The 287,365-nt window shown below is 45.8% G+C and overlaps 5 protein-coding genes, 3 long non-coding RNA genes, 2 other non-coding genes and 1 pseudogene across 28 annotated transcripts; 6 read left to right on the plus strand and 5 right to left on the minus strand.

Moving 5' to 3' along the window:
* The first annotated feature begins 7,365 nt into the window (after window positions 1–7,365).
* On the plus strand, window positions 7,366–36,608 carry Wipi1 (WD repeat domain, phosphoinositide interacting 1). Its single transcript, XM_046422666.2, has 13 exons — window positions 7,366–7,543; window positions 12,001–12,083; window positions 13,466–13,635; window positions 17,971–18,067; window positions 24,802–24,899; window positions 25,595–25,687; window positions 26,396–26,466; window positions 27,085–27,192; window positions 30,974–31,138; window positions 31,824–31,931; window positions 32,586–32,704; window positions 33,157–33,257; window positions 36,076–36,608. Exons 1-13 carry the CDS (start codon window positions 7,464–7,466, stop codon window positions 36,121–36,123), a joined length of 1,341 nt encoding a protein of 446 aa, XP_046278622.1. The 5' UTR covers window positions 7,366–7,463; the 3' UTR covers window positions 36,124–36,608.
* Arsg (arylsulfatase G) lies at window positions 36,528–153,871 on the minus strand. 9 transcript variants are annotated; one of them, XM_046422658.2, is made up of 12 exons: window positions 153,571–153,861; window positions 112,089–112,839; window positions 87,430–87,617; window positions 84,376–84,423; window positions 82,133–82,244; window positions 79,492–79,629; window positions 73,436–73,632; window positions 72,411–72,491; window positions 62,892–63,000; window positions 57,389–57,509; window positions 52,787–52,877; window positions 36,528–37,717 (listed from the first exon to the last, which is right to left on the minus strand). In XM_046422658.2, the coding sequence occupies exons 2-12, from the start codon at window positions 112,304–112,306 to the stop codon at window positions 37,443–37,445; spliced, it is 1,578 nt and encodes a 525-aa protein (XP_046278614.1). In that variant the 5' UTR covers window positions 112,307–112,839; window positions 153,571–153,861; the 3' UTR covers window positions 36,528–37,442. The 9 variants fall into 9 exon arrangements, with proteins under 9 accessions (XP_046278614.1, XP_046278612.1, XP_046278613.1 ...); XM_046422656.2 differs by having other exon boundaries at window positions 153,442–153,861; XM_046422657.1 differs by lacking the exon at window positions 153,571–153,861 and adding an exon at window positions 125,593–125,662.
* Trnaa-ggc (transfer RNA alanine (anticodon GGC)) lies at window positions 36,916–36,987 on the plus strand. The gene has a single exon. It is a non-coding gene; the product is annotated as a tRNA-Ala (tRNA).
* Window positions 42,104–42,170, minus strand: LOC124078057 (small nucleolar RNA U3; annotated as a pseudogene).
* Window positions 125,923–146,652, plus strand: Slc16a6 (solute carrier family 16 member 6). Its single transcript, XM_046422665.2, has 6 exons — window positions 125,923–126,077; window positions 133,797–134,035; window positions 136,824–136,967; window positions 138,031–138,159; window positions 142,993–143,808; window positions 144,483–146,652. Exons 2-6 carry the CDS (start codon window positions 133,804–133,806, stop codon window positions 144,731–144,733), a joined length of 1,572 nt encoding a protein of 523 aa, XP_046278621.1. The 5' UTR covers window positions 125,923–126,077; window positions 133,797–133,803; the 3' UTR covers window positions 144,734–146,652.
* Window positions 147,125–147,197, plus strand: Trnav-cac (transfer RNA valine (anticodon CAC)). The gene has a single exon. It is a non-coding gene; the product is annotated as a tRNA-Val (tRNA).
* Window positions 153,872–156,350: 2,479 nt separating the features above from the next.
* On the minus strand, window positions 156,351–165,770 carry Amz2 (archaelysin family metallopeptidase 2). Of its 10 annotated transcripts, XM_046422667.1 has the most exons (9): window positions 164,515–164,563; window positions 163,957–164,043; window positions 163,567–163,654; window positions 162,753–163,034; window positions 162,198–162,371; window positions 161,991–162,119; window positions 159,451–159,614; window positions 157,632–157,808; window positions 156,351–156,551 (listed from the first exon to the last, which is right to left on the minus strand). In XM_046422667.1, exons 3-9 carry the CDS (start codon window positions 163,583–163,585, stop codon window positions 156,402–156,404), a joined length of 1,095 nt encoding a protein of 364 aa, XP_046278623.1. In that variant the 5' UTR covers window positions 163,586–163,654; window positions 163,957–164,043; window positions 164,515–164,563; the 3' UTR covers window positions 156,351–156,401. The 10 variants fall into 10 exon arrangements, with proteins under 10 accessions (XP_046278623.1, XP_058428171.1, XP_058428170.1 ...); XM_058572188.1 differs by lacking the exons at window positions 163,567–163,654; window positions 164,515–164,563 and adding an exon at window positions 165,742–165,770 and having other exon boundaries at window positions 163,961–164,043; XM_058572187.1 differs by lacking the exon at window positions 163,567–163,654 and having other exon boundaries at window positions 163,961–164,043; window positions 164,515–164,590.
* A 25,931-nt stretch (window positions 165,771–191,701) lies between these two features.
* On the minus strand, window positions 191,702–236,200 carry Gna13 (G protein subunit alpha 13). The gene is made up of 4 exons (XM_046422655.2): window positions 235,770–236,200; window positions 233,269–233,495; window positions 201,084–201,134; window positions 191,702–195,929 (listed from the first exon to the last, which is right to left on the minus strand). Exons 1-4 carry the CDS (start codon window positions 236,050–236,052, stop codon window positions 195,357–195,359), a joined length of 1,134 nt encoding a protein of 377 aa, XP_046278611.1. The 5' UTR covers window positions 236,053–236,200; the 3' UTR covers window positions 191,702–195,356.
* A 146-nt stretch (window positions 236,201–236,346) lies between these two features.
* On the plus strand, window positions 236,347–245,103 carry LOC131423327 (uncharacterized). Its single transcript, XR_009224727.1, has 2 exons — window positions 236,347–237,547; window positions 241,434–245,103. It is a non-coding gene; the product is annotated as an uncharacterized LOC131423327 (long non-coding RNA).
* An 11,639-nt stretch (window positions 245,104–256,742) lies between these two features.
* LOC124078046 (uncharacterized) lies at window positions 256,743–265,652 on the minus strand. The gene is made up of 4 exons (XR_009224728.1): window positions 265,405–265,652; window positions 260,708–260,785; window positions 258,637–258,687; window positions 256,743–257,060 (listed from the first exon to the last, which is right to left on the minus strand). It is a non-coding gene; the product is annotated as an uncharacterized LOC124078046 (long non-coding RNA).
* Window positions 265,653–265,847: 195 nt separating this feature from the next.
* Window positions 265,848–274,981, plus strand: LOC124078051 (uncharacterized). Of its 2 annotated transcripts, XR_009224729.1 has the most exons (5): window positions 265,848–266,934; window positions 269,570–269,646; window positions 272,882–272,991; window positions 273,448–273,556; window positions 273,887–274,981. It is a non-coding gene; the product is annotated as an uncharacterized LOC124078051 (long non-coding RNA). The 2 variants fall into 2 exon arrangements; XR_006846800.2 differs by having other exon boundaries at window positions 273,448–274,981.
* Window positions 274,982–287,365: the final 12,384 nt, after the last annotated feature.

A 287,365-nucleotide genomic window follows, 5' to 3' on the forward strand; every position in this document is an offset into this window, starting at 1 on the left:
CTCCTTCTGTTCATTTTCAGCACAGCTGTTTGGGGATTCTGTTAAAATAAAAACACTCAGGGGTTCTTACTCCCCCAACCCCCCACAGTTGCCTCCCTGAGCTCTTTCCCTCTCATTTTACCCCCTTTCTTTCTACTCCAGCCCTTAGCCTCTTTGTGGTCCCCCAGGCACTTGGATTCCTTTGGCCCCAGATGCTTTTCTCCACATGACTTCATAACCCGATTCCTTCCCATTGTTCAAAGAGAACCTTCCAGAAAGGCCTCCCCACTCCCTTCCACCCCTTCCCATCCCTCCCCATCACCTCTTTTACTGCTTTACTTTTTTGTCTAATCACCATCTAAGATATTCTGTGTTTTATTTTCCTTGCTTGTGGTCTCGCTGCCCATGCAGGCAGGAATTTGTATTTCTTGTGTCTAGCAGTGTGTCATTAGAACCTGAAATCCTGGCTGGCACATAATGGGCACTTGATACGGCAAACCACTTCCAAAATTCTACAGAGAAAATGATGAGGGAAGTCTCTAAAATTTTCCACTTATGGACAGAAAAGAGGTTTCAGAAGGACAGAAGGGAGCCTCTGGGTCTGTTCTTGCAGGGTTTTAGGATGTTACCCAAGTCTTGCCACTCAAGCTGGTCTCCAAGGTCTGCCCCAGCAGCCCAGAACTGCTGAATTCTGCCCGTCACTAGATGGCGCTGTTCACCAAGAATCTCAGGAGTCCTCCCATCCAGGTCCCTCCACCCCAAAACCATTGAAATCATCTTCAAGGAGTGAAGAATCCGGAGGAATCCTTGTCCCTCCCTACACCATCTCAAGACTAAAAGTGTTACAGGGCTGGAGGATTCTGTGAAACTGACACAGCACGGAGGCCCCCTTCACTCCAATTCCTGCAATCAAGCCAGAAAGATTTCAGACATGTGGCTCAGAGTAAGAGGCATGAGTTCATTGAAAGGGGAAAGGGGAACACTCTCAAGAGAAGGAGTGGATCCTCTCAGGGAGCAGAAAGATGGCGTGCCCCACCTGCCCTCCAGTTTTATTAGGGGTCCCAGAGAAGTTTCCAGAGTGTCCCACTCAGGTCCACTTCTTTTATTTTTTCTTTTTTAAAAAATTATTATTATTATTATTTGTTGAAAACATCAGGTCCACTTCTTGACTTTTGATTGACAGAGGAAGACATCAAACTTTCAAGTCCCCACTGTACATGACAACCCTAGGTACTTTGGCTCATGCTGACGGGTTCTAATTGGAACCTGTTGTCATAGCTTTTATAATCAGGGAGTTATCCTTATCTCCCTGAGTGCTGGGATTGGGTCTACAAAGGGTCATGAAAGTCTCCCCATTCAGGGCAATTCAGTGTTCTTCTTACCAGCATTTCAGGCCTGCATTTGCCAAGGAATGTAACATACACTGTTGACTTAAGCCAGCTGGGAATGCAGGTATGTTGCTTTTTATAAGAGGAAGCATGTGGAGGTCAGCACAGTGGGCCCAGTTCATAGAATTGTTCTCTGTTCCTACTGCTGAGGTCTGTCTGTTCCCTACCAAGGGGAGGCCTAGGGTTTCTTCAGCACCACTTACCAGCTAACCCAGGCCCACCTGGGAGCACAGGGTAACTCTTTATTTGAAAGCCAAGGATGTTTTTAAGTATTCCTAGTAGTGCACTTGGCAAATCTAAGCAGAGCTTCTTTGGTCTCCTTTTAAAAGCTGCAGCTCTCCCCATCCCACTTCTTAGATTTGGCCTGTGGCCCTCTTGGCAGAATCCTGCCTTTCTCTACTCCGTGCCTCTCTGTCCCTATATAGAATGTAGCACAGGTTAAGACACAAATTATATTTCTAGCTTTGAGCCACTGCAGTGTGAGCAGTGACATGGAACGGTAACTTGGGCACCTAGAGGAAGGAACTGAGCACAAACTGCATCTCCATCACTAATCTCCAGAGCCCTTGGCAACTCCCCAACATGCCTCGACCCTATGCCGCTGCTTGATGGGGATTTAAAATTCCTGGACCAGACAGATGTCTGAGCATTAGATGAAAAAAAAAAAAAAAGTCAAAGGCTTCAAACCAAGTTTTCTATGTAGCACTGTCTATCATTTCCTGGGATCACCTAGAATTATATTCTTGAACTTAAGTCACGGCCAATGGTTGAAGACTTCTCTGTATTCTTACCTGGTTTTGAGATGTCCCAGGGAAAAAATAGTCCATAACTGAGCCTCTCCGCCTTGTCCTGAACACGTGGAAAGCTATTGTTTTCATGAACGAGCATCAGCTGGTGTGGAAGTATTTGTTGAGAATCTGTGAGTTCCCTTGGTGTTTTGGAAGAGACTCATGAAGCCAAGATAAGACAAAGGAAAAGAGAGAATAAAGACACAAGTTCCCTTTTTTGGTGAAATATCATTTTTTTCTAACTCCTGCAATGAAGTGAAGGAATGTTAGGATGGTGGTTGTTTGGGGCTTTCTTCTATTTCATTTTCAATCAATAAATCCAGAAGGAATGGTTCCATTTGGGGGAGGGGAGAGCCCACCACAGGGACTGCAGGCTCAGGCAGACTGTGCCTATGATCAGGAACAAAATGAAAAAGCCCAATGGTGCCTCTTGCTCAGCCAGACCTCTGCTCAGGGGACCTCCCTGTTTGCCCACCAGGTTGAATCATCTCCTTTCCCAGAAATCACCCTGCAACCCCACCTCCCCCCACCCTGTAATCCTCAGTCTGATTCCTCGAGCTTTCTTCACACTGTGACCCATCTCCCTCCGCCTCCCCTGGCCCTTCCCAGTTCCCCCTTCTCCAGGGCTCCCCCAGGCTCCTCCAGGCTGGTCCACGGTTTTCCAACTTTTTCAGGTCACATTCTGAGTGTCAAGATGTCGCAGAAAAGAAAAAGAAAATTATTCCCTGTGACTTGATTTCATAAAAATAGAATGGATTTTATAAAAAGAAGAGGACAGGAGTGGCCTTTGTTCACCTAGTAGTTACTCTAATTATAGATGGTTGGGTGTCCCGGGCAACCATATTGGGTGACGGGAGGGTTGCGTCAGACAGGATGTCTCATTTCCAGCTTCCCTGGTCAATGCCCTGTGCGTGCTCTCATCAGCATTTTAAAATTACAACCTGATTGTTACCCAAATGGGAAGTCTTTCCATTAGCCGAGTTGCAGCCTGCAATTTTATATTACCAAAGAGATGTAATTCCCAGGGCCTGGCTTTATTCACCCAGATTTCAGTGACTTTCTATCTCCCTGGAAGTAATGGCCATTTTCTTTTTCACCGAAATGACAGACATTAAGGTGTTTCAACTGGAAGAAGAAAAAATGGATTTTTCTTTTCCAATATCCTTTTTTTTTTTTTTTTTTTTTTTTTGAGAGGGGGTGGTTGTGAGGATTGAACCTAGGAGCGCCTTACAACTAAGCCACATCCCCAGCCCATTTTATTTTTAATTTTGAGACAGGATCTCACTAAGTTGTTTATATCCTCATTAGGTTGCTGAGGCTGGCCTCAAACTTGCCATCCTCTTGCCTCAGCCTCTCAGGTCACTGAGAAACAGCCACGTATCACCATGTCTGGCTTCCAATAGCCTTAGCTATTGTTATTTTGCAGTGAAATTGCTGTCTTAAGCATGAAGATGTCATAAGCCCAACACTCAGATTAGGAGTGTCCTCTCCCATAGAGCCTAGAACTAGAACTAAGAGAAAAGCCTGACAATGAATTCAGCACCTCTGAATTTATTTATTACCTTTTCCTTGGCTTTTTATACAAACAGACTTCTTGGATTATTTTATTTTTTTTAAGATACAGCTCTTTGAACTGGCAGCTCTAACACAGGTGACTGACTGACTGTCCACAAGCCACACCCAGCCAGCTGACATATTTAGTTTGGCCCACATGGTGTTTTTGGAAAGTAGGAATTAGTCGTCAACATTTTAAAGACTTACATAAAAATATATGTTTATATAAAATGCACAGATTTCTATAAATAAAGGTTTATATTAAAATACAGACTCATATGTTATCTTAGGAAAAATAAAACCAGCCAGGGCAGCCCTGAGGCGTTATTTCTAAGGGTGGTGGACGTGGAACATTCACCCAACAGGCAACACACAAGGAGGGCTTATTCACAGGAAGGGCGGGACTGGGAAGGTGACCAGTTTTCTCCCATGCCTGTATTTCTAGGCCTGAACCTTAACTCCAGTGAAAATTCAGTTTTGTTGCTACTGTATACCACGGTGAACCTAAACACATCTTCCTTAAAAAAAAAAAAAAAAAACTGCCCAAAGATCTGGGTTTCTAAAATCAGCACAATAGGCTTCTTTCCCAACCATGAAATCAGTTTGAATTCTTCTCTTTTGTTCCCTGCTATTCATCTTCCCCATCAGCCACCATGTCCTGCTGTCTATTCCTTCAAAACCCCACTAAGAGGGGACAGTGACGCACACCTGTAAAACCAGCAAATTGGGAGGCTGAGGCAGGGGGTTTGCAAGTTTGAGGCCAGCCTGGGCAACTCAGCAAAACCCTATCTCAAGATAAAAAATAAAAAGTGTTGGGGGCATAGCTGAGTAATAGAGCACTTGCTATAGTATGCTGGAGGCCCTGGGTTTAATCTCCAGGACCATTAAAAGAAAAAACCTACGTAAAAAGGTAACCACCAGCCACAAAAGCACTTAAAATGTAGCTAGCATAAACTGAGCTATGCTATAAGTGAAAAATACATACTAGATTTTTAAACACTAGTTCTAAAAAAAAAGGAAAAGAAAAATCTAACTCTTTAATAATTTTATGTTGATTGCTTATTGAAATAGAGGTAGGAAAGAATAGGGGGAAGAGACAAAAAGAAAGAGAAAAGGAAGAAGAGACTATACCTTTAACCAGAAAGCTGCTAAAGTTGCTCCTCTTTCCTAGAAACTTTTTTTTAGTACTTTCCTAGAAACCTATGATATACGGTACTCTCCCAACATGATCAACTGACCAGCAAATGGAGAAGACATCAACTTAAGCACCCTGGGAACCAACAGACCACCATAAACCATCCTGCGATCAGGCTGATATCACCCCCACATACCTTGCCATGCCCACTCCTCACCCAGTTTCCTTTAGAAGAACAACCTAAGAACCTCGAAAGCATCTCACAGTCTCAAGAGGTCCCTCATTGTCCCTTGAACTGTGTATTTCTTGATTTCCTAGATAAACCATGTGCCTCAATATCTGATGCAGGCTAAAATTCTTCTCCGTCACACACAGAGGACCCTGTCAAGGACCCTGTCATCCTGAGTTGAGATTCCTGTCTCCAAGACTTCCTCAGACCCTCTCTGGTGACAAAATGACATTTTCATCATATTGGGCTAAAAAAAAATGTAGTATTGAATTGATTTGTCCACTTATTTTTTACCATTTTAAATGTATCTTCAAGAAAATGTAAAATTACTTATGGAGCCCAGATGTGCGGCCTATATTGTCTTTCCGTTGGACAGCATTGCCTCAAAACATCTCTTAAAATTTTCTGAACCTTCTGGCCTCACTATCATCACATTAGCCTCTCAAGTACTTTCATTCCCAGAGTGTTGCATCAGTCCTCTAAAAACTCCTAGGCATTCTTCCCCTTCTAATCTGTTCTGCACACCCTGGCGATCTCTATCTTCCTAAGACACCACTTTTATCATGAAGCACTTCTGCTCAAAAACTAACAGAAGCTTTCGTCTCTGCCCCCATAAATTCCAAACTCTTAATAACAAGCTGATTATAGCTTCCCTTTTAAAACCTTATGTACTTTATGTAATTCTCCCAACAACCTAGCACCTAGCATGCCAGACTCAGTTTTCTAAATAGAACAGAAAGGACTGCAGTATTTGGCTGAGCTGGGAGAAGGGCATAGAAGCACCTTTGATCTTAAAAACTACAAAGATCCAAACAGCAGTTCTTTTCACTTACAATGTTCTATATAATACTTCACAACTGGAAAAGGAGCAATCACATCTGTGCATCTTCAGAGAACATTGTTGTTTGTTTTTTAAACATATTTTTAGTTGTAGATGGACAGAATACCTTTATTTTGTTTATTTATTTTTATGTGGTGCTGAGGATTGAACCCAGTGCCTCACACACCCAAGGCAAACGCTCTACCACTGAGCCACAACCTTAGCCCCAAGAGAACTTTGTTTTTACATATCAATTGAGAAAAGAAACGATTACATTTGCATCTCAGAAAACTCAAACCAGAAATCTAACCAGAAACACTTATGTGATATAGTGCTCTTTGCTCATCCATTCTAAGAATATATATAATTTTGTCATAATTTGGGTAAATCTGAACTACACCAATCTAAAACTTTGCGATTTAACAATAATTAGAATCATTCCATCTTAAAATTCGAAGACATGAATTAAAAATTGGCCACTAATTATAAATCCAAGGCTGGCAGAACTTCCAATTCGCAAAATGTTTTAAGAGTAATTCCATACAGGTGCAACACACATTTAGCCTGGGGGAGAAAAATCCTTTGTCAGAATTCATCTCGAATTACAAGAGTTTCTAATTGTGCTACCTCTTGGAGACTTTATCCCTTTCCCAAACTACTCCATCTTAGGATACTTTCATTTTTGCAGCTACAAATCAGCTCTTGTTAGCAAAGTCATTTGGCGCACAGATCTTGAAAGAAAACTACACATTCTATCATCTATTGTCACTTTAGATGAATTGTTTTGCCACTCAGGGCTTCAATAGCTTCTTCTATAAATTGGGTACAATTATACTTTTTACACAGGGTTCCATAAGAACTCAACAAGATAACATACATAGTTAACGCAGTGCCTGGCATTAGTAAGATTTCTCAACTGCCCAATAGATAATTTCCTATCTGCCTAGCCTAGCAGTTCTGTTCGGGGAACTTTTCTCAAAGCAGTGTAAGGACTCTGCAAAAGGGTGGGGCTTTGGCGTCTAACCCTATCTACTAAATTCCGTGAGTTTAATAGGCAAAGGGTTACACATGACCGGGGCTTGGGTGGGGTGGGAAGCAGCGCGTCCGCCTGTCTCCTCGCGGCTCTCTGACGCAGACGCCAGACCGCAGCCAGCAGGTCCAGCCACAGCTGCGCTAGTTCTTGGCTCCTCGCTCTCGACTGGGTGGCTCTGGCAATGAAAACACTACCACGTGGCCTGCTGCCTCGGCTTCACGCACATTCGACCAATGGAGAGCCCAGTCGCCGATCCGGGGGCGGGTCTTTAGAAGAACGGTTCCGCCCACAGTCGCCACGGATTGGTCAAGGGGGCGGAGCTCGCCCGCCGCGGCCTGGGCTCATGGCCAATGGTGGCTGACGGAAGAGCCCCGCCCAGTCAGCTGCTCGGTTCCGCCAGACCAGTGGGCGGGGCGACTCGAGGGCGGGGCTGTGGGTGGGCGTGACCATCGCCCCGGCCCCCGGGAGCCGCCGCGGGCGGGCTGCTGAGGTGGCTGTCGCCGGCTCCGAGCTACGGCTTCCCGGGTCGAGCCCCCGATGGAGGCCGAGGCCATGGACGTGCCCCCAGGCGGGGTCGAGGCGGCGCTCAGCTGCTTCTCTTTCAACCAAGACTGCACGTAAGCTGCGGCGCCAGCCCCTGCCGGGGAAGTGGGAAACTGAACGCAGCGAGCGACCTAAGGGTGGTGTCCAGAACGCGACCGGTGGCGAGAGAGGCGCGGGCTTGCCAGCCAGAGGGCCTCGGCAGGACAGCCAGCTGTGGCATCGCAGGGGTCGGGGTCCTGTTGGCCTACTCCCTCGGTGGGGCTTGATCCACTGCGACACCCCCGCCTGCCGAGAGGCTGGACAGGATGAAGGGAGGAAGTGAGCAAAGGGAGTGGAGCTGAGGAGGCCTCGGAATATGGGGGGTGAGGAGGACAGGGCGGTGGGAAAGCTAGTGACCTAAGTGTGGGGTTCTGAGAAGGAGGGGCAGTATCCAAAACAAAGGAGATGGAAGTAGAGGGGAAAGTCGCAAGTTAACCCGAAACGATGTAGTTAGGGCCCAGGAAGATGGGGTACAGGAAAAACTTTCCCATTTGTCCTTGAGCATCTCAACGTGGCATCTGGGCAGGGCCTCGTACTAAGAGGCAGCCTATCCCTGCGGCCAGGCCAGCCCCAGAGCGGAGCATCTTTCCTGGCCACTTTAGATGTAAGAAACCTTTTCATTTCTCTGATTGTTTTCCCATTGCCCAGCCAGCCACGCCAGGGGCCCTTTCCTGGGCCCTGACTGCTTTCTCTCCCGGAAGCTGGAGCTCCAGCCTGTTGCTTTGGAGTAGATTTTTAATGTTTCACTTTGGTGTTCACTTTTGGACTTTGGTCACAGAACTGGGGATTACTGAACTGCGCTTCAGGCATATGCAGGGTTGTCTTAGAAGCAAAGGCCTGTTTCTTTCCTTCTTTTCCCGGCAGCAGTCCTGGGGACCATATGGAATAATCTCTTTGGAATGTGCACCCAGAGCATCAGGCAGATCAGGCAGGGATGGCCACTTCCCTGTTTCCCACTTCCTGCTGTACCAGTTTCTGTTGTGTTCCTTGTCTGGAGTCAGGGGACTAGCTGAGCTATGCTAATATTGAACATTCAGTGGTGTAATTAAGGCCATCGAGTACCATAAGCAGCCCTGGTTGCCTTTCCCTTTGTGTTTGTTTAAAAATACCCTGTACTGAACAATATGCCTTTGTTTGAAAAAAAAACTGTATGTGTAATCAAGTAGCTTGACAGCTTGATTAGATGAATGGCTTTCAAGCTTTTTTTTTTTTGACCACAACCCACAATAAAAATCACATATTAGAACATCTCCCAATACCCATATAGTAAAATATTTGCAAATATTATGTGCAATACCCTCTGGTATTTTTCATGTCTTTTTTTTTTAAGCTGCTTGCAATCTACTGAACTGTTTTTAAGATCTGCACATGGGTTGAAACCCACATGATAGAACAGATAAAATTCTTAAGTTTTGTAAGAAATATTTTGCAAGAGAGTGTGTCTGTTGAAATGCCTGGGTGATGTTTTTCTTCTCAATTAAACACAGGTTAAGGAAAGCAGTTAGTTTACTTCTAAGTAGTAAATATTCCAAATTCTGCATTGTGATATTATTAGATTTGAAAAAATATATACAGTTATTTGCTGAAGTTATTAAATAATTCTAGAGTCAGTTCCAGCTTTCTATAGCAATTGGATCTGAATGTTATTTTCAAAACTGTAGGGTGCTTTGAAAATTAACTTCCTTAGTTCCTACTGTCATTCGTCTTTTCTTGGATGAAGACTCTGCTGGGCATCTCTGTCTCACCTATAAATAAAAGTCCTTGTCACACAGTCAATTTGAGCCATGGAAGGTATGACATTGGATTTTAAAATAAGTCAAGCCCCTTACTGAATGTATTCAGAGATGTCAATGTGTCTTTTTCTATAAATATAGGCTGAGTTTGGAGTCCAGTATGTCTAGAAAAGCTGGGTACAGAGAACCAATCCTTACCAGTGTCCTATGTTCCAACTTTGTGCTTGGCACTATGTTATATACCTCGGATATATTTTTAAATTTGATTAGTGATATGTATTTGCCCCAAACTCCATTCCTTTGAACAGTGATTAGAATTTTGTTTCTCTGTTCAACTTGGTGCTTAGTGAAAATATTTTGAATTACTATATATGAAAGTCATTGTCATTTACATTAATTCAGAAGTTGTCAAATATCAATTTTTCAATATTGGGGAAAAAAGAATTTTGTTTCTATTAGAAGGTCTTATGGATAAATAAGGTCTAAGTCTGAATTTCTTGATTCCGAGTCTCAGTAGACATTAAAACATAATAGTGATCACTCTGACATTTTCTTATGTATAAAATTATTCTGAGCCAGACACAGTATTACATGCTTGTAGTCCCAGCCACTCCAGAGACTGAAGTGAGAGGATCATTAGAGCTGACAAGTTTGAGACCAGCACGGGCAATATGGCAAGACCTTGTCTCAAAAACCAAAACAAACCAAAATTCTTCAGTTCCAGGATCAGGGCTTACATTTTGAAAATTACTTTAAAAGTCACTAAATCTTGGGCTGGGGGGTAAAGCTTAGTTGGTAGAATGCTTGCCTTGCATGCATAAGGCTCTGGATTCAATCCCCAGCACCACCAATAAATAAATAAATAAATAAATAGATAAATCTTTTAATTAATTTAATTAATTATTATTTTATAAGACTCTAGTTACAGTATTTTATTTTTCTTTACAATCTTTACAAACCTTAGCTTGCAACTAAATGTGTCTATATGTAGGTGCAAAAACTTAAGTGAAGAGAATTTAGTAATCTTTAGAGAATATATTTTCAAGTTCTAAGATATTCTTCACTTGCTTGCTTTTTTTGGTACTGGAGATAGAATCCAGGCACACTTTAGCCCTGAGCTCCATCTCCCCCTTTTAAATTTTTTATTTTGAGACAGGGTATCCCTAAGTTGCAGAAACTGGCTTCAAACTTTCGATCCTTCTACCTGCAGCCTTCTGAGCACTGGAACTACAGGGGAGTGTCACTGCACCTGGCTCCTCACTTTTTTACAGTTCTGTTTGTCTGCGGTTCTGGACACCAGTCTCCACTTCTAACTGTACTACTGCTGTCATGCAAATATTTAGATACCATTTTAGCTACTCAACAGGTCGGTGATGGGGAGGGCTACAGGAAAGAACCAGCTACCTTGTTGATCAAAAGTTGACTGTAATCACCTGTCCTTGTGTCTCAGGAAAGAGCTAATGTTTGGATAGGGGGAAAAAAATTCCAGGGAAAAATCATGTGACCTCTTTTTTAAGATGGTGAAACCAGAGCCTTGGCACCCAGGCTTGTACGTGTCTTATTTTAATGTTTGTGTCCCTGGGAAGGACGAAAATCACCGTTGCATATATTTGTTTGAAAATGAAGGAGTTGGACTAAACTATTTTAAGGTCCATTTCAATTCTGACATCCCACCTTCTGAGGGCGGAAGTGTCCAGGGTCAGGCTGCTTATTCTGAGTTTGTTCTGTGCAAGTGTCTGGTCATCTATGCAATGCTGAGAGCACAGAGGGATAGGGCTGGGTGGGGATTCCCAGGAGCTGGACAAAGTTAACCTGTTTTGCTCTTGTCATGAGAACAAGAAAATCTGAAATCACACCTTGCTTTCATCCACCAGTTGAAAAGTAGAAAATTAAGAAAACTAGATTTTTCTTTCTTTTCTTTTTTTTAAGCCCACATTGAACTAGATAGGTATTTAGTTTTTATTTTATTTGTTAGTTATAATAATAGCTTTATAGTGCATAGCACAAAGGAGAGTTCTCAACCCTGGCTGCACATGAGTACTTGAACTTAAAAAAATAAAATTCAGTTAAGCTCCCCAATTGAGTTTATAAGTTTATAAAGTACTTTATATACTTTATCAGGGATATTTTCTTGGCAACTGATAAAAGGAGGCATCTATACAATTTTACCTACCAATGATCTACTCTACTAGGCACATATGTTTCTTTTTAAAATGCAAAAACAAAAATGTCATTAAAAAATAATGTACCTCTTGGTAAAGTGTGTCTCAAACAACAAGAAGACCCCTTAAATGTGTTGCAAGGGGAGCTATTATGAATAGTCTTAAACATTCCATCTCTCCTGTACCTGCCCAGCTGGGCAAATGTCATCTCTGGTAAGTTCCATACTTCGATGACAAAGCCCAGGCAGTTTCTATCCTCTACACCATTTATATATATTATACATACACATATATATCATATATAATATATATACACATATAGATGCAGAATCTAGTGATATATACACACACATACACATACACACACACACACACACACACATATGGCTTTTGATCTTTTTTTCATTTTACTGTACCTGACTGCCTGCCACAGTGTGTTTTGCCATTTAGAAAGTTACAGAGGATCTGAGCCCCTGAAGATGGATGTTTACCTGCATCTTCTGAGCCTAGGGAGAAAGGGGTATCTATTTTTCAGATGGATCTGTGGTTGGAATACAGTATCTGTTGTAATTCCCACGCTGTCATTATCTTCCCCAGATCCCTAGCAATTGGAACCAAAGCTGGCTACAAGCTGTTTTCTTTGAGTTCTGTGGAGCAACTGGACCAAGTCCATGGAAGCAGTAAGTGTGTGTGAGAGAGCGGTGGTGGGAGGGGAAGAGAGAGAATGATCTCAGGGACACCAAATCCTCTCTCTAGACTTTAATCTTCAGCCTTCTGATTTTCACTCCTTTAATCATCAAACTTAAGGAGTCAGTATTTTGCAGGCCTGCATCCACTTGCTTAAAAAAAAAAAAAAAAAAAAAAGCCCGAGGAAGCTCTTATTAAAATTTGGCACTAGCTTAAGTAACATTTGCTTTCTTGATTAAGAGATCCTTCATTTGAAATCAAATTGCTGACACTTTTCCATATACTTGTATGCACAGTCATCCATTTTTTTAATTGTCAAACCAAAAGGTCACTTGTGACTTCTTTCCTGACATTTTATTGGCACTGCAGAATGTTGATCCCATTCAATCAGGGTGGAATTTCATTTGCTTCAATAAAACAACGCTCTCCTATTTATATGGCCCATATTAGATGCTGAATTATTTCTAGTGAATATTAAAAATAATGCAGCTTATTGATATGACTCTCTGGTCTTCTCTGGGTAATTCTGAATACCATCATGATAGTGAAGAATACACAGCCTTTCAGTTTCCTGGGAAAAAAATGATTTAGTAAATGATATTTTGAGTTCCTAATTTATTTCTAAGAAGTTATTTTTAACAAACCATTTTTGTGAATATTTCGCTCTGTATGCACCTCATATTGTTCCCTATGGGACTTGCCCAAGCGCAAGCAAGGCACACATGTGACCAGGTGGTCTCAGAAAGACACCGACACCTTACCTGTAGGTGCTCAGAAGGCTTACTGACCTACCTTACTCTTGAGAACAGTAGTACTTTCCTGATCATAATACTCATTTCCAGGTGTTTTTCAATAGGCTAGGGATTCTAGAGAGGGAGGGACAGCACAGCACAATGGGGAGAGGGTACAGAATTAACTGTGTTACTGTCCCAGCTCCCAAGAGTGGTATCCTCTAGCAGGACAAGAAGAACTCTGAATATAGGGACTTCCAGGTAATCACTCCTTCAAAACCTTCACAGGGCAAGGATAGATTGAGATTGTCCCAACCTCCCAAATGTACTTTATGGAGCAAACAGTGGAGCCCTTGGGCCTGGAGAGGTGATACCACTGTGTACACCACACCTGAAGTAGCTCTGGAGATCCTGAGTTTGTGACCCAGTCACTAGTGTCTTCTTTGCTGTAGATATTTAAGGAAAGGACTAGAAGCGCTGCCTTGGGACATGGTTAAAACTCCCTTGGGGGAGGTGGGTCACTGTAAGTATGTGCTGACCGAGGGCACCCAGTCAGCAAGACCTCGAGCCCATTAGTGACCCTGCATACACTGTGCCCAGGGTAGCGAGCCATCCTGAGGCCTTGCCACTGCTTTCCCTCCCAGATGAAATCCCTGACGTGTACATTGTGGAGCGCCTCTTCTCCAGCAGCCTGGTGGTGGTGGTCAGTCACACGAAACCCCGGCAGATGAATGTGTATCACTTCAAGAAGGGCACAGAGATCTGTAATTACAGCTACTCCAGCAACATCTTGTCCATAAAACTGAACCGGCAGGTAAGGAGGCCATAAATTCCTCAGGCTTTTGAGGCTTCTGCTCACTGGAGCCAAAGAAATGTTGAACATCTTCAAAGAGGACTGTCTTTGAAACACACACCACTAAAGAGGGTTTTAACACGCAGCCTGGTGTCATAGTGGGAAGCGTGAAGAGTGCCTACTCCATGTGCTGGTTTTAGTGATGCGTCTTCCCTCGTCTTTACTGGATCCTGTTCTCCCTCAGCCAGTGTTGGCCACTGGCTGGCTAGGTGCACCTTCCCCTGGGTGCAGGCTGGACACCAGTAAGGATGGGTCAGAACTCTGGCTCGGGTCTGTCTAATGAGCAGCCACAGGGACACCTTAAGCCAGAGGAATGACTCTTCTGATCTTGGCCCTAGATAGTGGCATTCATTGCAGATGGTAGCCAAGCCTCTGAAGACGAGATGTCTGTGTGAAGCATGGTCCTCCTGGGTTAGCGCTGCAGCCAGGCAATGTGATCCCCCTCCTTGGCCACCTGCATGGGCTTTCCTGGTGGGCCAGTTTTGTTCCCATTTTCCCTTCTCCAACTGACCCTTAAAGATATTTTCTTTTAGTGTTTTCTTTGTTGAAGGTCGGACTATTCTTATCTCAAATATGTACTATATCCCCTTTAAAATATCAATTCTTGTTAATTGGGATATTAATAAATTTTCCTTGGAATTACTGACTTTATATCCTATGAGGGGCCCATGGTATTTTAATTCACTGCTGAAAGACTTGGAAGAAAAGGGTTCCTAAGTATCTGTTTCCTGAATGACTATTAAATAAATAAATAAAGAGACCCTTTGTGTAAGTTTTCAGAGCTATGTGTTCAATGAAGTACCCAGGAAAAGGGAGATGGCGGCATTCATTGAGGACAATGTTTTTTCATTCTTTGCATCTAAACTATTAAGTGCTGATTAATTTTTTTTTTAACAATGAGACAAATGAGGTGCTTTCCTGAGTTTCTGAGAAGGAAGAGATTGTGGCTTTGAGTCAACCAGCTATTGTGACTGATTATCTTTCCACTGAAGTCCATAGGAAGCAGGGTGGTAAAGATGGCCTGAGAAATGGAAGATGTGGGCTTTTCAGGGAAGAGTAGCAGATGTGAAGAAGAAAAGAAGTGCAGGCCTCAACAAGGGAGGGAAAGGAAATTTGCAAGTTTTCTACTTGAAGGCTTTGAAGCAGAATTCTTGGCTCCAGTGCTTTCTCTTAGATCTGTTAGTAGCATGTTAAGTTTTATTGCAAATTTTTTACTTTTGCACAGAGTAGTGGCCAGTATTTAAAAGTAGTGGCTTTTTCTTTTTTCTTTTTTTGCACCTAACTATCTTTTTGAGACTGCTTAGTCAAATGTTCTATAAAGATCGGAACCTTCAAATAGTATGTCTTGTATTTACTTGTATGATTTCTCTCTTCCTCCCTGGTATTTTCATTAGCAAACGGGACAAGGAAGGATTGTTCAAGTGTCTGTCAACCTTTAGGCACCAGCCTCTGCTCAGTAAAGTACTTGTCAACTTCAGGCTCTTATCCCCCATCATCTGGGGAACAGGAAAGCGCCCAGCACGAGGCTCAAGGACAGCCAGACCTACCGGTCATCCTTCCTTGAGCATTTCTTCTAAGGAAATTAGCTGAAGCAGATCTGGAAAGTGTTTAAGGTTTGCATTTCTTAAAACGTCCAGGTTTGGAACTTAACTTTGGCTTGGGCAGTTCAGGGCTGCAGCCTCTTCTTGCCAGGTTGGGCGGGGTGGGGGGGGGGGACCTGCAGAGATACCACCCAAGCGAAATGAAAAGGGGGAAGTTGGTGTGTCTGTCCTGCAGTAGTCAGCCCACTCCGGCATCTTCAGGCACACAGTCCTACAACACCAGGGGAAATTACAGATGTGCATAGGAGTTATAAGGAAATAAAATCCCCATTTTCCTCTAAATATAAAGAAAGAAAAAAATACTTAGGAATTGTGTTTCATTTTTAGTTGGTATTATTTCCCCTTGTATTTAACTGGAAAATGTATTTACAGAATAAAGACAATAAACAAGATATATTTAGAAACACAAACTTTTACAATTCCTTGACCATCTGCTCCCTGCTATTCAACTACAGATTGATCAGACCGAAGCCTTTGAGGCTAAGTCTCTGGTGCTCAAAGGTAAATTCTGTAAACTTTTCTTAATTTATAAAAAGGAGTTCTTTTTGATGTGGTGGTGCACACCTGTAATCCCAGTCACTCAGGAGGCCGAGACAGGAGGATCAAGAGTTCAAAGCAGCCTCAACAAAAGTGAGACCCTAAGCAACTCTGTGAGACCCTGTCTCTAAATAAAATATAAAATAGGGCTGGGGGTGTGGCTCAGTGGTCAAGTGCCCAAGTTGAATCCCTGATAACAAAATAAATAAATAAATAGGAGTGATTATATATAAAATGTAAAAAAGTAGATGGAAGTTAGAGTAATGGGCCGAGCTGAAACAAGGCCCTGGTTCTGCTGAGACTGGCTGAGTTCTGGTTGAGATGGTTAAGAATACAGTTACCAGGCTGGGTTCAACCTCAGTTGCTCTCGCGCAGCTAAGTGCCTCCTCCTCCCGCGCTTCTGTCTGCTTCTCTCCCTTTTTATTCTTGTCTGCAGCCAGCGTGGGGGTGACCTGAAATTCAGCTGAGTGGGACACAGAGCAGATGGTGCTGTTGGAGCTCGTGGGAGGGGCTGCCAGCAGGGTGCTGTTGGGCCCTGCTGTCCTGGGGACCCCTGCGGGGCTAGGCGGAGCTGGAGGAAGACAGTAGGAACCTCAGGACCTAAACAGCCATAGAGTAATATCAGGCACTCCAGGGCCTAGGCTGGTGACCGGCAAAGACATTGGGTAAATCAGAGACTAAATATTCACGGAGAAATACTAATATTTGTCATCAGTGTTGAGACCCTGTTAAAGGTATTTTTACCTCTCAGCACTCAGTCTGAGGTCTTAATTAAAATAGAAAAAATGTTTGAACTTTATTTTTCTGCCTGGTTAAAGTCAACAGTCTCCATTTTTCTGAGCTGTGAAGAGGCTTCCTGGGAGGAGAGCCTGCCACATTTCTGCAGTATTTTTAGGTAACTGATGTTCTTGGAATCAAAGGAACTGGCTGAGAACAGTGGTTCTCAAAACTGGCTGAGCCTCATAATCACCTGGGGTACTCCTTTAGAGATGCCCCAAACTGGAACCTCCAGGGGAGAGTCCAGGGCTCGCTCCTTGAGGGATTCTGGTCCTCAACCAAGCCTGAGAAGCTCCAGCCTGGGGAGCCAAGTCAGGCCTGTGTGGGGCAGAGGCAGCTGCTCCGATCAGGGAAGCTGCCTTCTCTGCACCCCCTCCCCAGCCCCAACACCTGCACCTGCACCCGCACCCAGATCACATCACATTCCCCAAAGCAGAGCACCACGGTTGGGAAGAGATGCTGAACCTGACCAGCTAGCATCTGAAGAGGAAAGGAATGGAGAGTGCCTGAGGGTGGGGCTGAGCCCAGGGGAGCCCTGGGTTTGGGGCTCAGGAGGGGCCCTCAAGGTGAGGGCCTAGGGATTCATCAGTTCCCTTTACCAGGGCTCAGGGAATGGCCCAGAGGTGGTTCAAGAGGAGAGTTTAAGTGGAAAGGAGGCAGAGCTGGTAATTAGAGGTCGAGCATCCCTTATCCAAAATGCTTGGGACCAGAAGTGTTTCAGAGTTATTCAGATTTTGAAATATGGGCATAGGCTTTGCTGGTTGTTCATCCCTAATCTGAAAATCCAAAATCTAAAATGCCCCTAAATCTGAAAGTCTCTAGCACTAGAGGTCAAACTTTACTGGCACATTCAAATTTTTTGCATTCGGGATATTCCACATGAATTTGCAGAGGGGTGAGATTTTGGCTATACAGAAAGCGCAAAGAAATCCTCTTTTGTGTAAGAGGGAGAACTTTGTTACCATTATTGAAAGTCATCCTGTCAAGTGGGGACAAGAATGGAGGCGGTTACCCAAAATTGTCTTAAGTGAAAAAAGGATTTTACTCAAGTGTACAGATATCCCCGTTCTAAAGGGAAATACCAAAGGATGGAAGGAGAAAACCCAGTTTCTAAATAAAATTTCTTAGGATCTTATAGTTTAAGTTTCTGTTCCAATGGATAATGGTGTGTGTGTGTGTGTGTGTGTGCGCGCACGCGCATGTGCATGTGCATGTGCATGTAAATACATAAACATAATCTTCAAAAGGCATCATCAAAATTCTTTCTCCTTTACGCATAGACTCAAGTTAGGACTCATAAGGAGGAGAAGCATTTGATGTGGATTTGGGGGCCTTTTACAAGGAACTGGTGTGGGAGATTGATGGGTCTGTGTGATTACAGAGGCTGCTGGTGTGCCTGGAGGAGTCCATTTATATACACAACATTAAAGATATGAAGCTGTTGAAGACCCTCCTGGATATTCCTGCAAACCCAACAGGTGAGATCTAACCGTGGGACCAAAGCCCCCAGCTCATGGGCAATCTTCTTTCCTAAGCTGTGTTTTCTACCTAGACTGAAAACCTGAACACCACGTAGACTTCCTAAGTCTTAGTGGTGTTTACCTTGAAGTTTCATCTTAATGGCTGCAGATTCAAATTGCGTGAGGCTGTGCGTCCTGCAAGAGGAGTGTGGGGCCTATCACTGCAGCCCAAAGGAAGCACCTTTCATCTGGGACCTGTGTTAGCAAATGGGCCGAGGCATGTAAGGTAACACGTAGGAGATTTCGCGTGCCTGATGTTCAAAGGTGTTTACCCCCACTGTTTGCGTTCATTCATTACAGAGTAGGTGTAATAATTAGAGGCAGGTTTTGACTTGGTGTGTGTGTGTGTGACTAGGAGAAAGACAATCTGGAGAGAATGTGTTTTAGTACATTACAAAGAACTCTCTGACTTGGGTGATAATGCTAGGATTTCGGATTTAACTAAATTCTCAGGATTTAACACTGTTTAATACATTTCTGGTATTTAAGACTGGGAATAATTAGGATTTGTTAGATTGAAAGAGCAGATGATAATATTTATAAATCTGTCGAGCTAGAAGTGAACAGAAAAAAAAAATCCTTTTTGGGGGTGGTGAATCACCACCTGAGGGCAATCTATGTATCTTAGGACTCAGGTTAATACTTATACATTGTATTCCAACTTAGTACCATTAAGTGACTGCTTCCCTTTACTGTGTCTTCCTAATTCTTTGACATTCGACCCATTTCAAGATCCACGTGGCTCCATGACCTGGACTTTAAGAGCCTTGGTTTCCTTCTCTGTAAGATAGGATGATAAGAGCCATCCACAGCATCATCAGAGCCTTTTAAATGGGGCAGTGATTGCTGAAGTGACCAGCGCAGCCTCTGTACAGTGAATATTTACAGTACTTCCTTTCTTCCTCTTCATGTCAGTTATGTCTGGCCCTTTGCTGTGGACCTCAGGACTTTGCAGGGGGTGAGGGGGTGCTCAGGCCTCACACAGGCTAAGCATGTGCTTTACCACTGAGCAGCACCCCCCACGCCCTTCATTACACTGAGGCTGTTTTAAAGTTCTATGAGATAATGACTTTGAAACAAAGTTCGCAAAAGGGAAGGAGAGGTTGTGATGGTTTCTGTTTTAAGAATGAAGGGCTGAAACATCTGGAAAAGTGGTTTTTTGCAGATGTTCTGCAGCATAGGTACCAACAGGTGCAGATATGGCAGCCGTCCACTGGGAACCCAAAACCTAGCTGGCACTAGTTCCCCGAGAGGCTATCCCAGGCCAGTGCGAGCGGGGCCCTCGTGGCCTTTGGTGTTTAACTGTAGGGTGTGACAGCAGATGGGACGATGTGTCCTACCTGTGGCATGAGAGGCTCGCCTGTCCAAGCCAAGCTCCCAGGGGTGGCCTGAGCTGGGCCCTGATGGGTGTGCTCTCGGTGTCCTTGATGAGCGGTAGGTTGGGCGCAGTTAATCCACTTCCTGCCTCACACCTGTCCCACACTTGGCCATTCAGGCCAGAAGCAGGGCTCCTTCAGCACAGAGGCAAGTCCCCCAGCCCCCGCAAAAAGGGAAGTTCTTCCCCATTTGGTCTTATTTTTAATCAAATGTACAGCATGTGTCACTTAACGCTGGGGATGTGTTCTGAGGAAATGTGCCACTAGGTGAGTCCCGTGTTGTGTGGGCACCCCAGCATGTACTTGCATAAGCCTGTGTAGTGCAGCCCATGACACATGGGCGTGTGCTGCACCCCGTCATTTAGGGGGCCATCATGGATGGAAAAGTCCTTACACGGTGCACAACTGTACTTGTTTATCCTAAGCTCAGAAAACTGGTTGATTGCCTTACATTTTGTGGTGAGGCAAAACAGGGAGAAAATAAGGATTATAAGCGTGGGGTTATTTCTGTTTCTCGTTAGAGAGAAATTGCTTATAAAAGGAATAATTTTTACCTTCGGGAAAATTAGAAGTGATGGGAAGCATTTTCTTGATTTTGGATAAACATTATAAAAGGATCCAGGCACAGAGCAAGCATTTCCTCCAGAAAGACCAGGCTCAGGTTGACCGAAATGGGATCTTTTATTCCTCTGATGTTCTCTGGAGTGATGGCCCAAGACCCTTTTCCAATCCCAAATTTGTAATTATCACCTTGGCTCCAACTAAGCTCCCTTCCTACTTCAGTAAAATGAGATGATCATTTTTTAGCCCACAGAGTGACATGGGGAAGATTAACTGAGGTCATATGTGACAGAGCCAAGGCAAGTGGCATGTCCACGTGACTGGTCATCTAGGCTCCCTCACTGTCACCCCTCGTCCCATAGAACAGCCCCCATGAAGGCCAAAGCTTCAGTGACATGACCAGTTCCTCGCTTGGGAACCTTCAGAGGTCTCCAAGCCATCAAAGCCATGAGTCTAAAATCCTCAGAGTCCCCTTTGTGTTCTCATTCTCCAGTTTATTTTCTGAACAAGAATATGAGATGGAAAGTCAGGCTCTGGATTTATAAATCCTTACTGAGTACAGAAGGAGAACAGAATCACTTGTGTAATTAGCTTTAGCACACAAATTCTGAATGTATGAAAAAAATTTTTCATCTAGTGAACTACAGCTAAGCTAGACCTAGAGTTCCCCTGTTGCTTCATGCTTGGTATCTGGCAAGCCTGTAAATTTCCTTCCTTCTGTCTGTGTTTGTGTCATGTCCATTCCTGTTGTGTCAAAGATTGCAGGCTGTTTCCTCTAAAGAGTTTGTCCAGACAGGGCTCAGAGTTAATTTCCTGCTAGCACAGCAGTCCATACCCTAAGCAGTCAGGGGTGGAAATCTCCATGAAAATCCTGCCAGCTGTAGAACTCGGGATGGGGAAGTCACACACCTGACCACCTTTCCCAGAACGTCAAAGGGAGCCTTCGCTATCACACAGCAATGTGATCATAGATCAGAGTTGTGGTCGATTCCCTAGCAAGTCCACTTTCTGCAAATGGTAACACAGTAGTTTAAAGAGCTCTGTTTTGAGTAGCATAGAATGTATGCGGTGCACAGATTTCTCTCCTTTCTATTTTTGGAAACTGGAAAGCATTTGTGTGCGTGGGTGCCCGTGTGGTGCCAGGGATTCAACCCAGGGTCTCATGCATGCTAAGCACGCACTGTACCACTGAGCTACATCCCCAGCCCTGAAAAGCATCTTCTGAGGCATTAATCAACTCAGAGGGAACTGCATTTTATAAATCGGTTCCCTCTGAGTTGCCGAAGTTCGACATGTAATACCCTAAATACCAGGGTGAGAATAAGTGAGGATCACAGGGTTCTTTCTGATTCTAGTCTGTGATGTCATTGATTCTGGAATTGATAGCAGGCCCTTCTTTTCCAGCTGTGGAAGAATTACAGCCAAACAATTTCAGTGAAATTACAGCTGACAATGATTTACAAAAAATATGTGTCAAGTCTAAAGCAAGTCAAAAGCCACAGCAAAACCTCATTCACACATAGAAAAACAACGAGAAGAAAATGTGTTCCGATGCTGAGAGGAGCAAAAAGCCTGAGTTTAGAATAATGGATGATTGTTTTTTTCCTCTCCATACTTTCTGGGCATTACAAATTTGCTGCACCATCACTATTATGTTATAAAATAATATTGAAGAAATAGCCCACTTTCTTTCTAAAAAAGGCTTTGTTGACACTGTGACAAAAACGGAAGACTGAAGCATGGTAATAGCTGGGCCTGAAGCAGGTTTGCCTGCGTGCCTTGGGTGCTTCTCAAGATAGAAAAGGCATCTGGGTAGCTGATTGGATTTTTTGAAACTTGGATCACAGGAAATGGAGCTCATGTTAAGCATTTCTGGGGACCCTCATTAAGCCCGCAAGGCCCTGTGTGCAGGATCCTTCTAATTTCAAATAGGTTGGCAGAGATGCAAGCCCAGAGGCTCAGCTGTCAAGCAGGTGGTACATGTCAGAATGTACCTTCCCTAGCTGTTATCCTTTGTCCCTTTCTTGTCAGGTACTAACAAGAAAGGGACAAAGGATGTCCCTCATCTAGCTTCACCTCATTCTACACTTGTTCATCTCATTCTGCAGAAAGTTCCAAGTCACCTAAAAATGCTTAAGCTTTTCTTCCGTTCCGGGATATTTATATCTTAACCTAAAATTCTGAAGGACAGCCGGAAGTGTTTGTCCAGTGCTTCTGTTTAAAGACCTCCTGGCTCTCACTGCATCAAGGATGTGCTCCATATTTTCAGAGGCGGGGCAAGTAAATAAAGGAAGGCTTGGCAACTTGGAACGTTAAGGCGGGAAAGACCTCCGTCGCTGGAGCCCCCTCATGTCAGATAGGAAACAGAGCCGAGAGGCCCACAAATGCCTCACCAGAGTCATACCTGGCAGAAAGTTGTCAGGCCTGTCTCTGCTGGATCAGTATTTTGAGAATGGTGCCTTTTTTTAAATAACAAGAACAAAACCTGGGCTGGGGGCGCAGCTCAATGGTAGCGCACTTGCCTATCATGTGCAAAGTCTGGGTTCCATCTCCAGTACTGGGGATAACCAAAAAAGGTTAAAAAAATAACTATCAATATATAATCACATGCTATAGAATCTGTCCATTTAAAGTGCACAATGTAATAACTTTTAGCCTTTTCATAGAATTATGTAACTACTATCACAATTAATTTTAGAACATTTTTGTTACTCCCCAAAAGAAAACCTGTCCCTCTTAGCTATCAGCCTACATTCCCCCAACCGTAGGCAACCCCAGTTTAGTTTCTGTCGCTATAGATTTACGTGTCCTAGACATTTCATGACTGCAGGGTCATACAGTATATGGTCTTTTGTGAATCGCTTCTATCTCTTTAACATAATGTTTCCTCTTGGAGATATATATATATATATATATATATATATATATATATATAATTTCCTGGTCACAGGATAATCCCATGCTCAACTTCTGAGGAACTCCTAGGCCTTCCAAAGCACTGCCCCTGTTACATTTCCACCGGCAGTGTACAAGCTTGCAATCTTGCCATCTCCTTGCCAGCATTTATTACCTGTCTCTTTTATTCCAGCCATCCTGGTGGACGGCAAGTGGTAGTAGCTCACTGCAATTTTAACACTGTTTTGTTTTTTTTTTTTCCCAAACATGTGCCCAGAAGCCCTGTTATTATTCACTGCATTTGCGAGATCTTAACTCTTGAGTGTGGTGCTCAGTCCTTCCACGGTTGCCACATTCTATCTCAGCCTCTCTTCTGTTGCTCCTCCCTGGCCCTGTGAGAGAGGGAGGGAGGATGGTGCTGATCCCATAGGGCCAGGTTCCCTTCCACCTGCCCAGCTGTCCTTGAAATCACACTGAATTGCAATGAACTCAGAAGGGGAGGGGAGTTGGGGTTCCCAGAGCAAAACTGGAAAGGTGTGAGTGACCGCCTGCCTCTAAGACCAGGGCCAGGAGTGACCTTGTACAGACAAGGGGGTGGAAACAGTGCCAAACACAGTTAGGGTGCCAGGGCCCCGCCACTTTCCGCCTGCAGTTCTGGGTGGCGAGTGATAACACCACAGCCCTGGCTGCATATCCAGCAAAGCCGGAACAGGACACATGACCTCGACTCCAATTCTTAATGTGTGTGTGTGTTTGTTTTTCTCTGCTCTCCTCTCCTGACAGATTAGGTAAGGAGTTTCCCAGCCTGATCTAAAATTTTTCTTAAAATTTTATAAGAAGACCACTTAACATACTAACTTGTCAGCTCTCTGGTCTTTTAAAATTCATATAAAAAAGATGTCTCCCCTGCGTAACCTAATGATGTTCCTATTCTAGTGATGCTTTGATTCTATGGAATTCCTTGAATTCACTGTTACCATGTACACCTCTGTTAATTAAAATTATTTTTGTGATGGGGGTGGAGATGTAGCTCAGTGGTAGAGCATTTTCCTAGCCTGAGAGAGGCCTTGGGTTTAATTGATCCCCAGAATCAAACAATAAGTAAATAAATAAATGCTGTAAAAAGTCTTTATTTAAATGCTCTTGGGACTCACACAACCCTTGAATCCTCTTGTAAATAAAAATGAATTATGTAGTTTCAAAGTTTGATTGGCTGTTGACACTTCTAGAAGATTGCCAGCGCATCCTAAATCCTGAATGTCCTCTGTTTTTAGTTGTTTCCAAGATAAGGCACTATCTTTACACAGACCCAAAGCTCCAATAACTGCCACCCTGCAGGTGCCAGGTCCCTTATCAAGGAGGGACACTCAACTCAGAAACAAACAATTTCTACATAGGCCCTTTGCCTCTCCTGTCCTCAAACTTGAAATTACTGGCCCATTGTATTTAATCTCTTGCCGAGAAGCTAACACATGCTGACCTTTCGTAATAGAAACTTCTATTTCAGTCATGACTAAATTCTCATGTAACCCCAGAGGGGAATGGAATTGGTAGAGAAGTCGATGATTTTTCAGAGCCCTGAGGTAAGAAAATGTGAAGGAGAGCATTTTTAATATTCCGCATTCTGATTGCTTAGCCAGGGAGAGAACATGGCCAGCATTAAATTACGAGCTCTTCCTCTGTGAATTCTTTCTTGGAATCCTGTGATAAGAATAATCAAGGGAAAGTCAATGTCTGCACGCCACCCCTCCCTCACCAGAAGGTGGCGCTCTAGTTGTGCCATTTTCAGGGGCCCTTTTCAAGCACACCATGTTCTCCCCTGGGACACTGGCTCCTTATCTCCCGTTTGTTCTTTGCCAGGTCTGTGTGCCCTCTCTATCAACCATTCCAATTCTTACCTGGCCTATCCTGGAAGCCTGACGACAGGCGAGATTGTGCTTTATGATGGAAACTCCCTGGTAAGTTGACAGTGGTCCCTAAGCGCCCTCCCACCTGCTTGTCTGTGTGATGAATGGAATGTGATAAGGAGCCCCTCAAGGTGGAAGATAAGGAGTGTGGAGGTGGAAGCAATGCTGAGGGTGTTTTCTGGTCACAGCAGCTGGGTGCGGGGAGAAGGTGATGATATTTGCCCTGGGCCTTGCCGCCAGACAGCATCACCGGGAGGCAGAACATGCTGGGCCAGGGCAGAACATCTGCAGTAGAATGGAATCACTTGGCAGATGGTGGCTGATTGTCTGATTGGATGGGTCACACTGCACGGAGTCACCAAGCTGTGGCCTGAGACGGAGTGCAGCTGGTCCACATTTCCTGCCATCTGGTCTCTGAGGCTTCAGAGAGCAGGGCAGCTTTGCTGTAGGAAGTCCCCTGAAGAGGCGTGTGCTGGAGAGCCCATGACAGCACCACAGCACCAGGCACAACTGTGACCCACCTTCCAAGGGCAGGAGAAGGGATAGAAATGGAGTAGCTTTGAAATCAGATCTCCATACACTAACAAAAGGATGTGCAGCTCATATGCAAAAACTTTGGGGGAAAGAAGGGAGACAGAGGAAGCCCAGCAAGAGAAGGAGAAGGAAGAAAAGAGGAAGGAGAGGGAGATGGAATCCATCTTCCTTCCTCCCCAGCACCGATAGGCGTTTCCCCTTTTCACCAACAGAAAACCGTCTGTACCATCGCTGCCCATGAAGGGACGCTGGCCGCCATCACCTTCAACTCCTCAGGCTCCAAACTAGCAAGCGCATCTGAGAAAGTGAGTATACACCAGCATCTCCTGCCGTCAGGGAGTCCCCTGGATGGCTCCTGAGATGCCCAGAGATCTGATGCAACAAGGCTGGTGACATGAGGCCAGCTGGTCTCGGGCCTGCTCAGAATTTGTTTCCAAGTGAGGATTTCTAGTCCCTGCATGTTGTGGTCTATTAATGCATTTGTTAACTCAGTCAAGCAAAGGCCCACATTATATAAGGTACAAGACACTTGGCACAAAGTCTTGGGGCCTTATTGAGAAATGTGTATGCATGTCATCCATAGATACAGGTGGATGCTACATTTCATAAATGCAGTATAAATAAAAGCTCTGCTATTTAGCTGGAGACACTGATCTCTTCTGACTGGAATGATCAGGGGAGGTGGTCCAGTTGAATTTCACGTGCCATGAAAAGCCTGTGTATTTTGATAAGCAGAGGCAGGACATTCTAGGATGCCAGGGTAGTTTGGGAAACACACATACAGAGCCATAGGCTGGGGCGGGGAAGGAAAGGGAAACCGAGAATATTTAAAACATGTTCCAAAAATTGCTTGTTTGGCACATGCACAAATTTAAACTCTTCTATGCGCAACACTTTGTGCTTCCTTCTCAGAGACAAATGTTCAAAACCAATAAAAGAAATTCCTCTCTAAAGGGACATCTCTGTGTGAAGCCATGGGCAATCGGGACACGTCCACCTGCTTTCTTTTCCAGGGCACAGTCATCCGGGTGTTCTCTGTACCTGACGGGCAAAAGCTCTACGAGTTTCGGAGAGGGATGAAAAGGTGTGTGTTCAGTGTCAAACCATTTGAAAGTCCCCACAGAAGTCCTGCAGTGGCTGGTGGCAGCTGTCTAGGGAAAGGCCAGAGATGGCCGTGCGGCCTCCTCCCCCCTAGAGGAGGTATTGCTGTCCTTTCTCAGGTAATTAACTCCAGGGCTCCAGCTGAGGCTTAGTAAAACCAAGAGCAGAGGAGCTGTTTGAACTTGAGAGTTCAGCCCTATGACCCCTTTCCTGCTGGGTAGTCAGCCAGGAGAAAGAGAGCCAGGGTGTCACAATCCAAAAATAAGTCCCCATGCCCTTCATGGAGATAAGGGGTAATGTAAAGTGTGACTGCTGTCTGGTTTGCAGCTGGATGGGTGACAGAGCAGCAGGGGGGCTTGCAAGATGCCAGGAAGGTGTGAGCCTGCCCCTGGCTGGCTGGGAGGAAGGGCCACACCTCGGTGCTTCACGCCTAAGCCTGTGATCCTTTGCTGCTTTCTACATATGAACAGCACCGCAGTGAAGGAGGTAGAACACCCAGCTCTTCGGTGTGATACATTCACTTTTCTCATAGGGCTGATCTTGGAACTACAAGGTGACAGCCCACGTTTTTCTGGCTCACTGACTGTGTTGCTGTTCCTAGGTATGTGACAATCAGCTCCCTAGTTTTCAGCATGGACTCGCAGTTCCTGTGCGCCTCCAGCAACACTGAAACCGTGCATATCTTCAAGCTGGAGCACCTCGCCACCAGGCAAGTGCGGCACCCAACGCAGAGCACTCACCAGACAAAAGGAGGCAGGCCCTGCTTACTCTCAGCATGGGAGATTTTTCCTGAGAGCTATCAACTCGGCTTTGTCTTCCCCAAAGTGGAAAAGTATATGTTAACAAAATTTTTGTGGCATCATGCACGAAAGCTCAAAGTCTGGGGCCAAGATGCTGAGACCAAACCCCAGCTCAGCCCCATAGGAGCTGTGATATCCTGGGAAGGTCATTTAGTCTTTCTGTGTTTCAGTTTCCTCATTCGCAGAACAAATGTAATGATAGTACACACATCTTGCAAGGAGCATGGCCTGAGTGTGTGGTTATAAAGCATTTAGCGTAGCCCGGTGCCTGGCAGATAGTAAGCACCAATAATTGTTAACCAGGGGCACTATGAATATAACAACATCTATTATCTATTGCCACCACGTGAGTGCTTGGTAAACATTTCCAGTGTCCCCGAGTGACAGGAGTGGAGGGAGGGTTGGCCATAAAGTCTCTGTCACAGTGTAGCCAGTGGTGTATGTATTAGTTTCCTACTGCTGCTATAACAAATCAGCCCAATGTAATGGCTTCAAACAGCACACATTTGTTATCTCACAGTTCTGGAGATCAGAATCCCAGAATGGCATGGCTGGATTCTCTGCTCAGGGTTTCTCAAGGGCAAAATGGAGCTGTCCTAATGCCAGCTGTGTCCTCATCAGGAGCTTCGAGGCTTCTTCTGAGCTCATTCCTGTCACTAGCAAGAATGCTGGTGCTTGAGGGGGTGGCAGTGGGGTCTCCGCTTCCTTGCTGCCTGTCAGCAGGGAACTGCTCTCATCTCCAAGAGGCCACCTGCTCCTTATGTAGCCTTCAAACTAGCAACAACATGTCAGTTCCTTGTCATACCTGTGACTTGTCCCACTTGCCCTCTGCCTTCCTTTTCTGCCACCAGTCAGAAAAAGTGCTCGGCTTTTAAGGGAACACACATGTGACTAGAGCAAGCCCAGCTGAGCAGTCACCTGGGCCACATAACAGAGCACAGCTTGGACCTTATCTCATCCCCATCACAGGCTCCAGGGACCAGGGCGTGGAGCCTTGGGGCCCTTCCTAGGAATTCTGCCTGCCAGGGTGTGTGGGTGTTTATTTAAGCTGTTGAGCACCTGCTGGGTGTGCGACCCTGTTCACTTCAGGAGCCCCCTGCGCTGGGATGAGGTGGAGGATTCCCCTCTCTCAGGCACCGACCACGCGGTGTCACCTGGCGCTGTCCTCCCTGCCCCGTGTGCTCCAGACCCGGATTCTGGCAGCACAGCACATGGCTCATGCCTTTCCTCAGGCTCAGGCACCTCATGTGCTTGACACCTCTTTTTGGTGTCACTTGAGGGAACTGAAACGGGGAGTGTTAGTGATTTTTTTGCTCAGTTACACTCTGAGAGCGGGTGGCAGGGTCATCCGTGGAGAGCAGCTCACACGGCCCCCCACCCTCCTCTCTCAGCCCACAGTGTTTGTAGAAGGCAGCAGATAGGAGGAGTCAACTGAGCTTTTCAGAGTCCTGCTTACAGCCAGCCTGTCTCGAGGTCCAGATCCACAGCAGCACTTACTGCCCTTCACACCCCCGGCTTCTGCGGAGCCCAGAGTGGCCAGTGAGCATCCGAGTGTAGACTCTGGGTGGGATTCACAGCTGTGCCAAGAGGAGCTTCTCTTCCGTGGTTGGAAGCACTCATCTAATTGGATAGAACGTCCACCAGAGAAAGACCTTCTCTACCTCGTCAGACGAGGTGGTGCCCCCCACCTTCATGCATGTGTTGGTGTGCCATGAGTGAGGCCATGCCTGGCCTCTGTCCCTCACCCCAACACTCCATGCCTGGGCACCAGCAGCCACGTTGCTGTGGTTTCCCATCTAGATTCTGCCTCTCCTCCGGGGAGAACGGTGCTCGTGAAGCCTCTTCCCTGGTCACCTCACCCCGCACCCGTGCTGGGGACACTGGGGCTGCCCACTCCCATCCTCCCCAGAGCCCTCTACCCGTCCCTCTGGGGACGTATCCAAAGCTTGGTTTGCCCTAGATTTCTTACTCTGCACACTCTCCCCAGAGGCTGTATCTGCTTTCTAGACTTTTCTGTACTTTCCAGACAACTTTTGGACCTTAGCCCTGGTCTCTCCTGGAGCTTCTGCTTCTCACCATTGTAGTCAGCTGGGCCCTGGAGGTCCCCAAGTGACCAAGTGCTCCCACGTGCTGCTCCAGCCCTGTCTCCTGGGCCTGTGGCTGGTGCTTAGGACAGGAAACTCACTGCCCTCTCCCAGCTCTCCCACTTCTGTCGGTGACCACAGGTGACCAGGGCAGAACCTTCCAGCCCTTCTGGATGCTCCCGCAGCCTGTCCATGAAGTGTTGTGTGTCCTCTATGACATGCCTCTTTAGTCCTGCCTCACTGGCTCCTGCCCCTCCTTGCCCATGTCTTTGATTTTGTTGACCTTCTCTCTGGTCTTGTTCTTTCTGGTCACTTTTGACCCGTCCATCCCATATCTTCCTGCTGGATTAATTTCTGAAAATGTCACTCCTCCTCAGAAACCTTCTCTCCTTACATTCTGAAGCTCCCAGCTCCTTTCCTGCCCACAGAGCCTGGCCACCACCACCCCAGAACCTCTCAAAGCCCTTGAGCCATCTCATAACTGCACTTGTCGCATGCCAAGCTGTACGTGGCTCCCGTAGTCCTCCCAGCAAGCCGACCAGGAGGGGCTCTGAAACACGGAACAGGGGCTCAAGAGCCTCGTCCACCTCTGCTCCTCTGTGACCCAGGAGGAGCTCCTGCCTGGACCATTGACGTGGCCCCACACAATTGCCTGTGTGGCTTTCTCTCTCCGCCCCTGTGCTGCGTCCCTGCTGTGCACACAGGGTCTGGTTGTTACTCCTCCTCGGACGTCCCAACTGGAACTCGGGGCTCCGGGGCCATGAGTACAGGGTGTCTAGAGGGTCACTTTCAGTTGAGAACATCAAGGCCCAGACAGGTTCGTCCAAAGGCCACCTAGCCAGTTAGTAACCTGAGAAACAAGCCCACTGCAGGCCTTCTGGGCTGCAGTGTCCATGTCCCACCAGGATCTGCTCCCACAGATGAGGGGGTCCCAGCAAGAGCTCCTGGGAGTGCATGCGGTAGCCCTGGTCCTTGATTTGCCACCCACTGTGAGGAACACAGTGATGGAGGTGTCTCTCACCAATGGAGCAGTTACCCCTTTGTCTGGTAGAGGCATTAGGATGAAGTTCGGAGGCCAGAGGGGACCTACCAGGTTCCTATGAATTTTCTCGGCATTAAGAATGCTGGGTACCAGGTGGCCAGGGCCATACCCAGACGCTGCCCAAAGCTTCTCACCCGGAAGCTCTCTTCCCACTCAGTCTGGCTCGGGCGGTTTCACGCTGAGCTCTGTGTGTTCTTCCCTGGGCCCTGCACAGGCCCCAGCTCATTTCTCAGGGCCCACATATCGATTCCATCTCATTCTCTCCCCTTGCCCTCTTTTGGAAATCTAGGAATCAGACTGATCATCTGATACACTCTTTTAATGTAAGCAAGCAGTAGCACTGGGAACCTCTTAACAGCTTTACAGTGGCTCTTCTGAAGGACAAACAGGTCCCTGATGCTGTTCTGTAATTGCCAGAATAATGTGTCTTGTGGGCAGAACACTGTGCTAAGGGACAGCTCCTGCCCGCTGCGGTAAGGGCAGCTAAGAACATGGGCATGCTGATGGCTGGACGGAGCCAGCACCTGCCGCCCCGTCCTACCCTTGCCTCTAATTGTTCCCCAGTCGCCCAGAAGAACCTTCCACCTGGAGTGGCTACATGGGAAAGATGTTCATGGCTGCTACCAACTACCTCCCCGCCCAGGTGTCGGACATGATGAATCAGGACAGGGCTTTTGCCACCGGACGCTTGAACTTCTCGGGGCAGAGGAATATCTGCACCCTCTCCACGTATGTACCGTGCACCCGCCCTACACAGACACATCTGTATCCATGTACTCGCCCAGTGCTCACAACCCCCAAAGGTGGCAGGAAAGAAGGGAAAAGTGACCCAAAAGAAGGGCGAGTGGACCCAAGCCGCTGCTCTTCCTCTCTGGATTTAATATGGATTCTCAGAGGCCAGCCGGAAGCTGGGTATAATGACACTGTCTTGAAAACCATCTCTATTTTTGTGCAATTAGGTAAAAAGCCTCAAGTCCCACTGTCTAGATTCCAACCCCTAGGGGCTGACAGGCATCTTATTTAAGAAGTTTAGGGGAGTTGATTAAAGAAATGGCACATTTTTTAAATATCATGAACCTAACCACCTAAGAAGGTGAGCGGACAGTACACTTCCCCCTTTCTGTCACTGTCAAGGGCTGAGGTGCATGTGAGCGAGGGATGTAGCTTTCCACAGGATAATAGCGCCAACACGCCTCATTTTGCCTCATCCACACAATTATGTTCAAAGACCAGAAATCATCCTGCCAGTGGGCAATGAGCAGAAGGCCAAGGAATGGCCCGAGCCTGGACCTGGACCAGCAGGGCCGAGGATTGTTGGTGGCAGGAGAAGAGCATTGACGCTAGTCGTCCAGGGAGGCTGACTGTTACCCACCCTGTTCCTGCTCTCAGAGTGTATGTATCACTTGGCTCTTAGGATCCAGAAACTGCCAAGGCTGCTAGTCGCCTCCTCCAGTGGGCACCTTTACATCTACAACCTGGACCCGCAGGATGGAGGAGAGTGTGTCCTAATCAAGACCCACAGGTAAAGACTGCAGCTTTCAGACGGTGTCCCCGAGCTGCTGCAGGAGAGCCGTCACTTCACTGGGAACAGTGACCAGCTTCAGTGCCCCTGCTTTCCTTCCCGGCTCACCAGCAGTTTCAGGGGAACCCCGGGCAGGCACCTGCTCTGGGTCAAGCTCTCTGTCAGGTGTCTTCTGCATGCTGTCCCCCCTGGACAGTGCCGGGATGGACGACACTCCAACTAGAAGGTCTCCCTGCTTGGCTCAGCCCCACTGGGCATTCGGAAATGTCACATCCCTGAATTGAAAAGTCCTCTGAACTTCTGTGACAAGTGCAAGCTGGCCTCGTCTTGCTGTAGACAAGACACCTTGAGCTGCCACCATACCTTCCCCTCTGCCCCATCTATGTTAGCTCGTCTCGGTGTCCCTGCCTGAGGGTGCCAGGAAGGACAGAGGGCCAATCTTTGCTTATTAAATATAAGGGAAGGGGGTCCCTTTGAACATAACTGACCCCTGGCACTTTCAGGCCCCTTGAGTTCACACGGACCCAGCAGCGTCCCGGCGGCTCTGTAATTCACACCCAGTAGCCAGGCGCAGGCCTCTGCTCTTCCTTTGGAGGTGTCCTAGATATGTGGTGATTTCTTTTATCCCCCCTCCCCATTCATTGCTGCAAGTAGCTTGCTCGGCTCCGGATCCACAGAAGAGAACAAAGAAAACGACCTCAGACCTTCCTTACCTCAGACGTACGCAGCGACTGTAGCCAGGCCCAGCTCATCTTCCACCTCCACTGTGCCAGGTGAGTGGATGTGGGGCCCACCGGGAGGGTCACCAATGGGGACACCTTCTCCTCTCAGCCCTCTGGGGGTGGAGCGCTGTCCCTGAGTTGCGTGGTTGCGTGGTCCCTGGCAGGTGCGGCCTGTAACAGCCTTCACCCTGGGTCTCCGGCCTTCACAGGCTTCCCACGGGGCTCATTTTCTTAACAAGCAGCATTAACCCTTTGTGTCCTGGAGAACTCCAGAGATGCAGAGTTTCAGGCATTGGAGGTGGACGGGTAGGTGAGAGCCGCCCGCCTCTCAGAGGCTCAGAGACTAACCGTGGGGACTGACATCCATCTTGAGACATCCCTGCCATCGGAGGCAAAGACACCTCCCGGGTTTCTTGGTGGTCCTTTCCCCTGAGGTCCTGCCCCGGGTCATGCGGTAAGAACTGACCCTGTAGCTTGTTCCCTTTCTCACTCTTGGCTTCCAGGATATTCTGAGGACGGCGGGGCGCTCCGTGGAGAGGTCATTCCGGAACATGAGTTTGCCACGGGACCAGTGTGTCTTGATGATGAGCGTGAATTTCCCCCTGTGAGCACTAGGAACCCTTGAAAGAGCCGCTCTGTCTGTGCCAGAAGGAAGCTCTGTCTCTGAGAGGAGGCAGAGTCCCTTTCCTTGCTTTCCAGTCCCTAACAACTAATCCTCTCTAAAACCTGAGGGCCGCAGAATGTCACTGTGTGTGCCTCGCAGACCCCGCAGACCAGCGGTTAGGTGTCATGCTCAACCTGACAGCGTTAGAATAACCAAGTACTAACCCAGGGTGTTGGGTGCTCACTACCTTCAGAGGCCTCCGCCCCTTTCCTCTGCTTCTGTACGCTGACGTCACAGCTCACAAGGTAGGAACCTCTGTCTGTGGGAGACTCTCCTCTCCCTAGGCTGCCAGGGAGGCTTCTGCAGACCCTGCCTTTCTGCAGCTGGAGGTAGTGAGTTAACAGGGCCGGGCTATGTTTGGGACTCGGAGCTGGCCACAGGGAGCTGAGCTGAAGCTGGGGTGTGGGAGCTCACCTGAGCACCCTGCAGGGCTTCCCAGCACCTTGCTCCAGCTGTTCTGCCAGCGAGGCCCCCGGTGCTGGCTGAGCACGGGGCTTGGTTTCTTCCAACATCTGGGTCTGGAGAAAAGAGTCTCTCCCCTGGGGGGGAAGAGGGGTTCCCAGGGCCTCCTTGGCTGCTGCTGCTTCAACCTTCTGTTTGGAGCAACACAGACCCTTCTCATAAGCTTCTGTTAGAAAACCTCCAAGAGAGTCCCACCCGAAATCCTTTCAGACGGCAGCAGTGTTGGGCCAACTTGGAACCAGAGAGGATGCGAGGAGTGGCCATGTGGGCTGTGAGCAGCGCCCATGGGCCTGGGTAGGGAGTGCCCTGTCCTGATCATGGTTTTGTGTCAGTTGAGATCCATTTGTTAAAGACTGACATGCAGGTCTGGCTTCTTTCTCCCCAAGATCCATGGGACAACTTAGTAAGCCTATTTGGCCAAAAAGAGACAGCTCATATGGGTCACTTGTGCACAACTGGGGGACATTTGTGACTTCCCACATTGGCTCTGTGAATTGCAGTTTGCAATTTACATTTCTGGCTTTTAATAGGCAGGTTGCCAAATATGTTGCCAGCCAGCCATATTTATGTTTTAGTGGCGGACAGGAGTGTGCTTAAAAATCCTAATTATAAATTTTGAAAACATCTGTTGGCTTCCTGCCTAAGAGTTGCTTCCTGAGCCCGTTGTTTTGCCTTTGAGTTCTCATGACGCCAACCAGCTCTAAAGGGAGCTTCTCTGTCTCAGGAATTGGTGGTTATTTATCTGAAGTTGTGCCTTCTGGGAACCAGAGCACTCCAGGTTAGATGCAGTGGGGACAAATGTGACCACCCTACTCCATCAACGTTTAGAGCATCCAAACACTCACTGGGTTCCATTTCAGTAATTTTGGTAAAAATCTGTGAGTACTAGATTACTAATTAGATTCTTAATTGTAATCAGAGCCAACCTTGCAGTCTCTTATGTTAAGAGAATTAGGGTAATTAGGCTATTGGCAATTATGAGATAGTCTGTTACTACAGAAAACCTGTGTGAAATAACAGGCACCCTGTGTGCATTTGTTTGGGGTTAAATATATATATATATATGAATCAGAGATGCTTACTTTAAAAACTGGTACTCAAACTTATCACCAGCCCGTTCACTTATATGCTGCCAGGAAGCTAGGAACGAGCTCATTGTCCTGCCACCTTCTTAAGAACCAAGTGAGTGACAGTTGGCTTAAACTGCATCAAGAATCTTTAATACAAGACAGATGCTTCCTGCCTGTGAGACTGCTGGTCACTGAGTCAGGTCCCAGGGAATATTGGGCAGCCCTGCGTGCAGGCCAGGCATGAGACACTGTGGTGGCCACCAGAGCTCAGCTTGCCCCTGAGGCTGCAGGTAGATGGTAAGGGGGCTCAGTGCTCCCTCTGAGGCATGGGATCAGCAGCTGGCAGGCTTCTCTGGCGGCAGGAGGACCAGGGGCAACCACTCCTGGCAGCTGCTCGACATGGCACACCTCAGGTATGCCCACGGGGGCAGCAATGTCCAACTAGAGATTCTAGAAACCACCCCTTCTCTGCCTTAATCCTTGACAGGCCTGTGGCAAATAGCTGTCTCTTTACTCATATTCCTAATAGCTTCTGGGACCCCAAAAGGGTCCTGGAGTCTCGGGTTGGTGAAAACCACGTCTGAAATCTTTCAGAGAGGATCCCAGGCTTGCCTGGGGAGTCTGCCTCAGGACTCCCTGGGCCTCAGCCTTAAGAACATGGGTTGTCACTAGTGATCTTTGCAAAATATACTGACGTGGCCCTACATATCGTCAGTCTTCTCCTTGGGGTTTACTTTGCTCTGAGAACAGTGGAAGAAAAGTAAGTGGATCATTTCTGGCAGCTTAGGGAGAGGCTGTCTTCGGGAGGGTGAGCAACCTCTGTTTCAGTAACAGGCCAATGTTCAATTCTGTGCATTTTGGGAGACAGTCTTAACCCTGTGAGCAAGAGTAAGTAAGGCAATTGGGACCGAGGGTGTCTACTGACTTCTATAATGAGTTAGCAGGCTGTGTTTACAAGATGAGCCTTTTGTTAAAGTACACACATGCACGTGCGCACACATTTTATACATAGGTAGCATTTCAGAATCTGTGCCATCCTCGCCTGCACCTACATAAGACGTGGTGTCCAAGTGAGAGTCAAATTGTGGTTCAGGTGGAAAAGCTCCTCAGTGCCCAGCCTCCCCTGCCAGCCCCCATGGCACAGCCTGCCATGCGGGTGACACAGCCTGCCTGCCCACCAGCCTTTTCCTGGGAAGAGTAAGGCCGTTCTGTTTTCATTTTGGTAGATAATCTTGTGCCGTGGAAGTCAGAAGGGCAAAACGAAGCAGTCATGACGAGTTGTGCACCTCAGAAATCAGGACACCCCCTGTCAGGTGGTTTTGGAGAGAACAAGGAAGGTGGAAGAATGGAGTGCGATTGTGTGAGCAGAAAGGGGACAGTCCTGGGTGCTGCACTGCCTAAGCCACAGGACGCGGCTAACGCCTCACCATGCCCCTTGGCTCTGGCTGCCTGTGGGCATGGGGGACACTGTATCCATACCACGCTGTTTAAAATACCTTCAAACCACAGTGTAAATGTTAGCTAACCATATTGGTATATAACCGGAATTTTATATGAAAAAGGGCATCCTTTTTAAATGTATGCTGTGTAAAAAAATGTATGTATAGGAAAATCTCTTTGAATTGTATTTCTTGTATATTACATCCATGTAGAGAGAAACTATTTTAGCCAGGCAAAGTATTTTTGCAGTGATTGGAATAAATCATTTATTACCTTCAAGTCCCATTTAGGACACTAATAATAAAATCATGGCAATGCATTTTTTAGTTTTCTTAAACTTTATTTCTTGGGAGCTTCAGGGTTCAGGAAGAAGTCTTGACACTACACTCACTTGACCTTTAAAAGGGGGGAAGGAGGAAGGGGTCACGGGCTTAGCCCTGGACTCTCGTGCTCCGAGACCTGGAAAGGGACCTGACTTCATCTGGTCCAGCTCCCTCGCTGCTCCCGGCATCCCCTGGGAGCCTGCCAGAAGTGTGAGTGCTCAGGCGCCTCCACACCTTCGGAGCCAGAGTCTGCATTTTTACAGGATCCCAGGTGATTTGTATGCCTATTACAGATGGAAGAGCTGGGGTGTAGCTCAGTGGTAGAGCACTTGCCCGGCATGCATGAGGCCCTGGGTTCAATCCCCAGCAACATAAAAGAAAAATAAAGATGGGGATGGTCTGCACATACTGGTTGGTACCAGTCTATGCTAATGTGAAGAGGAAACTAAAACACACCAGGTATCTGCTCTGTGTCAGGTGACACACGATGCATTTTCATAAACTGCTTTACTTAACCTTTGAAATCACCTTGCAAGTGAGGTTAACTGCCCAAGGTCAAATCCTGGGGCTGGAACCTGTGCGTGACTCTGAAGCCGGTGAGCGTTCCATTGCACTACACTCACCACCCCAGACCCAGCTCCGCTCAGGGGCATCCCTCAGGACAGCATGGAAAAGGGACAGTATGCAAAGAGGAGTTGCCAAGTGGTGGCCCCCAGACAAAATTCCAAGACTTGTTTTCATAGCCTAGGTTGGTAAAGAGGGTAAATCAAGTTTGAAAGCGAACCTGCCCGTCTGATTTCCAGCCATCCCTCAGTGGAAAAACTGGCCGGTTACGTGGTTTGGCAGCGGCAGGCGATTTGGTAGGGATTACAACAGGGAATTACTGAAGGATCCTGTGTGTAATCGGCTCTGGAGATGTTGTCATTGGCAATGTCTTGAAGGACGTCTGCGAGAACCTTCCTGACCTTGGGCAGCACGGCCTGGTACTCAGCACCCGCTCTCTGTAGAGGCTCCCCTTCTGCAGCGTCTTCTTGGAGATCGAAAATAAGAGGAGGATCTTGCTGCTGCTCAGGCCCAATGCTTCCGTCACAAGCTCTGGCTCCACCTAGGAAAGGATGACCACATGCACCTCATCAGACTCAACCTTGGCTCTGTGCTGTCAAGAGGAGACCTGGGATTGATTACAAATGAAACATACCAGCACTTGACACCCAGATGACTGTTCTCCCTATCAGAGAAACTGCCACGAGAATCTCTTCCCCCTTCCAGTGACGATCCTGTCATTTACAATGATCTGGAACATCTCCTCGGAGCCAGGAGAACAGTCCTTCAAACATCTTTCATCTCTGCCCTTTCAGGGCAAATCGAGTTCTTTGAAAACTGATTTCTTGAATACCAACTGGTGAATTAGATGGAAGGGAAGATGAGTAAATTCGCTTTGGGTTGAAGATGAAATTCTTACATGGATTAGAATCTGGGGCTGCTAACTCAGTCCCAAAAGAGGGATGATAAGAATGTTAGGAGGGACAGCCACATCCTCGGCTCTTAATGATTCTGATGATGTCCCTCCCCTCTATCTCTGTAAAAGGGAGGTAAGGTATCTGGCAGAAATAAACATAATTGAATAAATAAAGGTAAGTAGGAGAGAAGTTCAAAAATATAGTCTGGTAGAGCGTGGTGGCACACACCTATAAACCCTGCAGCTCAGGAGGCTGAGGCTGGAGGTTCGCAAGTGCAGAGCCAGCCTCAGCAACTCAGCCAGGCCCCTAAGCAACTTAGCAAGACCCTGTCTCAAAATTAAATAAATAAATTAATTAATTAATTAAAAGGGCTGGGGATGTGGATCAGTGGTAAAAATGCTCCTGGGTTAAATCTCCGGTACCACCCTACCCCCCAATATATATACATAAGTATATATATATAAGTATATATATGTGTGTGTATGTATATATATATATATATATATATATATATATATATATATATATATATACTTATACACACACACACACACACACACATATATATAAATAAATATCTGCCTCTGAGCATCTTAGTGCCCAAACATTATCAGTCTTTGGAAATTAAAGTTTCCCAAAGAAATCATTAATTTCTTAGGAAAAGCTGAGCTTTTTCTGGCCTTTGGATCTGAGAAATCTTCTAGTGGCTCCTCCTCTAGGGGACCCTGCACCACAGACTGCCTATTCACTTTTTTTTTTTTTTTTTTTTTTTGGGTACTGAGAATTGAACCCAGAGGTGCTTAACCATTGAGCCACATCCCCGGCCCTTTTCATATTTTATTTAGAGGCAGGGCCTTGCTAACTTGCTGAGGCTGGCTTTGAACTCGCAATCCTCCTGCCTCAGCATCCTGAGCCTCTGAGATTACAGGCATGTGCCCTGCACCCAGCTGCCCAATTACATTCTTAACAAAAAATATAACTGTGTGATTAGGATGGTCCTTCTGTGGCTTGTGGCCTGGAGACTAGAACATGATGCTCAAGGGCAATTCAGCAGAAGTAAATCTAAAGGGGCAAGGCCGTGCTACCTGAGGATACAGTTTTCTGATCTAATCAGACCAGAAATAAAATTTGAAATATTGAGAAGAATCAGTAGAGTGCATAGCCTTGGGGTGGCCCTCCATGAGTGGTTTCCCTCCTGCCATCAAGATACAGGCTGTTATAGAGAGCAGGGGTTACCAGGCCTGCCATAGTTTGAAGCATCGACTGTATTCTTCATTACCAGTAAGGGGCACATGGAGTGACATGAGCTTTGACAATCAAGCAAAAGTTGGGATTGCCTTCTCTTGTAAAAATCAAATAATTCCATTTGAGGAAATAATAGTCTTTCTAGAACCACCTTCTTCTAGATAACAATAGTAAATTCTAGGCAATATACTAAAAAGAAAAATTATAAAGACGATAGAAAATAACCACGACAGGCAGAAACTGGAAGAGATCCAACCCTTGAAAGAAGGAAGCCACGCTGGTTTGGATCTGTTTCAGATTTTTCCTGGGGACACTTCCTAGTCTGTAGCCTGAAGCTGGTAGCAACAGAGACCAAAGCTGGGGCCTGTCTGGCTTGAGGTGTCAGAATTAGGACCACCACAGAAGACGGATATTGGTGGTGGGGGAATCCTGGGGAGGAGCAGCCACAGAAGAGAAGCTTCCAAATCTAATATAAACTCCTTCGAATCCCTGGCTGACCCCTGACCTACACAGGCCCAGGACAGAGATTCCAGCAACAGCCAGGAGACCAAAATAGCTCAGGAGGCGCTCCGCTGCCACCTGCTACGGGGGAGACGGGCTGTAAAACAGGGTTCCGTTAACTTAGAGCAGCCTGAGGAACAGCTCCTGAGTCCCACCAAAGTCCCAAGCAGTTGAGGCTAGGAGTAGAGGTGACACCCTAAGACCAGCCTCCGCAGCTCAAGAGAACCTACTGGTTGGCCACCGGTGAGAACAAAGAACACTCAAGACAGAAAGCAGAATGTCCACAGTCCACCGTCACAGCATCCAGTTGATAATTTTTAAAAACTGCTACCTAGAGCACCACCGCTTCCACTCTGGCACATAAGCAATTTGGAAACCACCGCTCTCATCCTAACAAGTAAACGGCTGAACCAACTGAAAAATCCACAACTCTGCTGGATCTGAGAAGTGAGGTCACCGGGCAAAACCACTGTCCCCCAAATAGAAAGACAGATGGACAGAATCACCAACTTATCAGAGCAGAGAACTCTGGGGAACCAGGGTAGGAAAACCCAAACTCTAACTGACCAACTACTGGAGGCTCTGTGTAGACAAGTCTAGGAAAACCCCGGGGTGGGGGGCCCAGTTATTAAAGACTCTTATGCTTCTTTTTTTTTTTTTTTTTTTTTTTGGCAGTACTGGGAATGGAACCCAGGGCCTCTCCCAGTGAGCCACACCCCAGCCTCGTCTCCCACACTTTTGTGAGTTGTACCTCTAGGGAGCTCAACCAGGTTCTCACAATAAATATTACAGAAAAGCCGGGCGCAATGACACATGCCTGTAATCCCAGCAGCTTGGGAGGCTGAGGCAGGAGGATGGCGAGTTCAAAGCCAGCCTCAGCAACTTAGCGAGGCACTAAACAACTCAATGAGACCCTGTCTCTAAATAAAATACAAAATAGGGCTGGAATGTGGCTCAGTGGTTGAGTGCCCCTGAGTTCAATCCCCAGTACCAAAGATACACACACACACACACACACACACATATATATATATATATATATATATATATAAAAGAAAAATCCCCTCATGCTTCCAGAAGAGGGAGAAGAAAAGCAACAATCTTTAAATACACCAGAGCATTCTATTCATCTTAACATAGCCTGCACTCAGGAAAAACTATTTCCCCAGTGCCTACATTATTGAATTTTTTTTTTAAGAGCCTAACCAACTAAGGGAAGGGAAATAACTCAACTCTCCATTCCACCTGAGAGGGGCAGGGGAAGGCTACGTGGCACTTGTGAAAATCATAGTCGGAGGCACAGGCTCTCCAAAAGATTGGGCCCTAATCACAGAACTAGGGACACTTCCTCTTTCCCTGCTTCTTAACCACCATGGTACTAAATGTACATTCACCAAGGTTTCTTTTATCTGGTACATTAGTTCAGTTATCAAGAAAAAAAATCACTGCTCAGCGTGGTGGTACATACCTATAATCCCAGCTACTTGGAAAGCCAAGGCAGAAACACAGAAAACTCGAGGTCAGCTTGGGCAACTTAGTGAGACCCTATCTGGGGGTCTGCCACTGGGGATTGAGCCCAGGGGTACTTAACCATTGAGCCACATCCTCAGCCCATTTTATTTTTTATTTTGAGACAGAGTATCACTAAGTTGCTTAGGGCTATGGTGAGTTGCTGAGGCTGACTTCGAACTTGCAATCCTCCTGCCTCAGCCTCCAAAGCTGCTGCGATTGTGGGCATGCACCACCATGCCTGGTTCAAATTTTTTTAAAAAAGGGAAGAGGATATAACTCAGTGGTAGAGTATTTGCCTAGCATATGTGAGGCAAAGGGTTCCATCTGCAGTACCAGGATCATGAAGCAAACATCAAAACCTGAGTCAGATAAGGCAGTGTGGTTGGAATTATCAGACTGGGAATTTAAAATAATTGACTAATGTGCAAAAGGCTCGAATAAAGTAGACAGCCCACAGAAACAGGTAATGTAAGCAGGGAGCTGGAAAGTCTAAGAAAGAATAAAATCTAAAAGTTAATGATCAAAACGTTCTAGCAGAAATGCAGAATACTTTTGATGCGCTCATGAGTACTCTGGCTATAATGAAGGAAAGAATCTCTGAGTTGGGGAATGTTTCAATAGAAACTTCCAAAACCGAAAAGCAAAGAAATAAAAAGCTAAAAGCAGAACAAGATACCCAAGCACTGTGGAAACACTACAAAGAGTGTAACATACACATATTGGGATACCAGAAGAGAGAAGGCAAACAAAGGAACAAAGGAAACATCTGAAGCAATAATGACTGAGAATTTCCTCAATCTAGTAACATACTATAGAAATGATCCCTGAAAGTATAGTCTTAATTTCCTCAATCTAATGTCAGACACCAGCCACGGATCCGGGAAAGTCAGAGGATATCAGGCAGTTTTTTTTTTTATTTTTATTGATATATGCACACGATAAAACAGTATGATTTGATCAATTTCAGTTTTAAAAGGAAAAAAATATGCCTATACCTAGTGTATAATATTCAAATTGCAGGACTGAGGTGTAGCTCGGTGGTAGAGCACTCGCTTACCATTCGCAAGCCTCTGCATTTGATCTCCAGCAGCACAGGAGGAAAACTTATTTTAAATTAAAAAAAAAAAAAGGAAAAAAATCTTGAAAGAGGTTGGGGTAGGGATCAAAGAAAAGAACTACACTTAATAAAAATTATAAAAATTTCACCTTCTCAGAAACCATGCAAGAAAGAAGAGAGTGAAAGAAAATATTTAAAGTTATAACAGAAGAAAACTACCAACCTAGAAATCTGCACCCCACAAAATTCTTTCAAAAGTAAAAGAAAAATTAAAGACTTTTCCTCAGGCAAACAAAAATTAAGAAAAGGTTTTGCTGGTAGACCTGCCTTGCAAGCAATGTCACGAGAAGTTCTACAGAATGACAGAAAATTATGTAAGTCAGAAACTCGTATCTACATAAACTCGCAGCACTGGAGTAGCAGTAAGTGAAGGTAAAATTAAAAACTTCCGTTTTCCTTCTTGATGTTTCTTCAAAGTTGTAAGATCAACCATGTATTTGCTCACATTTGCTTAGGATGCACATTTGCTTATGCTTAAATGAAATGAAGGACAGCGTTGCTACAGGGAACGGGGGAAGGAACTGGGATGTTTTTTTATTATATGGGACTTGCATTACCTTTGAAGTGGTGTGATGTTGTTTGAAAGTGGACTTGAACTAGTTACAACTGTATATTACAAACTTTAGGGTAACCATTAAGAAAGACTTTTTTAAAAAGTATGACTGCCATAGTGAGAAAGGAAAGCAGATGGAATCATTAAAAATACTGTTACAACCACAAAAGGCAGAAATGGAGTGGAATATAAGAATAGGCAAAAAGAATCTTACCTACAAAGGTCAGTTTTTGGTTTTGGGTGGTTTTTGTTGTTGTTGTTTTGTTTTGTTTTGTTGGAAGTGCTGGGGATTGAACCCAAGGCCTTGTGCATGCAAGGCAAGCACTCTACCAACGGAGCTATATCCCCAGCCCCAGGTAAGGTGATTTTTGACACAGTTTATTAAAACTTCTGTATTTGTTACATAATGGGGGGACATGGGACAAGTGGAAGAACTTTGGATTGGATAAAGGGAATGTAGAGGAAGGGATGGGGTATGGGGCTAGGTAAGATGGTGGAATGAGAGGGACATGAGTACCCTAGGTACATGTATGATTGCATGACTGGTATGACCCTACTTTGTGTACAACCAGAGAAGTGAAAACTTGTGCTCCATTTGTGTACAATGAATCAAAGAGCATTCAGATGTCATCTATAACTGATTAGAACAAATAAAAATAAATAAATACAAAAGTTTTAAAAATCGCCTAAACATTGATGATCTTAATGCATCAATTAAAAGGCAAAGGTTGTCAGAATGGATCAAAATATAAACCCAAGGGGCTGGGATTGTGGCTCAGCGGTGGAGTGCTTGCCTAGCACATGCAGGGCCCTGGGTTCGATCCTCAGCAGCACATAAAAAAATAAATAAATAAATACCATAAAGGTATTGTGTCCAACTACAACTAAAAAATAAATATTAAAATATATATAAACTCAAATGCATGCTGTCTATGGGAAACCTGCTTTGAATAGAAAGACACATGGATGAATAGTTAATGGCTGTGGGAAGATGTATCATGCTAACACTTATCAAAAGAAAGCAAGAATAGCTATGTTGATTCAGAAGAGTTCCGAGTGAGGTGAGTTGTCAGGGATGAAGAGGAGCATCACATAATGATAAAGAGTCAGTTCCCCAAGAAGACAGAACAACCCTTACTGTGCAAAGCATCGAAATCCGTGAGGCAGAAACTGATAAAACCACAAAGGAAAAATAGATGGGCCCACTGTTATAGCAGGAGACTTCAATATCCCTCCATCAGAAACGGCAGATCTAGCAGCCAGAAAATCAGCCAATGCATCAGCTGAGTTCAACCACACCATCAACCCACTGGATATAACGAAAATCCATAAATCAGTTCAACAACAAGAGATCACACGTTATTCTCAGGTGCATATGAAACACCAAGTGCAATAGGATGGCTCTTAAACGTCCTCCAAAGACACATATGTTAGACCCTTAGTCCCCAGCCCATAGTGCCATCGGCACTGGTGCCCACCGGGAGGTTTGAGGTCATAGGGGCCATGCCCTTTAAGGGGACTTGGGGATGCCTCTGTCTTGTCCCTTCCCTCTCTTTTTGCTTCCTGGCCACCACAAAGTGAGCAGCCACACACTCCTGCAATGATGTGCTGCCTTGCCACAGGCCCCAAGTAACAGGGCCAATCAATCATGGAGTGAAACCTGAAACTGAGTCAAAATAAATCTTTTCTCTTTTTATTATCTCAGGCATTTTGTTACTGTAACGGAAAGCTGACTAATGTGCCAATGTAAATTATATTCTGGGCCATAACACACACCTGAACAATATGAAAGAATAAAAATCATACAATGTCTACCTTCAGACCAAAATGAAACAGAATTGGAAATCAATAATTGGAAGATTTAAAATCCCAAAATATTTGAAGATTAAACAACACACTTCTAAATAATACTTGAGTCAAAGGACAAGCCTCATGAGAAATTTTAAAATATCTGTAACTAAGTGAAAAATGAAAATAAAACATCAAAATTGGTGGTATGGGATGAAAGAAGTGCTAATAGGGCAACTTATAGTCTTAAATGCATACATGAGAAAAGAAAAAAAGACCTAAAGATAACAACTTAACTTCTTTATTAGGAAACTAGACGTAGCAGAGGAAATTAATTCCAACGTAAGCAGAAGAAAAGAAACAATAAAATTTTGACCAGGAATCAATGAAACTGAAAACAAGAAATAAATAAAGAAAATCAATAAAACAAAGAACTGGTTTTATTAAGAGATTAATTTCTTTTATTAACCTTGTTTTGTTTTGATAACCTTCTAGCCAGGTTAAGGAAAAAAGACCCAAACCATTAATATCAGAAATAAAAAAGATGACATCGGTACTAATGTCCCACAGACATTGAAGAGACAATAAAGAAATATTATGAAAAAACCTGTGCACATAAGTATGATAACCTTGACAAAAACAGACCAAGTCCTTGAAAGACAACTGCCACAACACAAAGAAACAGACAATCTGGAGAGGCCTGTATCTGTGAAATAAATTGAAATAATAATAAACTTCCAGGACAGAAAATACCAGGCATAAGTGACGTGGTAGTCAGGTTCACTGCTGTGACAAAATTCTTAAGTAAAACAACTTAAAGGAAAGAATAAAAGATTGACTGTGGCTCATGGTTTCAAAGGCTGCCGTCCACTGTCTGCAGGCTCCATTGGCCTAAGATGAGGTAGAACATGATGGTGGAAGGGCACAGCCCAGCAAAGCTGCTCATCTCATGGTGGCAGGAAAGGGCTGGGGACAAGACCTACCCTTCCCAGGCATGCCCCAGTGGCCTACTGGACACCACCTCACAATGGCACCACCAACTGGGGACCAAGCCTTCAATACTGAGCCTTGGGAGGACACTCCAGATCCAAGCTATGGGATGAATTCTACCCAACATTTAAGGAAGAAATGACACCAATTTTCTACAGTATCTTCCAGAAGATAGACACAGAGGACAGATATAGTCCTATCCCATTGTATAAGACCAGCATGAACCTAACACCAAATCCACACAAAAGTATTACAAAAGAAAACTACAGACCAATGCCTCTTATGTACATAGATGGAAAAAATCTTTAGCAAAATATTAGCAATTGAACCTATCAATGTATTTTTTAAAATATTTTTATTTTTATTTACATATTTTTTATGTGGTGCTGAGGATCGAACCCAGAGCCTCATACATGCGAGGCAAGCGCTCTCCCACTGAGCCACAACCCCAGCCCTCAATGTATTTTTTTTAAGTACACACCATGACCAAGTGGGATTTATCCCACGTCTGCACAGCTGGTTCAACATTAAAAATCAATTCCTTGAATCCATCACCTCAAAGGCTAATGAATAATGACATGATCAAACCAACAGATGCGGAAAAACCATTTGACAAGATCCAATACTCACTCTTTATTTTTTTAAAAACTCAGCAAACAACTTGATAAAAAATCATATACAAAAACCCTACAGCTGACATACTTCACAGTCAAAAACTAGAGACTTTATTGCTAAGAGCAGGAATAGATGAAGATATTGCTTCTTATTGCTCCTTGATCCACATTATACTAGAAGTCTTGTTTGATGTATTAAGAAAGGAAATAAAAGGCATGCTATTGGGAAGGAAGAAATGAAACTGTCTATCCACAGATAAGGTAATTGTCTATGCATAAAATCAGAAAGAATCAACCCTCTGAAATCCCAGATCTAAGAAGAGATTACATCAGGGTTACAGGATACAAGGTTAATACCCAAGAGTTGGTCTCTTTCGTACATATAGGCAACGAAGAGGTAGAATGCGACATTAAAAGCAATACCATTTATAGTAGCATCCTCCAAAAATAAAATACTTAGGTATAAATCTAACAAAATATCTATACTAACTACTTGAAGGAAGCCATAAAGCTCTAATGAGAGAAATCAAGTTACAAAGGGAATCTACATTCATGGACAAGAAGACTCAGGATGGTCAAGAGGACAGTTTCCCCACCACTTGCTCCACGTATTCAGTGCTATCCCAATAAAAATCTTGGCAATTTGTTTTGTGAATACTGACAAATTGATGCTGGAGGTCACCTGGAGAGACAAAAGATTCAGAATAGCTAATAAGATATTGAAGGAGAATAAAAATGTCAGAGGGCTACCTGACTTCAAAGTTTACTGCAAAGTTACAATAATCATGACTGTGGTATTGGTGAAAGAAAATAAAAATAGATCAATGGACCAGAACAGAGCCCTAAAATAGATCCACATAGATGCAGTTAACTGATCTTAGACAAGGAACCAAGGCAATTCAATGGACTGAAGTTTGTTTGTTTTTCTTGGTAATAGGGATTAAACCAAGGGATGCTTAAACACCGAGAAATATCCCCAGTCCTTTCTATTTTTTATTTTGAGACAGAGTCTTGCTAAGTTGTTTAGGGCCTTGCTAGTTTTCTGAGGCTGGCCTCAAACTTGCATCTCCTGCCTCAGCCTCCTGAGACATTGGGATTACAGGCACACACCACAGTGCCTGGCTGAGTTAGACCTTTTTCAACAAATGAAAGGCCCTAAACAACTTAGCAAGATTAAGCCCAGAAGTTTAAGACCAGCCTGGAACACTTAGGGACAACAAAAGGAAACCCCATCTCAAATAAAATGAAACAAAATAAAAATCAAGAAATATTGTAAAGCAACAACCTAACTTTACACCTTAAAGAACTAGAAAAAAAGAAGACAAATTAGAGAAAGCAGAAGAAAATAATAAAGAGTAGGCCAGAGATAAATAAAATAAAGAATATAAAAACAATAACCAGATGTAGCGATGCATGCCTATAATCCCAGGGACTTGGGAGGCTAAGGCTGGAGGTTCACAAGTTTGAGGTCAGTCTCAGCAACTCAGCAAAGCCTAAGTAACTTAGTGAGACCCCGTCTCAAATAAAAATTTAAAAAAGGGCTGAGGATGTTTCTCCGTGATTAAGCACCCTTGGGTTCAACCCCTAGTATATCCTCCTCTCAAAAAATGAAGAAAAAAATCAGTGAATCCAAAAGTTGGTCCTTTGAAAAAAGTGATAAAATCGACAACTTTTAGTTAGGTAGAGTAATAAAAATAGAAGATCCAAATTACTAAAATCAGAAATGACAGCTGAATATTGCTCATGATCCAAAAGAAATAAAAAGAAGTATAAGAGCATGTTATGAAGAATTAAATGTCCTCTAACTGGATAACCTAGATAAAATGTTCAAATTACTAGAAACATAAAACCTCCCGAGACTAAATCATAAAGAAAAATATGAAACCTGCATGAACCTATAACTATTAGGAGATGACTAAATCAGTAATCAAAAATCTACAGACAAGCTTGGGTGTAGCAGAGTTTCAGTGTTTATTTAGCATTCATGAAGACTTGGGTTTAATCCCTATCACCAAAACCAAAGCAAAAAAGAAATCTATTAAGAAAGAAAATCCCTAGACCTGATGACTTCACTAGTGAACTCTGCTAAACATTTTAAAGAAAAACTAATATTGATATTTTTTTCAAGCTTTTCCAAAAATATTGAAGAGGAAGGAATACTTCCTAACTCATTCTATGAGGGCAGTATTTACCTTGAACCAAAACCAGAAAAACACTTCAAGAAAACCACAGACAGGAATCTCTTATGAACATTGACACAAATCCTCCACAAAATTCTAGCAACTCAAATTAAGCAGCATGTTAAAAGACCAATTGAGATGTATTCCTGGAATGCAAGGATGGTTCAACAGATGGAAGTTAGTCACTGCAATATGTCACATTAATAGAACAAAGGGGGAAAACTCATGATCATCTCAATTAATGTACATAAAACTTCTGACCAAATTTAATACCCTTTCATAATAATAAAAAAAAAAAACAGAAAAAAACCCACATTACTGACCATATTTTAAATATGGGAAACTAAGATACCAGAAAAGTTAAATAAATCACCTGGGTCAGAGAGACTCAAATGTTGATTTACCTAAGTTTTTTTCCTACACATGCTGCCTCTAAAACAAGGCAAAGATACCCAATTTTGCCACATCTATTTCACATAGTATTGCAAGTTCCAGCCAGAGCAATTAGACAAGAAAAAAAATTTAAATCAAAATTGGAAAGGAAGAAGTACAATAATCTCTTTCATGTATGATATTGTATACAGAAAACCCTACAAGTCTCTCTCTCTCTCTCTCACACACACACACACTCACAAAATCTGTTATATTTATAGATGTTAACAATGAACAATCTGAAAAGGATAGTATAAAAACAGTTCCATTTCAAAAAAAAAAAAAAGAATAAAGCAGGAATTAACCAAAAAAGCAAATACTTATACGATGAAAAGTATAAAACATTGCTGAATGAAATTAAATAATACATAAATAAAAACATACTATATTTATGAATGACTTAAAATTATTAAAATGCCAATACCACTCAAAGTGACATACATATTTAATGCAACCCTTACCAAGATCCCAATGATTTTTTTTTTCAGAAATATAAAAGCCCATTATAAAATCCTCATGGAACCTCAAGGGACCCAGAATAGCCTAAACAGTGTTGAAAAGGAAGAATAAAGCTGAAAGCCTTACACTTCCTGATTTCCATACCTAACTACAAAATTACAATAATCAAAACAGTATGGTAGGGCTGGGGCTCAGTGGCAGGGCACTTGCTTAGCATGTGTGAGGCACTGGGTTTGTTCCTCAGCTCCACATTAAAAATTTATAAGTAAAATAAAGGCATGCTGTCCATCTACAACTACATAAAAAAAATTTAAAAAACAGTATGGTAGTGACATTTAAAGACAGACCTATAAACTAATGGAAGAGAGAGCCTAGAAAAACCCCTTACAAATATGTTGATTATTAAATAAATAATATTCAACGAGGGTGACAAGACCATTCAATGGGGGAAAGAATGTTCTTTTTTGACAAATGGTATGAGGAAAATTGGATATCAACATGTAACACAATGAAAATTGGGCATTTCCCTAACACCCACAAACAAAAGCTAACTCAGATCAAAAATATAAATGTAATGCCTAAAATGACAAAATCTCTTAGGAGAAAATATAGGGCAAAATCTTGGAGCTGGCAAAGTTTCATGGGTGAATTCAATCTTGCACAAACCCTCTCAGAAAACAGAAGAGAAGGGAACACTTTTAAACTCTTTTTATGAGATCAGAAAAAACCCAATCCCGAACAGACATGATAAGAAGGGAAAATTAAAAACAAAATCTTAGCAAATCTGATCCATAAAAATATAAAAAGGATAATACAACATCATGACTAAGTGGGTTTGTCCGGTAATACCAAGTTGGCTCAGCATCTGAAGATGGTCAATGTAACTCACAGCACTGGGGTACCTGTGCAGGCATAGACACTGGAGAACTCACCAAATTGCACGTTTTAGATCTATGCCATTCACTATGTGAAATTTGCCTTAATTACTTTAATGGGACGGGGCGGGGCAGGGTGGGGTGGGGTGGGATGAGGTACCTTAACTGTAGGTCACACACACCAAAACAGAGGCCACTCCTAGTTCATGACCACAACATCAGCATCCTCAAGACACAAGAACACATTGTTCTCTAATCTAATGTAGCAGATGTCAATTTATCTAGCTTATCCAAAAGCAGTTTTAAGTAATTAGGATGCAAATTTTTCACAGTGGGGGTGGGGGCTTAAGGAAGAATTCAAACACATTCGTGTCTCACCCTGTTCCCAATTCTTATCAAATATGTGGTGTCCAAGTGTCCCCACCCAGATTACCCTGGGTGCCTGGTGGCTCCTCAGAGGAAAAGACCTTCCCTGGGGATTGGAATTCCTGTCTGATTGTGATCTCTTTAAACAGCCTATTACTTCATAGTGACATTTATGATTCCACTATCGTGGTGCCAAGGGCTCTTCTGGCAGGGTTATTCTGAAATTAACTCGGCCTGGAGTCCCATACCTCTTAGATCATGTAATATAAGGATTTTCATCTAGGAACTTTCATCTGAAACCACAGCAAATATCTGACTGTTTTGTTTTGGGTTTTAGAGAATCAAAGATTCTTGTGACATTTTTAATATCCCTTGAGTTATAAATTTTAAAAAAAGTTGTGTTTTTTCACGCCACATTTTCTCTGGGATCACTGACCTACACCCAGAGAAAATAATTTTTGGTTTTATTTCTTTGAAAATCTCCAACATTAAATAACTACATCAAACTGGAATCTGCATCTTATCCCAGATTTTTGGCTTTTTAATTTTTTTTCATTCATTCTTTTTAAAACATGTTAGGATTCCCACATTTACATGTTAGAAATCTCTGGGCTCTTTCATCTTTTTTTTTGGTACCAGGGATTGAACTCAGGGGCACTCAACCACTGAGCTACAACCCAGCCCTATTTTGTATTTATTTAGAGACAGGGTCTCACTGAGTTGCTTAGCGCCTTGCCATTGCTGAGGCTGGCTTTGAACGCGCCATCCTCCTGTCTCAGCCTCCTGGGTTGCTGAGATTATAGGTCTGTGCCACCGCTCTCAGCTCATCTTCATTGTCTTACTGTACAAGACCGTGGGTTAAGCACTTCAGGCCAATAAAAATAAAAGAGCCTAAAGAATTCTGGGTTCAGATGGCTTCTAGTGCTGCCGGGCATGGAACCCAGGGCAAGCCAGACACGTATGAGCTACATACACCACCAGCCCTGAGTTCTGTGTTGAGAGAGCTTAAAGCCAGTCAAGGAAATAGAGCCAGTGCAAAAATGACATCATAGGTGACAATGTGACAGATACACGACTTTTCCAAATCCTGCCCACCTGGAAAGTTAAGAGAGAGTTTTACAACCAAGGAGGCATTTTGTTTGGAACCTTCGTTGCCGAGAGGGATTTTAACATGGAAGCCAAGGACAAAGGATCTTGCTCTTGGAGAGCTGGGACCGGAAGCCCCGGGTCCAGGACAGGGAGTCTGATTTCAGCTGGCAGAAAAAAGTCACTGGAAGATTCTGAGAAATGTTCAAGAATGACATTTCTAAACTATACATTTAAGGGCCATAGAGGAATCCAAGGAGCAATGGAGTGAACCAAGAAGAAAAGAGACTTCTGTCTGCTAAATAAACCTCTGAAATCTATTTTCTGAAACAGTTTATTGTCAAGTAAATTACACTTTAAAATATCTCTAGGTTTCCATTTCATGTCCAGCCAAACTGGCATTTAAAGTACAACAATGGAAGCCAGGCGGCGCGCAGTGGCCACGCCTGTAATCCCAGCTAACAGGAGGCTGAGAGAGGAGGGTCACAAGTTTAAGGCCAGCCTCCACAACTTAGTGAGACCCTGTCTCAAAATAAAAAATAAAATAAAATAAAAAGGGTTGGAGATGTGGCTCAAGGATACAGTGCCCTTGGATTCACTCCCCAGTACCAAAAAAGAAAAAGAAAAAGAACTGGCAATGTGGTTCAGTGGTACAGCACCCATGGGTTCAACGCCTCAAACCAGAAAAGAAAAAAGAAAGCGTCACACTGGAACATTCTCTCACATGAGAAGGAACAGACCAGAAGTGCTGAGAGCTAGGAGTCGGCTGGAAGTTCAGGCAACCAGCAGGAAGACCTTGTTGGTGTACTGGTGTCTCGAGGGCCGTGCTGGGTCCTTCCGCCAGGCCTGGGCGTGGGGCTGGCACCGTCAGAGGTGTTTTGACCTCCTCGGAGGAGGACAGCTCACAGTAACTCCTGGAAGCCCCAGTAAGAACCCAAGAGCCCCCACACAGGTGCTCCTGCCTGCAGGAGGCAGGGCTGGGCGGCCCCCACTCACCGGTGATATAGAAGGCTTTGTACCTCTCCAGGCGGACAGTCTGCAGGGCTCCGTACTCTCCAGCTGCACCGCTGTTGGGGTGGAACAGCACCTGGAAAAGACAGCAGGGCTTACTCCCTGTGCAGCACTGCTCTCCTGGTCCACAGGACCCCACCCCACACCCACTGACAGACACGGGCCTGTAGCCAGCCAGGAGACGCACGGAAGTGTTATTTTGCTAGTTGTTAAAGAGAAGCGGGAGGCCTCTCGACCATCTAGTGAAACTTGCTCTGTAATTTGCAGGGTCCAGGGCAAAGTGAGAATCAGGGATGCTTTGTTCACAAATTGAAAATTTCAAGACAACCAGGGCAGAGCTTTAAACCAAGCTCAGGGTCCTCCTAAGGGTGGGGATGCCCGCCAGTCCTGCCTGTGCCCCATCCCTCAGGTACAGAAAGGAGCCTGCTGACTTGCCTGATTCACTAACATCCCCAGCGCCTCTGATGCAGGTGACCCTCAGATCTTTTTGAAAAAAAGACTCCTTCAGCTTCAAGTCATTTTTCCACCAGACCCTTGAGCAAGGACAGTACAAGAGAAAGAAAGCCTTAATTCCCCCAGCACTAGGCACAGTCTAGTCTCTGGACCTGTGTATTTTTTGTTTGTTTGTTTTTAGTGCTGGGATCAAACCCAGGGCCTCACACACGCAAGGCTAGTGCCCTACCACGGGGCTACACCCCCCAGGCCACAGCCTAGGATTGTGACTCAATCCTACTGTACTGAGACAGAGGAAATCTTTCCTCATCGAGTTATAAATGCAAGAATTACCCTAAAGAACGGAAACACCTAATTCAGAGTTCTCCAGGGAAGCATTTGGTAGGAAATAAAAGGCCAGAATTCTTTGTAGGTTGGTGGGTTTGGGCTGGAAGCATGAGACTGCCCTGGTATGAATCATGACTGTATATGTTGCTGGAAAGACACTTACGTGATTCAGAGTTTCCATGGGGCTCCAAAAAAAAAAAAAAATATATGAGAAACATCTGTTGGAGCCGTAAACATCTGTCCCACAAGTTCCTAAGCCCTGAGAGGATGCTGCTCAGGGCAGGGACCCCCACCTGCTGCTCTCATGATCTGTGCTGTCAACCCCTGCAAACACCCCGACTGTTTGTGATGACAGCAGGCTCCTTCCAAACAGGAAAAGACGTCCTAACTGAAACCCTCACTTCCTCCATCCCTCATCGAAAGCTACTCCACTCGGTGGAACACTGCTGTGTGTCCCTGGGATGCACAAAGGTGAGGGCTGGACCATCTGCTGTCAACCAATCTATGTTGTATTCAGATCTCCAGAAAAGGGGAGTCAAGGTTGGCCACTTCAAACCGTCAATACCGTTTGGGTAACAGAAACCCATGAGGGTGGGCTGCCATATTCTGAATATGTTTGGGGCCCGACCAGAAGTAACTTCCAGAATCCAAGAGGAAGCAGAACTGTGGGATGGGTCATTTTTTGGAAATGTGGATGGATGCAGAGGAACTCGCATGCACGTTTTTCTGTTGAGCAGACGTGTTATGGCTTTCTCATGCACCTCAGCATAGGAAGAAGGTTGGCAAGTTTAAGTAGGAATCAGTTGAGATATTTCCTCTCCAGAGGCCTGGGTGAATTTCAAAAATGATCTTATCTTCACAAGCCTGCCGTGGCCTTCTTGGTGGACTGGCTTGTTTTTGTTGTTTCGGGTTTGTTTGTTTGAGACAGGATCTCCCTATGTAGCCGGGCTGGCCTTGAACTCTTGGCTTCAAGTGATCCTTCCTCCGGGGGCCTCCCCAGAGGCTGGTATTACAGGCACCTGGCTTCTTGTTTTCCCAGCCATGCAGGACTCCCCTTATGATAGGTCCTGGGAGCCAACCCTAAACAGTATCACTAGAATGTGGGCTCCTTCACCCCGGCCAGGGGCGCACAGCCCGAAGTCTCCCAAAGGGTGGATGGAGGAGGCCGTGGGTCATTTAGCCTGTCACTCTAGATGACCTCTTTCACCACTAGGGGCCTCCCTAAGAGAAGTGATTGGTGTTGGGGAGACTACCTACCAGCTTCTGTCTCTGAAGTGAGAGGCTGACCGTGGCGAATATGTAGCGAGTGTCAGCTGCTGTGGGTTTTGACCATCACAGACATGATGTCCCAGGAGGGGGATGAAGTAGGTATGAACGCTACGTGCATCACACCTCGAAACCCATGGCCTGGGGAGGTGGCCCTAGGGGAGGTGACTCCAGGTGGCTTATTTCTTTAACCCTGGGTTACTTGATTTACGATAGAGGGAAGAACCTATCTGCTGATAAGCACCTGTATATTGTTTTGAGCTGACTGTCCAGAGGGTACTTTGAGCTTCTAGAAACCAGAATGGTTTTCTAAACCAACCCATACTGGAACTCTTGTAAGCTGAGGAGGACATATCTGTGGGTGGACACAGACTATGTTAAGAAATACATATGAATGATATACACAGATGAATGTGTGGGGGTGTCATGTGTCATGATATCCATATTTTTCAAAAACACACTCATATTTTTACTTGCTGGTATTCCCTAAAGCCATTCCAAGTTCAAGACCATTTAGTCTCTTTAATCCTATTATTTCAGTTCAAGAGAGAAGCTGACCAGAGAAGACCAAGCCTAAATTCTGGACCAGAAACGACACACGGTACCCTCAGACTCCAAACAGACTTATCTCAAGTGTCTCCACTAACATCACAGGTCGGCTGCCTGGGAAGTTGGGCGTGGCCCCCAGGTGCCAGCACCCACGCGCTTTTACCCTTGAAGACACCTCAGCGCTTCCTGCAGGCAGAAGCTCGCTGGCTGTGTCTTTTGAGACCTCTGCGCTTGGTTGGGAGCAAACTGACCCCTACTCCAGCTGCGCTGGCGCACAACACAGGTCCCCATGATGATGTTGGGACTTGCATCGGCTTCTCCCACCTGGTTCCTGGGCCTAACCTGTGCGCACTGGCTGGTCTGGGGCCCCTCATGAGTCTGCGCAAAGCTGTGAGCAGAGGAAGAGAGTGCGCGCTCCCCTGTCTGGGAACGGAAGTGAGTGCGCGCAGGAGCTGGCATCCACAGGCCGACCAACAACGTCAAGGAGACCACAGTTCTTGAAGCACTTCCTGGTGACCCCAATTATCCTGTTAGTAGCCATGGCAATAAACACTGAGCAGCACCTCTCCGCTGACGTCCTGGATAACCCCCCAGGGTCACACCGTGCTAACTTCCAGCCTCAAAGCGGAAACCATCTTCCTGCTTCGGCCTCTGATTAGAGACCTGGAGGGGTGCGCAGCTCTGCAACAATCCTGTGGCATGCCAGCATCTTCAGAGGCCCTTTCCAGCCTAATCTGACAACTAAGAACTGAATTAACGTGCAAAGAAGCACCAGTGGCCTATTGAGCCACTGAGGGCCAGTGTTCTGCGTGGCCAGGGGACGCTGGGAGGGAAGGGCTGCTTCAATAAGCACCAGCCAGCCAGGTGCGGTGGCACACGCCTGTAATCCCAGGGGCTCAGGAGGCTGAGACAGGAGGATGGCAAGTTCAAAGCCAGCCTCAGCAAAAGGGAGGCACTAAGCAACTCAGTGAGACCCTGTCTCTAAAAACAAAATAAGGCTGGGATGTGGCTCAGTGGTCAAGTGCCCGTGAGTTCAATCCCCAGTTCCAAAAATAAAATAAAATAAATAAAATAAGCACCAGCCAGTGGTGCACTTGAGCACATCTGAGTCACTTCCATGTGACCCTCGAAGACATAAATAGACCCTTTGAAGTGTGAGTCCCCAACAGAGAGCCAGGTGCTTGCCGGGCCTTATGCAGGGGCCTCCAAGCTCCTCTACACGCCTTCCCTCCTCCCACTTCCTCTTCCTTTGGTGAAAGGCAAACACATGGAAATGACAGGGAAAGGCCATCAGGACTGACATTTCCTGGCTGCTGCTGCCATGAAGGGCTTCCAAACAGGGGACACTGAGGAAGTAATGCCGGGAAGTCGAAGCCGGAAGCCATTTTGGGGGGCTGCTGGGTTAAGGCTGCTTGGTCAAGATCAGGCTGCAGAATGTGTGCTGAGCCCTCCCGGAGCCAGGGGAATGTCAGGGGCATTGTTGTCCCTGCTGTCCAAGAGGTCTTTATTCAGTTGTTCACCCAGTTTGCATTGACTGGATGCTGGCTGGATGCAGGTGTGGTAGGTGTGCTGAGAATTTAGAGGTGAACCCAACAGCCAGGACCCTTGCCCTTGGAAAGCTTCCCTCCCAGTTGGGGAACCCCACAATAAACAAGTGACAGCCCATGATCAGATTATCTCATCCAAAAACATGCTGGGTATCTAAGCTGCATGAATGCATGCAGAAAAAAAATCATTCTAATATTATAGAGAATAAGAAGCACTCACATCCACATCCCTTAGCCAATTGTTAAATATTCAGATTAATAAACAGGATTTATTATGGGGTGGGGGTGGGGATTCTCCCAAAGGATCTGAGGTTTCCGGAACCAGCCACTTGTATCTGTCTTCTGAGGGTGGTCGTGTTTGCTCGGAGGCAACCAGGTGCTGGGTGACAGGCCGAAGGCCAGCCTCCTGCAGAGCCCAGCGTGGGGACATGCTCCCTCCACTTACCCTGTGCCCCGTCTGCGACCTGCCCAGGAGCACCTCAGAGGCATCCAGTCCATCAAAGCGTCGGTCTTGGGGCAAAGTGGCCTGCGCCAGGGCCACCACAGTGGGGAAAATGTCCAGCACACTGCAAAAGGAACCAGATGTGGTCGATCCCAGCTCTCTCAGATCTTTCCCTGGCCCTGCTGGGCTCAAATCCCGCCTGAACTAGCTCAGAGCCAACACTGACAGCCTCCCTGTGGCCCACCCTTTCTACCTGCCTGCCCTTCCTTTGGGATCTACCTCAACTTCTGCTACGACAGGAGGCAGATGGGTGTGGTGGCTCAGCACCCAGGCTCTGCAGCCAGCTGTTACCTGGGCTTGGATCCCAGCTCTGTCTATCTTCTGAGGCACTGGCCTCGGTTTTCTACTCTGTAAAATGGGTGTTTTAGTAAAAGTACCTGCCTCAGTGGGTAGCTGTGTGGATGAAACACACAGGTAGGGTATAAAGAAGACGACCAGGCACTCAGAAAGCACTTATTGGATGTTTGTGTTATGCTCACTCACAGAGGCACCCCACATGGGAAAGGGGCAGGATGTATCTAGGAACTAAGTTCAACCTGTCTCCACGAGGCCTCAGCCACTCGCCTAGAGTGGGTCTCTGTCTCAAAAATATTTAGTCTCTAGTCATGGTATGTGAAGCATGCTACCCCCATTATTTTAGCTCTTTTTTTCCCATTATAAAAATAGTGTTTATGGTCTAAGAAATTAGAGCATCCAAAAGCATAAAAGAGAACACCTCACACGTGGTCTATCCCCCCCAAGGCAGTCACTGTTAACATTTCGGTAGGTTTTGTTAATGGGACTTTTTTAAAGTCACGTGATGCAATTTTACCCTACCCCACTGCACATCCCCCTCCGATCCTCTGTGCTCATGTTGGAAAGGACTCTTCAGCAAGAACAGAGTGGCTGCCCTTCCAACAGGCCTGTTTATCTGAGAGCCAGACCCACTGACAGGGTTGGCCCAACGTGAGGTCTCTCTCAGGCTAGGAGGAGGCCCCGGTACCCGGATGGGCACAGCAACACAAGTCGGGCTCATACTTGGGAGGGCCACAAAGGCCTCAGCTCCCCACCTTCCCCACCCTGAGGTCTGGGGAGGGGCTCTTCACCCTCTGAGGGGATGGCAGAGAGAACCTGCCATGCGTGGGGCTCCTCCTGCCCTCCCACCTCCTCCCTGGACGCCAGACAGAATCTGTTGACCGCAGGACAGAGCGTTTCTATCTGCCGGCAGGTTTCACAGTCTGCAGAGCCGGTGGCTTATCTTGGGAGATATGCTCTAGGAGCTGGCCTCCCACACTGATGCACAGTCAGCGCTCACAGAGTACAGAACAGTCCAGAAACCTGTCCAGAGTCCAAGGTTCCTGCCACAAACTGGGAAGCACAGAGAACTTCACTGCCATCGGAAAAGGCTGCGATGGTGTGGGGCTGTTGGATGAGTTTTCTTTAAATTGCACCCCTAAGAGCGCTCAGCATCCGCAGGGTCAAATCAGTGAGAAAGAAAAACAGGATCTGCCTTAGATTTTTGGAATGAATTCTACACTATTTTTTTCCATCTTAAGAGGAATCAGCGTCACAGATGAGTCAAATCAGTAAGCAAGAAAAAACAGAACCTACATTAGGTCTTTGGAATATAACGTATACTTTCTTTTTCCATCTAATTTTCTCCCCCCTAGCATGAGACTTAGCATCGTAATTATCTAGCACTAAATCTAACGTTCACAGAATCCAGAGTTTGGCAGAATCCTCAGAGGCACCTACTCCACCCAGAGCACAAAGAAAACCTCTTACCAACAAGAACAACTTCAATAGGTCTGTCGAGTCATGCTGCTCAGGGCGGCCCAGCCCTGCGTTGGCAAGCTCAGGTTATCAAGTCCTTCCTCAAGGGATGGAGAAGACCAAGTCTCTGAGGTTAGCCCTGTCAGGGGGAAATGCTCCCTGGTAGTTGAAACCCCTGCCAGATGAAGGACTGAATTTGGAGAGAGCATCTATCCTACAAAGGCTACCAAAGGTACCCTGGCTACTCCAAATCTCAAGCCCTAAATTCAAAGCCGGTCCTAGGAGCCAAGAATTGCTCACCTGTTATCCCAGACTCTGGAGACTGGGGCAGGAGGATGGCAAGGTTGAGGCCAGCCTCAGCAACTTAGGGAGGCCCTGTCTCAAAATAAAAAGCAAAAAGGGCTGGGGTGAGGCTCAGTGGTAGAGCACCCCTGGGTTCTATCCCCAGTATGAAAAGAAGGAAGGAAGAGAAGGAGGGAGGGAGGGAGGGAGGAAGAGGTCCCGGGAGTCTTTGAAACCTCTGAGAAAGAGAACAAACAAAGCAAAAGCAAAAGCCTGAACTTTCACGTTGTTCATTTCTGCACTTGGCTTCTGGCAGAGTGTTGGCTTTGGGGGATTTTCACAGGGTCAGGGTGTGCTTGCCTTCTTGGACCTTTCCTTCCATAAAAATAAATTAGACTTCATCATTGTATTGGTGTAAAGGTGAGTATATAAAAATGTCTGCATTAAGCCATTTTTTTCCACCTAAAAGTTCAGGTGTTCTCCTTGGAATTTTAAAAGAAATTAAAAGCTGCCCGGGCCCTCCACGTCCTGTGGACTTTGGCTCTGGACAGGGAGCCAGGTGAGCTTCAGATAAGAGGAAGCCCCAGTTCCGGGGCCTTTTGGTTATGAGGAGGGTAGTCAAGAGCCTGCTTTGAGAGGGCCAAGGGGCCTCTGCACAGTGACCTGGAGGCTGGGCGCAGAGTGGGCGGCGGCATCTTTGCAAGTTCCAAGCCGCTGTGAGAAGCTTCTCTTCTTCCTTCACAGAGCTCTGGCCAGTCCAGGCTCTGAAGGTTGTTCACGAGAAATGGGTGTGTGCGCGTGTGTTCTTGCTTCCTTCCTTTCTTTTTTGAGATGGGGTCTCCCTATGTTGCTCAGACTGGGACACCTGGGTCCCTCCTGCCTCAGCCCCCCCGTAGCCGGGACCACAGGTGCATGCCGCTGAACTGGCTCCTTCGTGTTTTTATCCAGAGTTGCCTAAGGAGCCAGGGCGAGGAGGGTTAAGAAGGGCTCCAAGCTGGGCAGGCTACGAAGCGGGCAGCAGGGCCACAGGGCAGCCACAACGGGCAGTTCTGGGGCCCAGGGAGAGGCTGAGAGGGATGGTTTCCTAGAAGCCAAGGACAGCTTATCTGGGAAGAAGCAGATATGACCTGGACCCAGGGAGTGAGAAGAGTGAGGGGCGAGGGGCTGACCGAGGAGGACTGGAGGCTGGGGCCAGGACAGAGGGCACCACTGTCCACTCTCTCATTCCACCTTCCCCCCCCTCTCTCTCTGTCTCATCCCTCTCACTACCCCTGAGACAGGCCAGGACCGCAGCCCCTCCCGGTGAGGCCATGCTGTAGCGGTTGGAGGGCTGGCTGGGGGGCTAGCCCACATCCATGTGTGTCTGGGCAGCACCTCCCCCACCCTGGAGCCCTCTTAGAGGCCACTACAGCCTCAGCTGCATGACCTTTGAGAACGGGGATCCCAGATCATCAGGGGACACCCAATAGCACCCAGTGCTCCACCCTAGATAGCAGAGGCATCAGCCTGCCGGGCAGGTGACGATGGATCCAAGGTGACCTGTGGCCCAAGCCCTGCCACAGGACACTAAGGCCAATAGAGTCTCCTTGTGAGCTTCTACTACCTGGCTCTGCCCCACACATGAGCATTTATGTCCACTTGCCTAACTCGGGATCCCATAATGCCTAGGGACATTGGGATATAGGCTGAGGAACTCTGGCCTCCGCTCTGTTTATGGGAGTTACCTCTGGTCTGCAGAAAGCTCTATGCCTTTGGGGATTAAAGTACTAGAACAGGAGATAAGCACCTGGGTTCCCAGGAACACCAAGCCTGAGCACCAGGCTCCTGAATGCAGACCATAACCCCCTGGCCTAGAGCTGACCTGGGGGAGCCCAAGGCAAGGGCACCAGGAAGCCCCGCCCACATTTGCTTTATATGGATTCACACAGGAAAGAGCAAGGAGGAGGCTGTACCGAGGCAGAGCCGTCAGGCCACCGTCTGGACTCACTGAACACCACGGGTATCCTAAGAAAGGTGGACAGGGCATGTCGGTCTCGTCCTGGTAAAATGCTGCCCTCAAACAAAAGCCACCTTATCCAAAGAACTCATTTCCTGGGGCCACCCAACCGTCCCCTCCATCCATCGTCACCCTCCAAGGCCCTCAATTAACAAGACAGGGCAGCTCGAGGGACTGCAGGGCTGCTGGGGTGGGTGCAGCCCAGCCTGCGAACACTTGGCCTCTCTCGATAAGCACCACTACACCCAAGGCAGCCGGCCTGGCCTTTGTCCTGGTTAGCCTGACATCACAGATTCCAGGCTGTGACATTGTTGTCACACCTACTAGCACCTGCTGGCAGCACACTGCATCCTCCTGATTGCACAGGGCTGACCCCAAGTTCCTGAGGGCCCCACAGGCTGCAGGGTATGCTGCCTACCCATCCCCCGCTCGGAGCTGTGTACTCCTCCTCCTTCCCCTGGTCTCCAGTCTCTCCCCGTGTCCCTATTGGGTCTGGGGATGCTGGAGGGAGCCAGGGACTCTTGCTTTCCTCTAATCTGCTGTGCTCATCATGCCAGAACCCAACAGGCTAAAGATTAAAAAAAAAATGTGGCGGGGAAGCAAAGGAAAGAAGTTCTGCAGCTGGGAACTGCTCTTGAACCAGACCAGGCCCTGACACCATGAATGAGCCCTGGCTTCCACAGAGGGTCGCGGCGGTTGGTGAATTCAAGGCAGAACCACAGAAAAGACGTGCCCAGCTAAAACAGAAGTCCCCATATAAGTCAGGTTCCACGGTGGCAAGGGCATTGCTCTCAGACTGACACTCCGCAGTCAAGTTCTCTGCCACAAAGTCGGGCTCTGGATCTGCGTTGGGTGAGGGGCAGCTACTGTGCACCCTGCAGTGGCTTCTCTGAGCCTTGACTCATCAGAGGAGCTGCGCAGGCAGAGGCGGGAGAGCCACCTCACCCAAGGACCCACCCCCTACCGCAGCAACCTCCCTCCCCGGTCCCCTCCAGGGAAAGGGGCATCTGGACTCCTTTCTTGGGACATCTGGGTGCCGGTGACATGCTGGCTTCTCACATCTGGCCCTGGGCCACCTCCCCCAAGTCCCACGGTGGACTAACAGGACCCCAGAGACGAGGTGCTGCTGCCTCCTCTGAAGCAGACACAGCCAGGACCCGACGCCGACCCATGTGACAACCAGGTCCCTTCTTCACTCGGCCGTCATCCCCAGGGTGGCTGAGTCCCACCGTACCTGCCTTTAACTAGCATAAGGAATTGCCTTTGGGCAAATCCCTCCTGCTGCACCCCAATTTGGGAGGTATCTGAAATACTTCCAAGGTGGGTGCCACGAGCTTCCTGGACTCTCTGGCCACCCAAGCACCCACCACCATTCTGGCTCTAAACCCACATCACAAGGGCATTTGGGTCTCATACCTTAACAAGGCAGTGCTGGTGACGTTGGCTGGGACTGTGCCGGGCCAGTAAGCCAGGGCCGGGACCCGGTGCCCACCTTCCCAGGTGGTCTGCTTGGCTGGGCTTCCCCCTGTGAGAGGAGGCAGCTGGTTCGTGATCAGTGATAACTTGAGGCTTCTTTTCAGCTAAGAGCTAGTTTCTAGGAGAACAGCCCTCTCTAAGAGTTTCCAAGAATCCCAACAAAGAAAAGACTTTTTCAAAAAAGTAACCAGCCAGGCGTGGTGGCACGCGCCTATAATCCCAGCAGCTCAGGAGGCTGAGGCAGGAGGATCTTGAGTTCAAAGTCAGCCTCAGCAACTTAGCAAGGCGCTAAACAACTCGGTGAGACCCTGTCTCTAAATAAAATATAAAAAGGGCTGGGATGTGGCTCAGTGGTTAAGTGCCCCTGGGTTCAATCCACGGTACCAGAGAAAAAAGTAACTAGCTACTTTTCCCCAATTAGCTACTATCTTTCAATACACACTTTTACATTATTGTACTTATAATGGATTCTCACAGGAAAACCTCACTCTATTGAGTCATGTCATTTAATTCCATTCTGAAAACCTTTCCATTTTAAATTATCTTATTGGCTTATTAACTTGTTCCTCCTGGTAAGACTCCATCAGTCTTGTATACCCACGACACAGTAGGTGCATAACAAATCTTTGCTGAACAAATGAATTCCTCTTCCGACTGAGCGTACTGCAGCTGTCTGTTTAGGATGAAGGACTACAGTTATTTTAAAAAGCACAAGAGGGAGAACCTTCCCCAGCTCTTTCATTGTCTATGTGTCAAACTGATCCAGCCCAGATTGTTTTGTTTTGTTTTGTTTTGCTTTGCTTTGTTTTTCCTTGAATTAATAACTTGTTCTGATGTCGAGGAGACAGTGACAGTCACTGCCCCAACGTCTGGTCTCTTGCGGGGAGGTCAGGATCATCTATGTGCAATCTATGAATTTCCACATTGGTAATTCGAGGGATTGTTTTTGTAACCACTAAGTCAAAAGTGACCACCACTGTAATGATAACCAGCGGACTGGAAGAGATGAGGTCATGTTTTATGGAAACATCCTGAAGACATGTGGCACTGCATTAACCATGACCATCCTGCCCCTCCCACACACCCCGCCCTCATCCTGGTTGAGCCAGAGGCCAAGAATTCCACAAAGTTCGCGTGTAAAAAGCGGTGCCAAGGCGAGCGCTGTATGTGGCTTGCACACGCTGCGGTCAGGCGACTTCCCCATGTTTGGCTGGTGTGAATAATAAAAGCAATGGAGGGCGGGGGTGGGGGGTGGGCAGGGGAATCCAGATGAAGGCTTTGTCCTTGTGCACTCGCACTGCCACCAACCGAACCTTTGATGTCCCTGGCCCAGCACCCCACACCGGAAATGCTCAGCATTCTCAGGACCTTCTCATCACCAGCTCTGGAAATCGCCCCCCGCCCCAGAACCCAAGAAGCAGATCACAAAACCACCACGGTCCTAGGCCCTGTTTATGTTGAAGGGTGTGGGGCTCCAGAAACCAGCTGAAGTCTCTGCAGGCTGAGTGAGAAGCCCTTTGATCTCGCCCAGCATTTCTCAAATACAGTCTTCCCGTCCAGAGAATTCCTACGGAGTCTTTTCCAAATATCCACGCACGTGGGGCGGAGAATCACGAAGTAAGGGAGCATAAACTCATTTCCATGTGGCCTTGGAACGCCGGAGGCCAAAAGGCCAGGAGCAAGCCTCGCAGGTGCGAGGTGCTGAGGCTCTGTGGATAATTCCCAGCCCAGGAGGGTCATCTGTGTGGACACCTGGAAGCCACGGCGCCTGGGGAGTTGCATGTCCATGGGGCACAGTGTTGAAATGGACCTGAGTAACCTTTGAGGCCAGATGCTAAGAAAAGGTCAAAGTTTGGGTTCCAGAAGGCAAGAGCCACGGGTCTGTTCTGCGACAGGCAGTGGGACACAGGGTTCAGTCCTGGACCCCAGGACGTTTCCAGAAGGGTAAACTGGCCCCTAATTAGTAAATATGCTAATTGTTCTTCACTCTTAGAGGCTCAGCTTGATTGCCACGACCTCTGTGCCACCCTTTTGCAGGTGACTGACCTTGTCAATATGTTTTTCAGAGAGAAGAATCAGGTTGTGTTGTCTTCTTTCAGCAAAGAGATGGCTGGAGGGATGGGGAGGAATTCAGCCAGTATTTCAGCATGTGGGTGTCAGCAAAGCAGACAACCCCACGCAGAGATTCAGGGAGAAAGAGAACAAGATCGCTCAGCTCAGAGAAGACCCTCAGGGTGGCCACTCAGTGACAAATCTCTCTCTATGCTGTCAAGGCTGGTCAGCGAATCCAATTGCACCTTGCCTTAAACAGCAAGACCCAATTAGATTCAAGCCGCACTGGTCACAGGCCCCTAAACTAGGCTCTCAAAGGGGAATTTAGCTTAAGGGTCTCAAGTGTGGGCAATTATGAAAAAAATACTCATCACCCAGAACACGGACACCATCCTGCTCCAAATCCCAGGTTCTCGGTGGCTCTGCTAGAGGAAGACAAAAAAATGATCCGACTAGAATTCTCTGTGGATCCCCAGGGCTCTGGAGTCTAATGACTAGCTGCATGCGCTTGCACAGAATCTTGTTTGCTGTGGTTCATCTTCACCAGCCATGGCCAAAGTCCAGAAGAGCTGCCCTGTCCCACCAACGTTCTTCAGTGACCCATGCTCCTACTCACAGAAACCCATTCTGAGTTAAGCATGATATTAACATTACCAATAATCTCTCTTATTAATTGTGCCCTTACCAAACACCAAGTTAAATGCTGCTAAGTGTCATGTCAGGTTCTTCCCTGCACTATGCCATTGAACCCGTATGACAAACTTCCAAGCCAGGCACTCTTACCTCCATTTTTTTCAGGTCAGGAAACCAAAGTTCAGAGAAGTTCAATATTCACACAAGGTCACACAGCTAGCAAATGGTAGAATCAGAATCCAAAGCCAGGTCTAACTGCCCAGCCAACGCCCTCCCCCTACTGAACCTTCTAGGGCAGCAATTCCCATCCATAAATGCAGTTAGAATCACTGGTGGAGCTTTTACAAAATTGCCCAGCTAACGCCCCTTTCCTACAGATGTGATTTAACTGGCATGGACACCAATATCTTTCGAGGGTCTCCCAATGACTGAATGTAAGGGAGTGTCCATCCCTGGTCAGATCAGGAAGTGGACCCATTTCAAAACTAAATATAGCTTATGTCCTTCTGGATCACAGGCTTTAGATTGCCCACACCTTTACACTTTTATGCCACCACATCATAAATGTGACCTGATAAGTTACAGCAAGAACAATGCACGAGTCCACAAATTAAACTTCTGGGCGCTTCTCCATTTCGAAAGCTCCTGCTTGGTTCAGATAAGCCTGAATACTTTGATCCAAGTTCACTGATCCATTAAAAAATGTGAGCGCCTTGCTTTTGGGCGTTGGTTGAGAGATGTTCATCTTATGGCCGTGAGAATGCTTTTCGATGCATCTGTGGTTACTTACGACTCTAATTAAAGCAGAACCTCTTACTTAAAGAAATAAATATTTAGCCTCAGTAACCAGAATACAAACGGAACCATGATTCATGACTTTGCTTACTGCTTCTTCCCTGGCTACAGAAGTAGAGTGGCATTCCGCGGTGCATCATAACAGGGGCCGACCGGGCAAGACTCACCCCTGCCTACGCCTGGGAATAGCAGCCTTTCTGCCATTCCTCAGTGACTCACAGGGGCAGTGTCCCCCGGAAGGAGGTGTGCAAATGTCTCCATTCAGTAGAGTTACCCCTGAGAGGACTGACTTCAGGTTCCGACTCCTGGGTTCTATCCCCTGAAAAATCTAATTCAATAAGTCTGGGGTGGGGCTCTGGTTCTAGAAGATTGTAATGCCCAACAGGCCAGAGACCAGAGTTGGAAGAGCACCGGCAGGGTCATCAGGAGGACGCCTCTGGAGCCAGGCAGAGCTGAGTCCTAACTCCAGGGCCGCTCCTTCCAATCACATGGCCTCGGGCAGTATCTGAAACCTCCCTCAGTTATCAAGCCTCTGGGCCGTGAGGTGGGGGGGAGGCTCTTGTAGGTACAGGGTATGGGAACAGTTACCTAAGACCACGGATGTGAAAGGTTCTTTGGTATAGAGCCTGTCCCCAAAGTGTCCAACAAATGCAAGTTCCTCTCTCTCAAAAATAGGTAGAAGATAGCACGGGTGGGCTAAGAATGTGGCCCAGTGATGGAGCCCTTGCTAGAATGTGCAAGGTCCTGGGTTCGATCCCCAGCACTGCCCGTCACCTGCCTGTCCCACCAAGGCATGAACATGCGTGGCTCCTCTGCACCGATGTCCTGAGGAATGCACATTCCACAACCTTCCAGAGAAGCCAGCTTGGTTTCTAAATATAGACTCAGGCCCTTACCAAGGACACCTGTGGTCTACTGGTTTTCTAGAAACCCAGGGCTATTGCTGGCCCGGGGTGGCCTTGAGCATGATAGTGAGGACATTCCACCAAGCCTGGTGGCCCTCGCCAGAAAGAGACAGAGCTGGACTTCCGCTGGGTCCTCGCCCGCAGGCCCTGCCCCGGCCAGAGCCAACAGCCATGAGCCTTGTCCCTCGCTGTCCCCCCAGCATCTCTGACCTTTCCTTGCCCTACCCCCTGCCTCACGCTGGAGCGAAAGCCCAGGGCGCAGAGGCCTGTCCCAGTGGGGAGCCTTACGTAAGGCCCTGATAGCATCGGATTTCACCCAGCCAAGGCCTCCCGGAGGTGCCCACGCCAAACGCCACACAATGTTTCCTCATCACCCGGGAGAAGGAACAGTTCTGCTCCTCAACAAAACCAGGGAGGTTTCCAGACAGGAGCAGTCCTGGGGAGAACAAGGTGCCGGCCTGGCCGGGGAGGAAGCAGGTTCAGAGCGAGACGGAGGCTGGCGCCCTGGCGGGGCCTCCTGCCCATGGGGCAGCGGGCGTGACTCCGGCCTCGCGCCTGGGGACAGGCCCCTGCATCCTGGCCCTTTTCTCCTCCTCCCGACGGTGGGGCGAGGGCGAGCCAAGGGCAGCATCCTCACTCCAGCACGGGGCCGGCGAGAAGAGGACTCCAGGAGACGCTGCCTCATCCCATCAGCTGAGCCTCGGCTTGGCCAGGAAAGGGACGAGGAGGAGGGGGCCGGCCCGGGAACAGGGGAAGACAGCGCGTGGCCTGTCTAGCAGGCCGCCTTCGGGGAGAAAGAAGCGGGCCCGGTACTGTTTGTCCTACTCGTTGCGAAAACATTGACTATCTTCTCTCCTTTGTGTGCTCTTGAGACCGGGCCCCTTGCTGCGGGATGGGCAGGCTTCCCACTGACAGGAACCTGGGTGACGAAGAGCAGGTGGTCCAGAGGAACCCCAGCCCCTGACCCATGGGGTGGCTCCCGCCCCACCGCACGCAGGTTCCATGCAGGGTTTTGCCCGGCTTCCCAGAATCCCCGCAGTGTTCGGGGCCGAGAGGAGGAAGGAGGCTGTGGAGCAGTTGGCAGGAAGCTGGCTGGAACAAGCAAGTGTTTACCCCGAAGAAACTGCCTTTCAGAGTCGGCTCTGGGAGTCCCCTGAGAGTGGCATCCAGCCCCACCAGCAAGTGCTGTGCCCCACAGATACCTTATCATGTCACAAGTTTGTGACAAAGCCTTGCCCCAAATACAGTGTGGCCAGGAGATGACTCAAGGAGCCAAGTCTCCCAAGACAGAGGGCCCAGAACACGGTCACTGTGTTATTTAAGCCGCCTGGTTCGTCCGCAGGGAAACCTTTCTCAGGGCATTTTCCGACCCCCCCTCAGCCCCTCTCTTGGTGGGGTACACCGGTCCTTTCCGCTAGGAAGAAGCAGCAGTCTAGTGGAGACTATCAGTGGAGGCCAAGCAGGAGGGTGGGTGGCCCAGGCAGTACCCCAGATGAGTCTCCCCACACTGAACGGGGGTCCACGGGCCCACAGGACCGAAGAGGAAACCAAGCTTCCTACGCTGACGAGGTAGCAGTGGGGACGCTGGCCCGTCTGGGCCTCCAAAGAGGTCAGCTCTCTCCATGTTCCCACTCTGCCTCCCACAGACCTAGGAAGGCTCAGCCCGTCACAGGGCTAAAGGCGTGTTCCTTAAGGACCGAGAGGTTCAGAGCAGCTGAGCAGTTGTTGGGATATAAAAAGGTCTGAGTAAGGGTGATTACATGGGCTGAGGACGGGGCCAGCAGAGGCCAGATAACACGGTCCCCTCGACTCCTGCCTTGCCTGGGGTCAGCCCTCGACCTCCTTGGCCTCGGTTTCCCCTTCTGGCCCAGATGGTGAGTGCGATAAAGAGGTCACTTCCCACTAAAGTGAGGCTGTTCCTGGAGAGTCTGTCTCTGGCTTCTCTGGTTTATAGTCTCTGGTTCAATGGAAATGAGTCCAGGGCCCCCGCTCCCTATTGTCAGCCCCACTGAGGTTGACTGAATGGTGTGCTGGGGGCAGGGGGTGGAGCGGGGAGCAACAGGCTTTTCTCGGGGAGTAAGACAATGCCTTGGAACCTCACAGACGGGGTGGTGGCACAACACTGTGAATGTGGTCAATGCCACCGAACTGGACAATTCAAAATGGTTCATTTAATGGGATATGAAGTTCACCTCAATTTCTAAAGTTAAACCATGTCATGTTCACTCTTAAATTCCATCATTTCACATTTCTTTAAAAAATTAGGACCAAAAGCATTCTGCCTTAAAGAAGAGGCCTTCAGATACTGACCCTGTCTCTCTCTATTCTACCTGGATGTAGAATAAGAGAGATGCATAGACCCTGGGTGGCTCCAGAGAGTAGCTCCTGGCTGTGACGCTCCCTCCCTGCCCAGAACCTTCTCTCGACACAGCCCTGTCTGTCTCCGACTCAGGCTTCAAAACTCCAACCACCAAGTGGAGGCCCATTTGCACTATTCAATATGGCAGCCCTGGCCACGTGTGGAAGTGTGGCTAGTGTAAGGAATTGAATTTTCATTCATTTTGATTTAAACAGGCACACGGGGTTAGTGTCTCCTATACCGAGCAGTGTTACTCCAGACAGATGGCTCCCGAATTTTAACCCGTATCATCATCTGAAGGACATGCTGACCCTCAGGTTGCCGGGACCCATCCCCCATGAAGAAGTTCTTGGGAGCACTAACGATGCTGGTCCAGGGACCACACTTTGACAACCATGGACCAGAGCTGGAAGTTCTAGACTTGGAGGACTCTAGACTCCTAGGGTGTAGACATGGATCTCCTAAATTGGTTTTCCAAAGTGTGATCTCTAGACCAGCTACAATGGCATCACCTGGGACAGAATGTAAAGCCTCCACGGCCAGCCTGGTCCCCTGGGTCAGCACGGCATTTTGGCAGGATCCCCGACAGCCTGCCATTGCTTCAGGTCAGGGGCTTTGTTGATCTTTGTATCCCCAGCACTGAGACCAGGAAAGAGTAGGTGCTCAACAAATGCTTAGAAAAGGAAAGGAAGGGGGGTGGAGGTTACCCCGCTGGGAAATGAGTTTCTTATTGGGTAAAATTTTCCAAAGAATAGGGCCCCAGTCCACATCCTGAAGGCACAGTCACTGTCTCAAAATGCATTATTAGCCGAGCATCGGGGCACACACCTGGAATCCTGGCTGAGGCAGGAGGATCACAAGTTTGTCGCTAGCCTTAGCAATCTGGGAGGCCCTAAGCAACTTAGTGAGACCCGGTCTCCAAATAAAAAATTCAAAAGGGCTGGGTATATGGCTTAGTGGTAAGGTGCCCCTGAGTTCAATGCCCAGTGCCCCCCCAAAATCAGCTCATGCAACAAACCACTCCCAGATACACTGTATTCCTCTAGGCTATTTGCTTGCAGGAATTCAGTACATCCCCCCCCAACACTTCTCTCCTCCCCAGCATCTCCTCAGCTATCTCCAGGAATCAGAACTAAACCCCTGCCTTTTTGAACTGGAGGGAACCCCAATGATCCATATAGACACCAAAGGCCCATGAGATAAAGTGGTCCAATCACTGCAGGTGAGGGTGAGGTCCGGCTCTCCAGACCCCTGACTCAAATCTCTGGACCCAATACATGACCCCGGCCTGACAGTCCCTTGCTTGTGAAGTTCTCAAGGGACCTGATCCAAGGGTTGCCAGGTTGAAGCAGAAAAGTAAAAATGAATGACCAGCATCTCCTTCCCACCACCAGACGCCAGGGACAAGGAAGCCCAGGAACTAGGAGCAGCCGTGAGCTAACAGGATGTGAGTCCCCCTGTCTGGGGACAGCTGGGGGCTCTCGCTCAGCAGGGAGTGGAAGCCCAGATTTAAAACCCTGTCATGGACAGTCCTCAGTAGGGGCAGTCTTGTCTCAGAAACCCTTGGATATAAGCACCTTCTACAATTTTAATTTTATTTATTGTAGGGCTGGGGATCAAACCTAGCGCTTCACATGTGCTAGGCAAGTGCTCTACCACTGAGGCCCGGCCCCAACCCTTTTAATACATTTTTTAATTTAGAGACAGGGTCTTGCTAAGTTGCTTGGAGCCTTGCTAAGTTGCTGAGGCTGGCCTTGAACTTGTGATCCTGCTGCCCCAGCCTCCAGAGCTGCTAGGATCACAGGTGCGCACCACTGCACCTGGCCTTGAATTTTCCTTTAAATGGATGTATCACGATTTCTCTAGACACTCCTCTCTTGCTGATGTGGGGATTATGTCCTGCTATTCTATATATATATATATAAATGCTGCAATGACCACTCATTTTACATACATTGCCATGTACTTGGTTAATTATTTCCTTAAGATGAATGCTCACAGGAGGAAGCAATGTATCAAAAGGCAACACATTTTTCCAGCCTTTGGTCCATATGCCATATTGTACCCAGTAGGGCCGTGCTCTCAGAGGCTGAGGTCCTTGTGGGGAACTTTCCCAGAGCAGATGGGAGCTGAGCTGGAGGCTGGAAGATGTTTAAACAGAACCTGAGCTGGAGGCAGGCTGGTGTAGCAGGGAGAGCACCAACGTTAACTGTGTGGCAAGCCTGGCTCTGTCTCATAAACTGTGTGACCTTGGGCAAGTTACTCAACCTCTCTGAGCGTCTGTCTTCATCTAGAAATGGAGATGTTATTACTTACCTTTCACTTGCTTAAGGGTCCACTCAATGTTTCTTAAATGAATGAAATAAATTAATGACCAGGAGGATGATGAAAACAGAAGACAAGAAAAGGAGAGGAGGAAAAGAACAAAGTCAACACATACTTATTGCAAGGTTTGTGGACTGCCTCCTGAGGCCAAAGGCTGGTCCTCTTAGGACCTCCTGGGAGAGAAGGCTAAAAAGGGATGGTCTAGGCTGAACGGACCTTTGACCCCCATCCAGCTCGTTTCTTCCTCTCTGGGAGCCGGTGGCTGGTGAGTCCCTGTGTCCCTGTTTCACAGTGATGCCCCAAGGCAGAACCCCACCCCCAGGCAGAACCCCTCGTCCAGCCGAGCCGGCTCCCGCAGTGGGCTCTGCTGGCCCCAGCTGAGCCCTCTACCTTGATGGATTTGCCACCGTCCAGTGAAGGGACCCACGCTGCCTGCCAGTTCACACTTCTGAGCCCACGGGCCATTGTCTCCTAGAAACCAGAAAAACAACACCCAATGGTCAGTGGCTGGGGGACACTTTCACCAACTCTCCCTCCTTGGCCCTACAGCCCCGTGCACTGCAGGAGACTGGTCAGAGAAGGACTTGTAGAAATAACCCTGAACCCCCCCTTGAAGAAGTGCCCTTGACAAGGGCTGTCTTACTAAGCTGCCGGGGAGGGGCTCCCTGCCTCGGCCAGGCCCCCTGAGCCTCTCGCCTTACACCTTGCTTATGGGTTTAGCCATCCCAATAACACAGGCATTGGCACCAGCCAGCAACTACTCACTAAGCATCTATTATGCACCTACTGCTTCCTATCCAGCCTCTCGTAAGCTCCCAACATGCCGTGGAGTAGGTTCTTCTAGAAGCCCAAGTTTTTGAAGCTTAGAGTGTAAAGATCACTCTCCCAACAGTAGATACGGATTCAAACCCAGGTCTGGAGTTGACCCCAAAGCAGTGCTTTTACCACTGCCCTTGTTCCAGGAAGGGACCTGAGACACACAATCCATGTATGGGCCCTTTAGAGGGGTCACTACTTCAGCTCCATGAGGGTCACTCAGCCAAAAGATATGACCTGGCGACCAATAGCACCTGGAGTCTTTGGGACCAGGAGGCTGCTGAGCGGCACCAAGACTGCAGAAGTTCACAAGGTCAAAGTCATTCACTGGCAATTAAGAGCAAGACCTGGGAGGCCCTCCTCGACACACATGGGGCCAGCGAGAAGCATCGTTCAGACACACCTTTCCAGGGCCCCAGCCATCGAGTGCCCAGTAGACACATGCTCACATGGAGGCCAACCACCATCATCAGGGCCCCAAGTTCAAAGCGAGCCTCGGCCCCATTAAAGAGGACCATTGACCAGGCTCTGCTCTCTGCGGGGCAGGTGCAGGGCTACCCAGGACACGCAGCCAGGCTGGCTGGCTCTCACCACTTTACCTGTAAACCAGAGGAGCGTGTTTTCCTTTTCCATGTGGTCGACTTTGTCCTTGATCTGACCCACCAGACTGTCCATCTCCCGGAGACCCGCGCGGTATGGGCTTTGGCCCCGTGGGTTTGCCCGTGGTCCAGCCACAGCTAGGGGCACATGCATGTGGGCCAGGCCCACGTAGAGCAGGAAGGGTCTTCCGCTGGCACTGAAACAAAGGGGGACACTAGAGGTAACTGCACCTCTGGGATCCCCCCTGACCTGGGGGACCCCCCCAAAGGTTCTGCCACGGGCTCAAGGACACATTTATCTATAACCTTCTAAGGAAATGTGGAGCTCATCTGGTCAGCAGGTTATAAACGAGAATGTCGTAGTAACAGTCCTTCAGCGTTTACTTAGAACATACTACAGGGGACTCGTGTTGTCCAAGCTCCTCCTCTTCTCCATGCAAAGGCCCTGTGGCCTCTGGTATTGCTCAGAAACCGCCTTTCCCTACCCCACCCCCAGGCAAGAGCAGCTGTAGAACCACTATCTGTCCTCTTCTGTAGAGGGCCCCTGGTGGAGGCCCTTCCCACAGGCCATGCCCACAGGAGGGCGTCTGTTAAGCACACAGAGAAGGGGGGTGAGTAAGCTCAATCAAGTACACACACAGGGTGCGGACAGAAGCAGGGCCCCTTATTCACCAGTTCCCCAGACACTCGGCTTTCAAATCATCCCCGTGTTCTCCTGAGCTCACTCTGGTCCACATCACCCCCAGCCTCAGCCATGCTCTGGGAGCTTTCTGCACGCTGTCCCCCCCAAGGTCCAGTGATGGGGACTGCGCTTGTCCTTAGCTCTCTCTCTAACAGGCGTAAAACCCAGGACACCCGTCCCGAGACAGGGCCTCGGCCTTCCCCGTGCAGCCGACGGTTCATCACCACGGGCCCACAGCTGGGCAGCCAACGGAGCAGCCACAGGTCTCGGGGGCTATTTGCATTGAGTTAATGAAAATCAAGTAAAATTTAAAATCCAATGCCTGGGATGCTACATCACAGATGACCCTTGAGGACATCCTGCTAATCCAGTCACCAAAGGACAAATACATATGGTTCCACTCGTCTGCAGCAAAGTTAAATTCAGAGACAGAAAGAAGAACAATGAGTGGCCCAGGAGGAGGGGGAGGGAGGAGGGGGAAGGAGGGAGACCGAGGCCCCCGGGGACCCGTTGGTGTACACCCTGCAGGACATCATCTTTGATGGTGTCAGAGTTCCTGATTAACAGGTGCAGAGTGTTGGTTAGGAGGGACGAAGGTGTTCTGCAGGGAGATAGGGGTGACGGTCACACAGCAATGTCACTCTACTCAACGCCACAGAACTTTACACCGAAAGAGTTAAGGCAGCGATTTTCATGTTCGTGTATGTGCCACATTCAGATCTGTGACTCCCACGTAATGGCGTGCTGTGGCTCATTTTCACCCTCGGTGGTATCTCGTGGGTGGCTAGAAATCAGCTACAGTGAGAGGATTTACCCCAAAGACATGGGCCTTCTCTACAGGCCGGGGCCATTTTCCGGGAGCTCAGTACCACACATGGCGCAATGCCCACCCTGGGCCCCACCCCGCCATCCTCCTCCACATTCCCGCCTTTATCAAAGTCACATTAGCACCAAAGGTCCCACCTCCTAGTCCCATCCCTTTAGGGGTTAGGGCTTGCACATACGAACCTCGGTGTGTGGGGGGGGGGGGACACAGAAGTTCAAAGAGGCAGAGGAGAACAAGGGGTGGCAGAGTGGAAAGATGAAGGACCCAGGCTTGGGAGGGCTGCGGCCACATCTCGGGATTTTTTATTTCATGGCTACGCAACTCTGATTGACTTATTCTCCGTCATCTGTAAAATGGGGAAACATATCTCCCTGACAAAGCTGCTCCGATTATTAACTGCCCCCCAGCAAGCGCTGAATAAACAGCAGCTTTTTTGTTAGTTGTTACGAACGCAGGCCACAGCGGTGAGGGTACCTGGTACCCAGGGAGGGACCTCTTTCCTGCATCCTGAGGACAGATGAGGATTCACAAAGATGTCATGCAGGGTGGACACAAACGGGTCCCTGGGGGCATCTGTCTCCCAAGCCACATCTTGAGTATGGGTCTGGGCTGAATGGAAAGCAGAGTGGGAGAGACCGGGTGCTCTCTGGGTGAAAAGAAGTCGGATTATTAGTGTGCTTCCACTTGTGCCTGAAAAATGTCTCCTTCAGTCGTCCTTAATGAAGCTGCAGCAAAATGTGTTTGCGCCCCAGCCGAGGGTTAGGGCTGCAAGAACACATGCAGATCTGTGGAAAGGGTCATCTCTGGGGTGTGGGACTCGGGATGATGTTTGGTTTTTTTCTGTTGGCTTATCTCTGTTTTCAGGGATCTCTAAAGGGAACAGGCTATTTGTGTGGCCAAACAAGCAGAGTGGTGGACAGACAAAAATACCGAGGACAATGCCCGGGGGGAGATTCCAGGACAGCAGGCCGGGCAGGGCCCGGGGATGTGCTGAAGATGCAGACCAGGGTCAGTCGAGCCCGAGAAAACATCTGCTGGGAAAAGCAGAACAACAGGCAAGGGGTGTCCCCTCGCTAGGAGGGTGGCCAGCTGGTGTCTGGCCAGAGACAGGCAGGCCTGGGTGAGATGGGGTTTCCCTCAAGCTGGGAGGGAGGGGCAGCTCCCCACCGCTGGCCTCTGGGGTGACCCCTCGGATCTCTAGAAGGGAGGCAGCAGCGGTCACTTGCCCCTCTACTTCTCTGTCTCCCTCTGGACCCTGGCGTTAGAGCCACCTTCACAAACCCGCGCTTGATCTGGCAGTTCTCCATGTAGAAACCTCCCGGGGTGCCCTGCAGACAGCTGGTCAACCCCGACACTACGGCCGGCATTTGTGACCTTCAGCACCGGTCTCTTCCTTGCCTCCATTCCCCCTCCGGGGCTCTGCCTGACTTCCAGCCTCCCACCCCACCTCCTCCACCTTCCTGCACCTCACCATGCTGTTCCTACCCCGGCAGCCCCCTGCCTCAGTTCCCCGAGTCGCTGGGACTACAGACTTGCACCACCGTGCCCAGATCTTCCTTTTCTGATGACACTAATCCCATCCCGAGGCTCCACCCTCATGACCTCATGTGAACCTAATTACCTTCCAAAGGTCCCACCTCCTAGTCCCATCCCCTTAGGGGTCAGGGGTCAGGGCTTGCAGGTACAAAGCTAGGTGGGGACACAGACCTACAGTCTCGGACACGCTGGGATAGTGACCACACTCTAGGTTTCCCAGAAGCCTCGGACTTCAGATATCCTAAGCCACCATTTATGCCATCCCAATACACTTGTTCGGGTTCCACACACAGTCCCAGACCCTCCCTGTAAGGGCCCACCGCTGCGCGACCCAGGAGCCCATGACATGAACTCCCCGCCTACTTTCCCATCAGAGCCTTGTCTTCAGATACCCAGACCCAGGATCAGAGTTCAGCAAGGCTGAAACTAAGTGAAGACCCAGGGAAAACTCTCAAAGGCTGGGGACATGCCGCAGTGGTAGGGTGTTTGTCTAGTATGTGGGAGGTCCTCGGTTCAGTCCCCAGTACCACCCCACACACACACACCTTCAAAGGAGTCCTAGGGGGAGGTTTCTTCCCAAGAATAAGCAGGAAGACACACTCGAGGGACACCTGGTGGTTCTGACAAACGGGTCCAAGTGGAAAGAAGGGCAGGTGGGGTGGGGTCCTGAAGAAGGAAGGAGCAAGGGTCTAGGGGCCTTTTCTGTGGAGGCTCAGAAACTCATGGGTGAATGAGCAGGTTAAATCCCAAAGAAAGCTGCGTGCCTGAGAATGACCTTCTATAAAGTGAAAAGCCAACAGGGTTCATGACTTTCAACTAATGAATGAATTAGCAAAGTCTTCACTCTTTTTCATTTGATAAGGAGAACGGAGTTCATGGGTGTCTTAACTCATTGATTAACTGGTGAATGTCCAGGTACCGTGCCCACGGCACAGCAGGCACTAAATAGTCCCTGGTCCCCAGCCATAGCTCCCCGTCAGAAACCTGCGCTGTTTGAGGCCTGATATGGTGGTGCACGCCTATAATCCTAACAACCCAGGAGGCTGAGGCAGGAGGATCACAAGTTCAAGGCCAGCCTCAGTAACTTAGCCATAAATAAAATTAAAAAGACTAAATAAAATTAAAAAGCTCAGTGGTAGAGCATCCCTGGGTTCAATTCCCCCAGCTGGAGTGTGTGTGGAGGGGAGAAGGATGGAAAAAAAGAGAGAGAGAAGAAAAATATCCCTGTGTTGTTAGAGACATTGCAAAAGCAAGATTGTCCCCACCTGCCGGGAAGCATCCACTGGCCGTGGTACATGACAGCCTAAAACCATCTCAAAGTTCCAGGGACGTTCGACTCTTCCGAGGGGAGAAGGGACTTGGCCCTTTTTATAGTAGCAATCTGAGAAAAACCAACAGTGTTTCTCAAAAAAGTCCAGGTGAACCCTTGACGTGTGATCCTGAAGGCCCTCAGGGGCTGCTCCTGAGAGTCAGGCCTTCAGCCGTGGATTGCTTCATCAAGAGAACCTGATCACTGGGTCTCCCTCGTTGCCCACTCTCCCCCCGGCTCTCCTCTCCAGAAAAGCCCAACATGGCCGAGCAAAGGGTGGAAGATCCTCGCACATCCGAGGAGCAGAGCTGACCCCTATCCACAGGGGAGTCTCTTGATTCTGCACGAGCAGATGGTCATGCGGCACATTTTTTTTTTTTTCTCCTTTAGGGTGAGGCTGTGGACCTAACAGAAATGACTCCATGGCCCTTGAGGAGTTTACAATCTGGAAGGAAAGATAAGATGAGCACTCACTGGGTCACTCTTGGCTCTGACCAGGCAGAGGCTGCACACCAGCAGGCCTCGCAACACGCAGGGTGTGTTAGAGACACGCTGTGGCGCGGGTGTTGTTTTTTTGCTTTTCGTTATTTTTAATTTGTAAGTTCTGACATTTTAAGATCATGGGATTTCACATGAGAGCTAAACATCCTGTCTCTCTTGGAAATGGGAATACCTGGCAATCCAGGCTCACATTCCCATCCATCCCACTATGCAGCTGGAGCTAGCGGGCAGCTGTTCCCTTACATGGGGTGTAGCTTACATGTTCACCGCAGGCCCTGCCATTCCTTAATGCCTCCCACTCAGCCTGCTTTGCTCTTTCAGGTTACCTTTTGGGCCCTGTAGATGCAGAAATGTGTAACCCTGTTTGAAAGGCTGAATGATGACCTCCAAAGATACCTGGGGTCTAATTCCTGGATTTGGAAATGTTGCCTGATATGGCAGGTGAGACTTAACAGGTGCAATTATGTTAAGGATCTTGAGATCAGGAGATTACTTTAGATTCTCCTGGTGGACCCTAAATGCAATCATAAGTGTCTTTAAAAGAGGGAGCCAGGGAGATTTGACAACAGATGTGTAAATGGCAATGGAACAACAGAAGTCAAGATCAGAATAACGCAGCCATTAGCCAAGGAATGCCAGCAGCCAATGGAAGCTAGAAGAGACAAGGAAAAATTCTCCATTGGAAACTCCAGAAAGCAGCAGCCCCCTGACATTTTGATGTTAGTCCTCTAAAGACTCATTTCCAACATCTGTCCTCCAGATCTGCAGGAGAGGAAGTTACTGTTGCTTTAACCACTAAATTAGTGGTCATTTGTTACAGCAGCAACAGGAAACTAATACACCTCACTAACTGACGAATTCAACAAATGTGCCCAAAATGGAGGAGGAGGCCCTACCCTCCTCCAGGAGGAGCCTCCAGTCTGGTAAAGAAAGACAGAAAAATCCTGACTGTGGGACATGAGCAAAGCCAGACGTGAGAACTCCCAGAAACATGCTAGAAACATCAGTGAGGAACTTCTAACCAGGACGAGAGGTTCCAGGGGGATAGTCTTCCCGTTTTACCTACAGGAGACATGCATGCATCCTTCTTTATTGGGCTACACCACAAAACTGCCATGGCCTTGGTGGGGCTGAGGTCAGGGCACACAGTGCATGCAGGGGTGGGCAGGGACGGGCCAGCACCGGGGAGGCGGGCTCCTCACCTTGCCTGCTGGATGAACTGGGTCGCCTTCTCGGCGTACTTCCGCGCGAGGCCGCTCAGGTTCACGGGCTGTTCCACGATGTTGAGGTTCTCGTAGAGAGGAAGGGCGATGTCCGGGTAGCAGTCCCTTTCAAGGTTCCTGTGTGGAGGCCACAGACAGGGAAGTCTTCATTTCCCCGACTTCAGGAGCCACAGAGGAGCCTGAAAGGTTTTACTGCAACGACTGCACCCACAACACCGCACAGGCTGGCTGCAAGTGATTTTGCCAGTCAGCCATCTCCCCCAGGTGTAAAACCAACAGAGAGCACTATCCCCCATTCCCTTGGAATAGATCTCTGTGTTCTTGGAAAGGCTGGCCAGACTCGGGGACGCCGACACGCTTACCAGCAGGGAATGTTACTGCTCCCGTTTTTCAGGGAGATCCACTGAGGTCTGACCAGGGCAGCTTATTTCAATCAGAGTCCCAGAGCCAATGAGCAGCCCCTGTCCGGCTTTCTCCACTAACTCTGTGTAGCCGGGCGACATCTGGTATGCCCCAAGTCCATGGTCAGGAATTCCCGGGACACCAGGTGTCAGGACAGGAGGGGATATAAGAAGGGCTGGGCAATTTTAATTCTGAACCATGTCTGAAGAATCTGGAGAAAGTTTAACAAATGAGGGGAAAGGGGGCAGAGGAGCCCAATAGATAACAACTCCCTGGAACAGCAAATTCTGCCCTGGGTCTTAGAGACCAAAATGCGCCCGCCATCGGGCGCTCCCACAGCGAGCCTCATGGTCATGACCTGAGGTTGCCGGTGTCTCCTTACTGAAGTGCCCCAGGAGCAGGAAAGGAGGTAACAGATGCTGCACAGGAATTTAGGAAATACTCAAGTCCTCTGCCCCATCCCCTCAGAGAACGAGGGGGAAGATGAGAAGCGTGGAGAAGGAAGGGGCTCGGGGAATGCAGTGTTAGAGGCCTAGAAGTAGCCCAGACAGAAACTTGTGAAGAATTTGAAACTCCCTATTCTGCCTATGTGAATGCAAACCCCACTAGAGAGGCTTAGGAGGTGAGGCCAGACCGAGCACAGTTTTTTTTTTTACTGCTGGGTGTTGTCATGCTAATTCCATTTTGGGGTTGAATTTTTCAGCTGTTTGTTATCTGTTACGACTCCACCATCATTTACATCTGGGGGCGGGCGCAGTGTGATGGGGATGGAACCCAAGGGTGCTCTACCACTGAGCGATATCCCAGTCCTTTTTATTCTTTCACTTTGAAACCGGATCTCCCTAAGTTGCTGAGGCTGCGATCCTCCTGCCTCAGCCTCCAGGGTAGCTAGGATTCCCCAGGTGTGCGACCACACCTGGAAAATTTCTACATCTCTAACAAGCACCCAGATGAGATCCACAGTGCCGGTCCAACACCCGCCTTTGAGAACCACGCATGGAGGATGCAGGCCCTGAACTCACAGAGAACCAGACTGGAATCTTGATTCCTCTCTCTCCCCAGCTCTGTGAGGGCAGGGTGAATACCCGCCTCACCCAGTGGTCATGTGGATCAGAGCTAAGCGGAGGGAATGTCTAGAATGTCACAATTCTTAACAAACAGCCATTATTATATTAACTGTTGTTACTAATGAACCAGCCGAGACTCACATACTCCAGTGGCCCAGACACTTGTGACCTAAGAAATTACCACAGAGCGACCTATGAACAAATGGAGCAAAGGGCGTGTGCGACGCCTTACCTGAGTACCGCTTAGGATCTGTTTTTCAGGGGGGTACTGGGGGTGAATCCAGGGGTGCCTTCCCACTGAGCTACATCCCCAGCCCTTTCTATTTTTTGAGACTGGGTCTTGCTAGAGTTCTAAGATGCGGAGGCTGGCCTCTAACTTGAGATCCTCTTGCCTCAGCCTCCCAAGGCATGGGATTACAGGTGTGTGCCACCAAGCCCAACTAATTACCTTTCCCTGACCATAACTACATGGATGCTTATTGGAAAACATTTTGGAAACAAAAGAAGAAAGGAGAAATGAGACCCTTTAGCTGGACAACCAGAGTGAGCCCTTGTTAACGTGTTGGCACATCTCTTTGCAGTCGCTCTTGACGATATGGAGATAGAGGTGGTGAAGATCCTTCTGATAACTCGCCTCTTCCTTTTTCACCTACAGTTATATCATGAGCACTTTTTTAACTGAACATGTTTTTAAAACACCATTTAGGGTCTTCATGACATTCCGATGTCAGAATTCTGGCCAACTGCTCTGGGCGGAAAGAAGCTCAAAAGGATCTCTGTGTACTTTCTCTCCCTGCCACCCTCCCTCTCTCCTTATGTCCAATGTCTGGGCCAGGTGAATGGCCCAGGAGCAAAGCCAGGAGGCCGAGGAGGAAGGAGGCCCCACCTGTGTGAGACCTTGGCAGCAGAAGTCTCTCCCCATTGGAGCTAAACAATCCAAGGAACTTGGAAAATTCCATCAGAAATATTCTGTGGCTCTCCTCTTTGCATTCGAGTGCAAGCAATGCATTTCAGTCTGCCCTGGACACACACTCTGACTTATTCGCTGTCTTACAATCTCCTGTCTGCTTCTCCTGCTGACTCTGGATGGACCACAGCCTTAGGCTTCCCCGTATTCTGAAGCCCACAGCCAGCGTGCTGGAGAGCATTACCTCGAGGAGCCGTTGCCCGGTGGACATGCTGGACAAGGAGGGTGGTCGTAGCCCGGGGCATCAGTACAGCCCATATCGTGGCTGTATGGAATCCCAAAGTAGTAGTCAAAACCTGGAACAGAAGCAACCAACCCATTAGCACCCCAGCTCCGTTGCTTCTCTGTACGCCTGCCTTCTCACACCCAGGACAAGAATTTAATATCCCATGGTTTAATATTGCAGTGCTCTGGAGTATGTAATTAAAAGTGGATTTGATTAATATCCTTTTGAAGTATGCAAAGAAAAATCACTTTGCGAGGTTCAGCAATAAGACTACTTTTGCAAAACACCTTGTGATTCCAGCTAACCCAGGCTGGGAGGAACTGGAGAGAAATGAACTGTCTAACACTCTTACTGAAATGATGGACACCTTCAGGTAAGGATTTGGTGAAAACCTACTAAGCACCTGACACGTAAAGAGGAAAAAACAAAATAAATCCTATCCTCAAGAGACTTTCCATCTAAAGGGGAAATAAGATGTGTAGCTTAAGCCCTAAGAGATGGGCAGGGGAGTCGGAAGAGGAAGTTGCTCCCCGACGCAGAGGCCGGGTTGGGACGGAGCAGGAATCTCAAATGCTTCTTGAAGGATGGGCCTGGGAGGGCCGATGGGATCGGGGCTGGGGGGTGGTGTGCAGGGCAGGGAGAGAAGGATGTGGGAGACCTGAATGGCTTGTGTGGACAGTTTATTCTGACATCCTCCCTTGAGAGAAGCTCAACCCTCTCTCCAAAGGGTAAAAGCAGTGGCCAACCAAAATGCAATCACGGGGAGTTCCTCGGCTCTCTCTATTTCCTTAGAGGTGGACGGAACTCCAGTCTCAGGAAGACTATCATTCACCCGGGGTCTCCAACGCCAGGCCTGGAGAACAGGGAGGGCTGCCTTCCGCTTTCCTTCCGTCCCTCCAGGGGCCTCCCACCTGCCCAGAGCACTTTTCCGACCAAGTCACCTCCAGTTCCCACGTCCTCACGCCCTGGTGGCTTTGCCTGGAATTCCCTGCTCTGCTCTCTCACAGGTGAAGCCGAGTCAGTCCTGCCCAGCCCAGTGCTGGGCAGTTTCCTAGGGAACCCCCAGGCCCGGGCAAGTCCCACCCGCCCCATCCTCCGTTCCTTCCCTAGTTCCAGAGCAGCAGCCTGCAAGCTTCTCATCAGCGTGGGTGACCCGGGTCTTCCCCAATGGCGCTGCACTCCTTGAATTTGGACGGTAGATCTTTGTTAACCCAGTAGGTGGTATACATTGAAGGACTAGTAAATGTTAGTTGTACCATTAAAAAAAAAAAAGGTAAGTTCCATGCTGACCTGGTTTGTGCAAATGTTCTGGATGCCTCACAGGTAAACAACACAACCCTGAAATGTTACTGCGTTTAATGTCAGGCTGAGCCAAGACCAGGGTCAGACAGTAAATATTTTAGGTTTTATGGACCAGATGGTCTCTGTTGTGGCTTCTCGGTTCTACTCTTTGAGCACAAAAGCCCCCGTAAAGAACCCGTGCACAGATAGTACCGCTGCTTTCGGTAAAAGTTTACTTGCAAAAACAGGGAGCTTTTTGGAGTCAGCCCATAGGTCTACTGGGACCCCTGGTCTAGACCATGGGTGTCCTCTGACCCCAGATTTGGGGAGAAGCCTGGCTGTGTACTGGGGCACTGACCCAAGAGACCACCAAGGACTTTGGGAAACCATTAATATCTTGGTGAATTGGTCACTGAGGGGATCCATCATTCGGCCAAGGACTTTCACAGAATCGGCTCTGGCCACTTCATCTTGACCTTCTTCCCCAAGGTCAAGGGGGAGAGGTCAGAAGGAAAGGGCAGCAGGAAGGAGCCAGAGGCAGTGACCCCTACAGGGACCTGCAGCCCCTGCTTCAGCAAACCCAGGGGACAATTTTTACTTCTTTCCAGAGCAGCCGTGTTGGGACCTCTCAGGTCTGATGTTCCCTGAGGTGCAAAGAGCCGGGAGACATGAAGATGGATGGGTAGATAATGGGGCACCAGATAGCAAGGAAGGGGGTCAGGAAGGTGCTGGCAAGAGAGCTGGGGGGCTATGGGGTAGCACTGGCACCCCAGATGCACCCAAGTGGCCTTGTGAACAAAGGTGTCCTGACCTAGGCTGAACGACCCCAAGGACGGGATGCATGGAGCGAGCAAGGCCTCTTCACCCAGACAGCCTCATTTTCTGTTTCCCAAGTAACGAATCCCCCCAGCAATTCTTACCACGGAAGTTGGGGTGATAAGAGCCATGATGCCCAAGATGCCATTTGCCTGTTGATAAACAAGACAGAGATGTTCAGAGGGACTCCTGCAGACCCCAGGCCCTCGGAGGGGCTGACCACACACTCGGACCTCCATCGGCCCTGCCCTTCACTGAGGAGCAAAGACAGCCTGCCAACGTGCACAAGACCCAAGCTTGCTTTCTGGGACCAGACCCAGGGGAGCCTGCGGGGTCACAGCAAGCAACGGTGACCACAAGGCAGGAAAGCCTTAGGGAAAGCGGGAGACAGGCCACCCCCCAGAGCCCAGGGCACAGACACAGCAGCTTCAGAGCCGCCCTCTGCTGCAGCCTCCCATGCTGGGGCCAGGCCAAGGCACAGGGTGGCCCAGGAAGCAGGTGCACTGTGCCACATAGTCTCAGAAATGTCCAGAGGAGCTGGACAACTTCCTCTCTCACCACATCAGCAGCCAGTAGCGGCTGGGAAGAGGCAGCCTCCGCAGTAGCTCAGGGCCAAGACACCTACCGGGCAGCAAATGAGAAACCTTGGCTCCCAGCTCTGTAAGTGTGTTTGTTCTAGGAGGATAAATGGGCAACGGGCAGACGATCCTGACAATGTCGGGGCCTCTGATCTGTTCCTTCCACTCTGGACTAGCCCCCTGGGAAATGCCCCCAAGGCAAGGGGGCAAAGAAACAGATGTGATACAAAGATCTAACAGTGGTGGCCATAAAGGACTCAGAGGAGGGGGAGAGTCACAGCAGCCAAGGAGTATGGCTAAGGGATTTATCTAACGTGGCCTCAGTGACTACTACCCAGCTATCTTTATTATGTTTTGGGTTTTTTTTTCCCCTAGTACTGGGGATAAAACCCAGGAGCACTCTACCACTGAGCTACACTTCCAGCCCTATTTTTTTTTGAGACAGGGTCTCATTAAATTACTGAGGCTGGCCTCGAACTTGTGATCCTCCTGCCTCAGCCTCTGAAGTCACTGAAATCATAGGTGTACGCACTGTGTCTGGATCCCCAAGTAGCTTTTAAAGACAAATGCACAAATAAAGAGTCTGTAAGAGTTCATTATAGAACTCCTTTCTTACAATTGCTCCACAGCAGTTGGAAAAAAAAATTTTTTTTTAACAAAAAACTGGGGAAAATGGGTTAAGCATTGTATGGGATGCTTGGATTAACCATTACATGGAAGTATAAAATTACATTAAAAATCTAAAAATTATTTTAAATGATAATAAATATGTAAAATTGAATCACACGGAAATATAAAATAACATGGACAGGAAGGAAAATTAGGCTAAATATACAATGAGGTAAAATGATCAAGAGTGGAGGCGGAGCATGAGACATGTAAAGGATCTCAGTATTCCTTGACAGGTTTTTAATTTTTCCTATAATTGTACTTTAATTCATGATTTCAACAAAGGGAGGGGCTTACATATCCTCTCTAGGTCACAGATAGCGCAGTGATTTGGGGGTGGGGTGGCTAAATGGCAGGCCGTCCACCTGTTGCTAACAGGCACAGTGGGCATGGAGAAGCTGGGGGCCCCTGCAGGACACTGGCTCCCAAGACCGCAGCCCCTGCTGCAGCTCGGGCTGTTGGAGTCAGGTGGCCTGGGGACCAAACCCTCCTCAGCAGTGAGGCTGAAATGGATGCATGTAACTGTCTGGTAAGAACAGCCGGCCCCCAGCGGGAGCCCCATGCACCTCCTCTTGGGGTTGATGTCCTTAGCACAACTATACCTCAGGGTACAGGGAGAGGGGACTGGGAAGGGAGAAGGTTGGACCTTAATTGGCCCTTCCTCCTACAACTGGGGCTTCTGGGACTTGCCCTTCTGGGACAACCAATGTCCTCCTCCGGTTGGAGGCCTGTGAAAGGAGGTGGGACTCTCTAGCCCAGAGGAGCTGCCATTGCCAGAGGCGGCAGGCCCTGCTCCATACAGCAACCTCCTGCAGGTTACCCGGGAGCTCCAGGGCCCACCCCCTGGGACCCCGGCAGTCCCCGTGGTTGATGGCACAGCCTCCTGTGCCACTCCTCTGTGGAGGAGGGAGCCAGGGATCCACTGGACCCGGGTCCTTGTGGGTAACAAGCAGCAGCAGCCTGACGTGCTGCAGGTCTGCTGGGCTGTCCTAGCCTCTGCAGGGAGACTGGACAGGAAGCAAGACCCTGGAGGAGGTGGCCAGGCCACATGGAGTGGGCCTTTTCCAGTCTGAGGCTGGTTCTTTTGCTACCCAACAGGGAAATGATCATCTCAAAGGCCTGCTCTGGCTCTGATGCAAAGAAACCCCCAGGAGGCACAGGCAGGAGGAGGATCACCGTTTGAGAATCAGCCTCAGCCACCTGACTGTGTCTCAAAATGAAAAATAAAAAGGGCTGGGGACCTGGCTCAGGGGTTAGGCACCCCTGGGTTCAATCCCTGGTACACACAAAAAAATAGAGAAAGACAAGACAAGACAAGCCTCTCCCAGGCCCCAGCTCGTAATAAATGCTGAGTAAGAGGCACCTAAAAATGTCCTAAAGGAAAGGAAGCGCTCGGACCACAAGGCCAGCACTGCCCAGGCGGCCTCCTAGCCTTCGGCAGTCCCCACTCGTCCTGTGGACAGAACCCTGCCCAAGGCCAAGGCCATCCCAGAATCCTGCCCAGTTTCCACCTCCCGGCACCTGGAGGCCAGGTGACCAGCTGGGGCCAGCAAGACTTCAGCACAGTTCTTCGGGCCGAGAAAGATCTGCTCTCGTGGTAAAAGTGGGCAGCGAGGCTGGCACCACCTCCCCTCTCCCGTCCCCTCCCTGGGCCAAGGGGCTGAGGCTTCCAGGAGGGGGACAACAGGAGCCAGACGCTAGGGGTGGCAGAGCGAAGGTGCGGGCGCCCCTGCCCCGAGTGGCCAAGCTAATGAGGGCAGCCGCTCACCCCCAAGTTCCTCCTAGGGGTGGAGGACAGATCCCTGCCCGCGTCACTCCACCCAGGGGACCTTTCAGCCACCCTCAGCTGCAAGCAGAAAGCGGACGTGGGCAGAGCCACCGGGGCCAGGCGGCGACACGCGTGCCCGGTACCTATCATCCCGGTGACGTAGCCGGCCGGCCGCAGCACCTCCGCCAAGGTGGTCTCGTTGAGCGGGAGTCCCCCCGCAGAGGTGACCGCGAAGTTGTGCGTGACTCCATTGCGCAGGCCCAGGCGGCCGGTGAGCAGGGAGGCCCGGGAGGGCGAGCAGGTGGAGGCGGCTGCGTGGAAGTCCACAAACCTGCGGAGAAACGAAGGCAATCAGGACCCGCCGGCAAATCAGGTGGGGGGAAGAGGCCATCTCAATTTCAGGAGTCGAGGGCTGCGGAAAAGTTTAAAGACCACCCAGTCATGGAGCAGGGAAGGACAGGAAGCCCAGAGGAGTAAGGCCACTAGTCCCAGGTCACACAGCTAAGGCCAATCTATTTAACTCAACCTATTCAGTCCATCCTCTTTTTTCTTTTTAATTTTTTTTATTGGTTGTTCAAAACATTATAAAGCTCTTGACATATCATATTTCATACATTAGATTCAAGTTGGTTATGAACTCCCAATTTTACCCCAAATACAGATTGCAGAATCACATCGGTCAGTCCATCCTCTTTCTTTATAAATTCTGTGTTTCACAGCCACCTACTCACTAAACCCAAAAATCAATACTAGATGCTCTTTAAGGTCACTCCCACTTAGAGGCAGACCTGCAAATAATTTGAGTTGCCTGCTGTGCACATTCCTGGCTGAAGTGAAGCAAGGTGACCCGCAACCTTCTTAGTTCAGCTCAGGCTGTAAACAAGCATCCTGTTCTATTGAGGGCCACCGTTTCTGCATGTTTGTGCATTTTGTTGGTAATTTCCATGATGCAAAATGTCACTCACCGGCAACACTCAGGTGCTGTCTCGGGTTCCTAAGCCTCACATGTTTCTGCCATGTGTCTGACAGAAAACGGGCCCTTTAGGGAAGCTTTGTTCTGGAATGAGCTGTAACGCTATCACCTGGGGGTTCAATGTGAATCAAAAATGTATTCATTAGGGCTGGGGGCATAGCTCAGTTGGTAGAGTGCTTGCCTACCTGCACGAGGCCCTGGGTTCAATCCCCAGCACCACAAAAGAAAAAAAAAAAAAAAAAGCGTATGCATTAAATAAGGTGTCTCTACGCAGAAACACACATAAAACCCGGTTACGCCCTGAACCACTAGGGACATGCGGGCAGACACACAGGCGAGCCGGGACTCGGCATTCTCTAACTGGGAGTTCACTGTGACTTGGCAGATCGCAGCCACTGCCAACAACAAGAACTGTCCAGCCCTGCTTCAGACACTGTGGAGGAACACAGAAGAACTCTGGCCCTTGCCCGGCCCTAAGGAACACGCAGTCTCCTTGGCATTAGGGAACCACGTCTGTCGACCCGCGGCTCCAGACGGGCTCCGTGATCACAGGACAAGTTGCTGGCACAGGAAAAAGATTTACTTGTCAATCCAGCAAGACTCAGAAGACGGTGGACTCATGCTGGGAAAGACCATCTTAACAGTCTTGAGCTCCTTGTATCTTTAGGGGTCAATGACTGATGACAGCCGATGGCTGGTCACCTGGTGACTGGCATCAGCCTGGAAGAGGGATTAGGTAGGGCCAGTCCACCAACCCGAGCTGCTGCTACAGATGACTACAGCAGCAGTGGCTCCGGAAGCAAAGGCATTTGGTAGCAAGGATCAACAGGAGTGGGCAACGATGCCCGAGGGTCTGTAATCAGGACACCCCGAAGGGCAAGGGACAGTGGGAAATGGGGCAGGGATGTCCAGGGACTGAGACGGTGGAAAGAACACGGCAAAGCTTCAAGGGCTAGACACGGCTCCAGAGAGGAGGTGGGATGTGGACTGGCTGGTAAGAAACGGAGCTCCTACGAACCCCGCGAAAACCAAAAGCACAGCATCCCCAGGGGAGGGAAGCAGGATGCTCTTATCTTTCGAAAAGAAAACACTGGAAGATAAACCAGAGGCTAATTAAAAAAAAAAAAAAAAAAAAGTGGCTTCCCATAGATGGGCAGGAGAAATGGCCTGCAGGGGAGAAAGGTGAGAGGACGATGCTCTGGCTGTGCTGTTGGGTAGTGGGACGGTTACACTGTATCCAGGTTTGATCTGTTGAAATGTAAAGCCGGGCACATGGCGCACACCTGAGATCACAGCAGCTCGGGAGGCTGAGGCAGGAGGATCATGAGTTCAGAGCCAGCCTCAGCAATAGTGAGGCACTAAGCAACTCAGGGAGACCCTGTCTCTAAATAAAATACAAAATAGGGCCGGGGGTGTGGCTCAGTGGTTGAAAGCACCTGATTTCAATCCGAGAGGACCCACCCCCCCAAAAAAAGTAAAAGTAAATCACAAAGGAAAAATAAGAAGATCCTGTAATAAACAAACTGAAACAAATGAGTCCTACTATGTAACACATTGCTAATAAGACTGCCCAGAGGGCCAGGCATGGTGGCACATGCCTGTAATCCCAGAGACTCAGGAGGCTGAGGCAGGAGGATCCCAAGTTCAAGGTCAGCCTCAGCAACTTGGCGGGACCCTGTCTCAAAATATGAAATAAAAAGGCCTGGGGATGTGGCTCGGTGATTAAGCATCCCTGGGTACAATCTCCAGTACCCCCCACCTCCAAAAAGACTACCAAATGGAAAGAATTGTTTCAAGTGATCTTAGCACATGTTAGTCTATATACATACACCTAAGAACATAAGTTTTTAAAATTCCAAGAAAATCTTAAACCTCACTCAGTTGCTGTATCATCAGTAGAAATAATGGGATTTTAAAACTGTTTCAGTTATATAGTAATGCAAATAAGCTATTTATTTATTTTAATCATTTGTGGTACAGGGGATGGAACCCAGGGCACTTTACCACTGAGCTACATCCTCAGACCTTTTAATTTCTTATTTTGAGACAGGGTCTCACTAAGTTGCCGAGGCCAGCCTTGAACTTGGCAATCCTGCTTCAGCCTCCAGTTAGCTGGAATCACAGGTGTGCGCCACCACACCTGGCACCTGGCAGCAATTAAGAAATTATATAAACGTTTCTAACAGGAGCCAAGGTTTTTAGTGTAATCAAAGGTAAAAGAAGATACCAAAAAAAGGGGGAAGAAACCCTATAATGTAAAAATGTCATTTTGAACTGATGATTTTTAAAAGCGTCTATTTCCTAGCCATACATTAATACCCAGTAGCCATCAACACACCTACACACTGCGCTGTTCTCAACACCATCCCACCATAAAAATAATCCAATTTATGTGGAGGAAATACTTAATGCCAGCTTTGGGGAAGGGAAACACCGGGGAGTCTGGACCTAGCAGCCAGCTCGCAGGACTCCTGCTGGCTAAATCTGGGGCAATCTGGGCACCAGAAGAATAATTATTATAAGCGATGAATGGATAAAAATCCTAAGTTCACATTGACACTGAAAAGAAGTCACTTGTCCTGGTAGAAGAACCCACGATCCTAACTTCCCACCCTAAAACTTCATAATTGAAGGGACAGAATGAGGCATTGAGGCTGACAGTCTGCAATGACCCTTGGCCATCCCTGGGTGACAGGGAGAGGCCCTCCTTCACGGAAGAACAGCAGCCAGTCACAGGGAGGGACGCACGCTTGGCAAGACACCATTTTTGCAAAAATCGCCCCCATAGAATAATTGACAACTGGTGGCTGCCGGTGTTCACACTGTCACACCATGTCACCCTCGGGTCACTTATAAATTGGACAGAGCTGGCAATTACCTCCTTACAAAGTGATTAGATTCAGAGGCACTAATAACGGCCCCCTGACCTTGTATGTCTCCTGATGGGATGCATTAGGAAGTTTATAAGATCAAGGGTTTCTTGCCAAAAACAATTAAACTGAATCTAATCAAAATGCTGGACCTAATTTCCAGGTTACAGGAAATACAGATAACAGAACAAATTAAATGACACCACAAGGAAGTCACTGAACAAAATTGGCACCTAGGCATCTCTACAAGACAACTAGTCTAGTCTCTTCCAAAAGTTGGTGTTGCTGGGTACACTGGTACACGCCAGTAATCCCAGAGATGTGGGAGGCTAAGGCAGGAGGGTCGCAAGTTTGAGACCAGCCTCAGCAATGTAGTGAGCTCCTGTCTCACGATAAAATAAATAGGGCTGGGACGTGTAGTTCAGTAACGGAGTGCTTCCCTAACATGCACAAGGCCCTGGGCTTGGTCCCCAGCAGCTCTCTCCCTCCCTCCCCACCCCACCCCACCCTCTTTTACACACACACACACACACACACACAGAGTCTTGGGAAAAAAGGGATTGGAGGTGAGTAATATTCTATGTTAAAGGAAACTAAGAGACTAAACCAAATAAGCACATGATACTTAAATGGATCTCACTTCAAATAAACCAACAACACATTTGGGAGATAATTAAATAAGTGCTAACGTGGACTGATATGAGAGAATTATTATTAACTCGAGGATAATAATGGTATTATGGGCATGTGTAAGAATGTTCTTGTTCCTTCTTTTTCGGTATTGAGGACTGAACCCAGGGGTGCTCAACCACTAAACTACATCCCCAGCCCTTTTAAAAATTCATTTTGAGACAGGGTCTTGCAAATTGTCCTGGCCGGCCTTGAACTTGGGATCCTCCTGCCTTGGCCTCTAGAAGAGCTGGGGTCACAGGAGTGTGTCCCTGCGCCCAGGCCAGGATGCTCTTATTCATAAGCGATGCATGTTACAGAGTTTGTAATGAAGGGCCATGGCGTCTGCCTCCTTCAAGTGATTCAGAGGGGAAAAAAAATACCTAATTCATAGAGTTAACTATAAGCAGAAACAGCAAAACGTTAACCATGGATGACTATGCTGGTATTTATTTTACTATTCTTTTGGTTTTTCTTTATGTTTGAAATTTGTAACATTAAAAGGTTTTTTCAAGTTATGGAGACCCAGAATCTAGAAGGCCCGGGGCGATGACGGGGCGAGCTGGGCCTGCGGGGCAGGGGGAAGTGGCTGGAAACGCGGTGAGTCTCCCAAATCCTCAACACGTGTAGGAGCTTGGCAGCAAGTTCGCCACCTCACGGGGCAGAAGGGAGGCGCAGGTCTCGGGATGAGGCGCAGGAGGCTGAAACCCGGCATCCCTGACTCTCTCCATGGGGCTTCACCTATGCAAGCTCTCTGGTCCCCAGGACCCCTGTAAGGTAAACTCCTACGAGTCTCTAACATTCGCACACCCCTTAAAGATGCCCCAGAAAGATGCCCCAGTCTGGTTAAGGCAAGAAGGACCCCAGAGCCCCTGCCCTTCACCATGACCTTCACATCTGCAGAGGATGACCCAGAGGGCCGTGAGGTCTCCAGGCCAGCAGAGCGGATTCCTGCTTTTATGCTTTCTCTCTTTTCTTTCATTTCTTGTTTCTTTCTTAAAAAAAAAAAAAAACATGCAAACCTAGAGATCATAAAGCAAAGCCATTTTTAAAATCTTATAGAACAATTACTATGTGACCCAGGAATTCGACTCCTAGGAATTACCCTTAAAAGAATCAAAATCAGGTTCTCTAACAAATCTTAATACACAGCGGTGCTATTGACAATAGCCAAAAGGTAAGAACATAAATGCCCATCCATATGTGGATGGATATAAACAGATGTGATCTGTCCATACAGTGAAATATTACTCAGCAATAAAAAAAAGGAATGAAGTAGTGATCTGTGTGACCACGTAAATGAACCTAGAAAACACTATGATGGGGGCTGGGGGTATAGGTCAATGGTAAAGTGCTTGCCTAGTCTATGCAGGGCCTGGGTTCAAACCCCAGCACTGTGACTCACTCTCTCTCTCTATCTCTCTCTCTCTCTCTCTCTCTCTCTCTCATGGGTGAAGGAAACCAGACATGAAATGCCATGCATTGTATAACTCTAATTATATGAAATATCCAGAATAGGTCATTCAGTGAGACAGAAAGCAGACTAGTGGGTGCTAGGAGCTGGGGGGTAGAGGAAAGTGGCTGGGAGGTGACTGTGAGGATGTGGGGGTTTATTTTGGGGTGATGAGAATGTGCTGAGGCTGAACAGAAGTGGTTATTACACAACATTATGAAGGTATCGAAGGTCACCGAGTTGCTAATGATTTTAACAGCTTAAAATGGCTAATTTCGTGTTATATAAGTAACATTTTGTTTAAAAACAGACTAAAAGGAAAACACCCAAAGAGAACCTCTCCGGAGGCCCATTAAGGTCTCAGATGAAAAAGCTGCTTATTTATAACCAAGGGGGTCATTTGTCATTTCATTCATTTATTCCAAAAAACAGGGACCAAGCAGCGATAGCGAGGAGGGGCGACCCGTGCCGCACAGAAGCAGCGCTCCCCCGCCCCCCAGTCATGCTCCCTGCGGCACATCCAGGCTGTAATTATTTGCTTTTATGTTTAGGGCAGATTTGAAAAGGCCACACATTCTCCCTTTGAGAGGTGGGGTCTGTGTCCCCTCCCCTTGAATATGGACAAGTTCTGTGACTGCTTTGGCCGGTAGATTAACATGGGAGTAAATGACATGGTGTTGGTCTTACAAAACTGGTAGCTTCTACTTCCTCTTTTTTTGGTACCAGGAATTGAACCCAGGGGCTCTTCACCCCTGAGCCACATCCCCAACTCTTGTTTATTTATTTTTTTTTATTTTGTGGGTCTGGCTAAGTTGATTAGGGCCTCGTTCAATTGCTGAGGCTGGCTTTGAACTTGCAGTCCTCCCACCTCCGCCTCCTGAGCTGTTGGGATGACAGGCGCGCCCCTCTGCACCCAGCCACTGTCCTCTCTGGAAACGTCTGTGAGCCACCCGATAAGAAGTGGGAGTGGCCAGGCACGGTGGCCATGGCAGCTACTCGGGAGGCTGAGGCAGGAGGACCACACGTTTAAGACCAACCTGGGCAGATCAGCGAGACACTGTCTCAAAATGAAAAAAAACAAAAGACACGGGGGTGGGGTGGGTGGGGGTGGCGTATGGCCCAGGCACTCAGCACTCCTGGGCTCAAGTGTGACCTGGTGATAGAACAAACCTGGGTTCAATCCCTAGTAGAGCAAAAAATAACAAAAAAAGAAGTGGGACTCCCCTGAGGCCTCCGTGCTGAGAGGACGTCTGCAGGTGCTTCGTCATGTGACCCTAGAGGATGCCGCTGCCATGGAGATGACAGCCAGGCCACTTCACATCTCCCAGCCTGACCACGGCTTGCTGAATCCCTCGAGCCACGCAGACGACTCGTGTGGAGGGGCCTGGATTCCGACCACAGAATCCCAGCTCTGAGAACACGGCTGTTACCGCAGCTAAGTGTGGGGCCAGTTTGTCAGTCAGCAAAAGGGCGTCCGGCTCTCACCGGGTGGTGCTCGGTCCAGGCCTACGTCCCCACACAGCACACAACAGGGGCTCTCAAATGTGGGCTGACCGGGTGACACCCACGTCACCTTCTCTGCTGCTGTGGTGGAACACGGCAAGTCTTGCCACAGAGACCCAGGCCTCGGCCCCAGACGCCGTCAGGTCCGCCAGACCACTCACCAAGCCAGTCTCCCTCCCGGGCCCGTCACTCCCAGGTTTCTGGGGAATCTATAAATCTCAGAGTGCCTATAAAGTCCCCCACTAATTAAAATTACGCTGGACACTATTTATTAGCCCAGCCAAAAAAAAAAATACATTAAGCAAAGAGAAATAGGATATTTTAAGAAACGTGTCATTTAGAGGACTTTTAATATTGTATTAATATTGATCAGATAATGGAGACTATGTCAGCCCAAAGATCCTAAGAATGACCAGACCTTAAACTCATGCCCACACACCTCCCCATGCCTACCCCTCACTGTTTCCTTTAAAAGCGGAACCGGGAATCCCAAAAGCCTACCTCCCCCCCACCACCACCCTCTCTCTCTCTCTCTCCATTCTCTGCATTCTGCTGGGCATGGTGGCTCCCACCTGTAATCCCAGCAACTCAGGAGGCTGAGGCAGGAGGATCATCAAGTTTAAGGCCAGCCTCAGCAAGTTAGGGAGACCTTATCTCAAAATAAAAAGTAAAAGGGTTGGGGATGTGGCTCAGTGGTAAAGCACTGTGCTGGGCTCAAGCCTCAGTGCCAAAAAGAGAGAGCGAGAGAGAGCGAGCGCCCGCGTACCCCCTTGAATTTGATCTGCTTTCCTAAATCAATCTGTATCTCTGACTGATGGGTGCTGAAGCTCTTCCCTCTCATGTTCACCAAGGACCCCACTTGTCCTTGGTCTCCCCCCAGTTCCCCAGCCCCCCATCAGGGAACTCCTCAGACCATCTTGTGGTGACATCTCTTCTCCAGTGACACCCTGACACCATTTTTCAAGGTGACAAACAGCAAAGAAGGGCCATCCTCCTGGTACACGGAAATCACGCTGAGATCCCAGCCCTGCGCTTCTGGAAGCCGGCCCGGCCCCTGAAGCCACACTCCTGGAGGCGGCCAGGCGGTGCCTCCATCTGACAGAATGGGGACAGGGAGGGCGTCTGGGCCACGGAGCACCACCAGGTTTGCAGGAGCCGAGTGAGGGCCACTCCAGAGCCCAGGGAGCCGCGGGCTCCCAGTTCCAGCAACACACCGCTGCCCGCCAGCACCTCCCTCCTGGCCCTGAGTCTGGGGGCTTGCAAGGACCCCGTCCCGTGTTTCTTCTCTGAATCTCCAGGTGCCTGAGGTGACCTTCCCAGACACAGGTTTCTTTAAAGCATCTGGGGCCACAGGGACCAAACCCCTGGGGCCAGATCCTGGGCCCTGGATTGTGTCCTAGACAGACAGCAGCTCTCCTTAGCTTCCAGCCCCGGCTCCGCCCGCTCTTCCGTCCCCTCATGTCTATTCCGTGCCCCTCGAGGCTGTAGCACGAGGACCCTCCTCGCTCACACTCCCAGTGGTCCTTCTGCTAATCCTCATCACTCTCGGCTGATGCTGATGGAACCCTTCCTGCACCCCAGGTCTCCTCCGGGCACTTCACATAGGTTAAGCCATGTGCATCTGTCGCCCCTGGACTCGTTCCCGTTAGGATCTGTAGTTCTGAGGGACCGCCAAGCTCCCGGGAACCACCACTTTACCCACCGCAGCAGCATAACATGCAGGACCCGGGACCAGATGAAAACCAGGACCCCGTATTGGAACATCCCTGAGCATTTCAACACGGCCACAGCACAGTAGAAAACCAGGCAGGGTCCCTCTAAGTGCAGCTCTCTGCACACTGCCTCGGCCGCGGGCTCATAAAGATGGCCCTGCACAATGGGGTCAGCCAGGACCCAGCCAGGACTTCCCAGAGCCAGGGAGTAGGTCCTGCAGCCCCAGACATCACCCCCACGTGGCATGTGGCAGCTTCCTTGGCCAGTAAGTGTGTCTTCTCCTCTTTACCTGCTTCTGCACACCTGTTCCTGCTTTGGCAAGCTTCCCGTCTCAGGAGACAACACCAGATCCTACCCAGTTCCTCAAGTCCAAGTGTGATCTGTCCTTCCCTCTCCCCTGTCCCTCCCCACTGCCAAACTGTTAGCATGTCCCATCGACTCCACTTCCAAATGACCCTCTGCTCTCCACCTACCTGCGAATACGAATGTCCTAACCCAAGCTGCGACTTCCACCTCCACTCTGTCTTCCCAGGGCCACCACGCACACCGTGGTCTGGCGCGGGGCCAGCTCTCCTGGCCCCCGATTTTCCACGGAGCAGCCAAAGCGATCTTTATAAATGCCAGCAGCTAGCATTAGCCCCGGCTGGAAAGCCTCTAATGAGTCCTCACTGCAATCAAAGTGAGTCCAAAGTGATTTCCATGGTCATAGGACCTTCCATCAGAACTTCTCAGCCAGGGAACCAGGGCATCAGAGAGGCCCCCACGGGGCACGGGTTTTCTGGGATAGTGTTCCTCTCAGCACCGGGCAACCAGGTGGGGCCCAGAGCGACCAGGGGGTGCCAGGGCTGTCCTAGACCGGCTCTGGCTCCAGGGAAAGCAGTCCCCTCTGCACATAGTATGGGAGCCCCGGGAGTGGGGACCAGACAGCCCATCTGGAGCCCCAAGGTGGGCCACCTTCACACCAGGACACTCGATGGAAGTCCTTGAAAAGGGGCACAAATGTCACCGATTTCCATGTGTGACATGACAACAGGAAAGTGGAGACCTGCCACCCCAAGGCTCTGGACCCCGTCTGACGTCAACCTCACGTTCCCAAAGCTCTTTCCCCTCCGCCCTCCGTCGCAGTGCCTCTTCCTACAACACCCTGACTCCTTCCTGCCTCGGGCTCCTCTCGTGTCCTGTCCAGACACTTTGCTCTGGTCTCCACGTGGCTGGCCCCTTCTTGTCCCCTGGGTCTCAGTCCACATTTCACCTCTTTGGAGAGGCTTCCCTGACCAGGTCACTCCCTGATCTGTGCTGTCCCTTGCCCTTGTCTTATCAGACCTTATCTTGTTCATAGACATATCTCCCTGCTGCATGCCCTGCCACCTCGTCTAGCGGGGGGGGGGGGGTTAGGGTTAGTCCCTCCTCGGCCCTGGGGTTCAGTTCCAGACCCCCGAGAAAGCGGCTTCTCCAAGGGCAGCTGGAATCTGGCGCTCTACCCCGAGAGCTGGGCTGTCCAGGGCAGTGACGCCAGCCGGCTTACGTGGGTTCTCTGCCGACACCAGAGATGGTCTCTGCAGCAACAGGATGCGTGGACCCGAAGCCACCATCGGACACTCCTCCCCTGGCTGGTCTGTCTGCCGCCCCCAACACACACACACACACACACAAACACGCACGCACGACTCCGTTCATCTCCGCCGTCACCTGGGAGGCCCGGGTTTAGTTCAGGCTGGGCAGTGGCAGGGAAGAAACCACGGCCCTCTCTGCCAGGGAGCCCACCCTCGGCTCAGTGTGAAGAGTGCGAAGTAAGAGGAGCCCCGGCAAAGGAGATAAAGAAAGTCCCAGAGGCAGAGGGATGGGAGGCCAGAGGCATGACGCACACGCCTGGGTTCACACCTGAACCCACGCTGGTGCAAGACTCGACACAGCGGCCCCTCATTCACTTCATCCCAATGACGTTACTCGGGTCCACCTGGTCCTTGTCCAGATCACTCTCCCTAATCCATTCTAGCACTCCAGCCAGGCCAGTCAGCTCCCCTTCCCGTCCTCGGTGACTCATTCTTTTTGGTCACCGTGACCCACCATGCCCTGCCTTAACCTACCTTCTCAGCGTTCGGAGTCACTGCTGACCACGATAGGTTAGACCGTGTCCCTCAAAAAGATGCTCAAGTTCTATCCCCCAGAACTTTAGAACGTGACCTTATTTCAAAATAGGGTCATTGAGTGCAGCACGGTGGTCCATGCTTGCAATCCCAGCAACTTGGGAGGCTAAGGCAGGAGGATCACAAGTTCAAGGTCAACTGAGCAAGGCCGTCAGCAACTTAGCAAGACTCTGTCTCAAAATGAAAAAAAAAAAAATCATTTGAAGGTCTAGTAAGTTAGTGAGTCCTTGAAGAGGGGAGAGATTGGAGAAGGATACCGTGTGAAGACACAAGAGTCAGCAATCAAGATCGTGAAGAGAGAGCCTACGGAATGGGAGAAAATCCCTACCACCTGCACCTCAGATAGGTGCAAGATTTATAAAGAACTCAAAAAACTTAACACCCCAAAACAAATGACCCAATCAACAAATGGGCAAAGGAACTGAACAGACAATTCACAGAGAAAGAAATACAATCATCAACAATTATATAAATAAAAATTCAACATCTCTAGCAATCGAGAAATGCAAATTAAAACGATACTGAGATTTCATCTCACTTCAGTCAGAATGGCAATTATCAAGAATACAAGTAACAATAAATGTTGGCAAGGATGTAGAGAAAAAAGTACACTCATACATTGCTGGTAGGACTGCAAATAGGTACAACCACTCTGCAAAGCAGTATGGAGATTCCTCAGAAAACCTGGAATGGAACCACCATTTGACCCAGTTATTCCACTCTTCGGCATATCCCCAGGGACTTAAAATCAGCATACTATAGTAACACGGCCACACCAATGTTCACAGCAGCTCAACTCTTGATAGCTAAGCTATGGAACCAACCTAGGTGTCCTTCAATAGATGAATGGATAAAGGAATTATGGTATACATACACAATGGAATATTACTCAGCCTTAAAGAAGAATAAAATTATGGCATTTGCCAGTAAATGGACAGAACTGGAGACTATCATGCTAAATGAAATAAGCCAATCTCCAAAAACCAAGATTAAATATTCTCTCTGATACGCAGATGCTAACACACAATAAGAAGGGGAAGAACAGAAGTTCACTGTATTAAGCAAAGGGAATGAAGGGAAGGGAGGGGAGATGGGCACAGAAAAGATGGTAGAATGAATCAGACAGAACTTTGCCATGTTCATGTCTGAATATGCCACCAGTGAAACGCCACACCGTGTACAACCACAAGAATGGGAAGTTATAGTCCGTGTATGTATGAGATGTCAAAACCCACTGTCATGCATAACTAAAAAGAACAAATTAAAAGAAAGAAAGAAAGAAAGAAAGAAAAGACACAAGAGTCAGGCAGAGGGAAGGAGTTCCGATGATTGGAATGATGCTGCCTCAAGCCACAAAATACCTGGGGCCACCAGAAACTAGAAGAAGAAAGGGACACTCCCTGAGCTTGGTAGGAGTGTGGCTCTGCTGCACCGGGGTCTTGAACTCTAGCCTCCAGTGTAGGGGAGGTCACTGTTTCGAGGCCACTCCATTGGAGTGCAGCAGCCCTGGGGAGCCGCTCCGCCTGGGGGGCTCTTGCCCCTCCCCCACGCCCACGCGCCCTCTGGCTCAGCACCCTGCCTCTGCGGGCCTCAGCCCAGGATGCTCTGCCCTCTCCTTGCCCTTCCAGATTCCTCCTGGCCTCCAAAACCTACCACTGTCACAGAGTCCCCCCCTTGTCCCCACGGGTGGCCCCTCGCCTTTGATTTCTGCGGTCCAGGACCCTTCTCTGAGTCTAATGCAGACACTCCTCGGAGCACAGACGTAAGCACCATCCTGGGTTCCTGATCCTTCGGTGGGACGGGTGGGGCTGCTGACGCCAACTCCCCGCCCTCCAGGCTGATCAGGAAGCACAACCTCCCACTTTTGGCAACCAGGTCCACACCCCAAGACCCAAACAGGGGTATTCAGAATCCAAACCCAGGGTCTGCTGAGTCAGAGAGTGAGGAACAGCCTTTTTTTGCCCCTCCAGCCAAACCGGTGTAGCCCCAGAGGGACCCTCATCTTCCCCAAAAAATGAGCACAGACTAAAAACTCTCTCTGGGACTGAGTTCCCAAAGTTCCCGAGCCTGTCTTGTCCCCCTTGCTGCTTACACTGGCCAAGCTGGGATTTTTGTCACTTACAACCAGAGTCCTGGCACTTGCCCTGGAGGTGAAGTCGGACAGGAGCCTGGGATGTGACCCTAAGTGGCTGAGCCCCTTCTCAGCTCACCCGCGGTTCAGCAGGGGAGGGTGTATTTTGGTGGATGAGATGCTAGGGAGCACACGGGCTCAAGACGGTCTGACAGGTGTGTGCACGTGCAGGGGAGGCGGAGACCTAAAGGACAAACAGGCACTCAGCTGCAGTCTTTCTTACAGCAGCGAAACGTCACCACTTATCAAACAGCGACCACCCTCAGCATCTTTCTGGGACCCACTGGTGACGGAACCCAGGGCCTCGAACATGCTAGGCAAGTGCTCCACCTCCGAGCTTGTTCCCAGCCCACCCTGATCATCTTATGCATACAGTCTCGCCCTGCTGAAGAACGTTCACATGACAGCACTCCTATTTAAATGGCTAGTGATGCTGTGGCCATCTTGGCTAGGGTGAGGACACTCTATGATAGTCACACAACAAGGAAATCACCTAACGCCCCATTTCTCAGCATGTATCTCTATTAAGGGATGCGTGAATGTATTTCTTCTAATTTGTAAAACAATCTGGCCGGGCATGGAGGCACAGGCCTGTAATCCCAGTGACTGGGGAGGTGGAGGCAGGAAGATCTCAAGTTCAAGGCCAGCCTGGGCAACTTAGTGAGACCCTTTCTCCAAATTAAAAGAAAAGGTAGGGGGTGGGGAGCCGAGGATGGAGGTCAGTGGTCAAGCACCCCTGAGCTCAATCCCCAGTGCCAAAAGAAAAGGAGGAGGAGGAGAAGAGGAAGAGGAAGAGGGGAAGGAGAAGAAGAAGAAACCTTCTTAAAAAGTCATCCAAATTTGAGCTGGGGATGTGGCTCAAGTGGTAGCACACTCGCCTGGCATTCACAGGGCACTGGGATCAATCCTCAGCACCGCATAAAAATAAAATAAAGATGTTGTGTCCACCGAAAACTGAAAAAAAATTTAAAAAATTATCTCTCTCTCTCTTCTCTCTCTAAAAAAAAAAAAAAAAAAAGCCATCCGAATTCCCATTCTATAGACCAGGAAGCTGAGGCTGGTGTGAGTGCAGCTGCATCTCACATCAAGGCCTGTCTGACCTCGAAGCTGTGCGGAGACCGGAGACCGCAAACAGATGACAGAGCTAGAACTGGAACCCAGGCCCAGCCAATCCAAACCCCCACACTCTCTCCAAGACAGAGCCGCCCACATAGGATGTCACATTAACTAGGTCATCGTGTTACGGGAGCCGGTCTTTGGCTGGGAGGCTCTGAGACTCATTCCTGCTGGTGCCAGCCCCTGACAGCCTGACTCACAGGCACACGAACCACGTGAAGCCTGAGAAAGACACAGGAATGCCATGCCCAACTGACTTCCCAGGACAACACCGGGGCAGGGTGTCAGCGTGGTCAACATGTTTTCTTCCTGAGCAAAAGTTAAACAGGAAGTCAGAGTCCACGGGTCGCCTTGGCAAGGCTGAAGTTCATTCATGCTGAGGCATTCAAGTGGACTGTGCAGAAGAAGTTTTAGGCGGCCAAAGGGACTTTTGTCCACTGTGGATCGATTTCTGACCATGGGTCTGAGATACTCAAAGGCCATATTTTTCCTTTTCTTTTCTTTTCTTTTTGTCATCCTGGCCCTGGGGATTGAACCAAGAGGTACATCACCACTAAGCCTCACTAAGTTGTTGAGGCTGGCCTTGAACTTGTGATCATCCTGCCTCGGGCCCCCAATCCATGGGATTAGAGGTGTGTGCCACCACACCTGGCCTCAAAGACTACTGACTGTCATTTCTTCTTGCTTGGTGCTATGGACTAAAGGTTTCATTCTCCAAAAATTCATATCTGGCAGCCCTAACCACCAATGTGGTAGCATTTGGAGGTGGGGCCTCTGGAAATTAATTAGATTTAGATGGGATCATGAAGGTGGAGCCTCTATGATGAGTACCATCATTAAAAGAGAAAGAGAGGACTCAGTGGTAGAGCACAGGGGCAAGGCCCTGGGTTTGATCCCCAGCATCACAGAGAGAAAGGGGCGGGTGGGGGAGGTGGGAAGAGGAAGCCAGAGTGCTCTTGTCTCTGCCAAGGTGGTGGTGCAAGCCAGAAGAGAGTGCTCACCACAACCCAACCAGGCCGACACTCTGATCCCTGATCCTGGATTTCCAGCCTCCAGAACCGTGAGACATAAATATCTATTGTTTAGGCCCCCCAATCTGACCAGGCACAGTGGTGCATGCCTATAATCCCCATGATCTGGGAGGCTACGGCAGAAAGATTGCAAGTTCAAGTCCAGCCTCAGCAACTTTGTGAGACCCTGTCTCAAAATTAAAAAAAAGAAAAAGAAAGGCCTGGGAATGTTGCCCGGTGGTAAAGCACACCTCCTGGGTTCATTCCCTGGTAGCAAAGAGACAAATAAGCTGCCCAGGGTAAGATATTTGTTATAGCAGCCTGAGTGGACTGATACACCTGGGCAATGACAACCATACCTTGCTGGAATCTTATCCCGGCTCCCCTGTTTTTAACTTCTGCCCTGGGGATCTCTCACATAGTAATGCCATCAACGTTGTCACTGTGGGAAGATGGAGCCTCGAGCTGCTTTGCAGACGATAAATTCTATGAGGATGGAGCTGAGGGCTCTGTCTGCAGCCCCAGGCAGGGAGTGGGGGTAGGCCTGCCCCTGCAATATCTGGTAAATGAACAAACAAGGCTCCAAGAGAGAAACTCAGGTTGTTTAATTGGAAAAAATGTGTTGGCTCATTTTTCACATAATCACCTAAGCTGACGCAGTTTGGGCTTGATTTCTTCCCCGCGGTGTGTTAAAGTTCATAGCTTAACTCTCAGAAAAATCTTATTTCCTTTACTTCCAGGTCTTTGGAAAGCCTTGACATTACCCACTCACCAGCCTCCCCCCAAAATGTGCAGCCTTAAGAAATGAACTATAGCTGAGTGTGGCGGCCCACGCCTGTGACCCCAGTTATTTGGGGATGGAGACAGGAGGACCCCAAGTTTGAGGCCAGCCTGGGCAACTTTTAGTGAGACCCTGTCTCAAATAAAATTTTAGGGTTGGGGTTGTAGCTCAGTGGCAAGCGCTCGCCTAGCACGTGTAGGCGCTGGGATCAATCCTCAGCAACACATAAAATAAATAAATAAATAAATAAAGTTATTATACATCTAAAACACTAAAAATTTTTTTAAAAAGATAATACGTAAAATAAGATTTTAAAGGGTCTCAAGATGTGGCTCCATGGTAAAGCGCCCGTGGGTTCAATCCCTAGTACCAAAAAAAAAAAAAAGTGAACGCCGAGCCGTACATACCTTCTCCTCCCTCTCCCGGCCACTGTCTCCATTTGGTGAGGACTAATTAATAAGCACTAAAATGTCCTTGTTATTTGGAAAGCTTTCTTGTTTTTCCCCAAATCTATCTGGGCAGGCTCAGGCCAGTTCGCCAACAGGGGTCCTCATTAAAGCCTGAGAATACATTGTAAAGCAGAACTGGAAACCCAGAGCCAGACATTACAGCAGCCTGTTAACAAGGAAATCAGCACAAATTAAGACACAGCCAGACGGAGGCCAGAGCAACTTGCCATTGCATAAATTACGTGTATTAGAACCAGGGGAGGCTCGCGCCGGAGAGGCCGCCACGAAAGCCCTGGAGAGACATCACATTGCGAAGTTAAGCGCGTCCAGCCTTCATTTACAAAGAATCTAAAGTAGATGATGAGGCTCTCTGTGGCCACTCTCTAAATTGCTATGTGACTGGAATAAAAACCATTCTTGCTCCATTCATAATTTAAAGGCCTGGAGGTGGAAACAGTTTTTAGGAATCGTCGGCTGTGGCCTGTGTGCGTCGAGGGACAGGGTGGGGCAGGGGTCAATGGGAAGATGCTAACATGACTTAGACAGATGGACAGGCAGCGGGGCGCAGACTCCGTGTTGCTTTCTGTTCAATGGGATGATAGTTGGTTTGTTCTTCAAAGGCTGCTAGAGGGAGTCGCGGGACCAACCAACCATAGGCCCTTTGTCAAGTACGAGCAAATGTGGTAGCAAACAGCGAATCTGGAGTGTTTTGTCACTTATCCATTTATCCACTTAGTGCCCCGGCTCTTCCCAAAACAGGATTCCCAGTCCTTGGCAGATCCCCCGTGCTCTTTCCTTTCCTGTGGTGGGTGTATGTATCTTCACACCCAAAGGACACGGCAAAGAAAACACCACGGCGTTTCCTTGCCTCCTGGACCTGACACCTCTCTGCACCACCACCACCCCAAGTGAAGCCACCCTGGAGGGCTCTCTGACGCCCCACCCCTCGGTTGCCATTTGGGATCATCCCAGTATGCCAGAACAATCCATGTCCAACGCAGGCCAAGGACTTGAGTCTTGCCGGGTTCCCCACAGCCTTCAGGATCAAGCCCAAAGACTTAAGCATGCACACGACACCTTTTCACCAGCTGCTCCACCCCATCAGTCGCGCCTGTCACACCCTCTGGCCCAGTCGCACTTAGCCTCAAGCCAGGGAGAGCCGGGGCTTCTGTTTAGATGTGTCCCCAGCACCTAGGACAGTGCCCAGGGAGGCTCCCCGAATATCCGCTAAGTGAACAGCACCTTTCCGTTCTAGGCCTTCAGTCCAGCTCTCCGGGCTGCCTAGGGCACCCTTCCCTCCCCATCGGTAATTTTGACCATCTTAAGGTCTCAGTATTCAGGTCCCAACAGATGGTCTTTATGGAAGCCCCCTTGGCTCTGCTGGATGGAAATGCTGTCCCCTCCTGGAGCCCCAAAGCGCCATCTTTCACATGGCCTCTCACCCTGGGCTTTACCATCCAGAAGGCAAGAAGCCCAGCACCGAGGCTCTGTCTTTCTTCCCAGGGACCAACGTGTGAGAGCCGCGCTAGATCTGTCAAGTCAGTCACATCCAATCCGTGTGATGGGAAGGCTCCAGGGGCAGGAGACGGGGCGAGCTCCTGTCCCCGCCTGCATCTCAAGGTGGGTCTCTTGTCTGTATTTGCCACCAGGACTTATGACTCTGAAGGGCAGAGCTGACTGGGGTCTCCCCACATTTGTCTCCTGACAGGTCCTTAGCAGAGATTCACTGTCCCATGACAGGCTTAAAAGAAGACCGAGGATAGCAGTCGCCTTTGACCCTGCAGGCTAGGCAGGCCGGCACCACGGCCCCGCTGGTTAATATTTCAGTTCCTTTTCTCTATGATTGGCTACCATGTGGGTCACTGTGTGTCCCCACGTCCCCATCTATTAAACAGCCACAAGACAAAAACCCTGCTGCCTCTTTAGCTGAGCCTGTGCCTTTCCCCAGTTGATAGGTGGTCACCGTGGGACTTTTACATCTACTTGACCTATTTACTCACGTGCAGAGACGGAAAGCTGCCTGACCCCGGAGCCGAGAGCTCACAAGGAGAAGAAAAACAACTCAGAGTTAACGTGACACTCAGAGGACGAGAGGACCTCTCCCCAGCTGGGGTCCTCCCAGCCCTGCGTCTGGGTTCCTTTTCTCTATGATTGGGGGAGGGTCCTTTTCTTGGTAATATCAGTCTTGTTCAGAATGTCCTTTCTGTCCCACTCCCAGAGAGTGCAGCAGACATCACCAAAAGCCAGACCTCCCCCCAAGTCCCCTGTAGGACAGATGCCAGTCTGCTTCACACCCTCCTTTAGTTACTACCAAATTCTCGAGGCGGGGTGGCTCAGAAAAAGAGTCCTGAGATGTAAGAGGGAGGATGAATTCTCGCCAAACTCCATTCTGAGCCAGGTGTGGTGGCGCACACCTATAATCCCAGCAACCCAGGAGGCAGAGGAAGGAGGATCCTAAATTCAAGGCCAGCCTCAGCTATTAAGTGAGAAGCTATCTTAAAAATTAAAAAAAGTAAAAAAAATTCAAAGGACTGGGGGTGTGGTTCAGTGGTGGAGCACCCCTAGATTCAATCCCCAGTACCAGAAAGAAAAAAAAAAAAAAAAGTCAGTTCTGAGAACAGAAAAACCAAACCAAACCAGGTGTTCGAACTGACAGCTCATTTCATTCCTAAAGGCCCTTTTTAGAAACAGCCTCAAGTCCGTGGAAGCCTCTGACCTTTGGATGAGCACTGATCCTTGAAGCCACTGCCTGGAACTCCCGGAGCAGCACTGACTTGATCGGGGCAGGGAGGGGGGCAGGGAGGGCGGGGCAGGGAGGAAGTGAGAGCAAGGTGCAAAGTCGGCGTGTGGCGGAGGATGTAAGTAAGTGTGGGCACACCCCCACCTCAGCGTCCCTTCTGAACCAGCCATTCAAATGAGTGCAGCATCTGGCCTGGCTGTCGGGACCCCCTCTCGCCATCACTGTGCATTCTCCCCCCCTCACAAGACACCTACTCATCTGCTCCTCCCAACCACACTGTCACGTACGTGCCATCATCATTCAACTGTAGGAGGAACACGCTGAGGCCCAGCAAGTCTCGTAATTAGCCCAGCGCCCCACGGCCAGCAACCAACAGAGCCCGGCAGCCTGGTTCCAGATCCCAAGCTGTGGCTAACTCGCACGCGCACGCCTAACAGCTCAGCTCCAGGAGCACAGATGCGTGAACAAACACTACGTGAGACGGCTGCCCCTCTACTGTGAGAAACAGGTAACGGAGGAGCACAGAAGCTCATTTCAATAGCAAAGCAGGGCCGGGTGGGAGGGGCAAGGCTGCGATCCCAGAGGCTGAGGCAGGAGGGTCACGAGTTGGTGGCCAGCCTCAGCAACGTGGCCAGGCTGAGTGGTAAAATGCCCCTGGGTTCGTCCCCAGTACCAAAAACACAAGGGAGTGGGCAGGAGAAAGAGGGAAGGGCACGTATGGGAAGGAGGCAGTAATGGAGAAAAGGCCAGGAAAGGCTTCTCCAAGGCGTGACGTCTGAGTGGAGAAGAGACCAGAAGGATGAGAAGAGACCAGACAAGACCTACGCAGTGAGCTGGCGGTGAGAGGAGCAGCCACCGCAAAGGCCCTGGGGCAGGGGAAGGCAGGTTTTCTAGACAGAAATAAGTGCAATGGTAGGAGAATGAAGAGGAGCTTGGAGATGAAGGGGCGTCAGTGGGGTAAGAGTGCAGACGTCTACAAAGGCAGCAAGCACCTCCCCGCAGGCTGGGCCTCCTGACGACAGCTACATCAACTTTCCCAATGACTGACGTCTCTAACATATTTCTCAGATGGCCTCATAAAGGCACGGCACAAAATCCTTCCACAAGCACCCAAGGCAGAGGAAGTGCTGAGATTCCAACCTTCACCAGTCCCCAAGCCTTTGGCTACAAAGCCAACCCAAGCCTCCATGCTCATTCCCCGATTCCTCCCAACTCTTAGAGGACAAGGCTCTAAAATGCGGGAAACTGGGCTTCAATATTGGCTTAGTCCCTCACCGACCCTGGGTGAGCGACTCACCCTCCATTTCCTCGCCCGTGTAATAAGAGACAGGTACGGTGAGAGCAAGAATTAAACGGGTTGATGTCCAGGCTGGGTACCTTGAGCACTCCGCGAGGCTCAGCTGTCATCGCGCTGCTGTGTGGACTACAGCACAGGTGTTCCCCCATGTGCAGGGACAGGGACCCGTCTCCGGAACTCCACATTCACTTTCCATGACTTATCATTTAGACCTTTCTTCATGCTGAGGAGCCGAATGCACAGCGATCCAAATGGGCATTGCTTCTAATAACAATAACAAAAGTAACCACAGCCAACACGTCTCCATGTCTACTACAGGCCTCGCCACATCCTAGGAGGGACGTGCTGTCATCGTCCCCATTGACAGGAGAGGAAAGCAAGTATGTGAAGGTCACACAGAGTCAGGATTTAAAGCCAAGCCCTCCGGCCTCAGAGTCTGCCCTCTTAAGCAAGAGATTTACTCTTCGAGGCAGCAAACATTTATTGAGCACCTACTGCATTACCGACCATGTTAGGAGCACAGGAACAGAGATTATATGGTATAGTTGATGGTACTGGGTTGGATGATGATTTCCCACAAAGATCATGCCAATCTTGGACCTGGAACTGTGACCTCAGTTGGAACAGGGTCTTTGCAGATATGATAAAGTTGAAATGAGGTCAGACGGGATGAGGGTGGATCTTAAGTCCACTGACTGGTATCTTTATTAGAAGAGGGAGATGTGGACACTGTCACACCAGAACATCATGTGACGACCAAGCAGAGATTGGAGTCTGCAAGACAAGACTTCTAGCCTGCAGCAGAAGCTAGGAGAGAGGCAAGGACAGAGGCACATACAGATTCTTCCTTAGAGATTCTAGAAGGAACCACCCCCTGCGGACATCTTGATTTTGACCTCCTGCATTCTGAAAGGCCGGATTAGCGTTTTTTCTTTTTTTGGTACTGAGGATTGACCCAAGGTGCTTTACCACTGAGCTACATCCCCAGCCCTCTTCTTTTTTAATTTTGAGACAGGGTCTCCCTAAGTGGTTTGGGGCCTAAGTGGCTGAGGCTGACCTTGAACTTCATTCAGATCCTCCTGACTCAGCCTCCCGAGTTGCTGGGAATGACAGGCTTGGCTGGGTTAATGCTGTTTTAAGCCAGCCAACTGTAGTAGTTAGTACCTGCAGTCCTAGGAATACAACACTCTAATGAAAAGGAACAACAGGAAAGACACTTTCTCAAGTCACACCTCAACCCTGTTTGGCACAAGAAAGAGTTCATGGTTCCCCACTGGCCAGGAGCAGGCAGGGGAAGAAGCCAGCGACACATCACTCCGCGGCCTCACAGGAAGTTCAGCTTTCCTGTTAGCAATATGCACAGAATGAAAACACATTGACCTCAGAGGCCCAAAGGCAGCACACCTGGCCGCTGTCACGGGCCCGACGGACAGAATGCACTCATAAAGGAAGGTAAATAGGAAAGCCCACCGAACTGGGCCTGACTCTGAGACACCCTTTCTGCTCAGGACGAGTGTGCTGGTGGGGACAGCTCAGGAGGACAATGTCTACCCTCCCAGATCGCAACTGAAATAACGGGCCTGGTTCTCTCTCCACGAACCTGCTGGAAACGGAAAGTTTCAGAAGTTCTTACACATTCGGCAACCCAGGTCCCTGAGGCTGGTAAACGTGATCATCTGGGCTAACCGTCTCCCCAGAAGAGAAGTTCCTACCTGCAAAATGAGGTGACGTTTCAGCTCATTTATTGATGATCAGCTGTTTGTTAACTGCTTCATCCGTGGGAGGCCCTGTGCTCTTGCTAGGGACCTAAGGGGGTGGGGGACGGGGGACGAGGCGGGATGACACACTACTTTTCCTCCTGAAGCCCAGAACTGGAAGGGAAGTACATGCGTTTTCTGCAGCTGCCATAACCTATGACAACTGGGAGGCTTCGCACCGCAGTGGGAGGCCAGGGGTCTGAAATCAAGACATCGGCAGGGCTGGTCCCTCTGCGGGACGGAGGGAGACTCAACGCTGAGCTCCCCTGGCTTCCCGTGTTGCAGGCAGCCGCCGGCATAGACCCACACGTCCCTGCCAGCTCCGTCACATGATCTTCTTCTCCAGTGTCCTCTCCTCTTCTTTCAGGGCCCTAGGATTTTGGTCCCACCCGCTAGATTCATTATGATATCGTTAAGGTCTTTCACTAATTATATTCACAAAGATGACCCTGTTTCCAAATGAGGTCACATTCAGGGGTTCTGGGTGGACATGGGTGGTGGGAGTGGACGCTCTTCAACCCAACACAGGCGGTCAGATGCATAAACAGTCACCACATTAAGTAGTGTACCTTAGGCATCGAGGACACCTCTCCTGAGGGAACTGAGACCTAAGCAGCAGAGGATGTGGACAGTGCCCCAGAAGAACCCACCACAGAGGGGGGAGTGGGGCCCGTCCAGGGGAGGCAAGAAGAGCCCACGATGGGGAAGACGGAGGGTGGAGATGAAAACCAGCTGGTGAGACACTGTACAGAGTGTCTGATACGCACATAGGCAGCGTCATCTGATAAATGGACGGATGGACTTTATCCTTAAGAGACACAAAATGTCCGTGAAGGATTGGAAATAGAGGAGGGATTCTAGAAAGTTCTCCTGGGCTGAGGCGAGGAGGAGGTTGTAGGAGGAGAGAGGAAATGCCATTGTCCCTACTTCTGGGGGAAAGCTCTGAGTTCAGGGACACAAGTGGCTGAAGCCCTGTGGAGATGTCCCATGTTCTCCTGAGCGGCCAAGCGGATGGCTGAGCCAGGGTGGGAGTTTAGCCCAGTGCAGACAGGAAACAAGCCTGCCAATCAGATCCACATCTGTCCAGGGCAAAAATACAGACGTCAGAAAGCTCTGACACTCGTTCTCCATCTAGGTGGGGAAGGAAGCCAGGGGTCTGAGCAAAAATCTGCAATGGCCATTATGAACACTCCGGCCCACTGCTCACAGTCTCCCCTCTTGTGGTCCCTCAGAATTAATTCAGCATGACTTAAATGTTAGCCTTGAATGTTAGTCCCATCTACTTACACAGACGTGTGCCCCACTGGCTCTCAGTTGCTCTTCAAAGGTCATCTTCTCCCTTGTGTCCCCAGGCTGGGTTCTACATCCTGCCCTCTGGGATCCAAAAAACTCCAGATGCAGATTCATGTAAGACTCAATTGAAATTTTTTTTTTTTTTTTTTTTTTTTGGTACCAGGGATTGAACTCAGGGGCATTTAACCACTAAGCCACATCCCCATCCCTTTTTATATTTTATTTTGACACCGGGTCTCACTAAATTGCTTAGGGCCTTGCTAAGTTGCTGAAGCTAGCTTTAAACTAGAGATCTTCTTGCCTCAGCCTCCGGAGCCACTAGGATTACAGGCATGCACCGCCATGCCCAGTGTCAGTTGTAATTCTTACCTTCCTTTTAACCTGCGTCATCTGCCAGATGGTGAGTAAACGGGGGCAAGAATTTTTATTTTGCTCACCTCTATAGCTCCTAATGTGTACATATACAATGTCATCGGATAAATGGATGGATGGATAGATGGATGGGTGGATGGATGGATGGATGGATAGATGAATGGGTAGGTGGATGAACAGATGGGTAAATGGGTGAGTGGATGGATTGTTGGAGGGTAGGTGGGTGGATAGGTGGACAGAAGGGTGGATGGGTGGAAGGGTGGGTGGAAGGATGGGTGGATGGGTGAATAGATAGATAGATGGGTGGGTGGATGGATGAATGGGTGAATGGGTAGATGGGTGGGTGGGTAATGGGTAGATGGGTTTCTTCATGACGCTGTACTGGCTTCACCCAGATAAATTAACGCATTAATAAAAGCAACGTGGACCCATCCGTTGCTGTTTTAAGGGCTTGACATTGCCCCTTCCCCTACAGGAACTGGGGTGAGTCATCCAAAGAGATGCTGGCGTGGCATCCTCCACACTCACCTCATTCCTTCTGAAGCCATCTTATCAAGGTTGGCAGTGTCCTTCATTTCTGCCCAGTTTGCTCCTAGGTCACCCCACCCCATGTCATCGGCCAAAATGATCACGATATTTGGTTTCTGGCCCATCGTTTTCCCCCTGAGGCAAAAGTCCACGAAGGGATAAAGAAATCCAGAGCAACTCACTCCTACCAACAAAACCTTTAGAAAAAGCCAGCCCATGGTGACAAGGGGGAGACTCCTGGTGTCTGGAACGATGGCAGGCCACCAGCGGAGACTTTTCCGAGCGCTTCCTCTCTGCTCACTTTTAATGCAGCAGGTCCCTTAGGAGTAGAGTTTTCCAGAACCTACTGGTGGCAGTGGTGGTGGATGTGATGGCTGGGGGGATGCCGGGGAGTACAGAAACGAGGCCCCCATCTGGAATCCTAATTCACAGGAGTCAGGACACTGGCAGCCCCGGACTTGGCTTGACTCACGAGGGGAGATGTTTCCCACGGCAGCTTCATAAAGATGACTAGACGTGTCGGTGTCATTGAGGGCCCTTCTGGCAACTCTGCAAGTGACCCCTCTGTATTCAGGGATGTTAGAGCCGCAGCCCAAGCTTGGCATCTGTCTGGGACTCCATCTGGTGACTGCAGGACAAATTCTCTCATCTGCAGAACACCTGGATGTTCTAGAAGCTGCAGTCAGCCCCCAGTGAGTTTCTGAGTTCCAGATGGTTGAGGTTTCTCTAAGGTTTCCTGAAAGAACAAAAACTGACAAGAAAACAGAATTAAAACCGCCAGTACAGCTGTGTTTTACTCAGTAGCTCAGGAAATAATCATTTTTCCACGCCAACAGATGTTTTCCCTCTTATTTGAATATTTAACTGGTTCATCAATTTCTTCCACCTGAAAAATAATGACGATGATGATATTTGCACTAGACTTATAGTTACGGGGTTGGCAGTAACATCAGAGATGACCTCTTTCAACCCCCTCACGGTATACATGGGAAGACTGAGGCCCAGTATTCTGGGTGGGAAAAGGACCAGCCCCCAACTCTACCAAATACCAGGCCTCCCCAACTCCCACTCCCAAATTTCTCTTGATTCATAAGAAATTCCCAAATTAAATGTGACCTTAAACTCATTGTGAATTCTAGAAGAACGAGACCCTTATGACCCTTATGACAGGATTCTTTGTAACAGCCATGCTCTTACCTAACATTTCCATAAGAAATCTTGATAGAAATTAATTTGGGGTGGGGGCGGAATGTAAAACACAGTAATAGAAGACAGATGGAGGGTATATGGCTAGTCATTGTAGAAATGCTTTCCATTTTGCTACATGTTTGTAATTTTCATGATTAAATGTTAGAAATTTTTTTCAAAAAATTTTTAGTGGAGGGCTGGGGACATAGCTCAGTTGGTAGAGTGCTTGCCTTGCATGCACAAGGCCCTGGGTTCAATCCCTAGCATCAGAAAACAAACAAACAAACAAAATTTTAGTGGAAATATAGCCCTTTACATTGTAGTCATGACAAGTTTATGAAGAAAATTTAGGGCTGGGGTTCTAGCTCAGTGGGAGAATATTTTGCCCAGCATGTGTGAGTCCCCACATGGATGTACACAGGAATTAGCTTTGAATTTTATGCTTAATGAAACATAGATTCAAACCTACACACCGTGGGAGGCCAAGGCAGAAGGATCACAAGTTCCTGGACAACTTAGCGAGACCCCATAGCACCAGTGGGTAAGGCTGGGGCCTGGGCTCTGCATTTCTAATTAGCCTCCAAGTGGGGCCTATGCTGCTAGTTCTTGGACACTCTTGCGGTAGCAAGGTGCACTCCAAAACATCATGACTGTCATCCTGGAAGAAAAGGAAATGGCTTAGCCTCACTGCGGATGACTCAGCCTCAGTGACCAAACACAAACACAACATAGCAGACTGGGTTTTGAAAGTCAGGAATCGAAGACTAGACTCTCAAACGCTCAAGGCTACAAATAGAGCCAAGAAGCAAACAACATTGCCCTTAGCTCACAAGCACTCAGTTTACAAGGTTAGTAAGGAGACACGGAGCTGAGGTGGTGGATCCAATAAAAACCTCAGCTGAACACCCAACCCAGGGAAGGAACTAAGAATCTATTTATAAGAAATAAAGATGCCACTAGGGCTGGGCTTATGCCACATGCTATTTCCAATTGTGTATCTCTATCAGGGAACCCAATGGTCAGCCCCAATGGATGAAGATGGCTGGAAGACCTAGATAAAATCAAAAAGAATGGGAACATAGTACCATCTACACACACACACACACACACACACACGTATATGTGCACACATACACACAGACAATACATACCCTGGGAATTGAACCAAGAGCACTTAACCCTGAGCCACATTCCCAATCCTTTCTATTTTTTTATTTTGGGGCAGGGTCTCACCAAACTGCTAAGGATCTCCCGAAGTCACTTGAGGCTGTCCTCAATCTTGCAACCCTCCTGCCTCAGCCCCCCAAGAGCCACTGGGATTAATTACACGCAGGTACCACTCTCTACCCAGCACTACTGACCTTAATCAAAATAAAAGGAAGCCCAAATAAACAGTCATGTCATCCGGAGACGAGTGAATCAACTGTTCAGAAATTAAATTCTTCCACTCTCCAAAAGGCAACTTATTTCAAGTGCCATTAGATTCAACCAGTATTTGTTGACCTTTAGCCCCCAAATACTTCTCCCTTCCAGAAGGCTCTTGAACAAGGAGGGTGTTCAACAAATACTTGTTCACCTGCTGGGTAATTCCCAGACTCATTCTACTGGCTTCTGACCACAAGCAATAGTCCTAGGCGGCTTTTCTTCTTAAAGCTGCTTAGTTTTTTTAGCGTGGCCTCATTCCTAGTCAATAATCCATTTCAGAGTGACCCAACGTACAAGAATTCAGGAGGAAAAAAAAAAATTCACTTAAGAAAGAGGTTAAAATTAAGGTGGGAACATAAATAGATTGTTTTTCTTTAGCATTTCGTGATAAAACATTCCTTTGAGGATTTTCAAAGAGAATTGTTAACATAGTACTTAAAATTTTCATAGAAGGGAAATAAGCTGATTTAGCCAGTCTACCATACTACGGGGGAGACATTTAATCCCTTCCCAGTTTATTTATTTATTCACTTATTTAAATCAAGGGAAAAGGCACACCAGCTAGCTATTCAATGAATGCCAAGCCATGGACTTTGGTCAAGATTCAAGCTGAGACTTTGAGCTTAGCTGAGCTCAAGAAATCGGCCCCATTTGTTGCCTTGGACTTTATCTGAGGTTACTCTCCCAACTCTCCTTATCACTCTCAGGATGGACAGGGAAGAGTGGTCTGCTCTCCTCCCAGCGAAGGAAGAACTTGTGGGGAGGGGAGGGTCTTTGTTTTTCTGGAGGGAGGTACAGGGGATGGAACTCAGGGGTGCTTTACCACTGACCTTCATCCCCAGCCCTTTTATTTTGAAACAAGAGTGAGAGGATCCCGCTAAACTGCTGAGGCTGGCCTCGAACTTGTAATCCTCCTGACTCAGCCTCCCTAGTTGCTAGGATTAGAGGTGTTTGTCTTTGGCAAATTAAATGTTCACCCTTTCTTCCACTGGGGTGGAAGGTGCTTGACCACCTTACTCAACACATCCCACATCCAAAGCCCATCTGTCCCACCATAGCATAAAGGATTGTGACCAATCCTTGCTGAATCCAAGTATCAACAACCCCCCACATCTCCAAGCTCCCCAGGCAGAAGTACAACAGACTCGAGTTGCCAATCAGCTTTACCAATGATTCCCGTTCTCCCTTTCAACCTCCATCTTATTTTATTTTTTGCAACACTGGGCATGGAACCCAGGGCATCACACATGCTACAGATGCTCTATCACTGAGCTACATCCTCAGTCCCTGAGCTCTATTTTAACGCAGGGCCACTAAGCATGGGAAGGTGTAACCCTTCCTTCAGTTCCTGAGCTTGCTAATGGGTAAAGGCACTAATGAGCACAGAAATGACCCACGGGCAGGTTGTCGGCAAGAAGGAACCGGATATGGCCACCTGAAGATGTGCTGAGCAGTCACCCAGAGCTGGAAGTCCTTGGCTTCCTGAGCCGTCCGCTCCATCACCTGACCCTGGCTCCCCACAGGCCTCCCTGCGGCCAAGCAGCCTCCTGCAGAACCTTGAAAACAGCTGCAACAACACGGAGCCAGCAGACCTAGCTGGCGGAGGGCTCTGTTGGTTTTCCTGAAACAAAAGCTTTGGATGAGCTGAGGCCAAAACAGACAAGGCAGCGGGGGAGCGGGAGTCTCTGGTTGCCGAATTCTGTTGTTTTACCTGCCAAATCACATGGTCTGTGTGCTGGGGGGAGCCGGGCAGGAGTCACACTGGGGCTGCCAGGAAGGGCTTCGGGCACTAGCTGCCCAGGTGGCCTGAAATCATTCCCCCCATACGTCCCGTCACTGGTCGGCCCAATGTGACTGACACAGGTGGGTGGCAGGTCTTCATCCACGAATGGGACAGAAACCCCTGCCCTCACACCACTTACTTTTATCGTAGGGAGGAGGAGGGAATGCAATAAGCAAAATGTGAGTCACGCAGAGAAAGTCAAACAGGAGGGGATTCAGGAGTGCAGGGATGGACAGACGCCAAGTTACAGAGGGTGGCCCATAACGCTGGGCAAGAAGTGCGTTTTGTCTAAGGATGTGCTGGAGGTAAGGAAACAGGCCACAAGGAGAAGGTACAGCAGGCAGAGAAGCCAGCGAAGGCCAAGGTCTAGTGCAGGTGAGAAGCAGCTAAGAAGCCAATGTAGAGGGTTGGGGATGTGGCTCAGTGGTTGAGGATGTGCTTGCTTGGAAAGCAGCAGCATCAGCTAATGTCAAGGCCGTGGAGGGCCAAAGAGTGCACACTGGAGCCAGAGAGCAAGCAGGAGGCCTCTGCTGAGATACGAAGCCACAGGAGGGTCGGCACAAGGACACAACAGTGGCCAGATGTGACTTGCATTGAAACAGAAGCCCTCACTCAGGCTGCTCTACTGAGAAGGCACACAGGAATGGCAGGGCCGCAGGTAAGGAGGAAGCTAAGAAGTCCGCAGTCCCTGGCATCGGTGCAGGAGAGTCCCACAGCACCAGGGTGAAGCAATCGGCAACGCCTAGAGATCTCCCTCCCTCCAGGGCCCTCGCCAATCCAGCCAGGGATGGGTGCTCCCTCAGCTCTGCTTCAGCCTGGCCCAGGCCTGGGTGGCATGGGAGGCCCAGTTACCACCAGAGCAAGGACAAAGCGTCATTTAACATCTCCGTGAAACCAACATCCTTACGGCCCCTTCCTTATGGATCCGAACATATAGGGCTGGCTCAAGGAGACAAAGAACACTCTTCCCCCAGTACTGGGGGGTTGAACCCAGGAGCACTCTGCCACTGAGCGACATCCCCAGCCCTTTATTATTTATTTATTTATTTATTTATTTAAGACAGAGTCTTGCTAAATTGCCCAGGCGAGCCTTGAACTTGTGAATCCTCCTCCCGTCATGTGTCACCATGCCTGGTTGCAGAGAACATCTTCGATAGCATGCCCCCACGCAGGCTGCAGGGTGACCATTAAAAGGCTTCTTTCTTTCTTTCAGCTTGCAGCCCTCAGGTCAGACCCAGCTGTTGGGAATCTCTCTTCTGGGGACCTAACAGTGCCAGGAAACCCATCCACAGCAGGGCACAGCATATCCAGCTGAGTTTGACGAAGGGACCACCTATTGAGACTGACCCAGAAGGAAGCCACGTGGCAGAAGCCAATCTGGGAGAGCCAAGGTGGCCTGGTGCCACTCGTCCCAAAACCCAGTGCTCCTACAGAAATCATACCTGGTCCTGGAGACCAACCAGAACCACAGAGAAGGTCGACAGCCTCCGGACACCCCCGCATTTCTAAAACTCTCTCCACTTAAGAAAAACCTAAAGGGTGTGGCCAAGGGAGAAATGGCTCAGACTACCTGAAATCCATTCCCAGGAGCGTGTTGGCCAATTTTTAAGGAATTTTTTACAGAGCTACATTTGCTTATTATTTGTCCAAAATTGCATTATGGCTGCTGTCAAACATACCAAAGTTGAGAAACTCACACATTCCTACCCAACCTTTAAATTCAACAACTATCAACACGTGGCCATTCTGATGGAAACATCTCCCCTCCCACGTCCCTTGGCCTCACCCTCCACGTATACTGTATTATTTTAAAGAGAACCCTGGATATCAAGTAATTTTATCCACAACTTATTTTACTGATACTGAGGATTGAATCCAGGGGTGCTCTACCTCTGAGCTTCATCCCAGCCCTTTTTATTTTTTACTTTGAGACAGGGACTCACTAAGTTCTCAGGCTGACCATGAACTTGCAATGTTCCTGCCTCAGCCTCCAGAGTCACTGGGAAGGATCACAGGAGTGCCACTGAACCAGGGTAACTCCTTCTTAAGTGCTTCTCAGTCTGTTTGTGAATTTAGCCTTGCTCCAGATCCAATCCTATCCACCTCTTCGATGAAATGGGTCAGATCCTGCTGTAGACTGAAGGTGTATGTACCCCCACACGTGTATGCTGAAGCCCTAATTCCCTAATCAATGGTATCAGGAGATGGGTTTCTGGGAGGTCACAGGGTGAGACAAGATGTGAGTAGGGCTCTCATGAATGCATTTATGGACACATACAGGAGAACTTGTTCTACAAGGTAGGGACACGGCCAGGTGGCCATCTGATGAGCCAGAAGGCAGCCCTCCTCCTGCCAAGTCAGTTGGCACCTTGATCTCAGACTTCCAGCCTCCAGAACTGGGAGAAATAAATGACTGTTGCTTAGCTGCCCAATCTGTGGGCTTGCATTATGGCATCCTGGGCACACGGAGACCTGTTCCAGTCGGTCTTATCTAAGAACATCGAAGGCGGACGTAAGGCCAGAAGTACAGTCAGGACCCCAACTTGGGGCGCAAATGTCCAATTCAGTGAAAGTTACTTGGCAAATTTTCCTTTTGGGGACTTGATTTGGGGGATGTGTGGGTCCGTTGCCAGGAGAATGTGGGTTCAGCAGTCATTTTCTGGCTGTGTGACGTTGGTTAGGTTATAGAGTGTGTGTCTCCATTTCCTCCCTATGAAAAACAACCACAGGAAACTTCCTCCACCAGAATACCATGTCAGAATGAGATGATCCAACAAATTCTCAGAAAGGGCTCAGAAATGTTAGCTACTATTATATTCATTCTCATTCTCTCTCTCTCTCTCTCTCTCTCTCTCTCTCTCTCTCTCTCTCTCTTCCCACTGCTTTAAGGATTAGAGAGATCAACAAATATGAAAACACTTTTAAAAAGTACTATGCAAGCCCCAAGCATTACTAAAAAGTAATATTAAACAAAACTAGTCTGAGTGTCGATGGTGACATCCCAGCTCCATGCTGCTAGGGACAAGTCTTGGCCAGAGCAGTTTGTCACACATCTTCTGCGGCATTCTGAGCCCAGAGAAGGTGGAAGCTACACATGACAGCCACCAGCCACCCCAAAGGGAAAGTGAAGAGTCATTCCGGTTTGCATTTTCAAAGTTCCAAACTAGGGTTCCTTATTACCCAATCCGGCGGCTGACTGTACCATGTTGGCTCACCCTGAGCTAGGTCCCGGTGCTGGGTGGAGTCTGCTGACAACTGGCATCGCTGGCGTACCCCGCCTTCCAGCAAGTCTAGTTTTGGACAATGTAAGGATGAGGTCAAGATGCAGGGTGGGTGGGATGGGAATCTCCCTTTGGCTGATGCTCGTTAAGTGGGAATTACATTTCAGTGTGAGAAACATCCAAAAAGCACTACTTAGCCGCGACACTTGGCTGGGTGTTCAGACAAGATCCTCAACTCGGAGTGTGTAAACTCAGTTAGGGCAGGGATGATGGGTGTTTTATGCACTGCCTGCTCCAGTACCTTGCCAGAGGGTGCTAAATCAATATTTGCTGAATGAGTGCATTTGACAAGAACAATGAAGGCCCAGCCTGATCCACCCCACCCTGAAAAAATCCAGCTTCGTCTCATCCTTCCTTTAACCTGTGATGAACTTCGTGAATCCCTCCTCACTGTAATTTGCACACACAAAACTGCACTCACTTGTTGAAAGGCTACCTTAGGCAACAATCATGCACGAGTCCTGCCATCTGAATTAGACAATAAACACTTGAAGAGAAGGGACCTTCGTTTTGTGGCCTGGGAGACAAATGTATTCACCAGGGCTCACAAGTGGCTGCGGATGAACCAAGGCTGCCCGAATGGACCAAAAAGGGGGGCATGGGAAGGAAGGAAGGAAAACGCCTGCCAAGCCAAGCTCACTGAGGAGACTGGAGCCCTCCACCCACCACCGCAGGGCAGCTGCCCCGCCCCTCCTGTTCACAGCACAATCCTCCAAGTGCTCTGCCAGGTTTTTGTCATCATCCCTTAGTCACCTGGAAATAAATGGACACACTGGTCCTAAAAGCTTAGGATGGAAGCGCAACACTTACTGTTCCAAGGAACCAAGCAGTGTTTAGACAAGATAGAGGAAGTTGACACACACAAACCCCCCCTTAGGCAAGAACAGACAGAGGGTGTGTCTCTTATTCCCTGGAACTTGAGGGATACGGTAAGTGAAGCCATCTCAATGACCTCCCAAAGAAAGCTTGATTTCTCTGGGGCAAAAGCCAGTGGGTTCATCCACACAACGTGACACACACACACCTGCAGTCCCAGCCTCTGGGGACTGCTGGAACTCGGGAACCCGAGACCATCCTGGGCAACACCGGGAGATGCCGTCTCAAACAAAAAAGCCCGTGATTCCACACACATGGCACTTTCCTACTAAATTTCACTGCCACAACTGTAGCTTCAAGTTTAACAGGACATGGATTTACTCCTAAATACAGGACTTTGTTCTGAGAACCTGGGTTTTGTGTATGGGCTGGGTTTTTTGTTTGTTTGTATTTGGGAATGAACCCAGGACTTCTGTCTTCTACTGAGCTACAGCCTCAATTCTTCTTTTTTAATTCTGAAAGAGGGTCTTGCTAAGTTGCTGGGGATGGCCTTGAACTTGGCAATCCTCCTGCCTCGGCCTCCCGAGTTGCTGGGATTACAGGTGCACGTCACCGTGCCCAGCAGAACCCGAGTTTTTTAGGACACTGGCACAGCTCCAGATACTTTTTGGAACCCTCCTCAAGACTCTGTGCTCTTTCTTTTGTATTATTATCTTTCCGTTTAAGCATTCAGAGTATGACAAAATCAAAGGAGCAGTGAACTAGGAAGACTGAGAAGTCCAGGAGCAACATTCAGTGTTGAAATCAGAAGTTACTACAGAGTCTGGGACACACCCGGGGATGGACCACGGACACTGCTGTGGGTGGTAACCGGGTGTGAGGGAAGGTTGAGAGCTGCAGGCCCCCACCACTGTAGGTGACCCTGTTGTCCCCAATACACATGCCCTTGGCCCCCTCCTGCCTTCCTCTCATGCTCTGCACCCTCTTGGCTCACCTCCGCCATGCCTGTCCTCCCCCAAGTTTCTCCCTGCCTGCTCTGGACTCCTCTGGTCTCCATTCTCCTCAATTCCCCAGGAACCAGGCCTCCTACAGAGCCACCCAGGGAGACCTGCATAACACCAGGGCCCTTACACAGGTTCACTCAGTGAGCCCAGCAAACACCGTGGGCATCAGCAGCGGCACCACTAGCTGCCCTGTAACCCCTTGGCAAACCCTCACATTCCTATCAAAGGGACTGGGCTTGGTGGCACACACCTGTAATCCCAGCAACAGCTTAGGAGGCTGAGGCAGGAGGATCACAAGTTCAAGGCCAGCCTCAGCAACTTAGGGAGGCCCTAAGCAACTTAGTGAGACCCTGTCTCAAAAAATAAAAAGAGCTGGGGATTAAATTCAATCCTGGTCCCAAACAAATGAAAACAAACAAACAAACAAATTATCAATGTGGGAGGGGGACCCATACAATAAACTCAGACTATCTACTCAGACCATCAGTTCACCAAAAAGGTTCCCAAGTTTTTGGAGTTCTCTGCCAACTGGACAGGCAGATATTAAAGTTCAAAAGCAAGATTTGGAATACAAGCTGCTCACCTCAGCCTCTTAGGTGGGAAGACAGGTGGGTGGAATAGAGACAGGAAAAAGGTAACCAGAAAGGTGAGCAATTGAGGCTTTCCCTCAAAGTCCCCTCACATGTCCCCCCTCTTCTGTGGCTGCTGTGAAGACCCAGCAGCCAAAAGCAGGCTTTTGGACGCCCCTACCCCACCCCAGTTCCAGACAAGATTCTTTTCAATCTACTTACCCAAGTTGAAGTTCTCACAGGCTGGTAAATACAGTGAGCTTATTTGCAAGCCAGGGTCATATCTGCCTAGCAACCCACCCCCAAGACTTGAGGGACTCTCAACGTGGACAGACAACAGGCAGGCCAACTGTGCACAAAGGAATCTGTTCTCATGCAAATGACCCTGAGCAAGAGGGCTAGAAAAGAGAGAGTCCTGGGACAACTCTGAGGAGCCAGTGTTTCCCAAGAAGATGTTGAGGGACTTTTTAAGGGCATGATGGCAGTCTTGCCCACGGTCAAGGAAGGGCTGGCCAGAGGGGCTCTGTCTGCCTCTTGGACTCTGACAGACCTACAGAAGAGGCCGAGAGGAGAGCTGAACCCTTAATTTCCTGAATTTTTTTTTTTTTTTTTGATTCTGTACTCCAGACTCCAAAGGTTCTTTTGTTCTTATTTAGAACTACACAGAGTTAGTTTTGTTTGGGGGGGTTTGATTAGCATGGTAATGCAGTACTTTTCCTGGACAAGTAAAATAGAAGGCAGAGGTTTTCAGCTCACTAGGCCTAAGGGAACGAGGCGAAGCCAGTCCCTAACTAGGGTGGGCAAGTCATGAGTCTGTGGCTAGCTTGCAAGGCTGGGCTGAGTCCAGCCACCTCTCCACTGTCCAAGTGGACATGGCCAACATCAATGTCAACTTTGGATGAACCCTAGTTGCAAAAAGAGCCAGCGCACATCTGTGAATGTGGTGTAACCTTGAACGTATCCCTCCAATGCTCTCTCTGTGCCTCATCTTTTTCATCTGCAAAATGGGGATAATAAGTCTCAAGTGCAGAAGATTGATGATGGGGTTAAAATAAATCACACGGCTGGCACTTAACTCAGAATCTGGGACAAAGCAAACATAAAAAAATTAATTATAATTAATATAAGAGAGTAATACATTAGTAATAATAATTAAATTGCTATGTTAATAACAACATTATTAGCCCTCCCCCCAAAATAACCAGATTGTATTTGGCCAAAGTATTCACATGGGATTTTTCTAATCATTTGAGCCATAGGAATTTAGGCTTTATCTATTTTTTAAAATTTTTTCTTCCACTTTTTCTCTTTTTTGCTTCAGGCTGCTGAGCCCCAAAGTGACAGTGACCCACGGTAGAGAGGGCACTGTCTAATTTTAAAAGTCTAGAACCTAAAGCACTGAGATTTTATTCGACTTGGGTAGAGTTGCTCAGTATAAATGATGGGCTACAGCCCTGAGTTTCATTAGACAATACAGTACATGATGTGCCCGAATTTTTTTTTTTTTCCTAGTACTGGGGACTGAACCCAGGGGTGCTTAACCATGAGCTACACTCCCAGCTCTTTATTTTTCATTTGAAAACAGGGTCTTGCTAAGTTGCCCAGAAAGACCTCAAACTTGTAATTCTCCTGCTTCAGCCTCCTGAGCTGCTAGGATTACAGGTGTGTACCACCACACTTGGCTTTGCTGTGTCATATTAAACATGACATTTCCAGTCAGATGGGACATAGCTGTGACTACAGCTTCTGTGAAGGTTGAGGCTGAACCACGACTTGAGCCCAGAAGTTCCAGACCAGTCTGAGCAACCAGAGAGACACTATCTCAAACAAAACAAACATATTAAAAGTTTTTAAAATGCAAGCATGACATCTCTTTTTGGGGTACAGGGGCAGGTCCTCAATACTAAAGTGTAAGACTCTAAATATAAAAGACTATGCTTACAGGTCCGCCAGCTTCAAACCTGTTTTCTTTTTTGTGATTAAAATCCATTTGCTAATACATGTGGATTCTTTAAAGAACAACTCATAACAGATTTCTCACAGGGTGTCTTTTGGAGTCAGCAATTGGCTTTGATAAACCCTAAACAAGAAGAAGAATTAATGGTAATTGCCAAGGACTTAATGGTGATCCACACTTTACAGGCATCATAAATTAAATCGTTCAGCTCTGGGAACACACATTTACTCCCATTTCACAGATTTGGAAATTAATGATCCGCAAAGTTAAACCACTCCTACTCAGCAGCCATGCTGGCTGAATACTGATGGCTCCAACGCATCTGCTTCCCACTTAACCCACACCAGATCTTGTTAATAGAAATGGGTGACATCTAATCCAGTAGACTGGCTCCCAAAATCGTCAGGGCAATCAGCGAGCAAGGATTTATACTAAAATTCAGATCGCCGGCTCCTCCCCGTGGCGACCCTCCGTGCACACTTCAAAACTAAGCTCTCCTGAGTTGGACATCAGAACTATATTTTCTGAACCCCGCAGGACCGAGCAGCGGTTGCCAAAGTCCGCAGAGGAACGCGGAGTTCACGGTCTTTGCTCCGCAGCCGTTCCCAAATTTGCCCTGGGTTTGTGAGGTGGGGACCAAGAAGCCAAGTTTGCGCCCCCTCGGGCTCTGAAATGCCCAAGATCTTCGGACACACGCTTTGTCCCTTACGAAGAACTCGTAACTGAGGGTTCTCCTGCACCATCGGCTTAGTTCACAGTGACCTTGGGAACCGGGATTTCGAAACTAGGGGCACACACTCTCTAAACCTTCGGGTCCCTGCTGGGGGTTCCCGCGGGTCAGGCAGCCGTGCACCTGTGCGGACGTCGCCTCCCGCCTGGCAGAGGGTGCGCGCGCGCCCGGGGCTGAAGATGCTGACTCAGCCGGGCTGCTCACATCCCTTTCGCGCAACGCGGATGCTGTGGCTGCTGCCGCTGCACCAAAGACGGAGAAAGCAATGCACCCGGAGCAGCCCGGCCGCGGGCTCCCTGGGGCCCACTGCGGCACTCCCTCCCCACCCCCGGAAGGGGAACTGTGGGGGTGCGCGAGTTGACGAAATTAGGGGAAGTGGGCGCTGGAGCAGGAACTCGAGCGCAGCGCGCGCAGCTCACACCCAAACTGGAAGGAACCTGTTCTGCCCGGAGCGGGCGCGTAGCTGCCGCAGCCGCGAGCGCTGCGCGGGACCAACCCCGGAGCGCGCTTCTCCCCCTCCCCGCTAACACCCCAAATGCTCAGGGCGCGGGCGGGGCCGAGTGGCGGGCACGCTGAGAGAGGGTGCAGGCGCACCCCAACACTCCTGCACGCCCGCGCTCCCACTTGCATTGCAGCAAAGTGCCGGGGTTCGGTCGGGCGAGGCGCACCCAGGCTGGGGGATGAGGGCGTCATGCCAAGGACCCCAGCGGCGTTGGCGGGGGCGGCCAGCTCGGGACGGCGACGCTGTTACCTTCCGTGACCCCCAGCCGGGGCGGCAGACGGGCGGGGCGCGCGCCCGGCGCGGCCCCGGTCCACGTGGGCCGGCGCGCGCGCGCCAGGCCGGCCCCCTCCTTGGCGGCGCTCCGCGCTCGCAGCACATGGTCGGCGGCGGCGCGCCCCCGAGGCCGGCGGAGACCGGCTGCAGCCGGTATAGGATAAGAGATAGGCAGCGACGCGGGGCCGGGGCGCGGGCGGCGGCACGCACGGCCCGGGCGGAGGCGGCCGGGTGGGGGGCGGGGGGAGGGTGTGGCCCGGGTGGCGGCGGCGAGGGAGTGGGTGGGGGGCCAGGGTGCTCCGGCTCACCGGCCGGCCAGAGCCAACTTGGGATAGACTCGGGTCCACGCCCTAAGGGGTTAATCCTTTTCTCATGTTACCGAGCGGCTTATAAGGAGGGGGAGGCCAAGCCTCCGCCTTATTGGGAGCCTTTTGGGGTTTATTCTCTTCCCTTCTAACTTGGTGAGTTGGTTTTATTATTTTACATGTTTAAAAGTTTGATTGTGGGGCATGGATTGTTTTTTAAAAATATATGTGTTGGGGCGGGGAGGCGGAGGAAACGACTTAACATTTTAGCATTTTGGAGAGATTTTTTTTCCGAAAAATATTCTGACAGTTAGGAATGTTCAGGGCCACCAGGATTACGCGCTCTTGCCAGTGTGGGCAGCTGAGAGTTGACTGTCCATGACCCTGCTATAGTTGGGGTCCGGGGAGATACCTGGCCGGGTCTTTGAGTGCCCCCCACCCCGGGTGAGGGGCTCCAGGCTGTCGGGGGAGTCAGGGGCGGCGGGCTCAGCCCGGCTGTGGATTTCCCGCATGAAGTTGCGTGCGCGTCTCTAGAGCGAAATGTCAGAGGTACCTTCCTTCCCCAGACTCGCGCGCGCACGCAGAGCGGCCACTGAGGCAGCGCGAGGAAAAGTGGGTCTCCCGGTCTCCATCCCCGACACACCATCCCGCGGCCGCCCGTGTCTACCCCGGGGGAGGGCAGGGATCTCCCCCTGGAGCGCGGGTCCCACACCTGGACGTTCTGAACTGTCAGCGGCTGACGGCGGGTCCCGCGCAACTTCCAGGGTTCTCTTGGGCTGCCAACCGCAGGAAAGCGCTGGTGTAGCTGAGCAGTGCTGGAGCCAGAGAGGATGGTTTTGCAGAGGAAATGGGTTATTTCTTTCTGGGTGGTTTTCATTCCCTTCACCCCCAGCAGACAGGTGAAGAAGTTTGTTAGGTAGCTGGTAAAAAGTCACCAAACACGGTGGGGCCAGTTTGGGGAATAAGCTCCCGGGAGGCAGCTGGGGGAGAGCATTTACAGCTCGGTCAACCTGGAAGCCCGGGTGGTTCCTATCTGGGATAGATTCTCCCCAGAACTTAACTGTTTTTTGCAAATCATAGTGAGACGGGTGTCTTGTGGGGTGGGGGGAGCCAATTTTTATGCTGAGATCTGTGATGTGTCTCCCCATGGCCCAAGCACTATTATGTGGCATTTGGGGGTCACCAATGCATCCTGCAGATGAACACAGTAGAAACACCTCTTCGTGTAATTAAGGGAAGGCTGTCCAAGATAGAAACTGACAGTATGTAAATAAACAATGCAGCCAAGTGGAAAAACTCCTATCTTAATGAGTACGGTAACCCTGAGTTTTCCTTCTGTGGTTTCCAAAACAGGACTTTCCTCAGTGGAACTCCTGAGGAGGACACTTAAATTAGGGGCTCCGGTTTCAACATCATGGTCTTGCAAAATGGGCGAATTGGTTGTATCCAATGATTCAACGCTGCTGAGACAGCCGTCCAGGTTGGGTTTGGGGCTTTTTTCAGAGAGAGAATTCAAACCAACTTCATCCAGATACAGATTGGTTTGGACAACTAGGGCCTGAGACGCTTGGTCAAAAGCTCTTCTCCAGGCTGGTCTTTAAAAACACTGGAGGGTCCCCGTGCATTTGCTCAAGCTCTGCCTACATGCACGGCAGCCATCCTGCTTCCATCTAAAAAGCCTGCATTTTGAACTCTTCTCTGAACTGACCCTCAACTAGCACTCAGAAGGTCTATAATCCAATATGATGCCCTTAGGTCAAATCTTTTCTCAGCAAATTAAATCACAGTGAAGATCCCACGTAGATCAGATTTCCAAGCCTTAGCAGAATACTCATTTATTTATTTATATTTTCATTCTTGAATTTTTATTTATTTATTTACTTACTTACTTATTTTGGTACCTGGGATTGAACCCAGGGAGGGCTTAACCACTGAATCACAACCTCAGTCCTTTTTTATTTTGAGATAGGATCTCACTAAATTGATTAGGGCCGAACTAAGTTGATGAGGCTGGCTTTAAACTTTTCGATCCTCCTCCCTCAGCCTCTCAAGTCCCTGGGATCACAGGTATGTGTCCCACGCCCAACCTTTTTATTTATTGGTATTAGAGATTGAACCCAAGGGCACTTAACCACAGCCCTATTCCAGCCCATATTTTTTATTATTATTTTTAAAACATTTGAGACAGGATCTCCCTAAGTTGCTTAGGGCCTCTCTAAGCTGCTGAGGCTGGCTTTGAACTTCCAATCCTCCTGCCTCAGACTCCTGAGCAGCTGAGATTACAGGAATGGTCCACCACACCCAGCCTCAATACCCATTGACTTAAGGGGACACCTTTTTCCCCCTACTTTTCTTTCTTTTTCTTTCTCTTTTTGAGACAAGGTCTTGCTGAGTTACCGAGGCTGACCCAGAATTTACAATCCTCCTGCCTCAGCCTTCAGAGGTGCTGGGATTATGGGAGAGTGCCACCACCCCAGCTCTTTTCTTCAAGGAGATACGTAGATAGCCAATTACCAGGAAATATTCCAAACTGCTTAGTACATTTTGTTATTCTGATTCCTTCAGAAGAACATTGGGGTGCAGGAAAGTTAACTTCTGGGAACCCGCACTTAGAATTGTAGAATTTACTGCTAGAAAATTGCCAGAGACTTGCCTAGTCTGCTTTTACAGATGATGAAATTTAGGGATGAAGTGATTTCAGCCAATTAAAGATTAACAGATATTCAACTACTGCCTGAAGGCTTGAAAAAAGATAAACCCCTGGGCCTTGCCTTCAAAGGACTTGGGAAGGATGGAGGGTAAGCTGGGGTCAGAGGCTATCAGAACTGCCTTTTCTTAGGACCGGAAGAGATCTGAGATCAAAATCTAGTTCAGTTTCTTCCTTTACCTGTTGGGGACACTGAAAATCAAGAAGTGGTCCACTCAGCTTGCCTTGCCACTTATATCCATAGGAAGCCACCTAGTATTCCTTCCCATGGGGTAAACCACAAAACCAGACAGGTAACTTTCATATTCTAGAATTCACAGAGGCTTCCAAGTAACTAAGCTCAAAATTTAGGCCTCAGTTCTTCGTTGGCAGAGGCAGAGACAACTTGTAAAGCCAGTAAGCCTTTAGCTGAAATGAATGGAAGAAAGAAAAGGAGAAGAGTCTACGAGTTTATTCTATAATCGGGCACTTTTTCATACGTGACTCAGTTTTATAAGGAGGCATTGCATTTTGTTCAGTAAATGTTTAGTGAGCACCTATTATATACCAAATGATGTGTGGGGCACTGGAATTAGAAAGAGCAAGCTGATTACCTTGCAGGTGCCTGCTGTGTGCAAAATGCAGGCATTATCACCTGGTAAGTTTTCAAAACCAGGTTATTCTGTTATGAGGCGATGCTGTGGTCTTACCCTCAAAGCTAGACATAATAGGACATAGGATGTTTCAGATGGTAAAGCCATCAACTTTTGGAGTAGGAGTAGATTCAGGGTGCCTTCTTATCTTTATGATGATCCCAGTAATAAGAAAGGAAAACTGTATCCTCCAAGAACCCAAGAATGTAGGTGAAACTTATATTTGGTTGTGGAGTTTGGTTTGGTCGGGTAGTGGGAACTGAACCCAGGGATGCTTTTATCACTGAGCCACATCCCCAGTCCTTGGGTTTTTTTTTGGTTTTTTTTTTTTTTTTTTTTTTTTTTTTGGTTTTAGAGACAGGGTCCAGCTAAATCACTGTGGCTGGCCTTGAACTTGCAATCCTCCCGCCTCAGCCTACTGAGTCGCTGGGATCACAGGTGTGCACCACCACACGCAGCTTGAAGGTTATATTTGAATCTAGCCACAAAAGAGTAGCACAAACGTAAGGCAAGAGTTTAAAATAAATAAATAAAGGAACTGAATCCTGAAGGTAAACAGAAGTCAAAAGTTCAGTGTCTGCTAAGCAGCTATCATAGATCAGATATAACCAGTGCTCACCCATGTTTGCAATAACCATCTAGCATTTGCTCTTCCCTCTTAGCTCAGTTTGTGCTTGGGCCATGCACCAGGTTTGGCCTGAGAAATCAGTTGGTTACTAGAACTTAGTGCTAAATGCAAAAGTTTCAACTGGTTTTATTTCTAGTTATTGATAGACCTTTATTTTATTTATTCATATGCGGAGCTGAGAACCGAACCCAGTGCCTCACACATGCCAGGCAAGAGCACTACTGCTGAGCCCCAGCCCCAGCTTCAATTTTTAAAGCTCAAAAATGCTGCTTTGTAAGATAGCAGAATCCCTGGGAAGGTCAGGAGATTTGATTCTGAACCATTTTGATCAAGTCCTTTCACTCTCCAGGGCTTGGTTCTCTGAATTTTCAAAATGAGTTGGACAGTACAAAGATGAGCTCCAAACTCCCTTTAGCTTCAACATGCTGTAATTTTTGCACATGTGGTGGAGTACTGGGGATTGAACCCAGGGATGCTTAACCACTAAGCCATATCTCCAGTCCTTTTCATTTTTTATTTTGAGACAGGGTCTTGCTGTGTTGCTTAGGGCCTCACTAAGTTGCTGAGGCTGGCCTTGAACTTATGATCCTCCTGCCTCAGCCTCCCAAGTTGCTGGGATCATAGGTGTTCACCAGTATGCCCAGATCCCAGTGTTTTTGTTCAAATTGATCCTGAGCTCTCCATTAAAACTGTAAGACACGGGGTGCAGTGGCCCACAACGGTAATTCCATCAACTTGGAAGGCTGAGGCAGGAGGATTGCAGGTTCAAGGTTAGCCTCAGCAACTTAGCAAGGCCCTGTCTCAGAATTAAAAGGGCTGGAGATGTGGCTCAGTAATGGAGTATCCCTGGGTTCAATCCCTAGTACCAAAAGAAAAAAAAAAAAAAGATTAGAATCTGGAACCCAACCATGCCAACATGACCTTGGATTTTGTAGCCACATGGTCCTGACAAGGAAACGTGCTGAACTCTAGAAAGATGTGGCTGAATGGTTTTTAACTAGAGAGCATTTTATTCTCAAGGTTTCGTGTCATTATCAATAAATATTTTAGTCCATGGAGGCAGAAACCATCTGTCCGTCTTTTCACTGTAGCGTTCTCACAGTGAAAGCAAAAGATTTTGGCACCTAATAATAGGTACTTCCTTGTTAAAATCAAAGCTGCGTAGGTCGGGAGCAGGGTAGCAGAGAGCGGAGCACTGGATTTTGTGAGCTTACAATTTAATTGAGGAAGTAAGATCAATACCTAAAAGTAAGTGATAGCCCCATCCCTCAAAGACACTGTCCCATGAAGAAGAGCGCCCCTGGAGGCGGCTGGTCAGAGGAAGCCTTAGGGGGAGAGGGGCCTGGATGGCCACAGGCTGGGTGGCTGCAGACCCCAGGGCCACTAGGAGCCCGTTTTAACCCTGGCAGGTGAGTCGAGTCTTGGAACCAGAAGAAACTCAGCTCCCAAGACAGGTTGGGATCCAATGGCGAGGGATATTGACCGTCTGCCTAATGAGTGGGTCTCATCCTCCAGCAAAAGGAAAGTCATTGGAAAAACAGCAGGAAAAAAAAAATGGCCCGATGATGCAGTATTTCCAAAGGTCCATCGAACCAGACAGACGCGGGGAGCCAGTTTAGAGGCTATTAAAGGAGCCGTGGGCTTCACAGGGGAAAGTTCAAACCTGCGGCCCTGTGCATGGGACCAAGGCCAAGGTCTTGACTGCCGCAGGCCCCCCACCGCCCTCTCCTTCCCCAGCACGCCCTCCCCAGGGCTGCTGTCACTCCTCTGCCCCAGCAGCCTCCTCTGGAAAGGCTAGCCAGGGCGGGCTGTTGTGAAAGCCCTTTGCTGGAGGGCTCCGGCCCACTTAGGTCAGTTGCTTCCTGTGTGGGAGACGGACGGTGACGCTAGCTGTCAGCCTGCATCTGGAGCGCTCTCACCGCCCGGCCACCTTTCCATTTGCCCTCAGGCATGACACAGCGTGCCCACACGGGCCTTTGCTGCAGAGAGCACAGGCTTCTTGAAGCATCTTACGCCCTATTTCACGCGTCCACGTATTTTAACAGTACCAGAGTGCAAAGAGTGGGCGCTGGGGTCCTTGCCACGGACCAGGCTGCTAAGCGAATGGAGATGTGAAGCTCGGTCGGATTTTTTTGTGCAGATGACTGATTTCTGCAGTCCTGGCGACTGAACCCAGGGGTGCTCTACCCTGTGCCACGTCCCCAGCCCCCCATTTTTTAATATTTTATTTTGAAATAGGATCTTGCTAACTTGCTGAGGCTGACTTCAAACTTGAAGTCCTCCTGACTCAGACTCCTGGGAAGCTGGGATGACAGGTGTGCGCCCCTGCACCCCAGCTTGCCGTTTCAGATTTTATGAAGTCAAGATTATTAAAACTTATGACCAGGAATCGCAAGCCTACTGCACAGCCGAGCTTATATCCTGTTATTTTTCAGTTGCCTGCATTACCGGGAAGACCTTTCCCTTAGCAATGCTTGCACCCTAAAAATTCACCTGTTCATAGCTCTATAATTAATTGTAAAGAATTCTCAAACTTGAGGTTGGTGGCCATTAAGAACTCTCATGGCCCTGAGTTCTTTATTATTATAAATATCATTAATTTTTAGTTGAGCTAAAAGATATACATATATAAAATATATAACATATAAAATATATCATTGCTTGAAAGTAAACGTAACTTCAAAGACTTTGCAGAATTCACATGCTAGAGTCCACTCAAGAAGACTCAGGTTAAACCCGCCTCCTCCCACACTGAACAGTGTCACCTCTTTCTTTGTGGTGTTACGGCTCAGGTCTGCTCGACCAGCGTTTGTTGCAGTTTGAATGGAAAGGCCTAGGGAGGTCAGGGGTAGCTGGTGCCCAGACAGGGCATTGCCCAGACAGGTTAATTAGTCACTGCATTCTCGAAGACTTGTCATGTGCTCTGAAACTGAGTAGCTAATACACCAAGTGGGGATCACCTTTAAGGAAAGAACGCGGAACAAACTGTCAGAAGACAGGATTTCCATAGTTTGGCCCATAGGTAGGTTCTGACCACATAGGTACAGCTACATGGGAGCCCAAATCAGAATCCGAATGTTGCTTAGTGAGTGCAAAATGGGAGCACGAAGACTTGGATGATCCCAATGGCCTGTGGCATCCAGCAGGACACATACAATGTCTCAAGCCATTGTCTTGTGGAAGGTGCCAGATGAACTGTCAGTGTTGCCCCTTCGGCTTCCCTGTTTGAAGGTTCACTTCTTAGTTTTTTGATTTTGCAGTACTAGGGATTGAACCCAGGTTCAATCCTCAGCTCTAGGTTCAGTCCTCAGCCTTTTTATTTGAAATTTCAATCCTCAGCCTTTTTATTGAGGCAGCATCCTCAGCCCTTTTATTTTGAGACAGTCTCACCGAGTTGCCCGGGCTGGCCTCAAATTTGCAATCCTCCTGCCTCAGCCACCTCAAGTGGGCAAATGATAGATGTGCACCACTGGGCCTGGCTCCTAGGCTTAATTTCTAATGAGCATTCCTTAGGGCCAGCTCAGCCTGTCTCTGCCTCACTTGTCTTTAAGGTTAGCATCAGTACTGGGGCCACTCTGCTTTACTGGGCTCAGTGCTGCACACCTGTCATCCCAGCAACTCAGGAGCCATCACAACTCAGGAGGCAGGAGGATCACAATTTGGAGTCCAGCCTCAGCAAATTAGGGAGAGCCTGTCTCAAAAAAAAAAAAAAAACACACCTGGGAATGTAGTTCAAAGATAGGTGGGCAGACAAATAGATATTAAATTGTCTAAAGATGATACAAACTGCATAATTTAAATATCCAACAACCTAAGAAGTGTGGTGTCTCTTATCATTTGCTCAAGATCAGCCCTCCTGCTATTGCTGATCTAATTTAAAAAAAAAAAAAAAAACCTTTTTATTTCAGGTTAAGAATGACCCAGATGAAATCAAAGCTTTGTTCCAGAGCCAATGTGTACACTCAAGTGCCTGACGGAGGATGGGGCTGGGCGGTAGCTGTTTCTTTTTTCTTCGTGGAAGTCTTTTCCTATGGTATCATCAAGACCTTCGGCGTCTTCTTTAATGACTTGATGAACAGTTTTGATGAATCCAACAGCACGATCTCATGGATAGTGTCAATATGTGTCTTCGTCTTAACGTTTACAGGTTAGTATGTCTTTCGGCCCAGCCACGATGTAAGCACCTGCCCCTTTCAATCTGCCTGACGATGTGACGGGAGCAGGTGTGTTTGTGATGTCCTGGGCCCTTTCTGGTTTCAATTAAGTAATAGTTTTCAGAGGGTCGGGATTGGCAAGAAACAAGAGGCATTTGACGAAAGCCTTCCTTATAGCTTAAGGATTCAGGAGTGCCCTTGAGGATCGCAGCGAAACCAGTTCTATGAAGATATGCACAGTCATTGTCTAAAGAAGAGGCATCCCAAATGCCTGACATTCAAAGCCCTGGTCTCATAGAAAACATGCTTTGAAAACAGGCCGGAAACATATACATGTGGCTACGTGCAGAAGAGAGGTGGGGGAGGGGTAAAAAGGTATACAGTGGGCCCTCCCTATGCAGGGGTTCCTCTCCCACAGATTCGACCAATTGCAGATTGAAAATGGTGTTTTGCAACCTGCAGCACCACGGCCTTAGGCCTGCGGTGGTGGTGCCTGCTTTAAGCCTGCCCTGACTTCTATTCCCTAACAGATACAGTATAACAACTATATATGTGTTACGTACATTGTATCAGGTAACATAAGTAATCTAGAGGTGATTTCAAGTAAGGAGAATATATGCCTAGGTAAATATCATGCCATTTTTATGTAAGGGACTGGAGTATCCCTGGATTTTGGTGTCCTGGGGGTGGGGACGGGTCCTAAAACCATCCCCTATGGCTACCGAGGAACCACTGTAAGATCACAGTGTCCTAAAGAACACTGAATTCCAAATGCCTGATTCCCTAAAGGGCCTTAATGAGTCATCCTTGTGTAGTAGTCTCAGATCCAACAGCATAAAATAAATGGGGTTTTAGGATCATCGTTAACAGACTGCTTTTCACCAGGTCCTGCGTGGCCTCCTTGGACTTACATGCTAAGGCTGCTGCACTCATCTGTCCATCAGAGGCAATGCTGAGGCTTTCCTGAGAGGACAAAGCCGCAGGGTAGGGCTCCTGTCGGAGAGCCAGCCAGGCCAGCCTTACGCACGACTTCACCCTGATGTCCTTTCATTCAACCATTATGATCACTGAAGTTAAGCCTTCTAACTGTAGTTCGGTTTTACCCATATAGTGTCTTAAAAGGCTGCCGTGTGGGTTTTTACCATCTGGAGAGAGCAGGAATCTCTCTTGCTGGTCTTCATACCGTCTCTTATTTATAAGTTTGATTAACTAGATCCTACTTTCATTTTTATTTTTATTATAATATCATCATTGCAATGACTAGGGATTGAGTCCAGGGCCTTGTGCATGTGAGACAAGCACTCTACCAACTAAGCTATATCCCCAGCTCATTTTAATTATTAAGACTTCCTTTCCAAACTGTGGAATGCTCACTTACTGAGGAAGATAATTTAAATAAATGAGAACCAAAATTTTACATTTTGATAATCTAAAGAAAATGAAAACATAAATGCTTAAATCTGAGCTCTTTAATAGGCAAAGCTAACAGTGCAGTCAACTCCAGTTAATACGACGATACCAGAAAGTCATTCTAAATAATATTCCAGCTGTTAAGACTTTGAGACAACATACCAGCTCAAAATGATGGCAGGGATTTCATCATTAGCTCTGTTCAATATTAATTTGCATGTTTACACCTAACGATAGATACACAGGACTAAGCCCAACAAAACCGAGTCCCTTTTCCCCACCCTTCTGTTCAGCACGTTCCTCTTTGACCAGGCTCTCAAAAGTTCACCTGTCTCACTGTACTCAAGGCAATATTAAGTCGCATGGAACCAGGAAACTCATCTGCTAAACTGAAGGGTCCCAGGGGAGAAAGCCTATAGACCTGAGCACATGGTCCATCAGCCACTCTGGAGTCACCTGCCCCATTGCTAGCCCTTTCCAGGTGTGAACTGAGTAGAGGGGGGAATGATCCAAGCAATCATAGGAAAAGCAGGTGTCTGCTTTTTGTTTTGTTTTGTTATAGTAGAGCTACAAGCCCAGCCCCTTTTATTTACTTTATTTTGAGACCCCCATTGGCCTCAAACTTGTGTTCCTCCTGCCTCAGTTACAAAGTTTTGCTGAGACCACAGGCATGTGTCACCTTAACCAGCAAGGGGAAACCACAATTTTTATAATAGAATAACATAAATGCATATTTAATTTTGGAGATGCTCATGGTAGGCTGAGATCTAAAAATATAGATATAAATTTCAAATATCTAAAAATAGAGATATAATCTAAAAAGATAGAGATATAAATTTTATCCTGTTATTCTGTGCTGAGGATCAAACACAGGGCCCCATGCATGCAAGGCAAGCTCTCTGCCCCAGGGCTACACCCCCAATCTCTCTGCCGTTTACTTTTTTTGGCACTGGGGGTTGAATCCAGGGGTGCTCTACCACTGAGCTATATCCCCAACCCTATTTACTTATTATTTATTTGTCTGTTTATTGAGACAGTGTCTTAGTTGCCTGGGCTGTCCTCCAACGTGCAGTCCTCCTGCCTCAGCCTCCTGAGTAACTGGGATCACAGGTGTGCACGCCCACACCCGGCTATACCTTGGATTTCTCTTTAAAGATCCCAGAAAATCTTGTTTCATTTGAACAAATTCTAAAATAATTTTTGAACTGGCCTCAGTCGCCACCACATGAAATGTAGTGTGTGTTTGACATCCTCGCTCCCTGTTCAAAACTGGGGGGCGGGGGTAGGAATCTCCCTGGAGCCGACCCTCCAGCCTCCAGGAATAAACGGGTCATTTGGGGTCATTCTGATGTTGTTGTCCCTTTCCTGCAGCTCCCCTGTCCACCATTCTGAGCAACCGCTTTGGACACCGGCTGGTGGTGATGGCAGGAGGGCTGCTGGTCAGCACCGGGATGGTGGCCGCCTCCTTCTCCCAGAAGGTTTACCACATGTACATCACCATCGGGCTCATCTCGGGTGAGTGTCCCCAGCTCAGATGTTCAGAGACACCTAGTCTGAAGGACAAGGAAGGGCGGGAAGACATGAAGCCCAAATCCTCTTTTTCCTCTCTCTAGTTCTTTAATATTAATAACAGTTGGGATCAGGGGTCTTGAGGTTTCCCGCCCCCGTGTAGACTGCAGGGGCCAGGGAAGCTTATTTTCAAGTGCCCCAGAGGTTTTGTTTCTTCTTCTTTTAATATTTACCAGCGATGAAGATCAGCTGCTCTTTTGCTCTAGTATGCAACCAAGACGTCATTTCACAACCCAAGACTTCCAAAAGGAGTGCAGACCTTGCTCCTGACTGATCTGAGGTGGCTAGTTCAATCTGCATACTTCCGTGGTTTCATGTTTACCCCTGCCAAAAGACATATTTATTTCCCAATATAAATCCTAGTTTTTATTGCTCCTAACTTCCCCAAACAACTATGAACAGCTTTATTAATTTATTAATAACCTTATTAATTTTCCAGTGCTGGGGATCACACTCAGAGCCTTGTGCATGCCACGGAGCTGCATCGCCAGCCCTCTGTATTGTCTGAGATAGGATCTCACTGACTTGCCCAGGCTGACCTCAAATTTGACAACTTTCCTGCCTCACCCTCCCAAGTACTTAGGATTACAGAATGTCCCGATGCCCAATGCACCCAGCTTCTCTCGACTTTTCATAAACCCACTTTTCTTTGCTACGATACCTTTCTCCAGGATGAATTACAGGGCTCGCAGAACACTTCTTATTCTAAAAACCTACACACAGAAACCCTCAATCTTTTCTTCCTTCCCACCCTCCCCAACCCCCCTACCCCACCCCCCAGTACTGGGGATTGAACCAAGGGGCGCTGTACCACTGAGTTACATCCCCAGCCCTCTTTACTTTGAGACAGTTGCTGAGGCTGGCCTCGACATGTGATCTCCTGCCTCGGCCTCCCGAGGTGCTGGATTACAGGTGTGCACCATCACACCCTGCGGAGCCCTGTGTCTCTGGACACACCCTTCAGGGTCCGTCAGTGCGTGGCTCTCACGGCTCCTTCTCTCCCTCACAGGTCTGGGCTACTGCTTTAGCTTTCTGCCCACCGTCACCATTCTGTCACAATACTTTGACAAAAGACGCTCAGTAGTCACCGCTGTCGCTTCTACGGGAGAATGTTTCGCCGTGTTTGCTTTTGCACCAGGTAGGTGATGGCAGCTGTCTTGTGGAAGGGGGGAGCTACTCTGAATATCAGGTCGGAGAGAATTTATGTCAGTAGGAAGCTACACATTCCATGATAAGGCTTTTTCTTGAAATATGCAAAATCGTTCCAAAATAATTTCGTGATTTGTATATTTTATTTCTGTTACTTTTCGAATGTGGATTTAAGTCATGCTAGTGAAGTCCGTTTTATGTGTATATGGATAATCTCACAGCAAAAATATCACCCTTTGTTTCCCTAATTCAATGTCCACATGTGAATTACAAGAAAACTAAAGCAGTAGGCAGGTAACTGTGGAGTCTAGGATGCGTCCTTTCCCAGTTCATGACGATCCTGCCCACGGACTGCACTTGGCGGGTAGGAGACACAGGCAGGAGCCTTTAGGAGTGACATGTCCCAATGCTGGAGCTTCCAGATGGTTCTGAGAGCTGACTGCATGTGTGCTGTCACAGGTCCAGAGAGCGAGAGGCACGTTAACTGGGAGGACCGAGTGGGGGGCCACCGCAGTATTGGTTTTCCACTTTGCTGTCGGTTTAGAAATTTTCCAAATGAAATGTTGAGGGGAGAAACCATCAGTGGACTGTGAGTGTCTGAGGGTGGAGACAGTCCTGCTCAGCCTTGTGTCCTGGTTCTGGGCACATCCCTGGCCCCTTGTGGGCGCTCAAGAAATGGTGCACGGAGAAAGGGAAATTGGACCAGTTATTGCCAGATGGGGACAGAGCTCGAAGCTCGACGCTCCTTGGCAAGTCTAAGCCTTCCCTGTTAATGGGAGGAACCATAGGTCTGAGATAAAGGCCACATCCCAGCCCTTTTTATTTTTTGATTTTGAGACAGGGTCTCACTGAGTTGTTTAGGACCTCGCTGAGTTGCTGAGGCTGGCTTCAAGCTTGCCATCCTCCTGCCTCAGCCTCCTGCGGATTACAGGCGGGCACCACCACACACAATTTATTTTTTATTTAATCCACTACTCCTAAGGACTGAATGAGTGGGTGTGCAAGGATACGTACGGCTCCGTGATTGGTGAATTCTGTTTGTAAGAGGCCAGAGAATAAATTGTTTAGGCTTTGTGGATTATACAGTCTCTTCCACAACTCCTAGAATGTGTTTTGACATATCATCCATACATGGAGTGTAACTTCCCGTTCTTGTGGTTGTACATGATGGGGAGCCACACTGGTTGTGAATTCACATTCGAATGTAGGAAAGTTATGTCCAGTTCATTCTGTCTTTCCCATTCCCATCCCCCATCCTTTCTCCCATTTCTATCCTCCCTCTCTTCCCCCCATTCTCCCCTGTCCACTCCCAGTGAACCTCCACTCCACTGCCCCTAGTGTGAGTCACTATTCACATATCAGAGGGAACATTCAGCCTTTGTTTTTTGTTTTTTTTTTTTTGGGGGGGGGGGATTCTCTTATTTCATTTAGCAAGATATTATCCAGTTCCATCCATTTACTGGCAAATGCCATAATTGCATTCTTCTTTATGGCTGATTAATATTCCATTGTGTATATGTACTAAATTTTCTTTATCCATTCAACCATTGAAGAACTCCTAGGTTGCTCCCATAGCTTAGCTATTGTGAATTGAGCTGCTATAAACATTGATGTGACTGATTTTAAGTCCTTTGGGTATATGCCATAGAGTGGGATCACTGGGTCAAATAGTAGCTCCATTCCAAGTTTTCTGGGGACTCTCCATACTGCTTTCCAGAGTGTTACCCCAATTTGCAGTCCCACCGGCAGTGTATGAGTGAACGTTTTCCTCACATCCCTGTCAACATTGTTACTTGTATTCTTGATAATTGCCATTCTGACCGAAGTGAGATGAAAATCTCAGTGTAGTTTCAATTTGCATTTCTCTACTGCTAGTGACGTTGTCATATATTTGTTGACCATCATATTTCTTGAAGTGTCTGTTCATTTCCTTTGCCCATTTGTTGATTGAGTTATCTGTTTGGTTGAAATTTTTTGAGTTTTTTTTTTTTAATTATTTTTTAGTTGTGGTGGGACAAAATACCTTTATTTTATTTATTTTTATGTGGTGCTGAGATCAAACCCAGGGCCCTGCACATGCTAGGCAAGTGCTCTACCTCTGAGCCACAACCCCAGCCCCTCGAGTTCTTTATATAACCTGCAGAATAATGTTATGTCTGAGGTGCAGGTGGCAAAGATTTTTCTCCCATTCTGTAGGCTCTCTCTTCCTATTCTTGATTGTTTCTTTTGCTGTGAAGAAGCTTTTAGTTTGATACAATTCTATTTATTGATTCTTGATTTTACTTCTTACACTTTAGGAAGAATTTGGTTCCTGAGCCGACACGACAAGAGATTTGGTCCTACTTTTTCTTCTAATAGGCCGAGGGTCTGTGGTCCAATGCCTAGGTCCTTGATCTACGTTGTGTTGAGTTTTGTGCTGAGAGATGTGGGCCTAATTTAATTTTATTACATATGGATTTCTAATTTTCCCAGCACCATTTGTTGAAGAGGTTGTCTTCTCCAATATGCGTTTAAGGCAGCTTTGCCTAGTATGGGATAACTGTATTTATGTGCGTTTCTCTCTGTGTCTTCTGTTCTGTTCCATTGGTCTTCATGTCTGTTTTGCTGCCAATACCGTGCTGAATGGATGTTTAAGTTACTCTAGCTCTGTAGTATAATTTAAGGTCTGTTCTCATGATGCCTCCTATTTCACTTTTCTCACTGAGGATTGCTTTGGCTATTCGGGGCCTCTTATTTTTCCAAATTAATTTCATGACTGCTTTTTCTATTTCTATGAAGAACATCATTTTGGAATTTTAATAGGAATTGCATTAAAATCTGTATAATGCTTTTGGTAATGTGGCCATTCTGACAATATTAATTCTGCCTATCCAAGAACAACGGAGATCTTTCCATCTTCTAAGGTCTTCTTCAATTTCCTTCTTCAGTGTTCTGTAGTTTTCATTGTAGAGGTCTTTCACCTCTTTTGTTAGATTTAGTCCCAGATATTTTACTTTCTTTGAGGCCATCGTGAATGGGATAGTTTTCCTAACTTCTCTTTCAGTTAATTCATCACTGTTATATAGGAATGCAATTGATTTATGGATGTTAATTTTGTATCCTGCTACTTTGCTGAATTCATTTATGATTTCTAGAAGTTTTCTGGTGGAATTTTTGGGTCTTCTAAATATAGAATCATGTCGTCAGCAAATAGGGATAGTCTGAATTCTTTTCCTATTTGTATCCTGCTAATTTCTTTCTTCTAATTGCTCAGGCTAGAGTTTCCAGGACTATGTTGAATAGAAGTGGTACAAGAGGCAATCCCTGTCTTGTTCCAGTTTTTAGAGGAAATGCTTTCAATTTCTCTCCGTAGAATGATGTTGGCCTTGGGTTTAGCATATATAGCATTTACAATGGTGAGGTGTGTTCCTACTATCCTTAGTTTTTCTAGTGTTTTGAACGTGAATGGATGTTGTATTTTGTCAAATGCTTTTTCTGCATCTATTGAAATAATCATGTGATTCTTTAAGTCAATTGATGTGATGAATTATATTTATTGATTTCTGTATGTGAACCAACCTTGCATCCCTGGGATGATCCCCACTTGATCATGGTGCACTATCTTTTTAATGTCTTTATATGCGATTTATATTTTATTAAGAATTTTACATCTATTTTCATCAGGGATGTTGGTCTGAAATCTTCTTTCCTTGATGTCTTTATCTGGTTTCTCATTAGTTCAGGGTGATACTGCTTTCATAGAATGAGTTTGGAAGGTTTCCCTCTTTTTCTCATTCATGGAATAACTGGAGGGTTAGGGTTGGCGTTAATTCTTCTTTGAAGGTCTGGTAGAACTCGGCTGAGAATCCGTCTGGTCCTGGGCTTTTCTTTCTTGGTAGGCTTTTGATGGTGTCTTCAGTTTCATCAACTGAAATTCATCTGTTGAAATTTTCTATGTCCTCCTGATTCAATTTGGGTCATGTGTCTCTAGAAATTTGTCAGTATCGTCAAGATTTTTTATAAATTTTCAAAATAGGTTCTGATTATTATCTGTATTTCAGTAGTGTCCCCTGTGATATTTCCTTTTCATCACAAATTTTAGTAATTTGAGTTTTCTTTTTCTTTGTTAACTTAGCTAAGGGACTATCCATTTTATTGATTTTTTTTTTCCAAAGAACAAACTTTTTGTTGGGTTTTTTTGTTTTATTGTTTCCTTTGTTTCAATTTCATTGATTTCAGCTCTGATTTTAATTACTTCCCATCTTCTGCTTTTGGTGTTGATTTGTTCTTTTTTTAGGGCTTTGAGATGTAATGTTAGGTTATTTGTTTGTTGACTGTCTATCGTTTTAATGAATGCAGCGAGTTTTCCTCTTAGCACTGCCTCTTAGACTGTCTTAGAGATTTTGATGTTATATCGCTATTCTCATTTACCCCTAAGTATTTTTTTTTATTATTTCATTCCTGATTTCTACTCTCTGTTCGTCATTCAATAGAGTATTATTTAGTCTCTGGGTGTTAGCAGAGCTTCTATTTTTTATTTTATCATTGATTTCTAATTTCCTTACATTATGACCAGATAGGATAGGGTGCCAGGTATTAACTCTATTTTTTTTTTGGGGGGGAGGGTCCTTATTTCACTTCTCGCATCTCCCTAGAAAACGGCACCTTCCAAAGATCATCTGGAGCCTGGGCTGAACATTTTTATACGTAAGAACTATGATGCACATTCTCCTTATTGATTCATTAAACAAACCAAAACCTAGTCCGTATCCGTGCTCTCCTGGGTCTGGAGCCCCTCACTGACCTCGGGTTTTCTCTCCTTTCTTCGCTGCTGCCTCTGAAGCCATCACGGCTCTCAAGGAGCACATCGGCTGGAGACACAGCCTCCTGTTCGTGGGCCTCCTGCAGCTGAACATCGTCGTCTGCGGGGCACTGCTGAGACCCATCATTATCAGAGGGCCAGTGTCACCGAAAACAGTCACCCACGAAAGCCGGAAAGAAGTGCAATATATGCTTGAAAATGAGAAAACCAGAACCTCAATAGACTCCATTGACTCAGGAGTAGAACTAACTACCTCACCCAAAAATGTGCCTAGTCACACGAACCCAGAACTGGAACCCAGGACTGACCTGCAGCAGACCCTGGTGAAGGCTGGCTCCAAGCCAGGGGACCAGAAAGCCCCGCTGTTAGACTTCTCGATTTTGAAAGAGAAGAGTTTTATCTGTTACGCGTTATTCGGTCTCTTTGCCACCCTGGGGTTCTTTGCCCCTTCCCTGTACATCATTCCTTTGGGCATCAGCCTGGGCATTGACCCAGATCGTGCGGCGTTTTTATTATCGACAATGGCGATTGCTGAAGTTTTTGGTCGGATCGGAGCCGGGTTTGCCCTCAACCGAGAGCCCATCCGAAAGATCTACATTGAGCTCATCTGCGTCATCCTGCTGACCATGTCCCTGTTCGCCTTCACCTTTGCTACTGAATTCTGGGGCCTCATGTCCTGTAGCATATTTTTTGGGTTCATGGTTGGAACTATAGGGGGGACCCACATTCCAATGCTCGCCGAAGATGACGTGGTGGGGATTGAGAAGATCTCTTCTGCCGCTGGAGTCTATGTCTTCATCCAGAGCATCGCAGGGCTGGCAGGCCCACCCCTAGCAGGTAACTTACACCCAGGGCACACACCCTGGTCTACCTCCCCCTGGTTGGTCGTGAGCTTCCTGTTCAAATCATAACTTTAAAATCTACTTCCACTGGGACACTTTTGCTGAATGTTGGAGCTGCCAGGTGTCTGGGACCTGAGCACATTGCAACACTCTGCACACACCTGAGCGATCAGGGCGGAGTACCCCTGCAGGAGGTTACACGTCCAGTTCATATCTTAGATCTGATGTGATGTGTCCTTAAAATTGTCGTGATTAGAAATCTTGCCCTGTTGAAAGGTACGAAAGGGAACGCCAGTAAAAACAATGCAGCTCTTTCCGACATTATCACTTTCTCAAAGAAACACGCACGTACCTGTCCCCACAATTCAGACTCTCTACGGGGACAGACGGAGCCCATGACGAACAGCTTAGCAATTTGTATTTTCAGGTGCTAAGTGTGCCGTGGGTTCGATTTATTTTTTCCCCTCCAATCCAGCATTAGAAAAAAACAAAAGAATAGTGTGTGCACGAGCAGATATTCTAACAACAGATCCCATCGTTACGTGCAGCTACGATGCACCAATCAATGATTGGGGTGGGGGAGAGGAAGGGAGGCACTGAGAAGTTTCTAGCATGTCTGGGCGTCTGGGTGGAGGTGCACAGCATCACAGTGCCACTGCTCTCTTGCAGGTCTGCTGGTGGACCAGAGCAGGATCTACAGCAGGGCCTTCTACTCCTGTGCAGCAGGCATGTCCATAGCTGCAGTGTGCCTCGCCCTGGTGAGACCATGCAAAAGGGGACTGTGCCAGCCTGGGCACTCAGAAGAAGCGCAGGCTGAGCCCCAACGGGGGAAGGCGTTACAAGACATACCCGAAGACTTTCTGGAAATGGATCTTGGGAAAAACGAGCAAAGAACTCAAGTGAAAGTAGAGCCAGTGTAACAGGTTTTCCTGTAACAGCAGCGGCCATGTTGGCTGGGAAGGGGGTGCTGCAAGGACCACAGGGAGGTAGGGGAGCTGACACCCCTTCAGACCTGCATTTTAAAGGGAATGTGTATGCAAACAGCACTACCAACATTTTTTTCTTTTTGCCCTAAATTTTCCTTTTTGCTTATTTTTTTAAGCCAAAACAAAAATAACCAAACTCTCTTCTGTGTATAAATCTGGCTGTATTCAGTAGCAATACAAACTCATAGAAGAACTCTGGTTCTGATCCAGTATTAAAAGAGTGACAATGAATTGGCCGAGTGGTTGGAAGAGCATTCACATGTGATAAACCACTATCTTCTAAAATGACTTCTAGCCCAGGTCATTGAAATGAAATTGCCTATCCCCGCCCAGAAAAAAAAAAATCTTGAATCATTTAAAAGATTTCTGATTTTTCAGAAAGACAAGTAAATTGTTTTTAAAAAGAAGCTGAAAAATACTGAGGTGTCCATTAACAAATTATGGCCTCTGGCTTTCCAAATACTGCACAGAAATGAAATATAGTTTAAGACCAAACATCTGATCAATAAGCAGAAAATTTTAAATATATAACTTGAATGTCATAAATGTGAAGAAGACCACTTCTTTTTATGGCCAGTCATCACCAAAAGTATTTCAATACAGAAGATATGGAATTGCATTCAAAAATGTATTTCCTGTTGCTTTTAATTATTCAGAAATATGTGATTATAATGTCTTTAATTTAAACCACTATTTATTATTAAGTTATTCTAGGATGATTAATCAAAAGAAATAAAACATAATCCGAGACATCAACGGCATTTTTACCTCCTTCCCGCAATCCTTTAAATGCCTCAATAAGTACTTCTTGTCTTATAAAGTTACTCTCATACAAGGCCAAATTGCAATGATCCTTCAATTTGATTAAAGGTAGCGTGTGCTATGTAAAGGGGGAAAATAATGGAGAGCAAATCGCCTTAGCTTTTAAAAGATGATTTCTTTGATCACCTAAGAATACTTGAGGATCTTCTTTGATCAAAATTATAGTTCACTGAATCGTTGAAGCATTTCTGATTTTGTCAAACCTTTACTGTTGAAGAATTTCTGTATTTCATTGGGGAGTAGCAGAGACATTTATGTTACCATCACAAGTTACAAGGTAGAACTCTCGTCTGACCTAGAACTCGATTGTGGCCATTATTGTTTTGGAGTCACACTACATGTATAGTCTTTCTCATTTTAGCAGTTTTCATCAAGAAGATAAGAGGTGGCCTGTTTCCTCACCTGTTTTACTGAACCTCACCCTCCAGGTGGTGATCAGTGCTTGCTGCTCCATCTTTATTCATCTTACTGTTAATTTATGACAACTCAGGGGGAAAAAAATATAACAAGCCTAGTTTGGTTCCAGGTACACACAAGCTTGAATATTTCTGTGCACTGAGATGAAAGTGACATAGTTCATCACCACCGACTACATTTTGTACAGCATTTTATCAGCCATAGAAATAGGACAATCGGTAAAACTTTGGGGAGGGCAAGGGAGGAAATGACAAAGCGTCTGTCCAAAACAGACACACCTAAAACAAGGTGGATGTAGCACACGTCTGCCACGGCTCGGGAACACTCTGAGCCCGGGGCAGGTTTGTAGACCTACATGACTTCAGCACTTTACAACATATTTTGTACTATGAATGTTCAACACAATTTAATATTTATAACTGATTTTTGAGGGATCTGCTCTGTGTCCATTCTGTTAACTGCATGAGAAAAAAAAATATGTATGCCAATTTCAGTATGTCAATTATCAAGATTTTAAATGTTTGGAAGAAAATAAAAAGATTGCTGATTTGTTCTGTATTAGTGACATTCTGGTACTTCTAGATTTGCAATAAATTTATGGCTTTTTATTTAAAGAGACTGATTTTCTTCTGTGGTAAAGTTTTTCAATATAATATTCATTATACACAATGAAAAGTTATAAAAGCTCAAGGACATTCATTTCAAATGAATAATTTTTTAAATTTTTCTGTAAAATCTTTTAGCCCTACAGGAGACACATAAAGGTTCCTAGGAGTATCTATTGAGCTTTTCTTTTTCTGTTATTAAACACAGGACAAGCCAGGCACAGTGGCACACATCTATAATCCCAGCTACTTGTGAGGCTAAGGCAGGAGGATCATAAGTTTGAGGCCAGCCTCAGCAACTTAGCAAGACCCTGTCTAAAAATTAAAAAGGGCTGAGGATATAGCTCAGTGATAGAGCACTCCTAGGCTCAATCTCTAGTAATGCAGAAATAAAATTTAAAAATCAGGACAATTTTATTTTTATTGGATCTTTCCTATAAATAATTTTTAAAGTAATTAAATTAAAAATAACTGCAGGGCTGAGGATATAGCTCAGTTGGTAGAGTGCTTGCCTCACATGCACAAGGCCCTGGGTTCAATCCCCAGCACCATCAAAAAAATTAAAAAAAAAAAAAACTTATTTTATGGGGCTGGGGATGTGGCTCCAGCGGTAATGCGCTCGCGGGACACTGAGTTTGATCCTCAGCACCACATAAAAATAAAGATGTTGTGTCCACCGAAAACTGAAAAATAAATATTAAAAAATTCTCTCTCTCTCTCTCTCTCTCTCTCTCTCTCTCTCTCTCTCTCTCTCTCTCAAAATAAAAATAAAAACTGCAAATAATTTTAAGGCAAGTATTCATTAATGCATAACAAGAGAGGGAAATAAAATGTTACAATATAATCAAGTGAAGAGTCCTATTTTGAGCTAAGAACTGAAATGTGAATAAAAGGAATGGCTGAACACTTTTTGTTGTTGTTGTTATTCTGGGGAGTGAACTCAGCAATGTCTAACTGCTGGGCTACATCCCCATCCATTTTGATTTTGAGACAGAGTTTTGCTAAGTTGCTTAGGGCCTTGCTAAGTTGCTGAGGCTGGCCTTAAACTTTCCATCCTCCTGCTTCAGCCTCCGAAGATCCTGGGATTACAGGAGTGCACCACCAAGCCTGGTACCTGAACTTAATTTTTAATAAAAAATGAGGAACTTGGAATGGAGATTGGTGGTGCAGTGCTTGCCTATTGTGTACCAGGCCCTGCGTTCCATTCCCAAAACATATGAAGGAAATGATATGATTCCCAAATTAAATAAGCCTGTCAAAAGTAAGAAAGGCAATGGATCCCAAGTTCAAGGCCAGTCTGAGCAACTTAGCCAGTCAGTCTCAAGAAGGTCTCAGTGGTTGAGTGTCCCTGGCTTCAATCCCTAGTACTGCCAAAAAGAAAAAGTACGGAAGGCAAATAGTTAAGACTATTGTAAGAGTTTACATCTTAAATGTCCCCCCAAGGCCAAGTTCTGAAGCCTTGGTTGGCAGCCTGTGGCCCCACGGGAGAGTGAAGGCGTGGGGCCTATCGGAGGAAGTTAGGTCACTGGGCCATGCCCTTCAAGAGGGCCTTGGGACCCTGACCCCTCCCTCTCTGCCTCCCTGTGTGTGTCTCTCCTTCCTGGCCACCAGCAGGTGAGTGGCTTTGACGTTCCCCTTCAGCACAGGCTCAGAGCAACAAGTCTAGGCAACCACAGACAGGAAACTGGAACTATGAGCCAAAATAAATCTTTCCTCCTTTTTAAAATATTTATATCAGGTAGTTTGTCACAGCAATAGAAAGCTAACACGACTATCTAAACTCAGTTATAGAATGGTCCTAACAATGTTTATTTTTTGTTTTGGGTTGAACCCAGGGGTACTCTGCCACTGAGCCACACCTCCAGTCCTTTTTAATCCTAAGACAAGATCTTGCTAAATTGGTGAGGCTGGCCTCAAACTTGCGATCCTTCTGCCCCAGCCTCCTGAGTTGCTGGGATTACAGGCAAGGCTTTTCTAACCCCTGAGTAAATAGCACAGACTTTCCATGCCAGGGGCTGGCAATCTTTATCTACGAAGGTCCAGACAGTGAACAGTCACGGCTTTCTGGATCATGAGGTCTCTGTCGAAACTATTCAACGCAGCTGTTGTAGGTCAAAGGCAGCCACAGACAATATATAAATGAATGAGTGTGGCTATGTTTCAATAAAACTTTATTATGCTGAAATCTGAATTTTATATGAACTGTCCCACATGATATATTCTTTTGATTTTTTTTTCAATCACATAAAAATGTTAAAGTCATTATTAGTTTGAGGGCTATTTTAAAAATAGGTGGTGGACTGGTTTTGGCCTGTTGTCAATAATTTCTGATCTTTGCTCCAAGCCAGTAGCACCATTGTGAAAAATAACAATCTTGATTGATAGGAAAGGATCACTGTGGTCAAAGTCATTCTTAGATCCCAAGGACAGGAAAGATGAGCCAGCTGAAACTCATTCATGAAATAACTATCAGTTTTTATATCCATGATGAAAGAGATTCTGTCTTAAGCCTGTTAACTTCATAATGTTTCAGTATTAACGTAGATGGTTTCCCTCCCCAAAAGTAAAATTATTCCAGTTGTAAAAATGAGTTATGATCATATGTCCTGTTAAGATAAATGCATCTTTAACTGAAATGATGCTTCTGAATCTCTTAACAAAGTCATCGATTCTATGCTCCAATACTGTCTTATGTAGTTTTCGTGCATTTATTTGCCTTGCCTTTACCTTAATCCCAAGGGATAAAACAGAAAATTCATTCTACATCCAGCTTTCAATGGCCCAGATTCAAGTCACCTGAAGGTATTTATTACCTGTAGATATTCATTCTCTGCTACAAATATTCTAACTTAAAATCACCATGATCTGTTGTTTTTTGTTTTGATTGTGTTTTTCCAGTACTGAGACTTGAACCCAGGACCTGGTGCATGCTCTGCAAATGCTCTAACACTAAGCTCATTCACAGCTCTTTTTATTTTGAGATAGGGTCTTGCTAAGTTGCCTGGGCTGGTCTTGAACTTGTGATTCTCCTGCCTCAGTCTCATGAGTAGCTGGGATTATAGGCTTAGACCACGACACCCAGATATCATGATCCTTATTTTTAAGTAAAAGGGATCTAGAGTTCAGAAGTCATGGGCTTCAAATTTTTAAATGGTTATGAACATTACTGAACACAGTCAACTTAAAGACAATTCAGACATGTTATGCGCTAAAAGACCACTCCTACAAGTAGACATTGCATTGAGAAAAGAGAAGCTGTCCCTGTCTTCAGATCTGTCTTGGATGCAGATATGTGTCCTAAGCCACGGCAAGCACATCCGACCGGTGGGCCCTCCTCTACAAATGACGAAGGAGAATGGGTCCCCCTGGTGTCCAGTCTTTATAACGTCTCTAAGGGCACAGAGAACTAGCAACTTTGCTATCTACTCATGCAAAAACTCTCACACTCAACTCAAATTTCCTTCAGCGCCTATTTTCCTAGAGGACAAATTAGACAACAAGGCTGATATCCAGAACGCTTCGCCAAAGATTATTGAGAGAAAACACAAACTGTGGCTATGTATTTATATCATTGACACACCTTCCCAGTAACAAGAAAACAACAAGCATTCCGGCCGCCCGAGCCACCTACCCTGGAATCCAGCCGGAGCTTTAAGCATCTCCTCCACAGCCTTAGTCCCCGGCTTTGCCCCTGAGCTCCAGCCTTGTAGGTGCCCACGTGGCAGCACATGGAAATCAACCAGGCACCTCCAGTGTAAAATGTCCCCAGGGGAACTCTGGATCTTCCTCCTCCAACCCCCCGCTCCTCGCCAAACCCCATCAGCTTGCCTTTCTAAATATATTCAGAACCTGAATGCTTCAGCAGACTCCATCACACCCTTGATCTAAGCCAATATCGTCTTAACTGGATTGTTACCATCATCTTCTAGCTTGTTTGCCAGTTTCCATTCCTGCTACCCACAACCCAGACTTAATTTCCCATATAGCAGCCATGATAATCCTTTTAAATCACAAGTTAGACATTGGTCTTTTTTTTTTTTTTTTTTGTCGTGCTGGGAATTGAACCCAGGCCTTGTGCATGCAAGGCAAGCACTCTACCGACTGAACCATATCCCCAGCCCCAGACATCGGTCCTTAAGGAAGGGCACTGGATGAACTCCCAATGCCAGTACTTCCCCCCGCCCTCCAAATATGCTAAGCCTCAGGCCACACCACTTGAGGTTCCCTTTGCCTGATATACCCTCACTTAGAGGTGTATGTGGTGTAACCTTTTAATTTGGTCACCTCCAAATGTCTCCTACCTACGAAGGCATTCCTGATTATCCTATCCAAAATAGTATGTTTCTATTCTTTGACATAAAAGTAGTTGTTTATTCCTTGATTATCTGTTTCTTCCACTAATACATTAGGATCACAGTTTTTCATTTTTGTTTTGTTTTTGTACTGGGGAATGAACCCAGGGACACTTAACCACTGAGCCACATTCCTGACCTGTTTTATTTTTTATTTTGAGAAAGGATCTTGCTAAGTTGCTTAGGGCCTTGCTAAATTGCTGAAACTGGCTTCAATTCTGCAATCCTTCTGCCTCAGCCTCCCAAGATGCAGGGACTACAGGCATGCACCACCTGCTGGCAGGACAGCAGATTTTTATTCATTGTTATATATCCTCAAGGTTTTGAATAGGGCCTAACACGTGGCAGGTGATGTTCCATAAATATTATTGAAAAAATATGTAAATGAATGAATGAGCTCATTATTTTTCATTGACTTTTTTTCCCCTCTTGAGAAAAAAACCTGGTATCTATTTACAAATAAAGCTCAAGAGAGCCCAGTGTGCTACAAAAAAGGTAGAGGACATTAGGACACTGAAGCACTATGCTCAGAGCCCACTGGTCCAGCAGCTGAGGAGAGGTCTCAAGGTACCCAGCAGGAGTGTCCTATGTGGCTGTATCAGCTTGAGTGGAAAAAACTCATCCATGAGCAGAAATTAACAGTAGGTTAAATATGCAAATGGAGGGCTATTGTCCATGTGGATTCTGTTTTAACCACCTGTTTTCCAGAAGATTTTGAATATATATATTTTTTATTTTTGACATATATAATTACACATATGTGTGATTACACATATTTATGGGGTACAATGTGACATTATATGTATCCAATGTTTACTGATAAGATCAGGGTAACTGGCATATCATCCCATTTATCATTTTTTTTGTTGGAAACATTCAAAATTCTCTATGTTATATGGAAATACACTTTTTAAAAAATTCTTACTGGGGACAGAGCCCAGGGCCTCATGCATGCTAGTTAAGTACTCTACCCCTGATTTACATCCCCAGTCCACATTGACATTTTTTTATAATCCTTGAATGCCTCAACTACTGATAACAACTGCTTTTCTAAACAGTGTACCTTTTTTTCTTGTGTGTGTGTGTGTGTGTGTGTGTGTGCGCGCGCGCGCACCGGCAGAGGCTCCAAGGCAAAGAGTACGTGGACTGATTTCTCTGACTTTGAGCAACCCCAGATGGCCCCACTTGAATAGAAAAGAAGTTGATCTCCTTATATCAACTTCAAGAAGATTAACATTAAACAGGTATGAGAGGTGGGAGGGAAAGGGAGAGAGAAGGGAAATTGCATGGAAATGGAAGGAGACCCTCAGGGTTATACAAAAGTACATACAAGAGGAAGTGAGGGGAAAGGGAAAAATAATACAAGGGGGACAAATGAATGACAGTAGAGGGGTCAGAGAGAGAAGAGGGGAGGGGAGGGGAGGGGAGGGGGGATAGTAGAGGATAGGAAAGGCAGCAGAACACAACAGACACTAGTATGGCAATATGTAAATCAATGGATGTGTAACTGATGTGATTCTGCAATCTGTATATGGGGTAAAAATGGGAGCTCATAACCCACTTGAATCAAAGTGTGAAATATGATATATCAAGAACTATGTAATGTTTTGAACAACCAACAATAAAAAATTTAAAAAAAAAGAAAAGAAGTTGAAAGAAAGTTTAATCTTATAAGCCCTTTTGTAAACAATCTGAAAAAAAAAATTGGTTTGGTTTTGGGCTGGTGGTATTCTCCTTCCATGAGGTCATGTTGCACAGCGAAAACAACCCAGAACTCACAATCAGGACGCATGGGCTCTGATCCCATTTTCGTCATTGGTTTAACTATCCACAGTTTGCTTGACCTCTAACATGGCCTTGCTTCTGCACCCACAAATGGACTCAACAGTCTCCCTATTATGAACATTTTACAACTGCTTTCCAAAAATGAGAATTCATCTCAAGGAGATACCAGGCCTTTGGCAACCAGAGGGGAGGGTAAGAAGCTGTCTGTGCCAGAAAATAAAAGCATGAGGGAAAACCCAGTCAGGGCTGCACCCAGCGACCCTTGGGTGCCCAAGCCCATTCACTCTCACTGTGCTACCAGAGGACACTACCTGACCCTTCGAGGAGCCTTCCTCTCCTACTGGCCCAATTTCATGGGTACATCTTTACAGACAGCCTAGAAACTGTACTAATCTGGAGCTACATGGTCCAATACAGCACTCTCAAGCCACACGGGCTGAGCACTTGAAATGTGCCCAATCCCAACCGAGAAGTGCTTAAGTGTGAAATACACACCGGATTTCGAAGACTTGATATGAAAAACGAATATAAAAATCTCTTAATATTTATATGATTACATGTTGAAGTATTTTGGGTGCATTGGCTGACTATGTGACTGAAATTAATCCCTCCTGCTTCTTTTTGCAGTTGCCAAAGAGGCCACTGGAGAAGTTAAACTTACACATGTGGCTTGTATGACATTTCTGTTGGACGGTGCTGCTCTAGATCTCAGAATCTAGAAAGTGACGAAGATGGAAACTTTTAAATGAAGCACTTGTAAACGAGCTACCCGAGAGTTGGTTCCACTCACTGCTCAGCTGCCATCGCCATCCTGATTTTCCAAGGCCAAGCCCAGAGCGCAGCACGCGTGGGTGTGGCGCGGGACTCCCCCGAGACAGGCCTGCACAGGAGGCTGCGGCGGAGGAGGTTACCCTGGGTCCCCGACGCCCGCCGGGGTAGGCCGGGCTGCGGACTCCACGCTTCGGATCCGGCTAGGGGAAGTCCCTGCGGGCGGAAACAGGTGGCGCGGCTGCTGGCAGCTGCAGGTCCCGCGCCTGCACGCCCGAGCGCAGCCCGGACAGCGAAGCGCTTCCTGCTCTGCTGGGGAGGGCCCGAGCGAGCGCAGGGCCAGCTATAGCAGTCCCGGAGCTGCCTGTTTGGATTTTAGCACTTTGGGTCTGAAGAAGAAACAACCAGGCCCTCTATAACTCATAGGGCTTAGAAATTTAAAGTATTATGGGGCGGGGGTCAGTGACTCACATTGGTAATCCCAGTGGCTCAGGGAGATGGGGGCAGAAGGGTCGCAAGTTCAAAGCCAGCTGCAACAATTTGGCGAGACCCTGTCTTAAAATTTTTTAAAAAGCACTGGGGATGTAGGTTAGTGATAAAGCCCCCCTGAGTTCAATCCACAACACCTAAATAAATAAATAAAAGAACCTTATCAGGGAAATTTATGCTTAAAAAAAGCAGGCGGACAAGAACAGATGGATGAGCCTTGCCCAGTCCCTCTGTTTAACACTCCCTGTAGAAGTTTGTGTGGACTGAAATGTCACCATTTCATCCTTTCCCTCGATTGAAGATACACTGCTAACTCCATGGAAGTCCAGAACAGGACTTATAACTGAACAACCCTTTCAAGTTCACATTTCTAAGGTAGTATTTTAGGCAGTGGAAAATCTTTAGTAGTTCAATACTATGTCCATTCAGCATTTGCAGAGCAAAAACCTGCCTGGATTTCTGGTCATTTAGTGAAGATTATTTTTTGAAACTATGATTTAAATATAGAACATTAAAATGTAGTTGCAGTAGACAAATCATATTTTTAAACTTCACTTTAAGAAACTGTCCAGAAATGTACACAATTAGTTATACACAGCAATTAAGATTGCTTGTTTAGTTCGATTCTTAACAAGAGGGAATGATTTGTTTCAGTCAACCTTGTCCAGTCTCATGTGCAGACCAGGCACAAATGGACTTTATACCTTGTCCAGTTAACTGTAATCCCTAATTTACTGACCAAGGAAATTCGAACTTCTAGGATTGTGATTAATGCTGGCCTACCAGACTAAAATTATGCTTACCTTGTAAGAAAATATAAAGAATGGGTGGTAATTAAAAGCATATTATTTGCCAGGCACAGTGGCACACACCTGTAATCCCAGTGGCTGGGAGAGTTCAAAGCCAGCCTCAGCATCAGGGAAGCACTGAGCAACAGTGACACCCTGTCTTTAAACAAAATACAAAATAGGGCAGGGATGTGGCTCAGTGGTGGAGTGCTCTTGAGTTCAATCTATGGTTTAAAAATTATTTGAGGAGGAAAGAAAATTCATAACAGAATCCATAAAATTTACATGCTTCTAAATCACAATGAAAGAATTTAGGTTGCAGAGTTTAAAAAAAAAAAAAAAAAAAAAGTACCCTTTTTTAAAGTCTTACCCTGAAGGTAAGATAGGAAAGTGGGAAAAAGCTGTCAGCTCACTGGCATCCAATAAAATGTCTCACTGTAGTTTCTAGATTTCTGGGATACATTGACCAAGAGAGGTGGTTTGTCAAGTCTGAGGCTTTCAACTTGTTCACCACCGTGAACTGGTTGATGTCACAGCCTGACAGGCCATCATGGCCACTCTCAGCATCCTGACAGGAAACCCCATTGTACTCACTCTCCATCTCTAACACTTTACAATGCAAAAAGTGAAAGACATTACAGAAATTAACCTGAAACCTGCCAGGCCTGGTGGCCGATGCCTATAATCCCCAGTGATTTGGGAAAGTAAGGCAGAGGGATCACAAGTTCACAGCCAGTCTCTCAATTTAGTAAGTTAGTGTCTCAAAATAAAATAATAAAAGGACTGGGGATGTAGTTCAGTGGTAGAGCATCTCTAGGTTCAACCTCCAGTATCAGGAAAAAAAAAACAAAAAAACTCAAAACCTGTTCTAAGCCTATGAAATAAGTGCAACCCACACAAACCAATGCCATTACACATTGTTTGCCATACCCCTCACAAACGACTAATGAGTTAAAGCTGAGAACTGCATGGTTCTCTCATGGGTATCACTGCTACTGTCATGTGCAAATACTTTGGAGAGGACGTCACACTTTAATTTGTTAAAAACTGATATAAGCTGATAAAACAGCAAGAAGAAGGAAGATGTAAGGCATGCCTGAGATGAGAAAGGCTCACAGAAAAAGGATGCAGACAGCAAAGTTGGAGGCCATGAAAGCGCACAAAGGCGGTCTGGCTGGGCCCCCTCGCAAGGGACAGCATCTCTTCTAAAAACAAAAGCATCCCTGGAAAATTGTGTTGGTTCTTTCCTTGGGACATATATAGCTATTTTTAAAGTATTTATTTACTTACTAGTTACTGCTAATCCTAACTCTCTTTGAGACACAAACATATTTGAAGAATGGAAACGGATGTGCTCACTGCCACAGACAGGGCTAGTAAACAAGAAGAGAAGGAGGTCATGGAGTTTTTCTTATTCCAGATGAGCCTCAGTTCAGTTCAGGTGCTTCAAGAAGGTTCTATTCCAGTACTCTGACCCAGCTCAGAGTCAGTACACAGTTCATTCCAATGAAGCTTTCAACCCAAATGAGAGCATAATGTGCAAATATTTATTTTATTTACTCCTATCTGAAGGTACTCATTTTTGGAGAACAGCAAGGCATTTCATTATCCACTCTTTCCAATCCTGAAAGGCCTCTACAGGTTTCGGTAAATGCACATTATCTTCACAACTAGGTTTCGGAGTTGCTCTGGGTGTGTCAGCATCATCAATCCACCTCACCAGTGCCTTAGGAAACAGAAGACTCACAGGTTAGCAATGCTGTTTTAGGCAAGAAAAGAAAACTGAGTCTAGATCAGGTTATCTCGACCTGGGATGAGGATGTTGCACTTAATAAAGATGGTTATGAATACAAAACAACACATCGAGGGGCTGGGGTTGTGGCTCAGCGGTAGAATGCTGGCCTAGCACTTGCGAGGCCCTGGGTTCAATCCTCAGCACCATATAAAAATATATAAAATAAAGGTATTGTGTCCAGCTACAACTAAAAAATAAGTATTAAAAAAAAACCACATCGAATAAAACAGAACATATCAAAATATACAAAATATAATTGTAAATTGTGTTCAAAAGTATGCATAAGAAAAAAGGTGAAAAGGAAATATACTAATTCTTACACTACTTATTTTAGGGTGGTAGGATAATAATTTTCTTTTCTCAACTTGCTAATTATCCCATAAGGTATTATGCTATGCCTTTAATTTAATGCTTAAGTGTACACACGTAAGTATATGCAGAAGCATGGTAGACACATGTGTGAAGGCATGGATGCAGACACTTAAGTGCAGTCCCCTGAATGAGCAGTTACCCATGAGTAACCACAGAATGCACACTGATATACGTGTGGGCATACACACTCATGCACACTGAGATTTGGTACCTTCCCTCTTTCTTCTTAAAGAAAATCATCCTTTTCTCCTAATGAGCATCACAACCTCTGTCACATATTTGGAAAGATAAATCACGCTCATATGTTTATATATATTTAGTTAGTTTTTTTAATGAACTTTGCTACACAGACTGACATGTATTTTGTTCTGCAAAGTCAGTCAAGCTCTCTCGCCCTAATTAGATGAGAAGAGAAACTTCTTTTACCATTTCTCATAGAACTGCAAGTATAAGGCATAGGCAACCTGAAGTTTTCAAGGAAGGTATTTCTTTGCATTTTTTTTTTAAACCACAGCTTCCTGCTTATCTTTACACTAATTTCCTTCTGATAAATTACAGCTCTAGAGAAGGAGCTAATTGAAAATGTCAGTTTGTTACTCAGATAACCACTTCCCTCCTCCACCACCACGCCACACTTACTTTGTATCTTTCTGCAATATTGAAGCCAATGGCACACTGCAACTTGCGTAGACAGATAGGACACAGGTTTAGAGGACGACGGTCAGCTTCCTCCAAGTGGTTGGAGCCCTGCATCAGGCATGTGAGCCACTGGCAGTGTCGCAGTCCAAATATGTGCCCAATCTCATGGGATAAAGTCTGCAAAACATTCATGTTGTGGTTTTACAGAGCCACCATTATCAAACAAGTGGCTCATAACTTCTTTTACTTACTTCTCCAAGAAACAGATTTAAAGGAATCAACTTCCTTACCATTATCAACAAAACTTCCAAGCCTTAGTAGTCCTTCATTTCTCTTAAGTATCTGAATGCCTTCCTTATTATCCTTAATTAGTTCCTTTGGACCAGAGTTTCTCAACCTCGATATTATTAACATGTTAATTCCACATCGTGGGGAGTTGCCCTGGGCCTTGTAGGATGTTTTGCAGTATCCCTGGCCTCCACCCACCAGATGACAGAACCCCTCTCCAGTTGTGACAATCAAAAATGTCTCCAGATAGGTACAGGGGTGCATATCTATAATCCCAGTCACTAGGGAAGCTGAAGCAGGAGAGTCACAAGTTTGAAACCAGGCTCAACAACTTAGTTAAACCATGTCTCAAATTAAATTAAAAAAAAAAAAAAATTAAAGGTGGATATAGTACAGTGGTAAAGCATCCCAAATTCAATCCCCAGGACCTTAAAAATAAAAGTCTCTAGACATTGTTAAATGTCCTCTGGGTGGCAAAATCATTCCTGGTTGAGAATCCTTGCCCTAGACCAGGTGGATATTTGTTACAGTTCAGAATCTGAGATGCTGATTCAATAGGTCTAGGAGGAGTGGGGATGGATCTACATGCTAGTGAGTACATCCGGTGATGCTTTTATGCAGGGGGCTCTTGGCACAGATTTTGAAAACAGTTCTAGCTCGGCGCAGTGGTACATGCCTGTAATCCCAGCAACTCAGGAGTCAGAGGTAGGAAGATCACAAGTTCAAAGCCAGCCCCAGCAACTTAGCAAGGCCCTAAGCAACTTATTGAGACCTGGTCTCAAAGGGCTGGGGATGTGGCTCAGTGGCTAAGTATCCCTGAGTTTAATCCCTGGTTGGGGGCATGAAGAAAACATAGTTCTAAAAGGTGTACTTCAAAGTATAATCCTGGGGAAAGCAGACCTCTTTAACTGAAGAAGACGACCATACATCTGGCTATGGAAGGAGGGAAATGAGGAGACCAGCTTTCCAAAGACCAGGGATGGGGAGATAGACATCAGGATCTATCACAGAACTACAGTCGAGGGTTGCCTAGAGCCCCGAAAACAAACGCCTTTTCTCCTTAAAAGGGCAGAGAACAGTGGTTCCCCAAAGTCCTCAGAGAGGCAGTTCTACCTGATGATCAGCCTGAAGGAGTAGGGTACCTACTCATAATGGGATTCAGGAACTCAACAAATAGGACAAGAATATAGCCAAAGCATGTACTAGCAGGACCAAAAAGTGTCACTGATATTATAAATTTTCAATTGTATCCAGTTAGACTGTTTTTATTGCAATATCCACCAAAAGTGTACAAAGACACAAACTCACTTATAATGTTACTTTAAGGACTGATGATATATGATTAGAAAATGAAGATCTTATTAAAAAAAAAAAAAAGCTACAGGATTTTTTTTTTTATATTTATTTTTTGGCGGACACAACATCTTTGTTTGTGGTGCAGAGGATCGAACCCAGGCCGCACGCATGCCAGTCGAGCACGCTACTACTTGAGCCACATCCCCAGCCCAGCTACAGGATTTTTTAAACTCACCTTACAGGATCGCAGCAGCAAAACACTAGTGATTTCAGGAATAAAGTAGTTATCAAAAATGGCATAGTCATTGGAAGATATTTTATGGAGCTTCTTCACTGTGCCTTTATAATGTGAGCTATAGAAATCGCTGCCATATCTAGCAAAGCTGAATATCCCCACTCCTGCAGAAAGAAAAAAAGCAACCACAGAATGAGGGCAAGATTCCTGAAGGAAAGACCAAAGCAGAGCTTTCTAGAATATCCGCTCAGTGAGGGCACCTCTGTGTTACTGTGTTCACAGTCCCATACCCTTAAGGTTTGCCAACACAAAGGAGGACGTTTCCCCTTCCAAATCTTCACCTGTTATCCAGTTTGCCCTGCCTATAAAACTCAGTACACTTAAGGTCAAATCTAGCGAATCTGGAAGTTTCCAAGTTTCACAAAAAAAGTCTTCTTCTCAAAGAATAGTCGAAATCAAGTACTTCCAAAGGAGTCATGAGAAATAATCGCATAAACAAAAAACAGTAGTGGTTTTACTTTAGGAACACAACAGTTCCCAGTTTCGTGCATATAAATAAGGGCTGTGGGCCTTCCCTCATACCCTGCACACTGCCCAGGTGACCTGGAAATATGTTCTGGACCATGACTTCAGACAGAATAGCCTCTTTCCCTCCCGCAACTCCTTTTAGTGAAGACAAGAATACAGCCAATTATACTGCACAACTCTTACTATGCAGCTGGTATTGGGTGATCAGAATAAATACCCTTGTCACTGTCTTCCTGTGTAACATTTAGAATCTACCATCTTTGTGTGCCAGGAGAACACAGTTTAATATATAACTCACTGTACAGGAGACTGACTTATAACCTGACTTTACATTATCACCTTTTTCTTTTTGCTCTATTGGGGCTACAACCCTGAGCCTCCTGCATGCTGTGCAACACTCGACCCAGTAATGTCTATCCTGAAATTTTTTTGGTAAGGAAATAAACTCATAGTAAATTTGTCCAATCAAACTTGATTCAAAAAGAATATTCTTCACCTCATGCTCAAAATGCCAGAAATGGGCATTTACATTAGTTCTCTACTAATTTACTAATGTAAATGCCCTTCCCTATTTAAAAATTAGGGAAGGCTGGCATTCTGGAAGTTCAGAAAAAAACTACATCTAATCATGTATCACAAGTGACCTCCACTGGGCCAAAGTATGAGTGTAATTCATATAACATGTTTTAGTAAGAACATTTCTGTTTCCACAAATAGATTATTTTCTTTAGTAATGTTTATAAATTAAAAAATACCAATCTGGACACTCAGGGAAAACAAAGTTCCTTGTGGTGCAATACTGTCTTACTGCACAGCAGATCAGTCCTGCTAACACACACATTTTGTGGAGATTGAACCCAGAGCAGGGTTAACACTGAGCTACTCCCCAGTCCTTTTTATGTTTTGAGACAGGGTCTTGCCAAGTTGCCAAGGCTGGCCTTGAACTTGTGATCCTCCGTCTCTTACATTATGTGTATCATGCAATATTACCCTCTCCCCAAAAAAGGATTAAAAAAGAAAGCTTGGCAGAATGTTTCCTGACCTTCACAAATACATAAGATAAATTAGCCAGCAATATCTAGGTAAACAAACAAGTTGTTTTTAAGTTATTTTTAATGTTTCCATCTCTATCAGGTTAATGATAAAAGGAGGAACTTTTGATGAAAAGCTAGCTCACATCCCAAAAATTACCAAAACAGCAGTGACCCCAGTCTACAAGAAAGCATGTGGGTAGGGTCATAGGGGTGGTGGCATAAGGAACCTCATGGAATGAAGACTTGAGAATGAAGGAGTAGGTGAGAAGAAGCTTCCACCTCTAAATAGAAAGAAAGGTTCGCCAGAGAAAGTGTCCCCACTTGAATTTGTGATCCTGGATCCTCCCATTTCAGCCTCCTAAGTAGCTGGGATTACAGACCAGCATCACCTTGCAGACTATTTTATGCACTTTTTATGGATAGGCACTGTTATGTAAATTATATCCAAATGACTGAGTGAAATAGGTGTTATTACCTCAAGGGTGGGAATGGCTTACTAAAGAACCCAGAACTTCAGCATCTAAGGACAGCATAGTCCTCATGATGGCATGAATGATGCCTCACTGAAATTACTATGTAGTTTTAATATATTAAAACTATTATTGAATTGGGGATGTAGCTCAGTGATAGAGCACTTGCCTAGCATGTGATCCCCAGTACCACAAAGAAAAAAAAGTTAAAAAAAAAAAAAGTCAAAAATAGTGGCACGCACCTGTACTTATGAATCTGGGAGGCTGAGGCAGGTGGTCCCAAGTTCAAGGCTAGCCTTGGCAACTTAGTGAGATCCAGCCTCAAATAAAAAATAAAAAGGACTATGGATGTAGCTCAGTGGTATAGCACCTCCGGATTCAATCCCCAAAACCACAAACTAAAAAAAATTATTATTAGTTGGATTTTGTCCTTTTTTTTTTTTTAAACAACTTCAAATATTCTCTAGCAGACAAAGTTTTTTTTACCAACAATGTGAAAAAGGAATACCATCTGTCAAAGAAGCCTGTCCAAAGACAAAATTCCAGGAATCTCTTGGGTAAAGATCAATCATTGTTACTCCCACAACACAGAAAGCATCTTCAGGTTTCTTCTTTTTTAAGAACTTCAGGATATGCCCTATTTAAAAAGAAACATATGTATGTACATTTACATTATATATTTCCTTAATTCAAATTGCAAAGCTGCTTAATTCACCTGCATGAATTTGTAAATTGCGTGTGTGATCATTCACTCTAAAAGAACACCGTGTGGCAGAAACAGAAATCGGTTCTAGGAGTTTTACACTCATGCCATAGAAAAATGCTTCACAGTAGCCCTTGAGCCATTTAGTATATTCTTCACTGATAACTCTGGTGTTTCCTAGAGATCCTATAATAGGGGGAAAAAATTAAAGACAAATTTTAAAATGATTATAATATTCAGTCTTTACCTCAATCCACAAATAAGAAATTTGGAATCAGAAACAAAACTCCAAATTTTCAATATATCTTAATAAGGAACATAAAAGAAAATATGGATAAAAAGAAATAAAATGTTCACTTTTAAGTTAGTTTAGCTACAAAACTTCTATTATTGCAATGAAAGATCACTTGCCTAGCATGCACAAGGCCTTGGGTTCAATCCCCACCACAAAGAAATTTAAAAAGCCATAAAAATTTGCCCACTTCAATCAGACCAATGGCCCAAACCATCCCTGACAACAGAGCCACAGCAAAACCAAACTAAAACCATCATATTTCCAATATATACCAATGGCCAGTAAATAAATACTGTGCTTCTCTGGAGAGGGTATCTTTCTGTAGGGATTACTGAAAAACTGCTCAAAGTCTTGAGGAGCCTCAGGATGTGAGATTATCCAGTCTGATTGTGATTGCAAAATAATAGGTCCATAAAGATCACTGGTTGGCTGGAAGGCTTCCTTCATTAATTGCTGTTCCCTAGCATCTAATTTCTCATACTGTGACACAAGCGCTGGGTTCTTGGAGATGAGAGCTCTTTTCAGTGTCTGTTCAGAGTGACGGAATACTTGATCTGCCAAAACAAAAAACATGTAGTGAGAGATAAAATGCATATCTATCTTGGGGACTTTACCTATACTTCATATACATGTCTGCTTTCTCTCTTCAATGGCATTACTAATTCCTAATGTCTTAGAGTGGTCCCTCAGAAAGTTGCCCCTACTTCTAATTTCTTGGGGACAGTATCTAAGAAATTGAAAAAAAAAATCATCAAATTCACTCCTCCCTTACATATGGAACCTGCTTCCATTATAAAAACTAGTGGTGACTATATGAGCATGAACTGATATCCAATTGCCTTCAACCATCTGTATCATAATCACAATATTATGAGTTGACTCATTGGGACCACATGAAAAATACTTATCCTTTCCAATATGACTCAAGAATACCAATACCAAACAAAAAGAGAACTAATGTAAATGCCCATTTCTGTAATTTAACTCAGGTTGACAAGATATACCTCAACCACTGAAATTATCATCTCAGAGTCATGTTACACTGGGGAAGACATCAGATGACTAATCAAAAGCCAGAAGACTCACAATGACAGGTCTCATCCATCACATCATGTTCCTATGTAGAGCTTTCATCCTTCCCTTGAGTGAAGCAAACAGATGGTACACCATGAGGCTGAGTTAGAAAAGGAAAAAAATTGAACATCTCTGTCTGGATCCTATAATATTTTTTCATTATCTAGATTTTTTTTTTTCAGTTTGATAACAGAAAACTGATGAGAAGACTTAATTTCTTCTCTGATTGAACCTCTGAATTCTATCTCAGGTTCATGGGGGTGGCAAAAATTCTAGACCAAAGGTCTTTTTGGTCAAAGCTCTGACATGAGCACAGGATCATCCTCACTCCTTAAGTGTCTGGCCTAACATTTTATTTCTACAGGATAAAATGTAAAGCAAGAGGTGGCCTCTATAGTATACCTACCTTTAAAAAGGAAGGCTCCCATTGAAGTGTTTACGTTACAAGGACAGGCATGTCCGGAAGGTGCTGTGGAGGGTGTCTTCACCCTAACATAAAAAAGGCGGTGTGAAACGTCGGAAGACCTCCTCCAGCTTCCCAGGTCTAATCTAGACGGAGATGCCCAAGAAGTGGGACAGGGGGCGGAGCAAAGGGTCACTGCAAAGGGCTGGAGGCCCGGGATGCTTGGGTCCTAAAACCGGAACATCCAGGCAAAGCGGAACTAGCCAGTCACCATAGCAGGTGGCCCTCGTCAACTCGCACTTTGGGCTCGACCCCAGTCCCCGCCCGGTGTGGCGGTGTGGCGTAGGGCCTTCCCCGGGGCTCTCGGTTCTCCTTTTCTCCCTGGGGAGCATCTTGAAAGGCCGGGCCTAGCTCCGCGGAGACACCTGCCCCCGCTGCTTCTGCCGCGGCCGCCTCCCCATATCCGCATCCCTCCCCCGAGACTGCCTCTCCAACCCGGAGGCCCAGCGCGGGCAGCCGCCTCCCGAACCCGAACAGTCCTACCGCACCGCCCTCACCCCGACAGGCCTCGCAGCTGCCCACCCGCCTCCCGCGCCGCCCCAGCGCGCATGCGCCTCGCCCTCGGCGCCGAGAGCCCAGCCCGCGGATTGGCCCCGCCCATCGCGCCCATGCCCATTGGCTCCACCCGTCACGCCCTTGCCCTCTGGCTCCGCCCCCTCGTCCGCGCCACGCCTCTCTCGCCTCGCCCCGGAGCGCGGGGCGGGTTCGGCAGACTGGATCCCGGACTGGATCGGCGAGCGTGGCTCTGGTCTCCTGGAGCAGAGGACAGCGAGAAGGGAGCGAGACGCCAGAACTAGCGCCCGCCATCGTCTTGTCCTCTCTCAGCCTCGCGGGGGCGCCGCGACCGGGTTCCTGAGGGAGTGCTGGGACGCTGCCGGGGTTGCCTGTGGGTGGCTGCTCAGCGAACCGTGGGTTAGAGACGCGCCCTCGGCGGAACTTAACCACGCAAGTCCGAAATAAGTCAGCGGTGGCCGCAGGCTGACGCAGAGCCAGGGCGCACGCTCGCCCGTGCCCTCACCCACTGGACTTTCCCTTCCTGCTTGGTTAGCCGACTGGGGCGACTTCACCGGGCTGAGCAGGCCGGAAGGCGATGGCCAAGAGGCTGTGTAGGAGAAGGCGCCGGCGGGCCAGCGGGCGGGCAGGCGTGCACTGAGCCAGATGTGCAGCCTAGGCGCAGGCCCTTCACCCTCTGGGGCCTCGCGGATCTCATGCAAAACAAGGATAGAGCTCTGAATCCCGAGGTCCGCGGGGGCCCAGGGAAGTTGTGTCAAAGCGCAAGATTCCCCGGCCCCCTCGTATGCTGTACAGCCCTTCATGCGTCTCAGTGCCTAGCAGACGCTGTGGATGGCCAAGCTGGATAATGCCACCGCGTATTCCCAATTAAAAATAGCTACCTAATAAGTATCCCCTCTCCCTTTGAAATGTCGGACCTGGAGGTGATCTCCAGACAGGTCCACCCCCCCACACACACACAGCCTTACTACCCAAATCGGTTCATTCTGCCTATGACTCACCCCGCACTCCACCCTGTTGGTGATAGAGCTTCCTGCAGAGGAACCCTGAAGAAGCCCTGTCCCCTTATAAACCTGTTTCTCCAAACTCACCTTTTCCCATTAGATTTCTTCAAAGACCTCACCTTAAGGGACACAACTTTCCTCCCTGGACCCCTTTCTTTCTTCTCAAACTTCCCTCAAAAACACTCGTAAGTCCCTGTTTTCACTTACCAGTATTGTCCCATCACTTCGAAGCAACCCTGCTCTCTTCAAAGTCAGAACATTTTACCACACTCTGGTTTTTTTCCCATCCTATTCTCCTTCCCAGCCTCCAGAAGGACACACAGTTTCTTAATTTCAGCTGTTGTCTTCTTACAGGACACTAACTCCAGGTGTTTGGTCTCTTCACCTACATTAGTCACCTCTGCCTCTGTTTATTTGTTGACCCTCCTGGATGTTGAAACCTCAAAATTTGTTTCTGAAGTCTCAGCGCTCATATGCAATAGTACCTGTAACCATTCTTCAATAAAACACATTCATGCCATGGTTGTTCTCAAAGTTTTAAGCTGGAAAATGCTGAGGCATCATTCCCATAATGCTTGAGCAGAAGCAGCCTTCGTGCATGTGTGTTTGACTGAATACTTGTTTCCAGACAGTCTGTCTGTAAGTGTGGTCCATAAACATAGGTGAGCAGATTGCCTGGGAAACCCTAGAACTCCTGCTTATTAGCATGTGACCTGCAGCAATTATTTGACTTTGTAATGGTCTCCTCCCTAGTTTGTGCAATGGATATAATAATAACACAGACCTCACAGGATTGGGGGGGGGGGGACCAAATGACTTCCTTTGGATATTGTGTCTTTTGACTGAATGGCTATCTTCTGATATCTACTCATATATTGGAACACCAAGAGGTCATTTTAATCATTTTCCAAAGACAATAGTAACCTGGAAAAATACAAAGAGGAAATAAAGTGCAACAGAGAAATATTTATGTAGAATAACCCTCTTTTATTTTAAGAAGATGTGCCAACAAGTTATAATAATTATTACCTAAGTATAAAGAGATTTGGGGTGGGATTCGATTTTTCTCTCTCCCTCTTTATTTATTCATTTGTACTATCCCAAGTGCCTACAATAAATGTTTATTACTTTTATAGTCCAAAAGCAATGTGTTTTAAAAGCAATGTGTTTGGGGACTCTAAATACGCAAGCCACCCGTGTCATGGCAACTGCTGCGCGTTCTAGGCGGTTCCCTGCTTCCCTTTTGCTTCTTACTCCTGTGACCCCTCCCCGGTTCTTTTACCCTACAATCTCTAAATTTTCCTTACCCTGATATTCCACTAATTAGGGATTCATCAAGATAAACAACCAAACTATCATGGTTCCCCCTAGTACATTAACTTTATTTAAAAAAAATATATATATATATATAAATACACCAAGTACATGTTTTTAAAAGCTAAAAAGTACTAAAAGAGTTGTAATGAGAGGCCATGGTCCCCACTCCACAGGCCAGCTTCCCACAGACACTGCTGTCAGCACCTCAGCTGAGGTCCCTGATGTGGTCCCCATGTTTCTAAACAATGTGTATAGTAGGCCTTCTTGATCTGTTCATTGTAGTTGCCATCTGTTGTTTTGTTGCCATGATAGATGGGGACTAAACTCTCATAATACGTCCTACCTCCCATTCCTCTCAGTGGGGTTCTGTCACAAATTTGGGATGAATCTGTAGTTGGTATTTATATTACGATGGTTATGAAAACGTTGTTCACTGCAGAGCCAAGTCTCATGTAGTGTCTGTGTTTCCCTTCTTTCTTTCTTTTTTTCTGGTACCAGGGATTAAACCCAGAGACACTTAACCGCTGAGCCACGTGCCGCATCCCCAGCCCTTTTTATTTATTTTGAGACAGGGTCTTACTAAATCGCTTAGGGCTTCACTAAATTGCTGAGACTGGCTTTGAACTTTCGATCCTCCTGCCTTGCCTCCCGAGTTTCTAGGATTACAGCCGTGCGCAACTACATCCGACTTGTGCTTTCTTTCCTGTAGAACTCTTTATTTCATCCTGGAGTTAATTATCATTTCATTTGTGTTATTTAGTTTTAAAATTATACAACATACATGACTAGTTTTTTGTTTGTTTGTTTGTTTTTGTTTTGTTTTGTTTTGACACTGGTGATTGAACCCAGGGGCCCTCTACCACTGAGCCACATCCCCAGATCTTTTTATTTTTGAGACAGGGTCTCACAAAGTTACCAAGGCTGGCCTCAAACTTGTTACTCTCCTGCCTCAGCCTCTTGAGTCACTGTGATTTTAGATGTGCACCACCCTACCTAGCCACTTGATTTGTGTTTTGTTTTGTTTTATTTTGTTTGACATCCTGATTATTTAGGCTTTTGTTTTTTAATGATTCATCATCTCTGTTACAGACTTATCACCATTTTCTGCATAGCCCAAGGGCAATGGTCGCACTTTTTCTCTGGGAACATCCTTCCACTGTTCCAGTCTAAAGCTGGTCCTCCTGGGTCTGCTGCACAGCTGTCACCCTGGGTCTGCAATTCACTCCTCAACTCTACTGGCTCCCTGTTTCTTAATTCTTAAATTCTGTGTCCTCCCCTTTCTTAGCTTACTCCTTTGACTTCACCAGCACATCCCCCAGAACCTTCTGGAATAAAGGTACATGGACATATTTTGAGATCTTGCATATTTGAAAATGTTTCCATTCTGTCCTTGTATTTGATGGCGAATGTTCCCTGGGTTGATGTGGAATTCTAGGTTGGAAATCATTTTCCCTCAGAGTCATAAAGAATTCGTTCCAGTTTCTTCTCACTTCCAGTCTTGCTACTGAGACATTCATGCCATGTGACTCTAGTTCTCTGTGTGATGCCTGCTACTTTTAGGGAGGTCTTAAGGTCTCCTCTTCATTCTTTTGAGTTCTGAAGCCTTCTAAAGACTTGCCCTTGTCGGAGTCTTTCCTCCTCATTGTCTTGCTTACTTGGTGGACCCTTCAATCTTGAGACTCTGTCCTTTTGAGAAATTTTCTTGTATTGTTTCTTTGATAATTTCTTTCCCACCGTTTAGCTGGATATTGGACTTTCAGTCTGGAGTCCTTCATTTTCTTTCACATTTTTCCACCTATCTTTTTGTATTATTTTCTGAAATTTCACTGACTATTTCTATTCTTATTCTTTGTGTGTGTGTGTGTGTGTGTGTGTGTGTGGTGCTAGGGATCAAACCCAAGGTCGTATGCATGCGAGGCAAGCACTCTACCAACTGAGCTATATCTCCAGCCCATGACTGCTTATTTTTTAAACATTCTCTTTTAATTAGCAAAAGCCCTTTCTTGATATGATTGTGACTTCTTTTGTGTCCTGAATGTTTGTAACCTCCATAAAATTCTTAACTTGAAACATAATCACCGTAATCACCGAAGTGATGAATCAGAAGGTGGAGGTCTCTGGGAGGTGAGCAGGTCATGAACATGGAGCCCTCATGAGTAGAATTATTGCCTTTATAAAAGAGACCCCAGAGAGCTAGCCCACCCCTTCCACTGCAGGAGGACACGGAGAGAAGGCCCCAGAGGGCCCTAACCAAACACTAAATCTGCCAGTGCCTTCTTGGGCTTCCCAGCATCCAGAACTGTGAGAAAACATTTCTGCTGTTTGTGAGCCACCGGGTCTATAGCATTTCGTTACAGTAGCCTCAGCCGACTAAGACACACCCTTCCTCATTTCATGGTCTTCTCTTATCTCTCTTTGGAAATTAAGCATACTGCCTTTGCAATTTTGTTTTGCTGTTTCTTGTTTTGGCCTTTTCCCCTCATGTTAGAACTTCCCATAAACATCTGGTAATCCCTGGCTAGCTTTTGAGATTTCACTGGATGGCACAAAAAAAAAAAAAAAAAAAAGACAGTGGAGGATTCTGTGTGTGTGAATTTGGCTTGTCCCCTGGGATTCTTGGAGGTGAGGGGGCAGAGGGCCACCTCTTTTGCAATTCTTTGATGTCTTAGGAGGCAAGTTTTTTTTCTGTGCCTCAGACAGTTTTCAAAAACTACCACAATCTGCTCTGTGTGTGTAATCTCTCTCTACATATAAATTATTATTATATACTATTTTATATAAAAAGCAAGAGCTCTTTCAGGCGGAGGGCCAGTGAGTCACAGTGTGCCAGGGAGTCTCTACTTTGTGGCCATCCTGGTTTTTCCAGTAAAGGGTCATTTCCTGACTGTCAGTGTTCTGGAAGCAGGGTGCAGTTAGAAAAACCCAAGAGTCTCCCTAATATGTGTGAAAATTCTGAAACTTTAACCGCCCCCGCCATTGCCAAAGGACTCTCAAGTGTCACAACCAACCCATTTTTAACATGAGAATACATGAAGAGGTTCTTAGTCATTTACCCACTAGTATGAATTAATATCTGCTTGGTTTGCTTTTCCTCTAGCCCGCAGCTGATATCAACTCCCCCGAGGAAATAGATATGTGATTGGGCAGGAAGCAGGAAGGGGGGTGGTCATTTAGGGTCACAGACACCCTGGAGAGGAAAGCAGCCCAGAGGAGATGAGACAGATTAGAGGAGGGTGCTGTAAACCAGAGAATAGAGCCCAGGAACCAGATGTCTGTGTTTAAATTATGCTCAGAGCTAGAACTGTGTGTAAAGGAGCCAACATCTGTCTTCTCCCTCCTGCACTCAGAGAACCTGCCCACAAAGATTCGCTCCCCACAGCAGGAATTGAAAGGTGCTGTGCAATCCAACCTCACACTGACAAAGCTGGTTTCTGGGGGGTTTGGCAGAGGAGCGTTTTTTTTTTTGTTTGTTTGTTTGTTTGTTTTTAGTTTCAAACAGCAGCCAACTTAAAAGTCATCTTTTGGACTCTGTCCTGTTTGCAAACTGAGGCACGATTCCCCTATAATGGCCAGCTCTGATAGTGCCGAGGAAGAGAAGCCATTAGCTGAAATGGAAGCAAGAGATCTTTCAGTCCATTAGCTAAAAAGAAAAGATTTTTTTTCATCCTTTATTATTTATGATTCGTGACTTCGGTTGCTGTTTCCTGGAACAAATGTTATGGTTCTACTTCAACTTCTATTTACTGGAGTGAATAGATGCTTATCAGCAGCCAGACTACAAATTGCTAAGCAGTCAGTCAGGCCTCTGCTGAGTGTGGTGGCCTCTTTTGCAATTCTTTGATGTCTTAGGAGGCAAGTTTTTTCCTGTGCCTCAGACAGTTTTCAAAAACTACCACAATCTGCTGTGTGTGTATGATCTCCCCCTACGTATAAATTATCATTATGTACTATCATATATAAAAATTGCATATGGACACAGTGGGTTTAAAATATTGATCAAAGACAGACTTCAGTTTTTACTTTAAGACTGTCTCTTCCTGAGAATTAGGAGCTTAGAGTTCCAAGGGGCCTCCATTAGCATGTAGGAGGACTCGGTGGGAGCTACGAAAGTTAGCACGAGGGAAAGAAAAAGTCCCAGGCCAGTGACCTCTGTGACCACGGGAGGCTGCCATGGTCTCCCACACGACTTCCCCAGCCACAGTTTCGGGAGGACAGTGTGGTCCCCTGCAGGGCATCCGTCTGTAGGGTTTTCGGTTTTGCTTTTGTGTTCCCCTTCTGCAGTCTCTCTAGAAGTGGGGGGCAGGGCAGTGAACAAGACGGATAAATGAAAGAGGACTCTCAGCACTGCCCAAGCGTCAAACAGCAGCCCACTGCCTCGGTGGCCTCTGTGGGCACACTGAAGGCATCCTCTGTGTCCTTTTAGACTTTCTTGGGGAGGGGACACTGCTTCCCTGAGACAACCAGCTTCCTTTTGGACCAACAGAGGCAGGCACACTCCTGCCAGGAGGCGGAAGGAGGGTGACCCAAAGCCAGGACCTCTGCTCTGACCTAGCCGGGAAAGGCCTCTGGCTCTCAGGTGCCCCTCAAGGATTCCTCCCCACTAGATGGAAACCACTTAGCCCTCCAGGCTGTGGTGGCCTCTGAGGAGCTGCCCTGGCACCATGAGCTCTTGACACCTTGCCTCAAAGTCACCCTTTGTGGGAGGAGAGGCAACTCCCCCATGAACACCTGTGGGGTCCTCCTCTTGCTGACATAGGCACAGGACAGGCAGGTACCTGAGAGCTCTATGGCGAGAGATGGAAATAAGAATCCGTGCAGACGAAACCGGAAAGAGCATCGGCAGAGGTGACAGTAACATGGTGTAAAAACATATATTTCAATGTGCAATGTAAAAACTTCTGTTTTAGTCAACATCATGAAGAAGAATAAGACATACTTAGAAGAATAGTCAGAAGAACAAAATCATGCCTGATCCTTTTTCTCAGAAATAACCCAAATGAACATCAACTGAACTTTTTGACTTTTTTGTGGTATGCACAACAAAATTGTGACAGTATGGGACTTCCCAAATTGCACATTCTGGTCCTTCTGTCTACTTCTTATTCCAAAAAGAATATGTCGTGTATAAGGATGTTCATAACAGCATTGTTTGTAATTTTGCAAACCTGAGAATAAATGGTCATCACTAACATTGACAAAGAAATTTAATTAATAAAGTTATAATCTCCCAATAAAATATATGTTGTCATTAAAAAATTCAATTTCATCTTATATTTAATAACATGGAAAGATGTCGCTAAGATCTTGATAAAATGTTTTTAGAAGTTTCAAAACAGTGTATAGCAATACTATTTATAGAGCCAGGCTCTGCGCCTCATGCCTGTAATCTCAGCAGTTGGGGAGGCTGAGGCAGGAGGATCAAAAGTTCAAAGGCAGCCTCAACAATTTATCAAGAGGTCCTAAGCAACTCAGTGAAACCCTGTCTCTAAATAAAATATTTAAAAAGTGTTGCAGATGTGGCTCAGTGGTTAATGCCCCCTGGGTTCAATCCCTGGTACAAAAAAAAATTATATAAAAATATGGGTATGTGTGTGTCTAAAGAATGACATTTGAGCTGGGCACAGTGGTGCATGCTTGTAATCCCAGAGGCTGGGGAGGCTGAGACAGGAGGATCACAAGTTCAAAGCCAGCCTCAGCAACAGCAAGGTGCTAAGCCACTCAGTGAGACCCTGTCTCTAAATAAAATAAAAAATAGGGCTGGGGATGTGGCTTAGTGGTTGAGTGTCCTAGAGTTTATTCCCTGGTGCCAAAAATAAATTGATTAATTAAAAAGAAGGATGTTTGCCACAATATCTCTTGGGAAGATGAGCCTACATTTTTTATATATATATTTTAAGTACTATTAGAATTTTTCCATACATTTTTATGGGTGCATGATAATTATACGTAATGGTGGGATTTGATGTTACGTATTCACATATGCTCCCGATATAACAATAGAATTTGGCCAATACCATTCCCAAGCATCTCCCCTCTCCCTCCTTTTCTGGCTCCCCAAGTCTCTTTCCTCCACTCGGCTCATCTCCCTTCGGTTTTCATGAGACGCCCCCTGCCTCTCTTCTCCTTTTTCCTCTTCAGCTTCCACACATGAAAGAAAACACATGACCTTCGACCTTCTTCCTACCAACGGCCTCGAGTTCCATCCACTTTCCTGCAGGTGTCGGAAACTCCTTCTTCTTTATGGTTGAGTAGAACTCCATTGTGTTTAAATACCGCGTTTCCTTTTTTGGTATTATTTAAATGTGCTTGTGTAATGAGCATTTATTGGTTTTATTTTTTAAATAACTATTCATTTGAAAAAATTAGTGTAGTCTATACTTATAAAAATATATTTATTTTATAATGAGTAAAAATGAGTTACATACATGTAGCTATGGGATTAAACCCAGGGGTGACCTAATACTGAACCACACCTCCAGCTCTTCTCTAAAAGTGTTTATTTTGAGACAGGGTCTTGCTAAGTGGCCCAGGCTGGGCTTAAGCTTATGATCCTCCTGTCTCAGACTCTTGAATAGCTGGGTTTATAGGCACATACCACTGTGCCTGGCTTTCAGTTTTGTATTTTATATTTTTCTATGTAAATTTACATATTTTAGATTAAAACTTACAAGTACAAAAATATGCAGATTTTAAAATTTAATATATACAATGTACATGTAAATGTTATATGTAGGTACAAAAACAAGTTTAAAAACTTATCTTGGGGGGCTGGGGTTGTGGCTCAGCGGTAAGTCGCTCGTTTAGCACATGCGAGGCCCTGGGTTCGATCCTCAGCACCACATATAAATAAAATAAATACAATAAAGATATTGTGTTTAGTTACAACTAAAAAATAAATATTTAAAAAATATTCTCCATTAAAAAAACTTATCTTGTGTTTGTATGCATTTTTTTTTAAAGGATGACTCTCTGTGATATTTTAAACATTTTGGGGAGAGAAGAGTAACATTTTGGGTTGAATCTTGGCACAGTGGAGACTGACCCGTCCAGGGCAGCATGGCCGAGGGAACAGCGTGTACCCAAGGCAGGATCACGACAAAGCACAGCTCCTTTGTTGGCACAAATCTCCCCTGACATCTGACACCGGGTATTCTCTCCTACTGGTCACTCTTCTTTGCTTTTCTGGGTCACACTTCTCTCTGGCCTCCCTGTTGGTCAGCCATGCCCCTGGAGGGGCCCTGTGGGACAAGGTACCCGTTAATGGCTATGGCTGTGCAGGATAGGGGCTCCAAAAGGACTACACTGATGTCCATCACGGTGTTCCTGAAGATGGAACATGGTGGACAGAACATGGAAACCCTGGTGGGTGGAGCTGGGTTCAAGTTCAGGCCCCACAGTTCCTCAGTGGCCCATCTGGAACAAGATACTTCACCTCCCTGACACTCGGTGTCCCCAAATAGGGACAATAAGAACCTCTGCCCCACAGGGTTACTGAGACAAATAAGACGGGGAACAGCCCCTTACACCTGTTTATGACCAGACGTGCTGACCACAGAAATAAAAACAGCCGTGGCAAAGCCCCAGAGGCAAAAAGCACAGAGCTGTGACATTTAGCGGGTCTTTTTTTTTTTGCGAAGTAACCAACAAGCACTTGTGATACATCCTCGTGGTTGAGCAAATTGGTCACAAATTCTAATTATGGAAATCGTCTCTGACAAAATGGCCTGTTGATGTGTCACCACTGGTGGTTTAACTCTATAGGCCTGGGGTGTTCCTTGACCATCTGAGACAGTATATTTGAATGAAAAGAAACCGGTGATTTTTTCCCCCCTGTACCAAGGATTGAACCCAGGGGGCCTTAACCACCGAGCCACACCTCCAGCCCTTTCTTATACTGTATTTAAAGACGGGGGTCTCACTGAGTTGCTTAGGGCCTCGCTAAGTTGCTGAGGCTGGCCTTGAACTTTCGACCCTCCTGAAAGCACTGATTTTTAATTATTTGCCCTCCAGTGTTTTCCCTTACTGCCGTGACAGTACCCTGCTTCAGAAACAGCAAGTTGTAAAAAACAACTTCCACTTTCCTTCCTTGAGCCCCTTCTCTTGCACTTGCTCCTGTTTTAGATTTCCTCTTTCCGTGAGATACATGCAGAACTCTGTTGATAACAGGGTCTGGCCTTTAGCCTGGGTAAATTTTTTTTTTTAATTTTTTTTTTTTTTGGAGATGGGCAGCATGCCTTTATTTTATTTGTTTCATTCTTATGTGGTGCTGCAGTTTGAACCCAGCGCCTCACACATGCTAGGCAAGTGCTCTGCCCCTGAGCTACAGGCCCAGCCCCTGCTGGGTACAATATTTTCCAGGGTAATTCAAACAACTCCTTCTCATAAAGCACAAACACAACACCATTCTGCTGAATGTGGTTATAAAATGACTTCAAAACTTAGTCACTCTATAACCACAGTGACTAAGTTAGGTGTAAGGGGAACAGCCTTACACCTAACTTTGTTAATAGCCTTTGAAAAAAGATTAGGCCTATTTCTAATAGCCCAGGGTGAGAGAGGGCACAAGGACATCACTTTCATCCTTAATATTTGGGTTTCTTATCTGGAGCCTTCTGGAGCTTGCTTTCTGAATTGTCAAGGTATTTGTTAACATTCCAAGCTCTCCTAGCCTGTTTTTGAAAGCATGGCGGTTGGGAGCACCGACGTGGCTTCCGGAAGTCCCAGCTGGGCCCCTTCCTGGCTGTGTGAACCAGGACAAGGGCTTACGAAACCTGTGCCTGCTTCTTTAGCTCTGAAGCTGGGGTAGAGGGTTGTTGTAAGGATTACATAAACTAGAGTCAGCACTCAATGAATGCTCCACATTTTTATCATGCACTTTAATTCCTGAAGAAATGGAACCTGCCCTCTGCTACCGCAGAGAGCCAGAAAAACACAGCACAGTGGCTGGAATAGACACAGCCTGCTGACACTGGGCGTCCCACGGAGTGAGCCAGCACCACGGTCTCACAGGGAATGATATAGAGAGACCCCAGTGCCCTTATATTGATTGAATCCTCGCCCTCCGGGGGCTGAGTCATGAGCACCTTCATCCCCAGGAAGACAGTTTGCAACTAGGGTTCTTGGTAGACTTGGGAATTAATTAGTTGGATGACTCCAAAGACCCATACCACTCAAAGCTTGGTGTTTCCTCTTTCTGTCTCCCCACCCTGAAGGGACATAGAAAGAGGTCATCTGCCATCTCAGAAGAGGATTGAGCCAGAACCTGATTGGGCTGGCACCCCAATTTTGGACTCTCCAGCCTCTAACCGAGTAATACATGTTTGTTTGTGTGTCCACCACGTGTCTGTGATATTCTGTGACGGCAGCCCAGTCACACTAAAACACCTGGTGAGTCCGTCACAATAGGATCAGAGCCCATCTAGGGGCTGGGGATGTAGCTCAGTGGGTAGAGTCCCTTGCCCAGCATGCTTGAGGCCCTGAGTTACTCTTCAGTAACACACACACACACAAACACACACACACATGACACAACCCCCTTTCTGATTGGCAGTTTCTTAAGATATGCTACAAGAGAAACATAGGAGTGTTTTTGAAATATGCTTTTTTTACACTTCAGTTAGCATCAAATCTTACTGGAGGTCCCGTTCTGATTTCTTTTCTTCTTTTTTGATATTTATTTTTTGGTTGTAGATGGACACAATACCTTTATTTATTTTTATGTGGTGCTGAGGATCGAACCCAGGGCCTTGGACACGCTAAGCGAGCCCTTTACTCCTGAACCACAACCCCAGCACCCCCCACCCGGTTCTGATTTCTCAAGGTGACTTCCCACTTCTCTGTTCTAGTCCACATGCTATATAGTTTTAAGGTTTGATTCTCTGAGTTGCCAGCTACCATACAGGATTCCCAGTTATATTTAAATTTCAGCATAATAAAAAGTTTCTTTTGTTCCTCTGAAGTTCTAACCAACTAGATTTTTACTTTCTTTTTTCATGGTTCTGGGTATTTAAACCAGGGCCTCGTGCATGCTAAGCAGGAGCTCAACCACTGAGCCACACTCCCCAGAATCCTGTATTTCTATTTGGTAAATCTGACAGTCTTATCTCTAAGAGAAATCTTATTTCCCTAGTTCAAAACTCTCCGAGGTGGTAGTGACCTCACAGTTGCTTGTGTAACTTCTACATAATTCTGAGAACATAAGAGAGATAATTCTGTGTGCAGAAAGACACAGTTTGCACAAATAGCAAATATGTCCCCATGCAAGGCCCAGTGCTGGGTGACTCAGAGAGGGTAAAGTCTGGCCACACATAAGCCTGCCTCCAAGGAGCTCACAGTGTGAAATGTGAAAGTCATTCCAAAGGCAGAAAGCAAGAGCCATGACAGAGGGGCTCCACATAATAAGGTCAAGGAGGTTGTGTAAGCTTTGCATTGCTATAACAAAACTCCTGAGATAATTAAATAATAAGAGTAAAGAAAGGTTCATTTCAGCTTGTGAGTTTGGAGTTTCTAGCTCATGGCTGAGTGGTCCCATTGCTTTGGGCCTGTGGTGGGGTGAGGATGGCAATGGGGGAAGATGTTTGACCAAGCAAAACAACTGGCCTCATCAGAAGAGGAGCAAAAGAGAAAGACTAGACTGGCCACAGTCCCCAAAATCCCCTTCCAAGGCTAACCCCATGACCTCATGACCTCCCATAAGGCCCCACTTGTGCCATCAACCCCCAATAGCACCACCCTGAGGACCAATTCTTTAACTCGGGGATCCTTGGGGCACACTTACTCAAGCCGCAGCAGAGGGGGAGTCACACTTGCTTGGAGGAAGAAGGGCCCCTCACAGGGGCAGAGGAGGAGATGTGTCTGAGATGGCAGCCTGGCGTTCCCAGGAGCCTGACGTGGGAAATGGGGAGACTGAAGCATATCTGGTGATTTCATAAAAGACAGGGAGGGGGCTGGGGCTGGGGCTCAGTGGGGGAGCACTTGCCTAACACGTGTGAGGCCCTGGGTTCGATTCTCAGCACCACATGTCAACAAATTAATAAACAAATTAATAAATGAAGCTCCATCATCAACAATTAAAAAAAAAAAGATATAGGAAGACAAGGAGGGAAATCAGGTAGGGGAAGCAGAGTAGATTAAACAAACGTGCAAAGACAAGCCAAGTAAAGATGTCGGGCTCAAAACCTTTTGTATGATTTTTAAGTCCAGAAGTGTCCCCCGATATTCTCCCATAAGCGGAGATGGAAGATGATCTTGTGCTCCAAGGAACAGGTGTTTGTCGCCTTCAGAGTAAGCTGCAGTCAGTAACATGTCACCACCCATCCACCCATTCTTGGGTCCAAGCGAGGGGTACGAGGCCCGTCGGGAACGTTCAAGCCGAGCAGCGAATGTTCAGGTGAAGATGATGGGGGAAGATGGGTCTCTCACTTCAGAGATGAGATGCATCCAGAGAAATTGGCCAGAAAATGAATTTCTGTAAATTTATTTCCGTATTTTTAAATTTAAAATGAGCATCCTATTTTTTTTTTTTCTGGTACTGAGGACTGAACCCAGAGGAGCTCAACCACTGAGCCACATCCCTACCCCTTTTTATTTTTTAATTTTGAGACAGTGTCTCACAAAGTATTTGAGGGCCTTACTAAGTTGCTAAGGTTGGGCTCCAGCGTGCGATCCTCCTGCCTCAGCCTCCCGAGTCACTGGGATTGCAGGCACACAACTGTACCTGGGTTAAAATGAGCACGCTGAGCCCTCACGCTTAATCTCCTAGTTGATCACGTGGTCTTTAGCAGCTCAGTGTAAAAGTGTAAAACTCAGAGGTGAGGGTGTGGCTCAGTGTTCAAGCGCTGGCCAAGCACATGCCAGGACCTGGGTTCCGTCCCCGGGATCACAACAAGCACACAAGCTCAAAAGAGACTCCGTTTTCTCATTTCCTCGCCACCAGTCCCAGGGAAAGTTCTTGATGCAGAAACGCCCTCTCAGATGGCCCCGTGGTAGCTGTGGTCCTCCTAACTCCTTTCTCAACATGATGCACAAAGATCAAGCCACCGCTGGGAGTGAGCTGTTCTAAAGAGTGGAACAGAGCCCTCTGCCCCTTGAAAAATCGGGAAGCGATAAGATGTATGTAGGTGGCCCCAGAGGGTTTGTCCCCTGGTATTCTTGCCCTTGTAGATGCCACCTTCCAATCTGGGATGATTGAATCCATAGAATGTGACAGAGGAGATACCATGTCAGCTCTAGGGTCCTGCCTTAGGAAGGCAAGGTGGGGAGTCCAAGGCAGGAGGATTGCAAGTTTGGGGCCAGTCTGGCAACTCGGGGAGACTCTGCCTCAAGACAAAAAATAAAATAGGCTGAGGATGTAGCTCAGTGGTAGAGCACATGTCTGGCATGCATGAGGTGGGGGTTCCATCCCTGTATTGGGAAGAAGAGAGAGCTTGGCAGATTCTGCCTTTGGATTCTTGGGTGCCCTGAACCACCCTGTCACAAGTCTGTTGATCCTTTTGGAGAGGCAGCATGGAGAGGAAGAAGACCTGGGACTCCATCTAGGAGAACTGGGGAACTCGGAACCCGTGGCCTAAAGAATGGGACCCCTGATGAGAGTGAGGTTCCATCTCAGAAGCTCCGTCTCGAAGGCTCCCCTGAGGGAGACCAGCACCTGCCATGTCCTGTCGCAATTCCCAGCCCACAGACGCCTGGCACAGTCGGCTGTTAGCGGTCGGTAACGAAGCCCTACAGACAGGAAGAGCCAAGTGCCCATAGAAAGGGTGGGTCAGTTCAGTTTCTCAGGGTCCAAAGAAAGGAAGCGCCGCGTTTAACCACAGGCAGGAACACTGACTTTTGGGGGCCAAGTAGGAATTCTGCTGTGGAGACCCCCGTCTCCTGGACTCTGCAGGGGAGTGGGTGACAGTCCCCTGGTGGATTCTCTCAGTCTCAGTGTGAGACCTTTCCAGGTTCGGTCAGCCACGACTGTGCTTCCCCAGAGAGGCAATCTGGTGGGCAGCTGCACTGGAGAGGGGGTGTTCGTTGCCCCAGAGCCATGGGGACACCACCAGAGTGTCCCCTCCACAGTAGCCCAAACCCAGAAGAGACAGGCAGTGGCAAAAAGTGGGGGTGGAGTGGAGGAAGGGGGTGGGAGTGAAACCCCCAGGAGGCAGCTGTGGAAGTTTCCCTGTCTCCAGGACAGGAAGCAGGGGGCATCCTCAGTGATGGAGGGACTCAGGCCCAGAGGGACACAGGAGGCCTGGAGCTCAGGGCTCCGGCAGGAGGCAGGGCGGGCTTCACGGCAGGGACAGGTGCTGGGCTTTGAAGACTAAACTATCTTTGAGACATCAGGAAGGACAGGGCACTCTGCACACTGAAAAGGGAGCAGGCATGCAGGCGCCCAGCTGTGAATGGACAGACGACTTCCCTGGGGGGAGGAGGGGCTGTAAAGAGGCAGATGAGAGGCAGATGTGCCAGGTATCGGTGGTGATGGACTGGACTGTGACTGTGACTGGGCCCGAGTCTGGCTCATCCCAGCAGCCAGCATGGAAGAGACGCTCAGTAGATGTTGGCTGAATGGCTGGACCGCTCCTAGGTCACCCGAAGATGTCGAAGCTGCTTCCCAGGAGGTGGCCCCAATGACAGTCAAAAATGAGTGGAGGAGAGAAGGCCAGAGGAGGACCATGAGGCTTCCACAGCCCCCTGAGGAGAAGTGACAAGGACAGGGCTCAGGAATGGGGCAGCAAATGATGCCCAGGGAGGGAGGGAGCATGGCCCTCTGGAACACTGCTTGCCGGGTGGGAAACCCTGGTAGGGCAGAGGTGCCCCGTTAAACCCGCGTGGCCCTGGCAAGTCACTGACCGTCCGGGAGGGCTCGTCTCCATCTCTGGGAAACCAGGGAGTGAAAAGAGAAGTTTCCCTTCCTCTCGGAGACTGTGACGCGGACACCTGGTGACTCATGTGCAGTGTGGGTGGGGTGGTGTCAGGGAAGGGAAGGGAAGGGACCCAGAAGGTCAAAGATAGCTCTGAGGAAAGCGATGGAGAAAATGAGATGGCTGTCGCCAGAAATGGGAAGTTGACGAGGACAGCCGAGCTGGGGGGCCATGACGTGTTGGGGAAGTTTGGAGACAGACTTGAGGACACATCTCCAGAGTACTTGGGCTGTAGAGGCACAAACGCAGCCAGCCATCTATTGCTAGGTGGACATGATCCCCTACCCACCAATGACATCCAGGTCCTAATCCCCATGATCTGGGGATATTATCTTATATTGGAAAAAAAAAAAGATGTGATGGAGTGATGGAGTAAAGGTCTTGGGATGGGGGAGATCAGCTTGGATTCTCTGGGTGGGCCCTAAATACAATATGGCTATCCTGTCGGAGAGAGCCTGGCACTCAGAGGAGAAGGTCATGTGAAGAGGGACCAGAGGGAGATTTAAAGAGGTGGGGCTCTGAGACCAGAGCGAAGCAGCCACAAGCCCAGGACAACGGGCAGCCATCAGAGCCCAAAGAGGCCGGGGGCAGATTCTCCCTGGAGCCATCACAGGGAACAGTTGAGACAGGTTTGGGACTGGTTTCTACAACTGTGAGGACATGGATTTGTGCTCGTGGAAGGCACCAGGAGTTGGTGGCCACTTGTTTTGAAAGCCACAGGAAAGGAATATGCTGGCTGTCCTGGAAGTCACTGAGCGCATCTGAGCCATAGCCAGGTCCCCTTGCCTGGGGACCAGGACAGATGCTGGGCAGGGGTTTGCTCTGCCTTCTTGAGGAGCCCATGAAGCAGGAACCGACATCATTCGTACTTCCCCAGAGAGGAAAATGACAGGACTGGTCTCTGTGCTTCTCTATGTCCTTCTAGCCTGAAGCAGATGGAAAAAGGGACATTAAACCCTTGGCCCTTGAATGTGTGGCATCAGCCCGAACAAAACACTGCTGACCTTAAAAGAGAACTGGTTTGTGTTGCCCTGGAGTTAAAACAGAGCAGAGCGGGGGACTCGGTGGTCATGGATTGAACAACGACTTAGATTTACATGTGGGGCGCCCAGCCAGCCCCGGGGGAGGGGGCGTGTTACAAATCCTACTAACCTAAGGGCTGGACTTCCCCGTTGACACCCTCCCTCCCTCGGCAACCACCGCCATCAACACAACTCTTGTCTCAGGGGACTTTCAGCTCAACTATAACCCTAGCCCTAACCTCAACCCAAAGGCAATACTGTAGCCCAAGAATTTCACACATTGGCTTCCAAATTCTCCAGGGGGGTGCGTGGGGGGAGGAAACTGTCAAAGTGAAAAGCAAATGAAACAAAAAGGAGGATGTAAGAGTAAGAGGGAAGAAGGAAGTAGATCAAACAAAAATAGCTATCCCCAAGCCTTTTTTTTTTTTTGGTACCAGGGATTGAACCCAGGGTGCTTAACCACAGAGCCCCATCCCCAGCCTCTTTTTATGTTTTATTTAGAGACAGGGTCTCACTGAGTTGCTTAGGGCCTTGCTAAATTGCTGAGGCTGGCTTTGAACGTGTGATCCTCCTGCGTCCGCCTTGGTCACCACACCCAGCGTCCCCAATACTTACCCCGTGACGTGACCGGCAAGGTAGGAGAGATGTGGCCACAGTCAGATTGTTTAACAACAGACTAACAGCACAGATGCTATGGGCGGGGTAAGAAGAGCTGTCGTTCACCTCAGGTCACACAGTTTACAAAATAGAGATCTGGCTGGGGACTCATGCCACTGTAATCCCAGCAGCTCAGGAGGCTGAGGCAGGAGGATTGCCAAGTTCAAGGGCAACCTCAGCAACTTAGAAATAAGTTATCTCAAAATAAGAAATAAAAAGTGCTCAGTGGTAGAGTGCCCCTGGGTTCAATCTGTACAGAGAGAGAGAGAGAGAGAGAGAAAGAGCGCGCCTAGATTTGAATCCCAGTCTATCTTACTTCAAAACCCATGTTCTTTATCTATCACAGACGCATCGTACACTCATTCCTTAAGGAATCTTATAAAATAAAAGGAGGAAAGCAGCACAGTACTTTTTTTTTTTGGTACTGGGGATTGAACCCAGAGGCATTCAACCACTGAGCCACATCGCAGCCTTTTCAAAATTTTTCAAAAGCCTTTTCAAAACCCTATCTCTAAGTAAAAAATCTTTTCAAAATTTTTTACTTAGAGATAGGGTCTCACTGAGTTGCTTAGGCCTCACTAAAATGCTGAGGCTGTGTTTGATCTCACAATCCTCCTGCCTCAGCCTCCCAAGCCTCTGGGATCACAGGCATGTGCCACCGTGCCCAGGCAGCACAGTACCTTTCTAGAAAAGCCATAGTTAGACTGAAAGCAAGAATGCAGTGAGTTACATCCTGAGCGGGAATCGCCGGCCCATTTGGATCTCTTATTATTGAGCAAAAAGGCCATTAAAGAAACAGAGCTCTCTCCAGCTGGTAAGAGGGTAGGAACCCTCAGGGCGTCACTGTGCTGAGTCCTGTGGCTGAGATGGACTTACCACGCGTCCCTCCTGTGGCCTTCTGGAGGGGGCCCTGCTGGAGGAGAAGCTCTTCAGTTCTGACACTTACACCCTTACCCCAAAGGGGACATAATCTCTGTTTTTTCCAACTTTTTTTTTTCTTTTAAGATGGGGGGGGTTGGGTGTGTCTCACTATGTGGCCGAGGCTGGCCTCAAACTCCTGGGCTCAAGTGATCCTCCTGCCTCAGCCTCCCAAGGAGCTGGGACCACAGGTGCTCGTCACCATGGGAACACCTAGGAACGGCGTGAAGGTGGGCTGCTCCTCGCCATGTGCTCACTCACTCTCTTCCTGGACCTCCTCTTTGGCTTTCTTGGACTGTCTCTGTCCTTCTGTTGAGGTCCAGGCTGACTCTGGCCAGTCAGTCCCCAGGACAGTCGCACCCACACTGATGGCTTCAGCCACGGACAGTACCACTCAAGACCTGCACCTCTGTGTCGGGCCTCTCACCTGAGCTTGGGACGTGCAGACCCGACTGCAGAAGGACCCCAGACCCACGTGCCCACGGAGCTTTCCTTCCCAGGATGTGCTGTTACAGGAATGCCTGCTCCCGAGTCTCCACTAGGCCCCTGGGACCTGCCAGGGCCCATCCTGTCCCACCACCTGCTACAAACAAACGCTCAGTGTAGTTTTCTTTCCCTTTAACCTGTCTCCTAATTCATTGCTAATACGCAGGTTCAGACCCTTGTTTGTCCCATCCTTCGACGGCCCTAACTTTGGTGCTTGCTGCTCACCACTCTCACCAGGACTAGCACGCCATGCCGTTCCCATTCTTGGGGTGCACAGTGGCTTTTCATGCCTACAGAGAAAATCCGGGGGCTCTGATCTGGCCTGTGAGGCCCTCCCCAGCAGGCTCCTGTTCACTCCTTGTTCACACCTCGGTGCCTTTGCACACCCGATGATCTCTGCCTAGGACTCCCTTCCTCACCCTCATCTTGCTCATCGTTTATCACAGCATCTGTATTTTTCTTTCCCCTAGTGACTGTGAACTTCTTGGATGGGGTTGGGATGAGGGCGATTCTCCTCTTTATTTGCAGCATTTTACAAAAGGTTGTGCGATTGGAGGTGCTCCACAAAGGTAGGCAAATGGAAGAATCCCTGGCTTCCTCAGGGCCATGCTGTCCCATCCATCTGGCATGAGTCTTCCTGCGCCCCAGGCAAAGGGCCTTCTCCTCCACGAGAGCCCCCCGATTCCGCCTAGACAGAGTCAGATGCCTACCTCATCTTCTTGAATGGCATTTGTTCATTACTGCACATTTTCACTCATATAGGCTCTTTATATTTTACTTATTTATCTTTCCTCCCTTGCTAGACTATGAGCATCTTAACTTCAATTCCTTATGTGGATTATTTTATCACTAAATGTGTCAAGCACAAGTGACATAGTAGACATTTAATTAATTCTGTTATATTCTGCAAATATTTTTTGAGCACCTACATGTATCCAGCAAGCTTCTGGATTCTGAAGGTTCAGAGGTGAGTAAGACAGACCCAGGAGCCTCTGCCTTCTGGAAGCTGACAACCCAATCCAGACATCAGACTGGAAAACTGGACAACGAGTAATTACAAGGTGAGGAGTGAGATAAAAGCAGTAGATGACTTTAAAATGAGTAAGGAGAGGCCGACTCTTCACTGACTAAATGCAGGGTTGATACTTTGCTTTGAAGTGTTTGTTGAGTATTTTTCTTAATACGAAAATAATTGATGCTCTACATAGAAAATTTGGAAAGCAGAACAATTCAAAGAACACAAAATATCGCGACTTTCGTCATTCAGCAAAGCCAACATTTTGATATGCCTATTTTTGAGTTGTTTTTTTTTTTTTTTTTTTTTGCAAACTGTGTGGAGTGATGGAAGGCTCCAGTGCTTCTTTGGCAGTGCTGGGATCAAAACTGGGGCCTTGTGCATGCCGGCAAGAGCTCTAGCCCTGAACTACATCCCAAGCCCTCAAATTCTTCTGTGAAACAGGCTTGTTGATATATAATTCACATAGTATAAAACTCACTCGTTTTAAGTGTTCAACTTAACGACTTTTTGTCTATTCACAAAGATGTGCAACCTTCACTATAATCTAAGACCAGGACAACATCACCCTCTCCTGAGAGAAGGCCCATTTCCCGTACCTCAGTGCTAGGCATCTAGCTACTCTCTGTGCCTGTAGATTTGCATATTCTGGACATTTCATGTAGATACCACCATGTAGTATGATTCTAAGGGTGGATCATTTTGTGATCAGCTTATTTGACTTAGCAGAATGTTTTCAGGCCTCATTCATGTTGTCACACATATAAATACTACATTCCTTGTTTTATTACAGAAAGACAATCCATTGTATAGACATGCCATATTTTATTTATCTATTCATTAGCTGTTGGACATTTACATTGTCTCTTCTTTTTGGTTATTGTAAATAATGCTGTCATGAACACTCATGTGCAAATTTTTGTTTGGGTGTTTCCATTTCTGTGAGGTACATATCTAGGATTCGAATTACCAAATTGTATGGTAACTCTATATTTAAGTTTTAGGATCTGCCAAAGTGTTTTCCAAATGTGTATGTCTCTTCACCAATCTCACCTGCAATGTATCAGGATTCTAACTTCTCTGCACCTTTGCCAAAACTTACAGTTCGCTTTTTTTTTTTTTGGATGACAGTCCTTCTAGTAGGTATGAAGTAGTGTCTCATTGTGGTTTAAATCTGCATTTTCCTGGTGGCCAACGATGTTGAGTTTCTTTGCTTGTGCATGTTGAAAGCTCAAATGCCTGTTTGGATATTACTAGAAAAACCTTGGCTACTTGAGGACTGTGTTAAAGTGAATATCAGCTTCTCAGTCGTATTAGCCAGGGTTCTTAGAGGAACAGAATCAACAGGAAGTATGATTATAAAAAGGGTATTTATTAGGTTGGCTTACATGACCAGAAGCTGGATATTTCACAATGGCTGTCTGCAGGCACCAGTAGCTGTGCAGTCCGAGAAGCTGAAGCCCCAGAACAAGAGGGTCAAGGGTGCTACCCCAGACCCAGACCAAAGGCTTCTGGAAACTCCCTGGAGAATCACTGGCAGAGTCTGCTTTGGAAGAGTGAGGAATCGAGAGTCCGATATCTTCGGGCGTTTGCAGCAGCAATCAAGAACTTATTCAAGAAGAATGGAGCTTGCATCTGTTGCTGCTTCCTTGTTCTTCCAACTTTTATTCCGTTCAAGCCATCATCCTATTGCACGGTGCTGCCCATGCTTAGGGAGGGTCTACCCTTCAGTTGGCTATCCCACATGCCAATCATTCCTAGACACACCCTGTCACACCCAGAAGCCTCTCAATCTTCAGCATCTCCCAATCCAATCAAATTGCAGTGCATGTCTATAATCCCAGCTGAAACAGGAGGATTGCAAGTTCAAAGCCAGCTTCAGCAACAGCGAGGTGCTAAGCAACTCAGTGAGACCTTGTCTCTAAATAAAATATAAAACAGGCCTGGGGATGTGGCTCAGTGGTTGAGTGCCCCTGAGATCAATCCCCTGTACCACAAAAAAGTTGACAATTCAAATTGACCACTACACCTGTGAAGAAAAGTCTCAGTGTTGATAGCCAAGTGTCCTTCTGGGCTCTGCTGACAGTCTTGAGCTGGCTTTTGTAAACGATCATGAGGACATACTTGGATGTAGCCCTACGCTGCTGGAGAATGACCCTGGACAACCAGCCTGACCCTAATAGGAAGGTAGTCTTCTGGACTCAGGTTGTGTTATTCCCGGTCGAACTAAGAAAAAGACTCCCTGCGTTTTAGACATATATAGAAAATTTTCAGCTATATGTATATGCTATGACGACTGGGACTTGCTTCAAAAGAATCTGGGGTGGAGGTAGGAAAGGTGTGGATATGGATGGAACTAGGTTGGCCAGGAGTTACTGTTGAAGCTGAATGGAATGTGCAGTTTATATTATTCTGTTTTTGTGTATGTTTGAAATTTCCTGTAACAAAGTAGAAAAACAAGTCCAAAGTGAGAAGCAAAAACACAAACAAAAAAACCCTCTCCAGACCTAGGAACACAATGACTAAAACTAACGTAAAGCTTAATCTTAACATGCAGAAATAAAATCACTGTACTTTTTATTGCTAAGGGGTAAAATGATGGTAAGGTCCTAGAATGTTTCCCCTAAACTGAGAATCGTTCATGTAACACCAGTGATCCACAGAACATGGGCTCAGTTTTAAAATTTTTCTAAGATGCTACAAAGGTATGTTTTCATGCTCACGAAAATCTGGGAGGTACTGAGTGAAATATTCAACTATTTAAAATAATTTTCATTGGAAACTATGCTAAGGGTCGTGCGGTCCAGCGCCCGAGTTAAACCACCGCTCATCACTTCCATCAAGTGCAGCCGCCGGCCCCATCCGGGGTGCTGTCCCCCTTTATGTTGATTTTCAGCATCTTCTGCCTGTTAAAAATCAGAAGAGCCGAGCTGGGGGTGCTGAGTTCTCTTTCTCAGGATAACCTGGCTTTATTAACTCACTCGGATGTTAAGAGAAACCAGCTAGTCAAACCCCACAGAGCCAACAAGAACTGAGGTCTTGTGTGCAGAATTACAGGAAAGAAGAACCAAGATGGCCAGACTCTGTCTCCCTGGGTCAGTAGTGCGTGACCTTCGGTTTCATCTCCTGTGCTTTTCTCGTTCTTCTTCAGTGTTGGACCGAGGAAGAACTTCAAGGCGGTTGAGGGCCGCGGTGCAGTGGATTGCGAAAAAAACCCCAACTTCTAAAAAGACTCAACTGCTTCTCTTTTCCCCCTCACGGGAAGACACACCGAGCCCTCCACTCCGTTACAGGATTCTGGACACGACTTCCCTCGTATTCTTGTGGGGAACACACAAGCCGACCCAGCCGCCCTGAATGGCCAGTTTGTATTGAGAACTTGTTTGAGCCCTTTGTTGCCTTGGTGCATTTCGGAGAAATGGAACTCTGGCAAAATAAGGGCTGCACAGTCTTCTCACAGGTACTCCTCCCTGACCCTAACAATACCGGTTTTCAGGTGCCCCACTGATTTCCAAGGAAAAATTGCAGTATGTATTTTAAAACACCACCCTGGGCCATTAGATTTTTGAGGATTTGCCAAATTTCCCAAGTCACCAAAACAAATCTCTGGTTTGACTTGTAAACCAGGAGTTTCTTGAATCCCCAAGAGACTGAGAGGCCTTTTTTCTCTTTCCACAGCCCACATCGTGGGAAACAGAACAGGTCATTTTGAGAGCACCATGCCAACATGGCATCATCCCACCCACAGTGTCCATTAACCATGACTGTGCCAAAACACTCTGATAAGAAAATAGCTTCAAGTTTGGGCACTTTAATTTTTTTTTTAATTGTATTTATTTTGGTATTGGGGATTGAACTCAGGGATGTTTTACCACTGAGCCACATCCTCAGTTCTTTTTATTTTGGGACAGGGATTAAACTCAGGGACATTTGACCACTGAGCCACATCCCCAGCCCTATATTGTATTTTTTATTTAGAGACAGGGTCTTACTGAATTGCTTAGTGCCTTGATAAATTGTTGAGGCTGGTTTGGAACTTGCAATCCTCCTGTCTCAGCCTCCCAAATTGCTGGGATTACTAGGATTATAGGGTCCAGCCTGTAGCTTTCTTTTTTATGATAATGATTATTCCTTTGTTCCAATAAAAGATCGTATGCTGTTATTGGGATTCCAATGCTTAAGCCAATTAGTTTCCATTTTGGAAGATCTTAAATCTCTTGCAGAAAACCTTTAAGGTCCTGTTTGCAAAATCCTGCATTTTTTAGACATTAAGATACAAAATCCAATTTTTCTCAGTTTTTCCTCAGACCCACAGTTTTCTGTTAACAGTGAGGTCCTAAAAGAGCTCTCACCTGCCAGAGTCTGAGGCCACACAGCCAGGGAGCCAGCCAGCAGCCAGGAAGCCAGCCATTGCTACCAAGTGTTTATTCACACCTGCAGGCAATTCCAATTGCGGGGAAAGCTTCGCCTTCCATTTGGGGGAAGAAAAGTACAAGTCCAGCTTTCAATAAGTGCCACTTAAGAAAAGGTCCAAATATGCCAAGTCACTGTGACAGCTTCTAATTTAGCTGGAGTTGTGAAGAAAGGAGATGAATGGTAACCATAGAAGGTCACTTGATTTGAGTTGAAGAGAACGGCATTTCTCTGAGGTCTGAAAACCCATCTGTCTTGAGAAAGACATCAGACAAACCCCAACAGAGGAACATTCTATAAAACCCCCGGACAGTACTCCTCAAAACTGCTAAGGTTATAAAAAATAAAGTCAGTCTGAAGAACAAGCACTCTGTAGGGGCCATGAGGAGTCCAAGGAGACGCGGCCACTGAATGTAATGTGGGTGCAGGACGGGCTGGGGATCAGAGAAGACTTCAGGGAACACCCAGGAAATTCTAATGAAATATGAGGCTTTAGTTAGTAACATTATCAGTATTGGTTCATTAATGATGCCTGATGTACCAAGGTCATGTTAAGATATTAACTGGGGTAACTATTCCAGGGGTGGGGAGGAGAAGGGAACCCTATCTTGCAATTTTCCTGGAAATCATATTCTAAAAGTTTATCAGAAAAAAAAAAGTGGTAACATGTAGGTTAGTTCTTAAAACATTACTTCTATTATTACATTAGGCCTAACAAAGTTGGATAAACCAGGAGCCCTGACTCAGCCCAGTGCAGTCTCACGTGTCAGAGTAGAGAGAACACAGTGGCTTCCTTTCCTCCTCCTGAAAACACCCACAGGAGTCCACCTCTCCACAGGACAAGCTTTTCACCACTGACTAAGGCAGAGTATTGGTGGGATCTGCTGAAGTCGACTGCTGAGCCTTAAGTCACTGGATGAAACCTTTGCTTTCAAACTTTAACCTTGTCATCTGCTTCACACAGTTTAAATGACATCATAGTATCAAATCATTTGTAAATGTTTATTAAATGTCAGTAATTTTCACAAAGCAAATTATTAATAGCAAGAGGCATTTTTTTGCAAAATATGTACAAAAGTAAAAAGCCTTAATGAATAGCAATTAATTTTGTAAAAACCGAACCATCTTTTCCTTTTAGATTTCCTCACAAATAATTTATTTGCCAATCCTGAACTAGAGCACTGACCAAAAAAAAAGAAAAAAAAATTTACAACAATCTCAAATAATGTGCTTAGTTCTTGGAAGATTATAAAAAGTTCAATGAAAAACCCTAAACCACAAATACTTTTATTCGGAGCTAATACAAATTATGATTTGTTAGGTACAGTATCTATGAGGTTGTTACAAAATATACTTTTTGATAAGGCTTCTTGTGGTAAATGAGCTCTCCACAGCATACTAGAGTAGCAGAGAAAACCATTTTAAAACATTTTGCGATTCTGCTTTCAAGTAAGAGGTAAAGGATAAATGGCATAGTTTGTTGCATTGTTACACATACTTAATGAGAATTAATCCCTTCCCCCTCCCCTTGATTCCTGGTACCATCCAAGAGGCTTGCCTGAGGACAAATACATCACTCACTAAAGGAATATCATAAACAAGCTTTCTAAATACAAACCCAAATCACATATATCAAGTAAGTAGTTTATTACTATCACTGATATTCACCAACAGGAAAGTTATGCCCAGTGGGTCCCAGTAGACTTCAATCCATCTGTAAATATCCATCATTCACAGTAGATTTGTATAGGTCACGAAAATCTCTGATCAACCCAGAAAATACTGCTATATCATTAATGCTTTGAGAAAACAATGTTCATTCAGTTTAAGTTCCAGCATTTAAAACTCAGATGGTTAGACCTGAATGCCACAAGGGCGAACATATTAATTTAAATGCTGACCATAAATTCACATCTAGACACAAGGATGCTAGTGGTATAGTGTACTTCAAATGATGTTAACAATCACGTGCCAGTCCAAGGCTAATATCTACTTGATGGTGCTTGAAAAAGCCAGAGAAAAACTGGTTTAAGATGTTCAGGTTGAAGATGCAGACTCAAGCTCTAGTGTAAATGGATTAAGCCCTAACCTCGTACCATGACACAGCGGGCACGTACTGCAGCGTCTGCTTCATCGGGAACAGGAGGACACAGCCATGCCCCCTCATTACCTTTCCCCTCTCTTTACCAGACAGAAAAGCTGACTTGTGTTCTAGGATTTAAAAAACAAACAAAACAAAACAAAAACAAAACAGTACTTTTTCGGTCAAGCAGCACAACACAAAGATCATCTGATTTGTGGAACTGAACAAGCTGAAACAACGGTATGGAGGCCAAGTGACCAGGACACGCTGAACTTCCAAGGGAAGACAATGTGCAAAACTTTTGTTCTTGGTTCCTTTAGTAAAACTAAAAGAAATGAAAAGGTAACAGAGCAACTTTCTCTAGATTTATTAGGGAGTTTTGTTACAAATGTTTGGGCATTACAGGCATGACTGCATGATTCAAACAAGAAATGAAGAGTTAACACTGATATTTAGCCTTCTCATTACATATACAGAAATAACATTGCTACAAATTGCAATGGAGAGAATCTTGTTTCAAATGGCTCCTTTGGGGTTTTGTCTAAATGTATCATTAAATAATGAAAGCACCAATTTGAGAGTTTCTCAAATAGTGATTTGAATTTCAGGACATAATAGCAAAAGTTTCTAACTTCATTCTCCAAAGAAATAAGGCATAACCAGATGTGAATACTAATGCTGACAAATACATTTTATCAAAAGCACAAGATACAAGTATTTGGGCATACACTGAAAGTTAAGATTTAATTATAGGGCACAAGATTCCTGTTGAATCTTAATCAATACTTCTACTATCTTCTGGTATTAGGTGGTCTTATTTCCTTCCACTTTTTTTTTGTTGTTGTTGTTGGTTAGTTTGGTTTTTTGGTACTGGAGATTGAACCCAGGGGCACTTAACCATTGAACCACACTCCCAGCCCTTTTTATTTTTTATTTTGAGACAGGGTCCTGCTGAGTTATTCAGGGCCTTGCTTAGTTGCTGAGATTAGAGGCTAGAGGTGTGCATCACCACTTCTGGCCCGTTTCCTTCCCCTTTAAACCAACCACTGCCACCAACCAAACAAGATTTTCATTGATGGTCTCGCCTCTAGAGAGTAACCAGAGGATCCTGTCTATGTAATGTATCCGTCAATGGAACTTAAAAGGAAACAAAAACAATAACTTTCATTCCACACTGTCTTCTTTGGCTGCAGTTGCTCATTAGCCATCAAGTGCCCTTTTCAGATATAAAATTCAGATATTTTATTCAGATATAAAACTGAAATGAAGACTTCACCTTAATGCAATATTTGGCAGGAAGCAACAATTAAGGCTATTAAAAATAATATTTAAGTGGCAGAGGAATGCCTTGAATTACTCAGATCTTCAGAAAACATTTGACAAAACCCTTTCCTTATAAAAATTAAGGTGTAATTTGTGTTTTCTCTGATTGATAAGGCAGTTCTGTATAATTTCTTCAAGGTCAACAAAGACACGGTGTGAGATTTCTTCAGATAAATGAGAAGGCATTCAGATTGAAGACCGGAAAGCAATACAGAAATAGGCACATTTTATTCCAAACCATAACCAAAGATTTGGAAAATTTAATACATCAAAGAACTTGAAATCTGAGTTACTTTTTTTAGAGATCAGGGGAAGTTAGCACAGTGAAAAGTAAGAGCACCTTCTCAGTTCTGCTCATTGAATTCCAACTTCTTTTTCATACAGTGGTACTTGAATTCAAAGGATGTGGCTTTCATGATATAGGCAAGAGATTCCTTTCAAATAATTTAAAATACAGCACAGGAGAACGTGGACTGAAGCCTATAGGTTGAATCTCATAGTTCTACTGAAGGTCTAAGCAAGGCTGATAAATTAAATAGAATTTATTGCCTCAAAATAGATTCTAAATCCTATTTTAAAAGAATGTTGATTGTGAGACATTGCACACATCAGAAGAAAGCTGCAAATGACACCATATCTAGTTGGTGTTTTAACATTTCTTGGTGGCAGCTAAAAAGAGGGAAACTTGGTATTTTCTGCTTTATCAGACAATATTTATGCTTATCACAGATCTTAAAATAGCTTCAATAAGACTAAGTTGTCAACCTTCTATAGGGAGCTGACTGAAGCCTTCACTGTAGTTAAATATTTGTCTTGGCCACTCAATAAAACTATCAGCTAAATTTACAGTAGGCTCTACCAAACAGGCCCAATAGTACTGTGCACATACTCAGATGTTCATTAGCACTGGGGTTATGCTAACCCTTTAAATTTAAACAATATATTCTATCCTTTTTGGCAAGAAGCACTAATAGAACTATTAAAACATGCACGAATTATGCTATGAATACCTGCATTATTACCATGTTGGGCTGTGTGTCTGAAGCTCATGTATTACAAAGGCATGAAAACACTAAGATTTAAACGTATGTAATGACAGTGAAACTTCAAATGCAAGAAAAAGCCAGGATGTCAAGAACAAATCCCTGGTTAGCACACTGCAAGGTCTACCTCTCCTACCTGACAGCAAGACAGGACAAGAGCCACTGTCTAGGAAAGGACAGGTGATCCACAATGTTGACCAATCTTTCAAGGACCAATAAAATACCTGAGAACACAGTCAGCTATACAGTAAAGTGACAGATATCACAGTCTTAATCACAATTTTTAGGAAAAGCAGAAAAGCCGTCAGATCTTGCAAACTGTACCAGCTTTGTACATCTGTATCTTGAATCCAATTGAACACTGCATAAAACCTACAGGCAGTCCTGCACACCAGCCATTCTGCTCACCATCTGCAATCCAAGCTACTCCACGGCATGGTTGAATGTGATAAGCAATGGGAGGTCAAATGTAATCACCTTTAGGTGTGAACTAAAAAAATTACTACTTTTCCTTATAAGCATTCTTAAAATTTGAAAATGTACCTTGATAAAGCTGGCATCTCATAATCAATAATTACACAAACATGTACATACTGTATCTTTTAGAGACACACCAAGAATGAACAGCAATCTCAAATAATGCCTTCTTGAATAGTTTGACAGGAAAATACTACCCTTGGCAAGCTCCAAATAAACAGAAGACTCCCTTAAATGCCACAGTTTGTTGTTGCTGGGGATGGGACAGAAGAGCAAAAGAAATAAGTGATGATGTGACACTGATTTCCTTGAGTAAGGAGCAAAGTCAACCAAGACAGGACTGAGGAGTGACCCACATGGCATTCTGGACCAATTACGTTTATTTGTTACCAAGTCACTTGCAATTTTTAGTTGCTGCTGTGGCCAAACTATTTCACATATGAAACATTAAATCACATGATCAGGAAATAGGAAAAAGGCAAACTGTAGGTCACTCATTACTTTGACACTATTATAGCATTTGCTCCCTGGTACCATTCCCACCAGACCAGACTAGAAATCCTTATGTAAACTTTAAAACACTAAGAACATTGCCTTCAGAAACCATAGAAATTTTGAAACAAAACAACTGTTGCGTATATATGCAATTATGAACACATGAAGGCTAAACCTGCGTGTAAATTGACCGATGTCAATAAAACCTTTTCCAACAGTGCTTTCACAATAGGAAGTGGTAGGCTGGGCAGCGCGTGTCCCGCTCTGTGTAAGGCAGACTGAAGATCTCTTCCCTGCACGAGAGCCTAAATTCCTAAAGGCATTCCTACATGTACTCAAGGATGCCGTCTACACTTGGCACTACAGAGAACTCTTTTTAAAAGGTGGAAGAATTTGAAGCCTGAGGTTGGCTAGGAAATGACAACTGGACATGAGCGGGAGCCGTGGCGAGACCAATCCAAGCCTGAATTCCAGCGGATATTGGCAATGTGTTACTCAGCAGCGTCCAGCCACAAACCAAAGGCCGCAGGACTAAGATTTCCCAAAAGTTAAACACAGAATCAAGACTTTTCTAATTCTTGTTGTAAACTGCTATTTTAAAAAACAAGACAAGACAAACAGAAAACAATCAAAAACACAAAAGGTATTAAAATAGCAAGTCTTTGTACATCACTGTAGCATAAGCTGCTTGAGGTTGTCGTGAAGAATGGTGTCCTTCACGTCGCGGAAAACGAGGCGGATGTTCTCCGTGTTGATAGCAGTGGTGAAGTGGTGGTATAAGGGCTTCTGCTGCTGGTCCCGGCGTTTGCTCCGGAAACATTCCACCAGGAATTTTTGGACGTCTCTTAAGCAGTGTGGATCCCCTTCAAATTCTAGGAAGTAGTCTTTGATGCTCACAATTTGCACCTTCTCCTCAAGCAAGTCTGTCTTGTTTAAGAAAAGAATTATGGAGACATTGCTGAAAACCCGGTTATTGACGATTGTTTCGAAAATGTTCAGAGATTCTGTAAGGCGATTGGTCAGTCGATCTTCCATAAGCACCTGGTCAAATTCACTTGAGGAAACAAGAAAAAGTATTGACGTCACACTGTCAAAGCATTCAAACCAACGTTTCCTTTCTGATCTTTGACCACCTACATCAACCATTTTGAAAGGAACATTTTTAATTTCAAAGTCATACTCATGAATGCCTTTGGTGGGTCTTCTGGCAAGAAGAATATCTTGTTGTGATGGAATGTAATCCTGGAAAAGAAAAAACAGTTGTATACTCAGTAATCCAGAAGTCATTATCAGAATTTTTAAAAAATAATAGTACTGTAGTACTATTATTCTCATTAAAAAATGCCAAAGAATTATTATAATGTTAGCTGACAAAAACTGGTTCAAAATTCACCACCAATGACCAGCATCTACTATTGTTTTCACCCCTGCAATACTACTCACATTTAAGCTGAAGTCTTATCTGCAGGCTGTCCCCAGCCGCCCCGCTGCACGTTCAACTTGAGCCTCCTCCCACTGCTACGCACTTCTCGGTCCCCCCAGAGTGCTCCCCGTGCCCCCACACTCACCATCTCCACACTGCTCCTTGCACCTCTATTAAAAGCAAGGGCATCCGAACCCAATCAGCTCACCCCGGGTTCTGTCTGCCTCTCGAATCCACTTTAATGCTGACTTACTGTGCATCACGGCTCCAGGACGCACAACTAGCCCCAAGGACTACTGCTGCTCTATGACACGTGTGGAAAACACTTCCTCTACTCACATGTACTTTGGGACACTTGCTAAGTTTGTTTCTAGAGTATTGTCCAAGTAGCTGTGTTCCAATTTTCTCATTTATTGACCCAAGAACTCATAACTAGTCACTTACTATGTGTCAATACCTGTGCCTGTGAACTGGAGGGAATCAGACCTGCCTTTGTGCCTTGCAGGAAAAGCTGCAAAGACAGAGTGAGCTCTTCCTGGGCTTTAAGAATCTGAGCAAAGGGCGGCTGCCAGTGGCCATCCCCAGCTACACTCTGCAGGCATACTTCCTGAAGCAATGCAGCGGGGGTCCAGTATGCCTCCTCACACTGTCGCAGCTTCTTAGCAGGATGTTAAGGTAACAGGAGAGGTCTTGTGCTCATCCCCAAGGCCAAAATATCTTCAAGGCAGGATTCTAAACAATGCTGTTATTCACAATGCTGTCTGCATTTTATGTCTTTCCATGTAGTGTAATGATTTTGAAATTTCATTACAACACAAGTACTCATCTCCTCACAAAGACACCAATAGAATTAAGAATGTTAAAACAGCAGATCAGTTTTAGTTATTGGCAATCCCAACCACTCATTATATAACTATAGGACTCCAATAAAAGTGTTAGCGTTTCCATGCTTTCTTCTAGCTTTTGTCCACATACATTGCAATTTTACTGATAATGAGCACTATACGATTTTTAGCCTGCCTTCATATTCTGCTTAACATTTACCATGAACTGAATTCCATGCTGGTGTCATCTCATTTTTTAAAAAACTGTGAGTCACATAAAAGCATTAATGTGCTATGATTTACATTAACATTCCTCTACTAGTGGGGTGTTGCCAATGCTTTTTGCTGTAATTAACAGATATACTGCAATTAAAGTTCTCACACATCATTTGGACTATTTCTTAAGAGGAAAACAACCAGGGATAAGATTATGAGGCGTACAAACACTGTAATGATCCTGGATACCAAAAGTCCAATTGCTTCCAGAAGATGGTCCCATTTCCATTTTCTGGCTGTGCTGCCTACTTCAGGAATGTGCCAGCCCTGAGCATTTTGAAAACTTTCTAATTCCATAAAATCCCAAAGTTCTCTATTATCGTCTTTATAATGAACTAGCAATCTAGTCAGGAGTCTCAAGTCTAATCTGCATGAAGCACAGAATGTAATCAAGTGCTAAATGGCAGAATAGAGTACGTTGATTAGGAATGTGATTCCTACAGCCAGCTGGCCACTATACCTATGTGACCTTGGGCAAGCCACTGAAGTTCTCTGTGTCTCAGTTTCTTCACCTGTAAAGTGGAGATGACATGCAGAGGGTTGCCTTGAGGACTAAGCAAATTAAAAGGGTGAGTGCTTAAGAGCTATGTGTGGGGCTGGGGTCGTGGCTCAGCGGTAGAGCGATCGCCTTGCATATGCGAGACCTGGGTTCCATCCTCAGCACCACATAAAAATAAATAAGTGAAATAAAGATATTTTGTCCAACTACAACTAAAAAATAAATATTTAAAAAAATTTTAAAAAAAAGAGCCATGTGTGGCAAGTGGTCAGCTGTCACTGTGTGTTCACTACACTGCCGTCACTGCCACTGCAGAAAAGGCGGAGTCAAGGAAGGCTGGAACCTCAGGGGCTCCTGCGCTGAGCCTCTCATCTTCTGATGCTCGCCAGTCATCAGGCTCAGTGACCTTCACGTGCTCACTAAGAAGCTCTTCTCCTCCCTGGCCAGCCCCTCTCAGCCAAGAGTGTGCTTTGCTTCCCAATTCCTGCCCCACCAACAGTCCCCGCATCTTTCTGTCCTCCGTCATCCTGGACTCCTCCCTGACATCTCCAGTTGTATCAAATCCCCAGTTCCTTCTTGGCATCTGTTACGCGCTCTCTTTCCTCTTTATTTCCACACCCCATTTTTTTATCACCTCAGGTATGGCTTGTCCTCTCATCCCTAGCTTCTCTGCCTTGATGGCTCACCTCTTGGCTCTCCCAAGCCAACCTCCCGCATCATAACCGCAGACCTTACGATGGCTCCCCGCTGTGTCAGATCCAGAATCTGCTCTGACTGGCTTTTGTGGCTCTCCATACACCTTTTTTTCTGCGGTCAGCAGACTCTGTTATGCATGTTCATGCTCCACACAGGTGCCTAACACCAAGACCTGCACAAAGCCTCACCTCAGTACCATCACACCTCCATCGATTTCAACAACAATGCAAGCGCAGCACAGTGGACAAACACTGAAGCCACTGCCTTCTAGAAGCGCTTTCCCATGTTAGAACTGCACGCATCCTTCACCAGACAGCAGGGTCTAACACAAACACACCCAGTTGTCCCCTGCCTCAGGGGGCCGCATCTCCTTATCTGTCCAAATCCATCCTGCCCCTCAGGCAGTTAGGTTCACTAACTCTTTATGCGCTAGCTCCAACTTTTCCAGAAAGAAACTTTTCAATCCATAAGCTAATATCTTTGTGCTCTGTATCATTAAATGGTCTTTACTTGTTTAAGTATGTTAATTCCATCTATGATTAGACTGAGCTCTTTAAATGTAGAGATTTAAAAAAAAAAAAAAAAGCCAACACTGGGCATTTGCTACATTTCTACACACTCTGGGTTTATTTTATGTAATATTCTGTATCCCTACAAGCTGGGTTCCCTTACTATGTCCATATTATGGATTAAGAAACTGCAGTTTAGAGATGCTGATGTCACACAGAGCCAGTCTGCAACGGAGCTGGGACTTAAATCCTTGTCCCCTGTGTTGTTCCATCTCCAACAATGTCACAGGGCTAAGTGCAGGGTTTCAATGGCCCTGGGACCTAAGAGATGTAGCCAGTACAATCCTGTGACTTGTCTGATATGTACAAAATGGATGACAAAAATACACCCAGGATTATTCTCCCCTTCTTTACAACTACATGTTGATCTCAACTCTTCTTTTTATTCCAGATGTGGCTTCAGAGTTATTGTCAACATAAGATTCTAAGTAGCCACTACAAATTGGTTAGAGTTGGCCTGGAGAATTCATTCTGGAGAATTCATTTTCTGGTCTAAGCGTGTGGCTCGGTGGTAGAGTGCTTACCTAACGTATCAAGGCCTGCACCCCACCCCCCCCCTCCCGGCACTGCAGAGAAAAGCACAAAAGGCGGTTTGTTGAGTGCCGACTTCAAGCCAGGCACTTTCTCTAGGTACCAGGGTCTCAACTCTTCGTGATCAGGAGATGAGATCCTGGCCCTTATGGAAAGAGATAGGTAAAGGGTAAATATAAAGTAATTGTCTGCTATAATACATGCAAAAGAGGAAAAAATCGAGGGCTGACACTGAGAGTCAGAAGGAGGGGACCTACTTGAATGGTGTGTTCATGGAAGGAAGGTCTACTGGAAAAGTACATTGACAAGAGCAGGTCAAGTCATCTCTGTTTTGACAACAAGAAATAACTCTTAATAAGTAGGTTATCTACCAAGCCTTCCCTCTGGCTGACCTGTACTTAATTAAAAAAAAAAAAAAAAAAGTTTATAATCTGACCAGATGGAAAGAAAAAGACAAACCTTAATACAAAGTTTTACTGATGTGTACTGTACTGAATGAGTAAAAACATACATTTTTGGAGATGTCAATTTCAGGGGGCTCCCGTGTCTAAGAAACTGGCTGGGCTAAAACATACTATCTTAAAAGCAGACAAATGCAATTAAAAATAAATAAATAAATAAAGGGAAAACGTTTTCCTGCTGGGGAAAAGAAGGTACTGCTTCACATGCCTACATCTCCCAGCAGCACACGACTTTCTTCCTAGGAACAGGTTCATTTTGTGCTTTTCTTCAAAGAACCCACAAGACCATATTAACATTTATAAAAAAAAAATTGCTTTAAAAGGAGGCAGGCAAATGAAGCTACACTAAACTTAATGAGTAACAGAGTCTCTAGGGCGATGGCATTCAAACATTTTCTAAGCAGCAGAAATCTTGATTCTAATGAACTCCTCTGCACTAGTCCAACACGGAGGACAGCCAAGTGGCGCTCTGCCTGCCGTGGCCCCAGGAAGCCAGAGGCAGCTCTGGTGCAGCTGGGGGGCTGGAGGAAAGACATGCAGGAAGGTACAGACTCTTTCCAAGGGGGACCCCTCTCCTACCTCGTGCAGTCTCTTGAGCAGGCCTCCAGGATCAAGCCTGCATGCTGCAACTCAACACAAAGGAGTCCTGAACTGGCAAACAGACTTTACTAATGGTCTGGAAACAAATCAGCCCACTGTGTTCTTCCTTCTCTGCTCACAAAACCCCCAATCACACTGAAAGATAGTAGATAATGTGCAATCTCATCGTGAACCATAAATCTCTTTAACAGTTTTACTTCCATGAAACAGAGGGCAGGGCAATTACTCAAGGAAACTGGCAGAGGGCTAGATGGTAAAGGGAGAAAAAAGTGTCGCAACTGGAAAATAATTTTTTCATTTTGAAAAAATATAAGTCATTCAATATTTTTAGCTACCAATCACTCTAAATAAGACAGGATGAGTCAGACTACTGCCACTAGGAAAAAAGGAAGAGGCAAACAGCTCAATGTGTATTTTTTCTAAATTTCCTAATAAGCTACACCAAAGTAAAAACATCAGAATCCTGACTATTGCTTTTAGACATCAACAAACATGAACATCCAGTTTTAAAACTTACTGGTTCTCCAAGTTTATCCAAGTTATCCAGGAAATATTTTACAGATTCACCCTAAAAACAAGAAGAAAATAAATAGTTACGAAGGTTCAGAAATGGAAGATCTTGTTACAACAGTTTATATTCCACTGTCTGGTTGTACACTTAATCCAAACATACTTTGTTTAGTCACTAATTCAGAATGAACTGCAAACCCTTCTAAAAATGTGTAAGTCTGCTCTGTCAAAGTGCTAAATCTGCAAAGGCTGGTTAATTTTATAACTGCTCTAATGATCATCTACTTGGATGGGATTACAGGTAAGATTTTCTGATAGAACTATGTCTCCCAAAGGGAAGATGTAAAAATTGCTCTCTCTCTCTCGCTCTCTCTTTTTTTTAAAGAATTTAACCTTTATTTATTTGTTGTTTATTTGTTTTTACATGGCGCTGAGGATTGAACCCAGGGCCTCACCTGTCCTAGGGATGTGCTCTATCCCTGAGCCACAACCTCAGCCCTAAAAATTACTCTTGAGATAAACACAAATCTATCACTAAAACTAAAATGAGATTCTTTTTTGTCTACATTTTTCTCGAGTTCACAGCAGTGGTGCTTATCTTCAGGGATGAGAACAAACCAGAGGAGAGGCAAGAACTCAAATAACATCTTCCTGGAATAGGCGTGTGCCTGGACAGACACACAGAGCTCCCCAAGATTCTGGGAATTTTGGGGGCTTCACAACTCTGATGGGTCTTCTTTTCCTTACCCTTTCTGAGTCTAGATTTTTATTAGATCTCCAAGGAATTTCAAACAGCTAAGACTCAAGAAGAAGGGAATTCGCTTTGGGAAAGAAGGTTGCTCAGGGTCTGAGTGTCCAGGCCCTCGCCCTCTGTTTCAACTTGCCCTGCTGTGTGCTGCTGCCCGGTCCTGCCTGAAGCTGCTCCAGATCCTCAGGCTGCAGGGTCTCAATCAGCAGGTCTGGAGTTAGGTTCCAGTGTCTACAGTTCAAGGGACACTCAGGAACACAATGAGTCACAAGACTTTAAAGCAGCAGTTCTCAAAGTTTTTGGTTTCAAGAGCCCTTTATGTGTTTTAAGATTCCTGAGGATCCCCAAAGCTTTTGTTTATATAGGTTACAGCTATTGCTACTCACCATATTACAGAATAAACAGAAATCTTACCAAGTACTTTTGTTATTTCATTTTAAAACATCAGTAAGTCCATTACACATACGTTAAAATATTTGACAGGGAGGCTCTCATCTGTTTCTGCATTTGAACTGTTATGACAGGTTATTCTGTTTGAAATAAATGCAGAAATGCTGGCCACACACAACAGTGATATTAGAAAAGGATGAGTATTCGAATAACCTTTACAGATAATTATAAATATTCTTCTTTATTACCATACCAAAACTTGGTGAGTGGGAGTTTCATAAAGGTCATTTCCCTGGGAAACTGGAAACTTAACCAATGAACATTTTGAATTCCCTAGGTTATAAAGTTCACTGGTCTATCCTCTACTTTGAATGGATCTTTTACTCATCTACAATTCTGTAACATCAGACACTGGCCATTTGGAGCACGGTGTCACTAAGTTATGCAGATCTTCCAAATGTTTCATTATAAAATATTTTAAATAATTATATTTGTTAATATCACCTCAATCTTATCACAAGTCTTTGGAAGCTGCCAAGTTCACAGTGGCAGACAGGACAAGTTTTCCTAAATTCTCATTTTCACTCAAAAGTTCAAGTTTTCTCACTGGTAACAGAAAATCACAGTTATTTTCCATGAAATGAATAGCTAATAACCTCATTTATTCTCTAAAACATCAATGCCAGTTGTTCTTCCAGGTGAAAATGGCACTACATGGAAAACACAGCTGGCGCAGCTCCCAACCCACCCACCTGCTCTTGTGCTTTTGCCTGGAGACTATCGTCCTGCTTTGGACGATAGTGTGCCTCCCATTTCAAAAGAGAATGTTAGAGAGATGTAGTAAAGGGTGAAGCTTTAACACAACCAACAATTTTACAGTTCCTTCAAGGGTAGTCTTAAGTAAAACTGGAATTTTTTGTTTGTTTCTGTTTCTTTTTTAATTTTTATTTTTGGTTACTGGGATTGAACTGAGGGGCACTCAACCACTAAACCACATCCCCAGCCTTATTTTGTATTTTATTTAGAGACAGGGTCTCATCGAGTTGCTTAGCACCTCGCTGTTGCTGAGGCTGGCTTTGAATCCGTGATCCTCCTGCCTCAGCCTCCTGAGCCACTGGGACTATAGGCGTGCACAATAACATGACAGTAAAGAACACAACCAGTTCAGCTAGAGACTAATACCCTGGTCTAAGTGCCACAGAGCTGGCAGTTTGGCCCACTAGGGCACTTTACCTGCTGCTGTTCTGTAACACCAGGGTTATGTGTCAACATAGTGAAAAATGAAAATACATCTAGTGTCACTCTGAAGAATGTCTAACTCAAAGACTCCTGGAAAGGGTTTTGGTGATCCCTAGTAGACTGTGGACCCCACTTCAAAAACCACTGCTTTAAAGGATATCATGGAGTAGGAGCCATGTGCAGCAGGTAGGGAGTGCCGGTGATATCCTCGGGATTATAAGTAATGGTAATTAGTAATTATTTTTTTCTGGACCTGGGAGATTGGTACACTATTTATAGCATCTAAAGATTTTTCAGAGAAAGGAAAATAAAAATTTCCACTGATTCACTCTGCATTAACGGATTATTTGGTCAAACCCATGTGAACATTTTGTATTATGTCACTCATTTTAATGAAAAAGTAGTATTTTCATTTAAAGATACAGCTCCACGTGCTTTCTGGTTTATATCTATACATTTACTTAGAGGCTTATTTGCACAACCCAAAGGAGGTGAAGTGCTTTGAGTACTTACGAAGGAAATAAGCAGTGTTAATTTCATCGCTCATTGATAACCAGTTAAACATACAAGGATATTTCCTTTTGATCTTTTTTTTATATATTTAAGATCACAGTTGAAATAACAGAGACAAGCTTGCATTCTGATTTTCCACGTAAGCAGTTATTATCATAATTCTTTGGTAATACTGGGGATTAAACTGAGGTGAATTCTATATCCCCAGCAGCCCCCCCCCACTTTTTCTTTTTAAATATTTTTTTAGTTATATATGGATAAAATATCATTATTTTGTTTATTTTTATGTGGTGCGGAGGATCGAACCCAATGCCTCGCATGTGCGAGGCAAGTGCTCTACCACTGAGCCACAACCCCAGCCCCCCCAGCCCTTTTTAATTTTTGAGACCTCAGCGAAGCTGCTGAGGCTGGCTTTGAGCTTGTGATCCTCCTGCCTCAGCATCCTGAGTTGCTGGCATTATAGGTATATACCATGACACCTGTTATACATAAATTTTAGTGGTAATAATAATTTAAGTATTTATATGCTAAAAAACTAAATAAAACTATCAACCTATGAGAATCATTTCTTTAATAAATAGTTTTTAATATTTTCAAAATAACATTGTGAGAGACAGCTTTGAGCAAACAGCTCCACGTGCTTTCTGGTTTACATCTATAGTGATCACAGAAGAATGCCTACAGCAGTGGTTAAACAGTTGTAAGATGCCTACCAACTGCTGCCACAAGGGCTCTCCTGTCCCTCCTATCCTGACAGAATAAACTCAGTTTATTCTTCAACAGTGTGTCTGGATGAAGACAAATTAAGCCAAGATCATATAAGACTGTTTTGTAGATGGTTCTATAATTAACTAAGGTGCAAACTCAGAGAAGTTCCACATTATGGTGACTAATGTTTAGCATTTTAGAAACCCCAGAGCAAAGGAACTCTGTTTAAAAGAGAAAATGAGCCCCATGTCCAAAAAACAATAAAATTTCAACTACACAAAAATGTATTTCAATTAGCACTGTTTGTCTTAACTAATGATCAGATAAATGAAAATTAAAGTAATCTTATGAACTTGTTATATTATCTGAAGCAGTACACTTCCACCCTTTTTAAAGGAAATGCTTCCATTCAATGCACTGTTTGTGAGGATGTAGACAAATGTGTACCCCAATGCTAGTGACCCTGCAAATCCACAGATCTTTTACAATTTAAGAGTAGCAGGCTCCATAAAACTTTTAACGACTGTGGGTCCATTCTAAGGGACTTACTCAGCATAAACAAAATGATACATATAAAATGATATTTATTCAGTGCTACTTATAATATTAAGTCTGGAATATTAGGGGGGCAACTTAATAAATCTTTGTATACTAATGCAACAGAATATTACAGTCAAAACAATTATATCTGATGTAACTGCCACGTGATTTATACTGAATACTAAATTAAAGTAGTATATTACTAAGTATACGTCTATACCCTGATTCACAAACTTTTTTGCTTTTGCTTCTGCAAGCTTGGCCCAACACTCATCTGGCAACAAAATCTGCAATGAATTAACATTAGGTCCCTTACAGGCTTTGTTTATCCTATCTATTCAAATACTCTGCTACACAAAAACTGTGGCTATTACAACAGACAGCAAGCCATATACTGGATTATCTTTTCCATAACACATCTGGACTCAAGGATTCGTAAGACTATAGACTGAATTATGTATCATTTTATTTAGCTATTTCAAATACAGGCAAAAGTAATTTTGTGGCATTATGGGTGAAGAAAATCACCCCATTTGTTTTCTTAGTATTACAAATATTATTAAAATACATTTTAAAAGTAAGTTCTTGTCACTGAAGATTCCTGATTTAATTGCCATCCCTAAGAGGGGATCTTGTCTTTTGGGTCCAAATACTACATGACTTGTTTATTAGAATTTATAATATCACCAAAATCAAATGGTAATAATTACAGAAAATGTATGTGTTCCTATGATTAAATCTCAACCTCTACCAAGTTGTATCAGTAAAATTTACCAAGTCCTTTGTGCACTCAAAGCCTTAAAATTGAAATTAAAATATTTATAATTCTTTCACATTGAAATATATGAATTGTTTCTAATATTTTAAGTCCTAAATATGCCAAGTGACTTCAGTTTGCCTTCTCTCTCATCACTTTGCCAGTATTTATTCAAGGAGTAAACCCACTTAAATTTGTGTGTGTGTGTGTGTGTGTGCTGCAACTGAACCCAGAGCTTCAAGCATGAGAGGTAAGCACTCTACCACTGAGCTACACCCTAGTCCACTTTTAAATATTATTCCTATGAAAAACATATTTTAGTTAAAGTATTACCCCAATCAAAAAAGACATACGAATTCACCATTTCATATCATAGGTGCTGCTATAGATCCTTCTATTAGTGGGAACCGTGGGTGGAAGACATAAGAAAGGGCTAACGTTTTAATGTGCATGGTTGTAAACTAAAACCCCACTACACTTTAGAAAAACAAAAGATTAAATATGGATTTTCTACAATTTAGATAAAATCAAATGCTCATGTTCTTCCAAATTAGAATAGTCTAAAACAATGATTTAAACATCCACCTGCACACATGTGTGCATATGCATGCTCTTATAAAGGTTAAGTGCTTTTTTGAATTAGGTAATACGGGAAATTCTTTTTAAAAATTTTTATCATCAGCTTTTAAGAGTTTTACTGAGGGCTGGGGTTTTAGCTCAGCAGCAGAGCTCTGGCCTAGCATGCGTGAGGCACTGGGTTCGATCCTCAGCACCATAAAAATAAATAAATAAAATAAAGGCATGCTGTCTATCTACAACTCAAAAAAAAAAAAAAAAAAAAGAGAGAGAGAGTTTTACTGAAAAAAAGAAAAAGACAACAGACATAAACTCATCTTCTTGCTATCTCAAAAAAAATCCCTGCAAATCAAAAAACACAAAATGTATGTTACCTCCAATTTGACCACAGAGGACCTGGAAACGAACGATGCTGTGTCTGTGCTCAGGAGACCCAAGGTCTTCCATCTTTTCTTTTGGTTTGTGCTTCAGTGTCCTCATGCAAATCTCAGACCCAATCAGTGCCTAGCATCTAGAGCCTCTCCTCCCTCCAGGAGTGTTGGTGAAAGAAAAACGAATTCCAAGGAGCATTATCCACAATTATTTTTTCCTATCAATTTTAGAAGAAGTGATGAAAAGAACTGGTTTCCTAATGTCGATATCAAGTGAAGGATGGGAATTTCAGTCCCTTCTCTAAAACTGAGGAGATCTGGCCAAGTCTCACCTTCACCAGGCCTCCATTTCCTCAATAGGATGATGAAGAGAATTAAGTGGTTCAATGGCAGGAGAATCATCTGTGTTCCATCCAAAGTAACAAGTTCAATTTGTACTAATGATTTATAAGTTAAACTCTCCCTTCGTTATGTGCCATGCATCTATTTATCTGAAATTCACTTCACAGGTTCATTATTCAAATTATGTAGCTCAATCTCTTTGCTAAAAAAAAATAATAAAGGATTTCATCTATTAGAAATACTGTGGCCTAAAGACTTCCTTTTTGTTGGTTATAACATGAGATTGTTCAAATTTTCCCTGGGCCATTTTATGTTACTGAATGGAATTTTCAATAAAATTCTAAAGAAAATTCATTTCATAGGTAAGACTTTTAAAATTGAAGATATTTTATGTCAGTTCTCAGTTCTTTTTTCCTGTCCAGGTTACCGTAACAGGCCTGAAGAGCACAAAGCAGCACAGCACTCTGGACTCCTTCCAGCATTTCTTTAGTCTATGGACATTAGACTCCATCTAAACAATGGCACAGTGGCGGGAGGACCAGGTTCTAGTCATAAGACAGGCTTATTGTTGTCAAAATCCATGAACACTGATAAGCTTCAGTTATCATCCGAGTTTTAAAATTCTATAAGGGTCTATGAACTGTATTTCCTATCAGTTTTATAAAATTGTGTCTAAGCTGGGAATGGTCCCAATGTTATCCCCTATTCACAAGAATCATTTGTTACAAACACCATTTCTTTGCTTGTAAAGACAAAACGTGTCAGAAGCCTAAATCTGAAGTTAACATAAAAACTGAGAATACAAGTTAAAAAATAATTTATATTAAATAAACTCAGTTATAAAGAGACTTATCAGTTTACTTGCCCTGCTATTTATTGGACAAACGGCAGATTTATTCAATGCTCTTTTGCACAGCTGAAATATCTAACAGAATGTACTACTTTAAAAGGATATGGAATTTAAGCTGAACAGCCAAAGAATACACAAGAAGAAATTATCTGCTTTTTTTGAGGACACTCAAAAATACTGGTAGCTTTATATCAATAGGAAAGGGGCAACTCTAAAAGGAAAAGAGGTAAAAAGAAGAGATTTTAACTTTAAAATCTGCTCCATGCCTGAAGGATATAATTTCTAAAGTCATAAAGATGAGACTCAAATATTTTTTGTTTTTTAAAAAGCAAGGCATACAAACTCTAGAAAACAATTTGGCAACATGTATCAAAACATTTAAAAATGACCCTCATCACAGTACTACTGAACAAGTAGCAACAATGGTAGTAAATTACTATTGTTGGTTCAAAGTCACTTAACTTTTATTGTTATATTTTAGTTTATCTAGATTCTAGATCATGTTCATCTACAATCCAGCCTGCAGGCCAAATAGGCCAAATCCAGCCACTGCCTGTTTTTGTATGGCCCATTTCTAAATGGTTGGGGGAAAAAATTAATGGACTACTATTTCATGATGTGAAAATGACATAAAGTTCAAACTTTATGAAGTCCATAAGCCAATGTATTGGAGCACAGCCACACTTGTCTGCTTGTGTAACATCCAAGGCTGCTTTCATACTCCCTTCCTTAGAAGGTGGTAGTGGAGGCAGAGGCCACGAGAGACACTCTCACAACTCGGTACTACTGCTCAGGGCACTATGGATTGCAGTGATAAAGTTATGACCTGAAAATGTTTCAAATGTCACCAGTATGCTAGAGCATGACATTACTAAAAACATTAGTATTAAGTTCACATCCACCCAAAAAATACAAGAAATGAGGACTCTGAATGCCACACTTCTATTTTTGGTCTTGGGGGTTGAACCCTGGGACACTATCAATGAGTTGCATCAGATAAATGGCAAAGGCTAGCCTTGAACTTGTGATCCTCTTGACTCAAGCCTCTTGAGTTGTTGGGATTATAGTTGTGCACCCCTGGGCCTAGCTGAAAGCCACACTTTTAAGGGGCACTGGAATGCAGATAATTTTGATGTCTAGTTAAATGGTAAACCTGTGTTTATTATGCAATGACACTAAAGCTACACTAAAAGAATACAGCGTACCTGGGCACAGGGCATCTACCTGTAATCCCAGTAACCTGGGAGGCTAAGGCAGGAGGATCTCAAATTTGGGCCAGCCTGGGCAACTGAGAAGACCCTCAGCAACTTAGACTTTTTCTTGAAATTAAAATATAAAAAGGACTGGGGATGTAGCTCAGTGGTAAAGTTCCTCTGAGTTTAATCCCCAGGACCCAAAACACCCACCAATGTACATCAATATTTACAGATCAAATAATCTTCACCATATTTCCAACTCATAGGAAAGCAATAGTTAAAAAAAAAAAAAAAAAAAAAACTATTAGGTCAGGCGTGGTGGTGCACACCTGTAATCCCAGGGGCGCAGGAGGCTGAGGCAGGAGGATTGCAAGTTTGAGGTCAGCCTCAGCAACACTTAGTGAGGCCCTAAGCAACTTAGCAAGACACAGTCTCAAAAATAAATAAATAAATAAATAAATTTAAAAAGGACTGGGGATGTGGCTCAGTGGTAAAATGCCCCTGGGTTCAACCCCTAGTATCAGGAAGGGGAAAAAAAAAAAAAGACTATTAACTTTTCAGTGAGAACAGTTGCTCAGACAGTTGAGGAGAATAGAAACCATCAACTGTCAATTAAAAAGCAAGACAAATGATTTCAATGGCTTTCTAAATTGTTCCTGGGTTTAGTACCAACACTAACCTGAAGAATCAGCCAGTAGTAATGGTGTGTGTGTGAAAACTACATGTGACAGTATTTTCAAAGAAGTTGAAAAAAAAAAAAAAGTAAATCAGGGCAACCTAAACTGAAATACAGCAGGTGTTACAGTAACAGTGGTGAAATACAGAGGGCAGAAAAGGATCTCTGGAAGCAGAGCTTGTGAAAAGGGTTACCCACTGCTTTACTGAGCAGGTACTACGTGACAAATACAGGAGTCTATCATGTGCTACTGAATGAGCAGTGTCAAGGATGAATTTAATTTGTTTTTGTGAACGTGACCAATCACCAGTTCTGAATTTTTGGCAGAAGCAAAAGGTGACTATTCTGACTTACCCTGTCATAGTTCAATGGTTTAGCAGTAGTAAAATTTTGCTGAATTTTTTGAGCACAGGGATGATTTTTCTTAAAACAAAAACTACCCTTAACCTTGTTAACTGCTTTTGTTGAATGCTGGTTTGGGAAATCAGCTTTAGGGAAGAGTTAATTCTATTTCTGAAGGAATTCAACTCAAAATTACAAGGCAAAATGTTATTCCCACCAAAAGAATCCCATTCTTCTTCACATTAGTAAGACCTATCTTACATAAACTGTACACAATTTTATTACTATATTTTGAACTTCATTAATAAAAAAAAACCTGTGGAAATTTGTGTTCTCTTTTTTAATATGAATACTTACTTACACTAATACCCTTCACTATGTATCTTGGTATGCAGAGCCTAAAATTTTAGACTATCTAAATCTTTAGGGAACAGCTTTTTAAATTTTTTGTACTGGGGACTGAATCCAGGGGTGCTTAACCACTGAGAAACATTTCCACCTGCCCCACACCCCACCCTCACCCCTGCCTTTTAAATACTTTATCTGGAGAAAGGGTCTGGTTGAGTTCCTAAGTGCCTCAATAAGTTGCTGAGGCTGGCTTTGAACTCAGGATCCTCCTGCCTCAGTCTCCAGAGCTGCTGGGATTACAGGTGTGCACCACTGCACCTGGGTAGGGAACAGCGTTCTGACTGCTGTTCTAGACCACTGGTTTTGGGTTGTTTCTGAGACAAAGTTTCAATTACGTTGCCCACACTGGCCTGGAACTCCTGAGGCAGCAATCCTCCTGTCTCAGTCTCCCAAGTAGTTGAGACTATAGTGGTTCTTGTTCTTGGTTGTCCACAGACTACCTACTGGATCTACTAAAATGCAGGTTTGCAGGATTACTACAAACCTGCTAAGTCAAATCTTAACAAGCAAGCTCCAAAGGAAATTATTCTGATATTATCCCCAGCATCACTTCAAGTATGGGCATACATTTTATTCAAAATTGGATTTTATATTAATCTTATCTTTTGGAATTGATTATGCTAAATTAACTTTTTAAAAATATTTTTGTTTGTTTTCTACTACCAGGGATAAGCTAGACCTTGTGCACACTACATAAGCACTCTATCCCTGGCAAATTAACTTTTTAAAAGCCTTGTAAAAATGCCAAAACACTAGATTAGAAATTTACTTTTATCTTACTGCAAAAGTTTCAAGTAGCATTCTATATTTATAATTCAACTAAGTCTCACACACACACACACACACAAACATAAACACACACACACAATATTGAGCCTTCATTTGGGATATCTGGATTGCTAATAAACAAAAAAATTAAATCTACTTATAGTTTTTCCTTTTAAAGAATTGATTGGGGCTGGAGTTGTAGCTCAGTGGTAGAGCACTTGCCTAGCACATGTGAGGCACTGGGGGATCCCATGTGAGCCTCAGCACCACATAAAAATAATTTTAAAAAGATATTGAAAGAAATTAATTAGGCATTTCATTCAAACTTTATTTTCCACTTTACTACAGTTATAGCTACTACCTCTCCCCTGAAACCCATTTTCAAATGTCCACCACAGCCCACAGGTAGCCTGCAAACTTAATCTTACTCTGAGGTTTTGTGGTTAAAAATGAATGAACCTAATCCTCCAGTTACAACCCTGTTAAGCCACTAAACGAACATGAGAAAAATTACTAGAACTGCTAATTTATATTTTAGCAATACAACCCTAAGGAACTTGAAACCTCAATCAAACTTACAAAATTAATTTGCTTCTTTAATATACTTTCTAGTCACCAAGGAAAAGTGGAATTCAGGGAATAATATGGAGGGTTCTCAGCTAGCTGTGGCAGCACTCTCACCTGTAACCCCAGTAAGTTAGGTGGCTAGGGCAGGAGGCTTCCAAGTTCAAGGCCACCTCAGCCACTTAGTAAAGTGTCAAAATAGAAAGGGGTTGGTAGGTAGCTCAGTGGTGAAGTGCCCTTGGGTTCAATCCTATGCAAAAAAAAAAAAAGAAAAAAAGAAAGAAAGAAAAAAAGAAAAAAAAAAAAGAGTCTTCTTGAATTCCCCCTTTGTTCTCCTGCCCCCCACTTTTTATTTTTTTGTCCAATCTACACCCTGTCCCACAATATACATTTTCCAGAGAAAGTGTATGTTGCATGGCCTCCAGAATCTAGCCTTCCCTACTAGATAATAGTTTCCTTAAAGAAATACAGGTCTTATTTTTTTTTAAAAGGAAGCAGGATTACTGACAAGTTTTAATACTGAGAAGTCCATGTAACTGAGAAATGTTAGGGATGCTGGGGAAAACTGGAGGATAATCAAGGATACAATTTACTTGTGCTGCTTAGTAAAAACATACATCAAGAAATACTCCAGGAGCTGGGGCTGTGGCTCAGTGGTAGAGCGTTCACCTAGCATGTGCGAGGCGTTAGGTTCGATCCTCAGCACCACATAAAAATAAAAAGAAAGAAAAGAAATACTCCAGATGGGAGAAAGAATAATCTCAATGATAGATGCTAAATTAGAATTAGTTTTCTAATTCAGACTTTATGTCTGAATTCTCCAGTTAGTCCCAAGGGATCAAACCTTCTCCTACTTTTCTCTACAAAAATGAGCTCCAATCAAAAGGAGTCTCCTTGTGCTTCTTGAAAATGCTGTGCATCTTCTCAACCCTTCTACCGAATACTGTTCTCTCCACACACCTCCTTCCATCTCCTATTCTGAGGATCCTACTCTTTTTTTTGGAGGGGGCCAGCAATCGAACCCAGGGGCGCTTGGCCACTAAGCCACATCCCCAGCTTTTAAAAAAATATTTTATTTAGAGACAGGGTCTCACTGAGTTTTTAGAGTCTCACTAAATTGCTAAGGCTGGATTTGAACTCATGATCCTCCTGCCTCAGCCACTCAAGCTGCTAGGATTATAGGCATGTAACCCGTGCCAAGTAAGGATCTTACTTTATTATAGGAAGAAACAAAGTGTGTGCAGACCAACTAACCTTGTCCTCCATTCTACAGGTGAAAAATTCTGAAGTTCAGAGAAGTTAGGTGGTTTAGCCAACAAAGCTATTTTAGTGGCAGAAATCGAAAGAAAACTATTTTAGTTTTCTGAAACAAGAATTTCAGGTATACTGATTTTTTAGTCTAGTTTTCTCCCCCACCTCCACTGCAACTTCCCAACTCAAAATTCACATTCTGCACCCAAAATCTTTTGAATTGATGGCTTACACCTCTCATAGCAAATTTTATATGAAGTTCTATATATAAAAATGTAGATTAAGTCATTTTACTTTACCTCTCTGTATCCCAGAATAGGAATATTTTACCTTGTACACTGACTGCAATACTACATAAACATCTGTTGAACTTTCTGTGTTGGAACTTCCCCTTTATAACATCCTGTTTCCATCTTATTATTTATGCAAATGTCAATCATTAAAAGTACAATATATTGAGCAGGTAGTTTGTTTGTTTGGTACTGAGGATTGAACCTGGGGCACCTGACCACTGAGCCACATCCCCAGCCCTATTTTGTATTTTATTTAGAGACAGGGTCTCACTGAGTTGCTTAACAACTTGTGATTCTCCTGTCTCAGCCTCCCTAACTGCTGGGATTACAGGCATGCACCACCATGCTTGGCAGGAAGATTTTTAAAGTAAATGTCTTTCACTAAATTCCATTTGTTTTTATAGATGTAAATACTAATGGTAGAAAATCAAGAGATGAACTTGAATTTATAAGACAAAGTTATTCAAAAGAATAAAGAGCATCGCCTTTTCTGGGTATGTCTGAATACTGTGAAAAGCACTATGGACAATGGTTTGGAGAAGATGTTAAGATAAAATGGGAACAAACATCTTATTCCATTCAAGTCATCATTAAATGTTGTCATCAATCAAAAGGCACACCATAAAAGCAGTAAAGTATCCACGTAGTTCAAACAGAATAATATTCAGATAATATTTGGAAGGGTTAAAAATAATGATGAATACTCAAAATTGTTTTTTCTAAGCAGGTTAGAAGATTTTAGAATATTTCTAAATATGACACACACCTACAGTCCCAGCAGCTCAAGAGGCTAAAAAGAATCATAAGTTCAAGACCAACCTCAGCCATTTAATGAGATGCCAATTCAAAAAAATAAAGATAGGGATGTGGTTCAATGGTTATGCCCCCTGGTTTCAATCCATTAAAAAAAAAAAAAAATCCAAGTAATGACCAGATAGGACTTGACCTGCCCAGGACTAGATCTCTAGAGATGGTGAAGAGTCAGAGGTCATGCAGAATCTGAAATCATTTCTGCCATAGGTAGCATATGTCCTAATTATTAAATCTGGGAAATCTGGCAAATATCAAATTCTGGTAATGAGAATTTCAAGTAATATGCATCACACATACACTTAATTAACTTCATTTTACTGGATTATTTTATAGACCATGATGAAGCACTAAGAAGACTAAGCACTGAATTAGGCCATTTGAAAGTTTGTTTTTTTACTAAAATGAACCACCATTGCTTAATCTTGTAAAATGACAAAAAGTTCACTTTGAAAGAAAATTATATATAATCAAATACTGAATTTAAAAATATCCTATTTTCTATGCCCTGTGGCCCTTTCAGTTATGAGACAAGCACTACCTACAATAACCTTCTGTTTCAAAGCAAACAGTAGTTTGAAAAATAAATAAAAAATTGATATTATTAAGATAATTAGTGAAAATGTTTCTTTTGAAACCTAAACATACATGTGATTCTGAAAATGACAGAATAACTCAAGATTAATATGCGGTTTCTCTTCATATAGAGAACATCAGTGAGCCAAGTGATGTAAAAGAGCAGAACTTTTCCTGGAGCACAAGGATACTACAAAACAGGCATTTGTGTCCTCAGACAGTGGCTTACACACATTCCATGCATATTTAAGTCCTTCCGTTTGCAAGTCCAGAATATGTGGGAAAAGAGTAAAAGAGAAAAGAGAAAACTAGTTACCTATACTTATTCCCTAAATCATTACAACTGTAAACTCTCAGAGATTTTTGTTGATCTATAATATACCTGTAGCTTTCCATCAGTCTTACAATCCAGAAACAAATTCAGTTCAAAATGTTTTCTGAATATTAATTAGGCAGAATTCATTAAGCGTATGCTTGGGGAAAATCAGAAACTTATTAACTTGCCTTTAAAAGAGACCTAGAAGCAAGCTTCTGTCAATGATTCACATTTTATCACTATGGTCTCAGTTCTGAAAACATCTCAATGAAGTCTTACCTCAATAAGAAGGCTTTATCCTATATTATCCTATATTCTATAAATAGACTCTATATAATATAAGCTCTTCCATCTAGCATGAATTAAATGCCAAATAATAAGGTACAAAGTGGAAAAGTCTGGGCTTAAAGATAGTTAATGAATCAAGACTATTTCAACCTAAGGAGAAGGATAGTAACAAAGAGAGGGAATAGTTCTGATTATGAAAACTCAATTTCCCATTCTCTCTGATCTTTATTGTATCTCTCACATTTTCATATAATTGATACTGCTCTGCCCACACTATTTACCTAAAATCTAACATTACTTGCAATTCTTTAAAGACATAAATACAAAACAAGGACTGATTGTTATAGGTTGGAAAATAATTGTAAAGTGGAAAAAAATCTTAGAACCATCACATTTAAAATATTTGAAATAAACTAACTCTCTCTCTCTCTATATATATATAAAGGTTCCATGTCTTTTCCACTTCAGTTTTTATTGCACATTAAATATGACAAGGGATTGCTTGAGGAGGTCTTAGTAGGCCAGCAGCTAGCTTTACAAGAAGGCAGGCAAACAAGACTCTCCTCTTGGCTGTCAGAGCTGGCCATGGACCAGTGTTACTTCTCCTTTCATTTAAAGCCCTTCAACATTCTCATCTTGCCTGGTTTCCACAAAGAACCTTTTTTATTTTTCCTTATCTTTGAGATTGCCTTTTTTTTTTTTTTCTTTTTTAATGACTTTGTTTATTCTGTGTACTTTAGAAAAAAACAACACATCTGATGTGACGGGAGAGCACGTGTTTTAGCAAGTTCAATACTGCCATGTCTGCTTTTAATGCCCGTATCGAGTGCTACATCTAAAGTCTTTTTGTGCAGGTTATGAAAAGCAAGATGGTTTTTACTTTGCACCCAAAGAAATTATTTTCCTTTGCACTGTAAATATATAAAAATTAAGTAGACTCCAACAAGTTAATGCAGTTTTAAGTTTCTTGTTAGCATTTGCCATGAACATTAGTTAAAACTTCCAGAAGAGCCCAAATTATTAAATTACATTAACTATCTCAATTATTAAAGTTTTTTAAAATAAAATATCTTTCCAGATGAATTTAAGACAGTGTATAATAGCCTAAGTTGAATTTCCCAAAGAAGAGTATCTTTGTCTTGTTTAGGCAATTATTTCAACTTTTTCTAGCACATAAACTATAAAACCAATGCACAATATTAAAAATCAGAGATTTTTAGAAAGAACTCAATCATTATTTGCAAATTGTCTTTTACTTGCCACCACTGTCAATTAACAAATTCCTCTTTACTATTTTTTATTAGGATTTTTAAATTGAGATCACACATGCACCACGACACTTGTCTAACAAATTTCGCTTCAAGCTTTTCAGTTAGAATTATCACCAAAATAATTTATGGCTAATAATCTTAATGATCTGAGTGTTCTAAGAGTATTTCTCTAGTCTCACCAATTTCCGACTTCCAAACAAAATGTGCAACGCAGTTTGGTAATCTTCTACTATAGAAGTCACAAAAAGGACTTTATTTTATTAAAATACTTCATTCTTGAGAAATAGAAAAAAAGTTAAGTTACATGTCTATAAGCATTTATAAATACATATGTATCTTATAGGATGTTCAATCTTGTTATTATTTTTGAAAGTAAAAGTACAAACTTTTAAATGTGAGAAAGGAGTTTCATCCTGCAGGGACGGGCTAGGGCTGATACAAAGCACACCACTGACACAAGGTCACAACGTGGAAAGATTGATAGCACCCCACACACTGCCGCTTAGCACCACCACGTTCTGTTCATAAGAATTCCCCATTTAAGTCCAAAATTCCCATCTATTTTCTAAAGAAGGGCTTACTGGTCCTCTGAGAAAATCCCCCAGGAAATGCTAATGCTGCAACATTAAATGAGCAGGATATAAGGCTGTACAGACAGTACAGAAACGTTTATCTCAACATCCATTCAAATGCCGGAAGGAAACACCAAACTGTTAACAAAGATGTCCTGGGGAGGTAGTATGGTGGCGAACTGGATGATTTTCTTTTTTCAAGGAACATGTACATTTTAAAATTTACACTTTGAAAAAACTAATTGGAACTCTGGAGTCTATAAGTTAGTCCTTCAAAATCAACCAACCATTTTCCAACTTTTCAGTTTTTGTAAAATACCATAAAGGTTAAGTTTTGAAGATTGAACATTTTCTTAGATATTTTTTGAAAAAATTAATCATGTATAATTGCCAAGAGCACATAAAGAAATATTGAGTTTTACCAGAACTAGAACCCTTCAGTAGTAAATTATTTTTTCTTATTCCCAAGAAGAAATGTTCTCAATTTTTTTTTAAAAAAAGATATGCAGTCTTCCAGCATATGAAATGCTTCCCAAATATAGTTTCAATTCCCCTGCTGTCTAAACAGAGTACTATAAGAGTTCTTCATAATATCCCAAAGTTGTCATGAAGTTCTGCTTTATGATGGTGTGTTACAGACAATACCCCAAAACTCAAACATGACAACACTTAATTAATAAAGTAATTCTTCCTAAGAAGAATCACACAACAGCTAAGAGGAAACCCAAAATCACTTTATTCCAGGTTTAGTGTTCAACCCATTACCCCAAACCTCTCCCCAGCAGAGAAGGCCCACCCTGCCCTCAGGAGCATGTCAGACAGCAAAGTAGTGCAACCTGCAAATACTTTGCTCTCCCACTTGGCCTTTTTTTTTTTTTTTTTCTGGTGTAGTACTAAGGATCAAACCCAGGGGTACTTTACCCTTGAGCTGCATCCCCAGGCCTTTCAATTTTTTTTTTTTTTTTAAATTTTTGAGACAATGGATCTCATTAAGTTGCCAAGCCTGGCCTCAAATTAGCAATCCTCCTGCCTCAGCCTCCCAAGCAGCTGGGATTACAGGCATGTGCCACTGTATTTGACAACCTGCAAATGTTTCTAAATATGGCTGAATATGAAGACTAGCTCAAAATTATAGTGGCATATCTGTTCCAGTTTGCAAGTCACTCTCTGGTTTATTCTGTTATTGTGGAAAGCAAGAAAGCATTGTATTGAGTATCAGACTTGGACTACAAGAGTCCTATGACTCTCGAGTTTGAATCCTTGGCTCTAGCACCATAACTGGTTGTGTCCTCAACCTATATGCGTCCTTAACCTCTGAGGACCAAGGCTTTTAAGTACAAAATAAAGTGACGTGGGCTACATGCTCTCTTAGGTACTTAATGATTCTGTATCCTCATGGTGGAGAGCTGCAAATGCAGTAAACAATAATAGCATTTACCCTATCATTTGCCACTACTTACCACTTCTTATTGACTTATCCGCTCCCCACTAGACTAAGAATCCCATTAAGGCAGTCAGAGAAGTTCACTTTAATTCTTACGACGTAGCCTGGGCAGGTATACTTAATATATGTTTGCTCAAGAATGAATGAACATCAGGTGTATAACTGATCAAGTTACTGCCCTCACTGAATGGGAAGTGATCATATGTAAAATAATTAAGTGCAGCTGGCCCTCAGGATGCACAGATTCCACATTGTGGCTCCAATCAACCACAGGTTGAAAACATAAAGAAAAAGAATTCTGCTGGTATTGAACATGTATTTTGTCATTATTTCCTAAATATAAAGTATAATCCCTATCTGCACAGCATTTACGTTGCTATTAGGTGTCAGTAATTTAAAGTGTATGGGAGGCTGTGGGTAGACTATATGCAAATATTATGCCATTTTATATAAGGTACTTGGGCATTCAAATTCTTATATCCCAGGGGGTCCTGGAACCAATCCTCTGGGGATACTGAAGAACAAAAAAGACCAAAGAACGGCTGTACAAAGTGAAAATCTTCTGTATTTTCCTGTAGATGAAGTAGTCTGACAGATCAGCAATATTGTTAACTGACAATAAACTCTTCCACCAGTGAAATTAAAAGAAACAGGCTCACATAAATACAATGTCCTCTTGAACTTCAAAAAGGTCTGAAAAACCACAACCTGTTAAGGCAGGTGATTGAAAGTACTGCAAAAGGGAAATGAGAACAGTCAGCTTGACTTCAAGTGAATCTCCTCCACTTCCTCGCCTCTCTTCCCTCTTCTAGTCCGGCCTCTCCGTTGCCACATCACCTGGCGGTCAGCACAAGTAACCTTCCTGTTGCCGAAATCAACAGCATCGTCCTTCTGCACCTGCCCAGAGCCCTCACTGGTGCCTGGCACCATGGCTACTTTTTCTTCTTGAAATACTTCCCTGTCTTCCATGGCTTCCCATGTTCCTGAAGTTCTCCTCTGTCTGCCATTTCTGCTAGCATCGCCATCTCTGAACATTCTCAAAAAGACATGAAGACTTCTTAAGACTCTACTATGAGCCTAAACCTTTTCTCATTTTACACACTTTCCCTGAGAAATCATAAGCATTATATGGGCTTTAAATATCACCTGGCTATAACTAGCCCAAACTGTCTGCTTGGTATCGCCAACCTGTATGCCTCGGAGATTTCAAACTACTATGCCCAAATCTACCCCCTCAAAGTTCATTCCCCACATCAGTAAAAAGCACCAACATCCATCAATCTGTTAAAGCAAGAAACCCACATCCCCCATAACCTACGCCTTTCTCCCTCACCCCATGTCCACCAGATCCAACGATTTGCCCTACAAAGCAGATATTGAATTCATTTTCTTTCCACTTCTCTGGCCACCACTGGATGCCAAGCTGCTCATTTTACAAGTCTCCCAACTCTGGAATTGGTTCACACCCAGGATGGGACCTGGCATCAAGGCTCTCCCCACTCTCACAAAGCAGCCTGAATGATCTTGCCTAAAATCCTTTGGTGGCTTCCTGATTCATTCAGAGAAACCCCCAAATCCTCAAAGTGGCCTACAGACCTGGCAGTTAACTGGCTTCTGCCCATCTCTGACCAGGTCAAACATCCCTCATGCTCCACCCTCCCTGGCCATGAGCACATTCTCTGACAGCAACGGGCTTTCCCATCCTCAGAGCTCCTTCTTTCTCCTTCTTGCCTGGCTGTCAGTCTCTCCATGGGGTCTTAACCAAAATGTCATGTCCTCAGACCAACCTCTTGGAATCTTGTTGCTTCCTTTTCCTTCAGAGCACTGATCACAGGCATAATCATATATTGGTTAGTTTGCCTATTTAGCAAACAACTAGCATCTACGGGCAATAGAGATTAATAGCAAACATCTAGCCTGCAAAAAAGCGCCAACTTCATCTACAGGAGAGCAAGAGCACCAAAAGCAGCTAAAGAAAGTCACCAGAACTGAATAACAGGGCTCCTGTACTCTACCCAGGGCTTTCCTGCCCCCCCCCTTTAAGTATTTTTAGTTATAGATGGACACAATACCTTCATTTTATTTATTTATTTATTTATTTATTTATTTATTTATATGTGGTGCTGAGGATTGAACCCAGTGACTCACACGTGCTAGGCAAGCGCTCTACCACTGAGCCACAACTATAATGAAATTGGATACTCTTTTTTGGCAGATAGGGGGATACCAGAAATTAAACTCAGGGACATTTGACCACTGAGCCACATCCCCAGCCCTATTTTGTTTTCATTTTGAGACAGGATCTAAGTGAGTTGCTTAGCACCCTGCTTTTGCTGAGGCTGGCTTTGAATGGGTGATCCTCCTGTCTCAATCTCCCAAACCACTGGGATTACAGGTGGATACTCTTAAAGTAACTCCCAAAACCTAATGCTTGCCCACAGAATACAATATAATTATATATAAAAATAATCATGGGCTGGGGTTGTGGCTCAGTAGTGGAATGCTTGCCTGGCATGTGTGGGGCACTGGGTTCAATTCTCAGCACCACATACAAATAAATAAAGGTCCATTGACAACTAAAAAAAAATTTAAAAAAAAATCAGGAAGACAGATAGTCCTGTAAAAAATGTACTTATGCAGAATAAACTTTTTTATAAAATACATTTTCAAAAGAAAGATACCAGGTTGGGGATATAGCTCAGTGGTAGATGATCTACATAATATGCCCAAGGCCCTGGACCCAACCCCCAGTACTACCAAAAGGAAAAAATGATACCACACACTAAGGCCAAACCTGCAAAGTACTGTTCAACAAAGGACTTCCAGGTTCTCTTACTAAATTATATTATCAATTGTCAAATTGGTTGCACTTAATCAAAACATACCATGATTAAAAAGTCGGTAAAAATTAAGCAGGTGCAGCTCTCCTTGTCCTAGTGTAGAGGTGAAGTGCACATAACCTACATGGTAACAATTAAATGTCCCTACAATTATTTAAGCTGTAGCAAATAAAGATTGTTTTAATGTAAATGTGGTAAAGTTAGTAGGAGTTAAAAACAGCAAAACATTTATACCACAAAAGTTTTATCTAAATTGTCCAAACCAACTTATTTATTTGGAGACATGGTCTCACCATGTTGTCCACAATGACCTCAAATTCCTGGGCTCAAGCGATCTTCCTGCCTCAGCCTCCCTAACAGCAGGGACTATATGGGTGTACTGCCATGCCTTGCACACATCATTCTTTTTAAGAACTTTGATTAGCATAAATAATGTTTACAGCTTTTTTATACTATTTAGTCATTTAGATTTATAAAAAATATCGTTTCTCGGCCTTTTGGCTAAGATCAAGTGTAGATTTATAAAAATGAATTTAACTGGGTATAGTGGCACACACCTGTAATCCCATAATTGTAAGGCTGAGGCAGAAAGATCAAGTTCAAGGACAGCCTTGGCAATTCAGTGAGTCACAGTCTCAAGATAAAAAAGGTTACTCAGTGGCATGAGCACCCCTGGGTTCAACTTCAATCCCCCATACCTCCTAACAAAGAGTAAGTAAGATGGAAACCATCTTAAAATTAATTAGTAGTAATTTTATTTGTCTGAAATATATTCACGTATACATTTTCATTTGTTGATTATACCACAGCAGAGCTATCCAAACAATAATCTAGCGTGTCTCTCCAGCAACTGGGAAAATCAGGGAAAAAGTTGCTCATTACTAGGAGCTTCAATGAGTTTTTCCTCTTCCTTTATATCAATGAATAGTCGACCAGACTTCATATCAGAAGTCCACATTAAAAGCACATATTACTGGGCAGGGATTGTGGCTCAGTGGCAGAGCCTCACATGTGTGAGGCACTGGGTTCAATCCTCAGCACCACATAAAAATAAATAAACAATAAAGGTGTTGTGTCCGTCTATAACTAAATACAAAAAAAAAAAAAAATCCAGCATATATTACTGATCCTCTATATAACTTCTATTGAGACAATTCACCCTGTTAAACAGTTACCCAGAGAACAGGAAAAGAGTAATCAGGATGCTGAAAAGGAAAGTGAAAGTCCCCCCACTTCAATCATTATTTCAACTCTTTTTCTTTAATTTTTTAAAAAATGGTTTACAGAGATGAGAAATGCCCTATTTACAAACCAAATGTAGCTGTCCTGGCTCAAAGAACCCAGATACTGTTATACTTTGGGGAGGTGGGGTGGCATAGAAGAGTTCTGTTTGATGGCCAACACTGGTTTTCAATGCTAAAATCAAAACTTTTTCTTTATGGGGTGCAAACTTGAAATTTATTTATAATTTGCTTCCTGGAAAAAGGTGGGGATTCTCTGTTAGACTAATATTTTAAATTTGTTTTTATATAAAATAGTCAGATGCTGTAAGAACTCACCAAAAACCACACAGAACCTAAAAAAAAAAAAAGAGCATTCTGTATTTTACAATCAAAAGGAACTTTTTTTTTTTAATCCTTAGATGAAGCCCAATTGCCCCTTTTAACCTGAATACTCATAAAGCCTCTGCCAAATCACAGGCAGGAAAATGGAGGAAAGGGAGAGTACATATGTGTGTATGTGTGTAAGGGAGCCACAAAGATGAAGGTGAAGGGAGAGCAACAGAGCGAGCCCCCTCAGTGGGTGGCAGACGCCTGCACCTGTGCTGCAGGTTATCTGGCCACACTTGAGTGGAAAGACTAGGATTTGGCCAGCTTTGCCTAAACATCTAAAGCATTTCAGGAACACATTTTCCAAACCATTAGATAATTCTGGCTAGATATCTCAGAGTGAAGATGAGACCAACTAGCCCCACGTGGTGGCACACACCTTCAATCCCAGCTACTTGGGAGGCTGAGGCAGGAGGATCACAAATTGGAAGCCAGTCCAAGCAATTTGGCAGCACCCTGTCTCAAAATAAAAAGGGCTGGGGATATACAGCTCAGTGGCAGACTACTTGCCTAACATGCACCGAGGACCTGGGTCTAATCCCCAGTGGTACCACCACAACAAAAAAAGAGGATATGGGGAGATCAATACTGTCACACCTATGTAATGCATTTATTATTTTCAAAATACTTTTATTTTCATTACAAGTTACCCATTCAAAATCTGGAAATCCAAACTCTGAAATGCTCCAAAATCCAAAACATTTTGAGCACCCATGTGACACTAAAAGTGGAAAATTTCTCACTGACCTCAAGTGACAGGTCACAGACAAATAGGCACACTAAGAATACCATATAAAACTAGATTCAGTTATGTGTACAATATGTACAAGAAATGAATTTTGTGTTTAGACTTGGATCCCATCCCTAAGAAATACATTATGTGCAAAATATTTCAAAAGCTGAAACATCCAAAACACTTCTGGGCCCATACATTCCAGATAAGAGATACTCAACCCAGGTTACATTTAATTCTTTAGAATTTCAGATCTGCAAATTACAGAATTTGTTTTTAAAATTATTTATAAATAGATATAAGGACTAGCCATAAAGATAAAGTCCCATCACTTACAAAATGTTTTTCAACAAGTACTGTGAAGAATGAAGAACCACCTCATACAAATTTTTGACCTGACAATGCTATTAGTAGGCCACAAGAACCAATGTAACAAGGAACACCTCAAATCTCCCTTGGGTGTGTGATCTTACTAAAGAAAACACATTTTCTAACAAGAAGTAAGCTGTTGGGCTGGGGACAGAGCTCGGGGTAGTGAATCCTAATATACTTAATACATGTCAGACACCGTGCCAAAGGCTTCACATGGATCATCCCATGCAATACAACAACTGATAGTAGATCCTGTGATTGTCCCCATTTTACAGTCATGTAAACAGAAATTCTGAGACTCTGAGGGACTCACTCAAGCCAGTTAGTGGCAGTGATCTGGCTGGCCACTTTGTTCCACTTTTACCTCATAGCACAACACAAACCACATCAAATCTTAAGGTCATCACATTAAAACCATGTGTAAAAATGTTTTACAACATATAAAACAATAAGTGAAAATAGTTATTTTTAAAATTTTATGGAGGATAAAAGTGGGCCAAAAAGCACACACAGCACAAACCAACTAACAGGTCTTCCTACTTAGACCAAAAATAAAAATAAATCAATGAAGTGTAAGTCTACCAAAGTACTCCGTGTCTACTGCAGACTAGATAAGGATGAAAAAAGTTCACCCACCACACTGATTTAAAAATCTCTTTGGGCTGGAGCTGTGGCTCAGTAGTAGAGTGCTTGCCTAGCATGTGAGAGGTACTGGGTTCGATCTCCATCACATTAAAAAAATAATAATAAAAATAAAAAATAAAGGTATTGTGTCCATCTGCAACTAAAAATATTAAAAAAACCCTCCTTGATCCTTTTTTCCAAAAGAGTGATTAAATATGAAAATATGCAAAAGATTAGTAACATTGGCCAAGTCCACTCAAGTCCAGTTCTCAAAACTATTTCCTTGATCTGTATCATTACATTCTCCCCCCGCTGCTTTTTTTTTAGGTACTAAGAGTTGAATCCAGGGGTGCTTAACCACTGCATCACACCCCCAGCCCGTTTTACATTTTATTTCGAGACAGGGTCTCACTAAGTTGTGGAGGCTGGCTTTGAACTCTCAATCCTCCTTTCTCAGCCTCCCGAGTTGCTGCAATTATAGGTGTGTGCCACCACGCCCAGTCAACTCAGTCCATTCTTAATACTGCTCTGTGCTAGTGGCTCTAGCAAAATTTTTTTAAAAAGCATCATTAAAAAAGATAGAAATCTCTGGACACAGTGGGATACACACGCCTGTATCCCAGCAGCTCAGGAGACTGAGACAGCCTTAGCAATTTAGCGAGGCACTAAGCAACTCAGTGAGACCCTGTCTCTAAATAAAATACAATAGGGCTGGGGATGTGGCTCAGTGGTCCAGAACCCCTGAGTTCAATCCCTGGTGCCAAAAAGAAAAAGAGAGAGAGACTTACAATATAGATAAAGAATAACATCGAATAGATAGGGAAACAATGAAGCACTTCCAAGCAATGAAATAAAAACCACTGCTAATTTTTTACAGGAAAAAGAACCATATTTAAAAAATTAAGTCAAACTATAATGTGAGTTGTTCACATGCAGTATAAAAACTGTGACTTAATTACATAAGAAGCATTTCAAAAAATTTCACAAAAACAATAAATGTTCTGATACCCCGTCTCCAAAAACAAAAGCAAATGTGGATAATTATACACAGGATAGGTGCAAAATGTATGGCTGCCTCTTAGTTGACTGATTGCCATTAAACTTGTGTTTTTCAGAGTACAAAAAAGCCATGTTCACGGATGGACAATCAGCTGAGGATCACCACTATGCGAACCTTCAAGAAGATGCAGCCTGAGCCTTTACCAAGGTTATAAGGGACAGGCAGGACAAACCAGACTACTCTAAGTTATTATATTTACCATTAAATGTTACTTAAAATTATTTATGTCCTAACTATAAGTTGGTTAGTAAAGTAAAAAAGGAACAAATACCTTAGGGAGATGATAAAAGTTCAGAATATGTAAAGGATTACATGAATATCACTGTAATGTCGAATACTCTTAATAAAACTTTACACATACTTAAAATAATATGCTAGAACTTAACAGAGGAAGGCTGATTACTTGTGTGTGGGGGTGGTGGTCAGAAAGAATGCCTCATGGATATGTGTGAGCCTTGCCAATGGGTTTAGTGGCCAGCACTGCAGACGAGAAATAAGCAGAGGGGTTCAGGGTCTGTTTTGTCATTTACTAGGTCTATGAATCAAAACATCAAGGAACCTGGGTCTCAGCTTTTTAATTTGTAAAGTGAGAACAGCAGCATGTATTTTGTTTTCCCTGTGACTTTAATTAATTTATTTAAGGATGAGATGACAATGTATGTGATAGAGCTTTGAAAAGTACAAAGCAATTACTACAAACATGAAGTTATTAAGCAGCACTTTTAGGTACCAACACTGAAAAGTAGTTATCTGAAGAAAGAAATTGGTACCTGTTTGGGCCAATATGACTAGATGCCCTGATTCAGTTGGGCTGCTGCCCATCTGCAAAAGATGAACAGGGACTATTCCGTCCAGGAGCTACAGACCATTATGCTTTTCTTTAAAGCAAGCACAAACCTTTTTCCTGCATTAAGTCCACACTCTCAGTAAAGAGTTCTGAAACTAAAGTCTTGCTTTCATAACAACTATTTCCTTGTTCCATCCTCTTGTTTTTTAATAAACATTTTCAAAGCAGCATAAGTTACCATACCAAAGTCCAGTTTAGCAATAAAAGTAATACAGAAAGCAGCAAAGGAGTTTCCAATTCCCTTTTAGCACCAAGAGCCCAGATATTCTAGTCAAGCTTCCAGCCAAAAAAAGTAAACATGAAAATGTGAACACTCAAGTGATTAAGCCTATGTGCACATGCGCTCACTCACACACCCTCTCACAAAGTTACATTAAAACTATAAGCACATGCCAAAATATCCTTTGTGTTTAAAGTAAACAATACTATGGCTCTGGGTTTCCAAGATTTGGCTAAAGTAAGAGCAAACACTCTTACATCTGATCAAATTCACCCAAAGGAAGTTCTACCTATAAAAGACATAAACTAAATCTCTACCATCTCTTAATTTTATATAATCCTTATATTTTAAAAGCCAGGAGACTCTACCCTAAACCTAGAATCAGTAAACACTCAACAGTTTTTTAGAATGGAAGTCAAAGTCCTTCCTTGATTTTACAGAGAAAAGTGGATCAAATTTTACAACAGAAATATAGTATTTATAACTGAATAGTAAGTAATAACTGAATCGATTTTTAAAGCAAATCAAAATCAGTGTTAATGAATAAACAAATGACTCTGATTCAATTATATTTTAATTATATGCTGCAGTGCAAATAAAGAAAAATATTTTAGTCAAAACAGAAGTTTCTAGTTCTACTTCGGTTGTCACTCAGCTCCTTTCTATAGGCCAATGACAAAACTAAATGGTTACTTTGTTACACAGACTGTCTTCATGAATAAACTACTTTATCAGCTTGGAGAAGTACAACTTTCATCAAGTACAAACTATCACTTGAGTAAGAAAAGTCAAGTCCAACTAAAGTCACCATAATTAACAAAGAAAATAGTTTTGGTTTCAGGAATTGAAAAGACTGGCTGTTGCAGGAAGCTGTATTAGCACTGACAATGTTAATATTAAACACTTTAATAAACTAGGAAGCTACAGGGTGCTCCTCTCACTAAGACACAGGCTGTCCAGTCTTGTCCTGTACAACCAGTGTTGCTCACACTTCTCAACAGGAGCTGCAAATCAAAAAATGAAAACAGGGCTGGGGTTGTGGCCCGGGGGTAGATTGCTCACCTAGTATGTGATTAAGTGCTCATCTAGTATTCTCATCTAGTATGCTCACCTCAGCACTACCTAAAAATAAAATAAAGCTATTGTGTCCATCTACAACTAAAAAATATTAAAAAAAAAAAAAAAAAGAAAGAAAACAGTTGGCATTGACTCCCAGCCACTGTGTTGGTCTGATCCATATCGCCAACTGCATCATACATCCCAGCTAATCCTTAACCCCTTTATCTCTTCTGATTACCACATTACCTAGCTTTTGTCATTTCATTCATTTTTTCTAAAGAATTAGTGCAGTGAGTGGCAGGCTACAATCAAAAGCACAAACTGGGGAATTATAAATATTTAATCCAGTGCTCAAGGAACTGCTTTTTATTATTCTCAAAGTGCAATTTATAACTATAACTATGAAGTTACACTAAGTTTTAACAAGAAATGTGAGTCTTAGATTTTTATTTTCCACACTAAGCTATTTAGTTTTCCCATAATGCGACTAACCAGAAAAGGAAATGTCTGCCTTTGGGAACTTAGAAAACACTTAGGTTTGCACCCAAAGTTATTACTAACAAAACAGTGGCCTTTAGAATAGGCTACTTCTCTACCCCTTATCCAAAAAATTGACTAAAAGGTATTCATTCATCTTAAGCAAAACGTTAATTATGGACAGTCTTAAAAGTTGTAATTTTTCATTTCAATTTGCATTGGGTCTAATAATCAATCATTAGTCGAAAGGGAAAGACTAATTTTATCTGCTAGTTCCTCTTACTTCCTTGACAGTTACTTTTCCTATCCAAAATTCAAAATTCTACAATGTTAAACATTACTAAAAGACAAAAAAGTTATGATTTCATTTATGCATACATATATGTGTATGTATGTGTATGAATACAAATATGTATATTGTGTGTGTGTGTGTGTGTGTGTGTGTGTATATATATATATATATATATATATATATATATATATACTTTGGGGTACTGGGTATTGAACCCTGGGACCCTTTACCACTGAGCTATATCCTCCCCAGGCCTTTAAATTTTTTTTTTTTTTTTTTTTTTTTGAGAAAGGGTCTCACTATTGCTTAGGGCCTGACTAAGTTGCTGAGAATGACCTTGAACTTGTGATCCTCCTGCCTCAACCTCCCTAGTGGTTGGGATTACAGGTGTGCACCACTGCACCCAGCAAAAAAACAATTATGATTATGATACAAAATCTTCTCATTTCCTGGAAAATTCAAACTACTGTAAGGACATGATTTATATTTCCCAGAAGTAACTTAATATAGAATGTTTCTTTTTCTTCTTTTTTTCCCCTAGAAGACTCTCTATAATTCAGAATGTCACTAAAAATGAGGAAATAAAGTGTTAGGCCCTAGGCTAATGAAAAAGACTAAGGAGGCATGCCACGGGGCTTCTTCTGCATCAGCCAGGGGCCAAACAGGAATGCAAGCAACTCTAAGGCACAGGAGGGCTTTGAGAATGTAAGCAGCAAGCACACTTGGGAGACCAGAGGGCACAGAGAGACACATTCCAGCCTCAGGGACGGGAAGCTTCAAGTGAGACATTTTCCTAAGACATGTCAGGGGAAGGATGTGATGGGAACAAGTTCATCCAAATCATCTATGGCCATTTGCTTAAAATACAGATGACTGGGTCTCATCTGATTCTGGAACCAGATCCTCATGATGGAGTCTGGGAATCTACTTGTTTTGTTTTAATGAGCATGCCAGTAAATCCGAAGCAAGGGATCCACCGACCACATTTAGTCACATTAAAATTTGATTACTACTGCTCTCAGTGAAAGGGTAAGAGCTGATGAACAGATAGGGTTCTCACAAAGGGACTACATGAGGAGCTTTATGGAAACAAGAGAATCAGAGCATGTGGATATTAAGAGGTTGTACAGGGCACCAGGCACAGTGGCACACACCTGTAATCCCAGCAACTCCATAAGCTGAGGCAGGAGGATCACTAGTTCAAAACAAAATATAAAAAGGCTGAGGATGTGGTAAGCGGTTAGGCATCCATGGGTTCAACTCCCCATACCTAAATAAATAAAAGAGGTTCCCGAGTGTGTTCGGCAGCCTAATGAAACCCAGTGTTGGAATCATAGGTAAGCTACTTGAGTCTTGACTCCCACAATGAGGCTGAGCTGTGTTCTGGAGGCAAGCAAGAATGGTCAAAGCTTTCTGAGCAATGCCATGCTGTGTTTAAACAAGATTACTTTGGAATTCACACAAGAGGAACAAGGACAATAATGTAAAGGAAGAAAGAAGGAAATGGCTGGGTCTGGTGGCGCACCCCTGCAATCTCAGTGGCTAGGGAGGCTGAGGCAGGAGGATGGCTAGTTCAAAGCCAGCCTCAGCAACTTAGAGAGGTCCTAAGCAACTTGACAAGACTCTAAATAAAATATAAAAAGGGCTGGGGATGTGGCTTAGTGGTTAAGTGCCCCTGGGTTCAATCCCTAGTACAAAAAAAAAGAAGGAAATGGATGCAAGAGACTTTATGAACAAAGAAAGAACAGGATTGGGGATTTGCTGTATGGAGACAATTAGAGGGAACTGACAATAACTTTGAGGAAAATTTTAAATAAACCAAGTATCTTTTCAGTGCCCAGTACTACCAAGAATCCAAAAGTTTAAGAGTCATTAAGGCAACATAATAATCACCTACTATACAGGCCAGTTCTATTAACAATGCCAAGGATACACCCAGGTAAAAAATACTGTCTCCAGTTTAAAATTAAATCTCACCTTGTTCCTCTTTTTTTGTGTGTGTGTGCCTTTACTTTTTATTAAGAAAAAAGGATTTTTATTGCCTGCCTTTTAAACTTAGCTCCTGAAGCATTAGCTGGCTCAAGTCAAGAGCATGCCAGTCTTCATCTTAAGTAGTTTTACCTATTAGTTTCAATGAAAAAGAAATATTTAGGCATCTTTATCAACAACAACATGAGTCCTAATGTGTGACTAGGATGTGAAAGCCCAACTTCAATTAGATGGACTTAGGGCAAATAAGGAACTTTCCCACAGAGAACTTTCAGGTACAGAGTTGTTTGTTTATTCATTCAATATGTACTGAATGGTTATTACAGATGGCTGTTTCTTTCCTGACCTTGAAAGATGAATGAGCAAGAGCCTGAGAAAACTTAAGAGCAGAAAATGTGGTCTGTCAAGAAATGAACTAAGAACAACAAGTAGCACTTAAAAACTAGAGGGATGGAGAAGGGAAATGAGAAAAGGTAAGCTAAGGAATGCATTCAAGCAGCCCTAGTGAAAATAAAATAACACCGGCCAGAGCAAAAACCAACCAGAAATACGGGAACTGGATGGAAGCCACCTGTCAAGTTAAATTCATAATTTTCAACATGCATACTGCCAGCTTCTGAATTTTAACAATAACCTGAGACAGTCTCTGACTTTTAGAAATGAACACACTATCTGACAAGATACCTACACGAAAGCAGATAACTCTACTAGATAGTACAGAGTCAAACTGAAGTTATATGATACAAGCAAGAGCCATAATTCAAAGAATGTCAGTTTAAGGTATCTGTTCTATAAAAAGATACCAGGAACACTTTTCTAGAACTTTGACTAGTTAAGATTGCTTCTGAGTACAAGCTGTAACAGCAAAGCCTGTTGGCTGTACATCCTTGTATAGCCACACCCATAAGTGAAGATCACTTTAATGTTGGTGACATCATCAACTTCCTAAGCGGTTTTACTTTTAACTGTCACTTTATTTTAATCATATTATAGTAGAACACTTCATATCTGAACTACCTCCAAAGTACGTATGGTCTGGACCGCTATCAGTGTTGGATTCTTTCTGGTCTTTGGCAAATAAAACCCAGAATACTAGGCATTTAAAACTAAATTATAAAACATTTGATTTAAAAATCTCTCAATTATTATTTTTGTATCTTTAACCTGGATTCAGCCTTTCTTTTCTACACTTCTTCAATGCTGTATAATAGCTACTAATTACTCTTGTCTAAGATCAAGGAGGAGAATTAAATGTAAAATAATTTGTTTCCCATATGAAGCCTAGGTACAAAAATATTGCTTTTTAATAAAAAACATTTTTTCCCATCATTATGTACAACTATAATGCACAAGTAAAGAATGTGGGAAAAAGGGCTGGTTGGGATTATAGCTCAGTGGTAGAGCACTTGCCTAGTAGTGTATGAGGCACTGGGTTTGATCCTCAGCATCACATAAAAATAAATACATAAAATAATATAAAAGTGTTGTGTCCATCTACACTAAAAACATTTTTTTAAGTGTGGAAAAAATAAAAGAACTATAATATGAACCTCGGGTCCTTAAGAAAACACAAAAATGCAAAGATAGAAAAAAAAATACAATTATTGTTAACATTAATAAACATTTTAATCTCTGCATATCGAGGTATGTATCATGAGTATGCCTAAAGAGTAAAGAGCACACTTGTACTAAGTTCCAGTTACTGAACTCTTATTCCAAGAATAAAAGGCCAATTTTTCAGAAAGATGAACACTGTTGCTAGGGTTAGGAGAAAATTAGTTTCAAAACGAGAACAAAATTAGAAGAAAGTGCCTATGAAAATCATGACGACCTCACTTTCAAAAAGGAAAAAAGAAGCAGGGCAAGGTGGCACATTCCTGTAATCCAGTAACTTGGGAGACTGAGGCAGGAGGATCCCAAGTTCAAAGCCAGCCTCAGCAACTTAGTGAGGCCCTAAGCAACTTAACAAGACCCTGCCTCAAAATTAAAAAATAAAAAGGGGTGGGACTGTGGCACAGTGGTTAAATGTCCCCAGGTCCAATTCCTGGTACCCTCCCAACAAAAAAGGAGAATGACCAATATGATAGCTTCATTAATTTGCCTTCTTTTTACCTTGCTCATACAGCAATACAAACAACTGAGGCTATAATTTTGGACAGATACATTATATTGTGGAAGTCAGTGAAAAATGCATGCTAAATCAAATATTATTTAGTCATTAAAATAAAACCACATTTTAAAAAAAAACCAAATATCTTACCAGTTGGAATTCTCGTCGCCGGTCATAGGCATTTTGTATACCACTGTCTGCCCATAAGGCTCTTATAGCAGGAAGATATTGTAAAAAGACCCGTGTTTCCACCATTCCCTGGGCAGCCAAGGGGGCCCGGGTGTCAAACGCCATCAACTTGTCTCCATGTAGCTGGTTTTCATTATCTCCCCAAGGAATATGAAGCTTCTCTCGAGCATCTACCAGCACCCTCATACCTTTGTTTAAAAAAAAAAAAAAAGTGTGGGGAAGAGTCATTAGACGCTAATATAAGCTTTTATTCTAATTTCTTAAAAATTTAACTACTCAGGGCCATCTACAAAAGTGAAGTGGAGACCAGCAACAAATCAAACACCTGTATCTTCTCAAGGAAAAATGTTCTCACACCTTCTTAAGTTTTACAGTCTTGAAGAGCAAATACTATTAACACAATCACTCTTTTTGAAAAATTTTAATATGCTGCAATTTATAAAATAATTTCTGGAATGGAAGGTGGTCAAACCAAACTAGGAGAAGAAAAAGAGATTATTCTGTATAGCCTACTGTCTTGAAGACAAGGGCTGCAAACAAGATTTTTATGAGCCCATCTAAAAGACATTTATTTACAAAACACTAAGAATTATATAACGTCTTCAGTTTAGTTCCTTAGTACCCAATACTGAGTCTTGTAGGAACACATTCAGAACCCCAAAATTTCTCCCAAACCAAGCTTCAAATCAGTGTAAGTCACAGAAAGGTCTTAGATTTTCCTAAAAAAGGGAGGAAGATCAACAGAAAAATGATTTAAAAACAGGTATCAACTCACAAAGGATAGTTCAAACTATATATTTCTAGCACTGAACTGTTGTTAACTTTTGGTCCATCTTAACAATCTATCACGAAGTCATTTATTTGAAAAACTGAAAAACCATTTTGCTGTTAATTTTCTGATCACGCCAACTCAAAAAAACTGGATGCGTAATGGCTTCACCTCAGAATGATGCTCAAAATAGGTCACACTTAGGACTTAGTTTACATGAAGAAGCAGGTGTTTACCTAGCCCACAGTTAACATGTTGACTCTATTCATTAACGTAATTCCTCAAATTCACCTGCACTGGGATACAAAAGTACCTTCAATTAAGGACTGGCAAGGCAGAGTCTGCAACTCTGAAAGAGACCTTAATTAGTATGGGTTAAACATTCAGGCAGGCTAAATACAATTGTCTTTTACAGTTTAACTGCAGAGGTACCAAGGTTAAGAGCTGGTTGCTGTCTGTGAGCTCCTGGCCTAGTGTTCACCAGTTACTGCCTCACAAACCCTCCCTCTCCAGGCAAACCCAGGGAGGGGGGGGAAAGTGACATTAAGGAGTTGCTTATGACTTCCTGAACAAGAAACCCCACTTAAAATACACTGCTTGAAAAGGCCTGCCATTTGCAGCAATCTCCTAGACAAAATGTTCCACAGATAACATAAGGAGAATTATGATGCACCTGACATCTCAATTCTGTCAATGCCTTTTATGTAAAAAAAATATCTGACACTAGAAAAATGAGAGCTGGTTCTTTTAAATGACAAAATAAAAACCACCTTTCCGATTTCTTTGTCCAGAAATAAAGACCTGTGTATTTTTCACTTGAGAGCAACGTTTAATTTTAAAAATACTGTCAAACAGGAGCAGAGCCTATTATCCAAACTAACAGTGATTCACTGATTCCACCTGTACAGGATCCCCATCACTTTTAGACGAAAGTTTTCATACTGCCACACAATTTCATTTAAATAGAAAAAGCAGGACCCTCCCCTTTTCTCTTGCGCCCAGTTATCTAGCAAAAAAAAAGAAAGAAAAACAGGGAAAGATGTTGCAGGATGATTAAAGGCACACATCCTGTAACACTGGGGAGAAAAACCACTCGTGCTAGTTTTTCTACGTAAATTGCATGGATCCACTCTTCCCTGATGCCAAAGGTGACACCCTCAACTTTCGCAGCTTTGCCTAAGCTGGCCCTGGGGGCCGTCACTTTGACAAGAGACAAAAGTTTCCTTAACGCGATGGTTTCAGAATTCCCTTGCTCACCAGCCGGGCCAAGGAAGCCCGGGAACTGGGAGCGCCCTCGACCTTGTGGCTGGGTCACCCACCAGGCGCCGCGAGGCTCGCGCAGGGGGCTGATCTCGGGTGGTCCTGCCTGGCCTGCAGCGAGGAGGGCAGGGGAGGTCACTCCGCACTCCGAAACGCCCGGCTCGCCTCACTTCCCTCTCGGAGGGGGCGAGGCCAGCGGCGGGGTGTGGGGCCGGCAGTGACCGCCACCCCGGCCCCGTCTCACCTGGGAGCGACGGCACCCCGGCGGCAGGAGCGGGGCCCGGCGCACCCCCTTCCCGCCCGCCCAGCAGCCGACCCCGGGCCGGTGCCCCGCCGCACACTGGGCTGGCGAGGGCGGTGCCCCGCCCCGCGCCCGCCGCCGCCCGGGTCCCCGGGTCCCCGGGTCCCCGCGCCCCCGGCCCCGGCCCGGCACCTTTGATCACGTTGCTGTAGATGGTGGGGCGGAACTCCTCGCGCGCGCGCTGGTCGAAGTCCTGCCCGTGGATGATCCTCATCTGCTTCAGGAAGGTGGACTTGCCGCTCTCGCCCGCGCCCAGCAGCAGGATCTTCACGAGCCGCTTCACGTAGGTCTTCTCCCGCGACAGGCATTTGTCGATCTCCTTGGACTTGCGCTGCTGCTCGGCCTCGCCGCTCGTGAGCACGCAGCCGGGGAAGCACACGGACAGCACGGACCGCGACGGCAGGAAGTCCGCCATCTTGCCGCCGCCGCCGCCTCGGCGGGCCCCTGCGGCTCCCTCCACCTCCTCCACGGGCGGCGGGCGGCTCCGGCACCCCGGCTCGAGGGCGGGGAGCGCTAAGGCGGCCCGAGCGCGCCCGAAGAGGGAGGGATCCAGCGAACTGACTCGCAGGGCGGGCCGGGCAAGGCGGGCCTGGCGAGCCGGGGAGGGAGGGAAGGAGGGCGGGCCCGGGAGGGGCGGCGGCCCCGAGGCGCGCGCGCACGCTGCCCCCGGGGGCGCGCACGCCCTCACGCCGCGGCCTCTCCCGTCCCCCACACCTCCGCGGGCCGGCCTGTCACGCGCTCGCTTCTCCGCCCGCTGGGCTGCTGCTGTCGCCGAGCGCGCACGAGGAGGGCCGGGGAGCTGCGGTCACGTGGGCGGGTCTCGCGCGCCTGCGGAGCCCAACTTTCTGTTTTCCTTTATCTGCTCCCACTTTTGCGCGGAAGCCCTCGTTCTCCGAGCCCCGGAGGCCGGACGCCAGATCTGCCTTTGGCTCCGTTTCTGCCCGACCGCTGCCACCACCCTTTCTCCTAGGTAGCGCACCCGCCGTCTGCTGTCACTCCCTCCTGCCTCACGTCGAGGCCAGTGGCTGCGAGATCATTCCAGCAGCCGGCACGAGCCTTGGAAGGTGTTTAGTGCCTTTTCTTCAGGTGACTCCCTGCCTCCCGAAGACTGGAAGGATAACTAGATGTGTCGATCGCCGTCTTCCCACCTCTTTCTGGCATTTTCTGAGCCCTGCAAAGGGCCTTGGTTTGAGGAGAAAGAACTGGAATTGACGTCTGTCTGAGATGTGGTAGGAAAGGTTGTTAATGTCCCCTTTAATGTGGATTCCCACCCACGTTACGACCTCGGCAGTGCTTTGGCTCTCTGAAATTAGAGAATGAGGAGGAGGGTGAGGTCATGGTAAAAATCCCCCTGCACCGGACACTGCGATGCAGTTTCTTCCCAACAAGGAAGCAGATAAGCAAACAGATTGAGAACTGCAGCAGGCAAATTTTAGGTTTCCTGCCAGACTACAGAGGATATGACCAGCAAGAGACTTTTTTCTGTCCTCACGACAGATTAAGGCCAGGACACCTGAAAGGGCTGCCAGGAGACAAGCGACAAGTGACAGCTGGGTTGGCAAAGTGACTGTAACAAGGACCCAGAAGCCGACTTTTTCATTCTTGGTATTGAGCTTCAAGTGGAAAAGCCAAAAGTGGTTTGGATTGTCTACTTTTGGCAGTGCAACACAATGCTCCTTGGTTTGGGCTTCAGAAACTTCCTGTGTTAGGGAGTTGGGGTAAAAGGTCAACACTCTGAGAGGCTTGTGAACAAGTTTAAAAATCAGTGCTAATCAGTCTGAGTTGGGTTAGTGACTGAGAAGCCTCATGACTCAATTCTTCAGTTGCAGTAAACAATGCCTATAGTTGGATTATCTCTTGCTGGACTGGCCAGGCCCATGGGGTGGACATTCTACAATCTACAAAGTGAGGTAGACTCCCCTCTGGTATCTGTGGGTTACTAGGATCAGGATCACTGGGCAATGCTTTCAGTCTGAATGTATGGCAAAAGTCAACTCTGGTTGGAAGATCTCCCTGTGGTCTCAACTAATGTTAGGGAGGCCTGTTCCTAAACCATGAAAGTACTAGCCACTGCCAAGGACAGGGACATAGTGCCAGCTCCCAAGCCCTTTTTCTGTTTTTACTCCAGGTGCTAATCTGAACTCTTCAGCAAAAACAGGAGGGAAGCCTCTAAGTTAGGCTAGTTAACATCTTCTTCCTAAAGTGTGTTCAACGTAATGGGAAACAAGGATGCCTAGGAGGCAGGAAGATATTCCTGCCCCACCAGTTCATGTTGTGACATGTAGACAGCAGAGAAGCTGCTCAAAGCCCTGCGTGGAACCTTGCTCGGCTCACGTCAAACCTGGCTGCTCTAATCAGTGTTTCTGAAAGACATCTTTTGGCACAGCCCAGGGTTTGGCTATAGCCATCCTACTTCTTCTAACTGGTGATCAACACATCTTGTGAATTATAACCGTAAAAGTGGAAGAGAGTTTGGTGGTGCCTTAAAAAGTTAAACATAAGGGCTGGGAATGTGACTCAGCAGTTAAGTGCTCCTGTGTTTAATCCCTAGTACCAAAAAAATAAAAATAAAAAGAAGTTCAACATAGATGTGACCTAGCAATTTCACTCCTGAGATATAATATACACCCCTAAAGAACTGAGGTGTTCAAACAAAACTTGCACATCCATGTTCATGGCAGCACTACTCAAAATAGTCAAGGGTGAAAATGACCAGCGGATGAATGGTAAACTGATATATCCATGCAATGGAATTATTCAGTTATTAAAAAGTAATGACATACTGATACATGCTACTACATGAACTTTTTTCCACATTTTAAAAAAATTGTTGCATTATAGTTGTACATAATGATGGGATTTGTTGCCATATATTCCTACCTGCACACAATATAACAATATACTTTGGCCAGTATCACCGCCCCCCCAGCACTTTCCTCTTTCCTCCCTGCTTCTCTCCTCTAGGACCTTTTCCTCTACTGGTCTCCCTTTGTATGACATGAACTTTGAAAATATTATGCTAAATGAGGAAAAAAAAAAAGGCCACATATGTATTGTATGGTCTGGTTTATAGGAAATATCCAGAATAGGCAAACTCACAGAAACAGAAAGCACATTGGCAGTTGCCAGGAGCTAGGGATGAAGGCAAAATGGGAAATAACTGCTTAATGGATAGAGATTTTCCTTTGCGGGTGATGAAAGTGTTTTGGAACTAGATAGTAGTGATGCTTGCTGAACACTGAATGTGCTTAATGCCACTGATTTGCACACTTTAAAATGATCAAATGTGCTTGGTGTGGGTGGCTCATGCCTGTTATTCCAGCAGCTCAGGAGCCTCAGGCAAGAGGATCAGGAGTTCAAAGCTAGTCTCAGCAATTTAGCAAGTCCCTAAGCAACTTGGCTAGACCCTGTTTCAAAATAAACAAAAGTGCCTGGGGATGTGGCTCAGGGGTTAAGCACCCCCTGGCTTCAATCCGTGGTGCTAATAAATAAATAAAATGGTCAAATGAAGGCAGGGCATGGTGGTGCATAACTGTACTCATAGATACCTGGGAGGCTGAGGCAGGAGAATTATGAATTGAAAACCCAGCCTGGGCAACACAGTGAGACCCTGTCTCAAAGTAAAATAAGTAAACAATAATAAAAATAATAAAATTGTCAAATGGTGAGTTTTATGTTATATGAATTTGACTACAAGAAAAAAAAATAAGTTAAGGAAAAGGTGTTTCCCTTAGTCACCGCCATCATTTAACTTTGAAGTTATGGCACAGTAAGGGCTGGGCATGTTGGCACATGTAATCTGTAATCTTAGCTGCTCAGAGGCTGAGGCAGGAGGACCACAAATTCAAGGCCAGCCTCAGCAGTTTAGTGAGGCTGTAAACTCAGTGGTAGGGCCCTGCTGGGGTCAATCCCCAGTATTCTGCTCTCCCCACCAAAAAAAGAAAGTATCACAGTGTGTATGTCATGAATAGAAATATCGCAATGTTTATTTTAAAATATTACCTACGACATCTTATTTACAACATAAGTCAATCTACTAGTTGCTCCAGATTACATTACGGGATATTGATATTTTGATTTTCAGATAAGTTGTTTCATAAGTAGGAAAAGAAATCCCAAACTTTTTAAGGGAGTGCAGAGTATATTAGAATTGAATCTGCTGGATGCTGTTTCCAGCAGGTCCAGATGTAAATTCATTGGAAACATCTGTATTGTCGCTAGCTAGTTAATCCATATGCAAATGAACTATTTAGATGCCCCCTGGAGCTGTGTTAAAAGCACAGGAACAGTTGATGAGTTGCAGTGTTTGTTCTTGCTGGAAACTCAATGTTTAGTGGCAAACAGTCTTGCAAGATAAATAATGAAAAGTCTGACTAAAAACGAAACACATTTCCAAATGGCTTTTCTCCTCTTGTCACATAGGATGGAACAAGTCCTTTCTAATAATCCTGTTATTCTTGAAATCTACTATTTGTACTTTGTTCTTGGAACTGAAAGAAAGGCTTCTATGTTATAGTCACGAGTTATTTTCAATTTTTTAAAAATGGTATTACTTAGATTATTTACCATATTTTGTGCCAAATAACTTTGGGCTGTTTATAAAAATCAGGATTATCCACAAAGGACAAAAATGTGTCACCCTCAGACATATTCAAAAGAATGTGCCAGAGGCTCCAGGAACAGTTCCAATGAGGAGTTTAAAAAAAAGATCTTTTTTTGAATGATGGGAAATATAATTTAAATAAATGTTTAGCTTGCCAAGGTGACTACTCTCCACACAGAACAAGGCAACACCCATTTAGATGTGTTTATTTAAAAATCAGTCACATTACTGGATGATTAAACCTTGGGTTAATTTTCTAATGAGGCTGGTGACACATCTAGCAGTCTTATTACACAACTCCCTTCTGTCTCACATCAATATAAAATAGGTGGGTTCTGATGCATCTTACAGATAAAGCAGCCATGGGCTTTTCCTATTCTTCCCTTCGCTGCCAGGAAGGCAAGGGAATCCCCAAGCTGTCCCATAATACAAACCTCTTACATATGCATGATAGTTTAAATGCCTCAAAGCACTCTGACCTAGTTATCTCATTCACTGCTCACAATAGCCTGACTAGGAACACCCCAGCATTAACCTCACTCTCATGGGGCCCAGGGAGAAGCCCACAGGAGGAAATGCTTGAATGACTCCCTCCAAGCCTCGTTTACTGTGGCCAGTCGCAGAGCAGGGACTGGAAGCTCTCTCTCTCTTGACTCTTAATGCCCTGCAATCTCTGATATTGCCAAAATAGCCCCCGTGCTTGGAATGTCGAGGTGTGTGAAGTTCAAGCTTGAGACAAGAGGCTAACTGTACTTAGACTTGAGGCACCAGGAGTCCAGTAGTTTTGTTTGTTGGTTGGTTGGTCTGTTTTTCCAGCCCCTTCCAGGCTGCCTGCCACCTTGAAGCTCCCCAGCTGTTAGGCTGATTCTATTAAGATGTTCCGTACTTTGAGCTCAGGCAGTGCTTGCAATATGTTCCAGGTGGCTGATGGGGAAATAAGTCAAGAGGAGCTGAGCTAATAGCAATATTTACCTGGTGTCTAAACCCCACACATTATTCACTTAACAGGAGTTAGATCTGAAAGGGCAACTTTTTTCGGTAATGAGATTTGATGTTGCCCTTACCAGAGTAAATTTTTTCATGTGGAAAGTTTCATATGAAACTAGACATGTGGAATTGAATTGTGGGTGGTTTTGTTTGTTGTTGTTAATAATGGAAAACATGACTTTAATTATTGGCTGTATTTTTCTCAGCCTCCGAAAAAGATCCATGAGCTTCTGATGACCAGTGGAGACGTCAGCTCATCAGAAGTCAGAAGCCAGTATTGTCTCAAAGACATGCACCAGCACCCATGGAAACAGCAGCACTTTGCTGGCTACATCAGAACCCTTTATGGGCAATCTGCGTCTGTCTGAGACTCTTTCTGAGAAACTTGAAAGGTCTTGCTCACTCCCTCTCCTTTATTTTGCCTTGCTACTTTTTAAAAGGAGGGATGCTTTTGCTATTTTCTTGCCTGTAAATGTTCTTGGGCAGAAATAAGTGAGGATTCTTGCACACGTTCTGTTTCTCCAGAGAAGATCAGGTCTGCAGTCTCAATTCATTCCTGGTAGCAGCAGCCTTCTTTCCCTGGGAACTCTGGGTTAGCAGGCTTGGACCTGCTGCTTCCAGCAACCACACTCCGACTGGCTGGCTGGCTGGTCTACAGGTAGCCTCACATGTCACGGCCTGCAGAGTTGGAGTTGACCTCAGAGCAAAATGCCAGGAAGTGTCAGCTGTTGAATTTATCGAGCAGTAAGAGCTCACCCAGCGGCGCCGAGAAATAGTTCATGTGACCTTTTTCCAGACTACTGCAGACTGGCTCCCAGAACAAATCATGTCATCAATTAGTCTTTCTCCAAATTCCTATATCAGCTGCTAAGGAAGAAAAACAGCAAGCTCATAGGAGGATTCAGGGGACAGGAGCAACTGCTGAGTCAGAACCACAGCACAGCATCGGGCGGCTTCCAAGAGGAGGCATCAGAAGTCCTCCTTCTGCTCCAGTTATTAGCCTTCTCTTGACATCCCCCAACAGGGAGAGGTGGGGAGCACATAAAAGCCAGGGGAAGTGGCTCCGTGATTGTGATTGCTTCAGCTGCAGTAGGAAGAGCTCCTTAAGTAGCGAGGTAACCCACTATCCTGTCCAAACCCACCTGACTCATCGCAGACTGTGTTCACTGTTCATTTTGTTTTCCAGAGAAGGAATGCAGCCCCGTGGGGGAGAAGGAACCTGGGTGAGAACTCAGTTAACAGACCCACCTTTGCCTTTCTCATCTGTAAAATGGAAGTAGTTATATCTAGAATCCTCCGGAAGATTAAATTGTAGGACAAGTGCACTCAGCGTCTGTCCACAGATGGAAGGCTTGACTGAGGAACAAGCGAGCCGCTTGGAGGCTTAGTAGTAATGTCATTGTCAGAATGTCTCCCTTTATCTTTCCTAAATCTGCGGGTTAAGCCTCTGGCTCAGGTTCACTCATGGCTGCCAATGTATCCCCCGACAGGATCTGTTTCTGGTTTCAAAGTTCTGATCACAATAAGAAAGACATGCATATGAAAGGTTTCCCCCAAATCTTAACTCTGAAGAGGGGCAGGGTTTATTAATATCCACCAGGAATCTCAGGAGTCACCTCATCAACCAGAAAGCAGAGGTTCAAGTGGAGATGTTGGCACTATACATTAAGCACATGGGCTGTGGCCAGGCATGGTGGCGTACAGCTGTAATCTCAGTGGCTTGAGAAGGTGAGGCAGGAGGATCGCAAGTTCAAAGCCAGCCTCAGCAACTTGGTGAGGCCCTAAGCAACTCGGCGAGACCCTGTCTCTAAATAAAATATAAGAAGGGGCTGAGGATGTGGTTTAGTGCCCCTTGGTTCAATCCCTGGTACCAAAAAACAAAAAACATGAGCTTTTGTTTTCTAATCTTCAAAATCAGCACAGTAACCTCAGAGTGTTTCCATCAGGGCTATGTGAGATGGCGGAGCAGCCTCTAATCAGTTCCCTCTATCAGAATGCTTACTTGTCCAATTGATGAACTGTCATCTATCATCAAGCCCGGGGGTAATGGAAGGGGTGACTCCTGGGCATGGCTGTTCATATTTTATGTAGACCACTCCCCCACTCTCCGTGTGCATGCAGACACCACTGGACAGCTGTCAGGCCTAGTGATGGACACTTCAATAGTACAGACCCCTTCAGGACAGACCACACCCAGAGAAGTAGGCTTGGCCTGCTTGAATAAGCAACTTTGGGGTCCTGGAACCTACAGTTCAGTCTGGGAGGACACCCAGTAAAGCAGTCAGGCAGGGGCTTCTCTTGCCTGGGGTACTGGCTAGAGTATGCAGTGAGATAACATCTAAATCACCCCCTTTCACAAGGGCCAAAATAGATCTCCAAAACTTCCAAATCCCCAGGATCTTGAAGTGGATCCTAATGGGGACACTTCGTACAGCTGAAACACTCCATTAAGTCATTCACTAGCCAGTCCTTGGTCCAGGACTGTTGGGCTCCTCCCAAAGGAGCCTGCTTAAGGCTCTGGTTGTCTCTGTTCTTCCCAAAGCCATTCAGGGCAGGAAGCCAAAAAGCACTATGGAAAAGCAGATGTATAATGTTTTGAACTAAGTAAGCCTCCGTTACCCCATCATCCTGGGTTTCTGCAAAGTGAGGAAGTGCCTTTCAGGAGGAGGTAACCTCATCCCTTCCACGGGCTGGCCACAGGCAGGGCCTGATTCCCCTAAGACTTTCCTCCTTATATAAGCCAAGTATGTGTTCAGAAATGTTGAGAGGTGGTGGGGTATGGCTTCCTGGTACAGCACTCACCTATCGTGCTTGAAGCCCTGGGTTTAATTCCTGGCACCAGCCACCCCACCACCACCAAAAAAAAAAGCTGGGGGAGGGGCTCTCGTTTAAAAAAAATAACAACTACTGCCCTAGGTGGTTTGCTCTCTTAGAATTGAACCAATCACTGAGACTCTTAGTAAATATGTTACAATTAAGGAATTGGGAATTGGGGATGCTGTTTAACTCTTAGTTGGACAGTCAGGCATTGCAATAGGCTCACCAGGGGAAGTACAGTGATTTCTAAAGTCTAAAACTACATGCCTATAATTTAGGTCTTGTTTCCAGAAAAATTTACCCCTCTCTTCCCTATTGTTAATTATTTCATCTTTTCCTGAAGTGGGGGAACAATAATAGCTGTGAGTACTTTATCAATAGGAAGGAACTGCCTACCATCCTAGCAATTTGGGAGGTTGAGGCAGGAGGACTACAAGTCCAAGGCCAGGCTCAGCGATTTAGTGAGACACTCAGCAACCTTGTGAGACCATGGCTCAATAAAATAAAAAAGGCCTGTGGATGCTGCTCAGTGGTAAAGCACCCCTGGGTTCAATCCCCAGCACCAAAATAAAATAAAATTAAAAAGTTAGAAACTATGAGATTTTCTGAGAAGCTTTCCCCCACGTCCAGCATCGCCTTCTCACGGAGTAACAGCATTTCGTTAGGGAGATGTTGCTATTGACAAATTGCTGTTGTAGTTAATCGTTGCCCATTTTAGTAACTCTCAGCCATTCATCTAAGATGGCCAGCAGTGTTAAAACAAACAACAAACGGAAGTTCTCCCTACTTGACTCCCAGTCCACCTGTCTCCCCTCCTTCCTATCCCTTGCTTTTTGGGTCTCCTACCCTTGGCTGGTCAAGGTTCCTGGCCTCAGGTTCTATGGTATCCTTGCTTCCTTGTACCATGGCACTTGTCACACTTGATTGCAACAGTCCCCTCCCTTGCCTACCATGCCAAAATGTGCCTCCTTCAAGGCAAGGGACATGCTTAACTTACTCTGTATCTTTAGCATTTAATGTGACATATAATAAAGGCTTGATAAGTGAACATAATTTCAATGAGGATACACTAGCTACCTTTACTAACCCTCTTCCTGAGTTTCTAAGGATGAGAAGCTGGATTTGCAGGATGCCAGGACCCTAGCAACCCAGGCAGTGACTAGAGTGGGGACTTTTGTCAGAACCAGGGCCCTGGGGCTTGCTGCACAAGGTGCTGACTTGGAATGACTAGATACACATGACGGGTTAGTGAATGGCTCCAAGTGGGTCTGTGTCGGGGTGGGAGTGGGGTTACGTCAGCACACGACAGGCGTCAGTTGAGAAGCCTGCTCATAGGGGCCAGAAGGACAGTCATGTCTCCCTGTAAGCACAAGGTAAGCTACCACTTGGGCCATCCATTCCCCAGCAGACACCTACGGAAGCCCACTCCTGGCGGGTGAGAGCTGGGGTCTGGAAGAGCACTCCTGAATGGTAAGCAGGCAGCACCAAATCTCAGCTCTGCCACCTCACTCATCTATGAACATTCTGTCTTGGGTCACTTAAATTCTCTCTTTTTTGGGGGGAGGGGAGCGGTTACTGAAAATTGAACCCAGAAGCACTTAATCACTGAGCCACATCTTCAGCCCTTTTTAATTTTGAGACAAGGTCTTGCTAAGTTGATTAGGGCCTTGCTACATTGCTTAGGATGGCTTCAAACTTGTGGTCCTCCTGTCTCAGCCTCCCAAATCACTGGGATTATAAGCATGTGCTATCACACCAGGAGTATTTTCAAGCAAGTTTGGGTGACACGTGCACTGTTTTAGGTAAGCTTTTCTGGGACCAGTGCCTATGAGAGGATGGAGAGAGGAGAGATCCCAGCTAGGGACAGCAGGGTGGAGGCGGCTGTGGTGACTCAGGTGTGTGGAGATGACGCTTGACTAGTGTGAGAGTGGACAGGACCTTCCAGAGACTTTACAAAGTCAGGACCCATAGGACTCCCAAACCAGCCAGGCTCTTTAGAGAGAGGTTGAGGAAAGGAGAGGTGGTCTGTGGGGCATGCTTGACCCTGGAGGTTGAAGAACCTAGGGTAGCTCTGCTGGTTAGAAAGTGACTCCCTAAGTCAGACAGCCAAACCCAAGCTCTGGAGTCTGTTTTTTTTTTTTTTTTTAATGGATTTTTTTTTTTTCTTAAAGCAAAGGTATAATTTATAACTCCAGCCCCACCCTCTGAATCACAGGGCAGCCCTGGACTTTGCCCAGTCTGACATTGAGAGAGACACTCCTTAGTCCCAGGGAACACTTCTTTGAGGTGCTAGGTCTGTGCGGGAGCCAGATCAAGGGGCCTTCGTTCTCAGAAGTCAGGGGAAGGGCTGGGCAGAGAGCCCTCTGCTCCCTGGCTGGCTTTTTCGTACTGCTAACTTCTTCTCTGGGGATAGTTTGACTTCCCAGGTGAACTCAGGCGCTCCTGCTGGGAGGAAGGCTCCCAGAGAGGAGAAGGCTCCCCCTTCTCCTGCCCTGAGTCCTGCGACCCCATTTCTATGTGGACAGGGTCCAGATCAGAAGTGACCATCCAGGGGCTGCTGGTATGGTTGGGGGCTGACCCACGGACCAGGCTTTCTGCGACCTCAAACAAGCCCAATGCTGCATTGTTGGGGGAGCACCTGGGAGTGCCTGCACTGGGCCAGAAGGTGGGGAGATGCAGGGGAAAGAGGTGCAGCAGCCTGGCCAGCCGGCCGGCCACTATGTAAGTGCCCTGTGCCACAGTGAGAGCAGGGACAGCTACCCAGGGCTCTAATAGAACATATCAACCAGCCTGGGAGGTGGGCGTGAGTTTTGAAAGAAGAGAACAAGAAGAGGGAGAATTCTGGGCAGAGGAACAACTTGGAGTGAAGACATGGAAGCAGGGTGTGAATATGGAATACTGGGGTGAAGACGGTGGTGGTTGCTGAGCCCTTGCTATGGGTGGGGTACTGTCCAAGGGCTCTGGCCTCTTAGCCTTCTCCCATTTCCCAGATGGGGAAACTGGAGCTCCCAGCAGTTAAGCAGTAAAAGTGCACTTGTCCAAGGTCACCCTCAAGGCCTGGTGCTGATCCAAACCCATAAATGCCTGACTCATGCAACCTCCTTAAGCAGCACAGATCTGCAAACCACCAAGCATCCTATCGGGAGCACTGAGGGAACCGACACTGATCTACAAATGTTAGGTTTTATTGTTTTGATGAGAGGACTAAAGTCTTGTACTCAGGGTGTCACGAGGTACTCCCTGTTGCTGACTGGAATAAACTAGAAGAATCCAGCAGGTAGTTCTATGCGCTGGATGTGAAGGGGATACCTAAATCACTGTCGTGGCTCTGCTTGGCCACAGTGTGGGGTCTGCAGGGTGCCGGGAAGCCCCCACCCACAGTGTATCCAAGTGGCTCTGAGCCCCCCTGGGCAGGGTGGGTCTGGGCAGGCACTTCCGCCCACCACTGGCTGGGCACTGGGCCCAGACTCCAGGCTTTTCTAGGTCAGGCGGTTCTATCTTCAGCCTGGCCTGAGGATACAGTTTGTGTAAACTGCAGACATGCCGACATGCTGTGTAAACAGAGACTATCTCCCACTCCAGCGTTTCCTCTGGGGAGGCTCCTCAAAATGGGAGACTCCATTCCAACTTATCAACTTGAGCTTCCTACCCTGATAGGAGGAAGCTGTGAAAGTCCATTTCCTGGTATTGCCTTGACCCCACGGCCACAGGCTCCTGTGGAAGCAAATGCCCCATAGAGGAGAATTTTTTCACCTCCCCAAATCCATTACCCAGCCTCCAATCCCCCACATCAAACAAATCTGCAGAAGTTTTGAACATGTTTTCAGCCAAACCCTATCCCCTTAACGTTTACTTTTTAACTCCAGCTGGTTTACACATGGTTACTTGGCCTTCCGGGCCCTCCTGGAACAGCTCGGCTGCCTCTCTCACTTTATTTATAAACTATTTTCCCTCCCCCAATGTCAGTCTACTTGTCACCGGCCCTGACAGAGGTCCTGCTCACCTTGGTAAACATCTCTGCACACTTCTCCTCCTTCCCTCTTGCCCTTCCTCTCTTGCCAAGTCCTAGTGAAGGGTAGGCTGAGGGAAAACATGGCTGGGTTGTCTCTTGTGATCTAGCTGAGTCTGATGGGAAGTTCCCTTGCACTCGGACCTTCCTTATGCTCCCTGTCATTTGGGCTGTAGGACTCACAGCCTCTGCCACACAGTTCAGTACTTGTGGTGGCCAGCCTCCAAGATGGCCCCACTGAGCCTCTGCTCCTGGTATTCCTGTCCTTGTGCAGCCCCTCCCCCAATGGGCAGGACAAACCTGTGTAACCAGGATACTGTGGCACAGAGTATGACTTACTTAAGACCTCCTGGCTTTTACCTTGCTCTCTTAGGTTACTTGCCAGGGGGGAAGCCAGCCGCCATGCTGTGAGGATGCTCAAGCAGCTCTCTGAAGGGCACCATGAGGTGAAGAATCAAGGTCTCCTGCCCATAGTCTGCACTAACTTGGCAGCCAAGCAAGCAAGCCAGCCATCTCAGAAGCAGACCCTAGTCAAGCCCCAGGCAGGCCCCAGGCAAGCTGGTCTGTAACCTCGTGAGAGATCTTGGGCTAGCACCATGCCACTGTAAGTTGCTCCTAACTTCTCGACCCGCAGCAACTACATGGGATGGTAAATGTTGATTGTCACATTAAGCTGCTGAGTTTGAGAGTAATTGATTATACATCAATAGATAACTAATTCAGAACTGAAGTAATCAAATGGCAATAGTAGCAGTTATTGTGATTGTTTGACAAGTGTCAGACACTGATTAGCACTTTATATGGAATATCTTATTTACCAATGTAGTCAGTGATAAAAGCAAGTGGGGTGCAGAGGTGCATGCCTGTGATCCCAGTGACTCGGGAAGCTGAGGCAGGAATGTTGCAAGTTTGAGGCCAGCCTCAGCAATTCAATGAGGCCCTAAGCAACTTAGCAAGACCCTGTCTCAAAATAAAAAAATAAAAACAGCTGGGGATGTGGCTCAGTGGTAAAGTGCCCTGGGTTCAATCTCTGGTACAAAAAAAAGAAAGAAAGAAAATTAAAAATAAAAATAAAATAGTAAAAGCGACAATTAACACTGACAATGTGGCCCTTACTGTCCTAAATGCTTCTCATGCATCATTCCATGAGGTCCTCATGATGGCCTCTGAAATAGGAAATATGATTGTCCCCCTATGATTCCTGCTTTATACTCAGTCCCTGCCCCACCCCATCCATGGTGATGCATTTCAGGATGTTCCAAGTGTGCTTGAAACCTCCACAGGTTCTAACGCTTATGCACAGTTTTTTTCCCCTATACATACATGTCTTTAATGAAGTTTGATTTATAAATTAGTCACAGTAAGAGATCAACAATACTAGTTAATGATAAGGGGCTGGAGATGCAGTTCAGCAGTCGAGTGCCTGTCTACCACGTGGGAGGGCCTGGGTTCAAGCCCCAGCATTGTGAACAAAGCAAAACAAAAACAATAGCTAATAATAAAATAGAACAATATATTGTAATCCAAGTTATTTAAAACTTACGAATTGTTTATTTTGGAAATTTCCATTTCATATTTTCAGACAGCCGCTGACTTCAGGGAACTGAAACGGAAGGTACGCGTGGTCTACCGTGTGCAGCTGGCCCTCTGAATGCTCAGGTTCTGCTCCCACAGTTCAGTCAGCTGCAGATGGAAAATATTCGGAAAAAATTATATCTGCAACTGAACATATACGGACTTTCTTTCTCATAATAATTTCCTAATCCATATAATGTGACAACAATTTACAGAGCACTTGTATGGTATTAGGTATTATAAATAATCTGAGATGATTTTTAAACTGTAGGGGAGGGATGAGGATGTAGCTCAGTGAGCGTTTGCTTGCCTTAGCACGTGTGCGTCCCTGGGTTGGATCCTTCATGTATAGGGGAGAATTGCACAGGTTGCATGCAAACCCTGTGCCATTTTATATATGGGACTTGGGCTTCAGAGGACTTAGGTATCTTTAGGAAGTCCCAGAACCAATCCCCTCAGTATAATAGGTCATAACATTGTGGGAAGAGGTACTGGGAATTAAACCCAGGCTCTTTACCACTGAGCCACATCCCCAGCCCTTTTTGTGTTTTTATTTTGAGACAGGGTCTTGCTAAATTGCATAGGGCCTTGCTAAATTACTGAGGCTGGCCTCCAACTGACAGGCCTCCTGCCTCAGGCTCCTGAGTCGCTGAAATTACAGGAGCACCACTGTGCCTGGTCAGTAAGTGACACCTTGATGAGGAAATCAAGACAAAGAAGTTGAGTCTCATGTCCAGGGCATACAGTTGGGGACTGGAACCCTGCCTCTCTGGGAAGCCTGTGCCAACCACCCATCCTGTGAGTTGTTCTGGGCACGGTCTTGGCTCTCCAGCACTGGGGACTCTTTGCCTGGTGACGGTGGCTTTGATCTTTGCTTTCCCACCATGGGGTGCAAGTGATAAGGGCTGGATGCCTGTTTCAGCCTTCTGCACCCCTCAGCCGAGGACCGTCTTTCAGCTCCACCGTGGTACTTTCCTCTGAAAATACGGTGACGCTTTTTCTGGGGTGAGGACAACTGATGCCCCACAGAGGCACCACAACAATGGCACTGCACAAAGAAGAAGTGCATTTTAATTAATGAATTATTTAGTTTCTTTCTTTGTTTATTTGTACAACACTAGGAATTAAACTCAGGGGTGCTCTACCGTTAAGCTACACCCCCAGCCTCCTCCCTTCCTTCCTTCCTTCCTTCCTTCCTTCCTTCCTTCCTTCCTTCCTTCCTTCCTTTCTGGGTATGGAATCCAGGGACTCTTTACCACTGAGCCACATCCTACCCCATTTTATTTTGAGACAGTGTCTCAGGACGTTGCTTAGGGCCTCTCTCAGCTGCTGAGGTTGGTCTTGAACATGCGATCTTCCTGCCTCAGCTGGAGATGTAGCTCAGTGGAGAAGTGCCGCTGGGCCTGGGTTCAATCCCCAGTACCCAAAATAAATAAATGAACAAATAAGTAAGTAAATAAATAAATAAAAATTCATTTCATCCAACGTTTGTTGAGCTCCCAGTAGGAAGACTATACCATAAGGACTAATATGACAGAGGCCCTGCCTTCCTAAGCTCTGTTAGCCAGGAAGACTCATCAAAGTGTGATAAATTATTCAGATCATTTTGAGGGCCTGGACAGGGGCCGGGGAGGGCCAAGTGAGAGCTGAGCATGGAAGCTGCCTGACTTGGGTTTTCAAATTGGAACATCGTGGTCACAGCTGCCCAAGTGTTATCCAGTGACTGCTCAGCCTCTTACATCTGGAAGCAGGATGTCAGGCTGGATGGAAAGTGCTGCTCTTACATCCTGTTCCAAGGGCTTCCTGGAAAGACAGAAGAAAGGAGAAGAAAGCCCAGGCTGCTGAGTCCCAGCCTGCTTCTCTCCACGGAGCCGTGAGTCACCCTCGGGAAGCAGGCACAGAGCGCACCAGAGAACCCCAAACTTGACTAGGTTGTTTTGACCACGGCAGGAGACTGCAGATGTCCCAGGAGGCCTGTGGGAATGTGCACGGGAGCTCCGCCAGTCTTGGGGACACCCCTGGAGCCCCCATACCTTTCTCAGACTCCTGATGCCTTAGCTGAGCAGAGTGTCCTGACTCCAGGTCCAGCCCTAGAAGCCAGTGGGTGTTAGGCCCTGAGCTAGGAGCTGGGATTTGAACATGCTTAGGATATATCCTTGGGGTGCCTTGGGGTCCCTAGATCCAGTTGGAAGCATAATTTTAACAGACCCCATAGAACTTCAGGTAGACTCCACACCCAGTTAGTGTTCTGAGACACCCAGACTCTCAGAGAGAGGTACTGAAGCCCTTCTCAGGGGCACCTTCCTCAGCCACATGAGTTTCCTGGGAATGCTGTAACAAAGTGCCTGAACTGGGTGCTAACACAACAGGAATCTAGCGGGACTGGGTGCAGTATAATCCCAGCGACTCAGGAGGCTCAGGCAGGAGGATTGTAAATTAAAGGCCAGTCTCAGCAATTTAGTGAGACCCTGTCTTATCATAAAAAATGTAAAGGACCAGGGATACAGCTCAGTTGTAGAGCATGCCTGGGTTCATTCCCCAGAACTGCACAGACAAACAGAAGACAAAAAACTAAAACAGGGATCTGTAGTCTCACATTCTGGAGGCTGGAAGTCCAAACCCAAGGGGTTGGCAGGACTCTTTGACAGCTCTAGGGAGAATCCTTCCTTGTCTCCTCTAACTTCTGGTGTTTGCCAGATCCTTGGCAAGACTCCATTCATGTGGCCGTCAGAAGACGTCCCTCTATCTTCCCATCATCTGCCCTGCGGCTGTGTCCAAATTTCTCTGTTTATAAGAACACTAATCATATTGGATGAGGGCCCACCTGACCTCACTCTAACTTGACTACCTCTGTAAAGATCCTATTTCCAAATAAGGTCACATGTGGAGGTACACGGTACTAGAACTCCAATATATCCTTTTTTTTGCAGGGAGACAACATTCAACCCATCACACCAGGCTCTTTAGACTGTTCTGGGGAAGAGCTACAGCAACATGAAATTGTGACCAAAAGTATCAACTGTGCAGCTAGAAGGACTTGGTTTGCCATGAAGTGGAAACTTTTTACTAGTTTTCTGAACTTGACATATCCCCATAAACTGAACCTTCTAAGCATCCTCTAAAAACAAGGACAATAATACTTAGCTCACAGTGTTAGTAGAAGGGAGTCACTACTGATGTGGATTACACCAGCTCATAGGTATGTGAACTGGGTAGGGTGTACATGCCCGCAATACCAGGGATTCAGGAGGCTGAGATAGGAGGATCACAAGTTAAAGGCCAGCCTCAGCAATATGTGAGCCTGTGTCAAGATAAAAAGGGCTGAGGATGTAGCTCAGTGGTAGAGCACCTCTGGGTTGAATCCCCAGTACTGCAAAATAATGATAATAATAATGTGACTCCAGAAAAATGGGGATCTGTACAAAGCATAGAAGTAGAGAGGAAGGCCTGGGAGACTTCCTAGAGGAGGTGACGAACGGAGAAGGGTTTCAAAGGTTAAGAAAGAGCTCGGCAGGCCTAGGCATGGAGGCACGAAACAACACGGCCCTTTCAGGACGTCACAAACAGCCTGGTGTTGTAGGCCTGGAAGGGAAGAGAAGGGAAGGAGGGTGGGAGAGTAGGTAGGAGACAGACCGTGAATTACTTCCTGTGCTCTCCAAAGAAGCACAGTCTTCATCCATCTCCTTGGGTGATGGGGAGGCTTCTCAAGGCTTGGACCATCAATCAAGGACTGAAGGGAACAGAACCAGGGAGAGTTAATACACGGACTTCATCTAAGGGTTTGAGAAGGACGGAGGAATGGACACAGGCCAGGGTAAGGCCCGGTGCTAGCAGCGCAGGGACTGTGAGTGCATCAGGGCTGGCGAGAGCAGAGGAGAGGGGAGGACTAGAATCCCCAGCACCAGGAGGAGCCACCACCTGACAGGGCTGTGGCAGAGGGAGACGGCCACCCACAACTCCCCTCCCAGAGCTCAGCTGACTGAATGCCCATCTCTTCCCACCTGGTCTCCTGATTACATGGAAGGCCTTGTGCAAGGAAACAGTCCAGGCAATGGAGTCTGTGGAATGCAGCTCCCCGGGGGCTTGACGTGGGAGAGGGTGGAGCTGCCGAAGCAAAGGAGAGAGGAAGCCCCCCGAGGGTCAGCTGATGGACTGAGGAGGGCGGTTCAGGGAACCAGGAAAGCCGGCCAGAGATCTTTGGTTTGAACCAAAGCTTCAGAGAAAGCTTGGGAAGGCAAGGACAGAGCTGAAAGTCATTGGCGAGGAAGAGCTGACCATGCCTGGTGGCGACATCATTGTGGAAGATGAGGGAAAAGGAAGAATCTAGGAGTTCAGGCTTTGGGGACACACCTGTCTGTTGATACTGTCAACTCAGTAAGAGAAATCAAAAGGAAGAGAAATTTTCACTTTGCTCCAAGGCCTGGAAGGGGGCTGGGGATGGTGGGGTGCTAAGAAGCTCTTTGGGACTTGCTGAGTAGGAATGACATCCTAGTCAGGATGTCCTCAGGCAGTGGGTGATGCACTTCTAGAACCGAGCTGTCCCATAGGGTAGCCACTAACCACATGCAGCGATTCAAACTTAAATGAATTAAAATTAAACAACAGCCAGGCACGGTGGTATATCCCTGTACTCCCAAGGACTCAGAGGAGGATCTCAAGTTCAAGGTGGACAATTTAGTGAGATGATGTCTCAAAAATAGATAGGTAGATAGATAGAGATAGATAGGTAAGGCTGGGGATATAGCTAAGTGGTAGAATGCTCCTGGATTCAATCTCCAGTACTGAAAAAATAAATAAATAGCGTCTAAAGTTCAGCCTTGGTCAGAGTAGCCACATTTCCAGGGCTCAGGAGCCACATGGAACATCACAGTCTGTAGAACATTTTCATCCTCATGGCAAGTTCTATGGGACAGGGTTAGCCTAGAAAATGTACGGGGCTGGAGTGGAGACTGGGGTCATCAACACATCAGGGGGTTGTGGGATGGGGGAGGTGGGCTTGGAGAGCAGGGAGGGTGGGCTTAAGGAGAACATAGGAGGACACACGAAGGCTCATCTACACAGCTGGAGAGGGGGGCCTGGAGCAGGGGAAAGGCCACCCCACGGGCAGGCGCAGGTGAGTGGTGGGGATGGCTGGAGTCTGGGTCACCAGCTGCTTAGCCCAGCTGCCTAGTTGCCTGCTGAGTTGGGGGACTGGAAGTTGGGTCAGAGACTTGAGAAGGGACGCGGTCATGGGAAAGAGCGGAAGGGGGAGCTGCCAAGTTCAAGAAAGGGATGTGTGGTTTGGGGACCCGGATCAGGTGATAAGCCATAGACTGTCGTGTCGTCGTGGGGGATTTGAAAGTGAGTCATCAGAACCACCAGAGTGGGAGGACCCCGAGAGTGAAGGAGGTGGAATGTGAAATGGTCTAAATAAAGAAAGTGGAACTGGTGGACGTAGAATTCACGTTCTCACAGGTGCTCTATCTTCATTTCCTGTCTGTGCGCTGGGAGTCATCTTCCTGTACCCTTCCATTCCCAGGAAAGTCGGAGGCAGAAGGCGGGAGGGATGGAGCTTTGGAAAGTCCCTGCCTGAGAGCCACAGTGGGATGCGCCCCACTGCTCTGGCTTCAGATCTGCAGCTGCTGGAGGAGCCTCTTCGCTGGTGGCAGGAGGAGGGGCTGGACGCGGGGAAGGCTGGGCCTGAGCCTGTCACAAGAGCATCTGGGTTGCCAAAGCCCCAGGGGAATTCTTGGTGGCCAGTGTCCTGGGGGAGTGGCGGTCATCAGTTAACTGTTCATTTGGCCCGAATTGCCCAGAGTGGGCTTAGGAGTGTGGATTGCAGAACCAGCTGGGCCGAGGCCGAGCTGCTTACTGTTCAAGGCCACAGGAGCTGGACAAGTGACTCAAAGCCTCTGGGACTCATTATAATTGCAGGTTTCTCATAGGAAAGTTGTGAGGGTTGGATGAGTTGAAAGGTGTGAGGGCTCAACACCCCGTGGACATGGGCATCCAGTAAAGGAGGGATGCTATCCTTCATTGCCATTAGCATTGGCCCTGGGAGACCCCGCAAATCAGGGAGGCCTCTGGGATCAGGTGGCAACAGCCCCAGCCAGCCAGGGCTTGTGTGGCACCAGCGTACTAAGGACTTCTCACCCTGGGACTGTGGTCTTCCTTACCTGAAGCATGGACAGTGGGAGGTGGGGACTTGGCTAAGGCAGCGTGTGTCTTGACTTGGGGATCCCATGAGAGTGGGACCTGTCTCCACAGCTGCCACTGGAATTCAGCTTGGCATGTGTCAGAGGGGCCGAGCACTAAACTTGTTCCTCTACTGAACCGCCCTGAGGATTCTACTGAGTGTGGGGTTTCTGATGAGACAGCCTGGAGTGCCCCTGTTCTCTGCCTGGGTTGGATTAACTGAGCGTGGAAATGGCACCTTTATTTCGATAAAGGCTGTGTCGTCCAGGTGTGGGGATGCACACTTGTAATCCCAGCGATTTGGGAGGCTGAGGCAGGAGGCTCACAAGTTTGAGACCAGCCTCAGCAACTTTGTGAGTGCCTAAGCAACTTAGTGAGACCCTGTCTCAAAATAAAAAAAATAAAATGGGGTGGGATGTGGCTCAGAGCCCCTGGGTTCAATCCCCAGTACCAAAAAAAAAGAAAGAAAGGCTTAGATTGCTCAGTGAGCCTGCTCATACCAGGAGGCACAGTCTTCCACCTGGTCAGTGGCCACCTTGCTGGCCCAGGGCAGGGCTTCTTGGGGTGGAATAATGCACAGCAGATGCAGGGGCAGGAAGCTCAATGCCTAAGAGGAATGGGAGGTAGTTCTTCCCAAATTGCTAATCCAGAGTCATTCCACCCCCACCCCGCCCATTCAGGGAAGGGGCAGTGCTGGGGGCTGTACATCTAGGGGATCAGATTTTAGGAAGAAAATGGCAGGAGAGAAGGGGGGAACAAGCCTTCCCCTGAACACCCAGCTACTCTGCCTCTATGTCTTTAATATTCACAGAAAGGAGCGTGATTGGTTTCTTGAGTTTGTACCGCAGCCCTCCCATCTCTCTCACTGTGGCCAGGGATTCAGTGAGGAAACCGGACGAGTGGCCATGGGGGATGAAGAAGAGCCAAACAGACACACAGAGAGAGACAAAAGTGGGGCCAGGTGGACAGCCAAACTCGGGTGGAGTTTGACAGATCCAGAGCTAGCTTGCATGTTTATTAAATAGGTTTCCCCAAAAGGTTATTTGTGGGAAAGTTTTAGCAGAGCAGGCGATCCATCTGCAGGACACAGGACTGGCGAGTCATTGGAGTTACCTTGTTATGCCCAGAATTCTCTGTTCCCAGGAGTTGGTGACTGAGCTCAGGGTTCCGACTGACACAGCTGCTCAACTTCGCACACAGCCCACGTGCCTCCTCTGGCCGGGCATCACCATAGCAACTGGGCTATCTTGACCTGCACCTTCACACAGGGAGTTCCCAGAGCAAACGCAGCCGAGAGAGAGTCAGAAAGACCGTCGTCACTCTCCACACAGGTTTGAATGGGACCTTTGTTCCTTCCTATTCTGGCCTGGGATTCTCACGTGGGGATCAGTGTCACCGTCCCCCACTCTCTCTCCAGGAGGTGGCAATGAAGATTAGATGAGAGTGCCTGGTTTATAACAGGGTGACTTCAGGAGTGTGTGTTGTGGTCTATACTGTTGTCTGAAAGGCCTCAAGGGGGGTTTGGAGAGGGAGAAGCCCAGGTTCCAGCTCTCCAGGGAGAGGGAGGCTCAGGCCACCTCAAGCAGAGGAATTTTAATTACAAGTCTGTACTTCACAGACAACTAGGGCAGGGACGGCAGAGCTTTTCAGATTCTGGCATCGAACAGGCAGAAACCAGGCTCTTGGGGCCATGGACTCCCTAACCTGTGCTCTGCTCTGCATGTTTACAAATCTCCTCCTTCTCTCATAAATTTGTTGAGAAACTGCTCTATCCCTGGCATGGAGCCAAGAAGTGCATATGACTATGAGAATTCAGAGTCTGTCCCCAAAGGGCCCAAGAGGAAGGCTGTGTGGAGATACCACATGATAATCATCCACATGGTAGTAGAACTCTGTACCAGGATTGTCTCCCTTTTTGGAGCTAAATAATATTCCACTGTATGTATATATATATATATATATATATATATATATATATATATATATATATATATATATATATATAAAACACATTTTGTTTATCCATTTATCCACTGATAGACCCTTGGCTTGCTTCTACCTTTGGGCTATTGTGACTGACCCACAATAAACATGGGTTTACAAACCTAACCTCCCTTTCACACGTGAAAAAAAATTATAATTAAGGAGAGTGGACCCCCCTACCATAAAAAAAAATGCATAATGGAAGGACCTAACCTAGTAGAGGAAGAGAATCCACATAGGGCTCCCCTTTGAGGAAGTGACATTTTGGTTGGAAACTAAAGGACGAGAAGTCATCCAGGAAGAATCTAACTGAAGAATAGTTCTGGCCACATGTGACTGCCCCGAGGTTGTAAGAGACTTGTGTTGTTCCAGAAATGTAAACGGATCTGGCGTGACTGGGGGATAGAGACCACAGGGCCTTGTGGGGTTCATTAAAAACAAGCTTTTCCCCGGCCAGGCATGGTGGGCACATGCCTGTAATCCCTGCAACTCAGGAGGCTGAGGCAGGAGGATCACAAGTTCGAGACCAGCCCCAGCAATTCCGTGAGGCCCTAAGCAACTTAGTGAGACCCTGTCTCAAAATAAAACATTAAAAAGTTGAGGGATGTGGCTTAGGGGTTAAGCATCGCCCGATTCAATCCCAGTACCCCCTCCCCCCAAAAAAAGGAATGGGGTGGTGTGGGTGGGGGGAGCTTTTCCCCTAAAAACTGTGGTTGATCACTGAAGGCTTTTAAGGAAAAGAGGGAAATGTCCAAATATATAGTTTTTTGAAAAATCACTCTGACCTAGTGGGAGGAATGAACCAGAAGTTGGAAGGGGGTATGTGGTGGGAGTGGGGCAGGAAGACCTACTGGGCACCATGGTGCTTGTCCAGGCAAGAGAAGCTGGTACTCAGGATTGACCTGGTGACAGAGAAGAAGAGAGAAATAGATGTATTAAAGAAACATTCAGGGCCAGATGTGGTGGTGCTCACCTTTAGTTCCAGTGATACCGGAGGCTGTCAGGAGGCAGGAGGATCCTAAGTTTGAGGCCTCAGCAACTTAATAAGACCCTATCTCAAAACAAGAATAAAAAAGGGTTGGGGGCAGACTGCAGTAGTAGAGCACCTGGGGTTCGATCCCCAAGACTGAAACACACACACACACATACACACAAAACAAACAGAAGCCATCCAGAAGTCAACATAATTTGATGATTGATTAGATAGATTTTGGGGAATAAAGGAGAAAGGAATATCTGGTCAACCCTGTGTTTGTGGGATGAGCATGTGAGTGTGTGTTGTGTTATTTGCCGTGACAGGTAACAGTGAGGAGACATGGGTTGGAGGTGTATGGAGATTATTCACTTGGTGTTAGACGTCACAGGGCTGAGATTCCAAATGACATGGCTGTGGTTGCTGGGTAGACACAGTGGGCACGTGGCTCTTAGAAAAGAGGATGTTGGAAAAGAGGATAGTGGGAAAAGCAGGCTGGGCCACCTTTAAGATAATGGTAGCCAACAATTTCAAGTCATCTCCATGTGAGAGTTATTATTGCTATTAGCTTATAGACAGGGACACTGAAACATGGAGAGGCTCCAAAACTACCCAAACAATTTACAAGTGACAGTGCCTGGAATCTAGACCCAGGCAGTCCAGGTACCATGTGTCTTGTTTGTCCTACAATCCCAAAATACTAGCAGAGCAGATGTGGCTGGCCCAACCTTTATGTTTACAAGTAAAAAAAAAAAAAATCACCCAGGATGAATGATTGGCCCAGAAGCACCCCAGCTGGTTTTAGAAGAGATTGAACCAAGCTTCAGGTCCAAGTTGTTTCTCATTATGTCCCCTCCTGTCGTACACTCAATTTTAAGTCGTTCAACTTCTTTTCTCAGATTTGATAGTATTAACATTTTTTCCCCTTATTTTCTTCTTTTTTTTTTGTACCAGGGATTGAACCCAGGGTGCCTAACCACTGAGCCACATTCCCAGCCCTTTCTAGTTTTTAACGTTGAGACAGGGTCTTACAAAGTTGTTTAGGGCCTTGCTTAGTTGCTAAGGCTGACCTTGAACTTAAGATACTCCTGCTTCAGCCTCCCGAGCTGTCAGGATGACAGTGTGCATCACCACGCTGGGCAAGACTGGTTCTTATAAGGACTTTTCACAAGAGTTGGAAATCCTAACATTGAAGTTTAGCCCTGAGATGCTGATTCAGTGTAGACATTTGATGGGTATTTGAAAGCACCTGGCTTGACCTTAGATTGGCAAGAACTTTTGGATGCAAAGGCTATTTTCTAAGGTATTAGTAATTCCTTTCTTTCACATCTTTGTTTGACAATGTGAACATTGTGGATCAATGGCCAGTTTGGGGTGAATCCTGTGATGTGCAGCTAGAGACCTATTTCTCTGCCTGTGATGATGACTAACAGGAGAAATTGGGGCAATGATGATTCAGACACCATTCCACGTAACCTGGTCTGCATCTGACCTATTTATTAAGTTAATTTTTTTAATTCTTTGTTTTGGTACTAGGAATTGAACCCAGGGGTGCTTTACCACTGAGCCACATTCCCCAGCCCTTTTTATTTTTAATTTTTTAAATAATTAATTTATTTTAATTAGGTATATATGACAGCAGAATGAATTTTGAATGACTGTACACAATTGCAGCACAACTTGACATTTCTATGGTTGTACAAGATATAGCATCACACCATATATACAGTCATACATGTACCTAGGGTAATGATGTCTATCTCATTCCACCATCTTTTCTGCCCCCATGCACCCTCAAACAAAGATGTAAAAGAAAGGAATGACTAATACCTGAGAAAATAGCATTTGCATCCAAAACTTCTTGCCAATCTAAAGCCCTCCCCTTTGCCCAAAGTTCCTCTATTTTTCCCATGCCTCTTCCCTCCCTGTTATAGATCAGCTCCACTTACCAGAGAACATTTGACCTTTGGTTTTTTGGGATTGTCTTACTTCACTTAGCATGATATTCTCCAACTCCATCCATGTACCTGCAAGTGCCACAATTTTATTCTTTTTTTTTTTAATGCTGAGTAATATTCCATTGTGTATCTGTATCATAGTTTCTTTATCCATTCATCTATTGAAGGGCATCTAGGTTGATTCCGCAGTTTAGCTATTGTGAATTGAGCTGCTATAAACATTGATATGGCTGCGTTACTATAGTATGCTGATTTTAAGTCCTTTGGGTATAGACTGAGGAATGGGATTTTGTTTTTAATTTTGAGACAGGGTCTCCTGAAGTTGCTTATGGCCTCGCTGAGTTGCTGAGGCTGGTTTTGAACTTGTGATCCTCCTGCCTCAGTCGCCTGAGCCCCTGGGATACAGGTGTGCGCCATCGTGCCCAAACTATTTGTTTATTTATCCCATGTTTCTTTTTACATTTGAGCCAATGAGGCATACAGGAGATGCATAACATAAAATGGTAAAGCATAAATTAAGAACCAGGGCGGCTGGGGTTGTGGTTCAGTGGTAGAGCGCTTGCCTAGCACATGCGAGGTGCTGGGTTCAATCCTCCCCACCACATAAAAATAAGTAAAATAAAGATATTGTATCCAACTACAGCTAAAAAACAGTTTTTTTTTAAAAAAAAAGACGACTGAGGTTGTGGCTCAGAGGTAGAGCGCTCGCTTACCACGCGTGAGGCCCTGGGTTCAATTCTCAACACCACATAAAAATAAAATAAAGATGTTGTATCCACCTATAACTAAAACATAAAAATTTTAAAAAAAAGAACCAGAGTAAGGAAAACACATTAAACATGAAGTCAAGACCAGGTGGGTACAGTGTAGATTGGATAGAATGAAGACAGGATCACAACGAAGTCCTCCTGTTGCTACCCATTGGCTGAAGCTTGGGTTTGGGCTTTCTGGGAAGGAGGGGCACCGTTGACTCTTTTCCCTTTGATGGCAAAAGGCCTGCTGACATACAGCTAGTATTGCTCCAATCTATAGCTCATCACCACTGTGAGAAACTAACTGAGATGACACAATTTGCTCTTTGTCACCAACTGTAGCCCCAGTGACCTCCATTTCCTTCCCTCCCTCCCTCATTTCCTTCCTTTCTTTCTCTTTCTCTTTTTTTTTTTTTTTTTGCAGTACTGGGGATTGCACTCAGGGGCACTCTACCACCGAGCTGCATCTCCAGCCATTTTCATCTCTTACTCTGAGACAGGGTCTCACTAAATTGCCCAAGCTGGCCTTGAATTCGCCATTCTCCCCAGTTGCTGGGATTACAGGTGTGCACTTCAACTTCTAACTGCCTTCAGGTCACCTCTGCACTGCTCTGTGCCTCTGTCCCTTTCCCACTTCCGGTCCAGGCTTCTGTTACATGCGCAGAGTTTGCCTTCCTTGTAACCTGAGCTCTCATGTGGCTTTGTCTCATCATGGGCCAGATTCCACCCTGGGGTCTTTTCAAATTTGCCTACCTCTACTGAGTCAAGTTATTTGCAAGAATAATAATCTCATTGGCCCAGTTCATCTTTGACACCTTGTTCTAGGTTCTAGGTGGATCACCAGTCTATGGGTCAAGTTACATCATCCAAAATATGACCCGGGGGTGCAGTGGGGATGTGGAAGGAGCTGTGTGGGAAGCAGTTCCTTTGCAGTGAGGCTTAAGTATGGCAAGCCACATCTTCTATTCATCTGGGAGAGGGATTGGGTACTGGCGTGGGAAAACAAGCAGCCCACTTATCTTTCTTGCATTGGTTTATAAAATAAAGACTTTTATCTTTCTGCAAAGCTATCCTGAGTTTCTCAAGTTACTGGGGAGTCCTGCAGTAGACATGCCCTCTTAAATGTATTAAACACAGGGATTTCTGAGGGTATTTGACTTTAAGACTCTTGCGGCTCAGATGGAGGTTCGCAGAGGCATTGCCTGGCAACCTTTATAAATGCAGAATCCAGACTCTCCCCATATATACTGAATCAGAATCTGCATTTCAACGAGACTTCCAGGAGACTGTGATGGGCATTAGGGTTTGAGAAGCACAGATGGTAGAGCACACTCTGGGAAACATTGAACATCTCCAGTAAGTGACTGAGGCTTCCAGAAGGGTTGTGTCTTGCCTGAAGTCCCCTATTGTCAGTAGTAGATTTGGGATCAGAATCCAGGGGTCTAGAGTCCTGGTCACACTCACTTTGCATCTCCAGATGCTGCACCTTCACTTAGGAAGCAAGGAGTCTCCACTGGGAACAGTGGCACCCAGCTATAATCCCAGTGACTCAGGAGGCTGAGGCAGGAGGATGGCAAGTTTGAGGCCAGCCTCAGCAAGTTACTAAGAACCTGTTTCAAAATTAAACAATCAGCATCAACAACAATAACAAGAAGAAGAAGAAGAAAGAGGAGGAGGGGGGAGGAGGAGGAGGAGGAGGAAAGAAAGAAAGAAAAAGGGCCGGAGGTATAGCTTGGTGGTAGAATACCTTTGGGTTTAATCCCCAGTGTCTCTCTCTCTCACACCAAAGGGTGGGGGAGACAAAGCCTTTATTAGATCATGGTTAAAGTAGTAAATTAACATATAATTTGGGTGACCATATGACTTATTTTCCAAACAATCACTTTTGAGAGTAAAAGAGGACACTGTTAACTATTTCAGGACAATATTGCCATCAGACACACTTTATATACCTGAAGTTTTTTCTTTTCTTTTCTATTATTTCTTTTTTTTTTTGGCGGCGGGTGGGGATGGGGTACCAGGGATTGAACCCAGGGGTTCTTAACCACTGAGACACATCCTCAGCCCTTTGGAGACAGGGTGTCACTAAGTTGCTTAGTGCCTTGCTAAGCAACTAAGGCTGAGGCTGATTTTGAATTTTCGATCCTCTTGCCTCAGCCTCCTGAGCAGCTGGGATCACAGGCATGAGCCACCACACCCAGAACCTGAAGTTTTTTCTAGTTTACAGAGTAATTAATTGATTAATTATTATTAGTGTTTGGAGGTGGGGTCTTGCTGTATCACCCAGACTGGCCTTGAACATATGAACTTTCTGCCTCAGCCTCCTAAGTAGCTGGGATTACAGGTGTGTGCCACCATGCCCAGCTTGTTAGCTAAGCAGCACAAATACGCAGTGACTAGATTTTGGTCTCAAAATTCCAACTTAAAGAAAAAAAAAATAAAAACCTGATCCTCTGCTGGATATAGTGGCGTACACCTATATTCCCTGTGACTTGGGAAGCTGAGGCAGGAGGATGGCAAGTTCAAGGACAGCCTGGGCAAGTTAGTGAGACCCTGCCTCAAAATGAAAAATAAAAAATAAAGGGCTGGGAATGTAGCTCAGTGGTAGAGTGCTCCTGGGCTCAAACCTCGGTACTACTAAGCAAACAAACAAACAAAAATGACAACAACACTCTCCCACCTACATACACAAAGTAGATCTAATTATAATAGGAAAAATCAGTATCTGATCAGATTGAGAAAAGGGGAGCAAATTAGCAAAACAAGATGCAGGAGACACAATCAGAGAGGTGCACAAGTTTAAAAATACTTTGCTGATCCTGTTTGATAGATTTGAAATGTGAATTCAAATAAATATGGGAACCTGGAGGAAGCAGTAGTTTCCCTGCTGTCAGAGGGTGACATCCAGCATCACGGCTGTCTGCCAAGTCATTTCCCGATGAGTCAACTAGACCCTCAGAGCAGCTCTCTGAACTGTTATTCCCACACCGTAACTCAGTGCAGAGGTCTGCGGAGTCCAGATGATCTGCCAGGTGCACCTCTCAGCACAAATGCCCACCCTTCCTCTTCTGACATCAGCTTTATCTGCCCCACTTAGGTCACTCAGCTCTGGGAATAAGAAGCGGGCATGTCTTTGGTCCTGACAATCCTGGGTGTCAGACCTGGGACATCTCATTCTGTCATAGGTTTAGTTAGTATTTCAAATTTTGTGCTCTGTTTATGATTCTAATATTAATAATAGTAATAACAACTGATATTTATTGAATCATTACTCTCTTATCTCCCCTTAATATAACCATTCAAGGTAGGCACTGTCATTGTTCCATCTCCACTTGATAGAAATCAAAGCACAGAGGGGTTAAGCAACTTACCCAAAGTCATACAAATAGTAAGCAGGGTTGAGGTTTGACTCCAAGTAATCTGATTCCATAGACTATACTCTTCTTCCATTTTTACTCCAACAGTTTATAAGCTTAAACACACACACACACACACACACACACACGACTATAATATGTGTTTGTGTGCATACACAGCATACACACATATAATGTTTATATATGTATACATATTACATATGTATATGTGTATGTATGTATGTGCATATATATGTATGTGTGTGTATATATGCATATATACATACATACATGCTTGGGGTGTAGTTCAGTGGTAAAGCTGTCCTTGGCCTGGGAGACAGTGAAGATTCTATTGTTAGCCCTAGGGTAGGGGGTTGGGACTGAGCTTGTGTGTGCAAAGACAGTCCCAGGAGGCAAAGGAGAAATATTACTCACTGGACATTCACCGCGGGTTATTCCTGGTTCTAAAGGGTTGTACGTGCATTGGCTCAGTAATCTCAAAACCAAAACCAGAACCAAAGAAGGAGCAGTTATTCTTGTTGATCAGATGAGAAAAAGGAAGCCCAGAGAGCTACCATACCTGACTCAGCCCAGAGCTGAGTGGCAAATCTGGGTTTCAGAGCCAGCCCCATCTAGCGTGTGAGCAGCGTCTTCGCCACCAACCACACTCCAGGCCATTGGTTGACATGAGGGTCCGCTAGACAAAGCTCCAAAGCTCGCCAAATACGGTTTTCATTTTCTCAGGCTTTAGCGGTGCAGCCAAGTCTCGCTCCTTGGGACAGATCGGTCTGCTGGCGCGTCCCTGACCTGCGGGTCTCACCTGAGGCTCCGCGGGGTACAGGTAGGACCGGACGCCGCCCCCTGGTGGCAGGTGCGCGCCCTCGCAGCGCATGCTAATGAGCCCGCGGCGCCGCTCGCTGATTGGCTGGCGCGGATTCCAGCTGCTTTGCAAGTCGGCGGGTGCGAGGGAGAGTCGAGGGGCCGCGGGCGGCAGCGAGGCTCAGTGATTCCCCCCAGTCCGGCTTCTCGCGGGCCACGTCAGGCTGCCTTGCTAACTTGGGGCTTTCCCCTTGTCTCCCATCTGTGTTCAGGGTCCAGGATGACGACCCGACACCAGGGCCAGCAGTACAGGCCCAGGATGGCATTTCTTCAAAAGATAAACCGGTGCCCACACCTGGGCCCTGGCAGGTGGGCGGGGTCCGAGTCTGGGGAGAGGGAGCCAGGACATTCTGTGCAGAAGGGGCGGGCAGCCCTGCGGGGCGGTCTCGGGGTTCCATCGTATTGACTATATGTGTTTCAATAATATTTTTAAAAATGTATTTATTTAGGTTTCCAATCTGCTTCTGGATCCTGAAGGAAGAATCAGCACTGCATGGGCAGAATGTGGGAGGGGCAGAGCCTGCCCCCAGGAGCAAGGGGCAGACACCCGTTCAGCCGGGCCCCTGGCTGCTCTGAGTCACATAAGGAACCCAGTCACCCACGTGTCAATTTCGCAGCTTCTATAGGTTGCCATTTCTGGATCTGAAGTGTGATATTTGAAAGTAAAAACTTATCCCACACACAGAGACCACAACATGCCCGCAGCTCCAAAGGCAGTGGTCACTGTCTCCTGTCGCTTGGATCCCTTGGTTGGGTTTGGGGCTAAATGTCAGGGGTTCTTGGTGCCAACCTCGTTCTGCACCATTTCCTCTCAGTCAGCCAGTCAGCCGTCCACGTGTACAAATACTGTGCTGAGCATTGTTCATGTTCTGGGGACACATGGTGATCATGACAGGAGCAACCCTGCACTCGATGAACCCAGAGGCTAAGGGACCCATCCAAGGGCAGCTTCAGGGTGTCCAGCCTGGGGCAATGTGGGTGGACTGAGGGCTAGACCCACCACAAGGAATCTTGTGGTGTCCTAGTCCAGACAAGCCAAGCTCTCTCCGTCCAATGGCAGAGCCGGAGGTAGGCCATATAGATGCTGTTGGCTTCCCACCCCAAACCAAGGACTTCAGCTTCAAGCTCCTGAACCTCTTGACCAGGAGGGTTACTCTGGCACTGTGAACATGACTGGCACTTATGTGACCTGAGTAGATGCCCCATGAGCAGCCTGCAGATGACACTGAAGGTAAATATGAAGCTTCCTCCCCTCTCAGTGGGGCTCTTCTGACAGTGTTTCCCTGTTTCTCCTCCCAGTAGGATGCCACTCCAGTGGCCCAGAGGGATAACCTGCTCATAAATGTGTCTGTGTTGCTCTCCTTATGATCCCTGTCTGGTTCCCCAAGTACCTACTATGGCTTCTTAGGGTCTATAGCCCCACCAAGGCTGTAAGTCTGTTATCTCCATTTTACAGGGTAAGGAAACTGAGGTAGGGCGAGCAGGGGGCCCAGGCAGCCGGTGCCATGTGCTCCAGGACCCAGGTGTGAGAATCCGGCAGGATTGAGGGCAAGTTGTTCACTAATGCTGAGCTTACTGTGCAAGGGGAGTGTGAGGCTGGGCAGGCAGGAAGGGGGTGGATCATCAGGTCCCCTGAGCTTTACAAATGTGCTCCAGGTTTGCCTGAAGGGAGCCACTGAGGAATTTGTAGCTGAAGAGTGACTTGGTCAGGTTCAGGTTCAAGAGCCCACTCTGATGTAAGCAAGAGCAGTGGCTGGGATGTCTCTTGTTTTTCCCAAGCTGTAGAGTCTTCCTGTGTCCCCCACAACTCTGGCCACCTAGGAAATGGCAGCTTCTCGTGAGGCCAGGGAGAGCAGTGTGGTCCAAGGGCCCTTCCTTCTCCTGGGATTCCCAGCAAGCTCAAGGTCATGCTTCCACCTCCCCCATCTCAGGCTCAGGCTGCCCCTGGGGAGACTTTCTCCACCAGCCAAGTCGTCAACAAGTGATGCCTGGACTTGTTTAAGATGTGGTAGAGAGAGGGGGAGAGTTCGCCTGCCAGGGGCTTTGCCTGGGGGAGTCAGCCAAGGAATGTAGTGGATGGAAGCAGGGGAGGCAGCCTGCCGTGGCCTCCAGCAACCATGGGCCTCCTGTTCCAGCTCCTGGAAGCTGCTGTGTTCCAGCCGTCCTGGCCCCTAGGATAAGATGGAAAAAAAGGAAAGTTCTCCAGCCCTCTAAAGTACTTTTGTACCTGGCTTAAGGAAACAATTGGGCTTGGGTGAGGGCTACAAGGAATAGGGATCTTGAGGAGGTCTGGGTGGGGTTGGAATTGCTTGAATCATTCATACATTTCTCTGCTTAACGTTTATTGGGCACTTACTATGGCCTCAGATATTGTTAGATGCTGAATAACAAAGACTTCAAGACCCAGTTCTTGTCTTCGGGTAACTTACAGTTTAGTCGTGGGAGATGACCATGGACACTCTGTGGCCTGTCACAGCTGCAATGGCAGACACTTGGAGGCTAAGGAAGTGTCTAAGTATGGGTATTTGCTTTATGCAGGAAGGAGTTCTTTCTGTGAGAAGATTCTGAAAAGCTTGTTGAGTTTTTAGGTGGGCCTAGAAGGATGTGAGGGTGTTCTTCAGGCAGATGGGGTGCCAGAAGGGGGTGTTGCGACAAAGAAGAAGGGAAATGTGGGTTTTCGCTGTGGCTCTAGTACATGTCTGTTGGTTGGAGCCAAGTGGCAATGTCTGGCAGACAGTTTTTTCTCTCAAGGAATATTCTGGAAGACTTGAGACACACATCGAACAGGTCATTGAGGATGTAACAAGAATAGGCTGGGCCCAGCTAACAGGTCCATACTGGGCCTGGGCACTTTGTGACAGGGATGTCACTGGGATGAGTCATCTTCTAGAAAACAGAGTGGTTTGGGATTATGATTGATGTCTCTGCACAGCCAAGTAGATGATGACAATTGTCCCCCAGGGAGCCCTCTCTGGTTTATAGGAAAATTCCAGTCCCTGAGTTCTGATGGAGGGTGACAGCCACTGAATGAGAGAAAAAAAGTTCGTCTGGGTGAGATGGGTTCACAAGCCATTGATTTCTGACACTTTAGTGACTGTCTGGGTTCTTTGAAGTTAGTTTTTTTGGGGGGTGGGGGTGGGGGTGGGAGTAGGGGTGCTGGGGATTGAACCCAGGGCTTCATGCGTGCTAGGCAAACACTCTACCACTGAGCTCCAACCCCGCCCTGGCTGGAGTCTTTCAAACCCTCAACCCCCTGCTTCAGTCAACTGGAATCTGAGAGAGGGAACACTAGGCCTGGGATGGGGCCCCATGAGGTCCATTGATGACCCATTTCTTGAAACATTTGTCTGTGGCCTGGAGAAATAGTTATGGAGAAGTTGGGATTCTGGAAGAACCAGGAAGTTGTGGTCTGGTCAATAGAGGGGAGGTGGAGTGTGGAGGGGACCGTGTGCAGAAGGACCAGGACACTTCACTGTGCTTGAAAGAGGCCAACCCAGAGGGATGCACGCAGAATGTGAAGATATAGGGGCCTGGAAAGGTCCCAGTATGCACCCTTTCCAGAGAGCTTTCAATCAAGGTGAAACTACAATGCACCAATAAAAATGTGGAAAAAAATAAAGTGATACCTGTTATGATTAAAAAATAAAGCTACAGAAAAAAATCAAGGTAGATTTTATTTTGTTGTTTCTGCTTGAGCAAGAAGGGCAAGACCACTGCTCCAAGACCATTCCAGACCTCAGTCAGTCAGATTTTTTGTACTTTTGACTCATTATGATTTTAATTTTTTTGGCACTGGGGATGGAACTCAGGGGTGTTTTACCACTGAGCTACATCCCCAGCCCTTTCTATTTTTTATTTTGAAACAGGACCTTGCTAAGTAGCTGAAACTGGCTTCAAACTTGTGATCCTCCTGCTTCAGCCTCCCAAGTCACTGGGACTACAGGTGTGTGCCACTGTGTCTGTCTTGATTCATTATACTTTTTGGGGGGGCAGGGGTATTGGGGATTGAATTGGGGGAACTCAACCATTGAGCCACAACTCCAGCCCTATTTTGTATTTTCTTTAGAGACAGAGTCTCACTGCGTTGCTTATGCATCGCTTTTTTTGCTGAGGCTGGCTTTGAACTCGTGATCCTCGTGCCTCAGCCTCCCACGCTGCTGGGATTACAGGTGTGCGCCACCACGTCTGGCTGGACTCATTATACTTTTTAAAACGGACCCCTTAAATGAATTTACATGGGGAAAGAGCAGAGGAAAACTATTCTGCACCCTAATGTTAAGGCCCTAAAAATATCCATGGAGCACATGTTCCCTTCTTCCAGCAAATGCGTTTTGTGCAAAGTGAGACTTTCCTGCTGGAAAGAAATCTACCTTTCTTTTTTGTGCTTTTGAAATAACTCTTGTCAATTCTCATTGAAGAATTAGTTTCAAAGTCTTCAGATTGATTTCTTTTTCTTTTTAACACAAAGAGAAGGGAATGAAATGGCTGATACTTTTATCAGAGAAGTTTAAATTTTGAACTGGCAAAGCAGATTCATCCTTCATCCTCTTCATCCTCTGCTGAGTGCCCTCTGCCTCCTTACCAGGAAGATGGTTGCCCCTCCAGCAAGGGAGGACAATGTTTGGAGTGAAAGTTATTTATTACTTGAAAAGCTACCAATGAGAGGATGAAGAAGCTGTAACCCCTGTCATCAGAAACTAACATGACAGGCCGTGTGTGTGTGTGTGTGTGTGTGTGTGTTGGGCAGGGAGGAGAGGGCAGGTGGCTGCTGCTGGATCCTCAGTGATGCTGAGGTTGGTGGCTCCTTGGTCCCTGGCCATCCCCAGGAGCAGTGGCTGCCTCCCAGCTCCCTCTCTAATCCCCCCTGGGACTGTCTCTTTGCTGTCCTCTCTGTTGCTGACCCCACAGCCGACCCTGTGGCCTGAGACACTGCCAGGCCCTGACACTGCAGAAGGCCAAGGACTGCAGCTCCGAGTGGAGCCACCATGAAGAGTTCCTTTTCCAAAATAATTCTGTGAGCCAGGAAAGTGTCTGTGCAGATGAAGTGTGCAGTCTTGCACGAGGAGCCCCAGACGGGCCTTGCATGCTGGCTGAGCCCCTGGCGCTGTGCCCAGAGTGCGGAGGGCTGAGGCGTCCTCACAGTCTGCACCGAGCACCTGATCTTTCTCCAGACTGTGGTCAGCAGCAAGTGCTGGCTTAGCAACAGATCGAAATAGGAAGTCCCAACCCTTGGGGTTGATCTAGGACATTGCCCCGAGCTCCTTCCCTCCTGGAGAAGGTGGGACTCTTCCAGCCACAGGAGCAGGCTGGTGGCAGGTGGAAGTTGTCAGACTCAGCTCTCTCCTGCGTGATTCTTTTCCTCTCTGATGCAACCAGGTGAGTCCACGCCTCCTTCTTGTCTACCTGGCTGCATCATGTCTTACACTTCCTGTTGTAGGAAGCATTCCCTGGGCACCCTGTCATCAGTGTCCCTTCTGAGCTCCTGGGTCATTTGCCCTGCATGTCTCACCTGGGCTGTATGTTTGGTCATCCCTTTCTGTCTAACTTTGCTATCCAGCTCCTGGAGGACAGAAATTATGCCCTTTATTTGCTACAGTCATGGCCCTGGGTGCATAAGCATCAGTCAGATCCTTTCAGGAAGGTTGTCCAGCTGAGTTTTTCTTATGGAGCTTTCGGCTGGTCCCTAAAGGCCATATTGTGACAACAGTAACTTCTATCAGTACCACTCTCATCCCAGCTGCCACCCTTCCTGTTATTGCCTTTGAGATCATATCTGTTTCACATTCATTATTTTCATTTGATCTTTGCAACCACTCTTTTAAATAGATGGGTCATGTATTAATTTTTTTCCCTAGTGGATGAAAATACTGAGGTTCAGAGAGGTCAAATAATCAGCCCAGGGTCACCCAGCTGACATTTTTTTTCAATTTTTTTAAGATGTCAATGCATCTTTATTTTATTCATTTATTTATATGTGGTGCTGAGACTCGAACCCAGGGCCTCGCACATTCTACCACTGAGCTACAACCCCAGCCCCACAGCTGACTTTTTCTATTTCTCAACTTCACTGAGGTGAGGAAAAACATTGAACTCATTGAGAGCACAGGTGCATTCCTGCATGTTAAAAGAACTTGGTGAATTGAGGGCCTATGCAATGTTACATGGAATTGTAATAAATTGCAATAAATAGTTACTATAAGATTGCAACAGTGAAATCAGAATGACAATCAGGAAGCCTCTGGATTTGGTTGATAGGACCTAGACAGCTGGGTGCATTGAGGGGGCGCCAGATGCAGATATATAACAGGCAGCCAGAAGTGGCTCTGAGCAGGGCTGGAAGGACGGAGTTCATGGGAAGGAGAGACTTGGGTTCTTACCGTAGTTCCCTGAGTGTACCTGGGAGCTCTAGCCTCCCTTCCTTTGCTTATTCTATTCTCTCATCCTGGGAAGCCCTTCCTCACTCATCAGAGTTCAAGGTTGTATTTCCAGTGAAACTTCATGGACGTGTGTGTGTATATGTTCCAGCAGCAGGGCATAACGGAAATCTTTCTCTTTCAAAATAGGCTGCTTCTTCTGAATTTCCTGTTTCAGACACTGATACCAATATTTGCTCAGCAGGAAACCTTGGAATCCTGTTCTCTTGTCCTCCTCAAATCACATCCAGTCTCCAAGTACGAGAGAGTCCCCATCTCCAAGGGTGCTTCCAGAGACCATCCCTGCCTGCCCGTCCTCACTGCTTCTGCCTGGGCCTTTGCTATATCCAGTTGGCTGTCCTGCCATCTCTGCAGTCCTTCTGGCTATCATCTATAATCTTGCAAAACAAGGCAAACTATGATGGTCCCCTTTCCCCCAAGAGCTTCCTGTTGCCTACAGAATGATGTTAAGGCCTTCCATGTCCTAGGCCCACTGCTCTTCCCACCCACACCATGCCCTTTTATATCCTCAAGCCTTTGCACAATATCCCTTGGTCTGGAATGCCCCCTTTCTCTGTGGCAGACAATACATTCTCACCAAACAAACATTCCATGTGCTCTTTTAGTTAGAACTGATGGGTCACGTGTGGAGGTGATGTGTGTGTGCGCGTTCGTGTGTGTGTGCGCGCGCGCGCGCGTATGTGTGTGTTTTCCAAGTTAAAGAAATGTGAGTTCTTCATGTTTTTCACTCTTTCTCCTGCACAGAAATCAGGAATGCATGGGATGGAATGAGAGGAGCTGCAGGTGGTACCAGCCCAGATTGCTGAGTCACTACATCAAAGGAGGAACCTGGGCATTGCTCAACTTGAGTTAGTGTATGTGGTAAACCTTTGTTACTGCAGCATGACCTAATCTGTCCTAATACACTCTCATTTTCTACCAGCTAAAAGCTTCATCTTTTAAGTCCCAGCTTAAATGCTAACTCTTTCTTAAAAGCCTTCAGAACCAACCCATCCCGAGTCAGAATTAACGGCTCTCCCTTTGTGCTTTCATAGCATGTGTAAGTCATGTCTGTTTGATGCTTAATGCATATTATCATGATTGGTTATGTACATGCAGGGTTAGTGACACAGAATGATTAAGAGTGTGAATTCCAGAGCCAGACTGACTGGGTTCATATCTCAGCTCTGTCACTTAGCATTGGGACCTTCAATGAGTTACTTAATCTTCCAGGACCTTGGTACATGTTTGTCCCCTCAGTACCCACTAGAGTACCTGATATGATAATTGTTACATAGTACCTGTTTGCCAGTCTCTGTTTTGTCTCGCAGACAGAAGCACCAGTAAAAGACACGCAGAACCAGAAATGGGAATCAAAATGCAAAGCCAGGAAATCAGAGGCCTTCTACAACCTACCAGGTGGAGTAGCTCATGGTCCAGGTGAGGTCTGCAATAGGCTATAGTTTTCTCCTACAAATTAATTCCTTCTGCTGGGACAGAACTCTAAAAGGGAGGAAGATATTAGATCTACCGCTTCAAACCACTTTCCCTGAAGTCATTGTTTTTATGTATGTATCCAGATGATTTTATGATTTTGTTTTTTTCCACTATTGTGATAAATTACTTTGATTGATTTTTAGAATATTAAATCACCCTTGCATTCCTGGAATAAACTCTATAGATGGAAGCTTGGTTTTATTTGCTAGATTTTGCATCTATACTCACTAACAAAAAAAATTTTTTTTCTCTTCTCCTGACACCACCCACCAGTTTTTGGATCCTACAACACCAACTAGGCATCCTATATTTCCATCCAATTTTGACACTAACTCCCCAGAGTCAGCATCAGTTCCAACAGATTGAAGGGCTCAGTCCCACAAGACTGCCACCACTTCAGATGCCAGTCACAAGTCCTGGACCACTTGTACTTCTGAGCAACGGGCGATAAATCAGGGAGTCCCATGACTTCTTTTCAGGTTCGATCATTTGCTGGAACAACTCACAGGACTCAGGAAAGTGCTTTTCTTAATGTTACTGGTTTATCATAAGAATACAACTCAGAAATAGCTGAATTGAAGAGATACAGAGGGCAAAGTATGGGGGAAGGGGCACAGAGCTTCTGTGCCCTCTCTGGGTCCATCGCCCTCCCAGCACCTTGATATGTTCACTAACCTGGAAACTTCCTGAGCCCCTTTATTTAGGGGCTTTTATGGAGGTGCCATTACACAGCCATGAATAATTAAATCACAGCCAGTGGCGACTCACTCAGCCTCCAACCCTTCACCTTTCTCTCCTCCCTGGAGGTTGTGGAGGAGCCTGAAAACTCCAACTGTCTAAGCACGCCTAGGTTGTTCTGGTGACCCCCATGTCCCATCCTGATGCTACCCAGAGGCCTCTCATTAGCGTACAGAAGACACTCTTGTCTGTGAAGATTCCAAGAGCTTGGGGAGTTCTTAGAACCAAGAGGGACTAAGGACAAAGACCAACTATTTTTTTTTGTTATACCACAATGATTGAGACTGGTCTATGATTTTTTCCTTTGTGCAGTATCCTAGTCCAGTTTCTTTCTTCTTTTTTTCCTATAGAGGTTATATTGGCCATATAAAAAGAGTTGGGAAGGGTACATGGATTTTTCTGTTTTCTGGAAGAGTTTGTGCAAGATTGTTATTCTTTAAATATTTGAAAGAATTAATTGATGAAGCCATCAAGTTGTCAAATAATAGATTCAATTTATTTATTGCATATTGGATATTCTGATTTTCTTTTCTTTTTCTAGTCCATTTTGGAAAGCTGCATTTCTCAATGAATTTGTCCATTTCATTCAAACTGCCAAAACAAACAAACAATAAAGTTTTTATTTTTTGAGGTGCTGGGACAAGTTGTCAATTTTTTGATGTAAGACAACATTCTTTTATCTTTTTGATGTCTGTAGGGTCTATAGTGACGTCCTTTCTAATATTTGGAAGTTTGTGTTTTCTATTTTTGTTGATGGGTATTGCTAGGAATTTGTCCATTAAAATATACTATTTTCAAAGAACCAACTTTTTATTTTCTTATTTTCCCCTAATGTATATTTGTTTTCTATTTCACTGATTCATAATCTTTATTATTTTCTTCCTTCTATTTTCCTTAGATATATTTTTCTATTCTTTTGTTTTTAATATAGAACAAACCATTTTCAGCCTTTCCATTTTTATAAGATTATAAATTTCCCTGTATGCCTACCATTAGCTATATCCCATGAATTTTCATGTAATGTCCTTTTTTGGGGCACTGGAGATTGAACCCAGGGTGCTTAACCACTGAGCCACATCCCCAGCCCTTTTTTATTTTTTGAGACAGGGTCTTGCTAAGTTTCTTAGGGCCTTGGAAAGTTGCTGAGGCTGGCTTTTTTTTCTTTTTAAAGAGGAATAAAAGTTTATTTGGGGTTCATGGTTTCAGAGATCTCAGGCCATAGATGGCCAACTCCATTGCTCTGGGCCTGAGCAAGGCAGAACATTGTGGTGGAAGAGTGTGGTAGGAGAAAGCAGCTCAGGTTATGGCACCAGGAAGTAGACAGAGACAGCGTCACTCAGCAAGGATAAAATCTATATCCCAAAGGCACACCTCCAGGGACCTACTGAGGCTATTTTTGAGCTTGTGATCCTCCTGTCTCAGCCTCCTGAGTTGCTGGGGTTGCAGGCATGTATTTGAATGGAAATTTTAGATTCACTCAGAAAAGAAAACCTGTATTGGTCAGTACATTTTCACAAACAGAATGTGGTATATATATTTTAGAACATAAAATTCTGGGGTCAGGGCTATAGTTCCAGTGGTAGAGCACTTGCCTCATAGGCATGAGGCCCTGGGTTGGTTCCCCAGCACAGTAAAACAAACAAATAAAATAAAAATGAAAAAATTCTGTCTAAAGAAGATATACTTTGTATCCCATAAATACAATACTGTCCATGTAGATGGCTTTCTGAAGAAACGTGTGTTGACTTCGCATCGTGTGGCCTTCATTCACAGACCTCCCGACGGTGACCGGGTTTCTTTCTTCTTGCCAAGGTGTCCCCCTCAATTCAATTCATCTCTGCTCAGGCCAACCCAGCCGGGGCCTCCCAGGCAGCTTTCTGGCTTCCTTCCTTCTGGAGGGAAGTCCTTCCTCAAGCTCCCCAGTCTCTTTCCACATGTTGTTCCCCGAGTTGGTCTGGAGCCCGGTGTCCAGGCTGCTCTAAGAAGTGGCCTGGGCCTGGCAGCAGGGCCTCCCTTTGATGGCACCATTTGTCAGCTGTGCTTTGGCCTCCCGTGGAGAGGATGGAAAAGGCTCCTGTCAGTGACCACTGATCTGGCAACCAGAGCTTGCACTGTTTGGGAGGGAGGCGGACTGTTAACATCCTAGCAGCCGCCATTCACTGAGCACCTACGGATGCCAGGTTCTTTGCTGGAGACTTCTGGGTGGTGTCTTGTTTATCTTCACCACAACTCTGAGGAAAATGCTATTACTGCCCAATTCTGAATAAGGAAGTGGAGCTTCCAAGAAGTAATGTGCCTGCGGACACCAGTGGTCAGTGCAGAGAGGCCTTGCATCAGGTCTGACTCCAGGGCTAGTGCCACTTCCATGACCAGCTCACTGCTGAAACCCTGCGACTCAGCTCTCCCATTTCCCTGGAATTGCAGGAGCTGGACAGGATCAGAGAGCTGGCCCAGCCAAGCCCCTTGTTTCTGATGAGGAGACCAAGACTTGGAGCAGGTTAGTGGCCTGACCAAGGTCACACTGTGATGATGGACAGGCCGGTCCTCATTCTCATGTCTCTGGAGTCCCTTCTCTTACTGTTGGCCGTCATTAGAGGACTACTCTCCTACAATGGGGAACTTTGGCTGTTCTGTGGACCTAATCAATATGTTGGTCTCTGTGTCCATTTCTCTTTCCCAGAAAGGTGTCAAAAACAGTTCACCTTGGACCACCAGTGTGATGACTGCTTCTCTGACTCTCAAGGTGGGGCACTCTGCACGGACCATGACCTTCTTTACTACCTATGTTTTTTTCCCACCTCTTCCACACTTGGCGAGGAGGGACTGAAGCCTTGACTCAGAGTGTGTCTTCTTTTGACACTGACTTTCCAAGTCTGCCCAGCAGCTTTGCACTCGAGGTCATACCAGGCTGGATGTGGATATGCTGCAGCTGCTCTGGAATGACACTGGCCATCCCCTTCTTCAGGGTGATGATGTCTCTCCCACTTTGCTGGCACTGGCTGAGGTCACAGTGCTGCGGCCATCATGAGTGTCTGTTTGAGAAGACCCAGCCAAGCCAGAATTTCTTGGTCTTTGCTTATGTAGCAGCAAAGACCTATTCTACACAGTAGTCCTTTTGTGCCTTGACAAGAGTTCCTAGAGGTAGCACATGAAAATGGTACAGAGATGGTTAATTTTGTGCATCAACTTGTCTGGGCCAAAGGATGCCCAGATAGTTGGTAGCACATTACTTGTAGGTGTGTCTGTGAGGGGGTCTCATGAAAAAATTAGCATTTGAATCAGTAGACTGAGAAAGATAGGTTGGCCTCACCAGCATGAGTGGGCATTATCCAATCAGTAGAAAGAATAGATGAAACAAAAAATAGAGAAAGTTGCTGGGGTGGTGGTGCATGCCTGTAATCCCAGCACCTCCGGAGGCTGAGGCAGGAGGATCATGAGTTCAAAGCCAGCCTCTGCAACTTCGAGGTGCTCAGCAACTCAGTGAGACCCTGTGTGTTATTAAAACACAAAAATAGGGCTGGGGATGTGGCTCCGTCTTTGAGTGTCCCTGAGTTTAATCCCCAGTACTCCCCCCTGCAAAAAATGGAGAAAAGGTGAACTCTCTGTTCTTGAGCTGGCGCTTTCATTCTGTCCTGTTCTTGGACGTGGGAGCTTCTGGTTTTTGGACCTTTGGACTCCAGGACTTAACCACTGATAAGCCCCTTCCCTGAACAACACCCATATGAGGCCTTCAACCTGAGACTGAATTGCACCTGTGACTTCCTGGTTCTCTGGTATGTAGATGGCATATTGTGGGAATACTTGGCCTCCACAGTCACGCAAACCAATTCCCAAAGTAAACCTCTTCTCTGATCTCTCTGTATGTCCTATTGGTTTTGTGTCTCTGAAGGAAAAGATACTTCCTCTTTCTATCAGTGGGAAAAGTATTCAGTATCTTATTTCAAATATCATAGTTTATAACATTAACCTGGCTACATTCACATATAAGAGAAACAAAACTTTTATGAAACAATATTTGTGATGCTCTTAATTACATGTATTATATTCTAATCCATTTTATTCCATTAAAAAAGTATTAACCCCTCCCCATAGAATTAATTTTAGGACCCCCCATTTATCATGGGCAGTAGGAAAACACTGCTCTATTGTGCCTGTCTACTTTTTTTTTTTAAAGTAGACCTAAAAAAGGAATCTGAAAGCCCTATCAGGCCTCTAGCACAATTCCACAAATTCCAAATATTTAGAAGCTTTGTGGGCTGAATCTTGTCCTCCCTCTAAATTCATATGCTGAAGCCCTAACTCCCAGTAACTTAGAATGTGACTGTATTTAGTGACAGGGACTGTTAAAAAGGTAAAATGAGGTTGTCAGGGTGTTCCCTAATGCAGCATGACCAGTGTCCTTACAAGCAGAGGAGATGAGACACACCAAACATGTACACAGACCAAGGGAAGACCATGTGAGGAAGAGAAGGCAGCTACTGAGAGCCAAGGAGGAAAGCCTCAAAGGAAACCAAACTTGATGACACCTTGGTCTTGGACTCTAAGCCTACTGAACTGTGAGAAAATAACTTCTATTGTTATTTCATTATGACAGTCCTTACAAATGAATACAGTACTATTAGCCTTTACATATGATTATACTGTCCCCTCTTGGAATTCTCTCCACCTCCAGACATCCAGTTCTGCATGCACACTTGGCCTTGTGTGAGCTGGTCATCAAAGACCTTGCCATACTACCCACACCCAGTGGCAGCCACTCCAAACTACCCACACTTCTCCAAATATGAGTAGTCCCCACCTCTCTGCCTTTGCTACTAAGGCTCCCTCTGCCCTCTGCTGGAAGCCCCATCTCATCCTTTCAAGTTGATAATCATCTCTTCAGCTTCTGAGGCTCACCCCAAGCGTCATTTCCCTCTAAAGTCTTTCCTGAGCTTCTGCTGCCCAGAGACAACAATTTCTACTGTGCACAGAGTCTCTTTAGTAGGCCTGAGACTGCTCTATTGTGCTTGTCTACTTTTTTTTTTTTTTTTTTTTTTTGAAGAGCTGCTTCCAAGGTTGGCCCTTGGCTGGGATTTAGGAGCTTGAATTTTGAGAGCATTCCTCGATTCCCTGGTAACAGAGGCTCACTCTGGCTAGGCTGTTAGTGCAAACTGTGGTATACGTTGAACACCTGCTTTCCTTCTGAGACTCTGGAGGAAAGTAGGCCTCCTAATACATGCTGTGCAGAGGGTACCTATACCACCAGTCCCCAAAGAAAACTCTGGAAACTATTTATAATGAACTTTCCTAATAGACTTTTCAAACTCATCCTGCTGGAGGAATGAAATATGTCCTGTGTTGAGTCCACTGAGAGAGGACTCTTGGAAGCTTGTACCTAGTGGCTTCCAGACTGCCCCATGTGCCTTATCCCTTTGCTAATTTTGCTTTGGATTCTGTACACTGTAACAATCACAGCCATGAGAATGGCTATATGCTGAATAGTGCAAGCAAATTTCTTGAGCTTGGGGTGTCTTAGGAATCCCCAACATACCTGTCACATGTTCTACCACATGCCTACATACATATTTCTTGCATCAACACCTTGAACCTTTCTCTTTTTTGTTTTATTTTAAAATTTATTTATTTTGGTACTGGGGATTGAATCCAGGGGCACTTAACCACTGAGCCACATCCCAGCCCTTTGTATATTTTTATTTAGACATAAGGTCTCACTAAACTGCTCAAGGTCTCACTAAATTCCTGAGGCTGGCTTTGAGCTTGCAATCCCCCTGCCTCAGCCTTCTGAGCTCCTGGGGTTATAGGCGAGCACCTCTCACCTTGAACATTTCAATGCTCTACTTTCCATATCCCTAATTCATGTTGTTACAAAGGGTGTTTGTCTTATTTACCTTTGTCACTCCTGGGTTAGCATGACACTCAGTTCTGTCGCCCATCTGAGGGTCTTCTCAGGTGGCTCATCTAAACATTACGGTTCACAAATATTGGCTTCAGAAGCTACATTTGTAACCCAACACTTCAGAAGGATAAGAGAACAGGAAACAGATATCTAGCGGTGTAAACATAAGCCTTCCTTTTCTAGAGGAGTCTTTGTGGCAGTCCATAAAGTTCCTTCTTCCCCAGCTGAAGGCTTAGATGTAAGGAGATGAGGACCATACCAGACAGATATAGAAATCAACCTATCTTAAATGCGTCATTCCCACAGGAGATGCCGTGTATGTGTGTGTGTGTGTGTATTTTTTTGGTATATATGTATAGTGTATGTATGTATTTTATATATGTATGTATATATATTTCTGTTCCAACTTTATAGACGTGGCTTCCAGAGTCCCTGTAGTTACAAGAGTCACCAATAAGAAGGCAGCCCACAGCTGTGGCTTCCTATCAAAAATTTTAGTTCTTCCAACAAGATGCAGTTGACCAATCAGGGCCACTTTTACCACAAGTGTCATTCCTGGCAACTAAATTGACATATCACCTTAATAGGTTACCAAGGGAACCGAGAGTAATGGTAGCCAGGCTCTAAGATGGCTCCCAGTGACGCCCCTGGGTCCTGTATTCATGCCTTATCACTCTCAGTAGGGCCAACCTATGCTATCACTAAGCTACTGGGGAAAAATGATGATGTGAGAATTCTGCAGCGGTCATAAAAGATACTATAGCTTCTCAGTCTCTTTTATCACTTGTTCAGCACAAGTCAGTGCATGTTTTGAGAACATAAGCAACCCTAAGAGGCCCATGGAGTAGGAACAGAGGACTTTTGCCAAAGGCTATGCCAGTACATCTTCTTGGAAGTGGGTCCTCTATCTACATCCAAGTCTTCAGAGCAATGTAGGTCTGAGCAGGCTGGAATAAGCTTGTGATCTCTGACTTTCTCAGAGTCTTCCCTACAGCTTAAGACTTTGGCTTCAATTTTTTATTTTCTTGATTCTTGGAAATATTGTGTTTTCTTCTAGGATCCTCATCATAATTCTATGCTGATTCCTTTACAAACCCAGTGTTTCCACTTGGCCAACCTCATATTATTTTCAATTAATTACTCCCACTGTTTTATCAATAATTGCATATTGGCAATGTTTGCTCAATACTGTAACATTATTTACTGTCTATGATGTATGTAAGAGGAAGGGCAAGGAGGATAGACTATTTCCTTTACACTGCTTGTGGTACTTTTTCTTGAATGCTCACAGGACTGAAACTATCCTTACTGAAATCTAGTCAGACCATTTCCAAAAAGTAGAACTGCCTTTTGGGAACCGAGAGTGCTTGTGCCCAGGTGACTGATTTGTTTACATCAGCATTACCCAAAATGTGTTCTTGGAAAAAACACGCTGGAAGATATTAATAGGGTGTTACTCAAAGGTCTATGGTCAAAATGCTTGACAAACGCCAGACTAAACAAAGTGAGTTCCATTACCGCAGGCCTCTACAGAACAATTTAATAGTCATTAACTGAGTTAAGAAATTATAGAGTTCACATCCCAAACTTATTTGTCTCGTTTTCGGTCTCACACGACAGTGTCAGAAGCATGTCAGTTTCACAAATGAATCCAGACTTCTCTGTACAATCACATACAGGGGACAGGAAGGCAGAGATGATCTTCATTTAAAAACTGAGGACCGAGTTCAAAAAGGTTGCGTGTTTGGTTGGCGCTTTCAGAAAGAGGTTTGGATCGGGAAAGAACGCAGGCAAGTATTCTAAAATGTTGAGTTCCACTTTTCTCCGAAAGAGACCTTGACTTCATGTCCTCACCCTTCTGTCCCCTAGGGAGGGCATTAGGAGCCCCTTCTACCTACCCTCTTTCCAAAGCGCACTGTTCCTTCCCCCGCATTCTTCCAGGCTCAAAATCCTCATCGGCTGACCTAAGGCATCTATCTGTCCACAATTAAATACTAAAGTGCTTTTTCTTTTAAATTTTTAAAGTGGGCAAGACAAAAATGGGTCCTAAACCACGTACTTTTAAACTGAAGAGTCACCATTATTTTCTACGAGGGGTTATAAAAAGGATAAGGGCCCGGCGCTTGGGGCACTGGAGCGCCCTGAGCTTCCAGGTGGCGCCTACTCTCCGCCCCGCAACTCCGCGGCGTGCGAGTCAGCGCCCACCCAGCTCACCGGCTTCTGCGCCGGGAGCCAGCGGCTACGAGAACCCTAAGCCGACGTCCAGCCCAAGACGGGAACCGGCGCGGGGGCGGAGCCGGAAGTAGGCCCTGGCGGAAGCCCGCCCCCGGAGTCTGTTTCCCCTCTAGGAGACGGGAGGTTCCGCATCTCTGTGGTCCAGGCTCCCCCGCGGCGCTTTGGCTGGGAGAAAAGGGGCGGAGACTCAAAGGCGTGGGTTTGGCTCTCCAGGGCCCCTTTCCTATCCCTTCCTACCAGTACGCACCTGGCAGCACCAGCAGCAGAGGATCAGAAATTGCTTCTGTCACGATTTTAAAAAATCAAGATGCACGAAGACAACAGGCCACCCCCAAATTCAACAATTTTCTGGTTTTTTTTTAACTCTTGCAGTGTATGCGTACGTACTTTATTCAAAAGTTGAGGTGAAGTCTGACTTTCGTGAACCATACAGCCGAAATGCCCCCCACCCCCCTCAAAAAAAAAAAAAGTTTCACATGTGAAGCGTCTTTCGAACTTGAACTCAGCTGGTGCTACACCAATGCTCTGGTCTCTTTTTCATGGACCCCCCCCCCCCACACACACACACACGCTTTCTTATCCCCCGCCCCAATACCACGGGCATGAGCAGGCACACTTGTCCTTACTTTCACTCACCCTGGGCCCTCAGCTGGCTCATTTATTAATTCAAAGATTCAAGTTAGCCAAATTTTACAAGCTCTCTTATTTTTATTTTCTCTTCTAAAAAAAGAAAGGGGAAACTCTGCATATATAACAAACTACCCAGTCTAGCAAAGTTAGAAGTTTCAAACTATGCATTATATCCCACACAAAAAGTGAGATTCTGGGCAAACAGAATGTAAGTTATGAGTCCTGTTGAGGAACTTGGTGTTTTGTATCAAAAGCCATTCCTTGTGTTTACATTGTGACCCACGGGATACCACCTGTGGAAGGTTTACTTTAAGCCAACAAGGACACTGAGAGGAGAAGGTGCATTTATGAAGTGATTCTACAATGGACAACTGTTTATTTTGCTTGCCCAACGTGCCAGTTTTCCTTTTCCTGACTTGGACCCTAGGATTTTTCTATGGGAAACTGGCTGGCACACTTTTGGGGTCGGCACATGATTCAGGCTTGGTCAGTAAAACACACGCTCAGGAGCCAGACTACAGGGCCCCAGTACTGGCTCTGCTGCTTAACTGGTGCAGGAACTTTTGCTTCTTGTTAGCTTCTCTGAGTCTTAGTATCCTCATTTGTGTAATGGGCACATTAATAAGAGACACCTACCTCATAGGGCTACCATGAGGACTGAATGAGTGAAGCAGTTACAATGCTCATGTACCATTATCTGTTTTTTGTTTTTTGTTTTTTTTGGTACTGGGGATTGAACTCAGGGGTACTTAACCACTGAGCCACATCCCCAGCCCTTTTTATCTTTTTATTTTAAAACAGGGTCTCACTAACTTGATAGGGCCTGGGTAAGTTGCTAGGACTAGCCTCAAACTTGCAATCCTCCTGCTTCAGCCTCTGAGTCTCTGGGATTATGGGTGGGAGCCACTGCTCTTGGCCCATTATTCTTTTTTTTACCTCCAGGGCTCTGGCCAATATTTCCTATTTCTGGCAGTTTCTTATCAAATTGCCTTTGTTTAATTCTTTTTTTTCTTTCCACATACTTCAATGTCTTTTACTCCATTCTCCCAAGAATTAAATTCCATATCTTCCTTTCCTACTGAAATACTCTGAGAACAGAACTGTGTCTTATCCACCTTTGTACCTTGGGTGCTGAACACAGATCCTGCTCCAAAAATGATGCTCAATAAATGTTTGTTGAACAAACTGAATACTCTCTAACACAACATTGAAAGTTGGATTAATGAAAATGTAATAGATCCTGATGATTAAAGAAAGGGTAAACAGAAAGAACCACAGGAAGCTAGAAAATTTTCTTGCAAAAACTCCTTGATCCTCAGGGATTGCAGACTCTAGTTCTTCCTAGCCCTGGACTTGTTCCCATATGTGGTCAGATGATTTCTAGGAACAGACTTGGACCTACCTATGGCCACTTTCTGAATAATGTCTGCCCTTTTCTGCCATATAACTCATCTCTTCCCTTGTGGATTGGCAGGAGAGATAGCTATTCTCTCAAGAGAGATCAAATCTACATCAGGAGATCTGCAAGCCTCACAAGTGCATGGCAAAGTGGAGAATGGTCTTAAGATAGAGCAAGATACTCTGGATGGAGGAGGTGGGTCAGGCTAACTTAGAAACCCTTTCTAATTGGTGATTATTGCTTGGCTTTTGATGATACTGGACTGGTAATATCAGCATCCATTTCTCTGCCATACAAAACTCTCTTGGAGCCACATCCACCTGAGACTTAAAAAATTCTTAGAGTTGGAGGAAATAGACAGGAGCATTAGTTTACAAATGAATATAGTGTAGATCTCATTTACAACTTTGGACCACGAACATCAAGGCTATAAACACCCTAAGGACACCCAGTTCCCTGCTCCTTGAGATAATCTGTTTTTGAACCAAGTCCTAATTGGTCTTTATTTTTATTTATTTTTCGTGGTGCTAGGAATTAAACCCGGGGTGCTCTATCATGAGCTACATTCCCAGCTCTTTTTATTTTTTATTTTGAGACAGGGTCTCACTAAGTTGCTGAGGCTGACCTCAAACTTATGATCCTCCTGCCTCAATTTCTGGAGAGGCTGGGAGGCCTGGAGGTTTTAAGATAATGCAAATGGGCAAGTAGATGCTGGGCTTAGAGGGCAAGTTATGGGAGTTCAAGCTCGAAAGATGGCCCAGCTTGGATAAGGGCCAACATATGGCCCTGTACGTTGATGGCTAAAGGGAAACAGATGCAAAGATCTGTGGCAGGGAGGAGGTCAAGGGCTCGTGAGACTCAGGAGTTTTCTGGGTCACTCACTAGTGAGATCACACAGGATAATAAGAGGAGGATGTGGGTAAGGTGCCAAGTTCTGGGGGAATTCTGGAGGAAGACAAATGAGAGCAAGGAGGACGGGGTGTGGTGCAGTTGGTGCCTGAGCCGCGAGGAGGAAGTGTTCAGCATGAAGGGGGAAGAGTAATGGCACAGAAGTGGCCATGGCAACGTGGGGGGAGGGGCTCCTAATGCCAGCCTAGAAGTAGGGGCAATGACAGGGGAGCAAAGCAATCTTCCTGTAGTGGGCGTGACATCTCAGGGGACAAGCCCAGGTGCACTTTGGGGGAAGATGTGGTGGAATGTTCCATGAGGACCAAGAGGACCATTCATGAAGAATGCTCTTGAGGGCCCAGCAGAAGGACAAGGCCAGCAGCGGGAGTGGGGACGGTGAGGGGTGGTGGAGTAGCCTGGGAGAAAGTCCTAGGAACCCTCGCATCGGGCAGCCAGCTTGTGCCTGTTGGCCAGAGCTTCTCATGTGCACCAGTTCTCCACCCTGCTCCAGCGACTGCGGTCAGTGAGGTCCCAGAAATCGGCAGTGTCACAAATCATATCTGCTCCTTGCTCCAAAACAAACCTGGAAACAACTGCTTAGAAGTCCCTGGCTTCCCTCGCTCTGGATGAAAGTCACTGATGAGGCAGGGTAAGATAGGTGACAAGGATCTAGGGCCCCAAGTCACTGAGGGCGGGGGGCGGGACAGCTCTTGCCTGAGAAGGGAGGTGTCTCCTCAGATGGCGCCACTTGGCCTGGGGTCTGAAGCAGGGAAGCAGAGGTGGGTTTCATTTGTCAGAAATACGGAGGAGGGAATTTTCCACAGAGCAGAGCAAGAGAACAGAGCTGAAGGTGGGGCTCCATCCCTGCTGGCTGGCGGAAAAGCAGACCCCAAGCCTTGCTAGAAAGGAAACCTCACACGGAGGCTCAGTGACGCTGTGCCTGGAAAGTCAGGTTGGGCCAGACCAGAGGGAAGGACTCCATGCTGGAGCCTGGTGGGGGGCACCGAAGGCCTCTGAGCAAGGGAGGGGCAGCGTAGCACAGCTCCCCAGGAAATTCAGACTTGGTAAACTGTTGAGAGCCACAGCCGAAGGGGCCCCAGCAAACTTCCAGCTGCCAGCAAACTTCCAGCTGCCGGCTGATGATTGGCTCACAGCGGCCCCAGCAACATCTAGCTGATTGGCTCCTCGGCCCCAGCAACATCTAGCTGATTGGCTCCTCTGCGGTGATGCTCATTGGGCTGTTTCCCTGCCCTTTCAGACCACGGAGCTGCTCATTGGGGGACTTTTTTGGCTCCGCCCACGTGACCCAGCCAATCGGCCTCAAGAGCAGGAGGATTGTGGGAGGTGGAGAGAAGCTTGTGTGGGAGAGAGAGGGGTGGTGGCAGTTGAGGCTCAGAGGGTTTTTCCTGAGAGGCTGTTTTGTTTGGCGAGTGTGGTTCTAAAAATAAAGTTAGTTTCTTTTGACAAGTGGCTCCTGATTGTGCCCAGCCAGACTGCAGTGTTCTCTGGGTTTGTAATTTTAGAAAACTGAGATGTAGTTCACATGCTGTGAAACTCACCCCTTTAGAGTGAACAGTTCAGTGGTTTTGGTCTATTCCGAGGGTTATGCCCCAGACTTATTGGCAGTCACCCCCATTCCCTCCTCTCATAAGGGTTGGTACTTTTTTGGGGGGTACTGGGGATTGAACTCAGGGCACTCAACCATTGAGCCACATCTTGGTCCTTTTTTTTCGTATTTAATTTAGAGACAGGGTCTCACTGAGTTGCTTAGTGTCTCACTTTTGCTGAGGCTGGCTTTGAACTCACGATCCTCCTGCCTCAGCCTCCCAAGCCACTGGGATTACAGGGGTTTGTACTTTTTGCAAAACATTCAATTTTGTGTCGGCAGGGTAGCTTGAATTTTGAGCCCAGAAGGGCTATCTACTAAAGACAAAAGGGAGAATGGGAAAGAGCAGAATTAGCTTTC

Source organism: Marmota monax, unplaced genomic scaffold (assembly GCF_021218885.2).
Source record: "Marmota monax isolate L192 unplaced genomic scaffold, Marmota_monax_Labrador192_F-V1.1 WCK01_AAM20220418_F8-fsc00173, whole genome shotgun sequence".
Taxonomy (NCBI): Eukaryota; Metazoa; Chordata; class Mammalia; order Rodentia; family Sciuridae; genus Marmota; species Marmota monax.

Coding starts and splice junctions, on each gene's coding strand:
- Arsg (XM_046422658.2), bottom strand. CDS start 112,306: ATGGGCTGGCTTTTTCTAAAGGTTTTGTTGGTAGGAGTGAGTTGCTCT. Junction 87,618..112,088: donor ATGGCTTCAGAAGGAATGAG/GTGAGTGTGGAG, acceptor GTTTCTCCGCAG/GTTTGTGGACTTCCACGCAG. Junction 52,878..57,388: donor GGTCGCAGACGGGGCACAGG/GTAAGTGGAGGG, acceptor TGTCTTTTCCAG/GTGCTGTTCCACCCCAACAG.
- Amz2 (XM_058572187.1), bottom strand. CDS start 164,567: ATGCGCGCTGGGGCGGCGCGGGAGGCGGGTGGGCAGCTGCGAGGCCTG. Junction 164,044..164,514: donor CAGCTGCGAGGCCTGTCGGG/GTGAGGGCGGTG, acceptor TTTTTATGTTAG/GGTGAAGACACCCTCCACAG. Junction 159,615..161,990: donor ACAGGCTTCTTTGACAGATG/GTATTCCTTTTT, acceptor TTCTTTCTGCAG/GAGTGGGGATATTCAGCTTT.
- Wipi1 (XM_046422666.2), top strand. CDS start 7,464: ATGGAGGCCGAGGCCATGGACGTGCCCCCAGGCGGGGTCGAGGCGGCG. Junction 12,084..13,465: donor GGACCAAGTCCATGGAAGCA/GTAAGTGTGTGT, acceptor TTTCCCTCCCAG/ATGAAATCCCTGACGTGTAC. Junction 31,139..31,823: donor AATATCTGCACCCTCTCCAC/GTATGTACCGTG, acceptor CTTGGCTCTTAG/GATCCAGAAACTGCCAAGGC.
- Gna13 (XM_046422655.2), bottom strand. CDS start 236,052: ATGGCGGACTTCCTGCCGTCGCGGTCCGTGCTGTCCGTGTGCTTCCCC. Junction 201,135..233,268: donor GGCGACGAGAATTCCAACTG/GTAAGATATTTG, acceptor TCTTGTTTTTAG/GGTGAATCTGTAAAATATTT. Junction 195,930..201,083: donor TGGATAAACTTGGAGAACCA/GTAAGTTTTAAA, acceptor TTTCTTTTCCAG/GATTACATTCCATCACAACA.
- Slc16a6 (XM_046422665.2), top strand. CDS start 133,804: ATGACCCAGATGAAATCAAAGCTTTGTTCCAGAGCCAATGTGTACACT. Junction 134,036..136,823: donor CTTCGTCTTAACGTTTACAG/GTTAGTATGTCT, acceptor CCTTTCCTGCAG/CTCCCCTGTCCACCATTCTG. Junction 138,160..142,992: donor CGTGTTTGCTTTTGCACCAG/GTAGGTGATGGC, acceptor CTGCCTCTGAAG/CCATCACGGCTCTCAAGGAG.